This window comes from Budorcas taxicolor, chromosome 23 (genome assembly GCF_023091745.1).
Source record: "Budorcas taxicolor isolate Tak-1 chromosome 23, Takin1.1, whole genome shotgun sequence".
Classification (NCBI taxonomy): domain Eukaryota; kingdom Metazoa; phylum Chordata; class Mammalia; order Artiodactyla; family Bovidae; genus Budorcas; species Budorcas taxicolor.
In genome coordinates, this window is record NC_068932.1 from 33,311,882 (window position 1) to 33,600,239 (window position 288,358).

The 288,358-nt window shown below is 45.3% G+C and overlaps 4 protein-coding genes and 1 non-coding gene across 16 annotated transcripts; 4 read left to right on the forward strand and 1 right to left on the reverse strand.

Annotated features, from left to right (window-relative positions):
- The first annotated feature begins 60,925 nt into the window (after positions 1 to 60,925).
- HABP2 (hyaluronan binding protein 2) lies at positions 60,926 to 95,110 on the forward strand. Its single transcript, XM_052661106.1, has 13 exons — positions 60,926 to 60,994; positions 75,154 to 75,190; positions 81,459 to 81,569; positions 83,025 to 83,132; positions 84,547 to 84,663; positions 85,442 to 85,561; positions 86,051 to 86,222; positions 87,644 to 87,741; positions 89,700 to 89,955; positions 90,353 to 90,495; positions 91,335 to 91,469; positions 92,503 to 92,648; positions 94,946 to 95,110. Exons 1-13 carry the CDS (start codon positions 60,926 to 60,928, stop codon positions 95,108 to 95,110), a joined length of 1,677 nt encoding a protein of 558 aa, XP_052517066.1.
- A 420-nt stretch (positions 95,111 to 95,530) lies between these two features.
- NRAP (nebulin related anchoring protein) lies at positions 95,531 to 171,208 on the reverse strand. 6 transcript variants are annotated; one of them, XM_052660719.1, is made up of 42 exons: positions 170,945 to 171,207; positions 170,550 to 170,644; positions 169,906 to 169,993; positions 165,576 to 165,680; positions 164,141 to 164,245; positions 162,226 to 162,330; positions 161,423 to 161,527; positions 160,340 to 160,447; positions 159,941 to 160,045; positions 155,729 to 155,836; positions 154,627 to 154,743; positions 151,851 to 151,955; positions 150,297 to 150,404; positions 148,616 to 148,720; positions 144,018 to 144,116; positions 142,356 to 142,460; positions 139,844 to 139,951; positions 139,477 to 139,578; positions 137,365 to 137,562; positions 136,665 to 136,769; positions 134,230 to 134,328; positions 132,810 to 132,914; positions 131,159 to 131,266; positions 129,168 to 129,479; positions 127,931 to 128,035; positions 124,771 to 124,869; positions 122,845 to 122,949; positions 121,779 to 121,886; positions 121,115 to 121,228; positions 119,241 to 119,438; positions 117,179 to 117,283; positions 115,832 to 115,930; positions 113,558 to 113,662; positions 113,102 to 113,209; positions 111,929 to 112,240; positions 105,473 to 105,577; positions 104,565 to 104,663; positions 103,208 to 103,312; positions 99,521 to 99,628; positions 97,423 to 97,734; positions 96,322 to 96,453; positions 95,531 to 95,787 (listed from the first exon to the last, which is right to left on the reverse strand). In XM_052660719.1, the coding sequence occupies exons 1-42, from the start codon at positions 171,014 to 171,016 to the stop codon at positions 95,683 to 95,685; spliced, it is 5,196 nt and encodes a 1,731-aa protein (XP_052516679.1). In that variant the 5' UTR covers positions 171,017 to 171,207; the 3' UTR covers positions 95,531 to 95,682. The 6 variants fall into 6 exon arrangements, with proteins under 6 accessions (XP_052516679.1, XP_052516680.1, XP_052516682.1 ...); XM_052660720.1 differs by having other exon boundaries at positions 155,729 to 155,833; positions 170,945 to 171,206; XM_052660722.1 differs by lacking the exon at positions 127,931 to 128,035 and having other exon boundaries at positions 170,945 to 171,208.
- A 301-nt stretch (positions 171,209 to 171,509) lies between these two features.
- Positions 171,510 to 222,522, forward strand: CASP7 (caspase 7). Of its 7 annotated transcripts, none has more exons than XM_052660737.1 (10): positions 180,591 to 180,668; positions 183,532 to 183,756; positions 184,082 to 184,125; positions 187,761 to 187,870; positions 199,310 to 199,393; positions 213,569 to 213,705; positions 214,307 to 214,435; positions 217,221 to 217,396; positions 217,949 to 218,078; positions 220,704 to 222,522. In XM_052660737.1, the coding sequence occupies exons 2-10, from the start codon at positions 183,630 to 183,632 to the stop codon at positions 220,925 to 220,927; spliced, it is 1,161 nt and encodes a 386-aa protein (XP_052516697.1). In that variant the 5' UTR covers positions 180,591 to 180,668; positions 183,532 to 183,629; the 3' UTR covers positions 220,928 to 222,522. The 7 variants fall into 7 exon arrangements, with proteins under 7 accessions (XP_052516703.1, XP_052516697.1, XP_052516699.1 ...); XM_052660740.1 differs by having other exon boundaries at positions 180,631 to 180,668; positions 183,682 to 183,756; XM_052660738.1 differs by lacking the exon at positions 180,591 to 180,668 and adding an exon at positions 181,624 to 181,677.
- Positions 217,428 to 217,500, forward strand: TRNAG-CCC (transfer RNA glycine (anticodon CCC)). Its single transcript has one exon. It is a non-coding gene; the product is annotated as a tRNA-Gly (tRNA).
- Positions 222,523 to 255,855: 33,333 nt separating the features above from the next.
- On the forward strand, positions 255,856 to 278,711 carry PLEKHS1 (pleckstrin homology domain containing S1). Its single transcript, XM_052661142.1, has 12 exons — positions 255,856 to 255,883; positions 261,981 to 262,069; positions 262,181 to 262,287; positions 262,616 to 262,750; positions 264,705 to 264,780; positions 265,863 to 265,973; positions 267,769 to 267,894; positions 269,900 to 270,015; positions 270,510 to 270,716; positions 271,415 to 271,516; positions 273,266 to 273,401; positions 278,532 to 278,711. Exons 1-12 carry the CDS (start codon positions 255,856 to 255,858, stop codon positions 278,709 to 278,711), a joined length of 1,413 nt encoding a protein of 470 aa, XP_052517102.1.
- The last annotated feature ends 9,647 nt before the right edge of the window (positions 278,712 to 288,358 follow it).

Below are 288,358 nucleotides of genomic sequence, written 5' to 3' on the forward strand. Positions count from 1 at the left end.
ATCTGCACCATGGAGAATGGTGAGGATAAAATGGAGATCTGAGCCTCAGGGCACATGGTTGGAGAGAGATGAGCATCGTTAGTGAACTCTAAGTCAGAACAGGGCCACTGTTTATACAGTGACGGTCAGACGTGGGGAGTTGCTGAAACAAACTGGGCTGGGCTGAAGGCTCAACCTTTATATAGCCCTGCCCTGGACGTTGGGTTCCTAAGGGGAAGGAGTTGGGCCAGGGACTGTGGGAGAAAGATATTAAAATGAACAAAGCAGGTTCTCTGCCTTCCAGCAGCTTACACAATTCCTTTCCTGCAAGGCAACTCTAACAATGACTGAAAGTTCAGTGGGAGAGAACAGCTAATTCTAATGGAGAAGTTGGGAACTGTGCTCCTAGCATCAGCGACCACACATGCTTACCTTTCCATTCCCCCATGTGGACCACAGAGTTGGGCTGACAGTGGACATTACGTTAATGCCTCGGTCAGTGATTGAATTTTTCTAGGGGCTCTTGAAAAAACTTGTGGAAAAGGTAGAAATTGCATGTATGTTGTATGTGTTAAAATTAGACTTCTTGCTAGAAACAGATAACTGAATTAATAGTTGTAATACATAACTATGGCTTTCCGGGCAGCTCAGATGGTAAAGAATCTGCCTGCAAAGCGGGAGAACTGGGTTTGATCCCTGAGTTGGGAAGATCCCCTGGAGAAGGGAATGGCATCCCACTCCAGTATTCTTGCCTGGAGAATCCCATGCACAGAGGAGCCTGACAGGCTACAGTCCACAGAGTTGCAAAGAGTCAGACATGACTGAGTGATTAACACTCAATAAATAATTACTTTTATTTTTCTGTCATGCAACATGAAGTCTAGAGCCTGCGTATCCCATGGCAGCTTGATGGTCATCGGGCAGCCAATCTCCTTTAATCTTTCTGCTCTTCCATCTTCAGATGATGAATTCCATTCCCAAGATTGCCTCATAGTAACAAGATAACGGCTGAAACTCCACTTTTTACATCCATATTCCAGGTAGAAAGAGAAAAGGGAAAAGGACAGCCTTCTCAGAAGACTCGTTTGACTTCCACTAACATTTCATTGGCCATTTGTAATTGCAAAGGAGATGAGGAAGCGTGTTCTTTTATCTGGGCACATTGCCAATCTGGGTAAAATCTTGTTTCTGATAGAAAGGAAGAAGGGCTGAATGATAGTGGGTAAACAAGAGCAGACTCTGTCTTGCAAGATTTAGCCTTCTTTATGGGGAAGGAAAGGAATTCACCAAGGTAACTTTTGTCTCACTCTGGCACTGTGAGATGCACAGCTTTGAGACATTCTTTGTTGTGGCCTGATGATGTGGCCAGTACAGCGTGTGGGTGCCTGGGGCACATAATTAGTTCCTTTGCTATTCAAATCCCACTGCCAAGGGCTTGGCTAATTGCATTGACTTCTCCTTCATTATTTTCAGTGGTTTAAAGTGCCTCTAAGAATGCTCAGCTTCTATTTCTTAATGAAGCTTCTGGTGAAAAATGGAATCTGACAGGAATGTGGACAGAAATGCCCTGCAGTGGCTGGCAGAGCCAGACGTGTTCACCAGGCAGGTAGATGGACAGATAGGCAGGTAAAGTCTTCAGCAAACACTGAGTATTACCCAACAGCAAACTGACCGCCTCTCACTGACTTAAAACAGCCTCTTACAGCATGTTTAATGGCAGAACACTTGAGTTTCTCACTTTTTTAAGGCTATGAAAATTATAGCTACTGTATAAGACAAGCGCCAAATTTCCACTTATGTGTTTGTTCAGCTTTCTTTGCTTATCCCCCGAACTCAAACCAAAGAAATGTTCTTGGTTTTCCCAAGATGGCAACCCAATAGCCAGCCCTGTGTTCTCAGATAAGGAGGGCTCCCTTGACACAGAGAGTGTAATGAGGCTGGGATACATTCCAGTTTTCTTTAGCCCAGGGCTGGAGAAGCTGGATAGAGCTTTCTCAAGAGAAGCGACAGGAATGTGAATGGAAACCCTTGAATTCTCCTGCCCATCATTAGCCTTGAAGGATTCCTAGAGGAGTGGGCCACCTCCCAGAGAAAGCTCAACTTCTATAGGCATTAGGCAGGGATTAGTCCTTGAAGGAGAGGCTGAGGTTATCCAAAACCCCGCATCTCACCAATATTCCCATTCCCATGAAGAAAGACTCATAGAAAAAGAAGGAATAAATTCTTCATATCATTCAAGCTGGTAATTGTGTACTAATTATATACCTTCCTTTCTAGTTTTACCTTAAATTTTATGCAGAGAATGTATCTTTCTTGCTCTCTGTTCTAGTTCCCTGCCTGAAAGATGAATAACGCTCAGTGACTATTAGTTCAATGACTGTAGAGATGTGTGCTAAGTCGTTTCAGTCGTGTTCAACTCTTTGTGAGTCTCTGGCCTTAGTCCACCAGGCCCCGCTGTCCATGGGATTCTCCAGGCAGGAATGCTGGAGTGGGTTGCCGTGCCCTCCTCCAGGGGATACTCCCAACTGCATCTCCTGTGACTACTGCATTGAGGGAGATTCATAACCAGGGAATCACCGGGGAAGCCCCGGTTATAGAGATGAAAGTGAAAATGAAAGTGGCTTAGTTGTGTCTGACTCTTTGTGACCCCATGGACTATATAGTCCATGGAATTCTCCAGGCCAGAATACTGGAGTGAGTAGCCTTTCTCTTCTTCAGGGGATCTTCCCAACCCAAGGATCAAACCCAGGTCTCCCACATTGCAGGTGCATTCTTTACAACCTGAGCCACAGGGAAGCCCAATTACAGAGATAATATTACATAATTCTTTCTGAAATAATGTCTGATTTGTCTTCTTTCATCTCTCTCTCTCTCTTTTTTTTTTGCCAGGCTTTTTGACATATTTTCTCCCGGGCATTTTATTTGTGTGTTTTTTAGCGGTTGAGATTATGTTATATATACAGTCAGCCCTCTGCATCTACTGGTTATGCATCTATGCATGATTCAAGCAACTGCAGATCTAAAAATATATATTTTTTTAATCCAGAATGTTCCCAAAAGCAAAACCTGAATTTGATGCATGCTGGCAACATTTACATAGCGTTTATATTGTGGTTTATGACCACTTACATAGTATTTATATTGGGTGTTATAAGTAATCTGGGGATGATTTAAAGTATACAGGAAGATGTGTGTAGGTTGTATGCAAATGCTAGGGCATTTTATAAAAGGGACTTGAGCATCTGCAGATTTTTGTATCCATGGGGCATTCTGGAACTACATACACAATTATGTATAATATAATACACAGAATAGTGTTATTGTTGTTCAGTTGCTAAGTTGTGTTCAACTCTTCACAACTCCAGTGTGATATAATATAATATACAAATGTGTGTGATGCTTTGTCCAGTAGAATTGCAGCATAAGCGTATATGGCTCAGATGGTAAAGAATCCAGCTGCAATGCAGGAGACCCAGGTTCGATCTCTGGATCTGGAAGATCTCTTGGAGGAATAAATGGCAACCCACTCCAGTATTCTTGCCTGGGAAATTCCATGGACAAAGGAACCTGGTGGGCTATGGTCCATGGGGTCGCAAAGAGTCCGAAACAACTAAAGCAACGTAGTGCACACACATCTGTTTGTATAAACTAAACTGCTATAAAAAAAGAGACTTAATATACAGACTTTAATATACATATATTAATATATTTATATATATATTTACACTTTAAAACAAGATTTATTCATCTCCCATTTAACAATCTAAAGATAGGCTATCGTGGGTAATTAGTTCTGTTCTACAAGGTCATCCGTGGAACAAACTGGATGGACAACTCTTTCTTCTTGAACACACAGTCTCCATATCCCAGTCCCAGGCGGCTTCTCCAGTTTTCCTCATTTCCAGGCCAGGGAGAAGAGGAAAGAGAGAATGGAGGGCAAGCAACTTCCTCTCAAAAACGTGACCCAGTAGGTACACCCTTCACATGGGCTTGCATTTCATTGGCCAAAACTTAGAACATAACTATAACTAGCTGCAAAGGAAGCTGGAAATTGTAGTCTCTAGCTGAACGGTTATATATAGAAGCAATGTTTTCCACTACCCAATGGACATGAATCTTCAGGGTTTACAAATGAGAAGCTGGAATGCCTGGAAGCTCCTGAAATTGTATTATTCTTAAAGGTCTTCCAACTTTCTTCATAGTCTTTACTCCTTACTGTAGATATCTAATAATAGTAGCTTGATAAATAAGAATTACTAATTTAGTGAATTTACAAACAACTGTGCCTGCATGCCTGCTCGGTTCCTTCAGTCGTGTCCAACTCTTTGTGACCCTATGGACTGTAGCCTGCCAGGCTCCTCTGTCCATGGGGACTCTCCAGGCAAGAATACTTGGGGGTTGCATGCCCTCCTCCAGAGGATCTTTCCAATCCAGGAACTGAACCCGCATCTTTACATCTTCTGCACTGGCAGGCATGTTCTTTACCATTAGCACCACGTGGGAAGCCCTACAAGCAATTATAGCCTGTCATAAAAAATTAAACATTGGAAAATACCAGTGAACTCTACTGGGTAATATTTAAATAATGTAGCAATTAAATTTCCAGCAGTTAAAGCCCTATATAGAATCATATGTCAATACTGCCCCTTTAGGGGCTTATTTTGCCCCCCCAAACTTGTTATTTCTGAGACTATCACTAACAAAATATGTATATAAAGTGCATATGCACATAAAACAATATTTATTATATAATGCATTTTAATATATGTTATAATTTGCAAGAATGACTTGCCATTAGTAGCAGTCATGACCATGTTAACATTTAAAATTTTCTAAGGTGTTTTATTATTTTTTTAATTTATTTATTTTTGGCTGTGCTGAGTCTTTGGTGCTGTGCAGGGTCTTCTCTAGCTGCAGTGAGAGAGGGCTCCTCACTAGTTGTGATGCACGGGCTTCTCACTGTGGCGGCTTCTCTTGTTGCAAGCACGGGCTTCAAGGCACACAGGCTTCAGCAGTTGTGACACATGGGCTCAGCAGTTGTGACTCCCAGGCTCTAGAGCACAGGCTCAAAAATTGTGGTGCACAGGTTTGGTTGCTCTGTGACATGTTAGACCTTCCCCAATCAGGGATCGAACCCAAGTCCCCTGTATTGGCAGGCGAATTCTTTACCACTGAGCCACCGGGGAAGCCCAGTATATACATTTGAAACAGAACAAGAACTGCCAGTGTGACTGACTGATTACGTCATAGCCAGTTCTCTCCTATGTGCTCCCGTTCTGGTTCCCAGAAATGTCAGTCTTGTCCAAGTTTCTGCTCTTGCTTTTGCCATAACACAGGAGGATGCAGACAAATGTCTCTATGTTGATTATTAAGCTTCAGTTCTTGCAGGAGGATTACTGTATTTTTTCACATTATCCCAATTTCTTTTCTAATTTTTTTTTCCAGAATTTTGAAAAACATAAAAAATTCCCAAGAAATACTGGAAAGTCATTCTCACATGAAACATTAGTCAGGGTGATGTGGTTTGGATTGGGGAAGTTCTATTACTAAGAGACAGGTGAGAATAAATTCTGGGAGATATGTCTAGTTAGGATCACTGCATAACTTCTAGGCTCAGTGCCAAATGAAAACGTGGGCCCTCTTTGTCCAAAATTTATTAAAAATTTCAAGATGGTGGCCATGGGGAATTAAACCAAGTGTGGGGCCCTTGTAAACACAGGTCCCTGTTTAACTGCATACGTGCAACACCAGTGAAGCTGGTTCTGTCTCTGCTGCATAATGTTATTTTAAAATCTTTGTTGATATCATTTTAAATGGTTAGATAATATTCCATTGTATAGATTTGCCATTAATTGATATAACTGTTTCTACATGTTTGGAAATTCTGATGGGTTTTGACTGAGTAATCTTTTCCACTGGTTTTGCTTTTCATTCTATTCTTGGAATTGGTTTCGTTCCAAAATACATGTGGAAACATTGAGTTTTCTCCCTAAGATACAGAACTTCAGCTTTGATATCCCTTAGGAGCTGTAGACCACTATTGAGGCATGGCCTGTTTACCTACAGGGTCAAGTGTGAGCCAAGGTCAGACAGGCAGAAACCAGGACCGGATGGGAACTCTGGACGGGGGGCAGTGTGACTATGAGCAATGCCAGCAGGCAAGTTAAGCCAAGGCTGAGCAGAAAGACACCAGCAGGGGCAGAATGGCAAGACGAGCACACGCCTGTCTCCAGGGATAGGACTAGGGTTCAGCTCCCCTAGTGGTGTCACTCAGACAAGGGCAGCTGTTGTTCTTGGCTTGAGGTTACCTAGTTCTGGGGCCTTGCTTGGTGGCTCCGATGATAAAGAATCTGCCTGCAATGTGGGAGACTTGGGTTAGATCCCTGGGTTGGGAAGATCTGCTGGAGAAGGAAATGACAACCTACTCCAGTGTTCTTGCCTGGAGAGTCCCATGGACAGAGGAGCCTGGTGGGCTACAGTCCATGGGATTGCAAACAGCTGGACATTCCTGAGCAGCTAACACACATATACCTGGTTCCTTCCTAGTTCTCTCTCTCTCTTTTTTTTTTTTTGGCTGTACATGCAGCATGCAGTATCTTAGTTGCAGGATAGAATTCGTACCCCCCACAGTCAATTCAGAGTCTTAAGTACTGGACCACCAGTAAAGTCCTCTTTTCTCTAGTTCTTTAATCAGCAAATCCTTGGGCCAATCCTGAACTTGAAAGAGCTGTCTCTATATTGGATGATGATCCCTCTTATAAATCCTGGGCAGGTTGGACCCTGATGTTAGGGGCTGGGAAAGGAGAGGGTGGGCTGGATGACCACCTCTATGGGACTCCAGCATCTCCTGCAGGCCTCTCTGTGTGATCATTAGCAGAAGACATTTTGTTAGAGCAAATAAACATGTCCCTCTTGCCTGACACATTTAGCAGGAATCCATCAACATGACAGAGTAAGAGGTTCTATGGTGTAGAGTGGGGAGAAGCACAGGAATAGTTTCTCTGGGGCCAGAGACATCTCTGACATTCATTTATAACCTAAATGATTTTAGGCGACGCGTTGAGCCATTTGTGCCTCTGTTTCCTCATCTGTAAAGTGGTGCCAATGGCCCATTTTAGAGGTCAACCCACATTTTCTATAGAGGGCAACACAGCAAATATTTTAGACTTTGTAAGGCATAGGGATTTTGTCATAACTGCTCTCCTCTGTCCTTGTGGAGCAAAAGCGGCCACAGATGATACATTAATGAAAGGTGCTGGCTATAGTCCAATATGGGCTTCTCTGGTGGCTCAGCTGGTAAAGAATCTGCCTGCAATGCAGGAGACTTCGGTTCAATCCCTGGGTCAGACAGATCTCCTGGAGAAGGAAAATCTCCCAGTATTCTTGCCTGGGAAATCCCATGGACAGAGGAGCCTGGCAGGCTACATTCCATGGGGTCACAAAGAGTCAGACACGACTGAGCACATGACCCATAGTATAATATGATTGTATTTACAAAAACAGGTGACCAAAGGACTTCCCTGGTGGTCCTGTGACTGGGACTTGAACTCCCAATGCAGGGGGCCCGAGTTCGATCCCTGGTCGGGGAACTGGATCCCACATGCCACAACTAAGACTCGGTGCAGCCAAATAAATAAATAATTGTAAACATTAAGGAGAAAAAATAGGTGACCGACCATTGTTTGCCAACCCTTGACCCATTTTGTAAGGTTGTCGGGAGAAGTAATGAGACATTTTGTATAAAATGCTTACTACAGGAGCCCCCATGTTGAGTTACTCTCACTCAGAGCAGGCACAGCCAGAGAGGAGAGGGCTGGACAGCCATGCACTGTCCCTCCAGCTACAAGGACCGACTGGCCCTTCATTTGTTAACAAGATACCCAAAGTGTCCACTTTTTCTTCACAGGAGCCGAAGTGCTGAAAGGAGGAATCTTGACATGCTTTTAAACAGACAGAAGGGCACACCTCTCTCCACTCTTTGTAATGATTTTTGAAAGGGAATGCTTTCCAAGATGAACTGACAGACACGTGGCTGCAACCACGAGAAGAGTCTGAGAATTCTCCAGCTCTTCTTTTTCACACTCTGTGTTCTAAAAACACCATGTGTCCTCCCCAGTGCTATGAGCTTGCTCCTCCAAGAGGAGTGCTTGGGGAGAATTCTCTGGAGCCTGAGACCCCTGGGTGAGCTGCAAAAGGTTGGAGATCGCTCAAAAGGTTGGAGATCGCTAAAAACAATGAAGTCTCTGAGACTGAAACGTAAATTGACTGCTGCAGGTTTTTTCATCATGGAATCTCCAGAAGAGGATGTTAAGATGAAGACTGTGAATCTACTCTAGGGTGGGACCTAGGAACCTGTCATTAAATAATAATTTAAATACCACTAATCATTTTAATAAAAGGTCCCCAGGTGATGCTGCTGCTCAGCCAAGCATCTGCTTAGCTCTTGGCCAGCCTCCCGGCTTGCTGAACCCCCCTGAGATTTTCCCAAACCTGCTCTCCAAAACCCCAAGCCCCACAGCTGCCTGACTTGCCTCCTCTTTCCTTTACCCACTCGCTACACTAGCCAGGAAGCAGAGGGCTCAGAAGGCGTGTTAATACCTGCAGCGATGGCCCTGCGCTCCAAGAAGGAAATGATTTCACACTGGCTTGGCCACTTGGGATGCTGGAGCCTGTGTGCTCAGCCCCTGGACTCGGGAGACCCTTCAGGCCGGCAGGATTTCAGGGTTTCCAAGTCAACGCCGAAGGTTCAGACACAGGGAAAGTTATTGATTTTTCTTGTGATAAGAACTCAAGTGTATTTGTTCAGTGTCTTTCAGAACATAACCTTGTCTGATTTTCTTTTTTGTTTTGTTTTAGATTTTGTTCATTTGCTCTGAGAAGAACAAACTAAACTGACTAAAGCAAAGTCTTGATGTGTTAGTGTTCGATCGTTCCTGGAATCAAGTTGATCACATCCCTCTAGCAAATACAGTGGTTATGCAGCAGATATAAATGAGCACATACTGTGTGAGTGGGTGGGCACTGGAAGGCTTTGAGAGAAACACAAGACCTGGCAGGCTGACTGTCTTGCTCCTAGGGTCCATAGTCCTCCTCTGAGGGGCCTTTCAGTCCTAATCTCAGGGCTATACTAAGAAACCAGTCTCAGAAAAAGTATTTTCAGGGAACTTGGACTAAGTGCTCAGTGAATCAGGTTTGTTATCTGGCCTTGATGCTTTACTTCCTGTACCCAATTCTTGCCTTATTCCCAGTGAGCAGATCTTTTATATACATACATACATACATATATATATAATCTTACTTATTGATTTAACTTTTGGCTGCACACAGGCTTTCCCTAGTTGCAGTGAGCAGGGGCTGTTCTCTAGTTGCTCTGCGAGGGCTTCGCATTGTGATGGTTCTCTTATTGCAGAGGACAGGTTCTAGGACACTCGGCCTTCAGTAGTTGAGGCACACGGGCTTAGTAGTTGAGCCTCTTGGAGATTCATAAAGATACGTGATGCACCTTCAAGATCAGGAAGTACAAAGGCCTGGAGTAAAAAATCCTGTTGAACACCACTGAACTGGCCTTTCCTAAACTTATTTTAAAGATGGTAATGATAACCCTGTATGCGAGACAGCAAAAGAGACACAGATGTACAGAACAGTCTTTTGGACTCTGTGGGAGAGGGCGAGGGTGGGATGATTTGGGAGAATGGCATTGAAATATGTGTATTATCATATGTGAAACGAATCACCAGTCCAGGTTCAATGCATGATACAGAATGCTCAGGGCTGGTACACTGGGATGACCCAGAGGGATGGGGTGGGGAGGGAGGTGGGAGGGGGGTTCAGGATGGGGAACACATGTCCACCCATGGCGGATCCATGTCAATGTATGGCAAAAACAATACAATATTGTAAAGTAAAAAAAAAAAATCATCTTTCAGGGCAAAAATAAATAAATACAAAAAAATTTTATTTTATTTTATTTATTTTTAAAAGAAATATCTTTTAATTTGGGTAAACACAGCCCCAAGGGACAGTCCTGTTGGGATAGAGTTCTCTGGATTCGCGCATCACTGCAGCCTGGATTTGAAACCAAATTCAGAATTAATGAGAAGCTTAAGAACTAAAATATTTCCATCTCCCGGAAATAACTTAGAGTTAAAGGGTTTGGGGGAGTCTAGGGAGGGGGATTTCCAAGATATTTAACTCTTTTAAACTGCATGGAAAATATTTCAAGATGAACTTTGCCAATTGCAACTATTCCAATACATGAAATTACATCGCATATTCTCATATTTCTGCTCCTTTAAGCCTAGCTTATTGTACATTTTCAAAGCATTTGATGAGAACACTTTGTATTTAGGTCATATCTTTCAGCTCCAAGTCTCATGAATCTATCAGAGAGATGATTGACAAGAAAATTCCCCACCATGGAGGTCCCCTCCGTCTAGCAAGATGGAGAGTTTCTAACAGCAGCCGGAAATTGGCAATGCTGAAGTCCCCAGCAAACTGTTGAAGATGGCATCAAAGCTAATCAGAGGAGCCAGTGCGGGCAATGTGACTGTGGACTTCACATTTCCATGTGTTAATCGAAGAAAAGTAAAAGGAGTAGATACCCTTGTTCTCTTTGCGATGCCCTTGAACTTCGCATTTTATTGGGAAATGCTTGCTACCGTCAAGCCCCAGTCATGCCTGAGAGGGCACCCCAAATTACAAATTACTTCGCATTAGATTCTGGTTCCAGCTGCAGCAGGAAACCAGAAATGTTAGACACACACCAAAGCTGGGCATAGGGAGAAGGTGAGAAGGGCCAGCTTTGAGTTCTCTTCTGCTTGGCAGGTGACTTCTTTCCCTCTTATTTTTCAATAAAGTTTATTATTTTCTCCCTTGTGAGAAGAAGGCATTCTTATTATAGAAAATTTGGTGAAAAGAGAAATGCAAGAAGCAAAGACATGCACTCATGTTTTTTCTAAATCCTATTTTTAAACAAATGAGACCATACCCTTCTGAAGAGTAAGGACAGAGTCTGTCTTTTTCATCATAGTGACCCTAGGACCTAGTGCAGAGCCTGGCAGACAGTAATATTACTGAACAAGACAACGATGAGGAGTATTTCATGGAGTGGGTATACCAGAACTCATTGAACCCTCCCTCGAACGCTCTAGCGTAGACATTAAAGTCGCCTTCACTTTTTCACCATTATAGATAATGCTGCAATTCTGGTATGCTTATTTTTTCCTATATGAAGATTATTATCCATAACAGATACTGTCAGCACTCCACCCCTAGGGCTTTCCCAGAGGTACCTGAAGACTCTCCTAGGTCCATCTGCTGGCCGCCTATATCACTTACCTGAACTTATTCTCTGACCATGGGAATATGCTTATCCTAGCCTTGATGTCCCTAAGTGACCCTCAGCCAGTGGGGTTGGGCATTTCAGCTTCCTTGCTCATCCAGGTGACCAAAGAAGGGTGTGTTCTACACAGTCTGTCAGATAATTCCCATAGGGTTGAGCCCCAGCTACCCAGAGTGGCCAGCTTATTAACATATCGATCATATTATCTTTCCTCCTATGAAAATGGAGTCAGGAAGCCAGAAGGCAGAGCTCTCATGTGGTACCACTCAATGTCAATTACAGGAATTGTCAATTACAGATCCCAACAGGAAAAGACGTGCTTTGCATCTCTTCCAAGACATTGGCTAACCCAACAACTCAGTCAACGAGAAACCATCATTACGTTGAACTCCTGCTTTTCTCCAACAGAGTTTCTCTCAAAACAACCCCTCCCAACATCCTATTTTTTCTCTATAAAACAGCATTCTTCTCCTTTGTTTGTTGGACTTGCCTATGGCTTTTGGGTTAGCTTCTGTGGGTGTGTGCTTAGTAGCTCAGTCATGTCCGCCAGGCTCCTCTGTCCATGGGATAGCTTTTCTTGTCTCATATTGCAATTCCTCTGCTATTCCTGAACAGACCCTCTTTTACTGGTGAAATAACATTTTAAGGTCAACATTTTCATACCTGTTTCCCACAATCCTCCCTCCTTTCCCATGCTTCCTGGGGTCACCTCCCAAGGAAACCACCCACTTGCACCAAATCCTTGTCTCGGGCCCTGCTGCTAGGAGACACCAAGCTAAGTCATAGCTTTGGATGGAATCTCGGCAGCAGAATTACTGAGTCAAACCAGATAACTTCTTTAAAGATCCAGGATACATATTGATGGGCAAGTCATTTCCACGTAGGGATTTTCAAGCACTTTTAACCATCCTCAATTTTATTTTAAGAATTTTGACCCCAAACTGGATGTTAAAGAAAAAGAGGAAAAGAAGTTAAAGCACAGTCCTGCCAGGCTGGCACTATATGATCATCGAGCAGCTTCATTTGAGCTTGTTCTTCTGTTGTTCACTTTTCTCTGTCGCTTGCCTTGCTTCATTTTCTTCTGTATTCCTGGACCGAGGCCAGTGGTTACAGAATTTTCTCTTTTGTCTCTACAGCTAGAAAAGGAAAGGGAATCGAAGGCAGCAGAGAAAAGAACTCAGGAGAAAGGATGAGTGAGATATTTCTTTGGAATATTTTCACCTTGGTTTTCTGGGACAACCAGAGTTTGGTATTTTCAGGGGAAATGAAAAGAGGCTGTGCGCTAAGAGGTTTTTGCTGTTTTTAAACTCCTGCAATGTATGAGAAGTATGCACAGTTGTGTTCCAAAATAAAACTGCATGTTTAAGGATTGTCATAGTGACCCAGAAAGCATAGCTTCTCCAGGGAATCAGAGGAATGAAACCTCCTACCAGCTTTACTGCTGAGGCCATGACTTTACATGGAAGGAGAACAGAGGCTGTTCTCTGAAAATGAAAGACAAATCATTCTCTTTTGCCTAAGACTGACTGATACTCCAAGAAAGCACAGTCGGCCTTAGCTGGATGGACACTGGAGATAGAAGACTGAGGAGTGTTAGCACTTGCTGGCACTCACCGTTGGTGTCCAGGTGATTGACTCCTTTCTGCCAGGTTTTTGCACATGATGTGCAGTGGAGTTTTTTGTTTTTCACAGAATAAAGAGAAGGATGTCTTGGTCAATGTCAGTTTAAAGGCATTTATTAAATCAGACATGTCTTCCCTTCAACCAGAAAATATCAGATGCCTTCTGATTGTCCTCGTCCATTTTCAAAATTCCCCAAACAAGCTTTGCTGCCCTCTGGAGAATTCTAGCTCACTCATAAATCCATGTGGGGGAAAAGAGAATCACATGGCACCTGCAAACTTGATGCCCGACTGCCTGCAAGAGCATCTCTAGCAGAGCTCCAAGTCTGACTGATGAGGGCCTGGTGTTGAGGTGGAGGACCCTGAGTGGCAGAGACTTTCCCGCGTGTATGCGTGCATGCGTGCGTGCTAACTTGCTTCAGTCATGTCTCTTTCAACCCTATGGACTACAATCTGCCAGGCTCCTCTGTCCATGGGATTCTTCAGGCGTGAATACTGGAGTGGGTTGCCATGCTCTCCTCCAGGGAATCTTCCTGACCCAGAGATCGAACCCACGTGCCTTACGTCTCTTACATTGGCAAATGGGTTCTTCACCACTAGTGCCACCTGGGAAGCCTGGAGACACTCCTATGCTTATTAAACCAGATTTCCTTTTCCTTATGGACACACAGCTAGACAGCATGTCTCAACCTCCCTGACATTTAGGCAGGACCATATGATCGGCAGAGTGACATATATGACACTTTCAGGTCTGACTCGGGCCCTTGTACCCTTCTTCACCCTCCATCTTTCTGCCATTCTTGCAACTGGATGTACAGGGCTCCACAGCCCACACATGGGGGGAATGGATGGGGGAATATCAGAACTGTAGAAGGTTAGGATGGGGGAATATCAGAACTGTAGAAGGTTAGCCCCAGAGTCTTGCTTGGAGGTGACCTGCCCAGAAGAACAGCTGATCAGGGACAACAACAGGGGACATCATGTGAGTGGGAAATCATCTTTCATTATGTTAACCTAATGACCGACTCGATGGACGTGAGTTTGAGTGAACTCCGGGAGTTGGTGATTGACAGGGAGGCCTGGCGTGCTGTGATTCATGGGGTCGCAAAGAGCTGGACACGACTGAGCGACTGAACTGAACTGAACTAAATGGAGTTGTTGGTTATGACAGTTAACCCACCCTGACTAACACATCTTGCACATATTGATGGCCTCTTGGCATGTGTGTAAGATTACTTAGATGGTAGAATCAGTTATGCCTCTTGTTCTGCCAAGCCTCACCCCAGCATATCACAGGAAGCAGTGTTTATCACAAAACGGTTACAAGAAGGGGTGAATAGCATGTGGTCAACACCTACTTTGAATACCATGGGAGCGCAAAAGCTCAGTGGAGGTGGAAGGGATGCCAGGCGAAGAGACATGAAAAGAGCAGAGATATGCAACTGACAAAAAGTGTAACTCACAGCAGCAAACTGAGCGTCAGCTGGCTTCTGCCTAGCATTGCACTTAGGGAGCATTAGTCTGGCACCCAAAAGCAACTCAGAAGTAGTTAAAATCTACATTATAGTTCCTTAATAAACAACATCACATTTGCAAAGGAAAACTTCTTAAAATTCTTTTTCTGTGTCTCTCCATCATTAGTTCACACATGTACAGCAGCTGCTTCCCATCCTCAATGCCAAGCATCCTATATGCCAAGCTCATTCCCCTAAAATCTCTCTCTAAACTGAGCCAGGCTTTTGCCATCACTGGCCTGAACATTTCCTGTTACAGCTCAGAGGCTCAATTGGTGAGTGGATCATCGACCCAGGAAGGCTCATAAACAAAAACAAAATTCTTAGAGGTGGCCTCGGGAAAGTGACTGTGAATATCTTATGTTGTTGTTCAGTGGCTAGGTTGTGTCCAACTCTTTGCAACCCCATGGCTTTCCTGTCCTTCACCATCTCCTGGAGTTTGCTCGAACTCATATCCATTGAGTCGGTGACACCATCCAACCATTTCATCCTGTCATCCCCTTCTCCTACTGCCCTCAATCTTTCCCAGCTTCAGAGTCTTTTCAGTGAGTCGGCTCTTCACATCAGGTGGCCAAAGTATCAGAGGTTCAACTTCAGCATCAGTCCTTCCAGTGAATATTCAGGGTTGATTTCCTTTAGGAATGACTGGTTTGATCTCCTTGCAGTTCAAGGGACTCTCAAGATTCCTCTCAAGTGAATATCTATGTATTACTATTACTACTACAAACAGATGGTCACTCTACTACTTATGAGTTAGGTGACCTTGAGTTAATTCTTCGCGTCTCTGAGCCACAATTTTCTCACCTGTGAAATAGGGCCTGTAGAGCTTCAGAGGATCCTCTAGGGAATGAATGCGATGTGGCGTGTGAAAGCGGCTAGTGGGCAGCTGGCAGCAAGCCACGTGGTTTGTCCTGTCCTCCCTGAAGCTGCTGCTCCTCTATGCTCTGTGAGGAGCATCAGAGGTGTGGGTCCAGCCCAAAGGAGGGTAAACTGAGGCTCCAGCATCGGTAGTACTGGGTGCTGATGCCAGCTGCTCTGGATCTCACTCCGGAGTTTCCTGGTCAACTTTCAAGTGACCTTGAAGGAAAACCTGCTTTTCTCCATGCCTCCAGCTGAGTGTTCCCACCACAAGGGAAATGTGCCCACCTTCTGTCCCCCAGGGCGGGTTGTGAAGGTTAATGAATTGGTATTTGTGAAGTGCTTTGAGATCCGTGGATGAAAGGCCCTATGAAGTCAAAAGCACTTGGATGATTATTAAATTGCCTTGCCTGAGGTCAGACAGCAGAGGACTAGGGGAGCCGGGAAGGAAAGCCTGTTCCCTTTCTTCCATTCCCCTGCTAGAACAACCAAGACCGCAACCCGTTCTTGTAAAGATGGGCCTGCCCCTCTGTGGGTGGATGTCCTCGGGCCTTCACATCCTGTCTCCTTTCTTCCCGGCACCCTGGTTAGGACCAGACGCAGGCTCCTTACCAGCCCCGCTCATCGGAATGCTGTACATCTCCCCAGCTCGTGGGGATAGCTCTGGATTGCAGGGTTTTAAAAGATCAGGGAAGTTGTTGTGAGGCACCAAGGGTCCCACCTGACCCCTTTAGAAAGAAGGGACAGCCTTTCCCTGCCAGCTGGGTACCCAAACTCAGGAGGATCTCTTCCCTGGATGAAGTGGGGGGCTATATTCCACACCTCCAGCAATTTCCTACGCCGCATTTTCTTTTCTTTTTTCCCTTCTTTTCCATCCAACTGCAAGCAGTTGCAGTATTTGTTTTACAAACATCTCCTCCATACCTTTGTCTTTTCCGTCCCCGTGCTGGCAGTTGTATAGACACTTCATTGCAATTCAGACACCTGTCACTTTTGGATGTCATTGTGGCTGTTGCCATGCTGATTAGTTAAGATGAAGAAAAAAAATACAGCGCCATATAAATAAAAAATTAGAGACTGTCACGTTGTGTAAAAAGGGCCCATCTCCCAACAGTAGATCTTGGCGAAGCCTCATTTCTTTTTGTCCTGGGTAACCCAGCTAAAGGGAATGCTTATCATGTCTTGTTTTAGTGATTAAGTGGTTAATGATTTAATGAACTAAGGAAAAAAAAATCTCATTTGTTGCTTCCCTCGGACTTGGAAAAAATTTCAAAGAGCTGATTTTCTGTGTACCTCAGTCCAATATTGCTACCTGCTGGGATACGAACACAGTCTCTAAATAAATTGCTAGTGGCCTTAGGCGGGTGGAAGAGTCTCTCTTTGATCCTGCTCGAGCGGATGAAGTCAAATGTTCAATCAATCAATCACATTCATAACTTGCAGCTACAATCGGGCTGACAACAGCCTATTATTTATTTTTAAAATCATATATTTCATTATTGCAAAACACACAGGCTCTCACGAGGGAGAAGAGACTAAATTATTGATAAGCCGTATAGATGACGGAGTTTGTTGCTTCTGACATGCTTGTCACTAACTATTGTCAGGAAGAATTTACTAAGATGTAGAGTCGAGAAACTTGGCCAGGAATATATGTCGCGCCAAAGCGGAGATGGGGAAAGGAAACTCTAATGGCTTCTCTCTCTCTTATTGAATTCTTGTAGGTAAAAGGCAGCTGAAGGCAGAACAGGTTTCTATTGTAAAGCAAGACTTGAAAAGCCCCCAATTTGATTGCTACAGAGCAGGAGATTTGGTTCTCAAAATAGCCATGCATCTGGGAAATGAATTTTTGCTGGTGTCTGTGCATTCCTGGAAATAACAATCGTAACTCTCCAGAATTCCCACATGGACCCGGGCCAGGCATATTTATTCAGTATTGTGTGTCGGGGACCGGGGATGGGGGTGGTTGTGCAGATGCAGACTGGAAAAGAAGGCATGATGGAGGCTGGCTTTGGGCTCCGATGGTGCAAGAAGAGGGGACGGCCGCCCCACTGCCTCCCTGTCCTGCTCCCTGAGTGGCGGGGCATTAGCGGTGGAGGTGCCCTCTCTACGGACCTGTGGTCGGACTTCTCTAATGGGCTTAAAGAAGGAAGGGCAGTCAGCAAAACGCTGACCACTCCTTTCTGAGCGCGTCCTTCTTTTCTATTGTCACTGGATGCGGAGGCCACAGCAAGCCGGGGTCCCTGATGAGGTTTGGAGTCACCACCAACCCCCTCCTCTGAAGGTGTCCCAGCATTGTCACCTGGCAGTCATCTCCACAATAAGTCGGTCCTGGATTTGCTGGAAGAAGGAGCCCCTGGACTGTGGGAACGGAAGATGTTTATTAAGGAAAGCTCAATGTTCATGTGTATAGATCAAATCCTATTAGAATGAGTACCATTACATTTGAGCAAAAACAGCTGTGAAACTGAAGCCTTCTCATACACACCCACCTTGGTCTGATACCCTCTGGAACACAAGTACAGTGTAAGTGAAATGCAAGTTCCTGTGGAGGTCCAACTGAGATCAGACATGTTGTCTTTCTAATTTATTCACTAATTCCAAAATGATCTTCCCCTGGCAGGATGGGGAGAGACAGTACTACATATGTGTGCCCTAAAACCAACATTTTTCTCAAGGCAGAAGTGCCCTTCCCAACCAACTCATCCAATGCCTCCCTTCCCTCTTACACAGATAAGAAAATGGAAAGAAATTGGAATCAGACAGCCAGTTAGTGGCACATGGGGGACAAGACCCCAGGCCTCCAACCCCTTCCCTAAGTGAATTATTGACAGAAGTTAAGTCAGAAAAGATGTGTCTCTTCTCAGTAAAGTGCTCAGCCCACTACATTATTCGTTTGGTTTTACGATACTGAACTCCATTTAGAACCCAAATAGCTCGAAAACTCACTGAACCACCTGTTTTCACAATGCTAACCCCTGACAATGAGTAGAAAGGTTATATAGGGGAAAGACTTGGAAGTAACTTCTGAATCCATCAGAAGACGCTGCATTAGTCTTCTACGAGTTGGGACCCCCCTCTCCCAGGTTGGACCTGCCCCTTCCTTGTGTCACTTGGCTGACACGGCCCCCTCTGGGGCACAGATTTCTGTCCATGATGTGAGAAGTTGTCTCCACGTGCTTTAAGTCAACTTCTAGCTCCAAAATTCAGCATAAAATTCTACATAAAATCCTCTGCGGTAGCATTTTCCTTTCTTTTTTTGAACATTTTGGAGCCTAAGTTAGCACATGTGGAAACTGAGTTGAGCAAAGCCTTCACCGCACCAGAACTGACCATTCCTTATCATCTTCCTGATATGGGCCAAATAAGTCTTCACTTGAAACAGGAACACCTGGCTTCACTGAACTTAGATGAGTCATGGGATCCCTCTCTACTTCAGTTTTCCTATCTGTGAAAGGGGGATATTGGCTCTTTTCCTACCCACCCAGTGGGGGCAGATTGCAATGAGGATCTAAATCCATCACCTGAGTGAAAGGATGGGAAAAAGAAGCTTAAAGTGCACTCCAGATGTTGGCTGCTGCTGCTGCTGCTAAGTCACTTCAGTTGTGTCCGACTCTGTGCGACTCCAGACGTTGGGCAGTAGTATAATTTGCACGCGTGCTCATTCGCTCAGTGATGGCCAAGTCTTTGAGATCCCATGGACTGTAGGCTGTCAGGCTCCTCTGTCCATGGATTTTCCAGGCAACAATACTGGAGTGGGTTGCCATTTCCTACTCCAAGGGGTCTTCCCGACCCAGGGATCAAACCCACATCTCTTGTGTCTCCTGCATGGGGAGGCAAATTCTTTACCACCACGCCACCTAGTATGATTCGGTAATGGGAATTTACTAGAGATGAGAGAGCTTGCTGCAAATATAAGATTACATTTTTAATTACCTTCAGATGCTGACCTATGTAAATAAGCCTGTTTCACTTCTTTGGGAGGGAGTAGGAGAGGAGGATGGGGTGGGACTCATTAACTTTCCTGGCAATGCTTTTATGCAGCAGTTTCAAGGAAAGTCTTTAGGAGGGGGAGAAACCAGCTTTCTGCAAGGCTGGCATGGGTGAGTGATGCCGAGGAGCCTGCCTCTTCTTTTCTGTTTTCATTCTTTCCTGTTTTCTGAGATGTGAGGTGCATTTGTCCACTAACAGCACCCTGGCAACTGTCCTTTGCTAAGTCCATAAGCATTCTGGTCACTTCCTGTGTGTGACTCTTTTGAAGCCCATTGGCTGCACACTTTGGTGAGAGTTGTCACTGCAAGGAGAGCTGGAGAGTCTGCATGGCGCTGGGTTGTGGGATGCCACACAGATGGCTTTTTTTCCCTGGCAAGATAAGACTATATTAACTATGATTTTATGAATAGTCTCCCTTCCAGCCTTGGACCCCTTGAGGGCACCCATGCTTGGTCAGTTGTTTGATTACAATGGGCACTAATTATACCCGGAAGCTAAGGAATAGCAGGCATAAGTTACAAAGCCCTTGGTGATAAGGGTTTGGGATAAACACAAAGCTGCGACTTTATCCTTCCTAAAGGACAAAGGAATTACTTCTTGAAAAATGAGTGGCTTAGGAAAACCATTAAATCGAGGAACAGAAATAAAACAGTAATGCTTCCAACTTTTCACCGGTTAGGGGAGCACAGGCAAATTTGAATTAACCCTGTGGGGACCATGGTGGAATCAGTAGACGGCAGTCACTAACTCATCCTGGATGGATGCTGGGAGCACTAGGATTTCAGGGTGATTGATTCAAAATGAAGGGAATTTTCAAGTGTGGAAGTTGAATGAGGTCCTATTTCTAGACCCTAAATATCTTCTAGCCCTCAAGAAAGAGCCCCCACCTACGCCCTGATACAGAGGCTTGCTAAAAGCCTGTTTTGTTTTTAAGTGACTCAGCAGCTGTGCCCTAAGACTTCGAATATGTCTTCAGCCTGTGGCTCTTCTCTCTCATACTGCTGTGCCAGGAACATTCAACAGAGTCAGGAAGGCTGTATAATGATGTGTCACACATGGGCACACAGAGACAACATAAGCCCAGAAGGAACCTTCTGGAAGGAGGGAGATGAGAGCAGGAGGAAGACACACCAGGGAGGGAGAGCTGCTTGTTTTCGGTGGACAGCTCGCTCTAGCACCCGCTCTCAAGACTGGCTTACTTCCTCATGATTTCAGAATGACCAGGAAATCAGGCAATGGCACCCCACTCCAGTACTCTTGCCTGGAAAATCCCATGGACGGAGGAGCCTGTAGGCTGCAGTCCATGGGGTCGCTGGGAGTCGGACACGACTGAGCGACTTCACTTTCACTTTTCACTTTCATGCATTGGAGAAGGAAATGGCAACCCACTCCAGTGTTCTTGCCTGGAGAATCCGAGGAATGGTGAAGCCTGGTGGGCTGCCATCTATGGGGTCTCATAGAGTCGAACACAACTGAAGCAACTTAGCAGCAGCAGGGAATCAGGTGAAGCTGGGGCAGCCCAGCTGCTGCCATGCTCTTTCTCTTTGGAGCATCTGGCACATAGACCAGGACCTGCTCGGCCTTAGTCTAGGATAGACCCTCCATGCACCCAAGGGGCAGGTGGCAAATGATTTTGTGGCAGTCAGGTTCATTGAGTCTGGTCCTCTTTCTAGACCCCAACTATCTTCTAGCCCTCAAGAAAGAGCCCCCACCTACACCATGACACAAGTTCAAGTTCAGTGATCTTAGACTTGTCCACAAGACTCTTTGTGGTCTGGTCTTCATTGATCTCATCTTCTAACACTCTAGCTCTTGCTCACTCTGGTGCATACACATGGCTTTCCTGCCATTCCTCAAACAGGACTAGCTCCTACCCCAAGACCTTCCCACTCATTCTTCCCTCTGCCTGAAACAATCTCCCCCCAGATATCTCCGTGGCTCCTGCCCATTTGTGTCAGGTCTCTACTCAGAAGTACCTACTGGGTCCCTGAATACCCTGTTTAAAGTATCGACAAGTTCCACCCCCGCAGCCTCACTCCCTTCCCTTAAGAGATTTGTCTACGAAGCGTACACTGCCATGTGACTCACATATTCTTGTTTCCTTGTTTACTATCTGTCTATCCCTTCACCCCACCTTAACAAAGAAGCTCCATGAGACAGGAGACTTGGATTCATTCACACTGCAGCCTCAAAACTTAGCATAATGATTGGTGCTAAAAAACAATGTTGAATCAAATTTCAGTTCAAACCGTCATATAGACCAGGTGGCCCAAATTCTCCTCTCAAGCCACACTGTAAGGTAGATGCCCTTGGGGGATGTAGAAGAGTACCAGCCCCTTCTTTGCTACTAAAAGGCCACATATACGGCCCATGGATATGACTGAAGGACATGATCAAGTATCAGAAGTAGAAGAGGCAGGTGATATAGTCATTGCCCACTATCAATTGGCTGAGAATAACCTTCAAAGTTTCCATTTATGTGTTATTTTCATTTTTGATCTAGCTTAGCAGAAAGTGGTTTCTAGGTTTTTGGCAGAATATCAATAATTTCCCTGGATTCCACTCTCCCAAGTTGTCAGAGAAGAAGGGATATTGTTTGACAGCAATAGACTTGAATAGGCAGCCTCAGTCACTGTCTTCCCCTTGAAATTTAAACCACAGCAGCACCTAAAGTGAGTCTCTTATAGATGGTACATAGTTGGATCATGTTTTTTAAATCCATTCCACCTATTCCTGCCATTTGAATACAGTTTAATTCATTTTCTTTTAATGTAATTACTTATAAGGAAGGGCTTACTCATTTCATTTTGCTATTCTACACACCATATCTTTTTTCCTTTTTTTTGGCTTCAGTTTCACCATTACTACTTTCTTTTGTGCTAAATAGATATTTTATAGGGTACTACTTTAATTCCCTTATTGCTTTTGCCATATATTTCTATTTTCTTAGTGATTGCTCTGGATATTACTCTTAACATCTTAATTTATAACAATCTAGTCCAGATTAATACCAATTTAGTTTCAACAGTGTTCAAAAACTGCTCCTATAAGACTGTCCCCTCTTCATGTGGTTATTGTCACAAATTACATCTTTATGCTTTGTGTGCCCATCCACATAGATTTATAATTACTGTTTTATGAAGATGTCTTTTAAAGCATATAGGAAAAAGGAAACAAACCAAAAAGAGACTAATGCTGTGTTTTATATTTATCTATGTAGTTACCTTTAACAATGTCCTTTCTTTAGGTGAATTTGAGTAATTTCTGAAAGACATTTAAGCCTGAAAGACTCCCTTCAGCATTTCTTGTAAGGAAGATCAACCAGCTACTAATTCTCTCCATTTTTGTTCATCTGGGAATGTCTTAATTTCTCCTTTATATTTGAAGAATAGTTTTGTAAGATATAGAAGTCTTGGTTGGTGTTTTTATCATTTCAATATTTTGAATATGTCATCCCACTGCTTTCTGGCCTCCATGGTTTCTGAAGAGAAATTAGCTATTAATCTAATTGAGGATCACTGACAGCATATTAAAAAGCAGAGACATTACTTTGTAAACAAAGGTCCGTCTAGTCAAGGCTATTGTTTTTCCAGTAGTCATGTATGGATGTGAGAGTTGGACTATAAAGAAAGCTGAGCGCTGAAGAATTGATGCTTTTGAACTGTGGTGTTGAAGACTCTTGAGTGTCCCTCGGACTGCAAGGAGATCCAACCAGTCCATCCTAAAGGAGATCAACCCTGGATGTTCATTGGAAGGACTGATGTTGAAGCTGAAACTCCAATACTTTGGCCACCTAATGCAAAGAGCTGACTCATTTGAAAAGACCCTGATGCTGGGAAAGATTGAGGGCTGGAGGAGAAGGGGATGACAGAGGATGAGATGGTTGGATGGCATCACCAACTCGATAGACATGGGTTTGGGTGGACTCCGGGAGCTGGTGATGGACAGGGAGGCCTGGTGTGCTGCAGTTCATGGGGTCACAAAGAGTCAGACACGACTGAGCAACTGAATTGAACTGTACAGGGCGAGTCACGTATCTTTTACCACTTCCAAGAAAGCTTTTTTTGTCTTAAATTATACAGAGTTTGATTTCACTTTATCTCTGTGTGAATCTTTTTTGTATTTATCCTTCTCGGAGTTTGTTGAGCTTCTTGTGTGAGTAGATTAAAGTTTTCATCAACATTTTAAATTTTGAGTCATTATTTCTTCAAATATTCCACATACCTCCCTTTCTCTCTCTCTATTCCTGAAACTCCCATTATACATATGTCGATATTTTTGATGGTGTCCTATAGGTCTCTTAGGCTGTTAATTTTCCTTCCTTATTTTTTCTTTCTGCACCTCATATTAGATAGTTAATCCTTTTTCAAATTTGCTGATTCTTTCTTCTGTCTGCTTAACTGTGCTAGTGAGCCCACTTAGTGAATTTTTTTTTTTAGCCCATCAGATAAAGATATACACACACACATCTTCCAGAATCCTTTTTATATAAATATAACACAAAGATAATACGTGGCTCACGTCCCTGGTGGCTCAACAGTAAAGAGTCTGCCTGCCAACGCAGGAAGTGTGGGTTTGATCCCTGGGTCAGGAAGATCCCCTGGAGAAGGAATTGGTAACCCACTCCAGTATTCTTCCCTGGGAGATCCCACAGAGAGAGGAGCCTGCCTGGCTACAGTCCAAGAGGTTGCAAAGAGATAGACATGTCTTAGCGACTAAAACAAGTGAATTATTAATTTCTAATATTGTAATTTTCAACGTGAGAATTTCCATTTGATTCCCTTTTATAATTTCTGTCTCTTAATTGATATTCTCTATTTGGTAAAGCATCATTCTCATGATTTTCTCTAGCTTTCTTAACATATTTAAAATATTTGATATGGAGTCTTGGTCTAGTAAACCAAACATCTAGGTTTTCCCAGGGAATTTCTATTGATTGTTTTTCTTTCTGTGCATGAACCATACATTTTGTTTCTTTGCATGCCTCATAATTTTTTTGTTGAAAACCGGACACTGAACATTTTAACATGGCAATTCTGGAAATTAGATTATCTTCCTTCCCACAGTTTATATTTCTGCTTGTTGTAGTTGTTTAATGACTTTTCTGAACTAATTTTGTAAAGTCTGTATTCTTTGTCCACTGTGATCACTGAAGTCTCTATTTCACTGGCTTAGTAATCAGCCAGAGGGTAGAAAGAGATGTCTTTGGATGTCTAGAACAACAAAAAACTCTCAGTCTTTGTAGATGAGTTCTGATACCCATTGAGGCATGCCTTCAACACTCAGGTAAGAGCTGACAACTCTGCCTTAACCCTTCCTTCCTATTTGTGCAACGATTTAAGGTCAGCCAACCAAAAGACCTTCTCAGTTCTTTCCTGAGCATGGATCCACCACTTGGTATGCCTGCGGCCTGCAATACTCTCAAGAAAACGCCAGAGTTTTTCAAAGCCCTTATTTCTCAAAGTATCTTATCCTCCAGCTTTTTCTCTCAGATTTTTGGTTAGTTTATTGTCTGCCCCAGCTGTTATACACTGTCCAGCCAGTAGGGACTAGTACACATCCTTAAATATCTTTGACAAATGCCCTTTGGAGAACCGTCTCAGTACTGGGAGAGCCCTAAGTTAGGCAAGATGATGGCAGGCCCTTTAAACTACTCCTCTGGGAAGCCACCTGACAGATCAAAACAACCAACCACAATTCTATTTACTGTTTCATGCTTTTGATTAACTTCCAGAATTCAAAAACAAGTTTTGCCAGTTGATTCATCCATTCTAAGGAGGGATGAACTATTGGAGTTCTTAACTTATGTCAATCTGATAAATATTTTTTAAGTACCAACTTTGTGCTCCACATTGTGCCAGGTACTGGGGATGCAGAAATGCTTAATATCAGAGGTCATGAATTGCATCCCCAAGGAAAAGACATTTAATGTGGGATGAAGAAGGAAAATTAGAATGATCTAGGAAAAGAAGTAAGGGAGGTATTCAGGAAGAAGGATCAAGAGGGGTGCAAAGGCCCTGAAACAGGACGAACTCTGGGAGTGGGGGATGGGAAGCAGGCCAGTGCGCTGGGTATGCAGAGGGAGGGGAGGCGATAGTACCAGATGTGATTGGAAAGGGACAAAGCAGGGACGATGTCATCCAGCATCTGTGATAGAGATCTGGACCTTATCTTAAAAGTAACAGAAGCTGTCATAGTGATCAAGCCAGTGGGGGAGGGGCTTCCACACTTATTCTCTAAGACTCAAGAATGCAACCTTTCCCCTCTAAATAATGTCAACTTGATCTAGCACAGAGATCTTTCTCACCACCAAGAAATAAAACCCTCATACTGGACATTCTTAATGTCTGTGATTTAAAACAGTCTGAGATGAACTCTTTGGGATGAATTTTTGCCATTTCAGAATGTAATCTCAATTTTGTTCTGGACTTTCCTTACCCATTCTTCAGCCCTCCTCCAGGAGGCGGCATCATCATTCATTGTTGTCATTTGTTGCTGTTGTTTGTTTGTTGGTTTGTGGTGGGAGAACTTCTGTTCCCTCCTGGCACTGTGGGAGAGTCCGCGTGTGTGTGGCATTGGGCAATGAGGCATTGTGTGTGTCCGTGGGCTTCTCCTCCCTGTGACACCCCAGGCCTTCACCAAGCTCTCCAGAGATGCATCCCATCCCATGGCCCCACGTGGCTGGTACTTGTTGGGGTGAGACTGGGCTGGGCCCTTGCTCTTGCACAACTCACAGTGGCTTTCTGCCAACGTCCTTTTACCCTGAAGCTTCCATTGCCTTCCATCCCCTGCTAGTGTGACCAGCTGTTCATGCACCTATTCAGAAATAAAGGCAGCACAGGCATTCCAACCCAGTGGAAGAGGTAGCTTACTTTAACACACCCATCCTCTCGCCCATGCCCAGGAAACCACTTGGTCCCTGTTTATCCAGAATTTGTTCAGTTCAGTCTCAGACAAGTGAAGTCCGTTGGTCACCCTATGCCCATTCCCCCTGGTGGCCAGTGGCTAGAAGTCAGGGGACCAAGGCGATGAAGACAGAAAAGAACCTATATTGATCCAGATAATAAGTGCAGTGGCCCCACCCCTAAACAGCCACAAAGCTCCAGTGTTCATTCCACTCTGGTAAGACTACAAAACAACCTCCTTGCTTGTATATTTGAAGAGGTTATTCGCCACATAACTGGATTTGATAAAATAAATAAGTAGGACGTGTGCTTTAAAGTGTAAGGATTAAGTAGCTAAGCCTTATGCCGAAGTCAGAAGAGAAACAAGAATCTTAGGCCATGTATCGGAGTTTATGCAAACATCATCTAATTCTTATTTATTTGGTTAACACTTTGGGGCAGGAGAAGACAGTCAAATGTTATAGTTTCAGCATCAAAAACATATGTAAAGCAGTTCTTACTCGCCTGCACAGTTGATGGAAACTGCCCCTTTAGAAGGAGCGTGGAAGAATGTCTTTGTGTTTCTGAGTTTTCACGTTCTTGACTTACCAGATCAAGGACAGATGTGAATGTATTTTTCAACTTCATAACCAACAGGGAGTATTGCAACTTAAAGCAGCTGGGGGAGAAAGCCGTGTATAATACAATGTTCTTTCTGGAAACTGACTTGGGGGGGCGGTGGTTACCTTGATTCACTGGGAAAAATATGATTTGGGGCATCAAGGGGGATCCTGGTGTTAAGGGAAGTCCCTATTGCTCCCTCAGGGAAAAGGTCCCTTTTCAAAAGGATGTCCAACTCTCTTTCTGTCCAAGGTCCAAACATGCTAGGGATACCATCTGGGGCCAGGGGCCAGTGAATTTCGTACTAGATGCCAAAGTCTATGGTAAGTGCTTTACCTGTGTTATCTTATTTGATTTCTAGAATAATCTTTTGCAGAAGATATTGCAGGTCCTCAGGCCCTTAGCCAAAAATTCTCAGTGTCTGTTGTGTTTCAAAACTAAGCCTTTTCCTCTCAGATTTTAGAAAAAGAATAATAGGGTATACAGTCCATGATGCCCCCATAAGGATCAGCATTACCACACTTTGATCAAACACATGCCTATTTTCACCTTTGGTGGGACAAGTAAGTTATACATTACTTCTTATTAATGCAGGTCAGACTTCACCACTCACTGAGTTTTTGTGCAAAAATTTAGGGAAAAAAGGTGAGGCTTTCTGTTTTCAGAGGTTTGGGGATTTCAGAATGACAAGAAGGCAATTTGACCTGTACCCTAAGACCCGTGTGACAGATAAGGAAAAATTCACTCTCTGTATCTCAGTCACTTCTAATTTGAAGCTACCGTTTCTCCATTGACTCCTTCTCAGCCTTCAGAATTTGAGGTCAGCCAGTTCTTGCCTTTCCAGCCCCCTTGGCAGGACCTCCCTTGTGGCTCAGCTGGTAAGGAATCTGCCTGCAATGTGGGAGACCTGGGTTCATTCCCTGGGTTGGGAGGATCCCCTGGAGAAGGGAAAGGCTACCCACTCCTGTGTTCCGACCTGGAGGATTCCATGAACTGTATATAGTCCATGGGGTTGCAAAGAGTCAGACAGAACTGAGTGACTTTCACTTTCACAGCGAGGCCTGCCTCCAGGGCCATAGGCTGGCTGCTCTAGCTGAGTGATGAGCGCCCCCCTGGGTTCCTCAGCTGCTGGGGACTTGGCATCAGCCTTCTTTTATATAAACCCACTTCTTCCTCCTTGTCTCCTAAAGAAGGAACATGAGTGGGCAAACAAAAAGCAAAAATATGGCTCTTTTTTTTTTTCTTATGAGACACCTAGGACTCCCCTCTCTGGGATCCTCATGGCTTGGGAGCTGTTAATGTGGCTCTAGAATATTCCATGTCTCTTGAACAGTGTTTCCAGGGCAGTAGGGAAGAGTCTGATTCATCTACACATGGGGAGCTTAGCTCAACATGTGGTAACCCCTTGCCCACGGTGGTCTCGGGAGAAAGAAACCAAAGGCTCTCAGAGAAGCAGGTGGGCATCTCCCAACTCTGAGGTGTGCATGGTACCCACAGGGGAGATACGTCTGTGGGCAAGGCCCAGGTGAACGCTATTGGCAAAGCTCAGGTGACAAGACTGAGCTGAGTCCACCCACCTGTGTGAGGGGAGTGGGTGTCCCTCCTTTGCAGGAGCATCCCTGCAGATCGCTGCCCTTTCCTCATGCCTGATTTCTGGTCAAGGGGAAGCAAGGGGTCCAGAGCCAATAGACCAAAGCTAGGAGGAGTTGGGTGTGTGATGGGCCAGTGGACGAACCACCAGCTCCTGTGTAAGCCCCGAGGACAGAGAATAGGCTTGGTGGTTCCTCAGTTGCAGCTCTTGTGGGCTGCAAGGAGCTGGAGAATTGCCAAACTTGACTTCTGCCCCTTCAGGCAGACTATGAATGCCTTTCAAGACAGGAATCAGCCCCACTATCCAGAGAGCCAGAGGAGGAGAGCAGGGGAAGGAACCAAGGATGCGGTCTCACCACAGCAGGAAGAAAAGTTTTGCCCAAGTGCAGAAGCTCTGCAGTGCACTGGGCTCCCCTGCTGACCCAGCTAATGTTCTAACTTTCAAAGAACAGGTAGGAGTCTGACAGGCTCACTGAAAACATAGAAAAAGAAAGCTTCCCCGAGAACTTTTAAAATCGTATTTTTTTCCCCTCTCTATTTCTGAAGGGATGTGAGCCCAGGTTCTTGCCTGGGGAGAAGCTGCTCCTGAGAGGGGAGGAAGCGGGGAGGGAGAAGCAGCGAGTGAAGGGGGGAGGTGTCGGGGCGCTCACCGGGGCGGGGCACTGGGAAGATAGCCCTGAGGGTGGAGGGAGTTCTGGCGGGGACTCTATAAACAAGAGGCAAAAGAGCAAATGCAGCCCCATCTGGCTTCCATTCACAGGATGATGGCTCCGAGCCAGGCACTGTGCTGAGAGTTGGATGTGGGGACCATCGCCCTCTGTCATCAATTCTAAAACAAACATCCATTGCATATTTTTGTATCACCACAATTTGGATGTGTCTGAGTGTTCATGCCATCTCAGTATTGACTCAGAGTTTAATTGGCAGCACTTTTAGAAATCTTTCTGCAGTGGTACATAAGATCATGGAGCATCTTATAACTGAGGGCATCTTACATGTGCACAAGTCAGGTATTAGCCCATCTCACAGACAAGACAATTGAGGCCTGGAGAGATTAGGAGACATGCCGGAGGAGGCCACACAGCCATTCTTTGGACCTGAAACAGGCTCTGCCTGGCTTTCAGTCGCTGATTTCCAATGGGGCAGGAGTTGGAAGTCCCAGCCCTGCAGAGAGCAGAATGTCCCCTCCCCAGGCAAGTCTGAAGATGGAGAAGGATCATTGCAAAATCTGGCCCAGTCAGTTGGATGCTAGGATGGGAGCGGGTGAGAGAACTGAAGGGCACAGGACTGGCTGGTCTCAGGTCTGTGGGGCACCTCCCACAGCTCTTTTTTTTTTTTTTGGCACCCAGGATTCTTCTTTTTCCCCTGCTCATCCCTTAAACATCAGCTGATTTTCCCAAGCTGCCTTTGAGTTCCATGCATTTTAACTCAGAGTAACCAAACTGTTGAAGGATATTTGCATGGGGTCTTTGTCCTTTGAATCAAGAGTGACTCATTCTTTCAGAGAAGCACTGGAGAAGTGGAAAGAGGCTGAACTTTGAAGTCAGGTGCACCAGGATTGAAATCCTGCCTTTTGCTGCTTTTTTTTTTTTTTAGTAAGTTGGAAAGTTCCTTAAACTCTCTGAGCCTCAGAGTCTTCATCTGCAAGTATGAGTAATGACAAATACGTGGAAATACTGTTGTGAGGATTTCATGTATGGAAAGTACCTGAAGTGTGGTAGGAGCTCAGTAAATTCAAGTTACTCCTCTACTATTATTAGTAGTAATATTGCTATGGTGATGATGGTGATGATGAAAGACACACAGGACCTTTCTCTCCATTGCCTCACAACTTTTACATTCTCCCCAGGCCCTGACACCCCCTGTTCTCTTGGCTTTCTAGTTTCTGGGTTGAGGTCCCCTTTTCTTGTCATGGGTATGGCCCTGACACTGTGATTGACACAATCCCTGCTCTCACCCGGCCCTGCCCTCTCTTGGGATCCCCTTGAGAAGGAACAACTCTGCGTTGTGGGGGCCATGACTGCCCCCTGGCATCGGCTCCCCCATCACCCTCCCTCCAGCATCCATTTTAGCCCCTCTGCTCCCAGCTTCCCTGGACTAAGGGTCAGCACTGGTGGAGAGAACTGTTCAGCCTCCCCCAACAGTCTCTGGGCGTGCTTTCCTCACTGAGGCCCCCATGCTGGGGAGGGAAGGCACTCACCTTCCCCAGGAGGATCCCTGGGCAGATTAAGCTATGGCCCTTGCCCAGGTGTTCCTGATACCCTGACATGCCCTTCACGATGCTCAGGCATCCTGGGGTCCAGAGCCCAGGCCCTCACTTGGGACTGCAGCTCACATGTACCACTGCAGCTGCTCAGCATAAGCCTGTGAGGAAAGGACTCTGATTCTCATTTTTCAGATAAAGAAATTGAGGCCCAGAAAGACTGAGCCTCAACTCCAAGCTCACATAGCCATGGTGTGGACATTAGCTAGATTTGAGCTCAGGGCTAACTTCAGAGACCTCATGACCTTATACCCAGAGGCTCAGATCAACTGCCAGGGCAGCTGTTCTTTGACACAGAATCTGCCTAAAGCAGGAGAAAAAGGGGGAGGGGTTGAAAGACCACTTTGGAAAAAGAGCTCATGGAGGAAGAACAGATTGGGAAATCCAGCTGCTCGGGGACTGGACGGTGGCCGCTTTTCCATGCTGAGAGTCGGGCCCTTAGCCGTCTCTGAGTGTGGGTGGGAAGTGCACCAAGGGTCCCCACCTTGTCCCTTTCGGTTTGTTCCAGAGGAAGATCTGTGAAGCTTTTGCTGGGAGCTCCCAAAAACGTGCTCAGGAAGAATATAACCATAGGAACTTTCTAGAAAAGATGGTTCCCACTGCTACTCTTTAGCTGGAGCTTGTAGCTCCACTCCTGTCTGTGTTTACAAACCTGAGCAAAAGAGGTGGGAAAAATCTCAGGATTCTTCATATAAGGATAACCATCAAATCCCAACCCCTGGAAAGTAGTAAAAAAGATTCACTTCCAGGCCAGGGACTTGTGCAGTTCCAATTCTCCTGTTCCTTTCACCTGAGATGCCCTCTCCCCAGCCTTCTCTATATGGGGGAATCCTAGACTTCCTTTAAGGCCCAACTCCCATGTGACCTCCTGCGATGCCATTCATCCCAGGCCCTTCCAGGAAGACGCGCGTGCCTCCTCTGAGGTTGCAGGTGCCTTATAGGAGCCTGCAGAATTCTCACTTTACTTCTCTGTCATCCTCAGCAGCAGCACAGTGCTTGGAATACAGTAGGTGCTCAATAAATGCAGGTGGCATGAATACATTCATGAATACAAACCCATTTAGCTTAGTTTCTATTGGAAATTGCAGAGAACCCGTAAGTTAGCTCTTCGCATCAGCCGTGCAGTACATCTCAGCTGAAGATTTATGACGGTGGCTGTAATATCAGTAGAGGTAACGATTGCAACCAAGGTCTCCACTTGCTTGTGAGGCCTGGATGGAATCTGGTGCGATTTGGTTCTGGTAGCCTTGTCTTTACTGCCCTCTTGTGGCCAAAATGTTGCTGTCACATCTGAAAAAGATTGCGCTGCAGCCACAGAGAGGGAGATATTTTTGTTTCCTGGAACACTGTTTTTTGGATCCCTGAGCCTTTTTGATCCAGTCCCACATACCCTGTATGTATCTGTGATCCTCCTTTCAATGGCTTGAAAATATGTTAAGATAATGCTAGATAGATAACTAATAGGGCTTGTGAAAGTGAAAAGTGAAAGTCTCTCAGTCATGTCCAACTCTTTGGGACCCCATGGGGTATACAGTCCATGGCATTCTCCAGGCAAGAATACTGGAATAAATAGCCTTTCCCTTCTCCAGGGGATCTTCCCAACGCAGGGATTGAACCAAGGTCTCCTGCATTGCAGGTGGATTTTTTACCAGCTGAGCCACAAGGGAAGCCCAAGAATCCTGGAGTGGGTAGCCTACAATACCTTCTCCAGCGGATTTTCCTGACCTGGGAATTGAACCAGGGTCTCCTGCATTGCAGGAGGATTCTTTACCAACTGAGCTCTCAGGGAAGCACTTCCAATGGGCTTGATTGGCCTTCAAGTGAGCATCAGAGACTCCAAGTGTCCACCAGCTCTGGTTTAGCACTGTGTAGAGTAGCTGGCTGTTGAAGGAAAGGAAATGACACAGTGTGTGTGGCAGATTTCTGCCCTCAAAGACCCAACAGTCTATTCGTAATACGCTCACCAAAAGTGAGTAGTTCACCACACACTAATAAAATCATAACAATGCCTGTCAACCTGCCAGTCAAGCTTCGAGATCAGACATCCCTGGGTGTATATCCTGGTCCCACCACTTACTGCCTAGGTGGGCTTGAACAAGTTACTTCACCACTTTAGACATTTCCTTGTCTACAAAATGGGCCTAGTAAGAGTTCCTCCTTCACAGAGTCAAGACGATTAATTGAGACGATGCGTGGCAAGACCTCAGCATGGGGCCTGGCACAGAGCAATCCCCGTAAGTGTTAGCCATTATTGTTATAGATAAGATTTTTAATTGTCTCATGCAGATAGAGAACAGGGTGGGATGTAATAAAGAGTGGGATAAATACACTCCTAATCATAGCCTTCTCAACGGCAGATCTCCTTAGTGTTTTTAATTCCCAGAGCCCTTTGTAATAAGGTGTTTATTAATATGATAGTGCATGGATTGCAAGATGACGGATAGGGTTGCCTTGACACAAGGCTGCATGGAATAGGCAGGCTATCATCTCTGGCTCTCGCCAGAGCCTGTGTGTGCCCAGTTGCTTCACTCCTGTCCGATTCTTTGGGACCCCATGGACTACAGCCTACCAGGCTCCTCTGTCCAGGATTCTCCAGGCAAGAATACTGGAGTAATGGTTTGCCATGCCCTCCTCCAGGGGATCTTCCCAACCCAGGGATCAAACCTGCATCTCCTGTGTCTCCTGCATTGTAGGTAGATTCTTTACTGCTGGACCACCGTGAAAGCCTAGACAGAGTCCACTGGTTTCAATTTCTCCTTTCTTTCCTGTGGCAGACATCACTAATTGATCATTTGGGCTTTCACACTCATGGCAGACATTGCTAATCAATCATAGTGCATGCAGGCGCGTGTGCACACACACACGCACACGCACACACACTCCCTCTCTCTCTCTCACACTGACCATCTATATGACCTCAGAGTTCTCGTTACAGAGCTCCAGGCAGTTACAACAATTAAGCTGAGTGGGAAATGGAGTCTAACTTCCTTTTCCAAGACTTGACACAGGGGTGGTTGAAGACCACCAGGGAGGGGAAGGGCATCTTTGCCAGAGGGCGTGAACTGAGCTAAATTATGAGTGGGAAGATAGATCTGATAGGAAAGAGGGGGCACAGAGGGTCTGCTCTCTGGGACTCTGAGAAGACTGCCGCAGTTGGCAAAGGGACTCTCAGAAGGTTGCTGGGCAAGTGTATGTGATCACGTCCCTTGAAGGCAAGGCCTCTCTGGCAGCTCATGCCAGCCAGATTGTGAATGGGCCTGGGTCCTGAGAGGAGGTGAGGATGTCTGGAACTCAGGACAAGGTGCTGATGGAGACAAAGGCCCGGGATGCTGGGAAGGCAGCTTTTGTGGGCTTGGTGACTTCTGCTACATCAGGAATGAAGGAAGTGATGCCAGGAAAGCTGCTTCACTGACCTTGAACTCTGCAGGCTGGGAGCACAATGGCACCTCCAGCAGGAGTAGGGGTGGATGTGCTTTATTTGGGGTGAGGGGTGGAGTCGGAGGGGCCTTCAGGACTGCCAGTGGCAATTTCCTGTGGCCAACTGGAAAAGAGAGATGGGAAACAGAGCGGCAGATATTAGGAAGAGAGAAAAAGGTTAATGCTTTACAGGTCCAGCCTCATTTTCACTCAAAGCAGTTTGGGCAGAAAATGAAAGCTTTCATTCAGAAAGAAGATAAACTGGGTAAAGGTCATGGCTTAATTAAGAGGCATTTGCGGCAATCCGGTTTATTCCAAAAGATAACTGCGTATCTGGGTCAAGTGTCCTTTTCACAACATCACCTAAAATGAGGAGGAAAAAAGTATTCTTTGGTAATACAGTAAGTCTCATACACAGGACCCTGAATGTCCCCGTTGCTAAGAAAGAAAGTATATATTTAACTGAAATACTCCAGTAATCAGAAGAAAGGTCAGAGGGACAATTCCTTTATTAGGAGACTCCATTTCCTAATGTGAAATAAAGTCACTTGGGCTCAAAGGTCAAACAGACCTGGAATTGAACCTCAGCCTCACCACTTCCTAGCTGTGTGACCTTGGACAAGATACTTAACCTCTCTGAACCTTGGTTCCCTCCTCTGTAAGATGGAGATGATAATAGAGGACCGAGTTCATAGTGCTGTTGTGGTAATCAAATGAAATGATGTATATGAAGATTTGGCCCAGTGCTTGACATGTAATAAGCACGGAATGTACGAGAGTTATCTTTTTAGCCTATCACCTAACTTTTTTTAGGAACAGATTTTAAACAAGCAGCTATCGTTTTTGCTTCTGATATGATTCCTGGGAAGTCCTCCAAGGGGACAAAGACACCCCATGCTAATAGGAACCAGGAGTGTATATTTCTTCATCCATTGCATTGTCCAGGAAGTGGGAGAGGCTTCAGGAAGTCTGTAGGAGTTTCATGGCTCACAAGTCATGTTCCCTGGGCTTGTGTGCCAGTGGGGGTCTGAGGGCTCTTCTGTCTGCTCTCATTTCCACACATGTCTGCACAGCACAGGTGTTCCTGAGGGGTCACCTGGACTTGTGCTACGGCCCCTTGACCCATGGGTGGGGATGCCCTACCAATGCCAAAGGAATGTCCTTGACCCAAGTCCAGTAAGCAAAGACAGATTCCTTACTTGACCCCAGGCCTGTCCCTGAGGAGACCTTGGAGAATTCCTACCACTGGTGGCCAGTAGCAGACTAAAACTGTGAGGTTCTGAGAAGTCCTAGCTCACAGGTGGGAGTGTAAGGTAGAAAGGCAATTTGTTGTTGGAGGGTTAAATTCACAGTGAAATAATGCTACCTGACATTTACTGAGCAACTAATGTTGCTGGAAACCATTTGAACCACGTACTAGTAATAACTCACTCCGTGCTCATTATGGTATCTCCATTGTATAGATGGACCACTGAGGCCCAGACATGTTAACAAACTCCTCTGAGGACTTGCAGTTACTAAGTGACAGAAGAATGATTTGAACCCAGGAATCCCGACTTCGGAGCCTGTACTGTTAACCACTGTGTTATATCGATAGCTGTGTCCCAGGCGGGGCTCCACACTGGATGGAGGGGAAGGGCCCAGTCCTCTGAGGAAAAACTCTGCTGGCAAAGAAATTGCCCAGAAGCGCGGCTTGCCCAGGCCTGAGCCCACCTCGGTGGAATGTTCTGCCCGGTGCCAGTCTGCAGGACAAAGAGTCTTTCCATCAGATGTTCCCGATAGTGAGTCACCCTCAGGAAGCTGCTGGACTCCCCTCAGGCTCCTTTCCCTTTGTTTCTTTGTTCCTTTCCCGGGCCTAAATAGGACACATTTTCTCCAATTCCTATATTTACTCGTATGATCGTCTCATCCCCCAACAATTTTTAAAGCGTGCGTGCATGCTCAGTCCCTTCAGTCGTGTCCGACTCCTCACAACTCCCTGGACGGTAGCCGCCAGGCTCCTCTGTCCGTGGGATTCTCCAGGCAAGAACGCTGGAGTGGGTTGCCATGCCCTCCTCCAGGGAAACTTCCCGACTCTCCTGTGTCTCCTGCCTTTCAGGCAGTTTCTTTACCCACTGAGCCACCTGGGAAGCCCAACAATTTTTAATAGGAAAGGTTAAAGTTCCCTGTGACATCCTCCTCCTCCCAGCTCTAGGAAGGCAGCGGGGAGCGTGCTAGCCAAGGGGTGTGGTAAATGACTCCTTGTTGAAAGTGTCACCCAGGGGCTTGACCTGTGTTCCCATCTTTGCATCTGCTCTCAGGAAGCCTGGAGGAGGAGAGGCAAGGTTGGAGTGAGGGGAAGGGAATGATGCTCTCAGACTCTCAACTTCAGGAGTAGGAACAAAAGGGTTCCTTCCTGGCTTGGGGACACCCTAAGAATAGTATTTGTAACAATATTCTCTTGCAGCCACTGGTATAAAGGTATGATGGTGATTCAGGGTCTTGGGGCAAACTGTAGGGAGAAATGCTAGACACAGAAATATGGAAAGGTGTCTCAGGTCACATCCTGTTGTGAACTATGCATACAAAGCCCAAATGGACACAGTTCCCAGGGAACCTCTGGAAGCCAGCAGAGGTCAGGTCCCGGGCTGGAGGCCCATACAGCTCCTGACTGCTGTTTGGAAGCTCACAGAACCACAGGGCCTCTTCCTGCTGCCCACACTGGGATGACATTGGCCAGGTGACCCCCCTGAGGGTTCGGGAGGAGGAAAGTGGCAGCAGGCACCACTCAGGTGCCCCCACCAAGTGAACTGCCTGATGACCCTGAACCCCAAGTTCAACCAGCCCCATTTCTCTGCTCATCCCTGGGAAGTTCTGGACTGGTGTGCTGGGTGGGACTTGCCTAGGCTGAAAGTGCAGCTCCACTCCTTCTTAGCACCCTCATTCCCACCATCACCCAACCTACTCGAACCACACTGAGTCATGGAAACAGGGGGACACTAGGCCCTGCCTGCCTCTGCTTTGAGGGGGCAGGCAGCATCTCACGGAGGCCCAGATTGGAGGCAGATCCATCTCAGGAGGGTGGACCAATCGTTTGTCAGCATCAGCTCATGTTCTCCTCCGAACAACCTGGCCAGGAGCTTCTACCCATATCCCCACTGTCCAACTGATGCCTGGAGGAGTGGACAGTTACCAAAGGTCCCAAAGCCAGGGTGTGGCTTTTTCATGAAATCCCACAGCAGATATTTGAATCCAGGTCAATTTGACCCCAAGCCAAGCTCTTAGCCCCATACAGAGTTGAGCCCAGGCAGACACCTAGTATGTGCATCTTGCTTGCTTATTTCTGATTTCCATTTATCCCCATCTCACCCCTACAAGAGAGGACACCATCCGAGAAGTCATTAATCACACCTCAACAGCCTTCTTTAACATCATGTAGGCTCTGAGTTCATGTTGGTGACCACTATGGGCACAGACTCCGTCCTCTTTCAGTCAACAGGTTTCTGAGCACCTGAGGTGGCCAGGCCCTATTGGAGAAGCCAGGACTTCAGCAGTTGATCTAGCGGACAAGGTCCTGTCCTCAAGGAATATGAGCTCTGATGAGGAAGATGGGCAGCAGGTACAGAATGGGGAGGGATACCATGGGGAGAGTAAGTCAGAATGACCATGGGGTGCTCTTCAAGGTGAAAGGTCAGGGAGAAGATGTCTCCAAGTGAGTGACATTTGAGCAGAGACCCAAATGGGGGAGGAAATGAGCCACATGGATCCCGGGGAGGGGGAGATGCAAAGAGCATTTCAGGCAGGAGAAAGGGAAAACACACAGTCCCTAACCAGGGAACAGCTGGGGCACCCGAGGACCAGCAAGCGAGGGGTGAGCAGGGGAAGAAATGTTGGGTGAGGCGGGATAGGTGGGTGAGGAAGGAGCTGGGGTCCCAGTGGACTCTGAGTGAGACTGAAAGCCAGTCTCTGTTCTGTGACTTGGCAGCCACTCCATCTCTCCTAGTATAGACCAGCGGTTCTCAACTGGGAGCCATTTGTCCCCCATCCTGGGATGTTTTGTCTAGAGACGCTTTTTTGTGCTAATGGAATCTAGTGGGCAGAGGGCAGAGAGAATGCCAAACATCCTAAACTACATGAGACAGCCCCCTCCGTCCCAGCCTAGGATGATCTGACCTAGGACATCAACAGTGCTGAGGCTGAGAAAGCCAGGTAGACCCAGGAATGGGCAACATTCTCTTAGGAAGAGGACAGGGACCCACAAATGCAGCATCTGAGTGCCCCCTTCTGCACAGCCCCCACACACAGTCACTCTCCCCTGCATTGCTGCCGGTATTTCCTTCTCAGCTCCAAGAACCACTTCTGGGCAGGGACACACTCCAGGCTACTTCCTGTTGCTTGATGCCTGCTGTGTGTCTGCCCCCCAGGATGATGAATTTTCTGTGCTCAGGGCCATCCGCCCGAGGACGCAGCCCTGCATCCTGCATTCTGAAGTGCAATTTATTAGACCTAATCCCCGTCTCTGGGTGAACTCCGGGAGTTGGTGATGGACAGGGAGGCCTGGCGTGCTGCAATTCATGGGGTTGCAAAGAGTCGGACATGACTGAGCGACTGAACTGAACTGAGCTGAACTAAACTGAATCCCCTTCTGGGATGACAGTATATCTTCCCGGTAGAAAATGCTGGGGAGAAGGATATGCCCCATTATTATTTCATTAGGACACCACTGGGTCTTCCAGAAGTCCCCGAGTAAATATCATGCTTCTCGGGTGAATTAGACAAGAAAGAAGGGGACCCTGAGAACTCAGGACAATAACCACAGATTTCCATGCATGAATCTCTTCTTATGACTAAATTCCTCCTTTCCACCTCTTGCCAATTTTGTTCTTCCATGGCGAGGGAATAGAAAAAGATTTTAAAGGAAGCATCAAACATGTACTCTTCTCTCAACAATGTGAGTAGAAGATTCAAACACTAGTGTCAGCAGCAAAGGTTTCTACCTCAAAACTGGTGATTGCGGTTTGCCTCTAAAATCAGCATGATGGAGCAGCTAAGGCAGACATTCTCTTTGCTCCTTCAGCTCAGCCGGTCTACTCACTCAGGGTGAGGAGAAAGGCATGGAATTAGCAAGACACTTCAGCCTCTGCTCCCCCCAGGAACAGTCGGCACGCTCTCAATCACTTGACTTTGCCCTTAATTTTCTGCTCCCCCTTCCAAGTGGGTGGGTCAGCTCTAACAGGCTCTAGATGGTAGCTTGTAAGGTCGTGTGGTGTGTGTCCTCGGTCACTCAGTCATTTCTGACTCTTTGCAACTTCATGGACTGTAACTCACCAGGCTACACTGCCCATGGAATTCTCCAAGCAAAAATACTGGAGCAGGTTGCCATTTCGTTCTCAGGGGGATCTTCCTGACCCAGGGATCGAAACTGCGTCTCTTGTGTTTCCCACATTGGCAGGCGGATTCTTACCACTGCAGTACCTAGGAAGCCCAGGTTTTAAGGTCATTTTAAGATCACTGGATTCTAATTCCCCAACTTGATAAGGTAAATTCTGTGTTCATTTCGAGTGTTCGTTTCAGCTCAGAGATACCTTCTTCTGGGATGTTTCTTTCCCATCATATAGCATGAAGTCTCCAACTGATTTGATTTGGGAATGACCCACGGACCTTTTGGAGAAGGCAACGGCAACCCACTCCAGTACTCTTACCTGGAAAATCCCGTGGACGGAGGAGCCTGGTAGGCTGCAGTCCATGGGGTAGTGAAGAGTCGGACACAACTGAGGAACTTCACTTTCGCTTTTCACTTGCATGCATTGGAGAAGGAAATGGCAACCCACTCCAGTGTTCTCGCCTGGAGAATCCCAGGCATGGGGGAGCCTGGTAGGCTGCCGTCTATGGGGTCGCAGAGTCGAACACGACTGACGCGACTTAGCAGCAGCAGCAGCAGCAGCACAAACCTTTCTTCTTCTATTAATAATACCATGAAGGACTCACACCTTGCTCAAATCACCAGGCATCATCCATTTTGCAGCTTCACTCATGGCTATGGGAAGCAGCTGGACCAGGAACGCGCAGCAAAAGGACTGTGGTTTGAGAACTGTGGGTTTGATCCTAACACTACAGCTTAGTAACTGAGATACTCTGGGTAAGTCATTTCCCTTCTCCAAGCCTCAGTCTTCTCATCTGTCAAATGGGTATCATTGTACTTATGCCATTGCATTGTGGTGAGTGACAAAACGATGCATGTGAAAGCAGTTTTCACACAGCAAGGGGCCACTTGGATGTTAGGATCCTACTCTGATATGCCATTTTGCTGTGAACTGTTAAAACAAGAAGCAGTAGGATGATGTGAAGGGAACTAACTCTTCCTCCCACGTGAAGGGCACACGGAGGGGGGCTCTCTGCATGGCTCTCTGCATTGCTGCCTCCATAGCAGGTTCAAGCTTCCGTGTTTGAACATTCCAATGGCCAGTCTTTCCCCAGAAAGAAGATATCCCACAACATAATACAATAGGAGGGAGAACCCATGCCTTCCCTTTTCACTCCACATCCGGCCATATAGTCACGGAGGAAAGTTCACACAATAAGTTTTGAAGTCAGTTCTGTTTAGCTCATCAATAGTTGCTTCCTAGGAATGATTCCAAGCCTGAGAAGCACTTTAAGCCTTTTTAAGCTCCAAAGATTAGGATGAAACGGGGAGGGGGGTGGGAGGGGGACAGATAAACAACAGCGCAGAGAGCATTCTCCATGTAGACAGAAAAGGAGATTCCGTACTTGGGTGAGATTAATCCCCAAATTGAAACCTGCCCTGCAATTCTTTGTGAGAAAGGAGAGTGGAGATAAGAGAGAGGGCCCCTGGCAAAGCCCCGCATTGAGCCGTTTGTGGAAATAAGACCGTCCTTTCCCTGCAGCCAGAGGACGGTGAGATGCGCCCACAGGAGACAAATAGAGGATGGTGCTTCCTTTGGACAGTTGGGGCAGCACAGGAGGAAGAGGAAAAGGAGCAGCCTCCCCAAGTGTGATGCTCGAATGTTCTGTCGCACCAACAAGGTGTCTTTCCTTCCCAGCCTGGAGGCCACGCACCTGCCTGATTGCACACCATTCAAAGCACAGGCACTGGGTTCTGCCAAGAGTCAGGGGCAGGGCGGGCTGGCTTTGAGCAAAAGGACACTCACAGAGGATCTTAACACGTGCACAAGCAAGCCACTTCTTGCAGTGTGCCTGATCCCCAAACCCTGGCCATTTCAATTCCAAAGAAATCCAAGCCCTGCTTGAAGGCTGAAGGTGGCCATCAGAGGCGCTAACAGGATGAAGCGTCTGAAGGGGAGTCCCAACAGGGTGGATGGCATCTGACCAGAAAGGAGGGAGTGGTTCCCTGGGACTTGCAAGAGAAAGCTGAGTGCTTCCAAGGGAACAGCGCACATTTGGAGACATGGCTGACTTAAAAACAGTCACAGGAGTTCACAGTCATTCCCATATAGGCTGGACTGTCACGTCTGCAGGTAGAAGCCTGCCAACCCAAGGTCTCAGGAGCATGAACGGGACATGACCCAGCTCACAGAGGGCCCTGTAGAGCGAGGCTGAGGGGGAGAAGGGTTCCAAGGATGGCGCAGGTGCTGCTGCTGCTGCTAAGTTGCTTTAGTCATGTCCAACTCTGTGCGACCCCAGAGACGGCAGCCCACCAGGCTCCTCCATCCATGGGATTCTCCAGGCAAAAGTACTGGAGTGGGGTGCCATCGCCTTCTCCGTGGCACAGGTGACCTGGCCCCAAATCAAGAAAGAATAGGAGAAGAGTCATGGTCAGAGGGGAGGGAGATGGCTCTTGGCTACAAGAAAAACTGCTGTTCCCCCTTCTGCATGAGGCTTTGAGGACTGCCAGGTGGGATTTAGACCCACCCAGGAGCCCCACGCAGATGCTGGGAGATGGGAACCTGGTCTGCAGGTCTGGGCAGGGCTGTAGGAAGGAGAGAACCAGAGTGTGACCTCAAGGACCATTCGAGGAAGGTACCCTGAGATGCTCCCGTGTCCTTTCTCCTCCAGGAACCGGGCGCACAAGGAAGGACAGCTGCTGACGGGGGTTTGGGAGTCTCAGGGCAGGTCCATTCTGACCCGGTTCAGGGTCCTGGGCTTCTCTGTAATTAATTCCTTCCCAGAGTCTTATGGTGAGGAAGGGCTTGCACCCCTGTCCCCAGTCTGAGATTTTCCCAGGAGTACTAGGTGAGAGTGGGATGGGAGGTGGTGTGGAACATGCAGAAGAGGCAATGATCTGTGCAGCTAGCCTGGGAACCGGGAGAAGTATGCTGATGGAGAGTTATACGGGCTTAACTCGGTTTCCAGCATATTCCATCTGACCTAGTTCCCCTTCCCCTCTGCAATTTTACCTGTCTTTATCTTTTGAAAAAACTAAATATATAAATATTTTAGAAAGTATAAAATATTTTTAAATGTTTATCAAAGCCACTGGAACACACACAAACTTTTTTTAATTTTAAAAAAGTGTATCATGTCATGTATCAGAGTGACTTGGATACAACTAAAAAAAAAAAAAAAGCAGTCAATGGCTTATGAAATACAACCATCCTCTTTCAAACTCAGAGGCAACTTCTTTTTTAATTTTAAAAATTTTCTTCTGCTTTTAGTTCTTCTGATGACCTTCTTCAGATATTCTGCTTCCGCAACCACTTCTTGTTTTATGGATTATGAATCTGTTGATCTCCTACTCAGATAGATGAGGGTTGGGTTTTTTCTCTCAGGACACACTCATCCCTCCCTCTTCCTTTTCTCCAGTCAAACTAAATGAAAATTCTTGTTTCCTCTATTTGTCACATTTTTCTAAGTAATACATTGGTTTAAACTGTCTAAATGTATATTGTTTAAAAATATGTACTATTTACATGGAGCTTCTCTGGTGGATCAGTGGTAAAGAAACTGCCTTCCAAGCAGGAGACCTGGGTTTAGTCTCGGGGTCAGGAAGATCCCCAGGAGAAGGAAATGGCAACCCACTCTAGTGTTTTGCCTGGAGAGTCCCATGGACAGAGGAATCTGCTGGGCTACAATCCATGGGGTCACAAAAGTTTTGGACACGACTTAGGGACCAAATGGAGAAGGCAATGGCACCCCACTCCAGTACTCTTGCCTGGAGAATCCCATGGACGGAGGAGCCTGGTAGGTTGCAGTCCATGAGGTCGCTGAGAGTCAGACATGGCTGAGAGACTTCACTTTCACTTTTCACTTTTCCCTTTCATGCATTGGAGAAGGAAATGGCAACCCACTCCAGTGTTCTTGCCTGGAGAATCCCAGGGGCGGGGGAGCCTGGTGGGCTGCCGTCTCTGGGGTTGCACAGAGTCAGACACGACTGAAGTGACTTAGCAGCAGCAGCAGCAGGGACTAAAAAACAGCAACTATTAATATTTACACACTCCCGTCTATGTCTGTATTTGCTTCAGTGTCTTTATTTTCTGTTTCATTGGTTCTTTCACCGTGTCTTCATCTACATGATCTCAGAATAGTTGGTTGGCTGGGTGGAATTGTCACAGTTTTGGTACTGTCCCACAGGGAAGTAAAAAAGAGAGAGTGACGTGCGTGGGGAGCTGGTGGACCCAGGTCTAGAAACTGGCCCAGATAAAACGAAAGGATCACGGTCCACCCCCGCTTTTGCTGACACACGCACCTGCCAGAGGAAGCCAGGGGACACAGTAGTGCAGACCTCTTCTTGCCCACATGGACCCTCTTCAGGATTTTCTCTCTTCGACAGCCAGCTCCTAATAGCTGGCCTTTCGTCCCCATTCCCTCCGGGAATAGTCACCTACAGGCTAGTCGGGAAGTCCCCCTTCGCTTCAAGAAGCAGCTCGCTGCTTCCTGCCCGCTTCAGTCATGGGTTCATCCAACATTCACTGAGCAGCCACCTCTGCTTAGACACTGAAGACAAAGATGTGTAAAAGACACACAATGCCCCTGAACTTTGGGACAGGGGCTTAAGAGGCCAATAGATAAACAAACTGCATACTGTGAAAGTGCCATAGAGCAGGCATCCCCACCCTCCAGGATAAAATGCCTGATGATCTGAGGCGAAGCTGATGCAGTAATAATAGAAATGAAGTGCAAAATAAATGGGATGGGTTTGAATCATCCTGAAATCATTCCCCTCACCACCACCCCTCCCAGTCTGTGGAAAAATCATCTTCCCCAAAACCAGTCCCTGGCACCAAAAATGCTGGGGACTGCTGCCCTAAAGGATGTTGAGATTGAAAATCATGGACCTTTTCTTCTCTAAAGAGACATGCCACCAGGCATCTAAGCTGAGCCAGAGCTTACAACGGAGCCAGGTTCATAAAGAGCAGCCTGTAGGGGGACCCCAAGAGAGGAAAGTGAATGTGCCAAGGCCCTGTGGCAGTGATGAGGAGCAGAGTGTGTTCAAGGAACTGAGAGGAGGCCCTTCCGCTGGAGCTTTGTGAGCAAAGGGGAGAATGGTCTGAGATGGGGTTTCCAGAAGACTTAGGCTGGCCATGTAGGACCTGGTTAGACAAGTGAGGACTGGATTGTAATCTAAGTGCATGCAGAAGGCGTGAATATTTCAGCAGAGGAGAAATGTGATCCCATTTTCGTACTTTACAATATCCTTTCTGGAGAACGGACTGGAGGTGTCAGTGGGTTCCTCTTCATCAACCACTGGCATGGACATCCCGTCTTTCTTGGGGCAAAGAGTCCATATGGCCTTCAGATGTTTTCATCTGTGGCCAGCAAGTGGTTCAAGGATCTAGGAGGAAGGAAGATGCTTGATGGAAGAGCCATTCAAACCAGGGTGTCTGCTTGGCCACATTTAATATGGCGACTCTCACATCACAGATCAACGAAAGGTGTGCCAGTCTTGAGTGGCATTGCCCTAGGGGAAGTGGAGTCCTCTGGGTGGGAGAGGCAGCAGCCTGACTGCCTTCTTTCCCCAGGATTTCAAACTGGGAATCAGAAGACTTGAATTGCAGCCAAATGCATTTCAGTCCTCTATTAACATTTTTTTTTTATCACCTGAACTTTCCTGGGCTCCCTGGCTCCACAGCAGGGGTCCCCATGTGATTTCTGCCAGGATCCACCCCCACTTTCAGGGAATGGGATTTGAGGCGCTGCCCCTCCACTTTTCAAAGCCTTTCCCCTGGTCATCAGAGAGTGTCTGGTCGGGGCTGGGCTCTGTGAAATCGGGGACTTTCTCCCCCGCCCCCTCTCCCTGCCTCTCTCCCTCCCTCCACCCCTCCACTTTTTCCTCTCCTTTATATTGAGTTATCTGTTCAGAGAAAAGCCATCTCCGGGAGCTGCCTGGATGGGATCTTGTCACCCATCAAAGCTGCAGAGGCTTTCTCGGGCCCAGCTAGAGGTGTCTGTCAAAACTTTAACAGCTGCAGCTTTTAGAGGCAGCTCTCCCCTCCTTGGAGCTGTAGTGCAGGAAGTGTTTCTTGTCAAGGCCCAGTGTGGGCTGGTGTCAGCCTGCTGGCCTGGCAGTTAGGGTCATGGTTTGCTAATGAAGTAAGACTTGAACCAGCCCTCAGTTCTATAAGGCTCATTCCTTGGTGAGCAAAGGCTTTAGAATCAAACTATGTTAGTTTACATCCTGGTGACACCGGTGACTAGTGGTGAGATGGATGGCAGGCAGTTTAACCTGAGACTCAGTATTCTCATCTGTAAAATGGGACTGATGATGGTAGCCTCCTTGTCACAGGGGCCCTGAGAGGATGAAATAAGATTAAAATATATGTAAAGCACTTAACATGGCAAATAGATGGGGGGAAAATGGAAATAGTGGCAGATTTATTTTCCTGGGCTCCAACATCAGTGTGGATGGTAACTGCAGCCATGAAATGCTCCTTGGAAGAAAAGCTATGACAAACCTAGATGTATTAGCATATTAAAAGCAGAGACATGACTTTGCTGACAAAGGTCTGCAAAGTCAAAGCTATGGTTTTTCCAGTAGTCAAGTATGGATGTGAGAGTTGGACCATAAAGAAGGCTGAGCTCCGAAGAATTGATGCTTTTGAACTGTGGTTTAGAGAAAACTCTTCAGAGTCCTTTGGACTGCAAGGAGATCAAACCGGTGAATGCTATAGGAAATCAGTCCTGAATATTCATTGGAAAGACTGATGCTGAAGCTGAAGCTCCAATACCTTGGCCACCTGATGTGAAGAGCTGACTTACTGGAAAAGATCCCGATGCTGGGAAAGATTGAAGGCAGGAGGAGAAGCGGGTGACAGAGGATGAGATGGTTGGATGGCATCACCAACTCAATGGACATGAATTTGAGCAAACTCCAGGAGACAGTGAAGGACAGGGAAGCCTGATGTGCTGCAGTCCACAGGGTCGCAAAGAGTCAGACACGACTTGGAGACTAAACAGTAACAACAACCCGCCTTTACCTCCCTGCCTCCAACCACCACCCTGGGGCCAAACCTGCCCAGAAACCAGAGGGCAAGAGAGTTGATCAATGTAGTTCCCTTCCTGGAAACTGAAGCAGGGGAGGCCCAAGGAGTGGGCGTGAGAACAGGCACATCCGCAGGCGATGTGCATATGGGCGCGTGTCTCCACACTTGGGGTGCGTGCAGTCTGAGCTGCAAGCTTGTAAATATAACATCTCAAGAAGTCACAGCAAGACCCTTTACATAACCTATCCTAGTTCATCTTCCCCAAACCCTGTAAGGTTTGGGGAAGCTGAGGCTCCTAGTGCTTGATGAATTTAACATCATTCAAGTCCTAACAAGTGAATTCAGAATGGCAGGCGGGTCAGTCTCACCCAGAACCAGAGCTCCCAACCACCGTACCACCCAGCCCTGCAAAAGTCAGCTTGAGCTCCTCCTTCCATCAAGACCAGGGCTGCATTGAGAAGTGGTTGAAGGGGCCCATGTCAGGAACAAAGGTCTGTTCCTTCAGGAAATGCCCCAGGGCAGCCTCTCCCTCATCCCTGCTTTCATTATTTCCTCTCTGTGTACTTTACCACTTGAAACTGCTTCCTCAGCATCACTCCATCAGGTAGCACAGGAAAAGTATGAACAATCAATTACCCCCCCAAATAAATAAATAAACGGTGGCTCTGGGGAAGACAAAATATTGAATCCTGTTCAGATAAATGCAGCATAAATTGGTTTCTGACAACAAATCCAAATAATTGCCCTCCTTCTCCCCCGCCCCTCCCTAAGGCTCCAGGCAAGTCGGAGCAGGTCCTGGGCAAAACAGTGAGGGAGTGGGAAGGACCGCAGCCATTCCATCAACCTGAAGAGAAGACCCCCCAGCTGGGCCTGTTCTTTCTCAGCATCAAAGACCAGGGTCTGAGATGGAGTCAGCAAGCTTTTGGCAAGCCAGCCATTGAGACAGCAAAATATGCTCAGTTTTGTTTTCCTTTTTTGCCGAGAGAAAGGGGATGGGAGGGGAAGGATGAGCTCTTGTCATTTTTATAATGAAGCAGTTGGGCCAGTACTAGCAGGAAGTCCAGACTCTGCCCACCTTGAGCCCTCCCACTATGGAACTGTGTAATCTTCCCAGAAGCTTACTCAATCCAAATTGGAAATCAGCATAGGATCCAAAAACCAGGAGGAGAAAAAGCTGGGAGCGGGAGACAGAGGTCAAGAGCTGGCCTGTGGATGCGCTTTAATGGGACACAGACAACGATGACCAACACAGGTTTAAAAAAACCATTGAAATATCAATGTACGGCTAAAACCACTACAACATTGTAATTAGCCTCCAATTAAAATAAATGAATTAATTTTAAAAAATCATTGAAATAGTTGTCAACATTTAGAAATCAGAAGAACTCAGGATTTCTGGCTTCTCTTGAAAAAGCTAACTCTCTGGCCACACCAGGCCCACAGTCCTGCTGCCCTAGGATGCTGACCCTGGGTGGGGTTCCCCCTGTTCCCCCAGTCTCCACCAACCATTTTGTTCCCCACCCTGAAGCTAAGTGCTAGCTAACATCCATCGCCATCCTCAAGCTGTTTTCCTTACACACCCCTCATTCCATTCATTTCAGATTTCCTGCCTGGCCTCTGCAGGCATCTACATCAGTAGCCCAGACTCATCCTGTTACTGCGGTTCCTTGCTTCTGTCCTCGCCACTTGCCAGCAGTTCCTGAAGGGCCACACAGAGCCCTGGACCTGCCAAAGTCTCTTCCCAATCTGATTCCACCGGAAGCCTCCATGCAGACAAGTCATCTACTCTCGTTCCTTGAAAACGCGTTGCCCCTCCTGCCTCCTTTGCTTGGGTCTCCATACTTTCCCTACTTTTCCTTTAGCCACTAAATGTTAGCCTCACTATCAGTTTTCTATTGCTGCCATAACAATCTGTGGCTTAAACAACACAAATTTATTCCTTGGTGCTTCTGTAGGCCAGATACCCAACATGGGTCGCCAAGGGCTACATTTAAGCTATCAGCAGGGCTATGTTCCTTGCTGATCCCTACCTTTTTTTGCTAGCTGTCAGCTGAGGGTCATTTCTCAGCTTCTAGAGCCCACTCATATTCTTGACACATGGCCTTTCTCTCCCCTCTCCCCTCTCCCCTTTTGTGAAAATATTTTTTTGATGTGGAGCATTTTAAAACTTTTTGATTTTGCTGTAGTATTGCTTCTGTCTCATGTTTTGGTTTTCTGGCCACAAGGCATATGAGATCTTAGCTCCCTGACCAGGGATTGAACCCGTACCCCCTGCATTGAAAGGCAAAGTCTTAACCACTGGACCACCAAGGGAGTCTTAACCACCAGACCACCATGGTAGTCCCCTCTTTCTCCATCTTAGACATCTGACCTCTCTCAAAACTTTGGGCTTTTTTTTTTTTTTTTTGGCCCATCCCTGCAGTGTGCAGGATCTTAGTTTCCCAACCAGGGATCAAACCTGGGTCACAGCAGTTAGAGCCCAACTCCTAACCACTAGGCAACCATGAGACTCTTTTCACACTTTGAATCTCTCCTTTTTCTTCTGTTTCATCCCTCTGACCCAGAAAAGAAATGTTCTCTGCTTTTTAGGACTCATGTCTTTTAGAAATTGGGTAAACCCAGATAATCCAAAATAATCTCAGCACCTCAAGGTCCAAACCCTTACACACATCTGCAAAGACTCTTCTGCCATACAAGGTAACATATTCACAAATTTTGTGGGATTAGGGCATGGACATCTTTGGGGGGGCCATTATTTTTTCTATCTTTCCATTCTATTCTATTTATTTATCTTAGAAGCCAAATTTGTCTTACATGTTCTAAAAAGTCCTTCTTAACAATGTCTCTTCTAAACTACTGTGCTGTGTGACTATGAGACAGTCACGTTAGCTTTCTATTTCTCATTTCCATTGGATCCATGATATGCTGGTAAATTTTTACTAGGTGACTCTTGAGTGTGGGGGAGAAGCCCTGATTTATGGCGTTTGCCAGCTTCTGTGATCTAGTTCTGCATGGCTGATTTTAAGCTACCAATGTGATGTTACCGAATGCAGAATTGGCAAGAGATGTGGACAGCCGACTCTTGTGAGCTAGTGTGAGTCAGCTTCCAGGACTCCACTGCTTGAGTATAAAATGAAGAATTGACTAGCTGATCAAAATATCATTGATGAGTCAATAATTTCTTAGAATAGGGAAAACTTTTGATATCTCTCTGCAAGTGTTTCCCTCTGTGGGGCCGGTGCCATCTCCAGTGTAAATGTTTTAAAGTTAGAAGAACATATCAGAGAACTGATTTTATTAGAAAGGGCTGGGGAAAAACCACCTAGAAAGAGACCCAGAGACCTCTGGTATCTTTTAGCCTCAATGTGATCACAAAATTCCAAATCCAACCAAAAAATGAGTTTGTTTTTAGAAAATGTATTATTTTTTTCTATAAACAAATTCATATTTATTATTATTGTTTTGTGATTTCTGTGAGCACATATTTCCAAGTGAAGGATTCAGATGACCAGCCTCAGAAAAGAATCGTTAGGATATTATACAAAGAACCTTAATAATTTTCTCTTGTACTATGTGCATTAATTTATGATTGTTAAATTTATTGATTTAAGGTAGCCTAAGAAATAATAGCTGCATTTATTGAGCACTTACTGTACAAAGAGCTTCTGTATATTATCTAAGCCCTTATTGGTCCCAACTGGTTGAATAACCAAACAATCTCAGATCACTGGGTGAGAAAAAATAAGTTATTGGGATCCAAAACCCAACCCCTAGCTCCACTGTTCAAGCACATGAACGTCAGCCCTCTAGAGGGACTCAGCAGAGATCTCCATGGGAGCCAGCGGGAGGGTTCAGGCTGGAGCCAAAACCAGCAGGAGCATGCATACTGACAGTGGAGACCAGCCTGCTTCTGAAAGAACCAGTTTCCATGGGCCCACTGACACATGCTCCTTGTATTCATTTGCTGTTGCTTCCAATTACTCAGGGATGTAATGGACTCAGACTGGATCTGGGGCCCTGGCATCTCCAAGGGCATCACTGCTTCTTTCTAAGCCTGCCTTCATCTCTCTTTTCCCTTTCTTGTCCCTGTTCCTAAATCCTTGTGAGATCCCATGCCCTTAAAGTGACAAAAACACATTAACTTCATTCAGAAAACAATTATTGAGCGCCTGCTGTGTGCCGTACACTGGAAGTGCAGAAGTGAGAGAATCACAGGCTCAGCTCCAGTGTCCCCAAGAGTAACATATGCTCACGCTCCATCGCATCTGACTCTGCGACCCCATGGACTGCCATCCTCCAGACTCCATCCATGGACTCCTCCAGGCAAGGATACTGGAGTGGGTTGCCATTTCCTCCCCCGGGGGGATCTTCCTGACTCAGGAATCGTACTGCGTCTCCTGCATTGGGATTCTTTAACACTGACCCACCTAGGAAGCCCCAAGAGTAACACACCAGGGTCTTAAGGTCATAAACTTCAAGATGCCACAGGAATCCTCAGGGTAGCAGCGGATTCCAACTTATAGGGGAAGAAAGCTTCCCCTAGGAGGTCTGTCAAGCCAAGATTTAAAAGAGAAAAGGGTACAGTTTTCCAGGCACCAGAGGTATGGAGACTCTTCTGGCCAGGGAATCACAATTGTAAATAAATGAAGGCATGGGTGTTTCTGTGGCTGGAGCTTAGGGTGGATATGAGGGAAGTGGGATGGTAGTTGGGAACAGAGCAGGGAGGTGAGGAGAAAGCAAGTCGCCAGAGGCCGGTTTAGCAGGGCATCCTGTGTCACATGACTCATCCTGACTTTGTCCTGCAGCCAATTAGGCACCACTGATGAATTCTAAGCGGGTTAGTGGCACAACCAGATCAGCATTTTAGAAGGTGGCTCTCTGGCTCCATGAAGTGTGGATTTGAGGGCTGGGCTGAGAAACCTGGTGGATCAGCTGGTAGAGGATCCACCCGCAATGCAGGAGGCCTGGGTTCAATTCCTGGGTTGGGAAGATCCCCTGGAGAAGGGAAAGACTTCCCACTCCAGCATCCTGGCCTGGAGAATTCCGTAGACCATATAGTGGCAAAGAGTCAGACACAACTGAGTGACTTTCACTTTCACACTAAATTAAAAAAGAAAGAAAACGTGCTTTGGAAAGATGTCAATGTCAGGCAGAGTCTAGAAGATATACATTTTGGAGAAGTGTTCAGAGGTCTGCCTTCCCCTAAAGAGAAATGGATTTTGAAATTATAACTGCACCCTCTATTCAGAATACTGGCAAGTCTATACAGAAAAGAACACCCAAGGATCAAGATCCCACTTCTCTTTCAAGCTTTCTGTTATGTTGAAGGGTGGAGAAACCTTCCAACATGTAAAATGTATGCAGAATTTTATTCAAAAATGTCTAATAAATCAAAGATGTACTTAGAGTAAGAAGCATTACACAGCCCAGGTGACAGCTCTTTGTGAGGCTGGAGAGTCAAGGGGCATACTGTGTTTCTGTAGAGCTGATTGATGGAATGGGAGAGATTGGGGGGAAAATACACTCTCTGCCATAGACAGCCACTGAACAGAGGAGATTTAAAATGAAAGAGGAAAGATCGAAGCCTCAGTGAAAGACTAAAGAAAGGAAAGAAGCACAAATAGATCAGCTGTTGTGTGAAGACCTTGAGGTGTTTAATACTTAATGGGTTGCATTGTGTTTGGAGGGTATACAGTTGTACTGCATCTCAGTGGTTTTACATTTTCCAAACCTTATAGATCACAGGAACCAGAACTACCAATAACCAAAGACCAGGGATCCCTCTGGCAAGAGGGAAAGAGCTCTGGATTTGGAGTCCATGGTGACCCCTTGCCAAAAGAGAGGCTTCTGGCATCTGATCTGGCATGGCTGCCCACTGTCTCTTCACCAATCCATTCACCCATTCAGCCAATGAATAAATACTGACACACCATACCAATGGATGTGAGAGTTGGACTGTGAAGAAGGCTGAGCGCCAAAGAATTGATGCTTTTGAACTGTGGTGTTGGAGAAGACTCTTGAGAGTCCCTTGGACTGCAAGGAGATCCAACCAGTCCATTCTGAAGGAGATCAACCCTGGGATTTCTTTGGCAGAAATGATGCTAAAGCTGAAGCTCCAGTACTTCGGACACCTCATGCGAAGAGTTGACTCATTGGAAAAGACTCTGATGCTGGGAGGGATTGGGAGCAGGAGGAGAAGGGGACAACCCAGGATGCAATGGTTGGATGGCATCACGGACTCAATGGACATGAGTCTGAGTGAACTCTGGGAGTTGGTGATGGACAGGGAGGCCTGGCGTGCTGCGATTCATGGGGTCGCAAAAAGTTGGACACAACTGAGCGACTGAACTGAACTGAACTGATACCAGACTCTGGGGCAGAGGATAAGTTAGGCCAATAAACACGACAGTCACGTGGTCTTCTGGAGAATACTGTGTGTCTGAGATGAATGGAGAATACTGTGTGTCTGAGAAGAACCCACAATGAGGCCAGATCAAACAGTATCTCAGTAAGAATTTCGGCTTTCATTCTAAGTGCAAAAAGAAAATACCCAAGAGTTTTAAGCAGGGGCGTGATGTAATTTAGATTAGGCTTTTCTACAACAGTGGTACGTATATGCTCAGTCATGTCCAACATTTGTGACCCCATGGACTGTATCCCACCAGGCTCTTCTGTCCACAGAATTTTCCACACAAGAATGCTTGAGTGGGTTGCCATTTCCTACTCCAGGGGATCTTCCCAACCCAGGAATCAAACCCTAGTCTAGCATATTCTGCAGTGGTGGTGGATTCTTTACCACTGTGCCACCTGGAAATCCGTTTTCTACAAGACATACTATTATATGGTAGAGAATGAATTTAAGAGGAGTGGGCTGCGACTGCAGGGTCGCTGAGAGTCGGATCCGACTGAGCGACTTCACTTTCACTTTTCACTTTCATGCATTGGAGAAGGAAATGGCAACCCACTCCAGTGTTCTTGCTTGGAGAATCCCAGGGACGGGGGATCCTGGTGGGCTGCCGTCTATAGGGTCGCACAGAGTCGGACACGACTGAAGCGACTTATCAGCAGCAGTAGCAGCAGCAGGAGTGAAGACAGAAAAAGCAGTAAAGGGGCTTTTGCAGGAGATTAGGCAGGAGATCAGGCATGCTTAGACCAGGGTGGGCGGTACTGGAAGGATCTGAGATGCATTCTGGAGGTAGAAACATACTGATGTTTTGGGATTGAGGAAGGAGGGGAAGAGACAAACGCTGATTTCCAAATTTCGAACTTGGAAAGTCATGTGTACACTGAAGCCATTTTCTAAAATGGAGAGGATTGGGAAAAGCTGTTGATTCTTCCTGTCCTCCAACTGGCATTTCTTCGACACCTACTATCTGCTAGGGACTCAACACCTGCTTCTGAGAGAAAGAAGTAAATCTATGTCATGGGTTTATCCAGACTCTTGGTTTGGCGTGACAGACAGAGACCCTTCACGGGTGATGCTGACATTCCACGTGAAATTCAAATCATCAGCGAGACCATGAGTTTCACCAGCCCATTTACTTAACTCCCACTTGTGTTCATCAGATCATAAGGTTAAAAAAAAATTGACCTGGAATTGGTCTTGGGAATTCTTTTTAATTTTTCTTATGGAATTGATTTAAGTATCATGAAAATGATGCCAAATGATCAGGGCTTTCAATTTCCTTTGGCCAACAGGGAGCTTAGCTATCAATTTGTAACTTGGCTTGCTTAATAACTATGTAGAATTTATGGTTCCTATAACAGCATTCTGGTTTTCTCCTTGATATTGATTAGCTCAACTAAACATCTGTCATCGTCTATCCCATGGATCCGGATCAGTGTGCCCATGTTTGTGGGTCCAGCCATCTCTGACTAGACCAAGTATTGACTAGCGATGTTCATTCAGAACTTGACTGGGCCATTCAGGTTTCCTGAATTGGATATTTGAACTGAGGGATATGGGGTAAATTCCCAGTTAATGATGGTAGAAGTGGGTGTTCTAGAGGGTACCACCAGATCCCCAGTTCCCAAATGAAGTCCCCTTTCTCTCAGAGGACAGATATTTGCTGCCAGGGGCTCTCAGCTGAGTTCCTCTCTGAGAGTTACTCTTAACCAGAGTTGCCTTGCCCAAGCTCAGCCCTCTTTCCCAGGGTTCACCCCCATCCCATGACAAGATGGTCCCAGTACAAAGTCCCAGTCCCCTTGGCTCATGGCAGGACAATGCTGAAGGCCATCCCAGCTCCGGAGCAGTTCATGAAATGGGTCTCTGTTGTGACTGCCTTACAGCCCAACCTTTCCCTCTGCCTCCCTCCCGCCTCATGGGTGTTGGTCCTAAGAGTACTTCCCAACAAACTCCCTGCCCACAAATCTCAACATCTCTGTTTCCCAGGAAACCCAACCTAAAACAAATGGCTGCTATTGCTGGTGGCAACAGTGCCATCCCTAAGAATAAGTAATTGTAAGGAAGACGCGAACATGGCAACTGAGGCGATGGGCTACCTCTGCTTTTAGACATGTTGTTTTCATCAATAAGTTCCAATGTGGCTCGGGGTTAAGGGCAAAACCAGCACCCCAAGAGTCTCCAGTCCATGCAGTAGAGTAGGAAGAGCTTCAGACCTGGCTCTGCCTCAAGTTCTGTGACCCTAGGCACTGTGCTTAACCTCTCTGAGTCACTTGAGTTTCTTTATTTGCAAAATGGACCAAATCACCTTGCAGGGTAGTTACACAAACTGTATGAGCTCAAGATTGTAAAAGCACCTGTAACACAAAAACTGCTCCATAAATGCTGGTTTCTTTTCACAAACAAGGTGGGTGGCACCCTAGTATCTTTCAGGTCAGAGAATGGGGTATGTGGTATCAACAAGTTTACAATGACCTGAACATACTAGACCATGGTAGGGGGTGTGAGGTAGACTGGGGGAAAGTTACTGCCCCATGACAAGTTAACAAGCCATCCTCCATCCCTCCAAAAGAGAGTGCCCCTGATAGTGAATAGATCAGGCAGATGTCTTCGGGAACAACAGGAAGGAGCAAGGACATGTCCCTGCAGGATGTCATCTATGATTAGGGATGACCTGAAGAATTTAGCCAAAGATCAGCCACGTGACTCTGAGTGGGGATGGTCCTGGGAATGTAACTCCATGAAGTCGGCACCCGGTCTGTCATCTGGCACATAGTAGGTGCTCAATAACTTCTTGTAGAAGGAATGACAAATGATCTTTAGTCCCCCTCACCCCACAAAGAAGTTCTGATGATTCTGGGATTTGGGAGGAATAATTTCTGAGTAAACACTCTGACTTCCCTCGTAGCCCAGTTGGTAAAGAATCTGCCTGCAATGAAGGGGACCCAGGTTCGATTTCTGGATTGGAGAGATTCCCTGGAGAAGGAAATGGCAACCCACTCCAGTATTCTTGCCTGGAGAATCCCATGGACAGAGGAGCCTGGAGGGCTACAGTCAGTGGGGTTGCAAGAGTCAGACAAAACTTAGCAACTAAACCGCAACCACCAAACACTCTGAGGACAGCAATGTCATCAGCCCGGGGCTCCTCCCACGTTTACCCAAGTGTCTCCATTGTTTCCAGGGCCCCTCCAGTTGTGCAATGCTCTGGCCTCATCTTCAGGGCTCTCTCCTGGGGTCGTAGTCCACAACTATGGTGCTCTTTTTTGTAAATACGGCTTTATTGAAACATAGTCTTGCTGTTGGCATTAGTACCATCATCTCTCAGTGTCTGGGGAGGATTGGTTCTAGGACCCTCTGTGGATAACAAAATCCATAGATGCTCAAGTATCCTATAAAAAATGGTGTAGTAGTTACATAAAACCTACACATATCCTCCTGTATACTCTAAATCATCTTTAGATTGTTTATAATATCGAATATAAATGTTGTTGTTCAGTCACCAAGTCATTTCTAACTCTTCGTGACCTGTGGACTGCAGCATACCAGGCTTCCCTGTCCCTCACCATCTCCTGGAGTTTTCCCAAATTCATATTCATTGAATCGGTGATGCCATCCAACCATTTCAGTGGTTAATACAAACAGCATGCTATATAAATAGCTGTCAGTCAGTCAGTTCAGTCGCTAAGTCGTGTCCAGCTATTTGCAACCCCATGGACTGCAGCATGCCAGGCTTACCTGTCCATCACCAACTCTCGGAACTTGCACAAACCAAATAATTGTAGATGCTATGTAAATATTGATCATTGCTAGCAAACAGCAAATTCAAAATTTGCTTTTTGAAATTGTCTAGAATTTTTTTAAAAAATATTTTTGATCTGTGGTTGGTTGAATCTGCGGATACAGAACCATGGGGAGTGCTGGATGAGTTAGCTGCAGCTGCTTCTGTGTAAAAATGGCAGAACTGAAGATTCAAAACATAAACTGAAAGTCTAGTAAAAAACTAAGATTTTTACTATCTAGCACTTTCAGAAGTTTTTTGACCCCTGTGCTAGAGAGAACAGTAAGACAAGAGTCCTCCCGAGGATACAGTCATTCTGTCCCTGGGTTGGGGATTAGATTCACTGAACACAGGTCCATTCATCTCTGAGGATCTGGGGGCTCAGCAAGTAGCATCCTATGAAAATACTTTTCTGATACTAAAGCCAGTGTGTTTTGCAAAGTCTGCTCTATGCCAGACACTGCATTCAATGCCTTACCTTTATTCTCTCATGTATATTTCACGGTGATGCCATGAGGGAGGAGCCACAGCATCCCTATTTCACAGATGAGGAAACTGAGACTCAGAAAGAGTAAATGATTGGCCCACGGTCCAAAGCAGAGATGTGGCTGAGCCAGAGCTCAGGTCAATTTCAAGTCTGGGCTGCTGTTCTTACCCCCATGCCCGCTACCTCCCCATACTGAAGGCCTAGCAGGAAGAGCTGTTACTTGTAAATAGCAAACATGAAGCAGGTCAGTGCAGGCCCAACAGATATCATGTAACCCAGTCCATCAAAGGCTGGGTCTCCAGCAAGGGCATTTTATGAAGGCTACTTCCCTTAGGGTGGAAGAACCAGCCTGCTAGAGAACCAGAGTCCCAAGGCCTCCCGGGGCAGGACAGACATTCTCACCAGCAACATGTAACCCTACACGTGAGAAAACAGCCCCCAGAGTGCTAGAGAATAGATTGACTTGATCACATCTGAAACCTCCGCCGGGATGAGAGGTGAAGTCTCATGTGTTTGGACTTAAAAAACAGAGATCGCAGATAGGTTTGATTCAACTTCCCCGATAAAGCCATATCACATGATAAACTAGTCCTTTTGTCCCACGAAATTAAAAGGATTAAGCATCTTCTAGAGAATTCTGTCTTTCAGGGCTACAAGCAGAAGTTTATTCGGTTTCACACTGTTGTGATAACAAAACTTTAGGGAACTGAGACAATATGTGGGAGGCCTGCAGTTATTACACAAAGAGCACAATTGTCCACTTTTTGCTTGAGATAAAAGGAAGAGTACATGTCAGGGAAATGAATCCAGATTCTATTAATAAAGGTGAACAACAGACTCACCAGGTCACTTCCTGTTGACACAGGAAGAAAAGCTTCTGATTTGTTTTCTGGGAATCTCTCCACAAAGTCAGAAAGTCACTAGTTCACATGAGGCCTTGGAGGTTAAAAGAAAAGCGTATGTCACGTGGGTGATTCAGTGATTCGACTTGTCTGAAATTTCCATTTCCGCCTTTTACAGTCTGAGCTGATACTATGAAGGCTCCAGCTCTGAGTCTGGAGAGCAGCAACCTCTTTGTGCTCACTACCTCTTTGACCCTTGCTCCATGACCAGATAACCAGTAATGCTGTCTACACCCTACAATGACCCACTTAGCCACTGTCACTACCATCGCCACCTCACAGTCTATGGAAGGCTCCCACTCGCAAAGATTTCTGTCCGATCACCTTGTTTCATTCTTTTCCAGACTTCTTCTTTTCTTCCACTTATTAAAATTAACTTGCTTACCCTTTCATGGTCTGCCTAACTCTCCCTTCAGTTCAGTCAGTTCAGTCGCTCAGTCGTGTCCAACTCTTCCAGCAAGAAAGTTCCTAAGAGCAAAGTTCATGTCTGACTCTCCTGTCCCGGTGCGGCCAACGCTTGCTCACAGCAGATCATCAGTGGGTAACTGATGAATATTCATGTAGTGTCCATGAATAAATTGAAGGATGTTTACAAGTGTGCCAATGCTTTGCCTTTTTTTTTCATACCCTGTTTTCCTTTTCACGTTGAGTTGGCTATGCTATCTATGGTGCCTGGGTTAAAAAGTGTCCAGCTGTCACTGTAAGAAAGTGGTTATTCCTTTCCTCATTCATTCATGGTGTATCTATTGAATGCCTATCACGAGCCAGGCAAGTGCCAGGCATCCCTACCAAGAATCCAATGATGAACAAAACAGAGTGCCTACCACACGAGTTTTCAGTCCAGTGGGGGCGGTAGGGAAACAAATATTAATGGAAGAGTAATATAGCTATGCAATTGCAACCTTGATAAGTGTTGTGAAAGAAAAGCTCACGTAGGGCTTTTGAGGAAATAATGTTTGGGACAGCCCTAGTGGCCCAGTAGATCCCTGATTCGGGAGGATTCCACTGCAGAGCAACAGAGCCCGTGTGCCACAGTACTGAGCCCCCACGCTGCAACTACTGAAGCCCAAGTGTCTAGAATCTGTGCTCCGCAACGAGAGGAGCCGCCACAGTGAGAGGCCGGCACACCACTACAAAGAGTAGCCCCTGCTCCCTGCAACTAGAGAAAACTCGCATAAACCAGCGAAGACCCAGGACAGCCAAAAATAAATAAGTAAATAAAATTAGGTAGAAAAAAATAGTAAAAAAATTTTAGAAAGAAGCAATGTTTGGGCTGACATTGGAAAGTTGGATTAACTAGATGGGTACCTAAATGAATTCACTAAAGAGTGATCAGCATTGGAGTTAGGATGAGAGTTAGGAGTGGAATAAGGCTGGGGCTTCCCCAGTGGCTCAGCAGTAAAGAATCTGTCTGCAACGTGGCAGACTCAGGAGACACGGTTCAATCCGTGGGTCAGGAAGATCACCTGGAGTAGGAAATGGCAGCCCACTCCAGTATTCTTGCCTGGAAATTTCATGGGCAAACGAGCCTAGTGGACTTCGGCCCATAGGATCAAAGAGTCGGATACAAATGAGTGAGCAAGCGAGAAAGATTGGGGATGAATAGGGGAAGATTAGAGATCTTTCCCAGGAAACTGTGCTTGTCTTATAGGGATTCGATGAATGTTGACCAGGATTGAATTGCTGTCTGCCTAAAACAGAGTGGAGAAAACACAAGTGAGCAGAAGACAAATTATGGTTTGTCTTTTTTTAAAATTTGCTCTTTTTCGATGGTTTGCTCTTCAAGGACCATTTTCTCATGACTGGGGCACTGACTTTGGTCTTCTCCTGGGCCCTCCATGACCAGCAACCTGGCTTCTGAAGGTAGAAGCAGCCACACAGGAGTCTAAGTGCATGTCCAAGTAGGGATGGCAGATGGGTGAACAGGTGAGCCAGGTGAGCACCTGCCTTGGTCATCAGCAGGATTTTAGACCCTGGATTTAGGACTCAGATGAGAGGATTCCTGGAGCCCTTGCATAGATTACTGTGGGCAGCTAGGTGTTTACAGAAGCTCACAATGATGCCTATTAAAGAGATCAATTGTATCCAAGAGCACCCATGCTTCACAGGCAACTGTTGCTTTATGGTGCTACCTGCAATCAGTGTAGGTGAAAAAAGAGTGTAAGAAACAATTGGCCCCATATATGAGCACCATGGGCACTTTTTCCCCTCTCTTGATCAAAGAAAGACTCTAATGAAACGGAAAAAAAAAAATAATTAAAAAGTTAAAGCCTTATGTAATGAAATTTAAAAGAAAACTTTGAAGCCAACAAGCAATCGTGGGCAATGCTTCAAAGGGCCTAGAATCAATGTTTGTCAATAGCAGTTTTGCATCCTTTAATTTATCTTTCATGAATATAAAGCGTGATGTTATTAGGAGCCTATCCATGCCTTAATTCTGTTTGCGATTTGATGAATCAGATCTCTATTAACATTCTGCTCGAGTCAACAGTGTCAGAGGCCTGTGGCAGGAGCCTCACTCTGGCCAGGCTTTTATCCTGCAACTGAGATGCTAGTGAACTGTGGGGCCTTCTGCACTGAACTCTTGGTAATCCCCCCCCCCCACCCCCAGGAGCCAGGGGCACTTTATCTCTGCTGCTTTCTTTGGAGACTTTCTCTCCAGAAAAGAAACCAACCCCATGACTCAGCCCAGCCCCAAAGTTACCATTTGTTTAATCAAGATAGTTGGTTTGCAAAACATTAAACATTAAACAGTATTTGATGCCTAGTTAATAATTTGCATCCTCTTCATTTGTTCCTGAATCCTGGGAGACTGACATTCCCCCCTCCCCCCCAAAGGCAGAGACAACAAAAGAAATTGTATTTAGAGCAAAACAAGAGTTCTTAAACTACAAAGATGTTTGCCAGAATGTCTGATCTCCATGTTCTCCTGTTAATGGTTCTGGCGGGAAAGACAGCCTTCGGGGTAAGTGTTCTTTTCAAATATCTGGTGTTGAGAGGCTCTGAGGTTATCAGGAAGACCAGACCAGCTGGGCCAGGAGCAATGAGAAACTTGAGTTGTGAAAGACTGCTGTTGCCAGGTCGAATATGTCCTGATTTCAAGCGCTAATGCAGGTCTTTCGTGTCGGTTGCTATTAAGTGGCCAGTTCTATGAAGCCATGCAATTGACTTGTGCCATCTTGGAGCCGTCTCCATGAACACCTTCCGACTAAGGGGATCGGAGCCAAAAAATCCACTAAGGCAGCGCGTTTTGTCTGATATGAACCCAGAGATCCCTTTGGGAAGCCACTGAAAGCTACCAACTCTTTCTCTGTAGATGCTGACACGCATACGCAGTTCTCCAGCTTCTTTGGGGGACATTAGGGTAAGAATCCCCCTACTTTGACCCTAGTGGAGGATCCTGCTGGCAACAGCTTTCTTAGATGGATTGAATTTGGAGAGAAGCTTCGCAAGCAGGACTTTTTCTCGCATCAACCTGTGACTGTGGCTGTAGTTGACAGGGCACAGAGGTGAGCAAGGGCCTAGGAGGTCGTGGTGAGTGGAGAAGGAAAGTGACATCAGGGGGTCTCACATGGGGGACTCAAGACATTGGGGAGCAGATGAGGTGTGGTGTTATCTGCTCCTGTTTTGTGCCCTTGTAGTCCAAGAGTGTTAGCTGGGTCTGTGGGCATATGAGAGGGGTCCTCACCAGACCTCACACCTCTTAAGTTCCATGCTGGAGGCGGTCTGAGGTGGGAGTGTGGGCTTGGAAGCCAGGGTTTGAATCTCAGCTTTGCCACATTCTGGGTGTGGAACCTTATGCAAATAACATCATCTCTGTGAACCTCAGTTTTCTCTGCTGCAAACCAACTGATAATCTCCCCCAGATTTGTGGAGGGTCGTGACTGATTAAGCGGGGCAATGCATGTGGCTTTCAATAAATGTGAGCTCTTTTCCCTTGAAATTTCCAAAGTGAACATGAGTTCTTTATAAAAATCAAAGAAGGCTCACCTTTGTTAGGGTGGAGGGGGGTGGTGAGTAACGTACAAGAAAGGGATGAGAACTGAAATAACAGTCATCATATTAAATACCTTTGCATTTTATTTCCAGTTTCACTCCATAGAGCTTTTCCTGCAGGAAGCAGATTAGATTCTAGGCTTTCTGATTAGCATGCCTTCAAAACAGCAGCTTCTCCTCCCCTTTTCGTAAATTGTACACGGACACCTACCTTGCTACCATATTAAGCTGCCAATGACTCATCTCGGAAAGAATTTTCTTTTCCACTGATAACTTGTGTGTGTGTGTGTGTGTGTGTGTGTGGTGTGGCTGGAGTGATCAGTCGTTATCAAACCCTCTACATCACTGATTGCTATTGAATGTCTGAGGCTAAGACCCTACAGAAATAGCACAGGTCTAGAGAAAAGTGATGGAAATTATCAGAGACTCACAAAGGGTCCAGGGAAAGTTTCACTCAGAAGAAATTAAATCCTAAAATTTGCAGGCAAGGAAGAGAGTGGATGCAGTCTGTTTGAAGTTCAGCAAAAGATAACGGTCTCCCCAAATTCTTATTTTGCAAGCCCTAGTGAATTTTTAGGGTTAGCAATGAAATTGTAAGTCAATAATGGATAAAAGAGAAAATATGAGAACTAGCCTTTAGGCAACAAGCTTAGTCAATTCCAAAGAGAGGATTCAGGGCTTTGGAATGTTTTCTTACTCCAGATGCCTGCCAGACAGGTGACTGGGAGAGTGGCTTGCATTCCATAGGCCAATACAGAGATACTGGGGAAAGTGGCCAACTCACTCAGATGTTTAGAGAGTCTGAGACATCACCAGGAAGAAAGGAACCACAAAGCCAGATGGACGGGGTGGCTTCTCCTGCCCCAATGTAGGTAAAGTAAGAATAAACTGCCATTTAATGAGAAATCCTGTGTGCCGAGCGCTGTGCTTTTGAGGGATTGGTCCTTGAGTTCTCCAGAAAAAAGAACGAAATAATGCCGTTTGCAGCAACATGGATAGACATAGACATTGTCATACTGAGTGAAATAAGTCAAACAGAGAAGGATAAATAGCATATTGCATCTTTTATACATGGAATCTAAAAAGAAATGATACCAATAAACTGTTTTAACAAACAGCAATAGGCTCACAGACTTAGAGGATGAACTTATGGCTACCAGGGGGAAGAATGGGGAGAAGGGATAGTTAGGGAGTTTGGGATGGACATGTACACACTGCTATATTTAAAATGGATAACCAAGTCCCTACTGGATAGCACAGAGAACTCTGCTCAATGGTATGTGGCAGACTGGATGGGAGGGGAATTTGCGGGGGAATGGGTACACCCGTGTACATGTTTGGCTGAGTCTCTTGTCCACCTGGAACTATCACAGCATTGTTAATCAGCTATACTCCAACACAAAATAAAAAGTTTAAAAAGAAAAGAAAGAAGTACTGTTATTGCTCCCACTTTGCAGATCAGGAAACTGAGGAACGTGTTCTCAAACTAGGAGGTGGCAGAGCTGAGTCTTAGACTATGGCTCGTTTCCATCTGTCAGGATAAGGTCTCTTGCCTGGGGCCCTGGCTAAGGATGAGATTTCTTTGGTCCATACAGCCTCCAGTATTCTTGCCTGGAGAATTCCTTGGACAGAGGAGCCTGGTGGGCTATAGTCTATGAGGTCACAAAGAGTCAGACACAACTGAGTAACTAATTTTAGGGGGGCTTCCCTGGTGATTCACATGGTAAAGAATCTGCCTGCAACGCAGGAGACCCGGGTTTGTTCCCTGGGTCAGGAAGATCCCCTGGAGAAAGGAATGGCAATCCACTCCGGTATTCTTGCATGGGAAATCCCATAGACAGAGGAACATGGCGAGGCTACACTCCATGAGGTCGCCAAAGAGTCAGACACGACTTGGTGACTAAACAACAACATACAGCCTTAGGGGTATGATCCTTCCTATAGGGATGGGGGGCTTTTAGACCAGGGGCCCGTTGCTGGGTAAGGCTTCGGGCACAGATTCCATGTGCCTCTGAAAGTTTAAACAAAAGCAGTTACAGGTCTCTCATTGCTGCCCACTGGAGAGATGCCCCGAAACCCGCCTATGCATTCAGAACATACCACAAATATTATGACGACTTCTCTGTGGGCTCATCTGTAACTTAGGTTTATATTCAGGTATCATGGTCCAAAAAAAAGCGTGGTCAAATATTGCCATAGATTCCAGGGCATCCTTCACAGTGCCTTCCTGGTCTGGTCTAGATTTGTTTTCCCTTGCCTGTCAGTGTTGAACACCTGTCCCCAGCACAGGGGCTGCCCTGGTGGCTCTGTGGTACAGAATGCCTGCCAATGCAAGAGAATCAGGTTCAATCCCTGGGTCGGGAAGATGCCCTGGAGTAGGAAATGGCAACCCACTCCAGTATTCTTGCCTGGGAAATTCCCCGGACAGAGAAGCCTGGTGGGCTATAGTCCGCGGGGGTGCAAAAGAGTTGGACACAACTTAGCGACTAAACGACAACAACGAAATCCCCAGGACATCTCGCGTTGTTATTCCCATTTTCTGAAGGAGAAACAAGCCCAGAGAAGGTGACCTAACTTCCCAGCCAGAACTGAGACGCAGCTCTGTCCTGACTCCTCACCCATCACAGGAGGTTTGCTCGGCTATGTGCATTGTCCCTAGGCTTTGACTTCTTCTCCTGCTGCGATTCTCAGGGTGACTTGGGGAGCCCCTGGGCTCAGCTGTAATGCAATTTGACTTCTTCCAGGGTCAGAAGCTAGAGGACAAAGCTTGTCAGGCTTGCCCTGTTTATCTCAGCTCATCCTCAACAGGAGGCTTTGCAATTAAAATGCATGTTTGCTCCCATTTATTAGCTTTTTAAACCCCAGAATTTAAACTCAAGAACTCTAGGGCTCCAGAATCCTCTTAGGTAGAGAGTCACAAAAATATCTGCACAGACAAGAGGTTGCAAATTTGTGGCTTGGGATACATGTTGCTCACAGCCCATGTTTTATTTGGCAGGTAAAAGTTCAACCTGAAGAGTGTTTTCATTTCCTTTCAATTGCTGGTGACATTTGAGAATCAGGACACTTCATATAATAATACAGATCCCAGCTTTTCCTGAAAATCAGACAGTCTAGTAACACAGGCTTCCATTCTTATATGACACCGAGGGGACAAGGAACTACTGCTTCTGGTATTAGAAACTGAAGACCCCAGGTCCCCCAGGTCCCAGCATGCTCTACTTTTGACACTGTCTCTGTACGATGGGTGTACATTTCCTGTCCAGTTCTACCTTGGAAAGAGAGAGACAAACAAGGAAAGAAACACAGAGAGCAGGCTTGTCTGATTATTGTTCAGAAACACTGGATGCTGAAGTATTAGAGTCAGTTTCGGGTGGTCAAGTACCAGGGCTCCTTGTCTGATTAATTCAAGAATCCATAACCACATGGCCCCCAGGACCAAACAAGGGCTTTGACGAGAAGACACAAACCACCCTTTTCAAAGCCTCAATGCTCCAGAATGTCAGTCTCTTCCAGGCATAGGAGACATCCCTCCTTCATGCTGTAACCCATTCAAAGTCGTATGGAAAAGATAAGTACTGATTTGCACTGCATGTACTTATAGATAAAAAAAACAACAACCTGATCTTAAGCACAAGTCCAACTCATTAGCTTTGGTAGTGTATGCTGGTATTTAGGGAAATCAGGTCGCAGGAAATCATGTGTGTGTAGGCACAGATATATTTATATTTTCAATTCATTAGAGTTTCCTAAATGCAAAAGCAATTCTGCTGTCACAGAGAAACAGCATGGCAGAATATTTGGCAGCCGGGATTTTAAATAAAACATGCTTTTTCTTCATAATTAATATAACAAGGTTTCCTGGCTTAGGACTTGGCAAAGATCCCAGGAAAAATGGGGGGAGGGGGCTGGTGTGACGTGCTTGTGACCCAACGAACAAATTCCAGGAAGAGTTTGTGCTGAGCAAGCTCTCCTCAATCACTTCACAATTTGAAAAAAAAAAACATTTAGCATATTGACAACAATGGCTAATAATCACTGTAGCAAGTATTTATTAAGCTTCTTAAGTCTTTGCTCTGTGTCAGGCATTGTGTGGTTTATATTACCTCATGTATAGCTTCCCCACAGCCCCATGGGGTAAGCACTACTGTCATCCTCATTTTACAGATAACAAACTAAGCTTTAAAGAAATAAAATAATCTGCACAGATGGCTGCCCTGTGAGGTTGCAGAGCTGGGATTCAAACCCAGGACGGCTTGATGATTGTCCCAAATTCATTACTTCCGTGTTAGAGGTTGCTGCGACACGCACTACCCTGAAACGACTGAGACTTTCAATGTGGAATGGGACGTGTCCAGAGGGACAGTGGCCTCAGATTGCAGCTTCAGGCAGGAGGAAAAGTCACTCCCACCTGGAAGCTTCTCCAACAGTCCTTGAAGCTTTTCTTTCCAGCACGAGAGGGATCAAGTCTTGCTAGATGGCTAGCCCGTTAGCTCAGGTCTTTCAAAACTTTAGTCATGAATGAATCCATCTTCAGAAATTTTGCCAAAGCCCGGACTAGTTTCTTAATACTTTCTGTCAACCTGAATAGATTTATTTTGAAAGGAAACTGTCACTACTATAAATTGGAAAGTCAAAGAAAAGGAAACAATGATATTGAATTCCAACTGGCTACAGCTGTCATTCTAAAACTCTAGACAGAACTCTGCTTTCTCCTTGGTAGGAGGGAAGATTAGGAAGAGTGGCTCAGATGGTAAAGAATCTGCCCGCAATGAGATAGACCTGGGTTCGATCCCTGGGTTGGGAAGATCCCCTGGAGAAGGGAATGGCACCCCACTCCAGTATTATTGCCTGGAGAATTCCATGGACAGAGGAGCCTGGTGGGCTACAGTCCATGATCTCACAAAGAGGCAGACATGACTGAGCTACTAACACTTCACTTCAGAGGAGAAGGACTTACCAGCACCACCCCAGTCTGTCTTTGTTATGGGATTGGGAGAGTTTATGGTAAAACTGAGAAGGAAATGGCTTTCTCACGCTATGTTTTGACGTGATGTCTCTCCCTGGCCAGGCACCACCCGAATCAACTTGGATACTAGCAGCAGTTCACATGCCACACCAGGGAAAACACAGACGTAAAGACGGCTTCGGGGATAGAATTGGTTCCCATTTGTGGGAAGTTAGTTTCCTGGGAAAGTGAAAAAAGTGAAAGAGATAGTTGCCCAGTTGCAGCTGACTCTTTATGACCCCGTGGACTGTAGCCTGCCTGCCAGGTTCCTCTGTCCATGGAATTCTCCAGGCAAGATTACTGGAATGGGTTGCCATTCCCTTCTCCAGGGGATCTTCCCAACCCAGGGATCAAATTCAGTTCTCCTGCATTGCAGGTGGATTCCTTATCATCTGAGTCACCAGGGAAGTCCACCTCCCTGGGAAGCCCTGGGCTTTTCCTGAGAACTGACTGGCAGAGGAGGGGAATACCAGGGCTCGTGCCCATGTGGTGGGCCTCAGACACAGGGCCAACCCACTCTTTTGTTTGTTCATTTGCCATTTCAGTGGGCTCCCAAGAGCATGATCGCATCCAGAAATGAGTGTTTTTCTCCAACCTCCTTATACTGGATGGTCTCATGCCCGATCCTTCGGCCCCCTCCCTGCAAGCTCCTGCGATAACCCATTTGCACCAGTATCTCTCACCAAGTGCTTATCAGTTGTGTCCGACTCTTTGCGACCCCATGGACTGTAGCCTATCAGGTTGCTCTGTCCATGGGATTTTCCAGGCAAGAGTGCTGAAGTGGATTGCCACTTCCTTCTCCAGGGGATCTTCCAGACCCAGGAATTGAACCCGGGTCTCCCGCATTGCAGGCAGATGCTTTACCATCTGAGCCACCAGGGAATCCCATGTGAAGAGCAACCGACTGCAAATGCTGTGCAGTCCAGTCCTCAGCTAACTGAGCAGAGGTGCTGTAGGTGGCTCCGGGTCGGGCACAGGTGACTGCCTCAGAGTGAAGGGATCTGGCCTTGACTTCCTCCCTGGCCCAATCCACTCGTGTCCTTTAAGGAGTGCATCATCCCACTGGGCCTGAGCTTCCTCCTGTGCATGTAAAGGGTCTGGGCCAGCTCCTCATCACCTCCTGGCTCATCACTGTGGTCCTATAAGCAGCTTTGCCCAGTCTCCCGAGGAGGAGGACACCCAGAGGGGCCACTGGCTGCTGCTTCTCCTCTGGCCCCAAATTTTCCCATTAGGACCTTCCCTCCTTCCCTCCAGCTCCAGATGAAAGCAAAGCCTCAGTGAGGCCACTGCTAGGATAACATTGCGCATGTGCAATGGATAGATTGTTCATGTGCTAAAGCAAGGATGAGATTTCCTTTGACCACAAAGGAAGGAGTGGCACCACTTCACACCTATCAGAATGCCTGGGACCCTTTTAAAATGACAAATAGCAAGTATTGGTGAGGATGTGAAAAAATCAGAGCTCTCATTTATCGCTGGTGGAAATGTTAAATGATGCAGCCACTGTGGAAGAGCATGGTGGCTTCTTAAAAAGTTAAACATAGAATTACAACGTGATCTAGCAATTCCACTTCTAATATCAACCCCAAAGAATGGAAATTAGGGACTCAAACAGGTACGTGTACACCAATGTTCAGAGCAGCCTTATTCATATAGGCAAAGGATATCACAACCCAAGCGTCCATCAGCAGATGAGTGGATAAACAAACTGTGATATGCCATGGAATACTATTTAGCTATAAAAAGGAGCAAAATTTTGATGTGTGCTACAATATGGATGAAGCTTGAAAATATTATGAATAGTGGTGACATAAAGCCAGTCATAGAAGGACACAGATTGTATGGTTCTACTTACATGAGGTACCTAGAATAGGTAAATTCATAGTGATGAAGTACAGTAAAGGTTACTGAGGGCTTGGAGGAGGAAGGAAGAGTTATTTTTTCATTTTTAATTAATTTCTTTCTTTTTGGCTGTGCTGGGTCTTCGTTGCTGTGCACGGGGTTTCTCTAGTCTTGGCAAGTAGGGGCTTCTCGTTGCGGTGGCTTCTCTTGTTGCAGAACACAGACTATAGCTGCAAAGCCTTCAATAGTTATGGCTCCTGGACTCATTTACGCCAAAGCACGTGGAATCTTTCCAGACCAGGGCTGGAACCAGTGTTCCCTGTATTGCAAGGTGGACTCTTCACCACTGGACCACCAGGGAAGCTCGAGAGTTATTATTTAATGGATACAGAGTTTATATGTTGGGAATGATGAAAAAGTTTTGGCTATAGACAGTGGTGATGGTTACATAATACTGTGAAAGTAATTAATGCCACTTAATGGAATACTTAAAAATGGTTAGAATGAAAAATAGTATGGTGTATATATTTTACAATTTTTAAAAAATGGCTGAGGCTTTGCATAATTGTTCATCTCAGGACATAGCTTATGTTTGCGGCAGGGGCTGGAGCAGAAGGATGGTGTGAGGGAGGCGGCAGTTGGAATGGTGACTGGCAACGCCTGTCCTCTGTCACCTCCACCTCGTACCCCAACACTGAGCCCTTGCTCCAGCAGTGGGGACAGGCCCTGCTGAGCTGTGCACTCCTGCCCCTGGCTCGCTTTCCAGCCCTGCAGCCTCACATGGCCACAATGTAGTTCTCTCCAGCTGCCTTTGGGAGCAATGCAAATCCTTCCCTGGTGTGTAGTGACATCTGGTCTACCACCAGGGCTTGGAAGAACATCCAAGGAGAAAGAGATGGCTAGGGTATGAGTTCCAATCTTACCTACCAGGTGAAAGGTTGTTCTGCTATTGGCTCATTCTAAGCCAAGGTTCTAGCCCCAAAGGTCAGGTCTAGCCCCAGCTCTTTGCTCTACTGCTTCCCAGTCCTTTGAGAACATATTGCTGTTGTTCTTGCTCTTCAGTCGCCCAGGTGAGTCTGACTTTGCGACACCATGGAGCAGCACACCAGGCCTCCTGTCCCTCACCATCTCCTGGAGTTTGCCCAAGTTCACGTTCACTGCACCAGTGATGCTGTCCAGCCATCTCATCCTCTGACCCCCTCTTCTCCTTCTGCCCTTGATCTTTCCCCGCATCAGGGTCTTCTCAGTGAGTTGGCTCTTCCCATCAGATGACCAAAATACTGGAGCTTCAGCTTCAGCATCAGTCCTTCCAGTGAATATTCAGGGTTGATCTCCCTTAAGATTGGCTGGTTTGATCTCCTTGCTATCTAAAGGACTCTCAGGAGTCTTCTCCAGCAGCATAGTTCAAAAACATCAATTCTTTGGCATCTGCCTTCTGAGAAAATGTCCTAATAGTTAATTCCTGGAGACTATCAACACAGACTTTTAGTCTCTGCTTTTTTGTTTTGTTTTCTACAAGGTTTAGAATTGTAAAAGATAGAGGAAGAGCCTGTGTTGAAATAATCACTAGATTAAAGATAGCACAGAAGAGATCAGACCACAATGCCCTCCACCCTCAAGAAGATTATGCTGTAAGTCACAGGATCCCTCTCTCTGCGCCCCCCTCCCCCCTACCACTTTCCCCCCAACCATCCTTAACCTAGAAGACACCATATTATGCTCACTGGTGACTGGGTTAGGGGGTGAGATGTTAACATTGCTAGTAATTTGCTTCTAACTCAGTTTAGTTCAGTTCAGTTCAGTTGCTCAGTCGTGTCTCTTTGTGGCCCAGTGGACTGCAGCATGCCAGGCTTCCCTGTCCATCACCAACTCCCGGAGCTTGCTCAAATTCATGTCTATTGAGTCAGTGATGCCATTCAACCATCTCATCCTCTGTCACCCCCTTCTCCTCCTGCCTTCAATCTTTCCCAGCATCAGGATCTTTTCCAATGACTCAGTTCTTCACATTAGGTGGCCAAAATATTGGCGTTTCAGCTTCAGGATCAGTCCTTCCAACTGGGGAAGGCCAAAGTCCTGAGGCATGGATCCATTGTGAAAGTCTGATTAGAGATGGACCAGCAGTTGGATCTCAGTGAATCTACTGCAAAACGTCTACCTTTCCATGTGCCAGAAGTAGCCATTCCTAGCCCTCGCAGAGGAGCTGGGGCAGCTGTGACCACTCAGCCATGGTGAGACTGGGAATACACATGATGGAAGAAGCAGGCAGTAGCTTGTGTGCCTTTCGATCTGGGTGGAGATGTTTGCTGAGATGTGTTTGTCACAGTGAACTGGCTGAGGCTCCAGCTGACTTTTGTCCCTACCCTGGATGTCCCTGGAGCCTAGCCACCTTTTTTGTGTCTGCCGGGTCTGAGCTAGTCTGGGTAGGACCTGCAAAAACTTTCCAAAGACAGGGGCCCAGTCTCTTCACCAGACTGAGTGCCCTGCCTCTCTCAGGATTAGGTGGCTCTTCTACTTTCTTCATTATCAAGCTTGCATGTGGTGGGTCCCTCATCCTCACACAATGGCTCTGGCATAAGACTGGCTCCATTCTACTCTGGCTCCGGCATTTACTGGCTGAGTTACTATCGGTAACTTAACGTCTACAATGGACATAATTATAGTACTCCAATTATCGAAGATTATGCACAATAAAAGAGACAAAAGGCACATAAAACATTTACACAGTCCTTGGCAGCTGTCAGGTCTTAATAAATGTGAACTGAGATCATAGTTCTTCCTTCCTTCTCCCCCATTCTCCTTGTTTTGCACCAGTGATCTTCCTCTTTGGATTTACAAGTCCCAGGAATAAGATTTCTTATCCTTTCCCTGTCCCTCTGTAGAAACAGAATGGATTATTGGGATGAAAGTAGGCAGATGCTGCCTTATTCACAGTCACCATGTCCTGCCATCACCCAGGTGAGTTACAGGATCCAGGTGTATGGCACAAACAACTGGCGATTCTTGTGGCCTTTCTGGTTTGGTCCAGGCTGGTGTTGTGACTGCCAGTAACCACATTTCCACCACAGCCTCTTTTCTGCAGGTGGATCCAGTGATTCACGAAATAAGTGGGCCTGCTTCGGTCTACTTCGGTCCACATCAGTCCAGGGTGCACAGCTGGGAGGCAGCTGCTTCAGACTTAGAGCCTGTGGGATCTGAAGGGCCCCCAGCTTGGGAAGGTCCTGGTTTCTTTTTGTTTAGTTTCCATTTGAGCTCCATCTCCGGTTCCATCTCCTGGGAAGGGCACGTCTGCCACCTGCTGGCCATGAGCAGTGCAGCATTCAGCTGTCCCTCAGGCTCCAGTTTTCAGTTAAAATGTGGGGCTCTGGCCTGGCATAAGTCCTGCAGGTCTGGATGAAGGCCGGTAGAGAGGGACAGGCCCTGGCCTCCAGACAGCTTCATGGAGGGATGAAGAGACAGACAAAGGACTGGATCAAGGCTGAGCTGACTGGCTGTGACGAGGATAAGATTGAAGAAGGGGGTGACATTTGTTCCAGGGTCCCCTTATTCCTCTTCTCTGGCACCTACCTGGCACCCAAGCCTGGAGGTATCAACGTCAGACACTCCCCAGGGCCAGAAACACCCTGAGCCCTGAACCTGTCATTCCTCTGCCGACCTGCCCTCACCTCTCCAAAACAGGCACACTCCAGGCAGCAAATGACCTCTGTCTCTGCATCCTTTCTCCTCCCCAACTTTTTATTTTATAGTTTGTCAGACCTCTAGAAAGTGGAAAGAATAATACAGTAAATATTGTTCACCCAGACAGATGCAACACTGATCACTTGTCATAGTCACTTTCTGCCCTGATTTTATGTACATACATTTGCTTAGGCTGGTTGGTTGGTTAGTTGGTTGGTTTGCTGAATCCTTGACAACTAAATTGCAGCCATCCCACTCCCTGCTTCAGGACCTTCTTAGAACAAAGACATTTTCCTATAAAACCACACTTCCATTATCACACTCAAGAAATTCAACATTGACACAATACTGTCTACCCTAAATCTATATTCAAATTTCCCGATAGTTCCAATGATATCCTTCAGGGCTTTTTAAAAAAGAAATTTAGGATCTAATCAAGGATCCTTCACTGCATTTAGTTGTCAGGTCTCTCTAGTCTCATTTAATAAGGAACAATCTTCCCATCTTTTTCATCTTTTATGACATGGACAGGCTCGCAGAGTTGAGGCTAGCTGTTTTGCAGAAATCCCATGGTTTGTGTCTGTCATGTTCTTCACGAGATTCAGGATAAGCATCTTTGTCTAGACTATTGTGCCCTTCATACACCATGTCAGAATGCATTCTTTCTTCTTATCATTTTACCCCAAAATGACTAAAGGGGCTACAGTGAAACAGAAAACTAAAGCTTCTGCTGGAGGTGGAGGAAGCAAATATACAAAACTGCCTAGACTGGGTACCAGGAAAATGCATCATACTGACAAGCAGCTTCCTGGCCACTGAGAACCAAAGGGAAGCCTGTCAGAAGACGGAACTCCTGTTTTCTAAGTCAGAGGTCAGCAAACCTTGCCTGTAAAGTTCCAGACAGGAAATATTTGGGACTATACTGTCTCTGTCACAACTGTCTTATCATTATAGCATGGAAAGAGTTAAAGTCAGTATATAAGCAGGTGGGAGGGGCCATTTCCAATAAAACTTAATTGGCAGAAACAGTCTGGCTTCAGCTTCAGGGCTTTTTTTTTTTTTTTTTTTAATTTTAGCTGATCTCTGATTTAACTGAAAGAAAACATTCCACCTATTAAATAAATAAAACTTTCTCTTTTTTTCTGGTGTACTGCGTTTTAAAAACAATGGGGACAACTGAGGATAAGATGGTTGGATGGCATCACTGACTCAACAGACATGAGTTTGAGCAAGCTCTGGGAGCTGGTGATGGACAGGGAAGCCTAGCATGTTGCAGTCCATGGGGTTGCAAGGAGACATGACTGAGCAACTGAACTGACTGACTGCATTTTAAAAGCAAAGCAAACACTATTCCTACCATTATCGATTTTTTCAGCAAAACTATGTTGAGGCATGCCATATGCCAAACACTGCTGGGTAATGGCTAAATACATCAGTGGGGAAACTGAAAGAGCCTTGATTTTCTAGAGCATCAGAGTTTGGTGTGAGCAACAGATAACATGCAAATAAACACATATAAAATTATAAGCTTTAATGGGGCCCATGGAGGAAATGAATGGGTGCAGAGACAAAACTATTGGGGTGTGCCGTACTGATGGGGGAGGTGGGAAAGATGCAGAGAAGATGGCATTAAAGCTGACGTGGCGGCAAGGGAGGAATGGTGGGGCAAGCTATCTGGGAGGAAGGAGCAAGCGCAAAAGCCCCAAGGAGGTAAGAGCTCGGCTGGTGCCATTTTGAAGCCAGGTCTGGTTGGAGCATCAGGAGAGAAACAACATTTGGAGAAAAGGGTCTGGGATGAGGTTCATAGGTCACGGCAGGTGTTTCTATTTTGTTCCAAGAACAGTGAGAAGCAACTGGAGAGTTTAAGCGTCTGTCCATCTCCAACCTTAAAGAGCTGATGTGTGAGTCGCTCAGCTGTGTCCAACTCTTTACAACCCCGTGGACTGTAGCGCACCAGGCTCCTCTGTCCTTGGGATTTCCCAGCCAGGAATACTGGAATGGGTTGCCATTCCCTTCACCAGGGGATCTTTCCAACCCAGGGACTAACTCTAGGCCTGCTGCATTGCAGGCAGATTCTCTACCCTCTGAGCCTCCAGAGAAGTCCAAGGCAATCACCTAGACATGGGCGTGAATGTGGATCCTCTCACAGCTGTGTGACCTCTGAAACTCAATTTCCTCATCTGTGAACAGGCTAATAAAAGCCTCTTTGTAGGGTTGTTGTAAGAGTTAAATGCAGCAATGTATGGTCAGGCAGAGGAGACACACAATACCTGGTGATCGGTGTAACTAAGAAGATGGTCAGTACCTAGGCAGCCAGGTTTCCCCATGAGAACAGGTAAGCGAAAGCACTCTGCATCCATCCTGGGGAGAAGAGTGATGTTTCGGATGCTCAACAAGCATAGGAAGAGTGGGGAACACGGTCAAATAGGCCCTACAACTCTCTCCAATCCACACCCCCACACCCCGGCCATCGGAAAGTACCTAGTGCTGCTATGCCCTGGCTATGACCCCCAAACAGCCCCTTTCGGCTCACAGGAGCTCAGGAAAGAGCTCAACCAGCTCAGAGAACTCAACCTTGCTCTCTGTGTCATTTTCTCTTTCAGTTCTCCCTGCTGTCTTTTCTTACAGACCCGGACCCAGGTGAGTGTGCAGACTGCCCTGGGGCTGCCCACCCCACAGGCTGGTTCTGGGATGGAGAAGAGGGGTCTGAGTGTGGGTGTGCCCCCAGGGTTCCAATGTTTTGGAAGTGGCTTGGACCCCTTTGAGGATTTCCCCTAAGAAATATACTCCTGGGTGTAGATAGCCACACAGTGCTTCACACAATTTTCAGTTGACTGATGTTCAGTCCCAGGACTCCAAGAGAAAAACTGCAGAAGTAGTTAAACCCCTTCATTTCACAGAGAAGGAAACAGGCTCAGAGAGGGGAAGCAACCTGCCCCAGGTCACACAGCCTCCTAATGGCTGAGATGAGACACTTTGCCTTGGCAAAGGGAGGATGTCTTGAGCAATGGCTCCAGGCAGGCCAGCCCTGTGTTACCTTACTCTCTCCACTCCATCAGTGGGAGGCCGGCACCTCTCTGTGGAGATGGTGGTGTCATGTAGGCAGGCTCCAGGCTGGCCCATCCTTGCTGATGGCCTCCCGCCAGCAGCCCCACTGGGATGCTCCTCCACCGGCTTTGTTTCCTCAGTGTGCTTTCACACAAGCTCTTCTCTCACAGACACACCTGCCACCTCTCACCTTCTCGCCATCCTGTCTCCTCTGTCTGGTACCCTGGGCTGAGCAGAGCTGCTCCTTCCTGACATCAGGTCTCCTCTGGGTCTCTGTCTCCAGGTCTGAGTCTCTTTTTTGCTGCTCTGAGACCCAAGGGAGTTAACTCCACTCACTACTTCACTGTGGGGGAGAACGCATCCCCCACTGGTAGTGCCCATGTTGGTCACCCGCAGAGGACACGAGCCAGGCACAAGACTACAGTCATGTCTCAGCTTTGGATCAAGGGTCTCTTCAGAGCAAAGATGGCACAGGGTCAAATTCAGCTTGACAGTCAATATTCTCTGGCAGCAAAGCCCCACATGGGCAGACAGACTTGTGTCGGCTCAAGGCAAGCGACCTTATCCCACCCCAGGTGCTTAGGGAATGTTTGTGAAATTGGTAAGAAATATACATGAGTGTGGCATGCGGGGTGGGGTTGGAAAGGATTGGGGTCTTTGTTCAAAACACAAGAGAGTGTTGAATTCAACAACATGTAATTCCTTGGAAGGATCATATTTCAGGGAGGGCTCTCTTGGATGGCCAGATCAGCAGTGTCCACACGTGGAATCCAGGAAAGGTCCAAAGTCCAGAGATGGGACGAGCTGCCCCCACCCTAGCCTTCTGCACAAAACTGCTCAGGCACCACTGAATGGGCTGCTGTAGTCTGGGTGCCCAAGAGACAGAGCTGCAGAACTGTGTGGTCACACAGAGGAAGAAACAGGACATTTAAGACTCAAGGGACCTCACTCTCCATGTATTTGAAAAGCAGCCCCACCCTTAGTCCATGAGGTAGCCTTTGTGGGAATTAAGAGGGGTATTTACCTCAACACACTTTACTGCCACCTGCCAGAAAGTTGCCAAAGACATCTGCAATGACTCTAAGTTCATGATGCTCTGGATTGTGCAGTGAACGGCGTAAGGAACATGGACTATATGCAGTGGTTCTGCCGAACAGACGTCACAGAAAAGGGACTGGATACGTTCTCTTCCTCCACGAAGCTCTCAGTTTTAATTAAACAGATTGGAAACTATAGTGTCAGATTTGATCTGCGAATAGTAGATCATCAGAGTTCTCAAAAAAAAATCTCAATGGGCTTTGGGGCTCTTGGAAAATAGCGCGTTCTCCGTCCCTGGTGGTATTCAAGCACAGGCTGAAAAACCACTTAATGGACATGAATTTGAGCAAACTCCAGGAGACAGGAGAGGACAGGAAAGCCTGGCGTGCTGCAGTCCACGGGGTCTCAAAGAGTCAGCCACGACTTAGCGACGAAACAATAGAAACAGGGAGTGGAAAGAGTGGAATTTAACATGCTGAGTTTCTGGGCTTTATAAGAACTCTCCCAATGGCTTCTGAGAGTTCAGTGAGTAGAAGAAGGGACCTTGGAGCAGGCCACCCACAGGTTCCCGAGTCCCTCTCAAGGTGTTCGGTCAGCCTGTGGCTGTGGAATGGGGTGAGATGTCGTGACTGGGTCTGTCTGCAAAGAACAGGTTAGGTTCTAAAGACTCCTCTGTTTGTGTCTGATTTAATTTCATCTGAGGGTTATACTTTGATGGAATTTTGTCAGATTCCCCGCTGTCTTTAGACAATGGTGGGGCCAGAGATACACTGTGCTCATGTCCACGGGCAAGCTGCTGCTGTGGTTGATCCTGCTGGAGTCAGTGCGTGGTGAGGGCCTGGCTGGCACAGACAGGGCCAGGACACAGTCCCCAACGGGTGGCAGAGGAGGTGGCCATCAAACAACACAGACTCTGCCCATCTCCCCAAAGCAGGTGACACGACAGCCCACAAGCCTATGGAAATGCCTCTTCAAAGGCGGCTAGACTGGGCCCAGCAACACAGGCTGAGCGCATCCATCAGCTGTCCTGCCGCCTGCCAGCAAGGGTCTCTGCTGGGCTTGCCCTGTCAGCCGGATTGGAAGCGTCAAATGCAGGCCGACAGGGCTGGGGTTTGGGGGCGGCCCTCGGAGGAACGGTTTGTGCCACAGTGATGGATGGTGCCAACAGGGACGGCGTTCCAGGGATTTCTACTCCGTTCCACACATCTGGCGAGCTCTTTAACCCAAACAGCTGCAGAGCCCCATCCCAGGAACTCTGGAGTTTTTCTGTAGGGACCACGATAATCCCAGTCCAGGGACCTGGAGCATGTGCCAAAGGAGATTCCCAACGCATGTTACTTCCTAGAAGCTAAAACCCGTTGACTTTCAGGAAACACAAACCCACAAGAGGCTCCCGGGCTCATAAAAAGCAAACTAGACTTGGAGTCAGGTAGACCGGGGTTCTGATATCATCTCCTTCTGCCCTAACTTTTCCTTTTCTGTAAAATAGAAATAAGAAGACCTATGCCATAGGGTTTTGTTTTGTTTTGTTAAGGTTAAACAGATTGTGTGAAATCACATTTATTTAGTATAGTCAGCAATACATAGAAAATAGTGAGTGTATATTAACCTCTTTTTTGGATTATTGGAGTTAAGATACTCTTAACATTCTTCCTGATAAATTCCAAAAGCAGACTCTGATAATTAGACAAATCCACAAGAGTTTCTTTTTATACCTGATGTGAAATGCTTCTGACAGCTGCCCCATTCTTCCTCCAAAGCTTTCTCCTTTTCTGTAGACTAGAGAAAGTTTCTGATAATCTGAATTTGAACCTGGAGTGATTTTTCAAAATCTACCAATGGAACCAAATTTCATGCCGGGCTGCATGCAATCCCTCTCTCCCCAGGTGAGCCCTTGGACAAATTTCTATACTCCTGTCAAGCTCATCGGGCACTGTCTTCACCAAATATCTGTGACCCAAATCACACAGTTTCTCTCCTGAATTCTGTTTACTCTAAACCAGACAGACACCATCTTTGCTGGCAGAGCCGTGTGCCCACTGTGTGTTGGTTGATCAGAAGGAAGGGAGGCTTGGCCACCAAGGGAAAGCTTGATCTATCAAATACACATGTCAGGGGCTAATAGGGCTCTGTGTTGGGCACTGTGTTGTGAAAAAGAGGAACGGACATGGCTCTTACTCTTAAGAAGCCGACTATGTAGTTGGAGGAAACAAATCAGATAGACCACGTTAAATACGAAATACAAGAGCTATGCCCTCTGAGATTGAGCCATGCAACCTAAAATTCTGCAACCCGCTGAGCCATTGAGGAGTTCTAGTATCTAAAAGTTGTATCCTACCAGCAATTGAATATTAATCAAGCTATGTGGGTCTGTTTGTTATTACTACATGATATAGTCGGCCCTTGAACAATCTGAGGGTCAGGGATGCTGACCCCAGTGTAGTAAAAAATCTACTTTGTATGCCCCCCACCCCCAGCTTAACTTCCCTGGTGGCTCAGCAGTAAAGAATCTTCCTGCAATACTGGAGACGTGGGCTTGATCCCTGGGTCATAAAGACGCCCTGGAGAAGGAAATGGCAACCCACTCCAGTATTCTTGCTTGGGAAATCCCATGGACAGAGGAGCCTGGCTGCTGCAGTCCCTGGGGTCGCAAAGAATCGGATACGAGTGAGCACACACACAAACACACGCACACACTGCCTTGCTTAGCAGGGCTATAATTCAACATCTACGTGTTTCATTCCCTCCTTAGCTTCACTGAGGGGTGAGCAGGCCTTGTAAATAGAGCTGGATTCAAGTCAAAACCCTCCAACAGACATTTCATCCATCCCTCGTCATCTGGAAAAATCACACCATTCCATCTATCTATAAAAACCTCCCCTCATTTCCAAATATCCGCAATGGTCTAACCAAGATCAGCCAGTCTGCCCCTCAACTTGTGGGAGTGATGGGAGAAATTACAGGAGCAATTCGAAGGCGCTTATCTATAAACACCTGCTGGAAAAACAAAAATCAATTCTCCGAAGAAAAAAGAAAGAAAGAAAGAAATGGGGCCATCGTCTCATTACCAAACCCATTGTCTCTGCAAAATGTCAGTTTGAAATCTTTCATGTCAAATTCAGAAAAACATTTTTTTCCCTTCACTCTCTCCCTCTCTTTCTCTACTTTATCAAGCTAGCTGGAAAGAAACTTGATTTGCTCCAGGAAGACAATGGCCTTATCTTCAACCTAGATCCCCATGCCTGGGAAGGTGGCCTCCTCTGGGAGCATTTTCATAGTGGGGAAAAGCGGCTCGAGCGAAATAATGAGGAAGCAAAGGGAGTCTGGACTTGACACTGTGATAAATGAGGTGAAACTTTGGCAAGGAACCAGAGTTGGCGTATTCAAAAAGGAAATAAAAAGATAGTCCCGTTTTAATGGGAAATATAAAACAGCCATTGTGCAGAAGTCGATTTTTCAAAGGCCAGAGAGATAAAGACTATCAGGGAATGACTGAGAGACCAGTAAGATAATGTGATTGATAATCAGGCTTGGGTAAAACGGCATCCTCCGAGCCATCAGCTGGCTCTGTGGGAGTGCCTTTTCAAGTCAGCTATCTGCATTTGCCCCTACGTCATTATCATATGCATCTCCGGAGGGCTTTCTTGCAGCTTCAGCTTGCCGACTTGCCGCACTCCTGCCAGCTGGCGAGAGCAAAGTCAACCCTACTTCTCTTAAATCCCAAACTTCTCTCTGTCAGCAGCAGAGCTACCAACATCTTCCAAAGCCCCAGACAACAAAGAGCTTGGGCCCAGCCTTACACACACCTGCTTTCCCCAGTGGACTGGTCTAGTGTGAGATTTACCACCACGGCCAAGCCCATACACTGCGCTTTCTCTCAGTGGGCAAGATCTGTGAACCTTCTCAAGGTTGTTCTTGCGTGATTCCTAATTAATAGGCTGGATGTGCAGTGGGAATGACTGGACTCCTTTGACAGGGTAAGTGTGAATTCTGAGGCAGTGTGAGAGGCCTGCTGAAGACGTTGAGAGTGCACACTTTAGAGGTAATGCGGAGATAAGCTGCCTTAGTTCATAAGCTACCATCTAATAGCGTGTGACCTTGGACAACTTACTGACCTCTTTTAGACTCGGATTTCTAAGTTTAAAGCAGAGATAATAATACACTTCCTAGATTTTCAGGAGGATGAAACGGGATGGTTCATGTAAAATGGTTAGTGCAGAGCCTTGTACATAGTAAAGACTCAGTAAATATTAACGGTTATGATGACTATAGAAATAACTTGGGAGCAGTTTGTTGCTGTGACCGAAAGGGAGGTGGCAAATTTCTTTGACTTGATTGAGCTAAAGTGACTGGTAAAGTCCCACTGAGGAATTTCATTTATAGAACCACCCAACAAGGCACCCCAGTGCCCCTGGATCTGACCCTGGGCAGATCTTGTATAGCAACTTGGAGGATTCCTGGACCCCAATCATCTTCCTGTTACAGGTGAGGAAACTGAGGCACCGAGAACACAGTTAGCTTGTGTCCCAGGTCATGGTTAACAAAGAACCAGAACTTGACATCTGCCCATTTCCAGTCACATGCTCTTGACCTCGCCAAATGCCAGTACTGGATCACTGGGTCATAACAACCCCCTCAAATGAAAATTCACAATGCTTGACCCCTTCTATACACCCTATCAGTGTCAGGAGCTGAAAAGACACAGGAAGCCTCTTTTAGGATCTAGAAATCTTTGGAAAAATGGAGATTTCAGTGAAATAAAATGGTGGCTTCTTTAAGTCTAACAATTAGGGTTTCTTCTGTCCTGTTCCCATGTCTGTAGATTGGATTCCTGACCAGTATGAGTACAGCCAAGAGTATTATAACCAGGAAGAGAATGCCAGCAGTACCCCTGCCTATTCTGACAACCCTGACTGGTACTATGAAGAGGATGGTGGGTACCAAAGCTGTTTGGGGGCCCTCCTGAAAGGAGAGCAGCCCACCTAGCAGAGAGTTTACATATGACCACATGCAAGGGCTCGCCCCCTCCTCTCTGAATGGCATCATAAAATAGGTTTTGAAAAAAGTTATTTAGAGTGGCTTTTTTTTTTTCAGTTAGAATCATATACTGTGAAAACTGGGGAGGTTGTTAGAGACCATCTCTTCCACCCTCAAATGACAGGGGAAGCAAGTGAGGCCAAGAGAGGAGCTGACTTGGCCAAGATTACACAGCAAGTTAGTGCATCGTCATTCAGGTCTCCTGACCCTGTGGGTTACAGTCATGTTCAAAGTCATTCCCAGAGTTTTCATGACATGCGGGCCCTAATTATGCAGAAGAATTTCATTTAGCATCAGGCATCAGACTGTAGCTAATGCGCAGCTGGCACTGGGACTGCCCTTTCAGCTGCGCTGTTTTCCTTTCTCTTTTCACTCTTTGGAAGCTTTGCACAGTTGTTGGGTTGTATGTGTGTGCATGTGTGTATTCACACATGTGCTTCGGCCACCTTTGTTTTTGTTTCTGTAGCTTCTCAACCCACGCAAAGGGAGAGAAAGGAAAATGAGAAGCTGGGCCTGAACACAGGCACGTGACTAAACCAGGAGAAGGAATGGAAAGCACTTAGCAGCCGGAATAAAAGCTGTATAACTGCGAAGTGGCCTGGAAGGCAGGGCCAAGATCCGGGGCATCAGGGGAACATCAGAAGGGACCATCAAAACAAGAGCCAGGCCCAGGGATCCTAGTTCCTGAACCAAAGAACAATGTGTGTGAACAGAAGGATAAAGAATTCCCCAAGGGAAGATCCATTCAGACAACCATGAAAAGCCAAAGGCACAGATGAAATATGACAAAATCTAACTGAACAAGTAGTTGAAGAAAGATGAAGGCCACTGGGTCATTTCCTCCTCGCCGTCAATTCTTCTGTCCCCCTCTTGCCTTTGGTCTTCTTTCCTGATGTTCAGAAGGCTGGTGTTTCATTAGGGGTGGGTTTTCGTTCCCCACTCCTGACCTCCACCCCTGGGCACTGGGAGTAGGGGAGGTCTTCAGGCTTGTGAAATGCCTTCAGCATCAGAGACAGACCCCGTGGCACTCCCAGCGAGACTGGGAGGAGAGAGACAGTGATGACGGGAAAGGGGAGTTACTCCAGGAGAAAGGCCCCATCCAAAGCCAGGCCGAGGGAGCCAGGCATGGTTCCTTCTCGCCTCTCCTCTTCCTAACCCGAAACCCTCCCTCTGCCCTTGTGATGGCAGCGTTCCTGGCTCCTTAAGGGCAAAGCGTGTTTCCCCCTTTCCCTGATCACTGGCTCTGTAGTTCCTCTCTTATTTGGGGGCAGGAGGCAGAAATCCCATGAGCAAAGGGGGGCATCTCGCCTGCTTTTCATTGCAAACCTTGTCTTCTGCCCGTGTGCTTTAGACCCATGCCTGTCCAACCCCTGTACACATGGTGGGGACTGCCTCATCAGTGGGGCCACCTTCACGTGCCGCTGTCGGGACCCTTTCTCTGGAAACAGATGTCAGAATGGTGAGTGTACCTTCAACAGATCCACTCTTTCCTCCAAGTTGAATATCAGGTACTTTTTCCTGCAATTCTAAGGGGGTAATGAAGGCTCTTAGAAATCCCATGGAATGGCTGAAAACCACACATATTACATTATGCATAAAGGATTCCTCAGCCTGGTCGAGGCAACATCTCCCTGAGTCCTCATCGCCACGTGTTAGATCGGACTAACACGTCCATCCCACAGATGAGAACCCTGAGGAGATAAGAACTGGATCCTGACCAGGGCTTATTAGTACTGTTGTTTAGAGTGTTCAGACCAACTTCAACAGCAAAGTGTTCTCAAATAGGGCAGCAGAAAGGTGCTCAGGGCGCACAAGGCCCAATCCTGTTAGAGAAAGGGGGACCAGAGTGCACAGGGGACTTGCACACGGCCACACATCTAGTTGGGAGAAGAGCAGGAATTAGAGATCTGGGGCCTGATTCCAGCTGGAGGCTCTCTCTTCCTGCCATCCTCACTCATGAAGACTCTGATAAAAGCTGTGTCTGCCTTTAGTGACCTCTTGTGGGCATAGCATGAGGTGATAAAGTATTGGGAATGGAATTCTTATGGGCCAGTTATACCCTTAGAGAGAACCTGGATTCTGTCCTATCTAGTGACCATATAACTGAGGGGGGCGGGGAGAGACAGTGAGGGTTTTGAGGTTGACTTCTTTTCTCTGTGCCCTTTTCAATTATTCCTACCATTAAAAAAAAATTCATTTATTTATTTGGTTGTGCTGGGTCTTAGTTGGGGCATGTGAGATCTTTCGTTGCGGCATTCAAACTCTTAGTTGTAGCATGTCGGATCTAGTTCCCCACCCAGGAATTGAACCCAGGGCCCCTGTACTGGAAGCATGGAATCTTAGCCCCTAGGCCACCAGGGAAGTCCATCCTATCATTTTCAACGCTACAAAGTCTAAATAAATGCTTCAGGATGGTTTGGGATATCAGGCACAAGCACAGCATCTGAGTTTATCCCTCCACTTCTTGGAAGAGTGGCCAAATTATAAATGGAACATAAAATCAGCTATAAAGTGGAGAAACTCAAATTGCAGATCCATTTGGAATTTTTGAAGTTTTAACATTATCAAAGTGCTTATAAAGATAGAATAATAAAGGCTATGAGCACTAGGAACTCATAAGGAACTGGGAAGCAATCATCAATGACCCAAGGATAAGGGAAATTTTCTGGGGGGTGTGGGGGGGTGTGAGGGATGAGGCGGGGTAGCATGGTGTTTCAGAACCATGGACAAGGGCACATGCTCTACCAGTCACCATCACTACCACCCCCAGGACCACCTCCTAAATATTGTACTGTGCAGGTACCTCTCAATGTAAAATGTGCCCCAAATAACATCCTGTACTTTGGCGAAACTTCTCTATTGATCTCCCACAGTGCAAAACAAGTGCAAAAACAACCCATGTGGCCGGGGAGACTGTCTCATTACTCAGAGTCCTCCTTACCACCGCTGTGCCTGCAAACACCCTTACAGGGGTTCAGACTGCTCCAGAGGTGAGTACTGGAAGCCTCTTCTATGCTAAGCTCTCTCTCCCCTGACTTATGCCTGGGATGTCAGTATCCTACTGTGTGAAGTCCAGATACCAACCCAAAGTTTTGGTGGCATTCAATATTTTTAACTTTGATTAAATCTTTTAACTAAGATTTAATCTTTTAACTAAGATTTTTTAATATTCATTATCCCTGGAGAGTCCAGTGGGAATTGACCAGTCTGTGTGCTTTCCCATAAAAAAAAATCATCTTGAAACTCACTTCTAGGAAGTAAGCCCCAGTCTATTCCTAGAATGGGTCATGTATATTTTTTCACTGCTGTGAGTCGGGCATTGTCCCAGGAGATTTACATTCTCTCTCACATTCTCCCAAAAACACTACAAGAAAGTTTAACAGATGAAGAAATTGAAGTTCAGAGAGGTTAGCTCACTTGCTCATGGTTACACAGCTATCAAGGGGCAGAGCTAAGTTTCAATCTAGCTCAGACTGGCCCAAAATTCCTGCTCAGTCCATGCATCTTGCTGTTCCTTACTGAACCCATCTACTTATATACTCATTTTTGCTGGCCTCCGTCATACTGTTTCACCCATGTCTGTTTACATTCTTAAGGTGTGTGTGTATGTTTACTAGCAAGTCAGTGGGTCTCTCTTTCCCCTTTGGTGACCCATCTTCTGTGAAAGGCTGGACACCAGAAAAGTGCCTCCAACATCTCCTCATCAGCTCAGATGTAGCTGCAACTCCTCCTAAAGGGCCTTCCTGGACCCACTCCCTGTGTTTACAGTGGTTCCTGTGTGCAGGCCAAATCCCTGCCAAAACGGTGGCACCTGCTCCCGGCAGAGGCGGAGGTCCAAGTTCACCTGCGCCTGTCCTGACCAGTTCAAGGGGAAGCTCTGTGAAATAGGTATGGGTCTCTACCACCACTTCTCCAGAATCTCAGAGCCACACAGGAGGCCTCTGGAATCCTTTATCTGTTGGGGACTTGGCAGAACAGGATTCAAGTCAAGATTCCCAAGCGCTGCTATTGCCTCAGCCTTCCAACCAAAGGGCGTAAGGGTGTGTCCTGCTCCGTGTAAAGGGTGTAATAAACAGGGATATATGTAGGCAAGTCAAATACATCCGGGCATCCTTGGTCCTCAATGCACCTCAGTGTACCAGTTCTTGTTTGAGCCAAAATTAAAGAATTCGGTTGCCAACCCCCACCCTCATGAGATTCTGTGTTTTTAAGCTGGGGTGAAGGTGGAACATTCTCAAGCCACCTTCTTTCTGGGACCAGTGGTGAAATCTCAGGGTGATCAGTATTTAGGCCAGTCCTCTCATGCTTGACAAGTCCTTTCTGGGCGCGGCACGCCAGTTCATCTCAGTTCTCACATTCTTGCCTGCTCTCTCCGAGGTCCTGATGACTGCTACGTTGATGACGGCTACTCTTACCGAGGGAAAGTGAGTAAGACAGTCAACCAGCACTCGTGCCTTTACTGGAACTCCCACCTCCTCTTGCAGGAGAAGTACAACGTGTTTATGGAGGACGCTGAGGCCCATGGGATCGGGGAGCACAATTTCTGCAGGTAAAGCTCACCTTCCTCTCAGCTCAGCCTTGGCTACTTGTCAGGGTGAGGATTTGTTTGTCCCTTCCCCTTGCTCCTTCGCTGGTGGCTCAGATGGTAAAGCGTCTGCCTACAATGCGGGAGACCCGGGTTCAATCCCTGGGTTGGGAAGATCTCCTGCAGAAGGAAATGGCAACCCACTCCAGTATTCTTGCCTGGAAAATCCCATGGACGGAGGAGCCTGGTGGGCTACAGTCCACGGGGTCACTAAGAGTCGGACACGACTGAGCGACTTCACTCACTCACTCACTCCCCTTGCTCCTAGTTTTCCTGAGTCAGCTTAGAGATTTTGAAATGGAACACTGAAACTCATCAGCTTACTATCAATAGGAAGATTTTCCAACTCAGTATAGGTTAGGTTATGCTTCTGTTAACAAACAACCCCAAACCCCAGTGGCTTGAAAACATCAGTGTTTATTTCTCATGCACACTGCACGTGTCATGTCGGTTGGGTAACTCCAACAAAGTTACTCAAATATCCAGGGAGGGCAAGGAGAGCCTGGAACATGGAGGATGAGATTCTTACTACCTCAGCCTAGAAGTGACACATCATTTCAGCACATGTACTTCATTGACCAGAAATAGTCACATGGTCCCACATAAACTTCAAGGGAGAAATGGAACATCAAAGGAGAAAATTTGGTGAGCCTTACAGTCTCTGCCACAAGGATGCGCAGGCTTTCCCAGATAAGAATAGTGTTATTTCCATCCCTGGTGATGACTAGTTACCTTCTTCCCCATCGGCTGCCTCCAGACCATTCTGTTGCTTTCTTCTCTCTCTGCTCATTGTCTGACCAAGGCCAAGGACATTCTATACGGTCTCCATATAGAAACACGGATTTTGTGTATGGCTTTCAACTGGTTCCATTAAGCAGAGGCGTTTCCCTTGCACAACACACAAGCTCCCTTCCACTTTCGTTGACCTTGAGCTGTTCCTTCCATGGGATTGTCTGCAGGGTAGCCTCTCTCAGAGAATTCTCAAGCTCAAAATTTGGAACTTTGGGCAAAGGAGCCCTTCTCTCACCCTGTTTCTGTAGTTACTTCATGTTCCTAACAAAGAAGGATCTTCAATAGGGATCTCATTTATTTTCCTGCAAAACAATTTGTGTCTTGTGGATCTGGCATGAAGTTTGTGAACTACTCTTTGGTTATTGAGATTCCCCTCCAGAAGTTAAGACTTGGTCCCAGAGCTATAACCATGCTTATATGCCAAGCTTTGCTAACCTGTTGGAGGAATGGAATGGAAGTTAGCTCTGGGCATCGGGGAACGGGGGGCAGAGGGTGCAAGAACTTGATATTCTTTTACCCTAATGTCCTTTAATGAAGTCCAGTGGGTTCACCAAGCCTCAATCCCGGCTTACTTTGTTGTTTGTTTTTTTCAGAAACCCAGATGGAGACAAAAAGCCCTGGTGTTTCTTTAAAGTAAACAATGCGAAGGTGAAGTGGGAGTACTGTGATGTCCCTGCCTGCTCTGCCCCAGGTAAGACTGTGGCTATCTGGAGATCTGGTAGTGGGGAGGTGGTAGATACACAGATATTCCCGGAACTCTCTCTTTCTCCCACCCTTACCCTCCCTCCACACCTGCTTCACCATTTGCCATCCTTGTGGCAACCCAGCTCCACGACCCTCTGCTCTCAGGCCGAGCAGACCTGGGCAGCTTTGCAGACTCAGGCCTCCTGGCTCCCTGTCAGTGCATTCAGCAAATACTGGTCACTTGCGTGCTGTATGCCAGGCGCTGTGCCAGGCCTTCAGTGCACAGTGGGGATCAAACATTGGCTGGGCCTCCACAGCCTCTCAGGATGCAACACGGACTGAGTTCCGGCTTCACAGTCTTTCTAAAAGTCTGCCTTGGTCCACTTCTCTGCCCACATCTGAAGCTATGCACCCTCCTGCCCTGATCAGTGGGATTGCTTCCCTGAACAGTTTCATTTTTGTGCCTTGGCTCTATCCCATGTTTGCTCTTGTCCATATCTAACCATTCTTTGAGAATCACCCCCAGTAATCACTCCTCCTGGCTCAAATGGTAAAGAATCCACCTGCATTGCAGGAGATCTGGGTTCAGTCCCTTGGTCAGGAAGATCCCCTGGAGAAGGGAGTGGGTATCCACTCTAAAATTCTTGCCTGGAGAATTCCAGGGACCGAGGATCTTGGTTGGCTATAGTCTGTGGGGTCACAAAGAGTCAGACATGACTGAGCAACTGTCACTTTCAATCACTCCTCCAGAAAGTCCTACCAAGTGGTCTACCAAGTGATCTACCAAATGAAGCGTTACCTTTCACTCCTTACAAACCTCATTAAATAGATCGGGCACCACCCATACATCTCTTGTTGCTCTTTCGTTTGATTGACAATTATCTGTGCAAATGTCTCATCTACCCACCTCTGTCATCTGGGTATCTTCCCCTAGGCACCAAAAAAGCCTTCAAAAACCTATGTGTACATTAACATAGCTAAATACATACCTGGAGGTCAGTGAAGAATCTGCCTGCAATGCATGAGACCTGTGTTTGATCCCTGGGTCTGGAAGATCCCCTGGAGGAGGAAATGGCAACCCACTCCAGTATTCTTACCTGGAAAATCCCATGGACAGAGGAACTTGGTGGGCTACAGTCCATAGAGTTGGACACAGCAACTAGACTACCAGAGATGGATTTCTATATTGATACTCATTTGCACATGTTTTATTGAAATACTCGTGCTATACAGTGTTAATGTAAGTTACAGGTATACACTAGAAGGATTCACAATTTTTAAATGTTGAACTATATTTATAGTTATTATAAAATATGGACTGTATTCTCCCTGTTGTACAACAAAATAAACCCCCTGTAGTTTATTTTATACCTAATAGCTTGTACCTTTTAATCCCTTACCCCTGTCTTTCCTCTCCTCTCTCTGTCTCCCCACCGCCAAGCACTAGTTTATATTCTATATTCGAGTCTGCTTCTTTTTGTTATAGTCTCTAATTCGTTGTATTTTTTAGATTCCATATATAAATCATACACACTGTTATGTATTTGTATGCACATCAAAATAAGAAGGAAAGCGCAATATCTTCATCATTAATTCTATAGGCTTGCTTTGTATTAATCAATGTGCTCAACAATTTTTTAAGGGTATGTATACCCTTAAAGCATGTAGGTTTTTTGTTTTATTTTTTTCTCACTGTACCGAGTGAACTTGTGGGCTCTTCCATCCTCGACCAGGGATTGAATCTGGGCCTTTAGCAGTGAGAGCATGGAGTCTTAACCACTGGACCATCAGGGAATTCTGCCAACAAATGTTAATTGCACATGTGCCCATCCTGTATGCACCAGTACAGTCTCTTAGCCCTGGACACTAGCTCAGCTTCTAAGGCAGAGTCATACCTCTGATAAGGTCCTTCTGAGAACCTAGAGGGAGGGTGGAAGTGTGATTTATTTCTCTTGTGTTTCACAGACGTTGCCAACCCAGAGGGAAGACCCATGGAGCCCTTGACCAAGTTTCCTGAGTTTGGGTCCTGCGGGAAGACTGAGATAGCAGAGAAGAAGGTCAAGAGGATCTTTGGAGGCTTTAAGAGCACGGCGGGCAAGCACCCGTGGCAGGCATCCCTGCAGACCTCACTACGACTGACCGTCTCCATGCCTCAGGGCCATTACTGCGGGGGGGCGCTGATCCACCCATGCTGGGTGCTGACTGCAGCCCACTGCACTGAGTAAGCGCCTGCTGGGAGCAGAGGCCAGGGAGGCCAGAATCCCCAGGGGATGCTGGCCTCTTCCCATCTGATCAGCATCTTGACAGCTCTGGCAGGACTAGGGGGTCTGATCTAGCTCCAAGGGCAACAGCATGTCTCCTTAAAACCAGACAACAGAAGAAAGCTCCTGTGTGTAGAATGCTTACCACGTGCATTACATGTGTTATGACAGTCAAGCCTCAAAACTGCTGAATGACCAGCAGGAGAGCTCTGTGAGCAAGACCATGATTACATGGTCTTGAGGATGCCACCAAGTGAGAAGTCAGGTCATCTGTCAAAGGTCACACAACTCACGGGTGTGGCTCCAGCCTCTCAAATTCCAGGACGAGTTCCTGATCATCACACTTTCCCCTTACAGGATAAAAACCAAATATCTAAAAGTGGTACTTGGAGACCAGGACCTGACGAAGACGGAATTCCATGAGCAGAGCTTTGGGGTGCAGAAGATTTTCAAGTACAGCCACTATGTTGAAATAGACGACATTCCCTACAACGATATTGGCAAGTCTCTTCTCTTCTATCGTGGCTTTCCCGTCTCTCTTGTCCTGGGTGGATTTCTCTTCTGACAGAAAGTTGAGGCTTGGTTCTGGAAGGTGCTCTAAGCAGGTCTTTCATAAGCCCTGTTAAGTAGAGCATTTCTTCCAGGGCGTTTTAGTTCTGAAAAGTCTCTGTTAATGTTGCAGATAAATGTGCACAAACTTTTAAACTGAGGGGAAGGAACATCCGACACGAAGAACGGTGTGCTGTGCAGAGCTGTCTTGAGTCCCTACTCCCCCACTCCCTAACCAGTTTCACCCTTCTAAGTCTCAATTCCCTCTTCTGTGAAACAGGGACACTGATGTCTAGCGTTCACTGCCTGTGTGCTAAGTGACATGATGTACGTGGGTCCCATGTACATCTGGCACCTGGTAGGCAATGATGTACTTAAGCTTCTTGCTCCTTAGTTCTGTATCTTATTTCTTCATTCACACACTTCTCACTCTCCCCCCTCAACACTGTGCACGCGTGCTAAGTTGCTTCATTCATGTCCAACTCTGCGACCCTTTGGACAGCAGGCAACTAGGCTCTTCTGTCCTCAACATCTTTCCCCCCCACTTAAAGCCTGTTTTTCCAAAACGGTATTCAAAATGATTTCAAACTCAGTTATTATTTCTTAGTATTACTCTCAGCCTGAAGTGTTATGACTCCTCCCCAGGTGAAGGTTAAAAGCATGAAATGATAACAGAAGAATTTGGGGTATTGGGAGTGGGGTTTTCCTGCAACCACCTTCCAATCAAGCTGAAGCTGATGCTTCTTTGACAGAGAGGGTTTCGTCACCCATTTCCCCTGTCTCTACCTAGCCTTGCTCAAGCTAAAGCCAGTGGATGGTCATTGTGCCCTGGAATCCAAATATGTGAAAACTGTCTGTTTGCCCGATGGTCCCTTTCCCTCTGGGACTGAGTGCCATATCTCCGGCTGGGGTGTCACAGAAACAGGTGAGTCTGGCCATGCATTCTCCTGACACTCAGGTTACTTGCATCCACCAGACAAGAAAAGGTCACATTCAGCCCTCTTCGACTAGAAATCAGAGTTATATTCAAAATGACTTATCAAAAGAAAGAGACTGCCCCAGCTTTCTGTGTGTGTGGTCAGTCATGTTCGACTCTTTTCAACCACATGGACGGTAGCCTGCCAGGCTTCTCTGTCTGTGGGACTTTCCAGGCAAGAACACAGTAGTGGGTTGCCATTTCCTACTCCGGGGTATCTTCCGGACCATCTCTCTAGCTCTAGTTAAATCTCATCACCTTCACAGTCTCCTCTGATCTCCATATCTGTCCTTGGCCCTAGCCCCTAGCTCCTTGACTTTCACCAAGCATTGATCTTGCATCCATGGAGAATTTCCTCCTTTCCTAGGTAGATATAGTACTGACAAGATTATGTTGTTATTGCTCAGTCCCTAAGTCGTGTCCAACTCTCCTTTCCTAGGTAGATATAGTACTGACAAGATTATGTTGTTATTGCTCAGTCCCTAAGTCGTGTCCAACTCTTTGCAACCACATGGACTGCAGCATGCCAGGCTTCCCTGTCCTTCACTATCTCCCAGAGTTTGTTCAAATTCATGTCCGTTGAGTCGGTGATGCATCCAGCCGTCTCATCCTCTGCTGCCCTCTTCTCCTTTTGCCTTCCTTCTTTCCCAGCATCAGAGTCTTTTCCAGTGAGTTGGCTGTTCCCATCAGGTGGCCAAAGCATTGGAACTTCAGCTTCAGCATCAGCCCTTCCAATGCATGTGCCCTGTAATACGGAAATTGGGAAGTAGTATCTTAAGTGTCTCTCAAATACTCAAAACAGATTTCTCTCCCTTCCAATCTTGTTCTTAATGATGGAAAGCAAGGATCATCTCAAGTAGGCTTCTCTCCCTGTCTCCTAGAAAAACCCCTACTGCCTGAACTTGGGGCAGGTGGCTGACTTCTGGTGGGGCAGGTTCCACCCTGGTCTCTACAGTGGCAATGTCTTTTCTCTGGCCCTCAGGAGAAGGGTCCCGCCAGCTCCTGGATGCTAAGGTCAAGCTGATCAGCAACACGATATGCAACTCCCACCGACTCTATGACCACTCGATCGACGACAACATGATTTGTGCAGGAAACCTCCAGAAGCCTGGACAAGACTCCTGCCAGGTCGGAGACTTCACATGGCATTTGGAGAAAGCAGGGCCTTACACAGGGGCACAAAGGGCCCTTAGAGCCCCGGGCAGGGAGGAGGGGCAGAAACCCACTTGCCATTCGGTCAAGGTGGGCACATCTGTCCTCTGGCAAACCTGAATCCACACCAGACCAGGAGGACTCAGCATCAATACCGTAGCAGCCACTTTGCTCGCTGTTGTTGGATTTGATTCTGACCAGTCTGGTGAAGGATGTCACTGTTACCATTGTACTGATGCTTAGAGAAATTATCTTGGTTCACAGCTCCTGGGTGGAAAGTGCAGAGCAAGAACTTGCTCCTCTCTGTTAAAATGTGAAGAGGGTGTTTCTGCCCTCAGCACTGGGCAGCTTGTCTGCAAATCCCAATAAGCAGGGGACATTTGCAAAGACCAGTGGTTAGAAAGAGGAAGATGAGGGGTCAGAGAATTCACAATATTGAGTCATCATTAGGATTTAAATGTGTGTGTGTGAAGGGGGAAGGAGATTTAGCCCTAATACACTAATTGGCTGAGTGGCTGCTCTGTGGCCAGAGCCCGTTTAGATCCTGCCTGACACCCACCCCCAGATAGGACTTTGGGGGACAAGCATGGGCACACTCAAACCTGAGCCCCTCCCTACAAAGAAACTCAACAGTGATCTGCAGCTTCGAGCCTGCTTTGGGATGGGAAATCATGGTCACTCTCAGGGTCTGTGGCTCTCCTGTGACCCTCTGTCCTTTCCCAAGGAGCCACAGGTATCTACCTACTTAAAGGAAGGGTGTGAGCAGATGGGAGTGATTTTCCCTGAGTCCCTACAAGATGGATAAGGAAACAGATTGCAGGATTTTAAAAAGACAGCCAAAGGTTTGCAACCTGCTTCTGTCCTTTACTTTGTGAACTTTTTCAGTCACTGAATGGCTTAGTCAGCTTGGGCTTCTATATAAGTGACCGTAGACTGGGTGGCTAAACAACAGACATTCATTTCTCACAGTCCTGGAGGCTGGAAGACTGAGATCAGGGTGCCAGCACGGTTCCAGTGGGACCCTCTCTGACTGCCAACTTCTCAACGTGTCCTCGTGTAACAGAAAGAGAGAGAGCTCTCTAGGTCCCTTCTGCTTGTATGCTGAGTCACTCAGTTGTGTCTGACTCTTTGCAACCCCAAGGACTGTAGCCCACCAGGCTCTTCTGTCCATGGGATGTCTCAAGCAAGAATATTGGAGTTGGTTGCCATTTCCTTCTCCAGGGGATCTTCCTGACCCAGGGATCAAATCTGAGTTTCCTGCATTGCAAGTGCACTCTACAAGTGAGCCACAAGGTTTCAACAAGGGCATTAATCCCGTGCATGGTCCCCACCCTCCCAACCTAATTACCTCCCCAAAGCCCTACCTTCTAATAAAAATTAGGCTTTCACACAGGAATTTGAGCAGGGCAGGGAGGACACAAACATTCAATCTGCCGCCCTCAAGTAATTAGCCAACCTCAGGTGTCTAATCTATAAAATGGAACTAGGGTATCCATAAAATTGGGAGATTGTGGCTAAGATTGAAAGAAATAATTCATTAAATATCCTACCAGGTGTGTAAGCAGGAGCAGATATGTGTGTGCGTGTGTGTGGGTGTGTGTGTCAGCTGTCTTTCTCATTCTTGCCCTCCCCACCATCCTCCTCCTCTCCGCTCTAACTGGGGGTTTAATGTGAACCACGCACTGTCCCATAAGCCTTACAAGCCTTAGTCCTCACAAGAACCCTCGGGTGGGTTCTGTTGCCACCTATGGTTTATAGTGTGAGAAATGGAGGCCCCATAGGCCAGCAGATGGACAGCCTGGTTTGGAGCCCGGTAAATCTAACCCCATAGACCCTGCTGAGCATCATGGCCATGCTACCTCTGAACCTCATCCTTCCTGACCAGTGTGTGCCCTGCGGGCCCTGGAAGGTGCTCTATCCAAACAGGGCATCCATCCAGCCCCTGCTAGGTCCTAGGATGGAATGAGAAGTCGAGAGCCCCTTAGTAATACCTGCATCACTGAGTCATGGTGGGTTAGGGAGTCAGGGTGTGACCTGGGCCTGGCCCCATGGCTTCTCTGCCAAGCCCTCTCTGACTTAGGACACAGGTTGTTATCTGCTTCTCTCCCTTCAGAGCACTGCATTGTATGAGGCATAGGAAGAACCTTGTTGCCACTTTCCCCAGGGCTGGCCAACAATCCCACCCTCACCCCCCAGCACCCCCTCATGGAAGGCGGGGGTGTCTCTGAGTGTATGCTGAACCACAGAGTGGTCTCTTGCATCTTTTCCCACAGGGCGACTCTGGAGGCCCTCTGACCTGTGAGAAGGACGGCACCTCCTACGTCTACGGAATCGTGAGCTGGGGCCTGGAGTGTGGGAAGAAGCCAGGGGTCTACACTCAAGTGACCAAATTCCTAACGTGGATCAAAACCACCATGGAGAAGGAGGCTAGCTTCTGAGGTGTCTCGTGAGGCTCACAGCCTGCCCTGTGAGCACCCAGACAAGGCGAGGCCCTATGGGCAGCAATGGACACCCCCTGGAGCCTCTGAGTACACAGGCTCTAAGCAGAGACCACTGCTGCCCAGCCCAGGGCACCCGGGACCAGCATGGCCCCCGCTTCCTCAGGCTCCCTCCTGGGAAACCCAGAAATGAGGGAATCAAGCTGAAGTGCATGACGTTTGCTTCCCTTCCAACAATCGTAGCTTCTAGAAAATCAGTGTTCACAGCCTGCCTTCACCTGGGACATTGGCAAGTGTGAGCTTTCAGACGGCTCAGCATCGGTGGGGGTCACCTTTACGTCTTTATTCCTCAGACACTCAGGGTGCACAACAGGGCCAGCCACCCACCACTGGGTGTTAAACAGAGGACCAAACACAACATTCTCCACCCATTTCCAGGGAGCTGTTATTTTAATAAAGGAGGACTAGGGCAGGGGTGCCATTTTCAGCTGGCTCCGACTGAAGCCACGTCTCTGGCGTGCAGACTTCCTCTCCAGCTTCTCTCCCAAGGACCAAGGGTGGACGCCGCCCACTCAGAACAGCGGGGCCTTCCTCCTTTTGACGTGCAGAATCTCGGTGGCATCTGGGTTTACAAACCCCCTCTGATCATCTCCGGGCTCCACAGCCTCCGGCCCCCCCTGCAGAAACCAAACACACCTCCCTGAGTGAAGCGGAAGCTCCCACAAGACAAGCTGTCTAAAGAGCTCACCCTCTCCTTCCTTTCCTCCTTCTCCATCCTCCCCAAGAAAAAGGAACCTCACAGCGAGAAAGAAAGAAGCAGAGCCCATCTCTCATTTAGACGGGGCACCTTTCTTCTGAACAAAGTAGGGTTCAAAACCCAGACTGTGGTAGACAGCGTGGCTCTGACCCCGTCCGCGCATGTAACGAGCAAGCAGTCGGCACAGCCTGGCCTGCGTGGCCAGGATTGATGTAGCCCCGGCACGCTCGCCTCCGAAGAACTAATGGCTGTGACTTCAGAGAAAACCCCGCAGGAAGTTTAACCCAGGTGTCATCCGCCTGGTCATCTCAGACCCATGAAATTAGGCGCCTTGCCTGAGCTGCATTGCATGCGTCTTTAGAGCCAGCTAACCTTTGGCCAAAAATAAAGTTTGAAAAGAAACAATTGAGTTTGCCTTTCCCCCCGTGGCCTTGCCTGCCAGCCTGCTACTTACGTAAGCCCCTCGGAGACCCAGGCCCCTCGCGTTGGCCAGCTCTGCAGCCCGCCGAGCCATTTCCACTTTGTAGGAGCCAGGAGGTGTCCAGCCAATACCTCTGGTCAGGTTCAAGTCTGATTTGTACTTGACCTTGGGGGAACGAGGGAGGCAAGAGGAATAGGTCAGGAGGGCATAGAGTGAAGAGGCTTAAAAAGGCTGCCCTGGGGACTATGTTGTGAGTAAAACCAGGACGTGGGAGCCAAGCAGTCTTACGCAGGAGCTCCTTGGCACTGAGGATGCACTGTGCTGGGAGTCAGGCCAGCACAGCGCCGTCCCCTGCATCTCTCTACTCAAGGCGGCTGCAGTGAGGGTGGAGGGTCAGAGATCTGGTTCAAGGCCGAGCTCCTTTCTAGACCTGCTCTGTAACCTTAAGGAAGTCATCTCCCATTTAGGGGCTTCGGTTGCCTCTCAGAGATAAAGGGCCCAGGCTGCTGATTACAAAGACCCCTTGGAAAGAGTGTGTACATGCTAAGTCGCTTCAGTTGTGTCTGACTCTTTGCCGGACTGTAGCCCATCAGGCTTCTCTGTCCACAGCATTTCCCAGGCAAGAATACTAGAGTGGGTTGCCACGCCCTTCTCCAGGGAATCCTCCTGACCCGGCGATCGAACCCGTGTCTCTCACATCTCCTGTACAGGCAAGCAGGTTCTTTACCACTAGCGCCATCTGGAAAGCCCCGGAAAGACTAAGGCACAGCAGCCAAGACGTTGGGCTCTCACAGTAAGCCATATGGGGCTCAGATTCCAGACCTGCTACTGATTGCCATGGGATCCTGAGTAAGTGACTTCACCGCTCTAAGCCTCCGGTTCCCCGTCTGTAAACCGGCTGGTTGTGAGAGCCACGAGGCACAGCATGGAAAGCATCTGGCACAGAGCCTGGCCCGCAGGAAGGGCTCAATACACTGGGATGCTTGTCATTTCTTCTGGGGCTATCATGTTAGGCATCCTAGGTTCTATCTCAGCCTGGCTCCTCCCTGAGGGTAACACGGGACGTGGGATTATGGACACGTCCGGTGAAGAGAACCAGAGGCAGGGCCTAGGCCCGAGGGGAGGGCAGCTCACATCACTCTGCAGCCGGTGGGCCTTCTGCGCGTGTTTCAGGCCCAGCTGCTCTGGGTCGCAGGTGGGCTGGGGCAGGGGCTGCCTGTAGTGCACGTCGCTGGCCAGCTGCTGGCTCCTCTTGGCCTGGAGGAAGCCGGGCTGGTCTGGGCGGCTGTGGAACTGGGACCGACTCTTGGCGAAGTCCTTCTTGTACTCGTTGTCACTCTGGAGTCTGCCGACGCTGAGGAAGTGCTTCATCCTCGGGTCGTCATGGATGCTGCGGTACCCAATCTGCAGGCCCCGGTCCCGTAGGAAGGCCTCTTTGTACCGGAACTGCAGGGCAGAGGAGCAGAGAGGTGGTCACGGGTGCCCCCCTTCCCTCCAGGGCCGGCCCTCGGGATTCTCAGCAGGAAGCTCAGCAGTGGGTCAAGGGCACTGCTTTGGACTCAGGTAGGCCTGGGATCCGGGTTTCCCTCTGTTTCCTTTAGCTGTGTGGCCTCGGGTCAGTTACTGAGTCTCTCTGAGCTTTGGTTTCCCCACTTGGTAAAATGGGTGTGTGAACCTCCACCCCACAGGATCTTGAGAGGATTCAGCGAGACGGGGCTGAGCTTCGTGTCCGGCACAGGCTCACGTCCACCCAGTGGCAGGTGACGGTACTGCTGTGGTAACAGTTAATCCAGCAGCTAAGGAGTGCACCCATTCTATGAGCAGCCTCTCATCCTCTGATTCTTTCCAGGTTTCAGGGACCCGACTCAGTGCTCCTCAAACCATGTATTAGTGAAAACTGGGATTGATTCACTTCGTTTTGCTTTTTAAAATTTCCAGTCCATCGAAGTCCAGTATGTGGTCCTTCTGCCTGTGACTGCACGTGTGTGAAATCACTTCGGTCGTGTCTGACTCTGTGTGACCCCGTGGACTGTAGCTGCCAGGCTCCTCTGTCCATGAGATTCCCCAGGCAAAAATACTGGAGAGGGTGGCCGTGCCCTCCTCCAGGGGATCTTCCCCACCCAGGGATCGAACCACATCTCTTATACCTCCTGCACTGGCACTCGGGTTCTTTACCACTGGCACCACCTGGGAAGCTTGTGATTCGTATGTAAAAAGTACCAGGTGCATTTGATAAACCCAAACTGGCTTCTATTCTGCTCAGCCAGAGGAGTCCACCCATCTCAGGCTTGGAGGTCAGAATATCTCATTGGTAAAAGTGTTGCTAAATGCTTGGTTTCTGTACTTGTTTCACTTTGAACCAGTGACAAGTTGTTCATGAATGACCATGTATCTAGTTAGTAACGTCTTCCTATCTAGTTAGTGATGTCTACCTATCTAGTTAGTGATGTCTACCTCTTCGATAATAACAGCTGCCGTGTTTTGTCCCCCTGCTCTGTACATGACACTGTGAACCATTTTGGGTACATTCCTACATCAATCCCAGGCTTCCCTGGTGGCTCAGCTGGTAGAGAATCTGCCTGCAATGCATGAGACCACAGTTCTATCCCCGGGGTTGGGAAGATCCCCTGGAAAAGAGAAAGGCTACCCATTCCAGTATTCTGGCCTGGAGAATTCCATGGACTGTATAGTTCATGGGGTGGCAAAGAGTTGGATACGACTGAGCAACTTTCACTCTCCCTACATCAATCCTGTCACCAATAGAGACAAGTATTAGATCTCTATTTCATAGGAGAAATTTTAGTCCAGAGGATTTAAGCAACTTGCTCAAGACTACAGAGCCAACTCCTAAGCAACTGAGACAGGATCTGAACTCAAGTCAATCTAGGCGGGGAAACCCCATTTCTTTCTATCCCATAGTGCACTTCAGCTTTGAAAAACAAGGTCCCTTTATTGAAGGTCAACAGATCCGTCCTCTGCTAACTGATTTCTACTTTCTGTCCACACACATCAACGTTTAAGAATGCCTCTCTGGAAGGAGAGGAAGTAGAAATAAAACCTTCCTTAATTCCAAATTTCTGGCTGAGATGCTAGAAGATAAGGCCAACTTTTATTCCTTTCACTTGAAACACTTTTTCAGCTGTGGTTCCCAGTGGTCTGCCTTTCAACAGAAAGGGGAAACCAGAGTGACACCTATCAGCGACAGAGGCAGCAAGAGAACGTGAGGTCTTACATCACTGGCGATCTCCCTCGACGCCCGTGCCGTCTGGAATGGGATGGCATCCAGCCTGAAGTCGTAGCCGCCAGCCCGGGTCTGCTCCCAGGAGTGTCTGTAGACTTTCTAGTTGGGGAAACAAAGAAATGAGTGACAGGTGAATGGGCAGCTCCATGCCTCCATGTCCGCTAGTTCTCAGAGGGAGTCATTCCCATACAGGTACCCTTTGTCTTGCTGGTGCCCAGATGGCAGAGCCCATGGCCCCATGGCCACCCTGAGGACCTCCCCAGCTCTGGCCATGACGGGCTTTGGCTCTAAACGCCCAGCCTGAGCATCAGGCCCTGCTCTTGTGGGTCTCAGGGTCTGGCTGATTTGCTACATCCTGTGGGCACCAGACGCCCCTGTCCCCCTTCCTCCTGTCTTTGCTTTCATTCCAGCACCTCAAGTTTGCAGCTTCCAGCTGCCAGAATGCAAAGTTAAAGAACCCTGTTTCTCCCCACACGCTGCCAGTTCTATTCCTTGGGTCCTGGCACCCTTATGTTCAAGGGCTCCACTCACTTCCTGGGGGTCCCTGGGCCACCTTGACGCCACATCACAGCATCCCTGTGAAGCGTGCTGCAGCCCCCATGCCCTCCTGGTGTCTGCACCGAGAGGAGAGCCTTCACCTGAATTAAATTGATCGTCAGGAACCTGACCGAGTTCCTGACCCCTGCATTTCACATCGTCCTCTTTTATTTCTCCGCCTTTCAAGCTGTTCTTGCACACCCTCCGGGAGTCTGTAATCACATCCTCTTAGTCCTCAGGTAGACCCACATCACCTACGGAGGCATCAAAACCGCCCGCGCCTTCATGTAGCTCATATATATTTTTTTCAAGATAAGGGAATGGCTCCATGAAAGGAGTCATCTGGAGATCCCAGCGGAAGGCTGTCCTTTATTCTGTCACAGAGAAGGGAGACAGCAGGCGAGGCGCATCACCAGCAGATGACAAAGTGACAGCCCCAGACCATTTCGGTCGCTCACGCATCTCAGAGCCACGGCAGGTCAGGGGGCCCTTAAGAACCTTACTTTTGTCACTTGGAAATAGAGGTCAAGGCTGAGACTCTGTTCTACAGGGGATTGGGGGGATTAAGCGGAGGAAGAGTGGCAGAGAAAAAGGCAGAGTGCCCTCATGCCACCCCACAACCGAGCCTGGAACTAGAAGGGACCACGGAAAGCTTGAGCCAAGCGTGGTGGAGCTCACTGTTTGTTAAGTCCTGCTGCTCATCATCTCCTTTACCTTCATCACTTCTTCCCGTCCCAACATTACAAACCAGAAGCCAAATGCCTACTCTGTTGATGCACCTAGAAATACAGAACTAATCATCGCTAAGGTCATCACCTCATTGGCAGATCACAAACAGGGCCCAAAGGATTAGATTTCCTGGGTCGTCGTTGAGTTTAGCAGGCAGGACTGAGGGGTATGTAGACGGCGAGGCGGAATTCAGATCATGACAGACAACCAGCCCCTCTAGCATTGCGTTTCCTTGTTTTGATGGTCCTACAAATATTAGACTAGGAAGGAGAGTCAAAACCCTGATCGTTCCCTGGAAAGGGGTCTGTTAGCACCTTCCTAATAAGATTCTCCACCAGATCTGGGCTAGGAAACTACACCAATCTCTTCACAGCATCAAACTCCAAGGTCACCCTGCTTTGGTGTCAAGGCACCCCAGCCTCCAAGTCTCTGTAACTGGGGGTCAACTCAAGTGTAAGTATGGCGCAGGCGCTCAGTCCTGGCCGCCTGTTTGCCATCCAATGGACTGCAGCCCCCCAGGCTCCTCTGTCCATGGGATTCTCCAGGCAAGAATACTGGAGCGGGTTGCCATTTCTTCCTCCAGGGGATCTTCCCAACCCAGGGATTGAACCCACCCACGTCTCTTATGTCTCCTGCATTGGCAGGTGGATTCTTTACCACTGCGCCACATGGGAGTCAACTCAAGGGCAGGCCCAAATTGGGGTTCTGCCCGAGGCGCTGGCTCCCCGTCTTCCCACCCCACCTCTCCCTGTAAACTATTTGCTTGATTGTCATCGCTTCCTCCCTGAGTTTTTTTTTTTTTTTTTTTTTTTAATTCTGTTGAGGTTTTTGCCTTGCCACTGGGAGTCTTTAGATTCCGCAGGCTCTTTGATTTGGAACCCTGGGCGTTCCTCTTCTTTATCACAGTGGGCACAGCTTTGCCCTCATCCTCACACATTAGAGTCATTTGATTTTTAGTTATTTCGGCTGCCTTGCACATCTCAATGGCTTTCTTTGCCCAGGAAGGTCACTTTCCCTCCACATCTTCCTCACAGAGCACTTGATCCAATTGTGCGTATCCTCCACGCCCCCGAAGAAGTGCTCTTTCAAAAGAGGTTCGTGAGTCCTCCATACCCGTGTGCCCTGGCGGCTAATTTCAGCTCCGGGACTCTGCAGACTGGCACCCCTTGTGGAAGGAAGGATGCCTCTGCCGCCAGCCCGGGGTGGCTGTCCTCCTTAAGTCGGGTCCCTGAAGGACTGGTACTTCTATCCCAGTGTCCAGGGCAATGGGCCTCCAGGAGTTCCTCACATGGAGGCCTAGCCTTCCCCCATCCTTGAAGCATTAATGAGATGGATGTTTTGTCCAAGCTCCGCTGAGGGGGAGGTCCCGCTTCCCCAGATGGAGGTCAGCCCACCAGAGCTGCTGTTCTAAAATTATCGCCTGCGCATCCCTCAAAAGCATCAAATGGTCATAATAACTCATATTTACAAAGCACCAGCACATTCACCGCGTGGGATCCCACAGGGCTTTACAAACGCAACAAACTAATACACACGCTAACTAGAAGGCGCCTCTTGCCGACCCCTGCGAGGCGGCTACCTCTGGGGTGAGCAGCAGCAGCTGTTGATCTGCACGGAGCCCCAGGACACAATGGTCGGGCCAGGGCGGGAAGAATGGCCGGACTCTGGGAGGCCCCGCGCGGCCCCAGGCCGACACACTCAGCCTGTGTTATTCTGATCTGACAGCGTCTTTTGATTCTGCCGCCTCGGTACCTGTTATCCCAGGATCACAGCTTTGCCGGCAGAGCGGCCGCCTATTCTATTACGACCAGGGGCCTCCGACCCCTGCCAACAACAAGCCTGGGCTGAGGAAACAGCATCTTGGAGATGCATGCAAAGGGCACACATCCAAGGGAACAGACGTGTCGGGGGCCACAGCCTCAGGCACAAAGGAGCGGATTGTGTTTGGATCCCATGGACTACAATTGCAGCGTCTTTCTAACCTGCAGAAAGCAGAGAAAGCGCCACTCGGTCTCCAGACTTACGAGGCTCTGAATGGCTAAGGAGAGGAGTCAGGGGAACAAGCAGAGCAGGTGTCTACACCCGCGGGGCCAGGGCACCGCTCCTCTGACTGGAGCCCAGCACCCGACTGAGGTCTTTGGAGTCATGCCCAGCACTGGGCTGCTAGAGCTGGCAGGACCACAGGAGTGGGCTAGCCCAGCTCCATCCCCATTTTGCAGCTGGGGAGACTGAGGCCCAGCAAGAAAAGTGGCTCAAAGTTATACATGTCACTTATCCTACTCTCAGTCTAGGGTGCTTTCTGTTCCCAGCTCCCTTCCTAGGAATTCTTTCTAAAAAAAAAAAAAAATCCCATCTGGGCACAGATCATATTACAGAAATGGGCAACACCACATGAATGGCCGGTTCACTTACGTCGCTCAGATGCAGGGCGTTGAGGCGGGCCCTGGTGAAATCGGGGTGGTCGGGCACCAGGGTGTACCTGTGTCGGGATTCAGCATCCCCTGACCTGTACAGGCGCTGCAGGGAAGAAGGCTCACAGTAAATGGGAACCCACACTTGCTGCAGTCAAAGGTGAAGAGGGGGCTGATGCCCTTTCCTGCCCCTCCCACCCCAGGGTGCAGAAGCTATCCTGCCCTTGGAGAGCATCCCTCCAGATGCCACCCAGGAAGGGAGGTGCCCGAGTGGCCAGGGTCAGGTGGTGAGGAGCTGGTTTTAAGTATTTAAAATATTCATCAAGTTTTGCTTCAAAAGGGTCACAAACTATCATCCTGGGTCACTGTACCTGTGTTTCACAAACAGTAAAAGATGGGTGGATATTTCAGAGGATCTTTGCCATCAGGCATTTGCTCAAGCTTTTTACTAGTAACAAGATGTGTCAATGCCTTTGTTACCAAACATTAATAAAAATAATAAAAAGACATAACAGCTAAAAAACCTTAAGTGCCTTAATATCTCTTAAGAAATTTAAAGTTTTCTTAGTCCACCCTGTGTCCCAAGAAGACACAATTTTAGAACTCAAGCTTTCTCTTAATGGCTATTTTTAGGGCAGTGATATAAGGACTGGAAATAATTTTAGGAGGTGGTTGAGTCTCATCCAGTTTTAAAGAGGAAATATAATATTTAACATTCCAACCCTTTCCCAAATTCAGTTTGTGTTTTGCGAACATGAACTGGTCAGTACCACACTTGGACTCTGTGAGCACGGGGCAGCTTTGTCAGTATGCAAAAATCCAATCCCTGGAGGGTTTCAGAGAAGAAAATATGTAATTTCCTAGTCTTCAAAATTAATACAGGAGAGAAGAAATGGGGCTAAATTATACAGTAGAAAGAAGTTCTTTATATAGCTGCTTTTTTTTTTTCTTAATTTGCTTATGTTAAGATTTAATTCCATTGTCATCTATGGACAATTTAGATATATATGATCTAATGTTTGGTAAGGATCCATCAATAATACTTGTATTAATTACTATTGTGATGGTTATGAGTCAAACTAGGGACATTTACTGAGGACTTACTATGTTCTAAATACTTGCTAAAAGCTTCATGAAATTTTATTTACTTCATCCTCATTTAATTCACTCCATCTTATGAAATGGTTGCTATCATTATCTTTCTTTCAAATAAGGGAACCATGGCCAGAAGACATTAGAAAACTGACCCAAGATCGCCCAGGTAAGGGACAGAAGGTTTGCGCTTACATCTTAAGCACTGACCACTGTGCAGCCCTACCCACTATTAAGCCTGGGATGAGTGAGCAGAAGGCACCCACCTCATTGCAATGCATGTAGCTGTTCTTGGCATGAACTAGGTCCGGGGAGTCAACCACTGTGGTAAACTTGATGGTGTCTGGTTTTTTACGGTATTTGGTCTGTAAGAGAAAGACCAAGATTCTCAAGAAACAATCAAAGACCATGCATTTTTCTGGGTGCAGCTTCACCCTACCTACTCAGTACCAGGTGTATCAATGACATGCTTGGGAAAGAAATCTCTCTTCTTTGTGGCCACCTCACCAGCATACAGAAGAGATTCAAGCTGCCTCTGTGATAAGGACCATTTTACAGGTATTTCCATTCTTGAAAAGAGAGGCTGCAAAATGCCAAAGCTCATCACAAGCAAAGGAATTCAGGAGACGGAAGGATTCAGCCTTAAGTTGGCCCTGCCCAGACCCTATTCAAGTAGGTTCTGTTATTAAGCAACTAAAGAAGGCAGTGCTGTGCTCTCAAGGAGTTCCCAGGGCAAGAATCTCTGGGTCATCAACATGGTGGGAGTTCAGTTAATGTAACCATCTCTGGGCAACTTTTAACACCCTCTGAAGTCAGGTAACCCTAGGACATTGAACTGAGTAAACTTAGGAGACGGGTGGCAAACCCTCTCCTTACCTCCATGAAAATAATGGGTCAGGTTAGATCATAATTGTGCATAAAACATTTGTTGGTCATCATCTAATGCATCACCCCTCTTTCATTGCCTGATTGGAACAAGCCTTTAACTCTCCAGCAAGTGAATTCACTGGGAGCCAATCTTGTTCTGTCTTGGGATTTGGTTGCAAATCGCCCCTGAAAGAAATCGGGAGTCCAGTGCCACGGGGCCCTCCCAGGCTCTCCAGTCCCTCTGCAAGCTCCCTCGTCAGGAGATAAACGCCAGGTTGCGTTTGTGGTAGAGTCAGGTTAATGATACCTCACTGATGAGTTCTCCGGCTTTCTTTGCACTTTCTATCTGTGGGGAACTCAGCGCCAGCCATCCTGTCCCCTTCATGCCCATCAGGTCCGACTTGTAGCGCAACTGTGGGAAGAAAAAAACACTGGCTTTTATCAGGAAAGGGTTGCAAACCATTGGGGCATCCATAAAAATGCTTCATCACAACATTCAAAATCTTCATTTGGGTGAGTTCTGCATGTCACCAAGGCAAACTATTTGAGTTCGTGCATTCCACCCAGAATTAAGTAACGGATCATGTATAAAATACAAGCAGGTCCCACATGTAAACTGGCTGGATTCCAAGCAGAAGGTTGTGACCTACGGGAATGATCCCTTAAGAAAGATCTGAGATATACACCCCAGCCCACACGTCAGCCTCGATTATTTGGTTTCATTCTGGCAGTGAGGCGATTGACCGCCTGCCTAAACAGAAACGTTTTACACACTTTCAGTGGATCAAAGGGCTTTGAGCTCTGGATCAAACCTGCTGTGACTCAGGGCAAATCACTGTACCTAAATGTGACTCAGTTTCTCTCTGTGATACCCGAAGGTCATGACAATCCCTCTGTTCTCATGAAAACACCTGAGAGTCCTGAGGGGTAAAAGACACTCTGCATGTTAGATTTGTTTTTTTCTTTGCGGTGGTGGGGGAGGGGGAGTTCTTTGCAGGACTCTCAAAACTGCAACAAACCTGGCTACAACTGGGGAATGGTGTGTAAACCGCCTTAATATTTCCATGCCTCAGTTTACCCCTCCTCCTACGGTTACTCAGGATTTGCCTACATTGCACAATAGGCTTAAACTTTATCCATTTGTCTCCTCTTAACGACTCGGAAGATCAGAACTACAACATCAGTTCCAGGAAGAAAATAGTAAGTGGGGTTTTAAGACAATGGGCCTGATTAGGAATCTCCTGAAATGTTTGATCTTATTACCATTCCTTGATCTGCCCACCATTACCTACATCGAGACAGTCTCTGAAAAAAGCTTTTCTTCCTCTCCATATGGAAATGTTAGGCAATTTTAAAGGAAGAAAAAGGACTCTCTAAGGAAATGTGAAATTTGGAACTAAACGAAGTTGCTGGCATTTCTCTAATTTAGATACAAGCTCTGCGGTAACGCAAAATACCCACTCCTGAAATCAGCCTTTTGGCCTTTTTAGTTTTCTTTCATTTCAGGAATCACAGTGCTCCTCACAGCTGGCCTCAAAGAGGGTCCGTTTCTGATCTACTGTCTGCTGGTTAAGGCCCCTGAGCAAATTCCACTCTGCTTTCCAACTGGTGAAGGGGGACATCACTCGGGTTTGGGAGCACGTTTCAAAACCCCATGTCAGTGAAATTGCTTTTTATACCGCGATCTTTCAGTCTACACCAGCAAAGCGTTTGCCTTCCACTCTGATAAAGAACAGAGAAAATTGGATAAATTTCTAAGTTAGAGAGAATAATCCTACAGGGCCTCTTCACAGCCGGGCCTTGCTCCTTTCATAAGTGAGATGAAGTGGGGGCGCATGCTTTCAACTTGCCTTTTGTTGAGCTGAACAGTGCGAGCGCAGGTGAGTCAGAAGGCAAGACGCAGGTTCCCCAAAGATCTGACTGCGCCTCCGACTCGCTTATAAATGGATTGTCTATTGATATTTCTGCTCCCAGCCCCGCTTTGACTATTCACGCAGACCCTAAAAACAACACGCCTGCCCCAGACCTCACCATAAAAGAGGTGGGGGGAAGCAAGGAGGGTAGTTGAGGAGAATCGACCCAAAGAAGGTTTCCAAGAAGGATTCTAAGGTAATAAGAGATCTTCTCAGGCTGCCCAGCTGTATCTCGCTTCCCCAGGTGGCAGCCTCACTACTTGCCCTTGTATATGTGAAGGCCTGGATCCCACTTTCAGAGTCACACGTGAGATTCCTGGCACGCCCCCCCCCCCCCACCCCATTCTGGAGACACACAAGCTGTAGCTTTCAACCCTTGAGCTCTAACAGGAATTACTTAACCAGGAGGTGCGCCCAGGAGGTGGCCAGGGGAAGGGGTATATTTGTCATATTAATAATAAGAATCACTATAACAACTATCTTGCAAAGGGTGTGGTTTGCTTCAGACTCATTTGGGCTTCCCTGGTGGCTCAGATGGTAAAACGTCTGCCTGCCAGTGAAGGAGACCTGGGTTTGATCCCTGGGTTGGGAAGATCCCCTGGAGAAGGAAATGGCAACCCACTCCAGTACTGTTGCCTGGAAAACTCCATGGACGGAGGAGCCTGGTAGGCTACAGTCCATAGGTCGGACACGACTGAGCAACTTCGCTTTCACTTTCATTACCTCATTCAGTCCTTGTGCCATTCTCAAAGGACGAGCTCTCATTTCCAACTATAGAACAATCTGGGGGGTTAAATGTTTGCTCAGATTCTCAGATGAGTCACCAGCTGCTGTCCTCTGGGATCCTGCGCAGGTGGTCCTTAAGAGAACCCTCAAGAGCCAGAGCGCCTGGGTTCCTAATCTAGCCACCAGGGGGAGCCAGAGAGCGCTAACCCCAGAGTCAGGAGCCCAGAGCTGGGCTTTGCCTCTTAACTAGCCATATGGTCTTGAGCAAGTCATTTCCCTGGCAGCTTATGACCCTGAGCAAGTTCCTGAAGATTTATAGTTGTGTTAGTTACTGCAACTGTAAAAATGGAAGTACTTACAGTACCTACCTAGATACTACATGAGATCGTTCGTGCAAATTCTTTAAACAAGTGCCTAGCCCAGGATAAGCATTCCGTACTTCTTAGGTATTGTCAGTGTCATTGCTGTTGTTTCTGATGGGGAAACGGAAGCCGGGGAAGCTTAAGGAGTCTCCTGAGGCCTTGCAGCCATAAAGGCTGGGGCCAAGACTGTCCCCTTGACTGTCCCTTCATGTGCTTTGCAGGATGCCTGCAGCCCTTATGTGAGGTCACGGAGAGGAGCGTGGAGTGGCAGATTTGGAAAGGACCAAGAGGTGACTGAACTAGCACCCCCTGGTGGTGGAGCACAGCCTGGGCAGAGCACATGTCTCAGATGCATCCCTGAGGTAAGCACAACTTTCCCAAGACTTCAGCAGTCACAGCCTTGAGGACCCTCCTGCCAAGGGTGAGCGCCGAGACCCACAGCTTGCTTTCTGGCCTGGATGGGAGAGGTCAGGAGAACGACTGATGGCTACGGAAGCTACTGTTCCTGCCCAGAACTCTGCTGAACTTCGTGAGCTCACAATGAGCCTTTGTTTCCTTTTCAGTAGAACATAATGGCACCCCACTCCAGTACTCTTGCCTGGAAAGTCCCATGGACGGAGGAGCCTGGTGGGCTGCAGTCCATGGGGTCGCTGAGGGTCGGACACGACTGAGCGACTTCACTTTCACTTTTCACTTTCATGCATTGGAGAAGGAAATGGCAACCCACTCCAGTGTTCTTGCCTGGAGAATCCCAGGGACGGGGAAGCCTGGTGGGCTGCTGTCTATGGGGTCGCATAGAGTCGGACACGACTGAAGCGACTTAGCAGCAGCAACAGAACATAACCACATGGAATTGGATTTTCAGTGATGACTGCAAGAAAACAAGCCTCCAGACCAGACAGAAATTCTGGGGGTCTGCTATTCACAGGATCTTGGGGCCCAAGACCGCCCAGTTTAACAAACCTGAAGTTTCAAAACAATGCATGCAGCCCAACGTGGTCATTCTCAAATCAGGCAATAAATTCTCAGCACAAAACATATCGCATTTGGTAAAGTGTAAGTCTATGACTGCCAACAAGTGTTTCTTGGGAAGGACTCTCTTTTTTTCTTGTTGTTCTTATTTGTGTGTGTTAAAATATCCTTTCTTTTCAGAAGTAACGGTGATATAAATGGTAGCTTGAGGTAAGAGTTGGTTTTTGGTCTTTCTCCTTACTTAGTAAAATAGTCTGATACTATGATGATGTCAGCATTAAAAAAAACATTTATCTATGAATCCTGAAATCTGAGATCACCAATAAATCAAACATCTTTGCTTTTCCAGTAGAAACATGAAGGCCTAGAAAGCCAAGTGGCTGCTGCCAGGCCCCCAATCTCCCCACAGTGGCCTGTCCTGTCCCAGGAGGTTTATTTTCTCCCTGGAAGAGGCCACCAACAGAAGCGTCCTGGGCTGTACTCTGAGTCAAAGTAAGAGCCTCTTCTTAGGGACCTCAGGGTGGCCTGCTAGTAAGTAGAAGGCTTTCTAAGTGGGTCCTGGGCTGTGCTTCAGCAAACGAATGCCCTGCTCCACGCTCCCCTGGCTGGTGCCCACTCAGTACTACAGTCCCTGCAAATCTTGATTCATAATTAAGATGATCGTGGCATTCATTAAATCATTGCATCATTGTTGTCATAATTAATCATCAACTGGGTATTTTCAACACTCTGCCTGTGCCATATAACTAAGCTTGGAGCAGTCACTGCCCTGAAGGCCCCCAGAATCAGAAGGCTTGGTGGAAACCATAATCCTAACAGCTCACACCCTCTGGCATATTCCTATGGACCATGCACTGTCTGTGCTCAGCACAGTGCATCATATAGACAGTCCTCAACTGAGAACAGAGTTCTCAGTCGGGTACAGTTTTGTCCCCCCAGGTGCATTTGGCAATATATGGAGACGTTTCTGATTGTCACTTTGAGGGGGTGCTAATGGCATCTCGAGGGTAGAGGCCAGGGATGTGGCAACGCACAAGACAGGCCCACACAACAAAGCATCCAGCCCCAAGGGTCAAAGGTGCCCAAGTTTGGAAACCCCGATATGGATGACAAGGGTGCATGTGACTACGGTCTCATGAGACCTGCTCCAAAATCTCACAAGAGCACCTTCCTCCCAGGGGAGCTGTGGGGCTGGGGGAGATGGTACACATAGGCAAACATGGTGCAGAACCTGCCATGGGCATGGGGCCTGGAAGTGCTGACTGCGACCACATTTTCATCACTACCCTGGCCCTCGTGAGGGAGCTGAGACTTGGAATGGCCTGGAACTGACTTCAGAGGCACTGAGTCTGGAGACGTCCACTAAGGGTGGGACTTAATGCCCCTGCATGGGCCAGGACGTCCCCTCTCTGGGCCTAAGCATCCGCACCTGCATCACAGGAAGCGTGACTCCCCTGATCCAGGAGGGTGGCATGGTTGGGAGTGTGGGTCCTGGAGCCAGGCCTGCCTCAGCCCCTCCCATGTGACCTCATCTGTGCAACAGGAGGAGCAAGGCCCTCACCCCGAAGTGCTGGAGTGAGGGTGCCATACTGGTGAGCAGTCAGGGAATGGCAGCTCTGGGCACAACTCTCCACCTCGCCTCAGGGACACCCCCAGTGCACACAGTTGGGCCCTAGGTTTCTTTCTCGGACCCCCATCCCATCGCCTGGGACATCCTCACTCACGCACTCAGGCACTCGCTTCAGTCCAGTCCCAGATATGCTGAGGCTGCTGCCGCCCAGGGTCTTTGCTCAAAAGTCACCTCTGCAGCGAGAGTGATCCTGTCTTTGTTGTTGTTCAGGTGCTAAGTCGAGTCCGACTCTTTGCGATCCCACGGACTGCAGCACGCCAGTGCTGTCCTTGTCCCTGTCCCTGTACGTCACTATCCTCCAGAGTTTGCTCAGAATTCATATCATTGAATCGGCGATGCTACTAACCATCTCATCCTCCTTGGACTGCGAGGAGATCAAGTCAGTCAATCCTAAAGGAAAATAGCCCTGAATATTCATTGGAAGGACTGATGCTGAAGGTGAAGCTCCAATACTTAAGCCACCTGATGGGAAGAGCTGACTCATTGGAGAAGACCCTGATGCTGGGAAAGACTGAAGGCAGGAGGAGAAGCAGGTGACAGAGGATGAGAATGACCCTGTCCCTCATTTTTTTACATTGCACACATACACTTACCTGGCCTTCCTTGCTGGCTCAGATGGTAAAAGATCTGCCTGCAACAGGGGAGACCCAGGTTTGATCCCTGGGTCGAGAAGATGCCCTGGAGAAGGGCATGGCAACCCACTCCAGTATTCTTGCCTGGAGACTTCCCATGGACAGAGGAGCCCGGTGGCCACAGTCCATGGGATCACAAAAAGTCAGATGTGACCGAGCTAACACTTTCACTCTTTGACACACACACCCCGCTTCCCTGCTCTGTCTCCACCTGACGCACCACACAGCTCACTCCTGATGCATCTCCTCCCCACAGACTGGAAGCTCCCTGACACCAGGAACTTCGGGCTCTTTTGCTGACTGCTATATTCCCAGGGCCTTGAGGGATGCCTGTGGCATGACAGGTGCTCTGCAAATATCTGTTGACTGAATAATCCCAACCTAGATGATACAGATCAAGCAAGTCATTGATGAGGGGCGGGGGCTGATGAAGGGATCTGAAGGGCTAAGGAAGAGGCAGAGATGTGCACCCAGGCCTGGTGGGAGGAAGAAGGTCAGGGACTGGCGTGTGATCTCCGGACTCCCTACCTCACTCTGCAGGGCATGAGCCTTCTTGGCCCAGGCCATCTTCAGGTCCTCGGGCAGCGCCGTGAACGCGTGGCACCGTGTCCTGTAGTCAAGGTCGCTGGCCAGGGCCTGGGCCTTCCTGGCGTGGACCAGTGGCACCATGTCCATGGGCAGGTGGCACTGCGCTCTGCTGCCCGCCGCCTGCCTCCTGTACTGAAGCTCGCTCTGTAGCTGGCCCATCCGCTGACAGTGCCGGAGCCGGGGGTCGTCACTCACGCTCTGGGCCCCGATCAGCCGTCCTCGCTCCTTCACAAAGTCATGTCTGTAGAGAAACTGGAAGGGGAACCAGGCGGTCAGGGGCCGGCGTTTGGCCCACTGATGTTCTGTCTGTGCCTTTGCCTCGCGGTCACTAAGAGAATCACCTGTTCTTACACGAGACGGGGATGATTATAAGAAACGGCACAGTGAGGCTGTCCGGAGAGCCTGCTTCCCCCCCCCCGGGGGAGGAACAATTAAAACAGTGCTCCCTTCCTCCCATCTAATTAAAACCAGATCCTTAGAACCAAAGCGAGGGCCCGCTCCCCTTACGAGTTCTATGGCCAAAAGGAATTTATCAAAAAGGGTGAAAGAGAAACTTGGGCTTTATCCCCTCACACTTGGCAAAACATCAAACCCAAAAGACAGGATCCATTTATTTGAAGTCTACATTTTCTGCGATTTGTTTGTGGGAAAGAGAAAGTCACCTTCATGTCCCAAAGCTATGGACGCTATGAGTCGAGTGGCTGAAACACAGCTGCAAACCCTACCGCCGATGCGGGAATCCACAGAGCCAAGAGGGGACTGTGCTATGGCCACAGTACAATTTCTACTGCAAATTCTCTTTCTAATTCTGGGTGGAGTTAGAAAACAGTTCACACATTACAGGGGGATGGTTGCCTAGATGCTACAATTAGAAATAAATTATAATCTCCTTTCTGCTGGAGATCTTTGCCTGCATTTAGCTTCTGATTACCAGGGCCTTTCTTTCCCTCTCTCCATCAAAGAATCTCATTCATAACTAATATATTCCGCGGATGACATCCTGTTTCACATGGCGAAAGATCTGCTTTAATTCAGGGAAATCAGCCGTAGACATTGTTTTACATGAAGTTAACAGAAATTAGGCAGAATGGAAGGTCGTATCATTCAACTCACATCACTGGCTATGTCTCCAGAGACTCGAGCCGCCTGGAAGGGCAGAGCATCTATTGTCAGCTTGTAGCCTTGAGCATGGAGATTCCTCCAAGACTCCTTGTATTTTGCCTATGGTAGGAACACATGTAGATTTTCTTAAGAAAACAAAACCAAAAAAATTACATGACTCCATGAACAAAGGCTACCCACTTCATTTGTAGTGTGGTGTTGCAGAACGGATTTCTGACAAGCAAAAGCTTTCGATTTGGCAAAGAAAATCTCATTAGCACCCTCCCGGGAGTGGGCTCTGACACACACATATCAACACATCTGGGAAAAGGTATGTTTAACATGCTTGTCGATCAGATACACGGTTGAAAGTTTCTGCGAATGCCAGCAGGGTCACTGTTACGTCCCATCACAGAGAGAGACTTGGCCTTGGAGATCATCTCAACCTCAGCGGTGGGAAAGGCTTACGTCACTCAGATTGGCCGCGTTTGCTTTTGCTCGGACAAACTCGGGCAGGCCCAGGGTCATTGTGTACTGATGTCTCGCATCTTCTCCTGCTGCTTTATAGAGGCGCTGGGCAGAAGGGGGAAAAAAAACCAAGGAGGTAAACGCTGTGCATTTCTGCAGGACTGGAGGTCCCTCCTTTGCAACTGGGAACTATGTTTGTAAAAGGCCGTTCACTGTGTCATGGACACACCCTCAGCTTGGGGAAGATATTTCCTTCAATAAAGGTAATCTTTCATGGGATTTCCCTGGAGGTCCAGTGTTTAAGACTTCGCCTTCCAATGCAGAGGGTGTGGGTTCAATCCTTGGTTGGGGAGCTAGGATCCCATGTGCCTCACAGCCAAAAAACGAAAAACATAATTTTTTTTTTAAAAAGCAAGCAATATTGTAAGAAATTCAATAAAGATTTAAAATGGTCCACATCAAAATTTTTTAAAAACTTGAAGGAAAGATAGTCTTTCATCAGTCAAATTGAGTGCTATGAAAGGAATGCGTAAAAAAAATTGCAAGTTGCTTGTGACGGGGTTCAGGACATGTTACCCCCAAATAGGGTACCTTAGCGTAGTGCATATTTTAAGCAAAAGGAGTCTGGAAGTAGCAGGAGATGGAAGACCTCTCTCTGACCTTCCCCCCTGAAGCAGGTCACAGGCCTCCTGGGGGAGCTGCCTGCCCTCTGGTGGAGGGAGAAAGGGGCATCTGATATCTGAACCCTGAGGAACCGGAGAGGCATCTGAACAAACAGACCTTGCTCAGTGTCCCCCAGCTTACCACCCTCGGCTCACCCCCTTTTGTTCTGTTGCACCTGCCCACGATCTTACATTTCTCATCAAACCTGGGGTAAAAACGCTCAGGTTTAACGGTTCCTCCTGATCTCCATTTCCTTACGAAGACGCCTAAGTCCCCTAAAGCTCATCCTAAATAAATGTGTATGCTTTTCCCTTGCTCATCTGTCTTTTGTTACAGAGCCCCAGCCGAGAACCCAAGGTGAGGCAAAGAAAAGATATTTTTCCCTGCCCTCTACTTTGCTTAATAATAGCGGGTTGGGGGGTGGGGGGCAGAAACACCATTAGGAATACTGTTATGGTTCTTTCCATTGTATATATATATATTTTTGCTGAGGACACAGTGTAAAGACAATATTAATATCTGGGAAATTTAGGAGCCCTTCTGCTGGTTGGAAAGGAGGTTCCCAAGCCCCGGTCTGCGTCCTTCACTAAAGTCCCAGGATCCTCCCACGGGCAAACACACCAGTGCTCCCGTGCAGGGCCTCAGCCGGCATGAAAACACATGCTCTTGTAATTAGAAATGACCTGCGGTTGCTGAGTTCTCCGAGGCCAGAGGCCACTGAAGGAGGCATTACTATCCCACAGTACCCCGATCATAAAGCAGGCAAGATAGGTTCAGTGGGAATCTTAAATCGATTACGTTGCTACACAGCCCTTTGGGTCTTCTTAACCCAATCTTGGGGTAAGTGTGGAAACTAATATATAAATACCCAAATCTCAACTGACTTTCAAAAGCTAGGGTCAGAAGGGAGAATCTGAAAAACTCATTTCATTCTCTGCCAAGCTCACTTGCTATTTCAAACATGTCAGAGAGCCACTCCGAAGAGGTAGAGCTGGAACGATGATTTGACGGAGTTAAGAGTCTCTCCCTTGGGCCCTCTCTGCTCGAATATTACAGTGAGAATTGGGTAAGTGGTGAGAGAGAAGATGGGAAGGCAGAGAACCAAGAAGCCTGGCAGACTTCACACTGTATCAATCACTGTCCCTGGACAACCACAAATCCTCCCCAACACCATTGTCGGAATGACGATGGAAGAAGGGTTAGCCAATATCTGCCCAGCCAGGACAGAAAAATGACAGACCAGTACTTGCCAAACTTTCATGTGCACAGCAAACCCGTGAGGGTCTTAAATGACCTCGTGGATTCGATGGCTCTCGGGTGGGGCCTGAGGTTCGGTATTTCTAACAAGCTCCCAGGGGATACTGATGCTGTCAATCAGTAAATGCATTTGGGGTTGGGGTGGGGGGGCAAGACCACAGACTTTCTACTGGGCCTTTTTCCCTTCTGGAAACCATTTAGGTTTCGTCCAATGATATTCCTTTCTTTCCATGCAAACATGCATGCTTTCCCCCACTCCCCACCTCCCTCGTCCCACAAATATTCATACTTTTTTTTTACACAATCTAGCAGTTTTTTTTAAAAGCCCATCCCGAAGTCATCCGAAGGTTTTACCTCGTTTGTAATCTGGTTGCTGAGTTTTGCATGAGTGAGGCTGGGTGTGTCTGTCACGGCTGTGTACTTGAGCGACTGGGGATGCTGACGATATTTACTCTGAAGTCACACATAGGAGGGAATAAGAGGACAAGGTGAGGTGCAAAACCAGAGGAAGAATCGGCTCTTTAAGCACTAGTGATAGACCCTCGTTTTGCGAACGTTGCCAGTCTGTGACCCAGAATCCAGTCCAACACCCGCTCTTGTGACCTCAGAACTCAGTGAGATGAACAGACAGAGAGAAGGAGGACCGATGGAATCAGAGGCTTATTAACAAGAAAGGGAGAGCTAGTCCTTTGCCACGAATACGAACATGACTACTGAAATTCATGTTTTGCTCCCCATTTTCCTTTGCTCACTGAAGACCCTGGATTCCTCAGCTTTGGGGTTACATGGGAAACAATCGTTCAGCTTAAAATAACCCACATGCCTGCACACCACCCCAGGAAAAGGGATTCAATAAATCGGCAGTAGCCTCAGGCCTCCGTAATTTTTTTTAAGTTTCCAAAGGGGATTCTGATGCACCATGAAGTTTAGAAACCACTTGCTTTAGAGATTTCACTGGAAAAGCAAAGCACAAAGTTAAATCTCGACTCCCACTGTGAGGCCCATTCTGCTTGCTCAGAGCTTCTAATCAATCAATGCATAAGCCATTCTGAGGCACCCAGGCTGGACGCTGACCGCCTTTCACTTCCAATGCCTTCCATTATGCCAGTCTACTGGGAACGGAAGTCCCAGAGCCCTCCCAGGGGCGGGCAAGATTCCTCAGGAGTTCAAAAAGCTTAGAATTCCAGACTTCTATCTTTTTACCAAGAAATTACCACCAGGCTCACAGCAACGATTTCATATACAGCCAACAAAGAAGCACAGTGCTTAGAAGACTGTTGATCCTCTCAAAAACTAAATGAGACAGGTCTCAGTATTCTCATGTGACTGACTGAAATATTGAGGCTCAGAGAGGGCAGGTGACTGGCTTGAGGTCACACAGCAAATGAATCACCATCTGTGTCTCCAAAGCCTGCTCTCTTTTCACAAGGCACTCTTCAAAGGGATTGTGGGAAAGTACATCTTGCAAACCAGTGAATAATTCCTGTATGGTATTAATACAGGACCTGACCCGGAATCTGCAAAGTTGTCTTACGTGGCACCCTGTCTAAACGGAGAACAGAGTAAGGGGAGAGGCCGGGTGAGTCACCACGGCTAACAGTGTAGCATCTAATTGGCTGTAGTAAGACACAACTGATGGTTGTTTAATCTCTACTGTGGAATATACTTGACACCCCCACCCCACCCTGGGCCCCCAGTTACCTCACTGATGAGTTCAGATGCTCTCTTTCTCCCTTCAATCTCTAACGTGCCTGGAATGACACAGGCAACACCTCGCATAAAGTTCAGGTCGGACCGGTACAAATTCTACAAGGAATCAGAAAAACCAAGCTTGTCGAGCAAGGAAGGACCCACAACAGACAGCATCACAGTTAGAACTCAAGACCAAACCAGCCTCTCCAGACACATAATACTCAGCGAACGCACACAGGCTTCTGAGTAAATGCTCATTAGGGAAACAAAAATGTAGGTCAGAAGAAAATAATTCTGCTGTCACTCGTCTCTGTAGCTGTTAGAGGGGTGCTCAGCGGATTTTTATTTTCATGTGGGCTATCAAAAAATAATCGCTGGAGCGGATTGTGGTTAGAAAGTCAGCTGTCTTGGGGCAAATGTGGAAATGATTTAATAGGTCTTCAAAACAAACCCCAGCAGCAGAGGGTGGCATGAATTAATCATGGGTTAAGAAAGAACTAATAAATGAATCCAAATAATCTGACAAAGCCCCGAGTCTGTTGGGGTGGGGGCAGGGGGCAGGGGCGGGGGTGTGAACCTGAAGGGTCTGGGCTGACAGTTTAAACAGGGCCTCAAATTCACTCCCCTTCAGCCACCAAGGCACCCCCTGGGCATGGCTCCTTCCAATTGCTAAGGCAATGAGAGGCAGGGACAGTCAGGGCTCTGCTCAAGTGACAAACGGGCCCCTTAGCTGAGCGTGGCGGCTCGCTAGCTTCTCCAGCTGCTCCTGGGTTCCTGACAGTTTATGTCACTCAGTAAATGCTGCACACGGGCAGAAAATTCCAACAGACGACAGCAACCCAGATCTGGGCGCCACTCAGCTCTCAGGCTCTGCCAAACCAGAAAGCAGGGGTTTTTTTGTGGGGGTGGGGGGGGTGGGGGAGAGCTTGTTTTATTTCCAACTCAGGCCCATTACTTGCAAATCTCCCAGCAATGGAAATGGAGCAAGCTGGGGGATAAGATGAGCACCAAAAAGGATGCTGCTGTCTGCTGGGAAGATACATCCGGTAAGTGAGGAAATTCTTCAACACTTCTCAATGTTCCCAGGCCTGTCTGCTTAAGAAAGCGGGCAGCATGAGCTAGAAACATACGTGGGGGGAGTGTGAAGGCCGCGGGAGACTCCCTGGGAGGACCCGGGGATGGTCTCTGGAGCCCTGATTTCCCTGCCCTCTGTCTCACTGGCTCAATGGACATGAGTTTGAGAAAACTCTGGGAGATGGTGAAGGACAGGGAAGCCTGGCATGCTGCAGTCCATGGGGTCGCAAAGAGTCGGACATGACTGAGCGACTGAACAACGACCGCCCGACGCTCTCCTCTGCCGGAACTGGGTTAGTTCCCAAGGGGCTCTGAGCACCTCTCCTGGCAGACCTCAGGCCTCTTCAGAAGACGGGTGACCCAGGAACATATGAGGCCCCTAGAGGAACCCCCAGCCCAAACTGGGCCAGAGGCAACACCACTGACAAGTCCTGAACATGCTAAACCGTGAGCCTCGAATCTCAGCACCCCTTTCTCATTTACAGTTCTGTGATCTCGCATGAGCTATTTAACTTCTGCGAGACTCACTATAGTTTCTCTGTAAAATGGGGATAAAAACTATCGGGTTATTCTGAGTATTAAAAGAGACAGTGCTTGTAAACGCAATGCCTAGAATTCAGCAGAAATACTCAATAAATTGGAGAAGGAAATGGCAGCACACTCCAGCAGTCTTGCCTGGAGAATTCCATGGTTAGAGGAGCCTGGCGGACTCCAAAGGGGAAAGTTAAGTCCATGGGGTGGCAAAAGTCGGACACGACTGAGCGACTAAACACACACTTAACACACTCAATAAATTGTTACTATTATTAATAGATTTATGTCACTGTGCTTATGAAGAGCAAGGCAGGAACAACAGGGGAAGTGCTTCAAAATAAACCCGAGGTATAGGATTCTTCATCTCTAGAGCCCCCACCGAGCCAACAGGAGTTTGTGGGTCACTGCCTCACGGTCAAATTTAAAAGGAAAAGAGCTCGAAGAGAGAGGCAGGTCCCCTTACCTCACTCTGCAACTTGTGAGCTCTCTTGGCGCAGCTAAGCCTCAGGTCCTCAGCCAAGGACGTGTACTGGGGGAGCGGGTGTCTGTAGTCCTGGTTGCTGGCCAGGGTCTGAGCCTTCTTGGCATGCTCCAGGGTTACCATGTCCAACGGCAGATGGAACTGCGCCTTTGAGTGTTCAAAGTCTTTCTTGTAATTCACCTAGATGGGCAGACAGATCGACAGTTATTTCAAAGCCGCCGTTTGCATCAGGGCCATGAGGGAGAACAATGTGCAGCGACTGTCCCAGGTGAGCCCCGAGGGGTGTTCTTGGCAGGGCCGGTCCTCCGTTCTTATGGGGACTGGCTTAATACGCAGGACTCCTCTCTAGGTCCCGCCACTCGCCACTCTCAGCTCTTGGCGGTCATTGATTGGGATGACCCAGGCTCAGGGTTCCCCGACTTGGGGAAAAAACAGAAGTTCAAGGGCAGATAAAATGTTAGTGGTTCCCTAGTTCAAGTCGAGACTGTCTTGCTTTCGAAAAGCAAGAGGAGGCATGGCTGAGCTGCCTCCTGCTCCCCAGCAATTCTTATCACCCTCTCAAGTTCAGACTGAGACACTGGGGTTTCTCCTTGTGTGCTAGCTGATGGAGAGCGTTTTCAAACACTAAACAATGACATCCTAGTAAATCTGGGAACCGGGAGCAGTGGGCAGATGCTTGAAAACCCAGTTCTGAGGGATGAATTCCCAAGAGCCCAACATGCATCCTGCAGCAGGGAGGGGGAGGCCTGTTTGTAGACCTCAAGCTCCACCCCAGTCCTCAGAGGAGCTGCTTGAAGACCCTCAAAGCTCATTCTGGGCTTTCTGGGGAGGCAGATGCATAATCGCCATCTCTTCTTCCTCCAGCCTTCTCACTGCCCTCCAAGCTCCGCCCACTCCTCCCTAACCACCCACCCCCACTTCTGCTCATCCTCCCCCAACCCCTAGAATAAAGCCATGGACAATTCATGTCCAATCTCACCCCAGTATGGAAAGTGGAAAGAAATATTAAAAACAGGGAAACTGAGGCAGAGAGCATGTAAAGCTGTGGAGAGAGCATGCGATGGAGAGCTGGCTCCATGTGCAGCTCTGCCCCTTTCCAGCCAACCTTGGGCAAGGGACTGAGACACTCAGGGTCTAGCTGTCCTTATCAGTAACCAGGATGAACAAATGATGTTCCTAGAAATAGGCTGATGGTTAAATGAGACACTGCGTGTTACAGTGTTTAGTCCTCTACTACATGTCAGACACGTATTAGATTTCATCCTGGCCATTAGCCAACTCACATATGTGCAAGGAGATACCATACACATGTGTGCCAGCACCCAGAGGATCAAAGCCAAGGGGTGCAAACTCAGATGTCACCAGGAGCCAGTCAGGTAGCATAACTGAGTGAAGGAGGAAGTGGGTGAGCAGGGCTTGGCTGCATGACCAGGAGGGCACAGATCCCTTCTAAACGGGGCTCTCAGTAATCAACTTCAACGGTAGCCTTGAGGAACCCAGGCCTGGCTTCTGCACAGAACTTTAAAACTTTCATGCCAAGTTTCCCATTTTGAAAAGTCTGCAATTAATCTTCTCTGCAGACCCAACAAAATACCTCTGCAGTCCAAAATCCAACCCACAGGCCTCCATTTGTGGCTGCTGGTCAAAATCATAGAATGAGAGAATCAAAGAATGCTCCATCTCTCACTTGACCGAGGAAGAAGCTGAAGCCCAGAGGGGCCAAGGGTCCTGACCATGCCACCCAGCTAGCTGGGACAGAGCCAAAATCCACAACCAGAAGGACACAGGACATCTGTGGGCTGTGCGTCATCATTAGCTTTGGGGGTCCAGGCTCCACTGAGTTCTCTCCCACTTACTTGGCTCTGCAGAGAGCTCGCGTACACTGAATGTGCAAGGCTGATATCATCTTCCAAGCTCCGGGAGCCGAGCATCTGCCCTTTCATTTTCTCAAATGCCTCTTTGTATTTGTACTAAAGGGAAAGAGAGCGGGAGAGAGTAACAGCTCAGGGACAAGGGACACGGAATGGAAGAGGTGGGTATTGGGCAAAAAAATGTTTTGTTCTTTTGACAGTAACTGGGTGAGTTAAAAGAAAAGGCGCGGGAGTCGTCAAAAGGCCTCTTCTTTCATATGCAAGCCTCCCAATGACTAAAGGGCTGGGATATGAAATGGCAGGACATGAGAGTGCTTGGGCGGCCCAGGCTGGGAGGAAGGTGGGTGCATTGTTAACAGTCTCTTCACATGGACTGGCTTTAGGAAAGCGCTTGGCGGAGGGTACGTTTCATCTGCCTGGGGTCCATATTTACAGTCCAGCATCAGCTTTGTACCCCAGCTAGGGGATTTTTTGTTGTTGTTGTAAGGCATGTTCTTTCTCACCGGTCGTTATCTGATTGCCCTGACACAGTCAGTTGGGGATAGGAGAGGATATTAGCCACAGGCAAAAGAAGGCAGGGGTTAGGGGCAAAAGGAATACAAATGGGTGAGTATTAAACATTGTCACAGGACTGTGGGTGGAAGCTCACATCACTTATGATTTCCCCAGAAGCCTTTGCTGCCTGGAATGGAATGGCATCCAGTCTCAGTTTATAGCCACCGTCTCGAAGTTTGCTCCAGGATTCCTTATAACGTGTCTGTTGAGAAGATGGGCACCAATAAAGACCTTTCCTAAATTCCCATGATCAAAATGAGAATCTGGTTTCTTGTGGAGTGCTGCCCCCAATTAAGAGATCACTGTGGTCCAGCAAAAATCAACCGAGAGCTGGAACCTATCTCATGTCCAGTCTTGGAGGGGAGTGCCGTGGGGCTGGGGGGGTGGTTTAAAAGGCAAGAGCTCTGGAGTCAGAATTTGACTGTTCTGAGCAGCAAGTTGATTGGAAGAAGGAGGCATGAGGCTGTAGGTGCACAGCTCCTGACAGAATCATTAAGATTCAACTGTCTCCGCTGAAGAAGAGGCAACGGGGGTGCTGACAGGGATGAGGGAAGGAAAGAGCTCAGTCTCCCAAGTCTCTCTTTGGCTGGATGTCTTCACCTATATTCTGAGGCTATAGAATATAGCTTCTATATAGAAAACAGGGCTTCACCTATATTCCAGCCCCTCAGTATAAATGCCCTTTGTATGAAGGAAGTTTCCCTAGTCTCATCCTTATCAGTGTGCTTGGCTCTTCTGCACGACCAGCCACATAGTGTGCAGGGTCCAGTGGAAAGGAAAACATGGGGCCCCTTGTTCAGGAAACTTGCATATTTCGGTGACAGCGAGCATTAAACCAAGAGCGGGAGCACAGGATGCTTCCAAGCACAGGTGCGGCGCCACTGTGCAGGTCCGCGACCTCCTGCAATTAAAACCAACGCCCCCCTCATCAGGGCTTTCCTGGTTGCCCACATGGTAAAGAATCTGCCTGTAATGCAGGAGACCCAGGTTCCATCCTTGGGTTGGAAAGATTTCCTGGAGAAGGGAATGGTTACCCACTCTAGTATTCTTGCCTAGAGAATTCCATGCACAGAGAAGCCTTGTGGGCTACGTTCCGTGGGGTCGCAAGGGGTCAGACACAACTGAAAGATTAACTCTCCCTTTCCCTTCATCAGCCTCACCTCGCTGATATTCATGGCATTCAGCTTGGCCAGCAGGACTTCAGGGAGGTCAGCAGTCTGCGTGTAGCGATGCTTTAGGTTTTCTCCTTGTTCTCGGTACAACCTCTGTGGATGCAGAGAGATTTTGTGTTAAACCCAGAAGCCTCCCCTACGCAGCCATCAGCCAGGTTACCCTCCAGGAGACAAAGGCGCTGCCGCTGTTCCCCCGCCCCCCGGTGGAGACAGGAACTTAGGTGTCCTGCCTCCTCCCAGACGGCACAGTGATCCTCCACCCGGTGACATGCACGTCACTCCCTCCCAAGTTCTTCCCAGCCCAGAACATGACAGGTTGAAACCTGCCCTCTCAGTGAACACTCCCCTTGGAGCACACTGCTGAGATTGGTGTCAAGTGAGAGAATGAGGCCTGGTTAATCTCTAGGAATTTCATTATTCACTATGAGCTAGGAGAGGACATGCAGCTGAGGATGAGATGGTTGGATGGCATCACAGACTCAATGGACATGAATTTGAGCAAACTCCAGAAGATAGGGCAAGACAGGGAAGCCTGGTGTGCGGCAGTCCATGGGGTGGCAAAGAGCTGACACGACTGAGTGACTGAACAATAACAACAAGGAGAGGACCTCAAAATACAGCAGGCACAAGAGAGAATGGTTCTTCCAGAGCTGAGATTTTCCCTGGACCTACCACCATCCTCCCCCCATCCCTGCCACTGCAAGGATTCTTATGCTAATTAATAAGCCTCTTCCCGGTGGGTTGGGTGGGTCTGGGGCTCTGTCCATCCAGATCTCTGATCTGGGCTTATGATAATTCTAGCAGTGAGCAGTGACACACGGAGTTGGCATCCACCACTGGAGAAAGTTTCTAAACCGGGCTTTTCCATCCCAAATCTTATTAGATGTGTCCAAGTTTCTACGTATCACAGCAGTGCCCCCTAGAGTTGGTTAGGATAAGGAAAATGCAAATTTTTTTTTCTCTTCTGACACAAGTTCTTGTTTGACCATCTATGTTTCTCAGAATTAAATTTGCTTCTGACAGGCTGATTGTCAAGAAATAATAAATTTCTAAACCCATAAGTCTGTAAACCATCCCATAACATATTCAGATAGGCACTCGAGCCATCTCAGAATGTCTACCGAATATGGCACAATAGGAGTAATTTCTTCAATTGGGAAGCAAGGGAGACATTTGGCAACTCCTCCCCACCAAGGTTTGTCAATTTCCCTCGTGGCAAGTTAAAAGGTTTGAAGATATTTTAAAGGCCTGTCTGTCCTGTGCAATGACCCAGGGGCCCCCTCTCAGAAGAATCAGCCAAACAGGGCTAATCCTGCCTTAACGTGACTTTTTAGAGGACCTCGTCATTCTTCCCAGTCTCCAAGGAACCCTGCGCTGAGAGGGCAAAAGGCCAGATCTTGGTTTCACTTTATAAAGGGAAGATGGGAAATGGCTTAAAAGTTAGTCTAAGGTACATAAATCAGATCCAAATCACTTTCGAAGTCTTTAGGGGAATTCAGAAAGCCAGAATTCCTGCCCTGGGTCCCAAGAAACCCTAAGCATTCCAATTCCTAAGTATTCCAATCATCAAGAATTTCGCCCCAAAGTCCCATTTCTGAAAACAATGTTTCAAAACAAAAGGAAGGGGAAAAGGCCTTGACCACAGACAAACCCTGGAGACATGCAAATGGGAAGGAATGAAAGCCGGGGGCACTGGGGTGGTGGAGCCCCACTTGGCAGCTAAGAGCAGCGGTAACACCCCATTTGCATCCTGATGAAGAAGCACCCCCGCTAAGGTGAGTCTCAGCAAAGGATAAGAAGCTCCTTCATCCTTAGAACAACAGAAGGAGCAAGCCAAGAACCCCTCAGCTTCAATCGCAGGGTTGAAAGAAGAGCCCACTCTTAGAGTCATAATGTATATACATTATCACTTACATCCACTGCTTGGGTATAACTAATTCTGGCCTGGACCATCTCCGGAGTGTCTTTAATACTGGTAAACTTCAAAGCATCTGGATGCTGCCGGTACTTCTTCTGTTGAGCAGAAAAAGATCAAAGCTGTGAATTTTGTGCTGCTCTTTCATGCCATTTGAAAGAGAAAATCATAGGTTGCTTGAGATTAGAGTGAATTTGTGAACATAATTATTATTCGGCTTCCTCCATCTTTATATCCTAGGTGCCTTCAGGTTAATATTTGTTTCAATTTAAGAATAACCTCATGTCAATTAACATTAAAGTATTTCTACCTGGTGCAAAGAAAACATCTCAAAATTAGGTTATACGGGTAAAATACTGTAGGACACACACTTAGGAAAGGATTCTTTATGTAGCCTTCAGATACTGTCTTGCAGTTGTTTACATACCTTAGTTTGGGTTTCCCAAGCAAGAAAGAACATTCATAGTTACATTTATCCTTGAAGCTTTCTAAGTTCCTTCCACAAAAGAACTTGGAAGAGATTACCACAGTCAAAACCGTTACTTTAACAGTCAGTGACCATACAAACCAATCCGGTTAACACATGCAGTAACTCTATAAATGTTATAATAACAAGAAAAAGAGTGCTATTATTGAAAGGAATCATCAGACAATTTGAAAGAGACTGAAACAATAAGGGTTACAAGAAATACAAATGCTAACAAAGTCTGAGATACCCAATTTTGAAATATTCTGACAATCATGCTTAAATTAATTTCTGTGGTTTTTTTTTTTAATCAAAGTACAGTTCCGGGAGAGTAAAACAGTTGCTTTCTTAATGGAATTATGAAGCATATCCTTTATCCAATCAAACAATTATTTTAGAAACACTTCCTTTAGGTTGGATATTTGTATACTGGGTTATCTTAAGAAGACAGTTAAATGTCCAGCTGAATTTGGTCCATCGTTTGTTTTGTAAATAAAGTTTTATTAGAACACACTTGTGCTCATTCATTTACATGTTTATCTATGGCTGTATCTGGCTACAATGGCAGAGGAGAGTAGTTACAACAGGAGCGGGGTGGCCCACAAAGCCAAAAATATCTACCATCAGGTCCTTTACAAAAAAGTTTGCTAACTCCTGGTTTAAACGACACGTGTGTGTGCATTTGTAGCTCTTTCACAGAGCCTGGCATTCAGTCTGAAAACTAAGAAATCAATTCAGTTGGACGCTAAACTGGAAACATGCCGAACTGGAATGAGATGGTTGGAAAAGTTGCTGAAAGACATCCTTCCTGAAGTCTGAAGACCTGTATAAAGCATGGAGAGTCCCCTGGAATAGGAAATGGCAACATGCTCCATTTCCTATGCCATGGACAGAGGAGCCTGGTGGGTTACAGTCCAGGGGGTCGCAAAGAGTCGGACACAACTGAGTGACTGAGAACACACAAAGCACGGAAGACAGGCAAGTTTGTTAAATAAGTTTGCAAAATGGGGTGGAAAATTAAGACCACTATAGGAAGGATGGTTCCAAAAAGGATCCCTTGTCTTCCAGACTTAAATACATGAAGGAATCATTTGAAAGTCTAAATGATGTGTACAACGGCCTTTATTTTTTATGAGTGGGTCCTCTATGGAGAGTTTGGGAGTATGAATCTTCAACTATAAATGTGTTAATTTCTCATGTTCACTCTCCTAAGGGAGCTTCTCCTTAATAAGACTGAATTATTTAATACTTAGGGCAGTACAATCTCTACAGAACTCCCAGGGTCTTCTGAGCCTTAAATGTCCACTAACGTTTCTAAAAATTATGTCAATCAGAGTAAGGTCATTTTTGAAATCAGCTCTGTGACACACTGGGCTTTCCAGATGGTGCTGATAGTAAAGAACTCGGCTGCCAATGCAGGAGACATAAGAGATGCTGGTTTGATCCCTGGGTGGGAAAGATCCCCTGCAGGAGCGCACAGCCACCCACTCTGGTCTTCTTGCCTGGAGAATCCCATGGACAGAGGAATCTGGCAGGCTACGGTCCATAGGGTCGCAAAGAGTTGGACACGACTGAAGCGACTTATCATGCATACACTGTGATGTGTCAGGTGACTGGAATGCTCGCCCATGGGGAAATATCAATGCTTGGCAGGTGTGCGTACACTACAGGTGTCTTTCTGCTTTAACTTTACATTTAGGAGGACCTGGGCCCACACACTGTCCCAGGCTGCTCACTGTCAAGGTTGAAGTCTCCTGGGGCTATAGTCATTATGTCTCCTCCTCCTTCAGGAACATCCAGAAAGACCAGGCTGCTGAGCAAGTGCCTCCCAAAGCAGACATTACAGAGTGGATTTGGCTCATCGAGGGTGTGCAGCCTCTCTGTGAATGTGAGACAAAGATGACTCTGACGTGTCCAGCCCAGGGGCAATCACTCCACCTTGCAACAGTGTCCGGAGGCATATTTGGTTATCACGACCGGGAAAGACTGCCGTGAGCGTCTAATGCTTAGAGGCCAGCAATGCTGCCAAATGCCGTGCAAGGCCCAGGAGAGCCCCTCAACAAAGAATCATCAGAACGTCCACAGGGCCAAGGTCAAGAAACGCTGACCTAGTCTTTAAAAGATCTGCTCAAGGATACTGTCCTAAAAAGGGAGGAAAGGGCTCCTTTCAGAAGCCTGTGAGTCCAGCCAGGGTGGCTACAAGTAGCCAGCAGTGAGATTCAAACAGAAATGAGACCCTCCAACAAAAAAAGAACCGTGTCACATGTTCGACACCACGTGAATATTCAAAAACTGTTTACACAGCCTGCCTCGGAAAGAAAGAGGGAGAAAATGTGCGTGAAGTCACCAAAGGGCTTTCTGGGTGCGATAAACGTGTCTTTTTATCATCTCTCCCGTATTGCTTCATTAAAAAGGTAAGTTGGTGGGTAGCAATTGAGCTCTGTTTGATTGTCATTATTATTCATAATATCATTTGTCACCCACTTTGTTTTTGCCAGGGCTCTCTGGGCCCCTACTGGGGTGTGTTTGGTATGTGGTTTTCCTCTAATTACCGGCCCTAGTCTAGGTTTGGAGGCCTTTCATGTAGCTTTGCCTTTTTCTTTGCCTTTTGAGTGGAAATTATTTTAATTTTATACAGAAATGCCGCACGCCTAATGCAGCCAGGCCCGCCACACGCTGTCAGGGAATCTCACCTCGCTAATGAGTTCTCCTGCCTTCTTCGCCTGCTCCACATTTAATGACCCGGTGGCGACCCAGCCCGTCCCTTTCATCCACTTCACATCTGCCCTGTATTGGTTCTGACAAAGGAGAAAGGGGGAAAAAAAAAGGCAGGCCATTGTTGGTGTGCAGACATTTAAAGGGCTATTAATGGCTCCCCGATGCCACCTTGGTGCCAGCTGAGTCAAATTAGATGCCACTTTTGTCTAATCCATTTCTGCACAGTCACAGGTAGGGCTCCAAAATGTAAATTAATCTCTCCCTTAATTGGAGCCGACCCGCGGATGGCAGCTTTGGCCCCACCCGACACTGCTGGGGTGAAGCTGGATGGAGGGGGGCCCCCATCAGTCGCATCCCTCATTACAGGTCCACGGCAACCTCGGGAAGACGCGCGGCCTCATTGTCTGCCTTCCCCGGTTTCTTGTTTAAAGTGACACGCAGGGGAGAAGAAAATGAGAATCCACAACAGAACCCGGGTGGGAAGCTATCTGAGGGAATTTCACAAGACATGCGAGACTTCCCACGGTGCCAATTCCTTCTTAAGAACCTCAGCGCAGGGCAGCAGGGGAGGGATTTCTCATTTCTTTCTTTGCCATGGAAGGAGTAGTAGTTTTAATGGAAAATCATTTATATGGACATATCTCTGAAACTAGCAGATCACCTCTCCATCCTAAACGAGCTCTACCTGGAAGGGTGTGTCTGCACTCCCCCCACCCCACCTCCAGGGGTGACAGTCTGGCTGTTGCTGACCTGTCTTTTCAGTTCGCCAGTCAACCGGAGATGAAAGAACATAACCGGGAAGGGAGAGAAGGCTTGTGCAGGACTAGCAAGCTGTGCTTTCTAAACATGGGACGACTGACCTTGGCCTGAGTACCATGAATGCTCTCTCCACGGGCAGGTCACAGTTAAGAATGTCACATATACATCCCCCTGCTAACCCAGCAATAAGGAGAAACAAAGATAACCTATGTCCGTCAGAATGCCAAGAAGAAAAAGGAAGCTGTATAATTTTCTTTTCGGTAGTACCGAATCTAAAATGGGCATAGTTCTGAGTAAAATTAAAGCACTAGGAAGCTTAAACGTTTCCACTGAGGGATCCAGAAAGAGGTATCTCAAAGTATAGACTATGTCCTGAAGGGTTTGGGGAACACTAGTGCGCACGCACACACACACACACACACACACACACACACACACACACAAGGAGCTTACATCACTCTGTAAACTGTAAGCCTTCTTGGCCCACTCCACCTTCATGTCTGTGGGCAAAGCTGTAAAGTGATGGGATGCCGTCTTGTAGCCTATGTCTGTGGCTAAGTGCTGAGCCTTGCGGGCGTGCACGAGGTGGATCATGTCCAGGGGGACGTGGCACTGAGCCTTGGTGTCCTCGAAGCCCTTCTTGTATTCCAGTTCACTCTGGAGCTTGGACATTTGCAGCGAGTGGCTCATTTGCGAATCCCCCTGGGCACCCTGAGCTCCAATGAGCTTCCCTCTGGATTTTTCATAATCCTCTTTGTACTTCACCTAAATGGAGAAAGAGAGCAGGGGTCCCTTAGCAGATATCTCCTAAAGGAATTAAGCGTCAAGTCACACAAGAAAGTTAAGGTCATACAACAGGACCTATCAGAATTAGTGTCATAAAAATTGTGCCTCCTTTGAACAACTGATATATTTCCTTTCATCAAATATTGAAAAAAAAAATACAACTCATTATTTCCCTTTACACCTGTACTACCAGAACCTCAGAACTAAACTGAAAGTTCAGCTATCGAACAGTCTTCTCCCCATTTCCTGGTGCAATTCCACCTTGTCTCTATATTATTTGAGATTACTCTTTCTGGGTTTATTTTTAAGTGGCCTCTTGCTTTCATGAAAGCTGTTTTGTAATTTTTTTTGATAACAGCAAGAATAGTATGGAAAGTCATCATGAAATGAAAAAGACACAGAATACCTAAAATACAACTGCTATTTCAGAAAGAAGTTCAAATGAAAGACAACTGAGGTACCTGTAAATATTTAGGAGTTAGGGGGAGCAAAAGGGAACACACTGGCCTGAAAAAGAAACATTAGACCTAGATTTATGAGGATCCGAAGAAAGAATAAATATGGAAGTGCTTTGAAAACTGTAGCAGGATGGTGGTGTGTGGCATCATTTCAACATCGTCATTACTGAGGTCATCAGGAGACGTGGGCTCTACTCTCAAATCTGGCAACAAGAACAACAGGATCACTATCCGCCACGATTTATTGAACACTTGCAATGAGCCAGGGATGGTATAAATCTGTGCCACTCAAAAGTGCATCTATAGACAAGTGCCGGTTTGTGATGAGACAAAGGGCTTGTGTCATAATGTAAATCAACCACATTGCCAAGCCATTGTTTAGTTCAGCTGATATCTATACACATTTATGGGTATATTTTTGTGTATATATATATATATATATTATTACATATACATACACAATAGATACAGAATGTGTATACACACACACACACACACACACACACACACATATATATCTGGGTTTTTTTTTGGAAACAAGACTTTCTTGATGAAGGAAGCAGTGAAAGTGAAAGCTGCTCCCCAGGTCTCCTGCATTGCAAGCAGATTCTTTATCATCTGAGCCACCAATGTCAGACTTATAAGCTGGCCTAAGCTCCTTATCTCACATCGGACTCGTAATAGACAGCACTGGACTACAGAACACTTCACCCACATCAATGCATCTCATTTCCTCATAACCACTTTGCAATTACCAATTTACGCATGAGTTCACTGAGATTTTGAAAGGTGAGACAGCCTACCCCAAGTTACAAGCTATTTGGTGATGGAGCGGGGATTTTACCCCGAGTCATTCCAACACCCGAGCCTGTACTCTAACCTCAGCAGGCCTCCACAACCCTAGAAAGTCAAGGAATGTCTCTGGACATCAGTTTACCTGTAAAATGAGTGGTTTGGATTACTACTCACGCTACTACTAGTGATAATACCAGTTACCACTTACCAAAAACAAGTGTGCGGCAGGCAGCGTGCTAGATACTTACACGATTATCTCACTTCAAGGTATCATACTTATCTCCATTTTACAGATTAGAATCCTGAGGGTCAGAGAGACTAAAAACCTGCCAGGACACCTTCGGACTCGCCCAGACATAGATGTCAGGATTCATGATGCCGAGTACAAACTGGGGACTGACTTACCTCACTGGCCAGGTCCCTCTTGGCTTTGGCTGCCAGGAAGGCCAAGGAGTCAAGACGCAGATCAAACGCTTTCGCCTTCTGGTTTTCCCAGCTGCTCTTATACAGTTTCTAAGGGTAGGAGAAAAGAGATCATCCTGAAGTGAGAGGACTTCCCTTAGACTCTGTAACAACCTCTCCAGGAGGCAAACACCCATTACATCCTTCTATAGAAACCCTGAGATCCAGAGAAACCTATAGCCTGACTATACCAGGCCTTCTTGTTCCTACCTTAAGGCCTCTTGCCTTACAGGGCTTTGGCTGAAAAAAGCAGACACTGAACTCCAGAAGCCCTGGAAAATACTAAGAGTCTTCACGGAAGTCTGGTGACAGGTCATAGGTGGAATGACACCGCACAGTACACAGCAGCGCTTCTGAAGAGTCTGCTCCCCGCCTCTGCACACCCCACCAGCCCAGCAGCTGCTCCTGGTGCGCCCCTTTCTCTTTCTGAGCCCAGCCTCTAGCGCATGTGGGTCTTTCCTTTGCTCCTCCCACTTCCTGTCCTGCCCCCACCTCCAGATTTCAAGTTCTTTCTTCTACAAAGTGAAAGTCGCTCAGTGGTGTCCAACTCTTTGCGACCCCATGGACTGTAGCCCACTAGGCTCCTCTGTCCATGAGGTTCTCCAGGCAAGAATACTGGAGTGGGTAGACATGTCCTTCTCCAAGGCATCTTCCCAAACCAGAGGTTGAACCCAGGTCTCCTGCATTGCAGGCGGATTCTTTACCATCCAAGGCTCCCTCCATTTCTGTGTGTCAATCAATTTAGCTTCTGTTTCTCCATCCAGTTCTACCCCCTCTTCCAAATACTTGCATCAGGACCCCAAAGACCTGGGAGACCAGCAGAAGAGCCAAGAAAGACTCTTCCTTAGACGAAAGAGAAGAAAAGTTGGAACCCCACAAGCTTTCGTGCCTAAGAAATAACTGCTCTGAGCATGCTCCTCCCTGTGCTTGCCGTGTATCAGCTCACTGAGACTTCAGGGCAACCCAATGTAGAGGGAAATAAGAGTGCCCTCATTTGCCAGTGGGACTGCTGAGAGCAAAGAAATTGCCCACGGTTGCATACCTAGTAAGTGCTAAAAACCCGGACAGTTTGGAGCCAATTTCTGAGCTCTTTTTCACTCCCTTCTCTATCACTATTCTTATGTTGTTTCAACTCCAACCCCGGAATAACCACTGCCTCCTACTCCAGCGTATAGCTGATGCTCATTCCTACCAAAGGTTGTCTGCATGCATGCCTGCGTGCGTGTGTGCGTGCTCCATTGCTCAATGGCGTCTGACTCTTTCGTAACCTCAAAGACTGTAACCCACTAGGCTTCTCTGTCCCTGGGATTTTCCAGGCAAGAATACTAGAGTGGGTTGCCATTTCTTCCTCCAGGGAATCTTCCTGACCCAGGGATTGAACCGGCATCTCCTGTTTGGCAGGCAGATTCTTTACCACTGAGCCCCCAGGGAAGCCCTTCCTGCCCACTAATACTCGTGAGGAGTTTACAATGACCAGATGTACACAGGCAGCCTCACTGACACAGACACACTGATACAGCTGGTGGGCTTTACAGATCAGGTGCCTACATACAGGAAAGTAGAGCCCTTGGCCACCCCCCGCCCCTGACTATACCTCGCTGAGATTGGCAGCGTTGGCTCGGGCCTGTAGGAAGAGAGGCTCGTCTTTGCTAATGCTGTACTGATGGACGGACTGCTCGTGCTCTGCCTTGTAGGCCACCTGTTGGGAGAGAACACTGGGTCAGGAGCAGAAGGCAAAGGAGGAGGTGGCTGGCTGCTCGGTTCTTCTGTGTCTTACATGGAAAATCCATTACAGGATCAATCAGGGCAGATGCTGGCTGGCAGCATGCAGGAAATGAGGCTTAAGGCAGAATAGATGACTAGGGAATGGGCAGCAGCAGTGAGCCGCTGGGAGGAAAACGCGGCCAGGGGACCAATCTGAGAACCCCTCTAAGGTTCTCATTTTCCCTTAAAGAAAGTGAAAATGTTAGTCGCTCAGTCGTGTCTGACTCTTTGTGACCCCACGGACTATAGCCTGCCAGACTCCTCCGTCCATGGGATTCTCCAGGCAAGCATACTGGATTGGGTTGCCATTCCCTTCTCCAGGGGATCTTTCTGACCCTCGAACCTGGGTTTCCTGTATTGCAGGCAGATTCTTCACCATCTGAGCCATCAGGGAAGCCCCATTTTCCCAGGAGGCATCAACTTCCCCAAGCTGTTCCCATCCACAGTGTCCATGGCCATACAAATGACCCACTAGAGGGCTAAGATGAACATGGACTCCTCAAGTGGGGAAAATAAGAAGTATCTCCTGCCTCCTGCACCCCATGATCAAACCTAGAACATCCACAGGGAGTGACACCTGGAAAGCGAACAGTGGCCAAAAGGGCAGCATGAGTGAGCATCTTCTCCATGGAAACCGAATCACTCCTGCTCTTTCTCTCTTCCCTTCTCTCCCACTTCCCAGCCTGAGTTTCCATGCAGTGGATTTCTGCTGACTCTGAATTCTGTTTATTGCATCCTTTCTGGCAGGTGTATCTGGACCTTTAGAAAGGAAAGCTAGGAACGTCCTGGCCAGATGGCAGCAACTATACCTGCTCAGCTGTTGATCCCCAACGAGTAAATAACATATGTGGTGTTTCATTGTACTACCTTCCGCATTTCAGTGCAAGTGGGTGTGAAGTGCACCATCTCACAAGCAAATGCTATCCTCCTCTAAGATAACCCTCTACAGGCTCCAGAATTCTGGAGTCCTTGATGAGGGAGAGAGAAGGAGAAAGAAAGAAGAAGGAACTAGGCAAGATTGAAAACTGAAAAGGAACAATGTCAGTTGACATCTGTCTTTAACAACTAGAGGAGAAATATGGCGAGTGAGGTAGCGAGGCCTGGAAGCCCGTGGAAAGCAGGGCCCAGCCTATTTAAAGGGAGGGCTCCTTGGCTCCTGGCTCGTGCCTGGGCAGCACCTGCTGTGGTCCCGGAGGTTCCCAGGCCCATGACACAGCAGCTCGGAGGAGAAAGGGCAGCCCAGGACTCACCCCGCTCTGCAGTTCCTGGCTCTTCTTGGCATGCTCCATCTGGGAGCTGTCGGCCACACTGGTGAACTTCAGCTCATCGACCCTCTGCCTGTAGTTTTTCTGTTTCCAAAGAAAAGAGGCTCGGTAGCATTAGATAGGGCTGTCCCCACCATCACATACATGCAAACACCCACATACTTTCTGTGACCCAAGAATTTTCCCAAGGGGGATGGTCCAGCTATTCCTTTAGCTTAAAGAGGACCACTCAGACCTGAGACTTTCAGCCTGGCGAGCTTGTTTTAGTCGCTTCTGCTGAATGGGGACTTGAATCCTCCCTTCAGTGAACCCTGTGTGTCACTGTGAGCCCTGGGATGCATCCATTTTGTAAACCTAGATCTGACATAGGAGAGCTGAGTGGAGGGAACTTGGACTTGATAGCCAGGAATCCTGAGGTCCAAATCTCCCCCAACCTCTTTCTGGTTTCACGGCCTTGGGCAGATCCTTGGATCCCCTGAGCTGCTCAGGCTTGGACTGTACAATGTGGGAAACAATAGAAGCTGCTTTACTGCGGGTGGTGCAGAGGCTTCAAAGCCTCCCTTCCCACGAGGGGAGTCCTTGGGCAGAGTAAGTGATCACTGCGCTCACAGTCACTGTTTTTCACAGTGCTGTCAGGATGTTCCAGGAAGTATTGTGACAGGAAAGGCCAGGAGCCACATCCAGAAGGCAGGTGGCCAGGTGGGTTCTGCCCTCACAGCTTTCCGTGTTCCAGATTACTGAGGGCTTGTCTTCCTCATGTCCCCATCTCACAGCCGCAAAGCCACTGGCAAAAATTACATGTGCTAATTCTGTTCCCCAGCGGGGACTTCTTGTCCTTCTCAGAGGTTTAGTTCCTCTGGCTTTTCCATTGGAGTTGCCAAAGCTGATGGGAAGGGAAGCTGCTGAGAATGGCTTATTGAACAAAAACTTGTGGGGAGATCACAGGTGAGCAGAGCCCCCAGTGCCGTCAGCAAGAGGATTGCTGATACCAAATGAAGCACAAATAAGGAATGGAATATTGAAAGTTTCAAGCTTCTTCCCACGAGGAAGAAAAGAAATTCTACAAAAAATATTCCAAAGAGACTTGTACTTTCCCTTTCTCATTAGAGCATGCTGAATGGGAAGACTCCTTCACCACATAATCGAAGGAAGTCACATTGCCTTTCCATGGTTGGAAATCCCTGGGTGTCCCAGCCTCTGCATTGGTCAAATCAGAAGTGCCAAGTGAGGAGCGAAGAACCCACCCTGCCCAGGGCAGAGCAGGGCTATGAAAAAGGTAAAGGAAAGGGTATTTTCCTGGCCCTCGAGGAACTTAACAATGAGTCAGCACAGGAGTGAGATGGGATCAGGCATGCCTAAGGCAGAAGGTCCCCTTACCACACCCCTGTCCAAGACAAATGGGGCTCGGCTTGTTCCATTTGGATTTCAACTGGTCTCAAAGAAGTTAAGTGATGGGAACCCTCAAGGGTATTCTCTTCTCTCTACCTTCCTTATTCAAACACCCTAACCTTGAATGTGTCTGTGTCTGAGAGAAGGATGAGTGCAGTGGATAAATAAAAATAAATGAGAAAAGGTGCTTCGGGAATCCAATATTGCTTCATTGTCCAGAGCTGGTGCATTGGAGCAAAACATTACATACAGATCCCAGCTCTGCCACTTCTGGAAATGTAACTCTGTCTTACCTTCCACCTATGTAAAATGGGGATGTGAACAGAATAATACTAGTGTCTACTCACAGAGGAGTAATAAACGTGAGTGACAAATGAACCATGGGTGTATAACACACTCACAGTCATCAATGAACGACAGCACTGGTTGCATAATTATTATCAGCCTATAAACGGCAGCTGTTATCAGCACTATGATTACCATGTGCAAGAAAAATGCCGACTCAGCCTTCCTGCCACCAAAATAAGAACCCCCTTTGAAGATCTCAAACGGGGTTCCTGAAATAGTCACATTTGCAAATGAAATGTCCTTCAAAAGTCCTCCTCTGCCTGCTGCCAACACCAGCTGTACACGGAGTAAAGAGAAGCACAGGCTTGGAGCCACAGGGATTTGGGGAGGATCCTAGCCAACCTTCTCATTTTTATAAGAGAGAAGGAGGATTGGAAAGGTTGAATGACTTGCCTAAAGTCTATGGTGAGTTTACGGCACACAGATGGTGAGAACCGTTATTGTCCAGTCAATTAGTCTGACTCTGCGACCCCATTGGTTGGCTTCTTACAAATACCTCCCAGGAAAAGTAAAGGTGTAGAAAGCTAGTTCAGGGTGAGCTACACGTGCAAAATGAAGAAGTACTCCCCTGTCTCACTCAAAAACTAAGCCTGGGGGTTGAGGAGAATTCAGAGGGAAAGATGGCTCTCCAGGGTCGCTTGGGCTGAGAAGGACGAGAAGTCAGGGGCTTGGGCTCAGGTTACCTCGCTGACCAGCTGTCCGGCCTTCTTGGCCTGTTCCAAGTTGAGACTGCCCTCGGTCAGCCACCCGACCCCTTTCATCCACGCCAGGTCAGCCTTGTACTGCAGCTGCAAGAGGAAGACCAAGCTTAATCAAGACACATGAATGCAGACTGGGAGAAGTTAACGGAGACTTAGGAAAGCGCTCACTCCTGCGTTTTCTCGGCCCTTCGTCTTATAGTCAGGCAGAACTCTGCTCGGGGGTGAAGCCACTACCCACCCTGTAAGCAGACGAGGCTAATTCTACCTTAGTTCTGAAACACCACCACCTTCACCAAAAAGGAGGGCTTTTCAGACTTTTTGCCTAAGGACTTTATCTGCCAAGCTGGTGTACTTCCTAGATGTACTTTACAACATTTATCAGCATTAACCACTTTCAGTACTTGCTTTTCTCTTTGCTCATCCCATTACCAACACACCTTGACTTTCACAATAGCTCTGAGACCCAACCCTCCACCCTCTGGTCTCCACCGTCTTGATTCTAACTCCATCTCTATCTCTACCTCCCCGTCCATCCTCCCTGAGCCTGGCACATCTCCAGCAGTTCTTCCTGGTCCGGAGTCGCCTAACAGACTCATGGACAAGTTCTAACTCACTCTGAAAGGGTCACCATATCCAGCTGCAAGAGCTGCATGGGGAGAAGGGGCTAAGAGTCAGAGCTCACCTCGCTCTGGAGCCCGTAGGCTTTCTTGGCCCAGAGAGTCTTCATATCTTCGGGCAGCACAGTGTATTCATGCAGTTTTTTCCTGTAGTCCAGGTCACTGGCCAGAGCTTGGGCCTTCTTAGCATGCCTGATGTTGACCATGTCCATGGGCAGGTGAAAGTGGGTCTTACTCTTTTCAAAGCCTTTCTTGTATTCAACCTTGAAGGCACCAAAACACACTGTATTACTGGAAGCCTGCCTTGGCGGGAGTGACGTGAAAACAAACGCAGCAGAGAAGCCCAGGCTTCCATGAGGAACTGGCACTCTGGGCAATGCCACCTGTCTGTCCAGAGCGTGAGACCCGAGTCCTGGCTCTGCCAGGTGGTGGCACCTGGGAACTGAGGTTTCACACTACTTTGACTCTGCGAGAAATGCCTCCTAACTCTTTTCACCCAGCTGCTCTAGAAAGAAAACACTCGATCCATGGTTTCTGTGGAAGCTTTGAGAGGAAAATATAGCAAAGTGTGAGCTCCAGGGTCAGCCAAGCTTGAGTTCAAATCTGATCTGAACTTTGCCAGCTAGACGGCCTCTGGGAAGCCACATCACCTCTCTAAAGGCTCATTTTCCTTGAAGGGCTACTGTGAAAAGTAAACAAAACAGGAACCGAAACCCACTTAGTGCAGGGATGGTATACAGCAAACACCTGATAAATGTTGGCAATGAGGATGAATGGTGGTGATGATGATGGTGATAGTGTGATGGTGGTGATGATGGTGTGACGGTGAGGAAGTGTGGTACAGTAGAAAAAGTCTAGGAGTAAGTTAGGAGTAAGTTAAGAGTTCTTAACTTCTAGGGTCTAATTCTCTATTCCTCAGCCACTACCACTAACTACATTATGACTTACGGCAAGGTCACCTTTTTTGGCCCCATTTGCTCCAACTACAAGTATGCAAAATCAGTTTTGTTCTCTGTCTAGACTGAAGCCAAATGTTCAGTGTCTCTGTATACTTCATGACTGAGGACATTAGAGGGCTTGTTCCATAGGGCACATCCAAAATGGTTATAAGATGCCAATTCTCTTTTTCTACTCAAGCCCTGGTTCCTCCATGACTCATCAGGTCATCATAACTGACTGCACCACCAAAGCAGCATAAGCCAGCCTCACCATCATAAAGCAGAATTGACGACCATGCCTCCTTTTTGCCTGTTCGGCATTGACAGGGAAGTCTTAACTGAAAACCAAATCTGACCCTTTTGGCAGACCACTCCTTTCCCAAAGGTTTCTGCTAAGGGATATGTACCCAGGTCAACCACCTGCCACTATAGTTGTTTACAAGCACTGCCATTTTGAGTGGTTGGAACCTGCTGCTGCTGCTGCTGCTAAGTCGCTTCAGTTGTGTCCAACTCTGTGCGACCCCATAGACAGCAGCCCGCCAGGCTCCCCCGTTCCTGGGATTCTCCAGGCAAGGACACTGGAGTGGGTTGCCATTTCCTTCTCCAATGCATGAAAGTGAAAAGTGAAAGTGAAGTCACTCAGTCGTGTCCAACTCTTAGCGACCCCATGGACTGCAGCCTACCAGGCTCCTCCGTCCACGGGAGTTTCCAGGCAAGAGTATTGGAGTGGGGTGCCATTGCCTTCTCCCAGCTGGAACCTAGATGCCCCAATTGTTGGCTAAACAAACATCTTGATTACCATTTGTGTTTGGACGAGAGGATTCATCCAGGATACCACCTCAATAAACAGAATGCTTCTATCTAATACTCCCAACATAATTAAACTCCATTAGAGAGACACCAGGTATGTGTTGTTTCCTCTTACAGCCCTGGTGTCTCGCACAATATGTTGCGCAGCGTAGTTGTTTAGTAAACATTTCAGAGTGAATAGATGTGGCCCAGCATCCTGTACCATGAACAGCAGATGCCGGTCACCCTTAGAGACCACACACTTCTCATCTACTTTAAAAGAATAGTAGTCTTTGCCAAGATAAAGGAGGAAAACATTTCCCACATAAGCCAGGAAAGAAATTACAAGCGGAAGTGGAAAAATAACAGTCTCAGGTGAAGCAGGCTGGGAAAAACTTTCATAGCAACACAGCCCTAAGTGGGGGGGTTGAGGAGTAGAAAAGATTTTACCTCACTGCTCATCTTGGCAACTTGAAGGGAGTGCAGCAGCCTCGAGTCTGTAGTTCCTAGGACTTTGCCTTTTGCTTTTTCATACTCCTCTTTGTATTTAATCTGGAGAGACGGAGGAAAGTCAACTGTGAGAGATAAACTTTGCCATGGGAGGGACTGTGGTTAGTGCAAGGGGGACCATGTCTAAGTGACAAGTACAAGGGGAACTATTCTGAAAAAAACACCTCCCAGTCTTTCTCAAAGCCAGTAGAAGATTAAAGCGTAGCAACGGTTACAATGTTAACAGCCATTATTCTTTTCTGCGAGACCACTGGTGTTTTACTGGAACCATTTTTTATGCATTTCTGAGTTAATGAGAGAAACCTACATTGCTTGCAAGCTCTCCGGAAGCTTTGGCAGCCAGCAGAGACATGGCATCCAGCTTCATCTCAAATCCTTTCCCCTTTGTCTTCTCCCAGCCTTCTCTGTACTTAACCTGACAAACAGAATCACAGGTGAATGGGAATCATTGTCCAGTCTTGCCAAAAGTTGAACAGAAGTATTTTAAATTACAAAGTTGCCACCTTCATCTGTTTACAGAGCAGAATCTTGGCTGCTACTACCGAAGTGATAATAACAATTATTAACACTGTTGATTCCCTCACTGTAGAGCCATGTGGGGCAATGATGGGATAGGACAATGAGAAGACCCATGGGTTCATCCTAACACTGTTGCTGCCTGACCATGTGACCTTGGACAAATTACTTCACTTTTTTGGTCCTCAGTTTACCATTTGCAAAAATAATATCATATATCTGTCTAAGGGGCTTTCCATGTGGTGCTAGTGGTAAAGAATCTGCCTGCCAACGCAGGAGACATAAGAGATGTGGGTTCGATTCCTGGGTGGGAAAGATCCCCTGGAGAAGGGCATGGCAACCTACTCCATTATTCTTGCTTGGAGAATCCCATGGACAGAGGAGCCTGGTGGGCTATAGTCCATAGGGTTGCAAAGAGTCAAACACAGCTGAAGTGACTTAACACAAGGGTGGCAGTAAGAATATACCGTATACACTGTTGATTCCCTCACTGAGAACAGATACCCTAAGCGCATAAAGTGCAAACAGATACAGGGTATTGTTGTTGCCATGGTAGTAACACCTGGCTCTCTGATACCAAAGCCCATGCCACCAACTGCGTCTCTGCAATAAATAACTCCAAGGGGTTATATGAATATAATATATGAATAATTCCATATATAATGCCTATCCCAGTGTCCAGCACAGAATAAGCATACAAAAAAGATTATTTTCTCTGTTTTAAATTTTTTATTAAAATATAATTTATAATACTATGCCAGTTTCAAGTGTAAAGCAAAGTGATTCAGATACATGTATAGATAGATATACATTAACACTATACATATACATCCTTTTCAGTTCTTTTACATTATAGGTTATTACAAGATATTTGGTATAGTTCCCTGTGCTATATAGTTCAGTTCAGTACAGTCACTCAGTCGTGTCCAACTCTTTGCAACCCCATGGACTGCAGCACACCAGGCTTCCCTGCTATATTGTAGGTCCCTATAAATCACTGCAGATGGTGATTGCAGCCATGAAATTAAAGGACGCTTACTCCTTGGAAGAAAAGCTATGACCAACCTAGATAGTATATTCAAAAGCAGAGACATTACTTTGCCAACAAAGGTCTGTCTAGTCAAGGCTATGGTTTTTCCAGTGGTCATGTATGGATGTGAGAGTTGGACTGTGAAGAAGGCTGAGTGCTGAAGAACTGATGGTTTTGAACTGTGGTGTTGGAGAAGACTCTTGAGAGACCCTTGGACGGCAAGGAGATACAACCAGTCCATTCTGAAGGAGATCAACCCTGGGATTTCTTTGGAAGGAATGATGCTAAAGCTGAAACTTCAGTACTTTGACCACCTCATGTGAAGAGTTAACTCATTGGAAAAGACTCTGATGCTGGGAGGGATTGGGGGCAGGAGGAGAAGGGGACGACAGAGGATGAGATGGCTGGATGGCATCACCGACTCGATGGACCTGAGTTTGAGTGAACTCCAGGAGTTGGTGATGGACAGGGAGGCCTGATGTGCTGTGATTCATAGGGTCGCAAAGAGTCGGACATGACTGAGCGACTGAACTGAACTGAACTGAACTGAACTGATTATTCACCTATCCCATAGATGGTAGTGTGCATATGTTAATCCCAAACTCTTAACTGGGCTTCCCTGATAGCTCAGACAGTAAAGAACCTTCCTGTAATGCCGGAGACCTGGGTTCAATGTCTGGGTCAGGAAGATCCCCTGGAGAAGGACATGGCAACCCAGTCCAGTATTCTTGCCTGGAGAATCCCATGGGCAGAGGAGCCTGGTGGGCTACAGTCCACGGGGTCCCAAGAGTGGGACATGACTTAGCAACTAAACCACCACCTCCCAGGTTAGTTCCTCTTTCCTTTCTCCTGCCCTACAATTCCCATTTAGAATAAGAAGCCTAGTCATAGCCTCATTGTGACTCCTGGGAGAATCTGGTGCTTAAGTTTTGTCTTCTTCAAACTTAAACTTTTTACTCACACAGCAAAGCACCAACTAGGAGTCATCAGGATGATGATTGTGATGATGATGAGTGTGTATGAGTGTGTGTATGTGTGTTCCATACACCATACACATGCACGAACACTGAGAATTCAATTGCTGTGATCAATTTATTCTCATGAACTACCACATGAACAGCAACATTCAAAATCATAACCTGATGGGTGCCTCTGACGAACCTCTCCATGAACAGAGGATTGCCTGGGCCCTGTTTGCTGGACTGCTCTCGTCCCTTCATATTCACATCTGTTTATAGCCCCCACCGTGTTCTCACCCATGCTCCTTGCTCACCTCGCTAAACAATTCTGCATTGGTTCTGGCCTTCACCAGCTGAGGGACGTCCTGGGGCAACGTGTAATTCAACTTGTTTTTCTCATAGTCAGCACGGTAATTCACCTGTTGGATGTAAAATAAACCCGCAGGGTAAGCACATGGTTTTGACATGGCAGAAGGAGAACTTTGGAGAGAATGCGCTCTTTTTCACTCTCTTTTTGTAGGCCCATAGCCAAAAAGGAATTTCTGGAAAAGGCATTTCACAAGGAAGCCTGTAATTTTATGAATGTTTTAAATTAACAGATGGAAGATGCCAAATGAGAAGTCAAACAACTCAAAGGCATGCTCACAGTTACAAGTTTGCAAAAGGCTTCCCTGTGGCTACCTCACCCGCTGGTAGCACTTGAGGCTATGAAACTTGTTTTTTTAAACTTCCTGCAATGCCAAACCTCTCGCTATGTGCAGTTAGATACTCAAAGAGTAATTATCAAATGTCTGCCCACATTGGAAACAGACCATCTTAAACCACACACAAAAACAGCCAACCAGACATTTTATGATTCCCAATGGAAGAACACGGCATCATATGAAAAGCAGTCTTGCCCCCAAATTAAACCTGAGCCTGACCAAACCTAGAGATCCAACTATTATTTTGTAGGCACTGGAGGCCAGAAGAACACATGTGCAATCCTCACTGGGATAACAGTCAGCAAAGCTCAGATGTGGGAGACTTTATAGGATAAACAGTTCAGTTTCTTCCACAAACAACTTGCAAGAAAAGAGATAAAGAGGAAAACTTAAAGATGAAAAGAGTCTTGAAGACATATCAACCAATCACAAAGTGTGAACCTTATCTGGAGCTTGATTCAGACAAACTGTAAAAAAAAAAAATAACCCTATGAGACAACTGGAATGCTGAATGTCACCTGGACATTGGTGATGTTAAGAATTTTTGTTTGTTTTTTGGTGTGGTATATCAAAATTGTATAAATATGTTTAAAATTATTTTTATATTTTAGAGATTCATACTAAAATATCTGTAGATTAAATTATACAATACCTAGGATTTCCTTCAAAATAATATGGAAGGGGACAGTGGATGTGCATACGGAAGCAAGACTGGCTACGAGTTAATTCATTGAAGCTGAGTGACGGCTGCCTGGGGGTTCATTATGCTGTCCTTTCTACTTCTGAATGTATTTGAAATTTTATAAAATAAAGTTTAAATCAAAGAGAGTGATTTCTGGACTCTCCTAGGGGTCCAGTGATTAAGAATCTGCCTGTCAAAGCAGCGGACATGGGTTTGATCCCTGGTCTTGGAGGATCCCACATGCTGCGGAGCAACTAAGCTGGCACATCATAACTACTCTAGGGTCCATGCTCCGAAACTAGAAAAGCTACCGCAATGAGAAGCCCAACGCTTCTATCACCACGCTAGAGAGTAGCCCCTGACTGCCGCAGCTATAGGAAGGCTGCACGCACAGCGCAAGGAAGACCCAGCGCAGGCAGACGTAAATAAATATTAAAAATAGTACCTTTTAAAACGAGCCATCTCATGGTTTTAACAGGACATATGACACCATCAATGGAAGTCAAATCTTTGGGGAACCAGATATCCAGAACACTACAAAGCAACTGCAAGTCCCCCACATCTAGCTGGGTGGAGAGGGTATCACTTACATGACTCAGTTGCTGGGCATTGATTTTGGCTTGAACAATCTGAGGAGTGTTGGTCACAGAGCTGTACTTCAGCTTGTCGATGCTTTGCCTGTAGTTGACCTGGATGCAGAGAGGCACAAGGTGTCACCTGTACTTTGCTCTAAGATTTCCTTAGCTCCCTCCCCCTCAGCCCTATAGAGCCGTGATTCTCAAATGACCAAAGAAAAACCCGAAGATTCCAACTGGAGACCAACAGACACTCCAAGCCCACTCCAAGATGGAAAAACAGCCCAGTGAAGAGTGACTGACTGAACAGGTGGCTCACCAAAAGAGTTCAACTGAATGGCCAGGGAATGGAAGTAAGGGTGATCATCCACATCACTAATCAGAGAAAGGAATTTTAAAACCTACCATCTCCAGGCTAGGCCTTTTAGTCAACTAGGTTCTGGATCTGTTAGTAGCAGTCAGATCACTATCAAACATCTCACACATGGTCTTCATGCCTCTGTTTAATTGCCCAAAGCCCAGGGCCCCACCCAATATCCTGCACAGTATGGCAGCTTCTTTAGGCCTCCACACTCCACTTTCCAATATCCCACTAGCTCTTACTTCTCTGTCCACACTCCACCTACTGCCTCTGACCATGATCTCATAGCAGGGGGCTGTGCCCTCACAGGGGGCAGCCTTGCACTTCTCTACTATATCCTGTTTGTCTAAACCAGAGTCTGATGTCTGTCATCCTACCCACTTGCTGTCACCTCCTGTTGCCACCTCCCTGGGTGACAGCTCAACCCTGTGAGTCACAGACCACTAGCTGGATGGCACTCGTCTTGGCTCAATGTTTGGACTCATTGTGGGGGAGTAATGAGGAGTGGTGGGGACTGTGGCAAAGGGCAGAGCTACTGCTCAGCTCTGGGAGATAGTGATCTTGATTAAATGGGACTCAGAGAGGCCAGACAGTCCAGTTATCCCAAAGAAACCAGAAACCCATACTATTATATAAGTTCTTACAATTTTAAACGCTGAGAAACAGTTCAGTATTTTAAAACCCACTGACCCAAGGGAAACAGACCCAGTGCAAAGCTTGAGACGGCATCTCTTCCTTGGACTGACTACATTCTTGCCTGTTCCCACAGGAGCTAAACAATAATTACGACTGAAAAATAGCACTTACTATGTGCCTAGCGCTACTGCAAGTGCTTTACATTTATTTACACATTGAATCTTCCCAACCACCCTGTGGGGAGCACTGTTATCCCCACCTCACAACATGAGGCACAGAGCCCTGAAGTGACTTGCTCAAGGTCCCCAGCTGGTTTCAGAAAGTGAGTGTTAGTCATTCAGTCATGTCCGACTCTTTGAGACACCATGGACTGTAGCCTACCAGGCTCCTCTGTTCATGGAATTCTCCAGGTAAAAATACTAGAGTGGAAGCCATTCCCTTCTCCAGGGTATCTTCCCCAGCCAGGGGTTGAATCCCAGTCTCCAGCATTGCAGGAAGATTCTTTACTGTCTGAGCCACCAGGAAAGTCCCTGGTGTCAGGGCTAGGGTTCAAATCCCAGCAGTTGGCCTCCCAAAGTGGCTCCCAGACTGCAGACTATAACTGTGGTTTTGCCAATGCTGGTGTGCTTGGAAATGTTACCTGTTATCTTACAGATGAGCCAGGGGTACCCTATAACCAGAGCTATCTCTGCTTCGAGAAGGAAATGTATTATGACAAATTAGAAAACAAACAAAACAAAAACAAAAGACTTAAAAATTAGCTTCTAGAACAAGATCTAAGAAGAACAGAGTGTTTCAGATACTAGACCACAGAATCTTTTGTTGGATTCAGAGAAAAGGGACAGCATTGCTTCATTCTATTTAGTTAACAATTCAAGGAGAAAAGTTTTTGCACATTTTGAGTTTTGGACCTGGGGTATGTAGAAAAACTAGGCAATATGGTCATTTCAATGTCAAATATTAATGAGATTACACTACAGTAGCTTCCTAATGCACTAAGTCAGAGGGAAAATTATCATCTCATAATAGAGTCTAATAGAATTCAGAATTATGCGTGATAAAATGTCACAAAACTGTGTTTTTTAAATGGCAAATTCCTTCCTGATAATTCTGCATTAAGTATGTTGCAGAGCACAATTACTTTCCTCTGCAGGACATAATTAACACCCTCCATGATTAATTAAATCTTTGCAACATCACAGATGCTTGGTCAGTGCTTCAGTCTACGTTCTGAAAGGTCCCTTTGCTGAGGGTAGAGTCTCATTTTAATGCTATTAGTGTTTTTAAAATCCATCTGAAAGGAATGTTCTCTAATTAAGGGCCCATGCTTGTTTATTTAATTTCAGGGCTACCTGACCAACTTTAAGACTACCAGACAGAAAGAGAGACCACAAATATAAATGGATTCCCAAACTTCCTGAAAACTAAAGTCCTACATTAAGGGCGGTAAAAATTTTCACACAGGAGCCAGGAAAATAAAAAAAGTAAAGCAGGTTGAAGTGATAGAAGAGGTGGCCACTCAGTCCCCATCCACTGCTGCCATGCAGGAACTAGGGCCACAGTTCCTATGTGAACCCACAATTTCTACATATCGTTTCAAAAACAATTTTTCTTAACACTGTGTGGCCACACCAAATACCTCTGCAACCTGGATCTGGCTCATGGGCTGCCAGTGCAGAATCTACCTCTGCTTCCAATTAATATTTCTAATCCAGTCTAGTTTAATTCATCTCTCAGACTTCTCCAGGTTGAGCTGACTCTATTTCAGGCGGCTGGTTTGATCCACTGTCTTACATAGGCAGATGTAATAGCAAGACATGTTATAACAGGACTGCTATTATAGGACCCTATATAATAGTTGTAGGACCCTCTCTCATTTCATTTGTGTTACTATGCATTGTTTCTAGAATTCTGCTGTGAAGGTGAAAGTGTTAGTTGCGCAGTCATGTCTGACTATGCAACCCCATGGACTGCAGCCCACCAGGCTCCTCTGTCCATGGGATTGTCCAAGCAAGAATACTGGAGTGGGTTGCCACTTCCTTCTCCAGGGGATCTTCCTGACCCAGGGACTGAACCCCAGCCTCCTGCTTTGCAGGCAAATTCTTTATTGACTGAGCTACTATGGAAGCCCACTCAAAGAAAGAACTCACTCAGAAGCCCACTGTGAGAAAATTCACTCAGATTTTATGAGATGCTCTTGATTCCTCAAGTTTCTCAGATAATGTATGCAGCCAAAAGAGAGAAACCTGGCTTTGGTAGCCAAGTTTAAACTTGAATTTCATTAGGGCGAAATGAGTGAGTCAATGCAACCGAACTTTCCGGGAAAGGGAGAAGCAAAATGGGGGCGTTTATATTCTACTTCCCATCCCCTCCTTTATCACACATTTGAAAAGTCCCTTTCATCCATCAAGCTGTCATTTGCCACTGACTGGCCTTTGCTGTCCTGTAACTATGTTAGATGCTGGAGATGCCCAGCGGAACGTGACACTGCTCCTACTCAGAGCAAAAGGGAAACAGCTGCAAAGACCCATCTACCAACAGCACAGACCAGGTCAACTGCTGGAGCTGTGCTGACTCCAGGAGAATGTGAAGGAAAGTAGCCCTGAGCACTCAATGGGCACAAGTTAAATGAGATACTAAATTATTTTTGTAAGGTTTTTTTTTTGAAGTGGACCCTTTTAAAACTCTTTATTGAATTTGTTACAATATACTTCTGTGTTATGTTTTGGTTTTTCGGCCCTGAGGCATGTAGGATCTTAGCATCCTGACCAGGGATCCAACCGTCACCTCCTGCACTGGAAGGTGAAGTCTTAAACACTGACCACCAGGGAAGTTCTTACACTATATGACTGAATGAAGATAACTCTCACTGACAAACATGAACTGACAACTCAGTTCTAAACCACCTTATGTACTGTTTAAAACAGTAGATAACTTCTACTGTTTCCCTTGTATGTTTCTGTATTTTCTAAATGTTCTGTAATCAACATGTAGTAAAATTCTTGTAATTAGAAAACAATGAAATTAGTTAATTATACACATTTCATTGGTGACAAACCAAACTATAAATAAATCAAATCACTGCTGTAATATTAAATAATAAAATTATTTTCTTAATCTTAAATTATTTTATTTAATATTATATAAAATTAAATTTGAAAATTACACTCATATTTCTCCTGGGGAAAATAATTAAGTGCTCCTGGAGAAAATAATTAAGCCAATGCTGTCATTTCCTCTCAACTTATAGCTATGTCAGTTGACTTCCTCTGGTCCTCAAACATAAAACTTTAAAATAAAAATAAACCTCATCACTGCTAGCAAATAATTACTTTAAATGTGCCCAGCAGCAGATATAGTTCCCAAATTCTAAGAGGTGAAATGGAACTTTAAGACATTTCCAAGATGAAACCAGGGTTGTCTCTGCCTTATGTTGGAAATCCAAGAGTTTCCAGACATGTATATATGAACGTCCTGTTAGAAAAGAGTTACTTCTTCTCAGTCCCTTGTATCTCCTAGGAATTGCTGTATCCTGTTTCTTTCTATCTCGCTGACTAACAATCACTCCATTGGAGGGAAGTGATGAGGAATAACGGTCTATTGGGGAAGGACTCACGTCTTTCAAGGGAACCAGTTTCATTGTTGTTTGATAGGAAGGGGTAAGAGTGGCCGGGTAGTTGTAGTCGACAACATCATGTTTATAATCAGCCTTGTAGGCGATCTGAAACACAAAGAAAAGAGCAAGAAAAGAGAAATTAGCCCCCACTTTCTTGTGACCTTGTTTGAATGTCATAAAAATATTCTTTAAATAACCAGAAACAAAATTAATTCAGTTTCATCACCTCCAAGGAAAATTAAATTACATTCACACTTTTGCCTTTAATTAATTTGAATTCTTCTTCTTAATTAACCCAAAATTAGCTAACTTCATCTGTAGCACATTTATTTTATCTTTCTTATTAATCATGGAGTCCCTTGTAGACTTTTTTGTTAAAGAAAAAGCATTTGCATACAAGCATACAATAAAAGAGCTTCTTGGCTAATGCCCAGAAAATAAATGAAAATTCAAGAGTCTTCAGAGTACTTGAAATTTTTTTCTAAAGGTCAAATTGACTTTCTCAATGAAATTTGACATGTGTAGGTTTTAATTACGAGATCAGCTTCTTCTTGGTGTCCTTTACTTCCAAGATGTACAATTTGGCATTTGCGAACGTGTAAACTGAATGAAGGAAAGTCATGACCAACCTAGATAGCATATTAAAAAGCAGAGATATTACTTTGGCAGCAAAGGTCCATTTAGTCAAGGCTATGGTTTTTCTAGTGGTCATATATGGATGTGAGAGTTGGACTGGGAAGAAAGCTGAGCGCCAAAGAATTGATGCTTTTGAACTCTGGTGCTGGAGAAGACTCTTGTGAGTCCCTTGGACTGTAAGGAGATCCAACCAGTCCATTCTGAAGGAGATCAGTCCTGGGTGTTCATTGGAAGGACTGATGCTGAGGTTGAAACTCCAGTACTTTGGCCACCTCATGTGAAGAGTTGACTCACTGGAAAAGACCCTGAAGCTGGGAGGGATTGGGGGCAGGAGGAGAAGGGGACGACAGAGGATGAGACGGCTGGATGGCATCACTGACTCGATGCATGTGAGTTTGGGTAAACCCCAGGAGTTGGTGATGGACAGGGAGGCCTGGTGTGCTGCAGTTCATGGGGTCTCAAAGAGTCAGACACAACTGAGCGACTGAACTGAACTGAACTGAAACTGAAAGGACAAAGCCAGAGATTAATAGATCACATGCTTTAGCAAAAAGAGGGACCTGAGCTACCTTGTTATCCCACTGTCTTGAGCAGTGCCTGGACACAGAAAATCTACAATGAACACTAAGATGGAACGAATGAATAAATCAGTCAACCAACCAACCAACCAGTTTCAAATAAATCACAAACACTTTGGAAATCTGAAGCATTTCAAATGAGAATCACGCTCATCCATTTCTCTTTATCTCTCAGAAACTGAAAGTTTTTGTTACACTGGATCAATTACAATAGATCTAAGTACTCTTCAAAGCAGAGAAAGCTGAGATTAATACATGGAAGCTTTTGAAATTTTTCAAGGATTTTTTACCTAGCGTTGGTTGTATTGATTAACATTTAGAAACTCTTTGAGGTCAGTCTTTACACAACAAAACACTGACTTTTTAAAAGGGGAGGTTGGTAAAGAATTGGCTGAATTCCTCTTACCCTTTCTTCTTCCACCCCAACAGACCCCGAGGACATGCAGGCCCTTCACAACAGGACTCACATTGCTTGCCAGGCTTCCAACTTTCAGAGCATGGAGCATCCGTTTGTCCATCCCGACTCCTTCATAGCGGCCTCTCATGCGGTTCTGGTAGTTTTCTTTATATTTATTCTACATGGGAACACAAAACCTTCAAAAAAGCATTCTCTCCCCAACTCATCGAAGACAAATGACTCATCTTAATGGCTAAATCCAACATATAAATGATTAAATAGAGCCTATTTATGTATTCAGTGGGTCAGCGAATTAAAAATAAGACAAACCTAAAAAAAAAAATTGGAATTCAGGAAGTTGGGGTAAAACAAGCTTACAAGCAAACATAGGATCTGATGCATAGACAGCACAAAACAGACCTGATTTTTTTTTTTTTAACATTTTCAGTTGTAAACATACCAGATTTTTCCAACGTGAAAACCTATCATATGAACGTGGAGCTTTCCAAAGACAAGCACTGATCATATAGGGGCTGCATGCAACCCCATGCCCCAAGCCCCTGTACCGCATGCTATGACCACTCTTTCTAGATATACGAAGAATAAAACCTAAGCTTTGCCAAATTCTGCACCTTTTACATGACACACTGGCTACTGCCGCAACTATATTATGTCCCAAATGCAGCTTACGAAGAACGAAACAAGAAGACAAGAAGTCACAAATAGAAAAATCTAGTACTTTCTAATAAAGCTACATTAAAATCACCTACCTTGGGAGGCCACTGAGTTTCCAGGCACTGAGAGTATTTTAACAGAATACTATTACTCCACATCAGATATAGTTCTACTTATCTCAGTTAATCTTCACAAACACTCTATGAGGAGGAAGGATTTATTATCATCCCCATTTTACAGACAGGCAAAATGGCTCCATGAACTCAAACAACTTGCCCAAAGTCGGCCCCTTAGCCAATTATGGAACCGGGCCCATCAGCTCCAAAGCTGGTGCACTCATCTATGGCATGTATGCAAAAAAAAAAGAAAATTCTTTGCTAAGCCTTACAAAGTCCCACGTGATTTCAGATTTTACTGCTATAATCAGCTAAGTAGAGTATAATCATATAAACCACTCTTTGATGTTCTCAAGGATATATCCCCAGACTTTGAGAATTTCCAAATTTGCAAATGCCACGCCAGCATACATCTGCTCAGCTGTAAGATGGGGAAATAACACCTGGCCCTCCAGGTGACCGTGCAGGATAACTGAGATTGTGTACTAATTTAAGAAGCACAAAGTCAAGTTGAGAGGGAACGCTGCATGCTCAGCTAGGCTTCCTCACCAGCATTTGCCACTAGGATCTGGATACTGTTTTACATGAAGGAGGCAAGAGGGCAGATGCAGCCCTGAGGACTCAGGGTCAAGTGCATGCTGGGGATTTAACACTCCATGGACCAGCCCCAGCAGGCAATCTCTACCAGCACTCATAGTATCTGTGCCTAAGAAGCCATGCTTCTCCAAGACATCCAGATGCATTCATGTTCGCAGTCTCTTAGGAGACCAAGAAATTCAGGTCATTAAAAAAAAAAAAAAGGCCAAACAAAGGCTTAGGCATTAAAAACTCACATCACTGGTGAATTTTGAAATCTTGCACACATTCCTGAATTGAGGCGTTTCACAGTAGTTGATACTATGACCTTTACTACTTTCCAGATCCTTCTTATACGCCACCTTGGAAACCAAAACACCAGATGCACAAGAGAACCAAACCCGAAGTCACTCTTGAAAATGTCACCAGGGCTCAACTTGGGATATTTTTAGAAAACTTTCAACCGAAGATTTTAAAATAGCAGGCATAGGCTACTGTAGGTCAACAATACATGTTTTCCTTTCAAATGGTTAATAAGCAAATAATCAGTTTGGTTCTGGATATTAAAAAATATATAGTCCCTTTCAAGAGTAAATACTTTTTTTTATATAGCTCAAAAAATGGCAAAATAGTTTTAGAAATCAGGACAGTGGTCACTTCTGGGGACCGGTGTCTGGGGGGATGTCAGGACTTCTGGTCATGTTTTTTGATCTGATTGCTTATTACAAAGATGAGTCCACTTGTGGAAATTCTTCCTATTGAACACTTATGATGTATGCACTTCTCTGTATATATACTTCAGTAGAATTTAACCAAAAAAGTTACTTTACAAAAGAGTATAATAAATGAGACCACACATAAACACAGAGTGTCTTCTAATTTTAAATGGCTAGTTGATCTCCTCTGGGTAGTTGTATGTAAGATGTGAGGTCATTATTAAATAGACTCCAAGTCACTCCAGGTAATTGGAGAAGGCAGCTGAAGGCTAGTTACCATTAATAGAGGCAGGGCTGGTTTGTCTTACTAGATAAGCGTGAGGGCAAAAAGAAATGGAAGGTTCCCTTGTGATGCTTACCAAAGGAAACACAATTTATTATCATACCTTATAAAACATTTGGTGGGAATATGCCTCTTTAAGTTTACAAGATGCATCATAATGCTTATAATATGATATAAAATGAAAAAAGGCACATAAAACTGTACGCACAGTTGAATTCTAACTCTATAAAAATGTTTTTATATTCATATATTTGTTTATAGTATATTCACATAGAAAAGGGCTTCCCTGGTGGCTCAGATGGTAAAGAATCTGCCTGTAATGTAAAAGACCTAGGTTCGACCCCTGGGTCGAAAAGATCCCTGGAGAAGGAAATGGCAACCCACTCCCATATTCTTGCCTGGAAAATCCCATGAATGGAGGAGCCTGGTGAGCTACAGCCCATGGGGTCGAAAAGAGTTAGACACAAATGAGCAATTAACACTTTCACTTTCACTAGAAAAAGGCCAAAATGGTAACAGTGTTATTCCTGGGTCTGGTTCTAGTTCTGCCCCTAGAAGTCTATCGGAACCAGAGCAAGACACTTGACTTTTCCAGGTCTATGACAAAGCCAGGGACAAAAGACTGCAAAGACCCCACCTAGATTTAATGTTCCAGGAGTCAAAACGCAAGATTCAGCAAACTTTTTCTATAAATGAGCAGATGGTAAACATTTGAGTCTTGGTAGGACGTGTGTGTCTGTGTGTGTATGTGTGTGCACACTGAGTCACTTCAGTCGTGTCCAACTCTTTGCGACCCTGTGTGCCACCTGGGAAGCCCTGTACGATGTACAATCTCTCTATCAATTCTGTCCGTATCGTTCAAAGACAGATACACGATGTATTTCAATAAGACTTCATTTCTAAAAACAGGCTATGGGCCAGATTTGTTACTCAGGTTATAGTTTGCTGACCTCTGGCCTAGCGCATAAGAATCATATGGATAATTTGTTTAAAATGCAGGTTCTGGACTTGCCTTGTGGTCCCATGGCTAAGCCTCCACGTTCCAGGCAAGGGGCCTGGGTTCGATCCCTGGTCAGGGAACCAGGTCCCATGTGCAGCAATTAAAACCTGACACTGCCAAATATACAATTTTTTTTTTTTAAATGTAGGTTCCAAGAGCTTGGCACCTATCCACTATTTCTAAGTATCTGACGTTTCTGAAGATGGCCAGGAAATGTACATTCTTGTGATTCTGAGTAGCATCACAGGCTAAGGCACTTTTGGGGATAAAGGACTGACTCTCAGGGAAGAGAAGAAAAATCTTTTAGGATTTTTGCATATCCTTTTTTGAGTTGCAGACAACTTGTTAGATGAGTCCTATGCATAGCCTGGCAAGAGGCTGACAACTCAAATGCCTTCAGGGTCCTGATAGGTGATGTGAACAGAGAAGAAGCTGCGATAAGAAACTCAAGAACAATAAAAAAGATATGGGGAACTAGAGGGGATATTCCCTTGCAAACAGCCCTGGTAATTCTAAAATTCCTAACCCCTTGGCGGGCCAAACAAAACACCGTCTCTGGCAGCCAGGTCTGCCTCGAAGGCAAGGGGAATTCATACAGCACATAGAGCTTCTTGGAAACCTGACTACAAAAATAAGAGAATCAGGGAGGTTCCATGTTCAAAACACTCCTCATCTTTGATGTCCACTCTATAAGAATAACATATGGTTATAAAGGTTGGTTCTAGAAATCTACTGGCAACTAGAAATCTACTACCAGGAACTTTGGAATATCCACAGCCCTGTGAGAATTTCAGGAGGAAACTTCTGAACCATCAGAGAAAGATTTAATTAGCATGGTTCTACGCTCTGTTATGAATTGCTTTTGACGGTCTATTCATTCTTTGGCAACACGTGTGTAGTTCATGGGTGTTTGGAAACATGTGTGTAGTTCATGCGGCGTTAACACAGAATTTTTCATTCTGGGGTCACCCCCTCACTGTCTGTCAGAGTCAAAGGTAGTGACAGCGCACAGATGGGACCGTCCCCGTACATACCTCACTCACGAGCTTGTTCACGCTCTGAGCCCGCTTCAGAACCAAGTTGTCCTGGGCTGGGAGGGAATGATAATGAGCAGCGCCCTTCATCTTATTGGAGTCCTGCCTGTATTTTATCTGAAAGAAGCACACAAAGAACAACCAGAGTTGTTGTTTTCATTCTCCAGCAGAGAAGTTACTCCCCATCTACTCCACCTTTCATGTCAACATTTATTCAATACAATTTTCTGGAGGAAAAAAAAAATCACATGGGTTTTTCCTCCATAAGTCCCTAAACCACTCACTCCCTTTTAGATTAAAATATTACTGCCCCCTTTCACATTTTCTTACACTTTACATTCTAGTTCTACATGAAGAAAGGTCTCAAAATGACCATACCTAGAAGTATCATCCAAAAACCCATTCACCTTTGGTTTTAACAACCATTTCTCATCCAGTCTCGAGTGATGAATGTGTCCTTTATTTCCCCTCTCAGGCCAAAGTGCACTTTTCTAGGGAAATGGTTAATAACTGAGTAGGAACGAAGTAAAGGAGAAGGGCAAAGGGGGTATGGGACGAACGCTGGGCCTCTGATGATTGATCAAGTTCAAGCTGGTGAAAGATCTGCAGTGTGTGAGTCACTTTACCAAGTGTAATAACTTGACCAAGTGTAATGAGAGCTTATCTTTCAAGGATGGCCAACTGGCTAACATCCTGCAAATAAAAATTATTTTATCAACTGGGTTACACCCAATTTGATAATCATACTATTTATTTTAATCAGCTATTCCTCTTGAGTGCTCAGTTTCTAAAGTGGGTTATTTTGCAAAGACTCTCCCAACTCCATCTTATCTGGCTAGACTGTATCTGCACTTGCTTCAGCTGACCTCAAGTAAGTTATGTGGTTTGTCCATGTCAATCTTTAAAGCAGACAAATGTGACCTAACAGTATGAACCCAAAGAGCAGATGTCAGAAATCTGGACAGGAATTGAAGGTTAACATTGTGCTTTGACTCAGCTCTGAAAAATTCAGCTGGGTGTAGGTTGCAGGAAGCACAGTCTCCAGAATCTCATTTTTCCTCTGCTTCTGTGGCTCCATGGGTTGTTCCAGTGAGGTACTTACATCACTAACGAGTTCGTTGGCTTTCTTGGCATTCTGATAAGCTGGGGTGATCATGGCTGGGAAGCTGCCCTTTCCTCTGTGCTCGCCATACTCTTCTGAGTAACCCTGCTGGGTCAATCGAAAATTTTAATCAGGGGACTTCCCTGGTGGTCCAGCAGTTAAGAATCTGGGGACATGGGTTCTATTCCTGGCCTGGGACCTAGGATCCCACATGTTGTGGGGGCAACTAAGCCTGTGTGTCACAACTACGGAGGCTGAGCGCAGCAACTACCAAAGCCCGGGTGCCCTAGAGTCTGTGCTCTGCAACAAGAGCAGCCACCACAACGAGAAGCTCATGCACGACAGCTAGAGAGTAGCCCCCGCCGCTCACTGCCAACAGGGAAAGCGCTTGAGCAGCAACAAAGACTCCGTGCAGCCAAATAATTGGTTACTTTAAAAAAACTTTAATCAGTAATGCTCTACCCCTGGAGTGGGGAGGGGATTAGCAATGATCTCTCCTACATCTCTTGTTCTTACATCTCCTGTTCCCATGGAGGCCGGTCCACACTGAACTCTCCTGTGTTCACCCCTAAGAGCAGCACATGTGGTCATTGAGCTGGTGGACTCTGGAGGCAGACCCACCTACTATTGTCCAGCACACTTACTGGGGTCAGCACTAAGTAAACGGAAGTGATTGTCATTGGCATCATCATTTCCATCAGACAAGCTAGGACACTGTAAGAGTCTCCTAGGCCCATGGAATAATCATTTATTAAAAGACACCAGGAAAGTCCCTCTGTCTTCCAGAAGTCTTGAATGCTACTGTTATCGGACCTGTTGGCAGATCTATGCAGAGAGGCACTGATATCCCACAAACTGCCTCCCCCAGTGATGGATTCATTTCATTTACCAACAAAGGAAGGTTATATAACGATTTGAATTTTTGATATTGGGAGGAAAAGCTTTCACATTTCCATAAGATGATCTCAACTGGGACCAAATGTATATTTCAAACTAAGCATTACAATCTGAGTCTTGATTTCTTCCTTCTTCCCCACATCACCCAGCCACTCCCATAAAGGAGTACCTTCCTTCTCATGGAGCTGTCCTCATGTGCTAAGTCGCTTCAGTCACATCCAACCCTTTGCGACCCTACAGACTTAGCCCACCAGGCTCCTCTGTCCATGGGATTCTCCAGGCAAGAGTACTGGAATGGGTTGCCATGCCCGCCTCCATGGGATCTTCCCGACCCAGGGATCGAATCCAAGGCTCTTACGTCTCCTTCACTGGCAGGCAGGATCTTAACACTAGCGCCACCTGGGAAGCCCCACATCACTGGTGTACACCTTCCCTGGCCATCAGGAACCGGATGTACTTCAAAAGTCCATCAGATGCTACCCTCTCTCCGGGGAGCTCCTCCCTCATTCCTGGGCCCACCCCAGGCAGAACCGGCTGCTTCCTCATCTGTGCTCTCACAGATCTGAAACCTTAGTGTGTTCCCTTGGGCTTATGACCCCATCTCACTCTGGCCTTCTCCGCGGTGGGGCTACCCGGCTCCAGCAACACGGTTGAGTCTGGCACACTACTCTCTTATATGAAACAGTTGGGTCAAATTAGCATGCCCAGGGTTCCTTTCTACCCAGTAATGACAACTGCTTAGCCTAAGAGCTCCTTTTTGGTTGGTTGCCAGAAGGTTCTGGGCCACATGAAGTAAGTAAAAAGAGTTAAGCTAAAAAAAATAATAATAACAAAGACTCAAATTCTTTGGTAGCCTCCTTTTGCCCTTGCTGCTTTATGATTTGGAGTTGGTTTGCAGCTTTATTTTAACGTCTCTGTTTATATGAATATATGTTGTGCATGTAAATTTTTTTTTTACTATGTAAATGTTTTTGAGACACTTAATCCTATTGGGAAGATGACTAGTTACAAATAATAGATTACATGGTAAAGTCCATTAACCTAAAAAATATGCATTAAAAAGAGTGAACTGCTTTGTCGTTTAGGCATTACAGATATTTATAGTTCATCTGACTGCCTGTTTCTCTCTCACTGCCCCGTACTCTCAGCCTGACATGTCACGTAAATCAGTGAAATACCACAGGGGATGGAGTCCTCTTGACCGGCAGCTGCTGGTGGTGCTATCAAACCAGACCCACTTTGATTCTTATATCTGTTATTATCCCGATTCCATGTGCTGTGTGCTCGGTCGCTCAGTTATACCCGACACTTTGCAGCCCCATGGACTGTAGCCCACCAGGCTCCCCTGCCCATGGAATTTTCCAGGCAAGTTCACTGGACTGGGGTGCCATTTCCTATTCCAAGGGATCTTCCCAATCCAGGGATTGAACCCACGTCTCTTACATCTCCTGCATTGGCAGATGAATTTTTACCAGCAGAGCCAGATTGGAAACTTCAATCAAAATGCCCTAATAATCAAGGCTCCACTCTGGCACTAGGAAGTTATGTTTCATCACTGTGTATAGAAAGGCCTAGATACACATAAGAAATTATATGTATGTAATAACAGTGGTAGATAGGACGGCCCAAATATAGAACAAAATATTTTCTGCTGAATATGGAAGCCAAGTATTTTTAAAACTGACTTTGAAAAGTTGTCCAGAGCATCTGAGCAACATATTTACAACATAAAATGAATAAAAACATATTTTGGGGTTTCCCTGGGGGCTCAGTCGTAAGGAATCTGCCTGTCAATGCAGGAGACATGAGTTCAGTCCCTGATTCAGGAACATCCCACATGCCGCAAAGCAAGTAAGCCCACGCGTGACAACTATTGAGCCTTTGCTCTAGAGCCCACGTGCCGCTACTACTGAAGCTGCATGCCCTAGAGCCTGTTCTCCACAACAAGGGAGATGGCTGCAGTGAGAAGCACGCACACTGCAACTAGAGAGAGAAAAGCCTGAACAGCAACAAAGACTCAGCACAGCCAAAAAGAAATAAATAAATACAATTATTAAAAAAATATTTTCATTGAGCTTTAAGCACTGGAGACCATTTGACTAACAATTATTATGGAATTTAATAAAATGGCCTTATAAATTCAAAATCAGACATTTGTGTTCAGATAGATATTTGCAAAGGGACCAAAACCTATCTTTATATTCATTCAAAGTTTCACATGAATATACCCCCCAATAGTCAGGAAAGACTGAAGGCAGGAGGAGAAGGGGATGACAGAGGATGACATGGTTAGACGGCATCATCAACTCAATGGACATGAGTTTGCATAAACTCCGGGAGTTGGTGATGGACAGGGAGGCCTGGCGTGCTGCGGTTCATGGGGTTGCAAAGAGTCAGACATGACTGAGCAACTGAACTGAACTGAACTGATAAACAACTCGGTTTTCTGAAGAAGAGAAATCAGTTATTTGTTTCCTTTTGTAAATTATATATGTCAAATAAGTCACATGTGTTGTAAAGTCTACTCAGTGCCAAAAATTTTAAACAACTGTCAAATTAAGAAAAAAAAAATCAACTAAGCCCAATTGAATGTACTCTTCCAGTACACATATTTGGTCTTCCAACATTCTTTACTTACAACCATGAAAAAATAATGTTCCATTTTCCCCTTACAACAGCTGTCTAGTGCCAGAAAATACAAAGGGATGTGCAAATGAAATTAGCTTGTAATTGTCACTCAGTCTTTTTACATCTTGTCAAGATGTAGTTTATTGAAGAAATGAAATTGAGAAAAAGAGGCATAAAGCAATATGCTTTTTTTTTTTTTTTTTAACCTCTGGCATATTGCTTTATCTGGCAACCTAGATAAGAAATTCACTTTCTAAGAAAAAGAATCCTGCTACTCAGCAAAATATTTTTCAAGACATGCATTGATCCCTTTGGTGCTACTACACAGTGACAGGCTAAACACAGCCAGTCTGAGTCCTCAGGATTTTTCTTCAATGAATAGATGAGGATGCTTTATTTCTAGCAAACACCATTCTGATATAGGTCCTTTAGTTTTGTTTTTTTTTTTTAAAGGAAAGATAAAGTACTTAGAATTTATTTTCCTAAGTGAGTCAAGTTGAAACCTGGGTAATTGTTTGCCTGCTACTTTCTGGCTTTGAAATCCACTTTCTATAAACAGGGCAAGTATAAACGACAGCCCAACCCCTGATTAAACTGTCCCAGGTTGTGTCATGGGCTAGAGGGTTGCCAAACTGAGAACTGGCCGTCCAAATGGGTAGTCTTCCAGGAAGTCACTTTATCACATACCTGGCCATACTGGTCCATGTAATCCTTTGGCAATGGGCCCTCAGCTCCAGCAGCAGGGCCAGCCATTCCCTTCATTTCTCTTTGATATTGTTGATGGTATCTCACCTATTTGGAGGGGAGAGAAGGATACACCTGGTAAATTTATCCTCTTATGCACATGGGTTAGAAGAGTCAAAATGAACGTCTACGGAATGTTCTTTTTCTGCCCAAGTCTAGGGAGTGTGTCTTAGACATAAAAGGGCCTGATCATTGCTCTAGTAAAACTGACTGAAAACTCTGAAGGAAAGTTCCTTCTTGGATCCACAGTGCACACAAAAGAAGGCAGGAAGCTGGACTTGCCAGTTGTGGGTAACTTTCTGACTCCTCCCCTCACGTGGCAACATTGCCCGAGACACTTACATCGCTTGCCAGCTCGTTGGCCCTTTTGGCTATCTGATAAGCAGGTGTGATCATAGCAGGAAAACTGCCTTTCCCTCTCTGCTGTTCATAGGCCTCTGTGCATCTCACCTGGAAAAAGAAATATTTTGAATCATATACCACAATCCCACCATCTACCAGGCAGTCTGAGCGAGAAGATCCGCTAAGGGCTCCCATAACACTTGCACATCTCCATCAGATCTCTTAGGCAATGTAGTAGGTTTAGCGCCTGATGGACTCTTATTTACCATTTTATTCCCAACACCCAGCTCAGTGTCTGATACATGGAGATGCTCAAGGCACAATTCAACACATACTTGTGAGCACCTGCTGCAGGCCAACCAAGGCAAGCGGAAGCCACTCGTTAAGCTGAACCTGGATTCGTGCTTAAGCTTCCCAATCAGAACAACACTAAGTTTTCCATCTTACTATGCTGTGGAGCAACTGGAATCGAAAAGGCAAATGGTACAAATTCTTTGGAAGTTCTAGTCTATAATTTGCAGTGACAAGGAAAGAATTCTTTCAGGTTAATCAGAAATATCTGGTTTGTTATTCATACCGCGTAAACTTTTCTAAGGAAGAGTTTTCATGTGGTCTGTGCTAGCTGCTGAATCTGACCTGACCACCCTTCTCCATGTTAGGAAAGAGTGGGGAACCTTAAAGAAGAATCACAGCGTCTGGCCACCATCATTGCTTTCTTTTCTTTTTGGCCACTCCACATGGCATGGGACTCCACAGACTTCCCTGGTGGCTCAGACAGTAAAGAATCTGCCTGCAATGTGGGAGACCTGGGTTCGATCCCTGGGTTGGGAAGATCCTCTGGAGAAGGGAATGGCAACCCACCCCAGTATTCTTGCCTGGGGAAATTCCATGGACAGAGAAGCCTGGAGGGCAGCAATCCGCGTGGTTGCAAAGAGTCAGACATGACTGAGAGACTAACCCACAAATGGTATGGGAGATCCTAGTTCGCAGACCAGGGATTGAACCCAGGCCCCCCTGCAGTGGAAGCATGGAGTCCCAACCACTAGATGGCCAGGGAAGTCCCTGGCTTCTATCATTTCTTACATCACTTTGAAGCTGTCCCCCAGCCTTGGCCCGGAGCAGCTCAGGGGTATCCGCCACTGTGCTGAACCTGGAGATGCGCTCATCATGCCCTCTCTTGTACTCCACCTGGCAAAGAGACAGCACGGGGTCAAGGACACACCCAGCAGCCTTTGTAGGACCTCTCCCTGCAGCTGTCCTGAAGCTACACAATTGGGCAACACTCAAGGCAAACCTATGGCAAGTCTTTCTGGCTTCCTTTATGGGCTCCTCTCCAAAAACACGCACATGTGTTCAGTCCAAGAGAGTGCCAGGAACTGCTAAACTTGAACAAATATCCATTTGTCTCCAGAACAATCACATGAGGCAGGACTATGATTTTCCCCATTTTACAGATGAGCAACTGGGGTAAAGAGAGGTTAAGTAATTCGTGCAGGGTCCCACAGTTACGAAGCAAGAGAGCCAGGATTCAAATCCCAATATAGCTGGCTCCAGAATCTGAGCTCTAAATCAACCAGCTATGCTGTTCTTCAGTAGGATCTGCCATCCTCTTAATAAAAATCAGTGTTCTTGATGCTTAACCTCGAAAAATTATTTGGTTCAGTTTCAGGGTGAGTGACATGGTCTTCTCTTCATTGATAGAGGAAGCACAGGCATAGAGAATGACTGATACAGAAAAGATAAGAACACAGTCTTCTTCGTAATGTCATACTCAGGGTACCTACTGCCCCCAAAGAGCTCTCCTGTTGGATTTTACCTGAATCCCAGGGATTCGCTAATGACAAAAATTAGTGTAATCAACAGTGAGCAAGCACTAAGACACTCACTTGGCTGGCCAGCTGGTTGGCGATCTTGGCCCTTTGATAAGCAGGTGTGATCATGGCTGGAAAACTCCCTTTGCCTCTCTGTTGCTCACAGTCCTCTGGATACTCCTGTTGGTCAGACCAATGTCAGCATGAGAACCAAGAGGATCTCCAATGAGAATGAATAAAACTGCAATAGCAAGCATCATCAGAACTGATGCAACTGGATGTATATGGTACTAGGAAAATATTTTGGTCTCCTGGAATAAATTTGAAAATTATTCACTTGGTGATTTAAATTAACACCTCCAAGGATGAAGAAATCATATTTCCCAGGTCAAAGAGTTTCCCCTTCAATGTTTATATTAAACTCTGTGAAACCTGGCACAACCCAAGGGAGGCCCCTTGACTCAAAGGCTTGTAAGCTAATGCAGCAATTATTACGCAGGACAGCTTTCCACAACTCATCCACTAGACACAGTTCTGGGCTTCCCTGGTGGCTCAATCGGTAAAGAATCTGCCTGCAATGCAGGGCACCCGCGTTAGATCCCTGGGTCAGGAAGATCCCCTGGAGAAGGAAATGGCAACCCACTCCAGTATTCTTGCCTGGAAAGTCCTTATGGACTGAGAAGCCTGGCAGGCTCCTCAGTCCATGGGCCCACAGTCCATGGCGGGCTCTACAGTCCATAGGGTCGCAGAGTTGGACACAACTTAACGACTAAACCACCACCAGACATTTCTACAGCCCTGGGAGTGAAATATCTGTTCTTTTCTCCTCCTTACTTCTGAATATCTCTGCTAGTCTACTCTCCTAACAAAACACAGCACCTTAGCAACTGTGCTTCAGCTGCTTTCTTTCCATGTGCTAAAGAAAAGTTACTCAGGACTAACAATATGTTCCAAAGTGGTTTCTTCAAAGGACAAGGTGCCCTGGGTTTAGGGAGAGGACTGGAGGATACAGCATGCAAATCATTAAGGAATTCCATAACCTGGGGTAAAATTGTCTTTCCTACGATGAAAACCTACTAAGATCTCTCTTACGGTGCCACAGGTCCAAAATCTAAAATAGGGCATCAGGTCTGATTCTGCAGGCTCTGGCAGGAAATCCATTTCTTTGCCTTTTCCAGCTTCAAGGGGCTGTCCACAGTTCTGGGTTTACAGCCCCAAACAGCTTCGACCTCTGCTTCTGTTGTCACATCATCTTTTCTCTGACTCTGACTCTCCTGCCTCCCTCCTTATAAGCACCCCTGTGATCACATTTGGTCCACGTTAATCATCCAGGATAATCTTCCTATCAGGAGATCCTTACCTTAATCAGGAGCTTGAGTTTAGCAAATACAAACCACTACGTGTAAAATAAACAACAAGGTCCCACTGGATAGCACAGGGAACTATATTCATTATCTTGTAATTAATCATAATGAAAAGAACATGAAAGAGAATATATGTGCATATGTATGTATACATATAACGGAATCACTCTGCTGCACGTCAGAAACTCACACAAGACTGTAAATCAACTATATGTACGTTTGTTCCGTTGTTCGGTCGTGTCCAACTCTTTGCAACCCAGTGGACTGCAGCCCACCAGGCTCCTCTGTCCATGGGATTTTCCAGGCCAGAAGACTGCAGTGGGTTGCCATTTCCTCCTCCAGGGGAATTTCCCAACCCAAGGATCAAATCCGTGTCTCCCTGTCTCCAGCCTCTCCTGCATTGACAGGTGGATTCTTTACCACTGAGCTACCTGGGAAGCAAATCAGCTATACTTCAGGTAAAAAAAAAAAATCCCTATCTTCATCATACCTTTGGCCATGCATAGTAGCATATTCATAGGTTCCAGGGACTAGGACATGGGAATGTTTGGGGGAGGGCCAGTATTCTATCACAATCTTAATGAACATTCAAGCTAACTGCTAAAGTAATTTTCTAAGGCCCTTACCTCACCCAGTGACTTTCGTGCCTCCACCATCCTTACGATTTCAGGGTCTGGCAGAGCTCCTGGGCACCAGGCATTCCCTTCCCTGTATCCACTCCAATAGGCTCTCTGGAGAGGAGAAATACAAAAGCATACAGACACACAGCCCACACACTTGCTTGGTAAGATCACCCTACCTACCTCACCCTCCCAGCAACGCTCACCCACATCGTCAACATAAGATAGAAAAAACAGAAATTCTCTAAAAACGATAAACTCCTCCTAATACATGGCAGGTCTCAGCTAACCAGAATGTTCATTTTTTCCAAACTAGAAAATAACCTAATCTCCTAAATAACCAAAAATTTCAGAGACTGACTGATACCATAGCAGAGTTCCAAATGTAACTTAACATTTTTTGCACATTATTGCACTAAGATGGGGCAGTGGGGAGTTGATGTGAACAGGCCATCTATCTGAGCTTAATCAGCATTATTCAGCCAGCCCCCAAAAATCTGCTACCTGTTGTGTGCCAAGCGCTAGATTAAGCAATTAACACTAGGAAAAGAAAATCAAAAAAGAAGAAGACAAAGTTCCTCTTTTAAGATATGTGTGGTTTCTCTAGGGAGATAAAACTAACATATGGAACAGTGATTAGAAAATGTTTGGTGATTATATGTACTGTATTGAAGATAAACACAGTGAGAGTTTTCAAAAACGAATCTCCATGTGAGGCCCCCTGATTTGGACAGGAATTTGAGCTGGACCTCCAGGGATGAGGTCGGTTACCAGATGATACAGAGAGGCAAGAAAAAGCATCTGCTCAAGGAGGTCTGTTCCATGAAGGCAGAGATTTTCATCTGTTTTGTGCACGGATGTATTCCAGCAGCCTGGAATAGTGCTTGGCATATAATACTCCATACACACATGCTGATTTTAAAAAGGCAAAAAAAACCCCAAAAACCCACACACATGTTGAATAAATTCTAAGAGTGGGGACTGCCATGAGTAAAAGCATGAGGGCAATGATAGACTTCATGTGAAAGACCATGAGGAAATGGATTTGACTGGAACTAGGGGGAAGAGATAGGGAGCCAAGTGGGCTGGAGGTACAGCAAGTTGGACAGGTTGGGTAAAACCATCCTTTGGCGATCTGAAAAGTCAGATCACTCATATGTGAAAATACGCTCAACTATACTCGCAATCAGGAAAGTTTAAATAGAAAAAAACAAGATACAGGTTGTCAAAACTTTTGTCTGAAAGTTTGTCTGGAAATACCAAGTATCGTGAGAATGTGGGAAACAGACCATGGAGGTCTTCTGTAGACAGCTGGAATGACAAGATGGATAGAAGAAAGCTTAACTAATTCCCTCGCAAAGTAATGCTGACTACACATGTCATCTGCACAACGTGTCATTCTTTTCTCTGCTTCCAAACCTGTTTCTAACTCTCGCCTCACCTCATCCACCAGTGGTTGCCTGTTAGGTGCGGCGGCCTCATCCTTGGATTTCATGTCCCAGTGAAAAACCGACTTAAACCGTTCACCATCCTCCTGGCCACCGATCTGCACAGTGAAGATGTCGTCAGTAATGTTTCCATTAGAAACGAGCAAGGTAACAAACAATACAGAAGTAAATTGGGGGTGGTGGGGGAGCGGATCCTATGTCTCAACTGCAGAGCTTTGTAACTGTATGACAAGCCACACTGCACTGTCAAGTGTCACCACCGGCTTCATCTGTACTATCAGCCAAGTGGCACGTGGATAGCACCTACTGTGTGCAAAGCTCTATTGTGCAGCGCTAATAAAAAGACAATGTCTCTACAAGCTCATCACACAGTACCAAGTATTCAGCTTAGAAAACACCAGACGTGAAAGCAGTGGTTCCTAACACTCGGGGAGCTTGTTCAATGCTGGCTCCTCAAATTCATGAGGTGTAGGAGAACATGCTTTATGATTCCGCCTTTCACATCTTGATCCGTAACACACCTTGTGTTAATGTTTATGTATAGGTATGAGGTAGGTGTCAAGGTCCATTTCTTCTACGTAAAGTGTCCAGTCACTCAGGTACCATTTATTTAAAGATGATTCTTGCTGCACTGAATTGCAGCGGTGACTTTGTTGTAACTCAGGTGACCACATGTGTGCACCTCTACTTCTTGACCTGGTATTGTTTTCCACTGAGCTGTCAGTTCTACAGTAGTGCCAATACTACACCGAGTTAACAACCACAAGAGGCACCCTGGTGGCTCAGATGGTAAAGAATCCACCTGCCACGTAGGAGACCTGGGTTCGATCCTTGGATGGGGAAGATCCTCTGGAGAAGGGAATGGCAACCCACTTCAGTATTCTTGCCTGGAAAATTTCATGGACAGAGGAGCCTAAAAACCTGGTAACCTAAGTCCTTTGATTTTGTTCTTCAAGATTTCTTGGCCATTCTAGAATCACTGTATGTTCATATCAATTTTAGAATCAGTTTGTCTATTTTTATGAACAACACCAGAGTTTTGGCTGGGACTGCACTGACTGTGTCAATCAATTTGAAGAGAACTGACATCTAACCATATTTTCATGATTTCAGAATAGGCAAAGATTTCTTAAGGAGAACATAAGAACAACTAACCACAAAAGAAAATATCAGGGCTTAGGTTCAAACCCAGATATCATAATGCTTGAGATCCAAGATGGAGCCCAGAAATCTGCAACTTAAACAAGTTGAAATCTAAATCATTAATTTTACAGATGAGGAAAGAAGCTCAGAGAAGAGAAGTGAACTTACTGAGATCATTCAGCAGGTGAGCAAAGCCAGGTTTAGAACCCGGGAATTCTAGTTCCCTGTCAAGGGCACTTTGTCTGGGCTTCCTTAATGCAGCACTAACATGTGTATAAGTACATAAATTGAGGGATCTTTACATGCCTTTTCACTTGGCTATTGAGAAGTTACCTTGAACACTACATAAACTCATGGCAAAGTTTCTTGTAAGCAGCTCCACTGACATTTGGGGCCAGTTTATTTCTTATTGGGGGTGGTCTGTCTAGCTCATGGTAGGATGCTGAGCAAGATGGGTGGTCTCTATCCACCAGATGTCACCAGTATTCTTACCTTCCCAGTTTTGACCAGAAAAAGTCCCTCAGATGTCACCAAATATCCCCTAGGGGGCAAAATCGCCCTCCTTTAGAGCCACTGACTAAAGGAATCAGAATCACGTGACCAAAGTCCACAGGAATCTGTATTTTCTGCCCTTCTCCCACAGTATAGGCAGCAGGGTGGTGGGGGCGGGGGCGGTGCCTGCCTCCCTAGAGACCTTTCACAGGGCTCATGACTATTCGGAGGAAATAGGAAGAGGAAAACAGCCATAAATGTTATTTGTGGAATAAGGAAGCATTAAGGGCTAAAGTTCATTCTCTGAATAGGAGAGAATCTAGATGTTCTATTCTGCTAAAAGTTCCATTCACACCTACCAAACAGGAAATTCTGTCTTAGTAAATATTTATTTATGTATTTATTTTTCAAAGAGTCATATTTAAAAAAACAGAAAAATGTTGACCAGCTTCAAATGCCATTTCACCTTCATCGCTGTAACTGAAGAATCCCTTTCTTTGCTTTTTTAATTTTAGCACGTGCACTATGAATCTGTTTTTTATTCAATTGGCAAAGTCTCCCAGAGAAGAAAAGGGAGTAAGGATGCAATACACCACGTTCCCCAGGGGGGTTGTAAGATCTGGGGCCTAGAAGGGACATGAGTGTCCACTTGATTTTTCCCCTGGTGGGAAAGGAGGAGAAAGGGGTCTCAGCAGCCAGTTGTTCTGTACACAGGCACACGCACACGTGCACACGTACACACATATATGCATACACAGAGAGACGCACATGTGTGTGTACACGTATGCACACATATGCATGCACACACACATTCAAGTATGTACACATGCATGTAAACACGCATCCACCATATACACACAGAGATAACACACATATACACATATACACAGACCACACACACACACAAATGTGCACACAGGCATGTATATACACATTCGTGTATACACGCACATGTATATACACCATGTATACACACATGTATACACATGCACACATAGTCACACCTACATACACACATATATACACTCCCCATATGCAAACACACATATTTACACACATACACACATATTCACACAGATGTGAACTAACACACACACACAGGCTTCCTGGGAAGCTCACGTCACTGCCTGTGGCTGGAAATAGAACCTGCGATAATCTCGCTCCAGGTCCGGCCTGTCACACAAGTTACAAAAAGTGAACTCACCACCACTTCAAAGGAAGGGAAGTACTGCCTGATCTGTTGTAAGATTTTGCCACCTCCTAGGGACGTGGGAGGAGGCTGGCTGAGCAGTTTAGGATAGGGGTCCTAGAGCGATAGATATCCGGATTTGTATCCATTCAACTGGCCGGGTAAAACTGGGCAAGTTACTTAACTTCTGTGAGCCTCAGCCTCCCCAACTGTAATAGAATACTGCAGAGGGTTTTTGTGAAGAATAAGTGAGATTATACAGAAAAAGGGCCTTGCAAAGTGCCTGGCACTCTGTCGAACTGAGAGTTAAATTCAGTACTGTCAATTCTGTGTTAGACATTAAGAGACAAAAACAAACAACAAAACCCACACAAACAAGCAAAAACGGATGAAAGCAAAATCCTAAAAGAATCAGCCTTCTCAGTAATGGATGGCTCGTGAATTCTTCAGGCTTCTCAACTGTTAGAAGTCAATGATAGATATATGAACAACTCTCCAAGCTTCAGTTTCCTCACCAGTAGAATGGGATAATAATAGTATTTACTTTATTGGATTGTAATGTATTAAATTAGTTAAGCAATTACACAGTAAATGTTACCTAAACTTGTTAAAAAAATAATAAACTCACAATTGGAGCAAAGCACTTAGTGAAATAAGCTAGTTGGCAATTATATGTAGAAAGCCATGACAAGGATAAGCTCAAGCTAAACCATCTTCTTGAGGAGGACGTGGCCTGGGCAGGCAGGAGAGTCAGGATAGGGTGAGGTAACATGAGGAAGGCAGATTACTAGAGAGCCTTCCACCTCCTGTGTCATTCTCTAATTTTAGAAAGCTGCTAGTTCCATCACATAAAACAACTTGCTATGGGGCCTGGGGGAGGCAAGTGAAATGATTCATCATTTTAATAAATGCAAGCGTTCAATCAATAGTTATCTGACAAAACTCTACTGTTAGTTTTTCAAAACAGGTTGGTTAATCAATATGGCCTCCTGGCCTACCCAAACATTAGTTCCAGATCAAAATCTCTCTGACCTACCCCTACCCATGGGGAAAGAGATCTTAAATACTACCAAATGCAGAGAGATTTAAGAGTGTGGAACTAGAGGTTTCCATGTTTGTACCCAAATATAATGGGGAAAGAAAGGGCTTTGTAGTATTTTCCAACTACATATAATTTGTTTTATGTATTAAGCACCTGGTGTATGTATGGCCTGCTGTATCAATGTGCACAGAGCTGACAGACACTAGGAGATTAAAATGGATACAAGATCCTCAGATATTCAAGCTGGATTATCCTGGATGGGCTTCTATGTTGTGGTAGGACAAATAGCAATATTTGTTACTTAAACATGCCTAGGTGTAAACCTGCCCATTTTCTGCCTAGATGTAAACCTACCCATTTTCTCCATATTTACAGAGACACTTAAAAACCTAAGAAATGCCTGAGCTAAGAAATTTTCTTTAAACACTATTTTGAAATTTAAAATTAAGTAACTTACCCCACAAATGGCCTCTGGAGGTTTCTGCACATTTAGATTTAATGGAGTGTAATAGACACTTGTAAAAGTGTTGTTCTTGGGGTTATGGCTACAAAAAGTAGATATAAATCAGAATTAGAAATGTACTTTATCCAAGATGACTGAGTGACTATTCTTAAAGGAAGAGTCACTTTTTTACATCAAAAAAACATAAGACGTAATAATTAAATTTAAGAGTCTCCAGGCAATGAGTCGTAAAGAAAGAAAAGCAAATCAAATAAATTCAACCTATTTAACGCAAACACCAAATTTAACTGGAAATTATTTACCTGAAATGATTTAAAAGAAAACATTTTAAAGCTTTCTGCATATCCACAGAAATTATACTGTTCTGCACAATCTTTAATAATTTGACATGGGGTTATAAAGGATAGATTTTGTCTTTCACTTGTAAGAGATTTGAAATTTTCAACTTTCTGTCCATTGCATAAAATCCTGTGTCAGATCTCTTTAATGACTGTATGTAAGTAAAAACTTTTGAGAAGACATTTCTTGGGTTCTTGGATTTAACCCTGGAGTGTGCGATTTGAACCTCTGGTTGGTTACTTATTAAAATTATATATATATAATTCAGGAGGTGGTGGGCAGGGGCGTCAAACACTTACGCGTGACAGTATGGCTTTTTCTGGTGACTCACAAAGTTATTCACTGATAGCATCATCTTGCAAACTTCACAGTGAAAACAAGCTTTGTGCCATATCTAGAAACCAAATAGAAAAGATTGAGCAAAATTACCTTTTCTTTCACTCTCAGGAATCTTACATATTTCAGGGCAAAAAAAAAAAAAAAAGAGCTTTAGGGATAAAATGGTGATAAAACTCATACTCGGCTACAAATTTTTGAGACAATACAAGAGATGTAGCTAGAAATTGGTAGAACTGAAGAAAAGTGGGGAAAACATCATATCTTGGTGGCTCAAAAAAACGCACATGTCCATATGTAACAAGATACATTTCCCAAGTTTGTGACAATTTGCAAAGGCCAGGAAATGTCTACTGACCTGGTCTAGACAGTTGACCTTCTCAGCAGGGTACACTCCGTACCCACACCTAGAGCAAGCCTGCACATTCATTGTGAAGTCTGAAGAGAGAAGACCAAGACCGGTAACAGGCAAGAAATCCAAAGAGAAGCCGCTGTCTGGTCGTCCAAGTCTCCAAAATCCTGACTCCTATTAAATTCCTCTGGGCCCCTTGACCATTCAGTATCCAACTTCCACTCTCCTCTGCTGAACTTCTGGTTTGAAGTCGGCGGCTGGACGGTTTTTAAAGCTGCCACTTACTCAAAGGGCTATTTTGGAGACTTGCTCGGCACGCATGCGTCTGGGTAATAAGGTGGAGGTATTTCTAGCTGACATGTTTCTCTAAATAGAAAAGTGAACTCACAACAGCATCATGTTTATGTGGATGACCAAATCCTTGTGTATGATCAGGCAGCGTGCAGTAGTTTAACACTAGCTGTGATCATAACCCAAGAAAAGAAGCCAAAGGCACACCCCACACCCTCATACAACGACTAGATGAGAAAAGCTTGCTCTATGAAGCCTGTGACTAAAGCAGAAGGTCCAACTCACCCCTCCAAAGAAGATGGAAAAGGATTTACTCACTCCATAGAGGGTAAATACCATATTTGAAATTTAGCCTTATCTCTTAAAAATGTTTACTATCACCCAACCATAAAAAAGAATGAAATAAGGCTATTTATAGGAACATGCATGGACCTAGAGATGACTGAAAGTAAGTCAGACAGAGAAAGACAAATCCCATATGATATCAATTATATGGGGAATCTAAAACATGACACAAATCAATGTACCTGAAACAAAAATGACTCACACACAGAGAACAGACTTGCGGTTGCCAAGGGAGAGCTGGATGGGGGTGGGAAGGCTTGGGAGCTTGGGATTAGCAGAGGCAAACTGTCATAGATAGGATGGATAAACAACAGGATCCTACGGTATGTATGGCACAGGTAACTATATTCAATACCCTGTGACAAACCATAATGGAAAAGAATATGAAAAAGAATATATGTATGTATAACTGAGTCACTTTGCTGTATAGCAGAAATTAACACAATATTGTAAACCAACTATACTTTGATGAAATGTTTTTAAATAGATTAAAATGTTTGTAAGAGTAGGACAGAAAATTTATTAAGATATCAATTCATGTTTAGCTTCTGCAAGGATGCAAAAATAAGGGCAGATGAGAACTCTTTGAGTGTTGACCTCTGTTATCTTAGGCGGTTCCAAAAAGTCCTTGCCATCCAGGTGTTGCTTAGTCCCTTGACTCCCAGGCTTGAAGGGAACAGCATGAAGACAACCTTTCTTTTCTTGGCTTTGTGAAGCCCCTCATTGCCTAAATGTCACAGAATACAGACCTTCCAGAAACAGCTTACAAAAAATGGCAACACACTTGTCCCCACCCCTCAGCTCACTGTCTTTCTTCGACAGCCCTCTTCCTGCTTTATGTTCTTCACAGCAATTACCACCACCTGACACCTTAAATGTAAGTATATCTGTTTTTAAAAATTATCTGTCTCCTCCATCAAGATATTTCATCAAAATAGGGTCCTTGGTCCATATCGTCCTTTCTGTATCCCCAATGCCGAGAACAAGGTCTGATACAGAAAATGTGCTCAACAAATATTTATCAAATTAAAGAAATCAACACTGATGCCAACATGCCTACAGGGAAAGAGGTGAAGCCATAGGTCACAGGCCCCATCTGAACCACCTCTCCACCCCAGCCAACTTGTGATGAGGGAATCAGTAGCCAGCAGGGACAAATATTCTGACTTTTCCAGAAAAGCCAGCTATCTGCATCTACACCCGAAATTCCCTTTTTTGCAAAACCCTGGGAATAAAACAATAAAACAGGGTCATGGGCAGTACTTATTCAGCAGGCTACCAATTGGTGACTGTCCACCTCAAGAGAAGGCTCTGAGGAAACTGCTGGGGGGACCTCGGGTAAGACAGAGAGAACTCAGTAGTGCTTCTGTGTTGTGACGGGAGAACCACGAGGAGGAGGAGGCCACAGAGCAGGTGAAGAACAGCGCCCCCATGACGCTTAGGAGAGGGTGCCATTAGGTTCCCCAGAAAGAGCAGGCACAGAGCTGCCCTCTCAGCACCAGAAGGAGACTCTGAGTAGGGGCTCAGGCAGAAATGTGATAAAACACGGCCTGAACAAAAGGAAACAGTAAAGGCAAAGAACTATATACCTTCAGGTTAGGGACTTCCCTCGTGGTCCAGTGGCTAAGACTCTGCGCTCCCAAAGCAGGGGGTCTGGGTTCGACCCCTGGTCGGGGAACTAGATCCCACATCCCACAACTAAGTGTCCACATGCCGCAACTAAAGATGCTGCAACAAAGATTTCGTGTGCCACAACTAAGACCCGGCCAAATAAAGACCTTTTACAAAAAGACCTCCAGTTTCCCCAAATATTTTGCTCTGGGTGGGATTTCTCCAGCTATACCTGGACACGGGCTGGAAGCCTCAATGATCACTGAGAAAGAACTCTGCCCCAATCCAGAGGGATGCGGAATCGCAGCCAGATTTCCTTTAAAGAAAAATGACCTAACGCTTCTCTAAGGCCGTGATTGCATCACTGCTATAAGTCGTGAAAACAAGGATGACCCAAACGCAAGATGCTAAATCTGACTTGTACCATCACTTCTGCTTTTGAAAGGTGCTTATTATGTATCAGAAATTGTGAGAAGAAACAACCCCGTAGAATTGGAAGTGGGACAGTTTAAAGACCTAAAATGAACATGCATTGCTGGGGCCAGAGACACACAGCCCTCATCTGCTTTACACACCTTGTGGATGGCCTTCCCTGTGTGCATCCTAACCCTCTCACATCAGGCAGAGCCCCTCCCTTTCCTGACAGCGATTACATCAGATCCTCCACATCTTAGCCAATGAATAAGGGTGCTCTTCTGGCCCCTGGGATCGGTTCAGACAACATGTGTTAGTCTGGATTCCCCACAAAATAGAACCTGGGGCAAAGGCTTCCATGTGAAAACTTTATTCAGAAGTGTGATCCAGGGGGCGGAAGTAAGAAGGCAGGAAGTGGAGGGGGAGAGTCAACATCATTTCCCACAGAAGCTTTGGACATTGGATCTCTTGGTCTCTACCTTCCAAGAGGCCACATAAGCCACTGCTACTCAGGAATGTCTGCTAGAGGAAGGAAGCGGGAAGGAAGTACCTGCCGGTCCTGCCCACCACTGACTAATGTCTGGCCCCACTAGGTGCTAACTCCCTTATACATCCATGCTGTGTATGTGCCCAGGGAATCCCACAGCATCCTATGCCTCAATAGCAACAGGGGAAAAGGCAAGGGCAACAGCAGATCAAAGACACTGTTGGCTAAACCAACATAGAGCTAGCTGCCACTGCCAAGGCTGGACTGGCAGAAGTCGTAAGACAGGTGAGCCTAAGTGGATGGAAAGAGGCTCCTGAGAGGTGTGTGATATGTCGGCCAATCAGTAGAAAGTCCAGGACTTGGGCTTGGTGGTGGTGAGCCAGAGTCAGGGCAAGTAGAGGCTTGTTAACCTCTGACCTAGATGCTTGTCAACAGTGTCCCATATTGCTTCTATTTTTTTCAAGTCTTGACTCCCAGGGAGATTGCAATCAATGGAAAAGCCCACATTTCATTTCACATTAGTGACTATCATGTTCAGTACATGAACAATCAATTTTTTTTCAGCTTACCATAGCACTTGTCTCTTTTAAATGGCATCCTATTGATGGCAGCCCCATTGCTTCAGCCAGCCAAGATCTTTTTCAACCCTGGTTCTGTCATTGAGAATATGAGGTAATTCCTCCTAGCTCTGAACCATTTCCAATGCCCTGCAGGGCCATGGATGTAAAATGGTTTTGAGAGTATGAAGAGATGACCAAAGAGAAGTAAAAAGAAAGCTATCAAGCCTCCAGTCTGTCATTGCCACTCTGGTTAGGCTGGGCTTGTTCCTCCTGCGGTGGGGGGTGTGCGTGCCTACCTCACTTTAGCTTCTCCCAAGAGCAGAGCGTGAGGTGAGGATTTGGCTGCAGGTGATATATCTGGGAGATGATCTCACAAGGTAAGAATGAGGGTCTGAGGTGAGTGAGCAGAGAAAGAAGAGTCAATAAAGGGCGCATCCTGAGCTAATTACCATTGTGGGCAACTGAGGCTCAATATTGTTAGGGATCCTCTGAGGCATTGTGTAGAATGTTTCCCCAGACCATCCCACTGAAGGACAGAGGCTGGGATACTTATCCACCCAACTCTCATCTCCCATTGGCTGCATCTCAGGGGCATTAACTCCCTCCACCTCTAGAGTACACCTGTCTGCACAAGCTGAACAGACTTCTACAGCTTCAGAGAAAGCCCAGAGGCATAGAAGCAGGGGGATGATGCTGCAGGAACTTAAGGGGGTCCTGGTGCCACACTTGGGAGTTATTGATGAGCCAAGGAGATATGCATAGGGTACCGCAACATCAGTCACTCAAGGAAACTAACTGTGAGAATGGGGAAAGAAAGCATTTACATGAAATACACCATGAACTCCCACGGTCTTCTTTTCCGGCTGCTGGTGTCAATTCTGTTCCCTCCTTCCTCTTCTCTGCACTATGCAACACGTGACCAACACTTGGGGTGGAGAATTCAAGAAGCAAGGGCTTGCCTCTAGCTGTCAGGCTTTCCCAGGTCAGAACTCCAACCGCACTCTCACCCTCATCCCTTGGTGTTTTCAGGTGCCTGGGGGTGATCACATGGGGTTAAACAGAGGCAGAGTTGATTTCAACCTATGAATTTGGAGGCAAGAAAAACAATTCATTCCATATAGCCCATCAGGCTCCTCTGTCCATGGAATTCTCTAGGCAAGAATACTGGAGTGGGTTGTAATGCCCTTCTCCAGGGGATCTTCCCAACCCAGGGATTGAACCCGGGTCTGAACTGCAGGCAGATTCTTAACCCTCTGAGCCACTAGGGAAGCCCAATAATATAACACAACATAACTTGCCGTTAAGTCCCTTGGACTGCAAAGAGGTCAAATCAGTCAATCCTAAAGGAAATCAATCCTGAATATTCACTGGAAGGACTGAGGTTAAAGCTGAAGCTCCAATACTCTGGCCACCTGATGCGAAGAGCCAATTCATTAGAAAAGACCCGGATGCTGGGAAATATTGAAGGCAGGAGAAGGGGACAACAGAGGACAAGTTGGTTGGATGGGATCACCGACTCAAGGGGTATGAGTTTGAGCAAACACGAGTTTGACTCAAGCTCATGAGTTTCAGATGGTGAAGGACAGGGAAGCCTGGCAGGCTGCAATCACAAAGAGTTGGACACAACTGAGCGACTTTGAATGACAACAACTTGCCATTACCCCTAGAGGGCCTAAGGAAGAGCCCCCTGCACCTTCTTCCCACCCCAGGGCTGTGATCCAAACTTTATTGGACAGAGCATGTTAATGGCTTACTAGATGCAGAGAAGTTATTAGTGGACTGTGCCAGTGGAACTTGCTAGCGATCTGTTCTCTAGAACTTTCTGGAAATCTACCCTCTAGTGCCAGAGAGAGCTGTTCATGGGGAAGTATCTCAATGGAAGGACACCTGAAGGGGGTGCCAGAAGTTGCTAATTGCCAGGTACTGGTGCCCAGCAGGCCCAGCTGGGCGCTGGGGAAGCCAGGTGTGTGATGGGAACCTAGAAAGTGTGCACCCCTTCTGTAGGAGCCCGATTCCTCAAAAGTATGCCAGACACACCAGGACCAAGGAACAAAACCTCTACCTCCTGCAGTCTCTCTCTTTTCGCCTTTTTATACAGTTCATGGGGTTCTCACTGCAAGTATACTGGGGTGGTTTGCATTCCCTCCTCCAACGGATCACGTTTTGTTAGAACTTCCCACTATGACCCGTCTGTCCTGGGTGGCCCTGCACATTACAACTCATAGCTTCACGGAGTTACACAAGCCCCTTCACCACGACAAGGCAGTGATCCAGGAAGGGATGGCATCACTGGTTGCATGGCATCACCAATTCAACAGACATGAACTTGGGCAAATTCTGGGAGAGGTGAGGGACAGGGAAGCCTGGTGTTTTGCAGTCCATGGGCTTGCAAACAGTCGGACATGACTTGACAACTGGATAACAACAACAATCTTTCTCTACTGTCCCAAACTGGCAAAGCTGAACATAGGACCACAGGCAAAGGAAAATTACTTAAAAGACCCAGTTCCATTTTCACAGAACGGAATGCTTAGAGGCAGTGGTTAATAGCATCAATTATTCTTGTCAGGGAATTCAGCCTGAACCCTGACCCACCCCTCTCCCCCTTTGCAGAAGCCTGCTGGTGCCTCAGCCAGAGTCTGGGCTTGGGCCTGTGAGTCCTAAGACGGGCATTTCTGTTACTCAAGGGATTATCCTTCAGTGGTGTCCTGTACGAAGTCATAGCCTGGTCTGAGCTGTCCTGTGAACAGCAAGAGAAGCAATCACTGATTGCACCCCATGGAGGTGTGGTACCCAGTAGGATGAGGGTGGGATTGTTGAGCTCAGCAGGATTCGCAGCTGCATCCCAGTGACTAGAGCAGAGGGCCAGAGGCAAAGTCCAGAGGGATCAACCCAGGAGCACCCATGAGGTCAGCTCTTCTAAAGACTTCTGAATAATGGAGTTTGGGATTTTTCTGGGGTGAAGAGAAAGACTTAGCTCTAATCGTGTGAATTTGGAAAGGAAGCAGGAAACAGTGACATGGTCCAAAGCTGGAGAAACACAGGAAATACAGTTAGAAGAAAATAGCATTTGGATCTAACAGGTCAATACAGTTATCAGAGAGGGAAAATTTTTTTTTAGTTTTTTAAATGTCAATTTTTAATTAATTAATTTTAATTGGAGGCTAATTACTTTACAATATTGTAGTGGTTTTTGCTGTACATTGACATGTCAGCCATGGGTATACATGTGTTCCCCATTCTCAACCCCCCTCCTTCCTCCCTCCCCATCCCATCCCTCAGGGTCATCCCAGTGCACCAGCCCTGAGCACCCTGTCTCATGCATCAAACCTGGACTGGAGATCTATTTCACATATGATAATATACATGTTTCAATGCTATTCTCTCAAATCATCCCACCCTTGCCTTCTCCCACAGAGTCCTAAAGACTGTTCTTTACATCTGTGTCTCTTTTGCTGTCTCACCAGAGAAGGAAAAATTTCTAACTGTTTCTTTCCTTTCACATATCTGTAGTTGTATTTGTTGGTGCTGTGATAATCCAGCCTTGGAGCAACACTTTCAGAGTTGCCACATCAGACCACACTATAGAACTGAAAAAAGGGAAGTGTCGCTTCAAATCATCTTTCTATCTGAGCCAGCAATGAATTCCTGTGTGCAACACGTTTTAATAATTGCATAATATAATTATGACATAATTCTTGTGGATGGAAAATTTATTATTTTTATAAGCATCCTGGTTCTGTCACTAGCAAGCTTGTGATGTGGGCAACCTCCCTGAACCTCAGATTCTTTATCTATAATATGAGCAGAGGGATTAGTTGTGAAGCCTCCTCCACATCTATCACTGTTTTATCGTATTTCAGGAATAACTTGCAAAAACTTAATTGTATAAATCAGATTAATTAAAGAGTAACGTATTTGCCTTACTAAACAATTTTTCATTTCTCAAGTGATTGACAATTGAATTCCTTCAAAAAGTATTTTATCTTTGGGTATCCAATGACTTGGTTGGCCCTGACATTTCAGAAATATGGGGATTCAAGAAAGAATAGGACAGCCTGTCTTAGTCTGTTGCAGTTGCCGTAACAAAATACGACAGGCTGAAAAGCTTACGAACAACAGAAATTTATTCCTCACAGTACTGGAGGCTAGAAGGTCGAGAACAGAGTGCCAGCATGGTTGGGTTCTAGTCAAAGCCTTCTTTGGGTTACAGACTGCAACTTCTCTCTGTGTCCTCACTTGGCAAAGGCCAGGAAGCTCTGTCTGGCCAGCTTTACAAAGGCACCTGCCAGAGGGTTACACTTTCAAGATTTAAGCACCTCCCAACGGCCCCACCTCCTAACCTCATCACTTTGGGGATGAATTGGGGGACATATGAATTGGGGGACGAGTGCACAGACGTTCAGTATAGCACAGCCATAGTGTAAACAGTATAATGGCTTGTTTAAAATAGTCATGGATTCAGGATTCTGGCAGAACTTATTAAATTATCATTATTCACTTACACTTGCCTGGGGCCAGTGTTTCTTAAACCAAGAAAGTGTCCTTACCTGGTGAGATTTTATGGAGGATATTGAGGTCTCAGGCCCAGAGGAGAGCAAAGAGGAGATGCCCGTTCTTGCCTGACGTCACATCCTGAAGATTCACTCCTTTCACTCAAGGTGTTGATAGTTTCATAGCAAATGTCTCTGGTGTGAAGAAAACTGTAATTTCTCCTCCGCTATTTACACGTCAGGGCGCCTGTGTTCATTAGCCAGTCCGGTGAGAAGTCTTGGAGAGCAAGGCCTTGAAGGCCTCCGCTGGAGTCTCCAGGTTGAAGAAAGACAAATGTGGGGGCACGCGTGGGTGAGGGGTGAAGTGGTATTGGGGCAACTACAATGTCTCTCCCGTATTAGACTACCTTAGGGCCACACACCCGGTGGCTGGGCTTCCCAGCTGGCACTAGTGGTTAAGAACATGGCTAACCAACGCAGAAGACAAAAGACACGGGGGTTAGATCCCTGGGTCGGGAAGATCCCCCCCTAGAGGACGAAATGGGAACCCGAACCGGGATCTTTGCCTGCAGAATACCATAGACACAGGAGCCCGGCGGGTTAGTTCATGCGGTGGCAAAGAGTCGGACACAACTGAGCGACTCAGCAGGCACGCACGCACCCAGTGGCTGACACGTGGTGGCGCTCAGTAGACAGTCCAGGAATGATTCTGGAGCTACAGCCAGGCCAGCAGGAGGTGTTGGGCTGTGGGAACGCGCTCTGCAGAAAGGCGCGCCGCGGAGTGTAACCAAGTTTTGGGAGCTGAAGACCACGGCGGCTCCCACCGCCTGCCCTCGGTAAACTCGTGCAGATGCGGGCGCCCAGTCCCCCAAGGGACCGACCCGCACACAGTGGGGTCAGGATCTGGCTGGGCAGCAGCCTTCGGGCTTTGGGAACTGGGTCCCGGGGCTGATGCGGAGGCCGAAGTCGAGCTGTAGACCGAGGGCAGCAGCGAAAGGGCAGGAGCGGGGACTCTGACGAGCGCCCCATGATCCGGCGCCCGGGAAATCGGCCGGGCGCGCTCTCAGTTCAGCGCGGCTGGGGACACTGCGTGCGGCGGATTTGCGGAGCGCGCTCTTCCGGTCACTGGGAGCGCGATCGATTCTGCAAACATTTCTCGGGGGAACGGCGCGCGCGGCGGCGGGACCCCTTTAGAGCTCTGCAAACTTTACCCAGCACGCTCTCCAGCTTTGCCCCGGGCGCCCTCCGGGAACTGCGCGCGCGACGCTCGGCCAGCGCGGCTAGGTGCGCTCTCCCCGATAGGGCGCGCGGAGGCGCGGGTTCCTGCGCGCGGCCGACGGTATGGACCGCGGAGTCCGGAGTCGGAGGCGGCGCCCGCAGCCCCGCCTGGTCCGGGTCCAGCCCCGGGCGACTCCTCCCCCGGTTACGCTGTCGCTCTTAGTTTCGATTTCGTTCAAGCGGCCGCAGACCCTCGCAGCGGAGTGACGGAGGCGTACGCCATCTCCGGCCGTCCGGTCGCCGTGGGAACGGTAACTTCGGCCCCCGTCTCCGTCTGGGTCTCTCTCGTGGGCCGCCGCCCTTCCTTCTCCCGCTTTCCTCCCTTCCCGCCCGGCTGCCCTCTCGGTGTTGTTCCGAGCGCGTTCGTCGGGGGCCGGGTCCCTTCGGGCAAAGCAGTAAAACTTGGGAAAGAAGGCTCTCCCCACCCTCAGTATCACCTACTTCGCTCAGTTTGCCCTCCCTTCCCTTCTAGTCCCCGGGCTCGGGACACTCGGTGCTATTCGGGATTCGGAAAAGAAAGAGGGATGGACCTGGGAGGGCGGGAGAGGGGTATCTGGAAGGGAAGAAGGGGGCTACCTGGGAGGGCGGGAGGGGTTTGTTCTCTCGTCTGGCTAACACAGGGTCCCGTGTCTGACAGCCCAGGGTTCCAGTCCCAGCGTCCGGCCTGTCAGCTGTGGGGCCTTGACCCTTTCTGTGCCTGTCTGTGAAACGGATATGGTGGTGGGCCGGGAGGGTGAATGAGGGGATTGCCGTGCACAGCAGTGCCGCTGTCTGGGCTTAGCACACTACAGGTAAACTTAAGCCGCTGTCATCCTGCGGAGCTCTTGATTCCTTGAGGAAGTGGAGAAAGGCAGGACTCTCCGTCTGCAACCTTTCACCCTTGTATGCAAGTTTGCCTTTTATGGGGCAGTAAAATTATTTGTGAGTGATTCTGAGTAATCCCCGGGCCTTTTCCCTTGAACTCCTGGGCTGGCCAAGGACGTGGCCCTAACCTTTGTTTACTTACAGGCCATTTTATTCCTTTAGGGTCTTATAGCCTGATGGCCATCCAGGTCGCCAGCCACTGCCTGGTTTCATAGTCCACTTCTGCTTCCTGTTAGCTGTGTGGCTTTGGGCAGGTTTTTTAACCTCTCTGAAAAAACCAAAGTTTCTTCTGTAATAGGCTCCAGCTTCCTGGCAGTGCTGTGAGCATCAGGGGACAGTAGAGTGCTTCAGGGCCCAGCAGAAACCACTCCCCTCTCCCCTGCACAGGTGCTGGAGGTGAGCGGTGGAGGCACTCTGGGTGCCTTCTCTTTGAGCCTTTTAGAAAAATTGTCTTCACTGGGGCTAGGGTGAGGCACAAGTTGTATTATGTCACTTTTCAGGGGAAACAGCTGCAATAAAATTCAGATAATAGCTGGGAAATGATTTCTTACCACATATGTATGAGTCACTTAAACGTGTGTAGAAATAATCACTAGGGTAACTTTTTTTCAGTCTTCACAAAAGCTATTTAAAATATTAATGTGATTTTTTTTCATGCTTTGTAGCATTCTTTCTTTTTTAATTAAAAAAAATTTTTTTTGACACGAAAACATTTTGTATTGGGGTATAGCCAATTAACAATGTTGTGATAGTTTCAGGTGAACAGTAAACAGACTCAGCCATGCATATACATGTTTCGATTCTTTTTAAATACCAGTGAGAGTTGACAAGAGAGTGTTGTCATAGTCTTGAGTTCTCCAGACAGTGGTGATAATAGGGAGTATTTATTGAACATTTAGACACCGTGAAATTAGAACATTTAGCATCTTACATGCATTGTTCCATTCATCCTCATAGCCATGTGTGACTTAGGCATCACTGTTTTCCCATTTTACAGATGAGGAACTGAGGCGTGGAGACATTGAGTACTTTGTTCAAGTGCGTGCATCTGTGCTAAGTGGCTTCAGTCGTGTCTGACTCTTTGCAATCCTATGGAGCATAGCCTGCCAGGCTTTTGTGTCCATGGGATTCTCTAGGCAAGAATACTGGAGTGGGTTGCCATGCCCTCCTCCAGAACTTTGTTCAAGGTCCCATGGCTAATATAGGTGGAGGTGCTGATTTACATACCTGGCTTGCAGTTCACTGTGACTAGGCTCTCAGCCACCTTCCTGAGTCCCTTTGATTCCGTTGTCTGTCCCATGTCAACAATTTAGTCAGGGCCCTGAAGGATTTAAAATGTTTAAGTACATTTCAGTTGTGACGTTAATGAAGAAATATTTATTGAGTGCCTGTTGTATACCTGGCACTTTTCTATGACTGAGACAGAAAAAACATGATGATTAAGATAACTTCTCAAGCAACAAATAAGAGTCCTAGTGGATAATAGTAAGAGTAATAATAATAACTGAGTGCCTGGCATTGCTAATGCTGTATGTATATTAAATATTAATTTATTAAAAAGAAGATAGATATGTTTGACCATTGAATAAGCTATATATTCCCCCAAATGACTGACTGGTCTTTGCAGCCTTAGCCTTACAGCGGGAATGAATACAAGAAAATGACTCCAGACATGCTCTCTCCAGTCATAGCCAACTGAGATAGGCCTGGATTATCTTGGGCTTCAAAGAGAAGCATAAACAAAAGGTCAACACCAAGCCTTGGCTTAACTGAAATGATGGAACCAAGAGCAGGCACCCCACTCGGTCACCACTCTCATTCTGGGTGAACTTTACTTCAACCGGAAATTAAGGCCAGCCTCAGAGGAATAAGACAGTCACTGAATGTTTAGCCTTACAGATACAAGAATGAAGCTCCAGCACACTGCCTCGTTTAAGACACGTTCTAAATGTTGTTAGAAGGGTCTCTCAGTGGCCCCCTAGACAGTGTTCGGCCTCAGCCCAGAAAAACGCTATAGGTTTCAAACAGAAGACCTTCCTGGCTTAGTGTTTGCAAAGAAAACTCTGGAGATCTTCCTACCTCTGAGCTGTGGAAATCAGCCTGTCACTTACGTCTAAAGCCCCTTTCAAGTGTCAGGGAGGGATGAGGGGTTTATGTTGCTTCCCTCTGTCGATGGAGCGTGTTGGGTGCTTGATGGGTATGCATTTCAATGCCTCCCTCACTTCCACCCTCTCTGCTTCCGCTTTTCAGACCTCAGGTCAAGAGTGAAAGTGTGAAAGTGTTATTTGCTCAGTCGTGTCCAACTCTTTGCAACCCCAAGGACTATAGTCTGCCAGGCTCTTCGGTCCATGGGATTCTTCAGGCGAGCATACTGCAGTGGGTTGCCATTTCTTTCTCCAGGGGATCGTCCCAACTCAGGGAATGAACCCGGGTCTCCTGCACTCTCTTCACCGTCTGAACCACCGGAAATACCAGGTCAAGAGAACCCTCCCTAATTCCTTTGGGGCTTGGTCAGGTCCTTGCTCTGACCACAGGTGGCCCTGATCATGGTTGTCAACGTTCATGCTATGTGTCAATGCCTGTCTCTCAGCAAGGCAGGGCCAAGGTCAGGTGTCTCCCGGACTCCTAGAACGCACCTGGTGCATTGAACTTCCAGGAACTTGTATCTATATATTTATACATAGATATAATGGTCTATATAATGGTCGCATTGTTTTATCATCATACATCCTAGGTTCATCCTTTAAGATTAGCCTTAGCATTAATACACGATTCTTTCTGACTTCACTCTGTTTGACAGTCTCTAGGACAAAAGACTTAAGGCTTCAACACCACATGTCAAAGGTATCTGTCTTTTTCTGGTGGATTTTGTATAACATTAACTTGTTAATTTTGAGAATATCTCCTTGCTTTACTAATAATGATCCACAAGTAACTAAGTGTGTGAAGGAGATGAAATAAAAATGATTGTGTGTTTTCTACATGTCTATGCTGCTGCTGCTGCTGCTAAGTCGCTTCAGTTGTGTCCGACTCTGTGCGACCACATAGACGGCAGCCCACCAGGCTCCCCTGTCCCTGGGATTCTCCAGGCAAGAATACTGGAGTGGGTTGCCATTTCCTTCTCCAATGCATGAAAGTGAAAAGTGAAAGTGAAGTCACTCAGTCGTGCCCGACTCTTAGTAACCCCACGGACTGCAGCCCACCAGGCTCCTCCATCCATGGGATTTTCCAGACAAGAGTACTGGAGTGGGGTGCCATTGCCTTCTCTGACATGTCTATACTTAACATTAATTTCCTCTGGATATGGGTTATTTCTGTTTTTGAGAAACGGTTTGGGTCCTAATCTGAAAAATCTTAACTGCCTCCCAATCGGAAACAGTTTGGTGTCTATGGTGGGGTGTTCATTATGTGTTGAGGAGCAAGATGGCCATCAGACTTCTCACTGTCTTTGTAGGGATCTGGTCATGAAACTCACTCTCCCTGTCACTTCTCACTGCCCAGCTGACCCCTAAATAAGTTGGAAGGTGATAGGATAATACTACTCAGGGCTACAGGGTCAGTGCTTTGCCATCTTGGACGCCTCCCCACATGTAGATTCCTTCAGCCCCCTCCAAAAGTCATTGCTTGTGCTCTGGGGCACAGTCAGATAGATGCCTTCTTATTTTCCAACTGGGTGAAAACTTCTGGGGGTGAGACTGATAGGAGTACAGACCTGCAGCTGCCACCTGTGACCCCACGATCGCTGAATCAGAGTCTGGGGAGGTTTCGCTTTGTTACAAAAGGCCATGCCCTTTACAGGAAAGGACCCAGGACTTGGTTTAGAAGAAAGAACTCTAGTACAGGCTCTGCTTCTGACCAGCTGTGTCACTTTTAGCTAATTCTCTTCCTTGGGGTGTTTGTTTCTTCCAGCTTCCCATTCAGTTAATATTTGTTTAGCACAAACTTTATGAGTGCCAGTACCTCTGTCATGGTGAACTTACCTTGTCATGTTTGACAATGTCAGGCAATAAGTAGAGTGCTGATAACCAAGACAAATACAAGGACTGTAAAGCGACTGGGGGAAGGGAAGGAGCTGGGGAGGTAGGTGTAATCAGGGAGGACCTCCCAGCAGAGGTACCTTTGAACCGAATTCTGAAGATGGGGAACTAGCCATCTGGCCAAAGATGGCTTGTCCAGCAAAGGTTTGGGTGATGACTTCCAGACTGAAAGAACCAAAGCCCTGATGGAGCATGGTGGGCCCAGGGATGCTCAGAGCCTGGGAGGCTGATTGATATGTTGGTGAGGGCTGGGCTCTGAGTGTTGTTGCTGGCTTCAGTTCTGAGTTTGGTTTACTAGTTACTTAGCCTGGGGCCAGTTACTAACTTTTTCTAACCTCGTGTTCCTCATATGTCAAAGGCAATGATCCTAGAGCTGATCCAATAGTATTTGTATGCGTGTGTGCTAAGTTGCTTCAGTCGTATCTGACACTTTATGACCCTATGGACTGTAGCCCCGCCAGGCTCCTCTGTCCATGGGATTTTCCAGGCAGGAATACCGGGGTGGGTTGCCATGCCCTTCTCCAGGGGATCTTCTCAACCCAGGGATCCAACCCCCATCTCTTATGTCTCCTGCACTGGTAGGCAGATTCTTTACCACTGGTATCACCTGGGAGATCCCAGCATCATTTGGGAGAGTATTAAATAATACTTACAAAGCAATTAGCTCGGCAAATAATAAATGTGAGTTTTTATTTTTATTATCGTTAATTTTGCTTCTTAAAGTAAGGGAAGTAGTAGGTGAGTAGGAGATTCTATTGTTTAGCTGCTTAGTTGTGTCTGACTCTATGCCAATCTATGGACTGTAGCTCACCAGGCTCCTCTGTCCCTGGGATTTCCCAGGCAAGGATACTGGAGTGGGTTTCCATTTCCTCCTCCAGGGAATCTTCCCAACCCAGGGATCAAGCCCCTTGTCTCCTGCTTTGGCACGTGGATTATTTACCTCTTGAGCCACCTAGGAAGTCCCAGGGGATCCTATTGGCTAGTAATTATCCTAGATCAGGGATGAGCGAACCTTTTTTTAAAGGGCCAGGTGGTAAATATTTTAGGCACTTCAGGCCCCATGATGTCTGTCACAATCATTCAACTGTGGTTGTGGTGGGAAAGTAGCCACCGACAATATGTAAATGAACGGGTGTGACTGTGTTCCAATAAAACTTTTACAAAAACAGGTGGTGAGTACGTAGAGTGAGATTTTTAGCACTGAACACCTGTATGCAGGAAAGAAGTAAAGGTCACAAATCAGTAACTTGAGCTTCAACCTTACAAAATTAGAAAAAGGAAGAACAAATAAAACTTAGACTATCCCCAAATGAAAAAAACAGATGGTAGACCACAGTTTGTCATCTATGCTAGTAATAGATGAGCTTCCCAGGTGGCTCAGTGGTAGAGTCTGCCTGCTGGTACAGGAAACACAAGAGGCTCAGGTTTGATCCTTGGGTCAGGAAGATCCCCTGGAGAAGGAAACGGCAAGCCACTCCAGTATTCTTGCCTGGAAAATTCCACGGACAGAGAAGTCTGGCGGGCTACGGGACACGACTGAGCGATGAGTAAACCAGTATTAGACATTGAAGAGCCAAGGAGTTCAGTTTAAGATTTGAACTTTTCGATTGTAGGGATCTTGTGAAGATTCTCGAGCAGAAAAGTAAGTTGATGAAAATTTGTTTGGTAGAACTATGTAAAATCATCTGAAACAGGGAGCTTCATACTCCAGGTTGCTGCTGTATTATTTATTTTGGCTGTACTGGGTCTTCATTGCTGCGCACAGGTTTTCTCTAGCTGCAGCAGCAGGCTTCTGATCGCGGTGGCTTCTTTTGTTGCCGTGCACAGGCTCTAGGGCATGTGAGCTAATGTTTTTTCGGCACCTAGGCTCTGTAGTTGTGGCTCCCAGGCTCTAGAGCACAGGCTCAATAGTTGTGGTGCACAGGCTTAGCTGCTTTGCAGCATGTGGTATCTTCCCGGACCGGGGATCAAACCGGTGTCCCCTGCATTGGCAGGCGGATTCTTAACCAAGGAGCCACCAGGGAAGTCCCTGTTTTTTGAACTGGGCTTAAGGGATGCCAGGCAAAGGATGAACATCTTATAACCTGTCGGGAATTCTGGGGGAGTTCCTTGTTTTTACAGACCTTGATGAACTTTCCACAGTTTCTCCTACACAGTGAACATTTAACAAAATCATGAATGCTGGATTAGAAGCTCCCAGAGGGACAAGGACTTTGCTTTCTTTGCAGCCATGTGTCCAGACTCTGTAGGGAAGCCTGAAGTAGAGCTGGCACTGGAGCATTTGAATGAATTATTGGTATGGCAGCCCTGGAGCCCAGATAGGCAATACTGATCATCTCTAGGCTTAAATAAAAACTGTCACTGAATGAGTGTTATTTAAAACATCATGAGGCCAGTGATGCCACTGGGTACCAATTATCCGGTTGTTTTTTCTCCTTCCAGATGGCAGACGATCAAGGCCATATTGTGGAGCAGGGGGCTGAGGATCCCGCAAACGATGATACAGTTGATGCAAAGCCAGACCGGTCCTCTTTTGTCGCATCGATCTTGAGGTAAGTTTCCTTTCTCACTGAGTTAAAGAGGAGCCCTGGGTCACTTCAGCCTGTCACACCTCTGCCATCTCCACTCATCCATGCAGAAGGGGGCCCTCAGGGGAGGAAGTCTGTACTGTGCATGGGAGATTTGTGCAGAATCCTGCTGCTGTGTATGACAACACTGGGGTCCCCCTGTGCACTCCCCTGTGTCCAGGGTAAGCCCACGTGTGGGGGAGCCAAGCTCCCCATCAGAGGTAAATTGCAGCCAGCCTCCTTTGGGAAAAAGCATGGACTATTACTGCTGCCGTTTGGGACCAGGCTTGGCTGAAAGGCCGAACTGGGGACCATGGGATAGGAAATTGTACAGTAGCACCCTGCTGATTCCTACCATTTCCTTTTCCTTTTTTCACTTCTTAAATCCTGAGCTTTACATTTAATAATAACAGCTTCCTTTATTAAGCCTTTGTATGCCAGCTCAGTATTGCATGTAATCCTCACAACCCCAGGAAATGGTTCTGTTGTTACCATCACTTAACAGGTAGGTAAACCGAGGCATTATGAGATTTAGTAGCCTTCCATTGTGATGGCAGTGAATAAATGATAGAGCTGAGATTAGAATCCAAGCAGTACCAGCACTGCTCACTTAACACCTCTGCTGTGCTTTCTATTTAAAAGTAGGGCTGCAGGGAAGTGGAGGAGCCCCTTACCTCCCCTCCTTAACATTGGTCATGGAGGGGCAGTGAGTGGGGCTCCCTGGCAAGAGGCAGGGATGGTCTGTGGTCAGAAGCATCAGCCTTCTTGCTAGCTCCTAAACCAAGCCCCACGTTGGAGAGACAGAGAGGGGGATAAAGTCTGAGGTTAGGGAGTGCTCCCTAGCAGGGCTCGGGAAGGGAATTGCTGGTGACAAGGGGCATGCTAGCTCCCTGCAACATCCCACAGAGAACCTTGGGTCACATCATCCCAGACAAGGCTCAGAAAAGTGGGAAGACCTCAGCATCCTAGATCTGCATTCCATTGGCACTGGTTGCCATTTAGGGCCAAAGATATCCCATGAGATAACCAGAAAATACAGCTCCAATTGCTGAAAACTTCAAAGTCATGAGGTCAGGTGGTCCAGGCTAAACCATTCTCCAGTGCAGTGGCCTTCAAATGTTTCTGCTCACATACCCCCCAAATAATGTAAAACTAAGACACACACTTCCTCATACACTTTAAGGTGACATAAATTTCTTGTCAAATAGTTGCAAAGGACGTAATAGTATTTCTGTTTTCCCATCTCCCTTGAGTATTCAGGTTAAGTAGATTGCCTCTAAGTAAAAGAGAAACTGGAATCCTGTAATAGTCATTTCAGAAGTCTTAGTAAAGCCTTTTGTTACACTTCCCAGAAATTATGAAAATGAAAAGGGTGTTGTTAAGACTAACATTTAAAAATCATCCCTTTAAGTGTATGGAGTCTAATTCTTTAGTAATTTAACCCATTAGAAAGGTTCGTGAACAAGTTGTCCTGTAACATCTGGAATTTTTATGTTGTTTCTTTTTTTTCCCTCAAACCCTTTATTTCCACAGTATTTTATTCTGATGTAATAGATTTAGTTGCTTGAAAGTCTTCTATTGATCACCTCATCATACATTTCTTTAACATGTATATGGATGCATATGTACATATACATAAGTTTGAAGACATTTTTCCAGGTTTTATGAGTATTAAAAGAAATTTCTCCTGAACTAAGTTCTTGGTTTTTATTGACAGTTGATCAGAACAAATAAATGTTGATAAATTGTTCAGTTCAGTTCAGTCGCTCAGTCGTGTCTGACTCTTTGCGACCCCATGAATGGCAGCCCACCAGGCCTCCCTGTCCATCACCAACTCCCAGAGTTCACTCAGACTCGCCTCCATCGAGTCAGTGATGCCATCCAGTCATCTCATCCTTGGTCATCCCCTTCTCCTCCTGGCCCCAATCCCTCCCAGCATCAGAGTCTTTTCCAATGAGTCAACTCTTTGCATGAGGTGGCTAAAGGACTGGAGTTTCAGCTTTAGCATCAGTCCTTCCAAAGAAATCCCAGGGTTGGTCTCCTTCAGAATGGACTGGTTGGATCTCCTTGCAGTCCAAGGGACTCTCAAGAGTCTTCTCCAACACCACAGTTCAAAAGCATCAATTCTTCAGCGCTCAGCCTTCTTCACAGTCCAACTCTCACATCCATACATGACCACTGGAAAAACCATAGCCTTGACTAGACAGACCTTAGTTGGCAAAGTAACGTCTCTGCTTTTGAATATACTATCTAGGTTGATCATAACTTTTCTTCCAAGGAGTAAGCGTCTTTTAATTTCATGGCTGCAGTCACCATCTGCAGTGATTTTGGAGCCCAAAAAAATAAACCCTGACACTGTTTCCACTGTTTCTCCATCTATTTCCCATGGATAAATTGTTAGTGCTGTTAAATAATTTTTCATAGAAATAATGATCAAATATGGGAGGGGAGGGCATTTAAAAAGCTAGTTTGTGATTAAATGGGCAAATAATACCTTTTGCTAGAATAAGAAAGAGTTTAGTATCATCATTTTCTCCTGTTTTTCATTTTTAGAGATAGACGTGCTGAGAAACTGTGAATAAGTACTTGGGATGGCCACAGTTTTGTTATAATGTCACTTAATTCTTTCAGTTCCTTTTGAGTTCTGTGCCAAAAATGACAGCTCAATTAGCTCTTTCTTCAGTTGTATTGAAAATAAGGAATTGGAAAGTATCTGACTTACAAAATAAATTGTTATTCAACCCTTGAGACCTTTAATTTTTTTCAGTTTCTGGGAAGTACACCAAAAAGACTTGATCAGAACTCCTCAAATAACTATTAATTCAACCTGGTTCTTTTTTTACTTAAAGGCAACTTGTTTACCTCAAAATGCTCCAATACATATAAGATAATTAAAATCACATTAATAAATATTTGTCAGTATCATTTTGGTGAGATGCTTTTACACTGGATGCTATTTATTTATTTTTGAAAACTGGTCCTTTCTCCTCGTGAACTACTCTCCTTCTCTATTCTCCACCTGAGTTGTTGACACTGTTCTTCAACAGTCACCCAAAACCAAATGGAAATCAGGAAGGAAGGAAAGGGCACAAAGCCCAGTGCTGGGCTTTATTTATTCACTTATTTGTGATTAAGTGTTTACTTTGCTCAGAAGTGAGAGAGTCTTTGGGAATAATCAGGGTGTTAAAACCCTTAAATGAGAGTCACCCACTCTCATTTCATCTTATCATGTGCATTTTAAAATATTTTTTGATATATAATTGGATCTAAACGTCCACTGTGGCCCCAAACAGCCCTGTTTCTAATGCCATCCTTCACCCTGATCAGACTCTTGTAGAAGTGTTAATAATGAGCCCCTGCCTCCTACTTCAGCCCACCTCAATGCGAGCCAGGGAGACACAAGACACTGATGTTTGGCCCTTTGTTAGATCATGCGTGTGGCAGTTTCTATGTCATCTAAGATTCAGGGTCGGTGAGAAGTCCACCCTTTTCTTCTGTTGGCGAGATGGGAGTTCGTAAAGGGGAGGTGGCATCATACTCAAGCAGACCAGCTTTAGGAAAAATACAAATGGAAACTGAGGACCTGGCAATTCATTCACTTAAAAATGTCTTGTCTGCATCCCTCGGAAAGTCTTCGAGTGCTCTGGTTGGAGACCGCTGCCTAGAGGACCCATCATCTTGCCCAAAATAGGTGTGGTCTTTGATGCGGGGATTTTTTACCCCCCTAAATTCTTTGGAAAGGTAAATAAGCCTGGATATAACCTATATTCTAGTCTACTATACCTTTTTTATGTATTAATTTCTCAGTCGTGGTCAGACTTTTTGCAACCCCATGGTCTGCAGCCCACCAGACTCCTCTATCCATGGAGTTCTCCAGGCAAGAATACTGGAGTGGGTAACCATTCCCTTACTCCAGGGGATCTTACCTTTTTTATAGTGTGGCTGATATTAACATCAGCCTTCATATTATCAAAATAAACAGTAAGTACCCTTGCAAAATATTTAAATTAAATTCCATCTTCTGAACTGCTTATTTTAGTTGTATGAATTGCATCTGTAATTGTTGACTTACTAAACAGTATTCAAGCTACATTAAATGTCAGTTTAATGTTGTCTTCATCCGGGTTGTGAAATGTTAGTTGCTTATTTTCTCTGCCTTCACTCAGATCTGACCTGTACCCATATGTTAGATAATACACCAGCCACCTACCAAAGAGACAGTTAAAATTCAAGTAAAATGTGTGACAACCCCTTAAATTTTAGATTTTTCCTCCCTTTTTTGGTTTGATTTTTTTCTTGTTATTTAACTTTAATAGGATAGACATTTCTTTCATCTAGTAGAGTATCTTTAAAATTAGCCACCTGAGATACCATTTTGGTCACTAATTGATTATTTCATTTGTTCATTCATTTTTTAAAAACTTATTACTTATGTTTGGCTGTGCTGGGTTTCCATTGGGAGGTAGTTCTGGTTGCAGTGTGTGGGTGTCTCCTTGCAGTGGCTTCTCCTGTTGTGGAGCACAGACTGTACACACATGGTCTTCAGTAGCTGTGGCACATGAGCTCTGTTACTCCACCACGTGTGGAATCATCCTGGACCAGAGATCAAACCAGTGTCCCCTGCATTGGCAGACAGATTCTTACCCACTGAGCCACCAGGGAAGTCCCATTCAGTAAATATTTATGGAGTGACTGAGAGAACGTAAGTCCCTTGCAGCAAGTCCCCTAGTTGACTAGTGGCAGAGCCGGGATTTGAACCTCTACTCACCTGCCTCTCAAACCGATCTCTCAACCACCACTCTAAGTTGCCACCTTTATGTGCCAGGTCCTGTGTCTGGCCCTGGGTTTGCATCCGGCAAGCAGACCAACATGATCAGTGTGGTCTTTGCCTCAGACGCTCACACTCTGGTAGGGAAACCAGTAACTGAAGTGTGATGGTGTCAGGAGTGGGCAGAGCAGAGATGGGGGGGTGGAGATTGGCCGAGCTGGATTTTAGAAGGAGTTGTCTACAGGTCACAGAAAGGATCTGGAATTGGTTCTAAGGATGGGGAGGTCACTAAAGGGTTTAAGCCGTAGAGTGACTTGATCGATGATACCTACAGAAACCCACAAGATCACCCAAGCTGCAGCACGGAGAGGGATGCTCTGAAGAGGGGTTTGTGGGGAGAGGAAGCAGGTTAGGAGTTCCCCAGGCAGAGTGGATGGTGTAGATGGAGCGGGACAGGGTCCTCCAGAGCTTCCGAGAGGTAGAAGTTGTCAAACTTTGACTGAATGGAAGGAAAAGCCAGAGAAGAGGTTGACAAGGGGACAGTGACACCTGGATCCCAGGGAGCGTTGAAGGCGGCTCGTGCCCACTGAGCCCTCTAGCTCGGCAAGGGGGTAAAGCCCTTTCTGTCTCCAATGTCACAGTGATAGCACTGCAGCAGCACTTGCTGCCTTTCAGTGCTTCCCTGACCGTGCCTGCTGCCTGTGGCTTTGCTGACCAAAACCTCGTGAGAAACTTGGATGGTGTCAGAGACCTCGTATATGATGGGGTGGAACTCCAAGTGTGATTAAGACAGGATAATCTAAAGCAAAGGGGAGTGTCCCTTATCACACCTGGCCTATGGACACCCACACTTACCATCTGTGCTTTACGGATTCTGCCTGGGGTTGTAATTCTGTAGCTGGGGTGACCTGAACACAGCCCTGGATGCTGGTTGTTTCCTGAAAGTCTAGCAGGTGTGTGGCAGCCCTTCCGTGGTTCCCTCTGCAGGGTGCGGGGAACTTTGCATCCCTCATGCCAGAGGGGTGGGTGCAGCTGAGGGCAGGCACCTTCCCTCCTGGCCCATCCCCAGCTCCCTTCTCTAGGTGTCAGAATTGCAGGAAGGTAAGGCAGTGGACTCGATGGACATGAGTTTGAGCAAGCTCCGGGAGTTGGTGATGGACAGGGAAGACTGGCGTTCTGCAGTCCATGGAGTCACAAAGAGTCGGACACAACTGAGCAACTGAACCGAGCTGAAGGCGGTGGAGGGGGCAGTAGCACCCCATCTGTCTCTAATTGAGGACCCTCACCCTCCACTGGAAACCCCAAGGACTCCGGGAAACAAAAAGACCTCTCTTTCCCCCCCAAAAGTCTGGATGGGATGGACGCAGTGACCTAGGTGGTCCCAGGCCCTTAGACTTGTCTTGGTTTTTTTGTCTCACTGCCACTAGATGGCATGACAGCATCGTTTTATTTCCATTTCATTGCGTTCATGCTCAGTCATGTCTGATTCTTTGCAACCCCATGGACTATATATAGCCTGCCAGGCTCCTCTGTCCATGGGATTTTCCAGGCAAAAGCACTGGAGTGGGTTGCCATTTCCTCCTCCAGGGGAATCTTTCCGACCCAGGGATCGAACCCAGGCCTCTTGAACCATCGGGGAAGCCCACTTTATTGGGCCCTGAGTAAGTGAAGTCACTCAGTCGTATCCAATTCTTTGCGGCCCCATGGACTATAGCCTACCAGGGTCCTCCTACCAGGTTGCCATTTCTTTCTCCAGAGTAAACCAGACTGTTCCTTAATTCATATTTCTTAAAACACAAAACTTTGTTAAAATGTCTTTTACTTATCTGATTACTGAAGTATACTTGGGAAAGACAGAGAACCTCAAAGTAAAAATATTTAGAATGTAAAATTTAAATTAGTAAAATGCTTAGACTTAGTAACTATATTCCAAGAAATTTTTTAAATAAAAATAGAAAAAGTTCCATAAAAAATTGTTTTAAATGAGTTAGAAGAAGTAAGTGCTGTGTGCCCTCTGTTCTGTACCTGTGAATCTAACCAACTGTGGATTGAAAATATTGGGAGAAAGTTCCAGAAAGTTTCAAAAAGCAAAATGGATTTGAAAAGTGCCAGCAACTATTTACACAGCATTTATATTGTTTTAGCAATGGCACCCCACTCCAGTACTCTTGCCTGGAAAATCCCATGGACGGAGGAGCCTGGTAGACTGCAGTCCATGGGGTCGCTAAGAGTCGGACACGACTGAGCGACTTCACTTTCATGCATTGGAGAAGGAAATGGCAACCCACTCCAGTGTTCTTGCCTGGAGAATCCCAGGGACGGGGGGAGCCTGATGGGCTGCTGTCTGTGGGGTCGCACAGAGTTGGACACGACTGAAGTGACTTAGCAGCAGCAGCAGCAGCAGCAGCAGGTATTATATAAGTAATCTAGGGATAATTTAAAGTATAAGGGAGGATATGCCTATATTATATGCACACAGTGCTAAGCCGCTCCAGTCATGTTGGACTCTTTGCGACCTTCTGAACTGTAGCCCATCAGGTTCCTCCGTCCATAGGAGTCTCGAGGCAAGAATACTGGAGTGGGTTGCCATCCCCTTCTCCAGGGGATCTTCCCAACCAGGGATTGAATCTCCATCTCTTAGGTCTCTTGCTTTGGCAGGCAGGTTCTTTACCACTGTTGCCACCTGGGAAGCCCTATAGGCAAATACTGCTGCTGCTAAGTCGCTTCAGTCGTGTCCGACTCTGTGCGATCCCATAGACGGCAGCCCACCAGGCTCCCCCGTCCCTGGGATTCTCCAGGCAAGAATACTGGAGTGGGTTGCCATTTCCTTCTCCAAGGCATGAAAGGGAAAAGTGAAAGTGAAGTCGCTCAGTTGTGTCCAACCCTTCACGACCCCATAAACTGCAGCCTACCAGGCTCCTCTTCCATGGGATTTTCCAGGCAAGAGTACTGGAGTGGGTTGCCATTGCCTTCTCTGATATGCAAATACTACCCCGTTTTAAACACCGTACTTGAGCATCCAAGGATTTTGGTATCCTCAGGGGTTCTAGAACCAATCGCCCTCAGATACGAAGGGACAACTGTGTGTGTACCATCTATGTTCATTATGAGCCATCATTTTTGAACAAGACTTCATGTCATCTGAGCACTGCAAGAAGGATCTCTCTTGATATTAACAGTAACCCTAGATCCTAGCCCAGGTTACCTGCCATCCGTGTTAACGATGTGGTCCCTGCTCTGGATATAAACTCAAGTTCAAATCTAGGCACAGCTGAAATAGCTAGTAACCGGGAATAGCTGTTCACAGAATTGTAGAGTATTGGGAGCTGCGTGAGGCTGGGAGAGGAAGGATGGGGGCAAGCTGCAGGAGGAGGGACTTGTCAGAGAATAGACGGTGGGTTATCAGGGGACTGGAAGAGCCTGCCTGGCGGGGAGTGGGGGGTGGGGCACAAAGCCGCAGGGAAGTGATGGTCAGGCCAGGCCACACAGCACAGGTCTCAGTGGAGGCCCTTGAACAGGGTGCGTTTTGTCCCAGTGGCACCACAGGAAGCCAAGGCAGATACAAAACCAAGCCCTGCCCAGTAGCCTGGAAGATACCCCCTCCCAGCAACACTGCAGCTGAGAAATCAGAGACTCCTTTCTGAGCTCTGCTCAAGGTCACTATTAAAGGAAATAAAAAACGCAGAAAACAGATTGCACAGGCTCTCAAATTTCCCCGGGGCCTTGGTGGAGCCAGGGGTGTCCCTGCCAAGGGGTGTGTTTATCCTTCCAGTTCCTGAGTGAGGAGGGCAGGAGAAAAGGTTTGTTTTTGAAGCTTGATAAACTCCCTACTTTTGAGGCTCTGGCTCAGATCCCATGGGCTTTCCCCTCTGTGTCATCTCCGTGGTCCAACTTTTGTCCTTCCTGGAGTATGTTTCATAAATAGCACTTGGTTGTAATCCTTCTTTCTCCTGGGCTGCAGCTTGAGTTGCTCCACCAGTAAGTGTTATATGTAAACAGGTCCCTATTTTGTTTTAAAAAAAGTGTTAGTGTGGTTATAAGAAAGATCCAGGTGGCCTGCCTGGTTTGGAGGGGGGATGGGCGGATTGGAGAAAAGAAGGGACAAAGCAGACATTAACTCATTCCAGAGACTGTGTCCCTAATTAAGCAAAAGTCATTCAGTCATGCTCGTTGATTGAAAGAGACCAGGTCCAAGCGCCCTAAGAGAAAAGGAACTTTAAAATATACCCAGGCAGTTTACGTTTTCAGTAAAGGTAGCCTTCAAATTCAGACCCTGGAATACTGGAGGCCTGTCTCCCAATTTTTTATATAGAGAGTAATCATGGTTTAATGATGTAGTTGAAGCAGTGATGATATTGCTTAAAATGACAGCTGTGCTGGTGTAGAGTTGGACAACTCAGGTTCAGATCCTGGCGCTTGGGTCCCACTCTAGTTGAGCGACTAGAGCAAATGTTTTGGCTTTCTTGAGTCTCAGTCTCCTCATCTGTGTGGTAGAAATATCAACACCATCCACTGGGTTGTTTGTGAGAATTAAAGGACCTGATGAGGGAGAAATCTTAGAACCGTAATTTCAAAGCAGAGAACTCCTTGAAAGGTAATTTATCCAGTTCCCCTTCTGTAATGATCAAAGAAAGTGAAGACCAGAGAGGTAAAGTCCTCTGTTCACAGTCACCCAGCAAGACCAAGACCCAGGTCTAACTTGGGGTCATTCCATCAAGTGCCATCCACAAGTGCAGTGGCATCGAGCTATTCAACCATATTAATCCACCAGCGGGGCGGTTTTTTTTCTTCCACCCAAGTGGGTCAGCAAATTTAATTCTTCACTGAAACTGCTCCCTTTCTGCTTCACTTCAGCTGAGGGATGGTATACAGACAGCATTTCAACAGGGCTAGCGATGGGCTTTCTGATAAAGGGGGCCATGTGACCGTTTCAGGAGCAGCGAGCCACACCTCTGAAACATGATCAGGCAGTCTAAAACTTTGAAGCCATAACTGCTACATGTATAGATGATTGCTCTTCTAGAAGAGAAATAACAAAGCTATAAAGTTAACAGAAAGAGTGAGGAAGGAGTTTGGGAGAGAATGGATACATGTATATGTATGGCCAAGCCCCTTCGCTGTTCACCTGAACAGCGTTGTTCATTGGCTATACCCCAATACAAAATAAGAGGTTTAAAAAAAAGTGAGAAAGGCAGGTAAATAGTAAAGAACTTTTCAAACACCGTTAGCACAGAAGTCCAGTAATAGAAAAGTGCTATGAGAATAAGACCCATTGTTTCTCAAGGGAACTTGTAGTCACAGTAAGAAATGTGCATTATGGCCTTGCATGATCAAACCCCAGCTCGCTGGTGCTTAGGGCTTTCTACCTGGCCTACAGCTGTTAAGATGACTCTGTAAACTCCGCGGCTGAAAGTGGAAAAGGTAGGTGAAGTGCTTGTAAGAGAATGAAAATGAAGTGTCTGAGCTGTTCTCAGTTCTGGAGCCTACAGCCACAATACAGATACCATTGTGTCTCCTACTTTGTTCTAGGCTATTTAAAGAGAATTCAGTCCTTTATTTCCCCTGAATGATTTTTTTAAAGTCATTTATCAGTTTTTATTGCCAGGGGAAAGGAGGAAGTTGGAAATATGGAGGCTGATAATTCTTCTCCTTAGCCTGACTTTAAACTGACTTTGTTTCCCAATGTAAGTGTATTTTTGCAAACGTAGTTTCAGAGAAGGAATGGAGCCAGTTTCCTCTCCTTCACAAACCTGAGGATGGCAAGTGATTAGGAGGTTTGCCCAGGAGAGCAGATGTTGTAACTCGACTTCATCAGCTTCACACCTTTCACTGACTGTGACCTTGAACCAGGAAATTGAGAGCAGCACTGCTGAGCTGTTTGCTTAATAATGTGGGGTTTTATGTGTTCTCCTCTTCCTCATTGCATTTGGAGGAGTGAAATGGGAAAAGTGTAGTCATTTCCTGAACCATTTGCTCTTTTCAGGACCCTTGAAAAATGATTATATGCCTTATTTGAAAATTAAGGTGCTTGTGGTCTTTTGTTTTATCACGTATAGTACTATCTTGAGTATCTTGAAGGAAAAAAAATAACCTTAATGAATTTGAACTCTGATTGAACACACATTCACTTCCTACTTTCATTCACTTACATAAAATTTTGCATCTTTTCGCAGTTCCTATGTGTGCTGTTTTGCCACCTTTTTGTGCATTTGGCACTTCGGTGGGTTGCCTGCATCTGCATGCTCATCACTTTAAATAGCTGTGTAGTATTTTATTCTCCCTGTCCTCTGTCCCTTGCTCAGCCATCGCCTCATCGTTTCCAGTTTTTCACTCTTAAAGATGGTGCTGCTGGCTGCATCTTCGTGGAAGTGTGTGGGTTTTCCCTTGGGACCCCAAGTTCCTAGAAAGTCACTTTTTCTCTAGGGAGCCGTCCGGGAATGGGGAGGAGGCAGCCACGTGGAGCCTGGGCATTTTTGCCGGTCAGCAGAGAAGGGGGAGGCCAGTGTGATGTTCCCAGCCCCAGTGTGAATGGTCCTATGGAAAAGTCCAGCGTGCAGTTCACTGCTGATTCAGTCACAGGCCTTCAGGGCCGGGCGGACTGTGCCAGTCTCCTGCCCCTGCTGAGCTCCGAGCATGTTGAGTTTTTATTATTTCAGGGAAGAAGGAAACTCGCTGCCGGTCATCGCAGGGCGAAGCGTGGTTCTGATGCAGAGGGGGGTGCTTTCGGATGGAGACATGAGGTACCACCTTCACTCTTTTCCTTCCTGTCGGTCTTATTCTGTGCCTTGGTGTATCCCAACCTGGGGATGCCCTCTCCTTAAATCTTGAAACATGAATGAATCATCGCAAAAATATTTAGACAAAGCAGCTATGAAAACCAGAGCTCTGGTTCCGATTGAAGCAGCCCTAGGGAATTGTGTGCCTGGTGGTGTGTTTACTTTGGTGCTGATGAATGTCTGCAAACAGAGCTACTGGGAATCCTATTCATGGAGACACTTTAGAAAATAAATAGGAGCGGGTTTGGGTGCTTATATATTCCCTTCCAAATATAGAAAGGTATAATTCACATTTTGAGCAGCCTAGGGGATCTGTAAGAAGATAAAACCTGTATTTATTCACTCCGGTGATGGGGAAAATAATACTTGTGCCGAGTGTATTATGAAAATTTATTGTGTGCCTTCTGAGGTTTTTTACTTCTTTGTAAAGTAGGCACAGTATTTTTATCCTATAATGTTTTCTGGTACGAGTGACTGTGGATTCTTCAAGGAAGTCTTTTTGTATAAATAACCATCAGAGCTTGGTTGTAATTCCTTGCCTCTTGATGTTGCTGAAATGACTGAGTTGGCTGTGTACTGTGAAATTTGAGGTTCTGAAAAATGGCTCTCAATCTGAGAGGTTAGAATTATCTAGTTCCTTCCTGATAATCAATGCTGGCATTAGCTGTGTTCCTAGCAGAGATTTGAGCTTACTGGAACGCATCTGGGAGTTGAAGACAGTGGTCCTTCCCCATATGAGCGAGGAACCACCACAGCAGGCAGCGTGAAGGATGGTGAGGAAGCACCATAGTCAGCCAGCCTGCTTCTGTAAGTTAGCTGCTCATTGTATCTGAGTGCACACTTGAACGCACTTCCTAAGTCAGTCCTTCTGCGAGGCCTTCTTGGCTCTTGTGATCTTGCTTGTCTGGCCCCAATTAAGCATGGTGATTTTGTGGTCAGATTTTTTTTTTTTTTTTAATCTGCAGCCAATTGTGTAACACATGAGCTTTTAAGAGGATTTTGGAACTTTTAATTCAGTGGTTTATCAGAGCCTTGCACTTAACTGCAGGGTTCAAAACCAGAATCCAGTGTTTCTCCTCAGCGCAGTAATCTTGGCCAGTGTGTTCAGAATGTAGAAAGGTCAAGTTAGAGACTAAGTTTATCAGCACAAAATCAGCAAAGGGAGGGGACAGAATGGGGCCTGGGGAGGGTAGAAGGGGAAGGCATAGAATGTGGCTTTAAAAGTACCCTGGCTGGTCTTTATTTGTTAGATCCTTCCATACCTCTCATTTGTACTCTGTAGAACAAATGTGGGTAATGATTATTAACAGACTTCATTAAAGCATTAAACACTATTAAAAAATATTAATGGAACAACAAGGCCCTACTGTAGAGCACAGGGAACTGTATTCTTCCATAATGGAAGAACATATGAAAAAAAGAATATATATATTCAGATATGTGTATCTGGATCACTTTGCTGCACAACGTTGTAAATCAACTATAGTTCAAAAAATAAATTTAAAAAAATACATCAATGATCCTTGTTCCTGGTAACTTGGGGGATCTCTGAAGTGGTTCCTCCACCATTTATGCCATTTGTCAGATTCAGGAGAAGGGCTGGTTTCCATTGATCTGGACTGGAACAAAGTGCGAGTGTCCACCTCTTGGGGACTGTGTGATAGCATCTCCTGCAGAAAAGCTAAATAAACCTGAGAGGACAAGAACAGCCACTTTTAGAAAATCTTATCTTCAGGGAGGATAGTCAGCTGAAGAAGTTTTTAATCTGGATACTTGAAAGCTTCTTATCACCCTATTCGTTCCCTCCCCGGCCCCCCACCTTTTGAGAACCTGCTGAGGTGTGGACCAGACCACCTTCATCTCTGTGCACTTGGCTGATGGATTAGTACCATCTCTTTGGCGCTTTTGAGGGTCTTATGATTCTGTCCCACAGCAGTTGTTTATCTAACAATCTGCTTGGGTCTGGCCGTTGATCTCCAGACAGTAACTTTATGAGCTGCTAACGCTGGGATGGCAGAGCTGCCCTCCCCACACTGTGCTGATATGAGTTATGGGGCCACCAAGGCAGTGCTGGAGCCTCACTCAAACGTTGTGCAAACACGGGCACATCAGGATGACCTTGATGGCACAGAGGCGTTTCCTGGAAGTGTCTCAGTTGTTGCTGTTAATTTCAGTTTAATGTTCAGCTCAGCTGTCACCTCTGTCACCTTGCAGATTTCATGAAGAGCCATAAATCCCACACGTGACCCCAAATATAGCCATGCTGCTGACCCAGGGTGCCTTCCACAAGGCCGTGCTCCCCGAGGCATATCTCCTGTGACCTTCTGGCCCAGAGCTAAGGGGCCCAAAGGCTGCAGCCCTGTGAAGAGTGGCATTTGATAGGGTGGATGAGCTGGTGCTTCCTACCTTGTTTAGGAGGGAGAGGCACTGGTGTACCCCCCAGGACTGGGACCTCTGCTTCCACTGCCTCTGGAAGTAACCAAGAGGCATAAAGCAAGAGCAGAGACAGGAGTGAAAGGTCAAGGTCAAAAGGGCCCAGACTAGTGCTGAGGCCCTCAGGCTTCAGCGGGTGTGAGTGTCTCCAAGAAAACACCCAGGCCTGGGAATCAGAGCCTGGATCTAGGGCGAAGCCTGGGGATCTGTTTTAACAGAGAAACCCTGGAATAGGTGTTAGACCACAGAATAAACATGGGCACTGCCACTGTCTAGCTTTGTGATCTTGGACAAGTTAATGCAATCTGTTCTATGAGTTATGGGGTTAATGCCTCAGAGTTATTGTAAAGATTACATGAGATATAATATGTAAGGCAGCAAGTGTTCAAAAAGCGGTACTTAATAGAACAGTAGAACTGTATTTATTATAGTTGTTACTATTAACACATAGAGGAAGAAGTTTAAAAAGTTAGGGAAAGAGGTGAAATTGCAGTAGAAAACAGAAAAATGGGGTATTCAGGGACGTCTCTCAACAATTGCACAAAAAAAGTATGAATCCAAAAATTTCAAAAAAGTGATGTTCAAAACAGACCCGATCTTGAAATTCATTTGCAGCAAGTGTTTTTAACTAATAAATAATAACTTTTAAAAATCTTTGAATAGGTAACTTATTCATAGATACAAAAAGAGGTATACAGTCAAAATTCTTCCTCCTTCCTACTATCCTACCCTTGGCTTCTAGAACACAGGTAACCACTTCTGATGCTACTTAATACATAACATGGACTTCCCAGGTGGCACTAGTGGTAAAGAGCCCACCTGGCATTGCAGGAGACGGACAGGTAAGACTCAGTTTGGATCCTTGGATCGGGAAGATCCCCTGGAGGAGGGCGTGGCAACCGACTCCGTACTGCTGCTTGGAGAATCCCATGGACAGAGGAGCCTGGCAGGCTATGGTCCATAGGGTCGCAAAGAGTCGGATATGACTAAAGAGACTTGACAGGCATGCATGTGGTAAATAACATGAGTAATAATAATGACATTTATTTACAGCTTGCTGCTGCTGCTAAGTCGCTTCAGTCGTGTCTGACTCTGTGCGACCCCATAGCTGGCAGCCCATCAGGCTCCCCCGTCCCTGGGATTCTCCAGGCAAGAACACTGGAGTGGGTTGCCATTTCCTTCTCCAATGCATGAAAGTGAAAGTGAAGTCGCTCAGTCGTGTCTGACTCTCAGCAACCCCATAGACTACAGCCTACCAGGCTCCTCCGTCCATGGGATTTTCCAGGCAAGAGTACTGGAGTGGGGTGCCATACATGCCAAACACAGTTCTAAGTGCTTTGTGGGTATTAACTTGTTTACTAGCTTTGGGGCAGAGGCTGTTATTGTTGTTTTGACAAATGAGGAAACTGAAGCACAGAGAGGTTAGGTTAAGTAACTTGCCCACGATTGTTCAGCAATGTGCTGGTGCAGGGTTTCCAACCCAAGCAGTCCAGTCCCAGAATTGGTGGATTTATCCTTTGTATCATCCTGCAGGAGTCTCTTTATGCAAATCCAAGCAAAATACTAATTTTTCCTGACAGGTAGCAAAGTGTTCTCACTGTTCTACTGCTTTGTTTTGCTCTTCACTTAATGCTACTTATTGGAAATCATGCCACAGCAAGACAGAGAGAGCCTCCCCATTCTTTTTTAACAATACTGTTTGATTTGGATTCAAGACCCTCTCTTTTAGAGTCCATCCAGGAAGTAGAGACCGAACTGGATCTTGATACTTGCCCTGCTGGTTATTATAAGAGGGAGTGGCTAATTGAATAAACTTAGGTCTGCCAGCCAGGTCTTTTCAAGGAGACTTGCTATTATTAAGTTTCAAAATTGGAAATGGGAACAGTGGAGGGGGAAAAAAATGGAAGAGAACTTGTCCAAAAGTATTTCCAAACAATGTCAGACACAAAAGAAAGACTTAAGCACAATGATTGTCCCGTGTCCTGCGGAATCAGCGGCTGGGGCTTCCTAACATAAGCCCCTCTCAAGAATCAGTCCCCTTCCTACATGTGAGACTGCTCAATTCATGTCTCTGCTGCAGCCTGGCAGCAGTAACTGGCAGAGTGGGAGAGATGGCACAAGAAGGACAATGGGGTGGAAGGGAGGTAGATAATCCCCAGGAAGAGGGACCCTGAAGCTCCACAACTAGTAGGTGGTAGACTCTAGCCTCTTGGACTCTTTCTTGCAGAATATATCCACAGGCAACAGTCTTTAGTCCACTCGGGTTTTGTGTTTTATTTTTTTGGTTTTTGCTTTTTATTGCTTTCGGCTGGGCTGGGTCTTCACTGCTATATGAAGACTTTCTCTGTGTCGAGTGAGGGCTTCTCTCTAGTTGCAGGGCAAGGGCTTCTCGTTGCACGGCTTCTCTTGCAGCAGAGCACAGGCTCTAGGTGTGTAGGCTCAGTAGTCATGGCGCACGGGCTTAGTTTCTCCGAGGAGGCATGTGAAATCTTCCCCGAGGAGGGATTGACCCGGTGTCCTTTGCATTGGCAGGCGGAGTCTTAACCACTGGACCACCAGGAAAGTCCGGTCCAATTGGTTTCTCCCTGGCTTTTTTCCCCTGGTGACTTCTCGACGATCGTTTCTTCCTCTTACTTGTCTCTTGTTACATAGTCTAATCATCAGGGTTTGCTTCCCCAGACTTAAGCTACAGGTGGAGTTTTCTCAAAGCCTGTGCCTCTTAGCGGAACTTCCCTGGTGCCTCTTGGCAAGATGAACTCGATGGGATTGAGTTGATAATCACTGTTTGATGCACATCTTTGGTAGAGAAAGACCTGGGTTTCAAAATAAGTTTTTTAACCTATTTCGGTTAGGAGGAAAAATGAATACGGACTGACTCAAATCCAGAAGGAGGAAGCAGATCTGAGGTTCATTTTAAACATGAGATTTCCGTTTAGGGGAAGAATGTTGTTGTTCTTGTTCAGTAGCTAAGTCGTGTCTGACTCTTTGTGACCCCATGGACTGCAGCACTCCCTGTCTCTCACTGTCTCCTGGAGTTTGCCCAAGTTCATGTCCATTGAGTCAGTGATGCTATCCAATCATTTCATCCTCTGCTACCCTCTTCTCCTTTTGCCTTCAGTCTTTCCCAGCATCAGGGTCTTTTCCAGTGAGTCAGCTGTTTGCATCAGGTGGCCAGATTATTGGAGCTTCAGCCTCAGCATCGGTCCTTCCAATGAGTATTCAGGGTTATTTCCTTTAGGATTGACTGGTTTGATCTCCTTGCTGTCCAAGGGACTCTCCAAGTCCAAGAGTCTTCTCTGGCACCACAATTGGAAAGCAGCAATTCTTTGGCACTCAGCCTTCTTTTTGGGGAAAGAGTAAGAAAGGGAAGTTGGCCTTACCTCCCATAAGAGATTTAATTGGGACAAGAATCATATTTCATATTCATTTTTAAGGTACTTTTTAGAACCATGGGAAGTATTTTCTTTGAAGTGTACATCTTTACATGCATACTTTTGTGTTCCTATTTTTAAAGCAGTTTATTTTCCAAATTCTGTTCTGAGAGAAACTGAGTCCTTTTCTTTATGTAACTTATAGCTGAGCCTGTTTTTCTTTTTTTTCTCTTTGGCTGTGCTGTGGCTTACAAGATCTCAGTTCTCTGACCAGGGATCAAACCCCTCGCCCTCAGCATGGATCGCACAGAGTCCTAACCACGGGATGGCCAGGGAATCCCCAGAACCTGTTTTTCTTATAAAAGATACTTGCTGGTGTAGTTTTACTTATCACCCCTGAGGTTGGGTTAATGGCAGCCTAAAGATATCACAGGTTGTTTATTATTTGGATATCATTGTACAGATTGCTTGAAAATAATCTATATTTTAGAAAACAAAAGTAAAATTTTATCTCTTAAAGGGCTTAAACTTGACCCCCAGCCTGTGAGACTTAATGCTTCTCTTGTTAGGGTCTTTGTTGTTTAGCCGCTAGGTTGTGTCCAGCTCTTTTGCAAACCCATGGACTGTGGCCATAAGTTAGCTAAAGACCTGTCAGGAGTCAGTGAGCAAATGCAGATTCGAGAATTTTATCAAGATAGTAGCCCGTGAGAAATACTGACAGATGCTAATTATTATTATTACATGTAAAATGGGTGTGATTATACCCCATCCTTCTACCTCAGAGGTGTCAGTTGAAGACCAGAGATTCTGTAAATGTGTGAAATATGGTGTAGATATTTTAACTTGCACAGAGAACACCATCCGTGGAGGTCATTGACACTGTGGCAATAAGGAAACCAGTCCTGCTCCTCCCCAAATGGGGTGTCCTTGACCAGTACAGAAACACTTTTGCTGACACTCATCTTTGAGCTTTTATGGAGGCTTTAGAGTAGGAGAAGACGCCACGGGAAGACCTGCTGTCACCGAAACTCCCCACTGTTTTGTGACAGTCACAGAGGCCCCAGGGAATTCAAGAGAGGAAGCTGATGCTCTATGAAAGCAGAGACTCACCGACCCAGGGCACACGGGATAATGCAGACCTCTGTCTGACCCCACGTCCAGGGCTCTTTTGTACTGCCTCTCTGGGGGAAATCGTTTAGTCACTCAGTCGTGTCCGACTCTTTGCAACCCTATGGACTGCAGCCCACCAGGCTCCTCTGTTCATGGGATTCTCCAGGCAAGAATACTGGAGTGGGTTGCCATTTCCTTCTCCAGGGAATCTTCCCGACCCAAGTATTGAAGCCGTGTCTCCTGCATTGAAGACAGGTTCTTTACCACTGAGCCACCAGGGAACCCTGGGGGAAGTAGGAAGAAGGAAAATTGGCATCACCCCTGTAAACAGAGGAAACAAAGGAGAGGGGGAGTCTTTAGAAGGTAGGAGACCAGACCGAGGACATTTCTCTTTTAGAAATAAAATGATACGACAGAAGAAATTTGACCTTATAAAAGCAGAAGATAAAGTCACGTTGAAGCTGAAAACAGAGATAAGGAATCTGAATGTTGAACTTACACAACTCATCTGTGATGTGGGCCAAAGTAGGAGGGGAAAGGCCACCTCCTTTCAGATTCTGATAAACTCAAGTAACATTGAGTGAAGATTCAGAGTAAAGGACCCTTGGACCAGGGAACAAGCTCAGCTTTCACTTTACTTATCCCAACTTTAAAAAAAAAATTTGTTTTAATATGAACCATTTTTAAAGTCTTTATTGAATTTGCTACAGCATTGCTTCTGTTTTATGTTTTGGGTTTTGGCTGCAAGGCATGTGGGAGCTTAGATCTCTGACCAGGAATCGAAACCTCATCCCCTGCATTAAAGTCTTAACCACTTAACCACCAAAGAAGCTCCTTCTTCCAACTTTTGAACAAAGTTTTGGGAGGGTGTTGGACACATCCCTCTAACAAATACTCAAGGGCATAGGGCTCTGGAACTCTGACATGAAGGAGACCTGGGATGGTCCCACTCTGCTGATACCTAGCTGGGTGACCTTGAACAACTCCCTGCCTCTCTGTGGACCTCAGTTTCCATGTCTGCCAAAGGAGCAAACAAAACCTGATTCATTCATTCATATGACACTTTTTAAATCCTGATTGTCTCAACTAAAACCTTTCTTGCAGTATTTAATAGAAGTGGCAGGAGTGGATATATTTGACTTTTTCCTGAGTGGGAAGCATTCAGCCTTTTAGTTAACTATCAAGTCAGAAAAAACAGGAATTTTGAAACTTGAGAATTGTACTCCGGGAAGCAGATTCACAGAAAGCTCTGAGAACTGCTCTACCTGTTAGAAGTCAAAGGCAAAATTATATACATTTTTGAGACATAGGATCATACATCAAAATTGCATACTGGGGATTTTGGTGGTCCAGTGATGAAGAATTCACCTTGCAATTCAGAGGACACGAGTTCAATCCCTAGTCGAGAAACTAAAGTCCCATATGCCATGGAGCACCTAAACCCTTACCCTACAACTACTGAGTCTGCATGCCTCAACAAAGATTCCACATGCCACAACTAAGACCCAAAGCAGCCAAATAAATAACTGAATTTTTTAAAAAAATGACATGCTGGTATTTCACATGAAGTTCACCAAAGACACGTAGTCCAGGTAAGCACATACAAAGCCAGCAGCAAGTCACCATGACCCCCTGCAGAATCAGGAAAGAATGTTATATACATTGCTAGCATCAGAAGAAAAAAGAAGTATTGATCTCTGCAGCTGAGCAGGCAGCCCCATCCTAGAAGCTGCTGCTGCTGCTGCTAAGTCACTTCAGTCATGTTCGATTCTGTACGACCCCATAGATGGCAGCCCACCAGGCTCCCCTGTCCCTGGGATGCTCCAGGCAAGAACACTGGAGTGGGTTGCCATTTCCTTCTCCAATGCATGAAAGTGAAAAGTCAAAGTGAAGTCGGTTAGTTGTGTCCGACTCTTAGCGACCCCATGGACTGCAGCTTACCAGGCTCCTTTGTCCATGGGATTTTCCAAGCAAGAGTACTGGAGTAAGGTGCCATTGCCTTCTCCGCATCCTAGAAGAGCCCTGGTTAATGTATAATGCAGAGGCTTACTGTACATTAGGGAGGGAGGGGAGGCCCAAACAAACACAGAGAGTTTATGTTTAATTTTTTCTTGCCCTGCCTAAAAATATAAATTTTATTTCATCAAATATGATATTAGCAGTGGGTTTTTCATAGATGCGCTTTGCAGGCTGAGTTAGTTCCATTGTAATCCTAGTCTAATTATCATTTTTCTCATAGCAGGGTGTTCGGTTTAGTTCAGTCACTCAGTCATGTCCAATTCTTTGAGACCCCATGGACTGCATCGAGCCAGGCCTCCCTGTCCATCACTGTCTCCCGGAGCGTGCTCAAACTCATATCCATTGAGTCAGTGATGCCATCCAACCATCTCATCCTCTGTCATCCCCTTCTCCTCCCGACTTCAATCTTTCCAGCATCACGGTCTTTTCCAGTGAGTCAGTTCTTCGCATCAGGTGGCCAAAGTATTGGAGTTTGAGCTTCAGTATCAGTCCTTCCAAGGAACATTCAGGACTGATTTCCTTTCGGATTGACTGATTGGAAGTCTGTCACTGTTTCCATTGTTTCTGCATCTATTTGCCATGAAGTGATGGGACCAGATGCCATGATCTTAGTCTTCTGAAGTTGAGTTTTAAGCCAACTTTTCCACTCTCCTCTTTCACTTTCATTGAGAGGCTCTTTAGTTCTTTGTTTTCTGCCATAAGGGTGGTGTCATCTGCGTATCTGAGGTTATTGATATTTCTCCTGGCAATCTGGATTCCAGCTTGTACTTCATCCAGCCTGGCATTTCTCATGATATACTCTGCATATAAGTTAAATAAGCAGGGTGACAACATACAGCCTTGATGTATTCCTTTCCTGATTTGGAACCAGTCTGTTGTTCCATGCCCAGTTCTAACTTGTTTCTTGACCTGCATAGAGATTTCTTAGGAGGCAGGTAGGGTGGTCTGGTAGTCCCATCTCTTTAAGAGTTTTCCAGTTTGTTGTGATCCAGAGTCAAAGACTTGAGTGCAATCAATAAAGCAGAAGTAGATGTTTTTCTGTAACTCTTTCACTTTTTCGATGATCCAGAGGATGTTGGCAATTTGATCTCTGGTTCCTCTGCCTTTTCTAAATCCAGCTTGAACATCTGGAATTTCACAGTTCACATACTGTTGAACCCTGGCTTGGAGAATTTTGAACATTACTTTGCTAGCGTGTGAGATGAGTGCAATTGTGCAGTAGTTTGAGCTTTCTTTGGCATTGCCTTTCTTTGGGATTGGAATGAAAACTGACCTTTTCCAGTCCTGTGGCCACTGCTGAGTTTTCCAACTTTGCTGGCATATTGAGTGCAGCACTTTCACAGCATCATCTTTTAGGATTTGAAATAGCTCAGCTGGAATTCCATCACCTCCAGCTTTGTTCGTAGTGATGCTTCCTAAGGCCCACTTGACTTCACATTCCAGGATGTCTGGCTCTAGGTGAGTGATCACACCATCGTGATTATCTGGTTCATGAAGATGTTTTTTGTACAGTTCTTCCGTGTATTCTTGCCACCTCACCTTAATGTCTTCTGCTTCTGTTAGGTCCATACCATTTCTGTCCTTTATCGAGCCCATCTTTGCATGAAATGTTCCCTTAGTATCTCTAATTTTCTTAAAGAGATCTCTAGTCTTTCCCATTCTATTGTTTTCCTCTATTTCTTTGCATTGCTCACTGAGGAAGGCTTTCTTATCTCTCCTTGCTGTTCTTTGGAATTCTGCATTCAAATGGGTATATCTTTCCTTTTCTCCTTTGCCTTTCACTTCTCTTCTTTTCTCAGCTATTTGTAAGGCCTCCTCAGACAACCATTTTGCCTTTTTGCATTTCTTTTTCTTGGGGATGGTCTTGATCACTGCCTCCTGTACAGTGTCACAAACTTCCATCCATAGTTCTTCTGGCACTCTATCAGATCTAATCCCCTGAATCTATTTCTCACTTCCACTGTATAATCATAAAGGATTTGATTTAGATCATGCCTGAATGGTCTAGTGGTTTTCCCTACTTTCTTCAATTTAAGTCTGAATTTGGCAATAAGGAGTTCATGATCTGAGCCATAGTCAGCTCCCAGTCTTGTTTTTGCTGACTGTATAGAGCTTCTCCATCTTTGGCTGCAAAGAATATAATCAATCTGATTTCTTTATTGACCCTCTGGTGATGTCCATGTGTAGACTCTTCTCTTGTGTTGTTGGAAGAGGGTGTTTGCTATAACCAGTGTGTTCTCTTGGCAAAACGCTATTAGCTTTTGCCCTGCTTCATTTTGTCCTCCAAGGCCAAATTTGCCTGTTAGTCCAGATGTTTCTTGACTTCCTACTTTTGCATTCCAGTCCCCTGTAATGAAAAGGACATCTTCTTTGGGTGTTAGCCCTAGAAGGTCTTGTAGGTCTTCATAGAACCGTTTAACTTCAGCCTCTTCAGCATTAGTGGTTGGGGCATAGGCTTGGATTACCATGATATTGAATGGTTTGCCTTAGAAAGGAACAGAGATCATTCTGTCATTTTTGAGATTGCATCCAAGGACTGCATTTTGTACTCTTTTGTTGATTATAGAGCTAGTCCATTTCTTCTAAGGGATTCTTACCTCCATCATAGTTTGGCCTCAGGTCAAACAATGGGGAGGGAACACAGCCCCACCCATCAACAGAAAATTGGATTGAAGATTTACTGAGCATGGCCCTGCCCATCAGAATAAGACCCAGTTTCCCCCTCAGTCAGTCTCTCCCATTAGGAAGCTTCCATAAGCCTCTTATCCTTCTCCATCAGAGGACAGACAGAATGAAAACCACAATCACAGAAAACTAATCAACTGATCACATGGACCACAGCCTTGTCTAACTCAGTGAAACTATGAGCCATGCCATGTAGGGCCACCCAAGATAGACAGGTCATGGTGGAGAGTTCTGACAAAACATGGGCCACTGGAGAAGGGAATGGCAAACCACTTCAGTATTCTTGCCTTGAGAACTCCATGAACAGTATGAAAAGGCAAAAAGATAAGACACTGAAAGATGAACTCCCCAGGTTGGCAGGTGCCCGATATGCTACTTGAGATCAGTGGAGAAATAACTCCAGAATGAAGAGACAGAGCCAAAGCGAAAACAACACCCAGTTGTGGATGTGACTGGTGAAGGAAGTAAAGAGCAATATTGCATAGGAACCTAGAATGTCCGATGCTGTAAAGAGCAATATTGCATAGGAACCTAGAAGGTTCAGGATACGAATCAAGGTCAATTGGAAGTGGTCAAACAGGAGATGGCAAGAGTGAACACTGACATTTTAAGAATCAGCGAACTAAAATGGACTGGAGTGAGTGAATTTAACTCAGCAGGGTATTGGGTTTTGTCAAATGCTTTTTTGCACCAGCTGAGTTTATCACATAGGTTTTGTCCTTTATTCTGTTAATATGATGGGTTATATAGATTGATTTTTGGATGTTAAGTTGACCTTGTGTTCATGGGATCAATCATACTTGGTCATGGTGTATAATCTTATTTATAGATTGCAGAATTGGCTTCTAAGATTTCATCAAGGATTTTTCCATCTATATTCATGAAGGATATTGATCTGTAGCTTACAGCAAAATATTTATTGAGCAACTTACAAGCCAGGCATTGTTCTAGGTATTGGGGATTCTGCAATTTTTTAGAAGAGATTTTATTTTCAGAATATATATATATATATATATGATAAATATGTGTGTATGTATATATATATGATGAAATATATATTTTCTCTCATGGAATTTACATTCAGGTGGGTGACTAGCAAGGCAGCTTCCCACTCAATCTGATGTTTTTTCCCTCTACTCTCTCAACAATGTCCCAGGTTCCAGCTTCAGTGCCTTTGTGGCTGACTCTTAGAAAACTGGATGGTCAGTGTCTGGAGACTGGAAGGGGCCTACTTTCCGTTTTAAGTTACTATTCCTTTTCCCCCCTTTAATGGAAATGTTAATTGAATGATAACACCCATATCGAGAAGTGCACGCACGTATGCACCCTTTTGTGTCTAGGCTCTTGCACTCAGTATTATCTGTTCGAGATGCATCAACATGGCTCTGTGTTGTCATAGTTCATTCATCTCATCATTGCAGGCATGTCTTTTAATGCACTCTATTCATCACATCACAGATCATGTATTTTTTCTTTTTACAAATTGAAGGCTGGTGACAAACCCTATGTTGTCAGATGACGGTTAGGATTTTTTAGCAGGTTTTTAAATTATGTATTAATTTATTTGGCGGTGCCAAGCGTTAGTTGCAGCGTGTGGGATCTTTAGTCTTCACTGTGGCGTGCAGGATCTTCTGTTGTGGTATGTGGCATCTACTTCCCTGACCAGGGATCAGACCCAGGCCCCCAGCATTTGGGAGAGTCTTAGCCATTAGACCACCAGAGAAGTCAGCACTAAAGTACTTTTTAATAAAGGTACATCTACGTTTTTTTTGTTTTGTTTTGTTTTTTTAAGAAATAATGCTGTTGCACACAGTAGACTACAGTACAGTGTAAACATAACTTTTATATACACTGGGAAACCAAAAAAAAAATCATCTGGCTCACTTTATTGTAATATTTGCTTGATTGCAGTGGTCTGAACCCACATCTCCATGTCTGTAGTGTTGCACTATATGAATATTCCACAGTTAATCCATTCCACTGTAAATGGACATTTGGATTACTCCCTGTTGGGGGCTGTTACTAAATAGTAACACTGTGCACGTGCGTGGCTCTGTCCTTAGATAAACATCTGCTCTCCTTTGGGCTGGATACCCAGGAGGGGAATGGGTCTCTCAAAGGATATGTTTAAGTTCAGTTTTAGTAGATTCTGCCAGTTTCCACAGAGGGATGTACAAAGTGGGCTCCCCCAGCAACGAATAGTAACTCCAGGTGCTGAACGCCCTGTAGTACTCTAACGTATAGTCACCAACACCCTGGAACACTTGTAAGGAGCGTACTGGTATCGCATTATGATTGCAGTTGGCATTTCTGTAGCATCTAATGAAATTAAGCAGGAGATCCTACTCATTTTAAATATGACAGCTAAACAGAACAATCTGTCCACCCCAGGGCTTTTTTTTTTTTTTCCAACAGACATTGCAGCTTTCTTAGGCATCCCTTTTATGCTAGTAGTAAAATCAAGAGGTCATTACTGTCTTGACATCTTCGACAGCCCCTGACTGGCTTTATATTTCCCCAGTAAGAAGAAGAAAAATGACTCAGGGAAATCAGTCAACATCCCCCGGGACCGAGTGCCTATGTATCAGTATAACATGAATTTTGAGAAGGTGGGCAAATGCATCATCATAAACAACAAGAACTTCGACAGAAGAACAGGTGGGTGCTGGGGGCATGGGCTCAGCTCTTCTGTTCCCTTCCAGTTCCTTCAGCTTCGTTCAGACTGGTATCAGACATTCGTCAGAAGACCGCTGTGTCTATCTGCTATGGTAGACAGCTCCTCCGCAGGTGGTGTCACATGTCCAGGAGAGAGGGCTGAGGGGAAACTGGGAACTTTCAGTTTGAGATTCCCATCATGTGGATTAGCAGATGTGGGACTTGGACCAAAGGACTCAGAGGATGAAGGTGGGGGCGGGCTGTTTGGCGTTGGCCGAGCCAGGTGATGGGGCTTGCCAGGTGGTGCTAGTGGTAAAGAATCTGCCTGCCAGTGCAGGAGCCACAGGAGATGCAGGTTTGATCCCTGGGTGGGGAAGATCCCCTGGAGGAGGAAATGGCAATCCACCCCAGTATTCTTGCCTGGAGAGTCCCCATGCACAGAGGAGCCTGGTGGACTGCAGACCATGGGGTAGCAAAGAGTCAGACATGACTGAGCATGGGTGCAAGCCACGTGAAGGGGCTTACCTTTCGGTGGCGGGGTGGGGGGGCTTCCCCTTCTGTGCATGTGGCGCCCATCGGTGAACTCGGCGCTCGATTCCCACAGGAATGGGTGTCCGCAACGGCACAGACAAAGACGCAGAGGCTCTTTTCAAGTGCTTCCGGAGCCTGGGTTTCGATGTGGCTGTCTATAACGACTGCTCTTGTGCCAAGATGCAAGATCTGCTGAAAAAAGGTACACTCCTGCCTCTCCTCCTTCAGTCATCTTCCTGCGCCCCAGTGGAGCCGGGCCCCACCTGGTCTGAGAAGCTGCCTTCACATGACGGGGGGAGGGATCTCAGCATGGGAGGCCTTTCCTTCCTCCAGGTGACTGCATACCTGTCTCCACGACACCTGTCTCTCTTGGTAAACTTAGATTTCCCTCTCAAAGGAGGAAAGCAGCTTGCCTCACAGCAATAGGTTCTGTAGCTACAGAACAGTCTCAATTTCAAAAGGCTAATAAAGTAGCAAATCTTACCTTTCTGTCCAGAACAGAGTTTAAGTATAAATTTTCACTGGTGGCAGATAGAGAATAATCATCCCCATACACTTCAGAACTACCTTACTTCTTACACAACATGTTCACAGATTTGTTTCTTTAGATCTTTAATGGAACCCCTGCCGTGTTGGCCAACAACATCATCACGCCCATTTCATAAATGTAGGGACAGAGCTTTAGAGAGAGAATAAGGGTCATACTGAAGGCAGTTAGGAGGAGCAGAACCAAAACCCAAGCATTAACTAGTTCCAGAACAATTACGTTTTCTATTACCCCACACCCATCTAGTGGAAGCTACCTATGGTATTCTCACATTTAGGGCAAATAATTGAAAGTAACACCCTCCCAACCTGTTAGACAGTGACCCATGGGCAGAGGGTAGACAGTTTCAACCACTGCTGCTTTTCTTAGATGTGCAGCTAAACAAGAAAAAGATCCCTCCCCCCACCTTATAACACTCTCTCTTAAGTACCCGTCTCTTACATTTTTAAAAACCAGGCATCTTTTCCTTACTTCTTCAAACAAGGATCTTAAGAGCCAACCTTCTGTACCCTAGTAGGTCACATGAAAGAGCGGACTGGAAGTCAAGAGTACACGTTTGGGGTCTAGTCCAAGTTTGAGCAGTCCAAGGGTGAGCAAGGCAGGGTGTCTGTGCCCTCCTGGTTTTTTGCTTTCCTGAAATGTGGATCATGATACTACAGCAAGTCCTGCTTCTTGGGGTTGCAGTTAGCATTAGCTGAGGGAAAGCTTGTGAGCATGATTTGAGAAGGGTAATGCCCTATACAGATGTAAGGACTTGTCCCAATGGTAGTTTCTGTTCTTATGAAAAGTGAGTTATACTGGGACTTCCCTGGAGGTCAGGTGGCTAAGACTGCATGTTCCCAATGCAGGGGGCCCAGGTTCGATCCCTGGTCAGGGAATTATTTCCCACATGCCACAACTAAGACTTCTTATGCCACAACTAAAAAGTTCCCACATTCCACAAGGAAGATTGAAGCTCCACATGCTGCTACTAGGATTCCACACAGCCAAATAAGTAAATAAAAATAAATATTTTTTAAAAAGCAGATTATACCACCTAAGCCCAGGTCATGTCAGGATCACAGAATTCTCATTTATTGTCCTATCAAAATAGCAACGTGATGATTTTTCTTGACAGGGCAAAGTTCTAGGACATCTCTGAGATGCCATTTTTTATCAGTGAAATAAAAATAAGTGAGGCCTACTTCAAGGGGCTCTTGTAGCGATTAAGTAAGGTAACTTGGGCAAAGTACCTAGATCACTGCTGCAGTAGGTGTTCAGGAAATTCTTTTACTACTATTATTTTTTTGGCCACATCACAGCTTGTGGAATTTTAGCTCCCCAACCAGGAATCAAATCCAGGCCCTCAGCAGTGAGAGCATGGAGTCCTAACCACCTGACTGCCAGGGAATTAAGAAATTCTAAATCTTACTCTTCTCTCATCACTGATGAAGAGAAGAAGAAAGGTTATAGTACATAGTTCTAGGTAGCTAGTTAGTTAGAACCTTGGAATCTTAGATGAGATCAAGCTAAGCCAACTTCCTGGGGCTTCCCAGGTGGCGCTAGTGGTAAAGAACCCGCCTGCCAATGCAGGAGAGAGGCAAGAGATCCACTTTTGATCCTGGTCGGGAAGATCCCCTGGAGGAGGGCGTGGCAACCCACTCCAGTATTCTTGCCTGAAGAATCCCGTGGACAGAGGAACCTGGTGGGCTACAGTTCATGGGATCTCAAAGAGTGGGACACGGCTGAGCAACTAACACTTTCTTTCTTTCTTTTCTTTTCAGTAAAAGTAATATATTCACCTTGTTTGGCAACCACCACCACCCACCTCCAGAGGAACTCTTTTCATCTTGCACAACTGAAACTCCGTCCCCATTAAACCCTAAGGCCCCATTTCCCATCCCCTCAACCCCTGGTAACCACCATCCTGCTTTCTGCCTTGGTGAACCTGATTACCCTAGGAACCTCATATACATGAAATCATAGAGCATCTTTGCTTTAGTCAGTGTCTTGTTTCGCTTAACGTGTTTTGTTTTCTTTAACAAATACGTGCTTGATACTCATGTGGTCTGCTTTGCAAATATCAACCCATTTAATGGGTAGTTCCATTTTACAGACAAGAAAACCAAGACACAAAATGGTTAAGCAGCTTGCCCAGTGTCACAGACCTAACCAAGGCCCCAGCCTTTAGCAGCCCAATATGCTGTCCCAGGAGCTGCCTGAAGCCTGCTTGCCTATGGGATTCTCTTCCACGTGAGGCAGCCTCGTTCTGGTTTCAGACTCAGTGGGAATTCTAGAATTCTCCCTCTAACCTCTCCTCAGTGTCATACAGGGGAGCTCCTCCACCCTCTGCCTGTCCCTCTTCATCAGTGGCAGCTGCCAGACTGGAAGGGAATAGTACCTCTGAGGTCCCACACCCAGGAGTCATATTTTAACTTTTCAATGTTTCGATGGCTTGCAGCTTCTGAAGAAGACCACAGAAATTCAGCCTGCTTCGCCTGCATCTTATTAAGCCATGGAGAAGAAAATTTAATTTATGGAACAGATGGCAAGACAGCAATAAAGGACTTGACAGCCCATTTTAGGGGGGATCGATGCAAAACCCTGTTAGAGAAGCCCAAACTCTTCTTCATTCAGGTAATCCCTTTTCAGAGTCTATAGAGAGACTTCCCTGGTAGTCCAGTGGCTAAGACTCTGCACTCCCAATGCCAGGGGCCCAGGTTCAATCCCTGGTCAGGGAACTGGATCCCACATGTCATAACTAAGTGCAACTAAGCTGCAACTAAGACCCAGCACAGACAAATAAATTAATTTTCTTTAAGTATGAAAATAATTTTAAAAAATGAAGTCAATAGAAATGAAAAAAGATTTCAGAGTGACTTGGCTTGTATCATTTTTTACAAATCTACATGCTGTTTCCATTGGGGTATGCAAATTTAGGTTGTATTTTTCTACCTCTAATGCTTGGCATCTATATTTGCATTGGATCACAAATTATCTGAGTTTAAGACATTATAGTCTTTTTATTTGCTCTGCTTGCTAATTCAACACATCTTCAGATTATCCTGGACATCGTTGTGTTGTTGGTACATGCCAAGCACAGTTCTGGGACTGCAGTGGGATACAGCTGTGAGTAACACACGTGTTCCTATTCTCAGCTTCATGCAGCCATCTCTGCTTTGATTTTAGGCTTGCCGGGGGACAGATCTCGATGACGGGATCCAGGCTGACTCAGGACCTATCAATGACACTGATGCTAATCCCCGATATAAGATCCCAGTTGAAGCCGACTTTCTCTTTGCCTATTCCACAGTTCCAGGTATCAAGTCCCTTGGCTGCTAACCACACTGTGCATCCCACCTTCGAAATGGAGACTTGGAGCTGTGTTAGTTTCCTATTGCTGCAGTGATAAATTGCAGCAAACATGGTGGCTGAACACACACAAATGTGTTATCTTATAGTCCCGCAGGTCAGAATTCCAGAATGGACAGCAGTTCCTTCTAGAGACTGTAGGGGGCGCAAATCCACAGCCTTACTTTCAGCAGTTTAGAACTGCCTGCATTCCTTGGCCTGTGGCCCCCTTCCTCCAGCTTCAAAGCTGGCAGCCTCATACCTCACCCTCCTTCCATCCTTACGTTGTTCTTTCTGACCCTCTTGTAAGGGCTCCTGTGGTTAGATTAGTCCCGTCTGGATAATCCCAGGATAATTTCTCCATCTTGTTTCCTTGACCTCAGCCCCATCTGTGAAGCGCTCTAGGGCAGCAGTTCCCACCTTTTTGGCACCAGGGACATGATTCATGGAAAATAGGTTTTCCATGGACCAGGGTGGGGGTGGATGGTTTCCAGATGATTCAAGTGCATTTCATGTATTGTGCACTTAATTTCTATTATTATTACATCAGCTCCACCTCAGGTCATCAGGCATTAGATCCTGAGGACCCCTGCTTTATGGCGTGAGCATTTCTGAGGGCCACTGTTCTGCTTACCATGGTGACATAGTCCCTTTTCTCTCCAAAAGAAAGCTGAATTCTCTCATTTATGATTATTATTATTATTGGTAATTATAAGAACAAGCATGTCTATGGTACCTATTTACTGAGTGTTTTTCGTGTCTTTTACCCTGAAATAATTGTGTAGTAGTTAGGAAAGTTGTTACTTCTGTCCTAATTTTACAGATAGAAAAAAAAATTGAACTTGAGTAAGTTTAAGTGACCTGCCCAAGGTCATACAGAGATTTTCATACATTATAGAGTTATATAGCTCAGACCAGGATTCCTTTAAACAAGCCTGTAAACAAGCACCAGAAATGCCAGCAGCAAGCAAGCCTCCCTCTTGTTTGGGTTTGCCTGAGCAAGTTCAGTGAACTCCATTGTTTGGGGTAAAAACCATCACTCAGACTTCTCCCAGCTATGATAGTAGTTTGTCAAATGCTTGATATAGAAGTATTGGTTACAGTAAGTTGGCTGTTGTGTTTGGAAAACCAGCTCTGGCAAGATGTACAGATGGGATTTTGTGAGAATGAAAACTTCCCAGTTTTAAGAATCCTGTAAAAAAGAAATTTGGTTCCTGCCCTTGAGAGGAAGGCAGAGTCATAGGAGCATATAGTTGTGTAATCCAACCTGTCAGTCGAGTTGGAGGGGCCCTAAGCCAGGTCTGGCAGAACTGAAGGAAGAAGGGTGAACTCTAAGGGTGAGTTCTAGGGAGAGAGAGGCTTCCGAAGAAAGAACTTCTATAACCAAGTCTTTAAAAATCAAATAACAGGAGGAAGGTTGAAGTGGCTTATCAGACAGAGTGCCAGGGGCAGGTGGCTCAGTGCATTGGTAAAACTCAAGAGCTGGACCACAGGGTGTGTGAGTCTTTTCAGGCAGCTCTAACGTAAGTCCACAGGCTCGGGAGCAGAAGTTCATTTTTCACAGTTCTGGAGGTTGAGATCAAGGTGCCAGGCATTGTAGCTTCTGAAGAGAGCTGCTACCCTAGCTTGTAGACCACTGCCTCTTCACTGACGTGGCCCAGGGAGGGGAGAGGCCGTAGCCCAGGGTATGACTGGGCATGTTGTTGTTCATTAGCCAAGTTGTGTCCAACTGTTCACGACCCCACGGACTGCAGGACTGGGCGTGAACAAGGTTCAAACCTAGACAGGGAAATGGGGACCCGGTTGTGGTAGGCCCTGCAGGATGTGCTAAGCAGCCTAAATTTCACCCTCATATAGAAGGAACTGTTTTAGGTGAGAGAGGGATGTCAACTTAAAAAATATTCACAACCTAAAACTTGAGAGTTATGTTTTATTACATGGAAATTTTTAGGACTTAAGCCTGGGAGATAGCATCTCAAGTAATCTTGGGAGAACTCCAAGGAGACAAGGGAAGGAGCCAGGTTATATAGAAGTTTTGCAACGAAAGGGTGGGTAGTTTGAACATCAAAAGGCTATTGTTAATGAAAGAAAACCAGATAACCCAAATTAATGTAATGCCTCTCTATGTATGGGAAGTTGCAAGAGTCTGAACTGCCTGAAATCACTGCTTTCATATGCATCAGCTACTGGGGCCAGTATCCTGTGTGTTTCACAACCCGAGCTCCCTTGAGGCTCACCATTGGGAGTGGCCGCAGTCTGATGGCTGCTAGATCACAGGTATTCTTCTCCTTCCTGAGTTCCTTTGGGCTCACCAGCTCACATTGGAGAGCTGCAGTCACTGATGACTGTGACATCCTCGTTTACTGAGCAGGAAATATTCCATTTCTCGGGGACAACATGAGATTTGTGTTTTAGAATGATTCCCTGTAGTACAGAGTTTGGAGGACACATATCCAGTATGGGTAAGTGGGGACTGCTGTCATTTCAGGAGAGCACATGTGAAGGCCCCAGTCACAGACAGCTCCTTCTGGGTAGTGAGCAAAGCAGCAGCCAGGTCAGCTGACTTCATCTCCTTTCTCTTCTCCCATTGAAGGCTATTATTCATGGAGGAACCCAGGGAGTGGCTCCTGGTTTGTGCAGGCCCTCTGCTCCATCCTGAATGAGCATGGGAAGAGCCTGGAAATCTTGCAGATCCTCACCCGGGTGAATGACAGGGTGGCCAGGCACTTTGAATCCCAGTCTGATGACCCACGCTTCCACGAGAAGAAGCAGATTCCATGTGTGGTCTCCATGCTCACCAAGGAACTCTACTTCTGAAGATAATTCATTCCAGGGGTGCATTCCAGCTGAGAAGCTACGGATCATTTGTTGATGAATCAGAAATTTTTTTTGTAATGCTCTTAAAAGATCCAGAAATTCTAAAAGATTTTAATTTCAGGAAAATTGTTGATTCAATGGGAAAGAAACTCTCTGGTGCTGTCTTATGGTCTCTGACTTTTCAGAGACTTTTTTTTTACATTGTTATCCATTTGATGACTTTTTCTCTTAAGATTCATTTTGTTTGTCTTTCTCCTTGTTGTTGCACTTAGTACATACAACAAAAATGACCTCTGCAGATGACTTTTGACTGTGTCCACCATGACTGGTGGTGACTTTGGTAGACTGTCAGAGTCATATTCGTACCTGGCAAAGAGAGTCCTTGACAAAAAACAGCCAAAGGGATATTCATTCACCTGTATTGCAGAAAGTGGAATATCGAATGCGGTTTGAGTGAATTTTTCATTGACTTAGGGAAGATTCTTGTGCAAAAATTCCCAGATATGTTAAGAGAGGGGAAAAAAATGAAATGATTCTAGTATGTAGCAGTCAGGATCCAGTCAAGAAAACGGAAACCATTCTAGGTATTTCAGTAGAGGGAATTTAATGGAGGAAATTGACATACGTAGATGATGAAAGATAAGATAAATGAAAGGAAGCTGTAACCCAGGTGGCACTAGTGATGAAGAACCCGCCTGCCAATGCAGGAGATGTAAGAGACTCGGGTTCAATCCCTGGGTCAAGAAGATCCCCCTAGAGGAGGGCATGGCAACCCACTCCAGTATTCTTGCCTGGAGAATCCCATGGACAGAGGAGCCTGGTGGGCTACAGTCCATAGCGTCACAGAGTCGGACACGACAGAGATGACTTAACGTGCACGTGCGTTGTCACATAGGGTTATGAGGAGGTGTGGCTCCTTAAGTCCAGAAACTGGGTTCCTGCACAGGAGCTGGAACCATGGTGGGGCTGCCTGGGGGGAGCTGGACCACCCGGGAGTTGTAGGAAATGAAGCAATGGCAGGGACAAAGCCACTGCCCGAGATGAAGCAACAGCAGATGAGTCAGACCTGGAAAAATTCCTGATTTTTTCCGCCTCTCCTCCTGCCCTGTAGTCTTCCTTCAACACCTTACCCTTCCAGCTCTACCTGGAAGCCATCTGGCAACCGTCCTTGGGAGTGTGATTTCCTGCAATACAGAGCCTAGCCAGGCATAGTGAGGCAGAGAAGGAACAAGAAATGGTTACAGGCCTGGCTCACAATGTGAACAGAAGGAATTCTTTTCCCTGTGTTCAGCGATTCCTCCATTCAGTCATTTATTCAGTGAGTTGTCAGACAATCTGTGTATTACCTGCTATGTGCAAAATCATCTGTTTTAGCTTAATAATCTACCTGGAACTTTTTAGGTTATCTCAAGCCTTAGTCTGAGTAAACTTTTGTTACCTCTAATTCTCTAAATGGAGAAAAGTTTATGGTGAAAATGTTTGCCCTGTGTTTTCAAGGTGGTATTCTCTTTTGAATTCTTGATAAATTACTGTTTAATTTTGCCTAGTAACTTGTTAATAAGTGTTTATATTTATTGATTAAAATGTGGTTGTTTAATTCCTAATCTGCTCAGTTTGCTTTCCTTTTGAAATGTTTTTTTTTTAATGGCAGTTGGAAAATGAGAAAACAGGATAAGAACTGACCCTATGACTTGACCTCAACACAAAATGTAATTCATGATTTCTTTTGAAGCTAGGACACTAATAAGACAACAAGTAAATAATCACTTAGGAAGCTGAAAATTTTCGCATAAACAGCCAATGAACCTGTAAAGCTATTTGTGATGGACTGGCATTTATTAATCTGGCAACAAAATCAGATCGTGTAAAAGTATCTTCTTTCAATGAAAGAACTAATTTAAGGCCAGTTTCTTAGACCTGTCCCTGGTTTCCTGCCATCTAAAATATACCAAATGTTCAAAACATAAGTGGTGATCATGAATCAAGAAAATCAACAACCATCTACCCCACTGTTCTCAGAATTCACTGCCTGTTCTTTGGGAAATAGGCCATCCTGTTAAAGTTCCCTATCTTAGAATATGCCCAAGTGCATTGTAATTTGAAGTAAAAATCATAGCACTCTAGTTATTTGCCTTGTAATATTCATTAAATAGGCAGATGTGATCAGCATTAATGTCAGCATTAATTTTTTTTTTAGTTCTCTGAGCAATCATAGGTATTAAGTTTATAAATTATGAATATTACCTCATGCTCCTTAGTCCCAAGATATAAATCACTGTTAGAAAATAGCCTTTGTCTTGGAGTACATCATGGGGCAGATGCTCTCATTTACCAAGATCAGAAATCCTATCCCAAGTTGTTTATGTATTCATACCCATCTCCATTCTTAAACTTTTTGATCTCTTTATAATCTGAAATTCTGATGAAAAAGTACTCTAAAGGAGAACTCAATCCTGGTAAATATACATTCCTGGTTATTGTTACTTAGAGTCCAAGCTTCCTCCTTGCAAAAATACCAAGCAGCGCGCTGACGTCTATGAGGAAGATGCTTCCCTTGGCATCATGGGCTCAAGTCTGGGTTTCTATTTGCTTTTTCTCAAAATGCCACTGGCCTATTTTAAGTACCAGCTTTAGGCTCTGCCCTGAGCTTTTTCCTCTGAGCAAACTTCCATAAACCATCATAAGCTGATTATATTTGTAAATTGCCCAAAATAGGTCTCTCTACTAGGATGCAGTGTATTCAGCATGGTTTAAGACCTCAAGGAAACCAAGAAAGAAGATAATGTTCACTGAAAGGACATGGACACTGGTTGACAAATCCTTTCTCTTGTCCAGCCTTGCAGTGCATCACCCGAAATCTTTGGTCTAGATACTCTGGGCACCAAGGATTGCCTCTTGACTTCCTAGGAGCACACCCTTCTGTCTGGCTTTCCATCTGGCAGGTTCTTTTCCATCAGATGTCTGGAGAGGTGAGAAGCTGTGGTGGTCACCAATTTAAAGCAGCAGCAATACATCTGTGTCTTTAGGCAGGGACACAAAGAACAGTAGCCCCAGGTAGCACGCATTTCTGAAGGAAAGTTATCCTTCAGAGTTCTGCAAAGAACTTCAGATTTCTTTGCAAAAATGTGCAAGGTCAGAAGGTTCTTTTACACTGTTTTGCCTTATAAATGTTTTTGCCTTGTAAATACGATGTCTGTGCCCCACAACATCCACATCCCCTGGGGGCTTGTCAGAAATGCAGAATCCCGGGCCCTGCCCCAGACATGTTCAACGAGAACCTGCATTTTAACCAGAGCCCCAGGGGTCCACATGCATGTGACAGTTTGAGAAACTCAGTTTTGACGGCAAGGACCACTTGTTTACACCTTCCCCTGTGCACTGAAGCTGGAGTTTCATAATATTTTTCTGTCTTTTGGTCACTAAGTCGTGTCCAACTCTTTGTGACCCCATGGACTGCAGCACACCAGGCTACTCTGTCCTCCACTGTCTCCCAGAGTTTGCTCATATTCACGTCCATTGAGTCGGTGATGCTATATAACCACCTCATCCTCGGCTGCTTGCTTCTCCTTTTGCCTTCAGTCTTTCGCAGCATCAGGGAATTTTCCAATGAGTTGGCTCTTTGCATCAGGTGGCCAAAGTATTGGAACTTCAGCTTCAGCATCAGTCTTTCCAGTGAACATTAAGGGTTGATTTCAGGGAATGGCTGCTCTCTCCAGTATTCTGGCCTGGAGAACTCCATGGGGTCACAAAGAGTCAGACATGACTGAGCCACGTCCACTTTGATGTTCCCTTTAGCGTTGACTGATTTGATCTCCTTCCTATCCAAGGGACTCTCAAGAGTCTTCTCCAGCAGCACAATTTGAAAGCATCAATTCTGCAGCGCTCTGCCTTCTTCATAGTCCAGCTCTTACATCCATACATGACTTCTGGAAAAAGCATAGCTTTGAGTATACAGACATTTGTCAGGAAAGTGATGTCTTTACTTTTTAATATGCTGTCTAGGTTTGTCATAGCTTTCCTTCCAAGGAGCAAGCATATTTTAATGTCATGGCTCAGGGATGATTTCTTTTAGGATTGACTGGTTTGGTCTCCTTCCAAGGGACTCCCAAGAGTCTTCTCTAGCACCATATACCTAAAAAGAATTTATGAAAGAGCATAACATGTTTTGGAGCTTTCACAGAAGACATGTTTCAAGCATGTCTTAATCTTTGGCAAAATCTTTTTGTAAAATTATACGATGCCGTTAATCTCCATGGTATACTTTCTATGCCCATCTCCATTTTAAGTGAGCCTTCTGCTGAATGATACAATAAGATTGTTTACATGTTCTCAAAGTGCTTGAGAATGTGAATTGCAGGCTTTAAAATGTCTCATAGACTGAATGGGATTAAGGGAGCCATTCTTTGCATGGTTTTGTCACAGGCACAAGTTGTTGTGCACTGAAACCACAGATCCTTTCTCTTCCCACCTGTCCTCCCAGTTGAGAGAATAATTGCCTCTTCCTGCCAGTGTGCCCTCAGGCCATAGATCACCCTTGATAGATTTCAGTGCTTTGCTTTGGATCAGATGGTAAATAATTCTGATTCATAAATCATTAGCACAGACACACCAAGCACACATTTGGAAGGTCGCAGCCAGCACCACAGTATTGGTGTGGATATGGAAACACCATTAGCTTGCAAGTTCATGCTTGACTAACCGTCTAAAAGCACACTATCAACACCTGAAAAGCCTAAAGCCAGATATGATAAGTTGACTTTAGCATGAACTTTGGTTTATATAAATATTAATGACACTACAATTTTCTAATAAGTTTGTTTTAAGCATTTAAAGCCAAACTGTGTCAAAGGATTTATGTTTGGAAGGCACTTGGGCTTATAAAAGCAGGAATACAAGCCAGGCATTTCTTGATTTTTTTGATGGCCAGATCCAGGTAGACGGCATGAGGTTCAGAAAGAATTTGGGAGAAAGGGAGGTAGAAACAGTCTGATAGGTTTGGTCTAAACTGCTAGTTCCAGGGAGTTGCCAGCTTGCCTAGTGGTTTGCAACTCCATGCTTTCACTGCTGTGGCCTTAAGGTCAGTCCCTGGTGGGGGAACTGAGATCCCACAAGCTGTGCAGCACAGCCAAAGAGTAAAAATGAAAATAAGTTGTTAGTTCCAGCTTCAGTTGTTTGAGGCATATCTCAGTCCTCACAACATCAAATTCTTTCTTATGAGCCAGCAGTCGCAGAGGTGCCTATAACCATCAATATTTAGAAATGGCTCTGGATGCTTCCCTGGTAGTCCAGTGGTTGAGAATTTGCCTTGCAATGCAAGGGACACCAGATCCATCCCTGGTCCAGGAGGACCCCACATGCCACAGAGCATGTGCCACAGCTACCAAGCCCACATGCTCCAGCTACTGAAACCCCCCTGCCTAGAGTCCGTGCTCTGAAACAAGAGAAGCCACCACAGTGAGAAGTCTGTGCACCCGCAGCTCGAGTTGCATTCCAGAGAAAACTTGTGTGCAGCAACAAAGACCCACCATAGCACACACACACACACACAAAGTAGGTAAATAACTAACTAAATAAATAATAAATGGATCTTTGAAATAAAGAAAGAAACTTGGCTCTGAGTCCCATTAAAAGATAAACTGAGGCAAACCAAAATTTTAGGAATTTATTTAAGCCAAAGGGGAAGTGGTTAGAAGTGCTCCCTAAAGGGAGCTGGGGAAAATCTTTTACAGGGAAAAAGTGGAAGCAAAGTAAGGAAATTATTGATTGTAGCTTAAACCCAGGTTGGCTGTGATTGGTTGCCCTCAGCTTTCTCTTTCCTGAACTTGAGATGCTTATAGGCTTAGATTTTGATTTACTTATATTGGTGCAGCAACTCGCTCAGTCGCTCAGTCGTGTCTGACTCTCTGTGTGACCCCATGGACTGCAGCACTCCAGGCTTCCCTGTGCTTCACTATCTCCCAGAGTTTGCTCAAACTCATGTCCGTTGAATTGGTGACACCATCCAACCATCTCATCCTCTGTCATCCCCTTCTCCTCCTGCCCTCAATCTTTCCCAGCATCAGGGTCTTTTCCAATGAGTCTGCTCTTCGTATCAGGTGGCCAATGTATTGGAGCTTCAGCTTCAGCATCAGTCTTTCCAATGAATATTCAGGGTTGATTTCCTTTAGGATTGACTGGTTTGATCTCCTTGCTGTCCAAGATAACTCTCAGGAGTCTTCCCCAGCACCACGGTTCAAAAGCATCAATTCTTCGGTGCTCAGCCTTCTTTATGGTCCAACTCTCATATCCATACATGACTACTGGAAAAACCATAGCTTTGGTTTCATGAACTGTTGTTGGCAAAGTGATGTCTCTGATTTTTAATGTGCTCTCTAGGTTTGTCTGAGGTCTCCCAAGTACAGGCATTACACCAAACATTGATTTATGCAGCAAACATTTAAAGAGCACTGCTAAATCCCAGATGTTTTATTAGGGGTGCAGCTAAAAAGATGGCCAAGAAATGATACTTAACCCAGAGGAGGCAAAGAAATCACTCCAGTAAAATAGTGACTTATTTTTGTTTATTAATTGAGCTGTGCATTCATTACTCTGGAGTATAGGCGAAGAGGTATCCCTCTGCCTAGGAATTCAGAGGGGTTCCCAGAGGATATATATAACTCTCTTCCATTTTAGCCTCCCAACAAGGCTGAGAGGAGGCAGCAGACACAGGAAACAAAGGTCAGTAGGTAGAAAATGTTTACTTTCACTTCAGTTCAGTTCAGTTGCTCAGTCGTGTCCGACTCTTTGCAACAACATGGACTGCAGCACTCCAGGCTTCTCTGTCCACCACCAACTCCCGGAGTTCACTCAAACTCATGACCATTGAGTCAGTGATGCCATCCAACCATCTCATCCTCTATCTTCCGCTTCTGCTCCCGCCTTCAATCTTTCCAGCATCAGGGTCTTTTCCAGTGAGTTGGTTCTTCACATCAGGTAGCAAAAGTATTGGAATTTCAGCTTCAGTATCAGTCCTTCCAATGAAGACCCAGGACTGATCTCCTTTAGGATGGACTGGTTGGATCTCCTCGCAGTCCAAGGGACTTTCAAGAGTCTTCTCCAACCCCACAGTTCAAAAGCATCAATTCTTCATGCTCAGCTTTCTTTACTGTAGTGATTCTCAAGTATTAGGTGCCTGAGAACCCTGGAGGGTCTGTGTTTGAAGCAGTTTCTTGCGCCCCACTTCACTTCTATTGCAATTCAGTATTTCTGGGTTGGAGACCAGGAATGTGCACATTTAACAAAAGTGCCTGGAGATTCTGATGGAGGTGGTCCAAGGACAGTGTACTTTATACTGATATTAAAAGATTCCTTTGTAGATCAGCATGAGTGGCAGTAAAACCTCAATTAAACATCTAGGAAAAACCATGAAAGTGTCAGCCATTCATTGGCTATAATCATATCTGGTGACTTAGTCACTTTGGACTGCTGACAAATTTCTATAGAATGAGAGGCTTAAACAACATTTATTTCTCACATATCTGGGGTCTATAAAGTCCAAGATCAAGGCACCAGCAGATTTGATGTCTGGTGTAAACCTGCTTTCTAGTTCAAAGATGGCTACCTTCTCACTGTATCCTCACATGGCAGAATGGGCAAGAGAATTCTCTGGGAGTCTCTCCTATAAAGGCACTAATCCCATTCATGAGGGCTTCACCCTCATGACCTAATCACCTCCCTCAAAGCCCCCTTCCTAGAGAAGGATCAAATCAACAAAATTAGAAATGAAAAATGAGAGGTTACAACAGACAATGCAGAAATATGAAGAATTCAGTTCAGTTCAGTTGCTCAGTCGTGTCTGACTCTTTGTGACCCCATGGACTACAGCACACCAGGCTTCCCTGTCCATCACCAACTCCCAGAGTTTACTCAAACTCATGTTCATTGAGTCAGTGATGCCATCCAGCCATCACATCCTTTGTTGTCCCCTTCCTCTCCTGCCTTCAATATTTCCCAGCATCAAGGTCTTTTCAAATGAGTCAGTTTTTCACATCAGGTGGCCAAAGTATTGGATTTTCAGCTTTAGGATCAGTCCTTCCAATGAATATTCAGGACTGATCTCCTTTAAGATGGACTGGTTGGATCTCCTTTGTGTTCAAGGGACTTTCAAGAGTCTTCTCCAACACCACAGTTCAAAAGCATCAATTCTTCGGCTCTCAGCTTTGTTTATAGTCCAACTCTCACACCCATCCATGACTATTGGAAAAACCATAGCTTTGAGTAGACGGACCTTTTTTCACAAAGTAATGGCTCTGCTTTTTAATATGCTGTCTGCTACTGCTACTGCTACTGCTGCTGCTGCTAAGTCGCTTCAGTCATGTCCGACTCCTAGCGACCCCACGGACTGCAGCCTACCAAGCTCCTCCATCTGTGGGATTTTCCAGGCAAGAGTACTGGAGTGGGTTGCCATTGCCTTCTCCAGTAATATGCTGTCTATGTTGGTCATAACTTTTCTTCCAAGGAGCAAGCATCTTTTAATTTCATGGCTGCAGTCATCATCTGCAGTGATTTTGGAGCCCCAAAACATAAAGTCTGTCACTATTTCCACTGTTTCCCCATCTATTTCCCATGAAGGGATGGGACCAAATGCCATGATCTTACTTTTCTGAATGCTGAGTTTTAAGACAACTTTTCCACTCTCCTCTTTCACTTTTATCAAGAGGCTCTTTAGTTCTTCACTTTCTGCCATAAGGGTGATGTCATCTGTATACCTGAGACTATTGATATTTCTCCCAGCAATCTTGATTCCAGCTTGTGCTTCATCCAGCCCAGCATTTCTCATGATGTACTCTGTATATAAGTTAAATAAGCAGGGTGACAAAATACAGCCTTGACATACTCCTTTCCCAATTTGGAACCAGTCTGTTGTTCCATGTCTAGTTCTAATTGTTGCTTCTTGACCTGCATACAGATTTCTCAGGAGGCAGGTAAGGTGGTCTGGCATTTCCATCTCTTTAAGAATTTTCCATATTTTCTTGTGATGCACAGAGTCAAAGACTTTAGTGTAGTCAATAAAGCAGAAGTAGATGTTTTTCTGGAACTCTTTCGCTTTTTCGATGATCCAGAGGATGTTGGCAATTTGATCTCTGGTTCCTCTGCTTTTTCTAAATACAGCTTGAACATCTGGAAGTTCACAGTTCACATACTGTTGAAGCCTGGCTTGGAGAATTTTGAGCATTACTTTGCTAGCATGTGAGACGAGTGCAATTGTGTGGTAGTTTGAGCATTCTTTGGCATTGCCTTTCTTTGGGATGGGAATGAAAACTGACCTTTTCCAGTCCTGTGGCCACTGCTGAGTTTTCCAATTTTGCTGGCATATTGAGTGCAGCACTTTCACAGCATCATCTTTTAGGATTTGAAAGAGCTCAACTGGAATTCCATCACCTCCACTAGCTTTGATTATAGTGATGCTTCCTAAGGCCCATTTGACTTCTCATTCCAGGATGTCTGGTTCTAGGTGAGTGATCACACCATTGTGGTTATCTGGTTCATGAAGATGTTTTTTGTACAGTTCTTCTGCATATTCTTTCCTCCTCTTCTTAATATCTTCTGCTTCTGTTAGGTCCCTACCATTTCTGTCCTTTATTGTGCTCATCTTTGCATGAAGTGTTCCCTTGGTATCTCTAATTTTCTTGAAGAGATCTCTAGTCTTCTATTTCTCTGCATCAATCACTGAGGAAGACTTTCTTATCTCTCCCTGCTATTTCTTTGAAACTCTGCATTCAAATGGGTATATTTTTCCTTTCCTCCTTTGCCTTTCACTTCTTTTCTTTTCATAGCTATTTTTAAGCCCTCCTCATACAACCATTCTGCCTTCTTGCATTTCTTTTTTTGGAAGTGGTCTTGATCACTGCCTTCTGCACAATGTAATGAACCTCTGTCCATAGCTCTTCAGGCATTCTGTCTATCAGATCTAATCCCTTGAATGTATTTGTCACTTCCACTGTATAATCATAAGGGATTTGATTTAGGTCATATCTGAATGGTCTAATGGTTTTCCTTACTTTCTTCAACTTAAGTCTGAATTTGAATAAGGAGTTCATGATCTGAGTCACAGTCAGTTCCTCGTCTTGTTTTTGCTGAGTGTATAGAGCTTCTCTTATCTTTACCTGCAAAAAATATAATCATTCTCATTTCAGTACTGACCATCTGGTGATGTCCATGTGTAGAGTCTTCTCTTGTGTTGTTGGAAGAAGGTGTTTGCTATGACCAGTGCATTCTCTTGGCAAAACTATTAGTCTTTGCCCTGCTTCATCTGTATTCCAAGGCCAGATTTGCCTGTTATCCCAGGTATTTCTTGACTTCCTACTTTTGCATTCCAGTCGCCTATAATGAAAAGGACATCTTTTTTGGCTGTTAATTCTAGAAGGTCTTGTAGATCTTCAGCATTACTAGTTGGGGCATAGACTTGGATTACTGTGATATTGAATGATTTGCCTTGGAAATGAACAGAGGTCATTCTGCCGTTTTTGAGATTGTATTGCATTTTGTACTCTTTTGTTGACTATGAGGGCTACTCCAATACTTCTAAGGGATTCTTGCCCACAGTAGTAGATATAATGGTTATCTGAGTTAAATTCACCAATTCCAGTCCATTTTAGTTCGCTGATTCCTAGAATGTTGATGTTCACTCTTGCCATCTCCTGTTTGGTCACTTCCAATTTGCCTTGATTCATGGACCTAACATTCCAGGTTCCTATGCAATATTGCTCTTTACAGCATCGGACTTTGCTTCCATCACCAGTCACATCCACAACTGGGTGCTGTTCTTGTTTTGGCTCCATCCCTTCATTCTTTCTGGAGTTATTTCTCCACTGATCTTCAGTAGCTTATTGGGCAACTACTGACCTGGGGAGTTCCTCTTTCAGTATCCTATCTTTTTGCCTTTTCATACTGTTCATGGGGTTCTCAAGGCAAGAGTACTGAATGGTTGTCTTTCCCTTTTCCAGTGGACCATGAAGGATTATGAGACTATTATGAACAGCTATATGGAAACAAAATGGATATCCTGGAAGAAATGGACAGATTCCTAGAAAAGTTCAATCTTCTAAGACTGAACCTGGAAGAAATAGAAATTTTGAACAGCCCAATTACAAGCAATGAAATTGAAGCTGTGATCAAAAAATCTCCCAAAAAACAAAAGCCCAAGACCAGATGGCTTCACAGCAGAATTCTACCAAACATTTAGAGAAAAGCTAATGCCTATCCTTCAAAAAAAGTTTTTTTTTAATTGCAGAAGAAGGAATACTTCCAAAGTCATTCTGCAAGGTTGCCATCACCCTGATACCAAAACCAGAGAAAGACAACAGAAAAAAAAAAAGAAAGAAAACTACAGGCCAACATCACTGATGAATACAGATGCAAAAATTCTCAACAAAATTTTAGCAAACAGAATTCATTAATACATCCAAAAGCTCATACACCATAATCAAGTTGGGTTTATTCCAGGGATGCAAGAATTCTTCAATATACACAAAGTAGTCAATGTGGTACATCATATTAACAAATTGAAAGATAAAAACCATATGATAATCTCAATAGATGCAGAAAAAGCCTTTGACAAAATTCAGCACCCATTTATGATTAAAACTCTTCCCAAAAAATGGGCACAGAAGGAACCTACCTCAACATAGTAAAGGCCATATATGAGAAGCCTACAGCAAACATTATTCTCAATGGTGAAAAACTGAAATCACTCCCCTTAAGATCGGGAACAAGAACAGAGTGTCCACTTTCACCACATTCATTCAACATAGTTCTAGAAGTCCTAGCTACAGCAATCAGAGAAGAAAAAGAAATAAAAGGAATCTAGATCAAAAAAGAAGAGGTAAAGCTCTCACTGCAGATGACATAATACTGTACATAGAAAATCCTAAAAATAGTATCAGAAAATTACTAGAGCCAATCAGTGAATTTAGCAAAGTTGCAGGACACAAAATAAATACACAGAAACCACTTGCATTTCTATATACTAACAATGAAAAATTAGAAAGAGAAATTAAGGACTCAATCCCATTCACCATTGGAACAAAAAGAATTAAATATTTAGGAATAAACTTACCTAAGGAGATAACTGTGCACAGAAATTTATAAGACACTAATGAAAGAAATCAAAGAAGACATAAACAAATGGAGAGATACTCCATGTTCCTAGGTAGGAAGAATCAATATTGTGAAAATGACTATACTACCAAATGCAATCTACAGATTCAATGCGATCCCTATCAAATTACCAATGGCATTTTTCACAGAACTAGAACAAAAAATTTCACACTTCATATGGAAACACAAAAGACCCCGAATAGCCAAAGCAGTCTTGAGAAAGAAGAATGGGGCTGGAGTAATCAACCTTCCTGAATTCAGATTATACTACAAAGCTACAGTCATCAAGACAGTATGGTCCTGGCACAAAAACAGAAATATAGACCAATGGAACAAGATAAAGGCCAGAAATAAACCCATGCACCCATGGGTACCTCTTTTTTTTACAAAGGAGGCAAGAATATACAATGCAGCAAGGACAGCCTCTTCAATAAATGGTGCTGGGAAAACTAGACAGCTACGTGTAAAAGAATGAAATTAGAACACTTCTTAACACCATCAGTTCAGTTCAGTAGCTCAGTCGCGTCCTACTCTTTGCGACCCCATAAATCACAGCACACCAGGCCTCCCTGTCCATCACCAACTCCCAGAGTTTACTCAGACTCGTGTCCATCGAGTTGGTGAGGCCATCCAGCCATCTCAACCTCTGTCATCCCCTTCTCTGCCTGCCCCTAATCCCACCCAGCATCAGGGTCTTTTCAAATGAGTCAGCTCTTTGCATCAGGTGGCCAAAGTATTGGAGTTTCAGCTTTAGCATCAGTCCTTCCAATGAACACTCAGGACTGATCTCCTTTAGGATGGACTGGTTGGACCTCCTTGCAGTCCAAGGGACTCTCAAGAGTCTTCTCCAACACCACAATTCAAAAGCATCAGTTCTTCGGCACTCAGCCTTCTTCACAGTTCAACTCTCATATCTATACATGACCACTGGAAAAACCATAGCCTTGACTAAACGGACCTTTGTTGGCAAAGTAATGTCTCTGCTTTTCAATATGCTGTCTAGGTTGATCATAACTTTCCTTCCAAGGAGTAAGCATCTTTTAATTTCATGGCTGGAATCACCATCTGCAGTGATTTTGAAGCCCAAAATAATAAACTCTGTCATTATTTCCACTGTTTCCCCATCTATTTCCCATGGAGTGATGGGACCGGATGCCATGATCTTCATTTTCTGAATGTTGGGCTTTAAGCCAACTTTTTCACTCTCCTCTTTCACTGTCGTCAACAGGCTTTTTAATTCCTCTTCACTTTCTGCTATATGGGTGGTGTCATCTGCATATCTGAGGTTACTGATATTTCTCCCAGCAATATTGGTTCCAGCTTGTGCTTCTTCCAGTCCAGCGTTTCTCATGATGTACTCTGCATAGAAGTTAAATAAGCAGGGTGACAATATACAGCCTTGATGCACTCCTTTTCCTATTTGGAACGAGTCTGTTGTTCCATGTCCAGTTCTAACTGTTGCTTCCTGACCTGCATATACGTTTCTCAAGAGGCAGGTCAGGTGGTCTGGTATCCCCATCTCTTTCAGAATTTTCCACAGTTTATTGTGATCCACACAGTCAAAGGCTTTGGCATAGTCAATAAAGTAGAAATAGATGTTTTCCTGGAACTCTCTTGCTTTTTCGATGATCCAGAGGATGTTGGCAATTTGATCTCTGGTTCCTCTGCCTTTTCTAAAACCAGCTCGAACATCTGGAAGTTCACAGTTCACATATTGCTGAAGCCTGACTTGGAGAATTTAGAGCATTACTTTACAAGTGTATGAAATGAGTGCAATTGCGTGGTAGTCTGAGCATTCTTTGGCATTGCCTTTCTTTGGGATTGGAATGAAAACTGACCTTTTCCAGTCCTGTGGCCACTGCTGAGTTTTCCAAATTTGCTGGCATATTGAGTGCAGCACTTTCACAGCATCATCTTTCAGATTTGAAATAGCTGAACTGGAATTCCATCACCTCTACTAGCTTTGTTTGTAGTGATGCTTTCTAAGGCCCATTTGACTTCTTATTCCAGGATGTCTGGCTCTAGGTGAGTGATCACACCATCGTGATTATCTGGTTCATGAAGATGTTTTTTGTACAGTTCTTCTGTGTATTCTTGCCACCTCTTCTTAATATCTTCTGCTTCTGTTAGGTCCATACCATTTCTGTCCTTTATCGAGCCCATCTTTGCATGAAATGTTCCTTTGGTATCTCTAATTTCTTGAAGAGATCTCTAGTCTTTCCCATTCTATTGTTTTCCTCTATTTCTTTGCATTGATCACTGAGGAAGGCTTTCTTATCTCTCCTTGCTATTCTTTGAAACTCTGCATTTAGATGCTTATATCTTTCCTTTTCTCCTTTGTTTTTTGCTTCTCTTCTTTTCACAGCTATTTGTAAGGCCTCCCCAGACAGCCATTTTGCTTTTTTGCATTTCTTTTCCATGGGGATGGTCCTGATCCCTGTCTCCTGTACAATGTCACAAACCTCCATCCATAGTTCATCAGGCACTCTATCTATCAGATCTAGGCCCTTAAATCTATTTCTCACTTCCACTGTGTAATCATAAGGGATTTTATTTAGGTCATACCTGAATGGTCTAGTGGTTTTCCCTACTTTCTTCAATTTAAGTCTGAATTTGGCAATAAGGAGTTCGTGATCTGAGCCACAGTCAGCTCCTGGTCTTGTTTTTGTTGTCTGTATAAAGCTTCTCCATGTTTGTCTGCAAAGAATATAATCAACCTGATTTCAGTGTTGACCATCTGGTGATGTCCATGTGTAGAGTCTTCTCTTGTGTTGTTGGGAGAGGGTGTTTGCTATGACCAGTGCAGTCTCTTGGCAAAACTCTGTTAGTCTTTGCCCTGCTTCATTCTGTATTCCATGGCCAAATTTGCCTGTTACTCCAGGTGTTTCTTGACTTCCTACTTTTGCATTCCAGTCCCCTATAATGAAAAAGACATCTTTTTAGGTGTTAGTTCTAAAAGGTCTTGTAGGTCTTCATAGGGCCATTCAACTTCAGCTTCTTCAGCATTACTCGTTGGGGAATAGGCTTGGATTACTCTGATATTGAATGGTTTGTCTTGGAAACAAACAGAGATCATTCTGTCTTTTTTGAGATTGCATCCAAGTACTGCTTTCAGACTCTTTTGTTGACGATAATGGCTACTCCATTTCTTCTAAGGGATTCTTGCTCACAGTAGTAGATATAATGGTCATCTGAGTTAAATTCGCCCATTCCAGTCCATTTCAGTTCACTGATTTCTAGAATGTTGACGTTCACTCTTGTCATCTCCTGTTTGACCACTTCCAATTTGCCTTGATTCATGGACCTAACATTCCAGGTTCCTATGCAATATTGCTCTTTACAGCATCGGACTTTGCTTCCATCACCAGTCACATCCACAACTGGGTGCTGTTCTTGTTTTGGCTCCATCTCTTCATTCTTTCTGGAGTTATTTCTCTACTGATCTCCAGTAGCATATTGGGCAACTACTGACCTGGGGAGTTGCTCTTTCAGTATCCTATCATTTTGCTTTTTCATACTGTTAATGGGGTTCTCAAGGCAAGAATACTGAAGTGGTTTGCCATTCCCTTCTCCAGTGGACCACATTCTGTCAGACCTCTCCACCATGACCCATCTGTCTTGGTTGGCCCCACATGGCATGGCTTAGTTTCATTGAGTTATACAAGGCTGCGGTCCGTGTAATCAGATTGACTAGTTTTCTGTGATTATGTTTTCAGTGTGTCTGCCCTCTGATGCCCTCTCGCAACACTTACCATCTTACTTGGTTTTCTCTTACCTTGGACGTGGGGTAATCTCTTCACGGCTGCTCTAGGAAAGCGCAGCTGCTGCTTCCTACCTTGGACGAGGGGTATCTCCTCACAGCCACCCCTCCTAACCTTGAATGTGGAGATAAATTAAAAATGGATTAAAGACCTAAATGTAAAACCAGAAACTATAAAACTCTTAGAGGAAAACATAGGCAGAACACTCAGTGACATAAATCAAAGCAAGATCCTCTATGACCCACCTTCTAGACTAATGGAAATAAAAACAAAAGTAAGCAAGTGGGACCTGATTAAGCTTAAAAGATTTTGCACAGCACAGGCAACTGTAAGCAAGGTGAAAAGGCAACCCTCAGAATGGGAGAAAATAATAGCAAATGAAACAGCTGACAAAGGATTAATTTCCAAAATATACAAGCAGCTTATACAACTCAATACCAGAAAAACAAACAACCCAATCAAAAAGTGGGAATAAGACCTAAACAGGCATTTCTCCAAAGAAGGCATACAGATGGCTAACAAACACATGAAAAGATGCTCAACATTGCTCATTATGAGAGAAATGCAAATCAAAAGTACAATGAGATATCACTTCACACCAGTCAGAATGGCCATCATCAAAAAGTCTACAAACAATAAATGCTGGAGAGGTGTGGAGAAAAGGAAATGCTTTTGCACTGTTGGTGGGAATGTAAATTGATACAGCCACTATGGAAGACGGTATGGAGATTCCTTTAAAAACTAGGAATAAAAGCACCATTTGACCCAGCAATCCCACTCCTAGGCATATACCCTGAGGAAACCAAAATTGAAAAAGGTACATGTATCCCATTGTTCACTGCAGCACTATTTGCAATAACTAGGACATGGAAGCAACCTAGATGTCCATTGACAGATGAACGGATAAAGAAGTTGTGGTACATATACACAATGGGATATTACTCAGCCATAAAAAGGAATGCATTTGAATCAGTTCTAATGAGGTGAATGAACCTAGAACCTATTATACAGAGTGAAGTAAGTCAGAAAGAGAAAGATAAATATCGTATCCTAACGCATATATATGGAATCTAGAAACATGGTACTGAAGAATTTATTTACAGGGCAGCGGTGGAGAAACAGACATAGAGAACAGACTTATGGACATGGGGAGAGGGGAGGAGAGGGTGAGATGTATGGAAAGAGGAACTTGGAAACTTACATCACCATATGAAAAATAGATAGCCAGCAGGAATTTGCTGTATGGCTCGGGAAACTCAAACAGGGGCTCTGAATCAACCTAGAGGGGTAGGAGGGGAAGAGAGATGGGAGGGAGTTTCACAAGGGAGGGGATATATGTACACCTATGGCTGATTCATGTTGAGGTTTGACAGAAAACAACATTCTGAAAAGCCATTATGCTTCAATAAAAAATGAATAAATTTTTACAAAGAACCCCCCTTCCTAACATTATCACATTTCAGGGGGTTAACATTTCAATATATGAATTTAGGGGAGGGGCACAAACGTTCAGTCCATAACACCCTGCTAGCCATCCTATCCCAATACCAAATGTGCTCAGAACTAGAGAATACTTGACCAGGTACTTCCTGAGGCTGAACAGGAACTTCAAGCCCAGGGTAACTTTTGGAGGAAGCCCGGGGAGTGTGAGGGAGTTTGCAGTGAGTGGGTCCAGATGCCCAGGCTTCTCCAGCTGGTATCTGCAGGCACACCTCTTTCCTCTTCCTCTCAAATCACTTAGGCAGTCATTTCTAGGCAAGATGGGCCACTCGTGTTTTCCCTATCCTCTCACTTCTCGTAGGTACACAGTGAAAAATACTCCCTTTAACAACATTACTAACAGTTTAAAAGGAACTTATCTCTCCCACATCTTTCATAATTAATGTTAACCAGGTTAATGTTAAGTAAGAAGTGGAAAAATTAATTCTCAAGTGAATGTTTTTTTATACCAGAGTGTAGGACCAACTCTTAAAAAACTTACGAAAATCAGCTTTTGCAAATTATCTTTTCTGAAGCTTCCAGCTGTAATAAGTGCTGACAGTTTTTAAGCACTGAGATGAAAGAGACAAATTCTTTTGCTTTTGTGTTGCTAATTATGATTTCGCTTGGTGTTATGAAGCCTGCATTTCTCCTGAGACGTTTGCCAGCATACATTAACTACACAAATATTTACAGACTAAAGCATAGGGGCAGCTTATACCAAAAAAGATATGGAACACTTGAAAAAAAAAAGTCTCTCTGACACAGTATATTTGCAGCCCGTTACCCAGAATCAGCACAAACTATTTGCCCCTTAGCCTCAGCAAATGTGTTTAAAGAGCAGAGTCCCGAGTTGACTGTTTACTTTGCTGGCAATGGATGCTGAAGCCTTTCTTCAAGAGCCTTGTGGGTGACACATTTTTTTTCTAGAGTTAAAAATAAAGTTTCCAAAAATATGTATGCATCTTATGGATTGCTACATTGTCAACACTTATCATCTCCTAGGCCACCCACGTGGTGTGGAAGAGGTTTATCCAGTGGTTGTTCTCAATCCCGGGAGCTTCAGAAAGCTAAATTGAACAAGCTGGAGAATTGGAACAGCAAAGCCACAAAGCTCTCTGTACCTTCTCCGTTTCCTAGTGTGCTAGTTGAGAACAAAGACTCTGGAGGAAGAGCCCTGTTCCCAGTCTAGCTTTTGCACCTCCAAGTTGCATAACCTTGATGAATATTTCAAGCTCTCTAAACCCCAGTTTCTCCATCTTAAAATGGAAATAGCCATGTGTAGGTACCTAGGCTATGTGGAAGAAGGGCATGGCAACCCACTCCAGTATTCTTGCCTGGAGAACCCCATGGACAGAGGAGCCTGGCAGGCTACAGTCCATAGGATCTCAAAGAGTTGGACACAACTGAAGTGACTTAGCATGCATGCACACGCACAGGTTCCTAGGAAATGATATCTGCCTTGAAGAGTCTTGTGAGAAATAAATGGAATAATGAGTATAAAGCCCTTAACACAATGCCTGACACACAGAAAGTACTCAGTGAATGTTTAACTACGTTTTTAAACCGTGGGAGTTCCCTGGCATTCCAGTGGTTAAGACTCTGAGCTTGCAGTGCAGGAACTAAGATGCCACATGCTGTGCAGTGTGGCCAAAAAATAAAACAAACAAGCAAACAACCCAACCTGACCTTATTAATAATTTAGGACACAGAAGGGAGATTAGGAATGGGGAGAAAAGGAAGTGCAAGTGGACTCTAATCTACAGAAGAGGCTTTCTGAGAATTATGGCTACCCATGCAGAGGAGAGGTAGACAAAGGCAGGAGCTGGCTGTCAAGGTCCTGGGACAATATAGGAAGGCAAAAGAACGGCGGAGCCAATAGCCTGAGCTTCAGAGGAGGAATGGGCACTGAGTGTAGAGATGCCCAGGAGAAAACAAGGTGTCAGTTACATTGGAATTTCAGATAGAACAATTTTTTTTTTTTAGTGTAAGTATGTCCCAAATATTCCATGAAATAAACTTATCCTGAAAAATCATATGTGGCTGATCTAGACTTCCAGTTTAACTGGGTATCCTGTTTTTATGGGGTTATTTTTTATTGTATTTGTTTATATGTTTTGCTCTGTCTGGCTGCCCCAGCCCTAACTCTGAAGACCCTCGTTATAGCTGCCGTCACCTCCTCTTGGTCCTGAATACCCAGCTCACATGGATGTTGGGAGGAGTTAGAGTAAAAATGTGTGGACAGGGTTTTGCAAGCTCCAAAGAACTATAAAATCAAGTAAGGAGACATTTCCTTTGGTGGGTGTTGTCATGAGTCATCAAGCAAAAGCCAGGTCTTTGGGAATTTAAAGAGATAAATGGAAAATTCCAGGGAATTTAAGTAGAAGCAGGTGGGTTGGGGGGGAGTTCTAAAGACTCTAATGAGAGGGACTAGATGTGATGGTCCTCAGTGGTGGCTACACCCTAGAATCACCTGGAGATCTTTTCCAGTCCCAGAGCCTGGGCAGCATCCCAGACCAGCTCAGTCAGGATCTCTGAGGGTGGGACCAGGAATCAGTGCTGTTAAACACTGATTCCAGTTTGCAGCCAAACCTTAAACCAGTGGTAGAATACACCCTAGGAAGAGGTGACAGTTGAAGATGGACAGTTTAGAAATTTCGGAGCCCAGAGAGGGTTCTAAGGCATAGCTACACTCTTCAGTGAGACTGAGTGTAAGAAGGAGAGGAGGGAAAAAAACAGAAAAAGAAGACAGGAAGGAACTGTAAAGATGGATATATTCTATCTGCTAAACTGTTAAAAAATAATAAGTACCAAGAGCAAATGTGTATAGCTAATTTTAAAATCAGAAGATTTGGATATGTGCTGGAAGCAGGGATTAGGTAAGAATACCAAGCAAGAATTTTCAGTAATTAATCAACCAGTGCCTAAAAGCCACATAGCTGATGTGAACAGCAGTCCCTCTCAGTTGAGAGGGCAAGACGGTCCATTTGTGACTGAAGAGGGCAGTTGGAGGATTTGTATTTTCAGCGAAGTCACAGCTAGTTCACAATTTTTCTTCCAACTTAGGACTTGTGGGAACTAAAGACCAATTTCTCTTTCAGGCATAGAGATCTGGAAGGTGTGGGTGGATATGTAAAAATGCACGACTTTGTGTTCTGGATAAACTGCAGCTACATAGGAAGCCACCACTTGTCTTTGACTAATCATGATAGATACCCAAAAGGAAATAGCCTTTTGTATACTTTTTTTTTTCTCAATCAACTGATATTTACTGATCTGTGCTAAGCACTGTTCTTAAAATTGGGGAAAGAACAGTCAACAAAACAGTCTTTGGCCTCATAGAATTTATATTTTAGTGCAGAAGACAGATGGTTAATATGATTTCATGCAGTGAAAAGTATGAAGAAATTAAGCAGGATAAGGAGCTCAGGAGGGACTTCCATGCTGGTCCAGTGGTTAAGAATCTGCTTGCCAATACAGGGGATGCGGGTTCTATCCTTGCTCTGAGCAGGCTCCACATGCCGTGGGGCAACTAAGCCCAGGCACCACAACTACTGAGCCTGTGCAATCTAAAGCCTGTGCTCCACAACAAGAGAAGCCGCTGCAATGAGAAGCCTGTGCACCGCAACTAGAGAAAGCCCACATGCAGCAACAAAGAGCCTGTGCAGCCAAAAATAAATTAATAAATTAAAACCATTTTTTTAAAGCAGCTCAGGAATGGTGAGGTAGGTGAGAAGAAGGTCAATTTAGGTAGAATGACTGGGAAAGACCTCTCCCAGGCCTATATCCGAGTAGAGTGATGGGGTAGGCCTTGTGGACTTGCAAAGAAGGAATTTTTTTAGGCAGAGCAGGCAGCGAGTGCAAAGGCCCTGAGGCAGCTACCACCTGGGCCTGTTTGAGAAACAAGAAAGCCAGTGCTGCAGAGCGGGATGCTGGGAAATAAGGATGAAAAACGGGCAGGGCCTGACCGTGTAGGGCCCCCAACCATGGTGAGCACATGGATTTCATTCTAATATAACAAATGGGAAGCTGTTCAAAGGATTTGACCGGGGAAGTGATGGGATCTGATGAACTATTTATTGTCAAAGATACTCTAGAGATTAGACTGAAGAGTAGAAGCAGGGAGCCCAGGTTTTCAGAAGCGGCCGAGGTGAGAGATGATGGCACGCTGGCATGGCCAGGGATGTCATGTCAGACGTGGCTTTACCTTGAAGGCAGAGGCAGAAGGATTGGCTGGCGGGTTTGGAGCAGAGATGTGCAAAAAGACGAAACCGGGTTGATTCAGGTTTATAGGCTAAGCAGGTAAATGAAATGGTGCTGTTTCCTGGGTCTGGAAAGAGGAGGTGGGAGCGGGGGGAGAATGAAAATCAAGGTTTCAGTTTCGCACAAGTTATTTGAGCTACCTACTGAACTTCCATGCTAGACCCTGGGGTTAACCCATCCAGTGTCCATTCTCTCTGCATTAGTTTCTAATTACTGCTGGAACAAATTACTGTGAATGTCATGGCTTAAAACAATACTAATTTATTCTCTTGGAGTTATGAAATTCAGAAATATAAAACTGAGGCATCAGCAGGGCTGTGTTCCACCTGGAGGTTTCAGGGGGAATCTATTCCATTGCTGTTTCCAGCTTCTAGAGGCTTTATATTCCTTGGCCCTGGGTGCCTACTCCCACCTCCCCAGAAACACTTACTGCCACCTCCAGACACCACACCCTCTTGGATTTTCACTTGCTCCTTTTCACTCTCCTCTTTCACTTTCATTAAGAAGCTCTTAAGTTCTTCACTTTCTGCCATAAGGGTGGTGTCATCTGCATATCTGAGGTTATTGATCTTTCTCCCAGCAATCTTGATTCCAGTTTGTGCTTCATCCAGCCCAGCATTTCACATGATGTATACTCTGCATATAAGTTAAATAAGAGGGGTGACAATATTCAGCCTTGACGTACTCCTTTCCCGATTTGGAACCAGTGTAACTTATCTGATATCAAACATTTTTTATCAGCTGCCTTCCCTTCTTGGGAATAATACCTGCCCTGCTTCCCTCGCAAGATTTTTATGCAAGCAGAAGGAGACTCTGCATAAGTGTTTTGTAACTGGTAAACTGAAGAATCAGCTTAACTGGTACATACCCCACTCTTCCAGAGGGAAAAGGGGGACAAACCCAAGGTCTTCCAGTAAATTGAAGCAGACCAGAAGCATAAACTTGGTATCCTGATTCTAGGTCTGGCAGGTTTCAACTCTGTCATGATGTTTATTACCAGATGACTCTTTGGTGATTACTGAGCCTCCTATGGCCTCTATTTACTGATGTGAAACATGGAAAGAATGACATCACACCCCCAGTGCCACTGTAAAGTGCTTTGGAGAGTCTTTAAACCCAGAGGGGAGGCTTCAGTTCAGCTCAGTTCAGTTGTTCAGTCGTGTCCAACTCTTTGCAACCACATGGACTGCAGCATACCAGGCCTCCCTGTCCATCACCAACTCCTGGAGTTTTCTCAAGCTCATGTCCATTGAGTCAGTGATGCCATCCAACCATCTCATCCTCTGTTATCCCCTTCTCCTCCTGCCTTCAATCTTTCCCAGTATCAGGGTCTTTTCAAATGAGTCAGTTCTTTGCATCAGGTGGCCAAAGGATTGGAGTTTCAGCTTCAGCATCTGTCCTTCCAATGAATATTCAGGACTGATTACCTTTAGGATGGACTGGTTGGATCTCCTTGCAGTCCAAGGGACTCTCAAGAGTCTTTTCCAACACCACAGTTCAAAAGCATCAATTCTTCTGTGCTCAGATTTCTTTATAGCCCAACTCTCACATCCTTACGTGATGTGAGAGTTTTCCTTACTGGAAAAACCATAGCCTTGACTAGATGGACCTTTGTCAGCAAATTAATGTCTCTGCTTTTTAATATGCTTTCTAGGTTGGTCATAGCTTTTCTTCCAAGGAGCAAGTGTCTCCTAATTTCATGGCTACAGTCACCATCTGCAGTGATTTTGGAGCCCTAAAACATAAACTCTGTCACTGTTTCCACTGTTTCCCCATCTATTTGCCATGAAGTGATGGGACCAAATGCCATGATCTTAGTTTTCTGAATGTTGAGCTGCAAGCCAACTTTTTCACTCTCTTCTTTCACTGTCATCAAGAGACTCTTTAGTTCTTTGCTTTCTGTCGTAAGTGTGGTATCATCTGCATATCTGAGATGATTGCTATTTCCAGCCTCTCCCATTAGAGGTGTGACTCCTATGCAAACTCATTTATAAGTTAAATTCCACGCACGATGCCCCTGACTTATTTGACAAACACATAAAGTGCTTACTGTGGGCCAGGCACTTTGCAGATAAATATCTGCTCATTTCATTCTTGTAACAACTCTATCAAGTTGGTACTATTATCGTTCTCATTTAAAGACAAGGAAACTAAGGCACAGAAAAGCTAAGTGACTTCTCCAAGAGTACAGAGCGTTAATAATGAACTCCAGGAACTCTGGAACTCTGACTCTATGCTTGAAAATACTATGCTAGGACTTTCCTGGTGGTCCAGTGGTTGGGAGGTTGCCCGCCAGTGCTGGAGACACAGGTTTGATCTCTGTTCCGAGAAGATCTCATATGCCTCGAGGCAACTAAACCCAGAAGCCGAAGCTGCTGAGACCACACACCTAGAACCTGTGCTCTGCAACAAGAGAAGCCACCATGATGAGAAGCCCAAGCACCTCACTGAGGACTCAGTGCAGCCAAAAATCAAATCGTTTTAAAAAATAAATATTAACTTAAAAAAAGAAAGAAAGAAAATACAGTGCTGTGCTCAGTCATCTTATTTTTTACCTTGCCTTTCTGATCCTTTTTCTCCTATAAACTCTCTCTCCTTATCTCTATCCCTAGGGCAGTTCCACACGTTCAAATCATAACACCCCTCAATCAAAATGACTTCCATTTGCACAAAACAAACAATTTAATGCAACCTGATTTCAACAGTCAAGGGAATTTCCATTTCTTCTAACAGGAAAGTCCAGAGGAAGGATGAAATTCAAACACAGTTTAATCCAAAGTTTACCAAGCCATCAAGACAGCGGCTCTATCTCTGTGATCCTTTCAGTTCCCTGTGTCATCTGCATTATCAGGCTGGCTTCCCCTCGAGGAAGCAAAATGCTTTCCTGTCGACACACTGTGCTGCCCAGAGAAAGAGAAGGAGCCTTTGGCCCAGAATCCCACTCACAAGCCTTGAGATTCCCTTGGCCTCTGAACCAGCAGCTGAGGCCATGCTGGAGCCCAGTGAGTCCATTATCCAAGAGTCACATGGGTCCCAGAGACCACTGGGAAGTGGGAGAGGGGGCAGCTTTTAAGACCCAGCTGAAGTATCACCTCCTCCGTGAAGCCTCCCTTGGTTTCCTCTTCTTCCCTCTCTGGAAGAACAGCTGCTTCCTCTGAATTCCTGTGACTCTTGATCTGCAGCCATCACTCTGCATAATCCTCACTGGACTCCTCCTGGCCCATCTTCACTTGCCCCTCCAGGGCCCCTCTCCACTATTCTGTTCTTTTCAGCCCTGCTCTGGGCCCAACCAAATGAACCCTTTCTCCCTGTCTCACAATAGTGAAGAGGGAGGGACAAGCAGAGTAGAAAGGAGACTCTCAAACTGGGGACCTCCTGCAGGAGTCACTTTCCCAAAGCCTGTCACATGCATAGTGCGTGTGTGCTAAGTCACTTCAGTTGTGTCCAACTCTTCGTGACCCCATGTACTGTAGCCCGCCAGGTTCCTCTGTCCATGGGATTCTCCAGGCAAGGATACTGGAGTGGGTTGCCATGCTCTTCTCCAAATGTATAGGATGGGGTGTAATTACTGATGCCTTAAGTTTGGAGAAGGAAATGGCAATCCACTCCAGCACTCTTGCCTGGAAAATCCCATGGATGGAGGAGCCTGATAGGCTACAGTCCATGAGGTCGCAAAGAGTGAGACATGACTGAGCGACTTCACTTAGGTTTCTCTATTGGTCTGCAGTGGGGCTTCCCTGCCACTCTGGAAGTCAGAGCTGCCCACTTTTTTTGTACTGGATCTTCTATTGTAACAGAGGTAACCATCTTTTATTTATGGAGCTGGAGAAGAAAGAGCATGTTCCACATGGATTTTGTATGAATAGTGAATTTGAGGAATCAGGTGAAGCCCAGAAAATCAGCATTGAACGGCATTTCATTCTTCTGTCTTTTGTCCTGGAGGATGCATAAACATTTAAAATGCTTTTATCCCTTTCCCTTCCTATTGAAGTTGAAGGCAGTTAATAAGAAGGAATATTTTATTTCAGCATTTATTAGTACCAGTTGCATATGGGTTCCTATTAGGAATTAAAAAAACAAAACACAACCGAAAACTAAGATGCAATCAGACTTACCACTCGACACCACTCTCCCAGGATAGCTCTTGGCAAGGCCATGATGACCTCCGTGTTGCCCAATCTGGCGGTCAATTCTCAGTCTTCATCCTCCTCCTCCTCCTCCTGGCGGTGTTGGGTGTGGCTGATGCCTCCTCCCCCCAGAAACACTTACTGCCGCTTCCAGACAACACACGTTCCCGGCCTCTCACTTGGTCCTCTGACTGCTCCCTTTTGATCTCCTTCACCGGCTTCTCTCCATCCATCCCTATCCATCCCTGTTCTCTGCATGCAGAACCTTGGTTTTGACTGTGGCTATGCTCCGTCCCCGTCCTACAGCCGCTGCTCCTGTACCATGGTGTCTCTCCTGTGGCTACAGCCTGGAGGAAAATCTGCTAACACTGCTCCCTCCTCATATCCCAGCAGGGCTAGAAGTGGTAGAAGTTACTGCTAGACCCTGTGTGCTTCGCCAGCTCTTGGGCTCTCTTAATCCAGCTGCATGCATGCTAAGCCACTTCAGTCCTGTCTGACTCTTTGTGACCCCATGGACTATAGTCTACCAGGCTCCTCTGTCCATGGGATTCTCCCGGCAAGAATGCTGGAGTGGATTGCCATGCCCTCCTCCAGGGACTCTCCCTGACCCAGGGATCAAACCTCCATCTCGCGTCTCCTGGATTGGCAGGTGGGTTCTTCACCACTGGCGCCAACCTGGGAAGGCCCTTAAGCCAGATACACCTCTGTAAATAGTCCCTTTGGTAACTCTCTCCCATAAATCCCTTGAGTGTCCTGTTCCCTGCTGGGACCCTGATGGACACACTGCTTGCTTTTGTATGTTGCTCATCTCCCATATTAGCTTGTATTGTTATACAATTGATACCAATAAATGTCAAAACAAAATATTCGTTCATATTAACTGCCTTCAACTTAAATAGGAAGTGAAAGAGATAAATGCATTTTAAATGTTTATACAACTCCCAAGACAAAAGGCAGAAGGATGAAAGAATGCTAGTTGCTGATTTTATGAGCTTTGCCTCATTCTTCAAATTCACAGGTCATACAAAATTCATGTGGAACATGCTCTTTCTCCTCCAAATCCATAAAAGAAAGATGGTTACTTCTATTGCAATAGAACTGAAGTACAAATAAACTGGGCAGATGATGAAATCCAGAGGGGCAAGGAAGCCAGCAGAGGACCAGCAGAGGGATCTCACCTAGGGTGCCGGTAATTACACTACACCCTATACATGTGATGGGCTTTGAGAAACTGGCTATGCATGGGGGCCCCACTTTGGGGGGGTCTCCTTTCTACTCTGCTTGTCCTTCCCTCTTCACTGGAGTAAACTGCACTGCCACTCCTTCCCTACCAACTCTGATCCCACTGCCCCAGTGCCAACCAAGTGGGCAATATAAGGATTCAGTGCAACTAGGGGAAAGTAACTGAAGAAAACAGAAGCAGCTCTCCTCATCTTCCCATTGGCCCCAGAGGTGGTCTTTTTGGCTCTCCCCAGCCTACAACCTTAAGGTAATCTTCTATCACCTATACACATTCCCCAATCCCTAGAAACTGGACCCAAATGTTCTTGTGAAACTAAGAAGCTTCTGACTTCTATCATCTATGGATCCAAGGGTCCTCCTTGTAACAAATGTTACAACATTTGTGTCTACTTTTGCTTTGACAAAGGAATTCAACTATTAAAATGGACACTGATGTATGTATGTGTTAGGGGAAGTGGGCAGAGATGATTAACTTCATTCTGTTGTTAATTTCAAAAAAATTTAGAGAATTTCAAAAGGATTTTGTTCCATAAACTAGACATCCATGTGGATGATCAACCATCTTAGCCGCTAAGTTCCTTGACCTCCTCATTGCCAATGACCTTCTTATACTCTGTAACTCAGCCATCCCCTCCCTGCAACTGTTCTCCTTTTAAGATCATCAGTCAATCATACTCTCTCCAAGGATCAACTCCTACCCTTCCAGCCAGCTTATTCTACCTGTCTGCAATCTCACCTTTACTTCCTCTCCAGGAGCCCCTCCTATCTTCTCTTGCCTCCGTATGCCTCTCTGATTGTGTGGTTCATCATTTTGGGCACCCTTTTGCAAATAACCTAAGCGGCCCTGCTCTTTTGTCCTTTCATGGCATCTCCCCAGCAAAAATGCTAACCCAGAATGAACCTCACCACCTGGCTTTCCCACATCTGCTAGTAAACAGCTGGGTGCTGCTGTAAAAAATCACACCTTGGGCAGATAGGAATCTTGCTGGATTTATGGTCACCAACCTCAATGAACCCTCAACAGTTCTAGCATCAAAAAGTGCTTGAAGAGTGGGTAAATTTCTAGGGAAGGAATTGCACAGGGAGAAAAGTGAACAAAAAAGACGAAGATGGATCCGCAGAGATGAGAGCTAGAAGAAAAAGTAGCTTGGAAGTAAGGGAAAGAGATGTACAACAAGGCTTCACTAACTGCCATTTTCTTTTTTGAGCAGATCTCTTTGTGTCACCAGCCACTAGCCAACCCAACAGAGGGGTGGCTCTAGGGTCACCTGCTCACCTGATCCAAAGCCCAGGTTGGCTCATCTCCTTTGACAGGGAGTTGAGGAATGTCAGTTTCAGCTAGAAAAGGTCACTGATCACAACAGACGTGTGAAGGTATGAGGAAAGGTCAAGGATCTTGAGGGTTCGGAGAGGCTGGATAACAGGTTTGATTGAAGTAAGAAATGGTAGAAGGATGGGAATTTACAATCAGAAGACGGGATACCAGGATTTTAATATGATCAAAGGCCAGACAGGTATGGGTAATTACAAAGTGTGGCCGTGGGACTGGGGTATGGAAGTGGAGCAGATGTATCACTGGAGTATTAGAGCTCATTGTCTCTGGCCTCCATGGCCACATTAAGAGCTCTTGAAAGACATTCATCTTTTAACCCATAAAATAACACCTTGCATATGGTAGGCCCACAGTAAATGAAGACTGGGAGAAGCTTCTAATCTAGCTACTGGGGATGCAGTGGTCAGTAGAAGCCAAGGTGATACTAATAATTCTCATGGATTTTGCAGCCCTGTGGAGGGAGAGACAGACATTAACCAAGTAATCAGACAAATGAGGATAGACTCACAAATGGGAAAGTGTGCTCTGAAGTTAACACAGCACCATGATAATGTACCAAGAGAATCTGGCCTTATCTAGGGGAAAGAGGGAATCCCTGGGAAGTGGAGAAGTTATCCAGGTGAAGAGATGAAAGAAGAATGAATCAGAGAGAGGGAACAGTGAGTACACAGGTAAAGATGCCTAGAGGGCGGGGAGCACAAGTGGGAGTTCTCAGAGGTGACCTTGGAGAGGGAGTCAGGGACCAGGTGATGATGTCATCAACAGACATTCTGCATCCTCTATCTTCCTGATAACTGTTCCCCAATTTTGTTCAGATGCTAAGGAAAAGGATCACGATTGGTCCAAGCCAACCCAGGAAATCGTATTTCCTCTTAGTCAACAATAGACCTTGAGGTGACACAAGACCTATTTTGTACGATTTGATGTAAGGAGAAGTCTTCTGCAGGTTTTGTATGAAATTTTTTTCCTCCTTAAAGTGGAAGGTACATAAAAAGAATCTTCCTTTTCCCTCAACCCTTCTTTGCTGCTTGAGAGGCTGTCTTGTGAAACTATGATGCTTCTGACAGCAAATGTATGGCCATATAGAAAAAAATCAAGAAAATCAGAGACATGAATTCAACCTTCTAACATCACTGAATCATCAAACCAACTCTGAGTCGGGTTCACTTCAGACATCTTACATGATGTATGATAAGCAAATTATAAGCCACTATTCTTGACTACTTTTTTTCACTTGCAGCCAAAAGCAATCCTAACTGTGTGGCGATTCTCAGTCATAGAAGAGAATGATTTATATTATCGATCCTGTACTCTTTGCAAATTTAAGATGATTTAGATTGCCACGAAATAGGCTGTTAAAAGTAGATTTTCATCTATTATCATTTTAACACAATCTAAAAGGCACCCGAGTTGTTATTCTCTTTTCCTGTGTAGAACTTTCCCCTTGCTTCCCTTGGAGTCCTTGTTCTAAAGAAGAGGTACAGCAAGAAAATCCTGAAGTGATGTGATTGATGTCACTCCTTCACTGGTGACGTCAGCAAAGGCATGTATACTATCCACTTGGAGAACAAGCATGCAACGTGCAATGAGACAGCCTGCTTGTTGATGAGTCATTGGCACTGCCTTAAAGGCATCATCATAATCAGAACTGAATGGGTACTTGGAGCTCCTTAACAAAGGGACAGCAATGGGGTTAGGAGGCCCAGAAAGTATCAGCCTATGTAGGGTCACACAGTTGGTGGCGGAACAGGCCAAGAGCCCGGGCTGACTGATCCCAGCCTAGGATTCAACACAGTAGAGGGTACAAAGGGCACATAGAAGCTTAATAGTCAAGACAGTCTGATTTCTTGTGGTCTACATGTTAGTTGTATGACTTTGAGCGAGTTGTTTTTTTCTCTCTAAATTTCAATTTCCTCTTTTCAAAAATAAGGCATCACAACACTTATCTTACAAAATTGTTGGGATTACATAATATATTATATGTAAAAGAAAAATTCCCAAGCGTTAGGTCATATAAGAGAAACTGTTCAGTTGTGTTTTGCTTAAAAGGCAGCAGAGCTAAGCACCTCTTTCACGATAGAAAAACACAACTGGCAAAATCAGGAAATAATTTACCTGATATTTCAAATGAACAAGTGAGTGGCCTTTTGCAATAGGTATTTCACTGATCTCTTGTTTACAGGTCACTGAAGATAATGAAGGAAACTATACTTGCTTTTCATAGGTATGGTCAGTTTTTACAGGCTTAGTATTTGGTGTCTACTTGCCATTTTTTAAAATTTTCTAGATGGCATCTACAGTACAAATAGCTCTCACAGGCACCTGTATGATACATTAAGCCTGTTCTTCAAAGAGCTTTATAATACTGTTAGGAAAATATGACAAAAAAACTTAAAACAAGGTGAACTGGGTGGGTAGATATTTGAATGGATACACAGATGGATGAATCGATGGATGGGGAGTTCCTTTGTCTGTTAAACTGGTTTTCTAGCCTTTCCAAAGGAATGCAGTCTTAAAGTAATTTTCTCTCCTCTGCTTTTTGTTAAGTCCCTGGATTATGAGGTACTGTCTGTAGCTTTATATTTCTGAGTAAGTAGAGAGCAGCACAAGATTTTCAAGAGCTGCTTAGAGCAAAAACTAATGATATCTGGTCAAAAATCAAATGTAAAGATACTAAAAACTATTTTTAGAGTAGTCAAAACCTGGCCTAAGGAAACATCTAGAGAAATACATTCCAAGAAATTATTTCTTCTCACTCAAGCAAAACCTGTCCCATGCAGGAAGTAACCTATAAAATACTCACTTCTGCATTTCTGAACTTCATCTCTTTGCTAAATGAAGTATTACCTGCACCCTCCATAAGGTACCAAAAGGGAAAGCAGAGAAATAACCATTGTTGAATGCTTACCATGGATCAAGCCCTGGGCTATAGGGTTTTTATGGTGAAATCTTCATTTTTAAAAGATCCTGTGAGGTTAGCATTATCCGCCTCACTTTTCAAATGAGGAAGCAGACTCAGAGAACTTGAGTAACTGGCCAAAACCATTCAGTGAATACCTGGTAGAGCTGGTTCAAATGCAGCTACACTAGTGAAGACAAAGATTAAAATTATGTACTTTTACTTCTGAAGGTGTTATAAGAAGTTAAAGTCATTTGCCCCTTCCTCTTTCCCCTAAAAACAATTTAATAGAAATGAAAATATATCTAGGGCCCTTTGGTGACCAGATATAACTGAGAATGACCAGTCATGGTGGCCTGCATTTTTTTCTTTTTTTAGTAACTAATAATCACTGAGGATTATAATTGTAAAATATGGAGAAGTGTAGAACAAAATACAATTATTGGGGAACAGTTGCTCTACAATATTCTGTTGGCCTCTGCCACACATCAACACGGATCAGTCACAGGTATATATAGGTCTCCTCACTCCTGAACCACTCTCCCATTTCCCTACGCCTCTAGATTGTCACAGAACACTAGGTTGAGCTCCCTGTTTCACACAGCAGATTCTTTTGCTGTCTGTTTTACATATGGTAACGTACATGTTTCCATGCTACTCTCTCAAGTCGTCCCACTCTCTGCTTCCCCCATGGTGGCCACAAGTCTGGTCTCTATTTCTGCACCTCCATTCTTTTTAAGAGTTGTTGGTGGCTGTGCAGGATGTTCAAGACAGCTTGCCCAGTGCTATGCTGTTGATGACCCCTCCATTATGGATATATAAGCAAATCTTCAGGAAGACCCTTGGCATGTGCAAATGTGTTGGAGGAGCCAGGCTTTTGTTTCTTCATCTGGCATAAAAGAACCCTTCCTAACTTCCCTAGGAGGTTTGGGGAGGGTTTGGATGGATGGGTAGCAAAGGAATTGTTTCACTGGTGGTCACCTCTGGAGGTCAAGACTGAGCTGGCACTGTTTTCAATAACAGCCATTGTGATCATGGTCCAAAGTCTGGCAGGAACTTTTATATGTTTGCTTTCGTTTTGTTGTTAGACACCTGGAATGCCAAGGGCAGTTCTCTGCCAAACCACAAGAAGAATGAAAGCCCAGGACTTTCCTCGGGTCACCAGCTTCCTTCAGCTTGGGGCAAGAGTAAAATCTGCCCGAAGGTAGAAGTTTGGGAATTTCCCGTTGGCTCACATTTCAAACAAAGCTTGTACTTAATCCTCAGAGCTCAGAGTGAGCAGGGGTGAGTTCAAGAGACACAGGAACAGTGCACTCTGCTGAGAAACACGCTAGCGACCACCTGGCTTCTAGTAAGTACTGCTTGACATGATGAGTTTGGGTTCTCAAGGCTATGCCAATCTGGGCTGTTGCGACTCCTTCTTCATAACCTTCTTGGGCTGTACCATCAGAGGGAAATAGGACCTCTTGGGATCACACTCATCAGATTTCATTATAATGAACAGGTTAGGCAACAAGACTGGGTCGAGTCTCCTGAACAAGATCAAAGAGCTAAATCTGAAAAGCTTTTTTGTTTGGGGGCAATGACAAGAAATAAAAGCCAAACTATGAACAGATTTAATTCTTTTTTTCTCAGATAAAAGGAAGAGAAAAGTAGTTCAGACACCAGCTCTCAAGTTATGATTCTGACTCTGCTTTTTCTTAGTTATGTGATCAAAAGCAAATTACTTAATCTCTCTGGTAACAGTTTCCTAGTCTGTAAAATGGATATTGTATTACTGTAAGAATAATGAAAACTTTATAGTATTGTTGTATCTCATTATTACGTTATGTTGAATCTCATTAGATTTCATACATGTGATAGATAATATTAAAGTTTTGCTTATATAAGCAGAGTTTATATAATAGATTTTATGTTTTCATGTGCATGTAATAGTAGATTTCATATATATGTATACATATACTGGATTTCATAAAAATAATTTGAATTTGATATAATAGAAATTAAGTTGCATATATATAGTATGCAATATATGTTATATGAAATCCAGATATGTATACATATATATGAAATCCATTGACATACATAAACATATAAAATCTATTTTACAGGTTTTGCTTAAAAATGCTTGGAATGTATTAGACACTTAGTACATGCCAGTCATTACGAAGCAATCATAGACTCTCTGAACTGGACATGACCTAACAAGCAGCACTTGTTAAGCACCTATAAATTACTGAATGCTCCTTGCCAGGTTATCTCAAGTAATGCTGACAAATCCTATGAGGGTGGTGATAGTATCACTTCCATTTTATAGATGAAGAAACAGAGGTGTAGAGAGGTTAACATGTGCATATGTACACACATATAATATACATACATACATATAGTATACTATGTTTGTTTGTATATATGGAGAGTATAGTATATAGTACATAGTATATAGGATTCCCCGGTTGTTCAGCTGGTAAAGAATCAGCCTGCCAATGGAGGATCCACAAGAGACGTGGGTCTGATCCCTGGGTCAGGAAGATCCTCCGGAGGAGGAAATGGCACCCCCTCCAATACTCTTGCCTGGAAAATTCCATGGACAGAGGAGCCTGATTGGTTACAGTCCATGGGGTCACAAAAGAGTCAGACGTGACTGAGAACACACGCACGCAGCAAGCAGCACACAGGGATGGTAAGGGACAAAGTGCCTTTCAAACACTTTCATCCTTCACCCGTGAGTTATTTAATGAATAATTGTGTGTGTGATATGAATATATATCTTTCCAGAACTTCTATGAGTTATTTATATCATTTATACCTTGGGAGGAATGAGAGTTTATGCTGGAGCAAGGGAGCCCTCAGGAGAGGAGGAATGATCTCATGCCAGACAGATAGTAAAGGACCCTTTGCCTCCTCCCATTTACTGGGATGACCCTGGCACTGCCCTGTTCAGTGCTGCCTCCTGTTCGAGAGTCCTATGAATTCAAGGTGAAAGTTTGATTCCTGGTTTAAAGATCACACCTGCCCCTTGGGCTTTCATCCTGTGGGACCCCTCTACTCACAGGGCCTCATGTCATTCACAAGATTGCCAGCAGATGTGTGCAGGAAAGGACTTGACCTCTAGATTCAGTTTGATCATATCAGCCTGAGCTCCTAGGGCTGGGCAGCCGTGGGAACGGGCCTCTCGGGTGGCAGAGGCAGTTTAAGGACAGGGGTGTGCCCTGGTTCTTGCTCTCAGGTTTCCCTCTAGAGAAAATGAGTTCCTGGCACAGAGAAGAGCTTATCTTGGGCTTCCTTTCAGCCAGGAATGCTTTATCCGCTGCATTTGGTCCGTAGCATCCTGCCCTCTGCCCTATTCTTGTCTCCCTGGTTTGGTGTTTCTGTCTCCAGGGGCTCTCTTGTCAGAGCCACTTAAGAGGCAGAAACGGAGAAAGTCCAGGGAAGATGCTCCTTCAGTCATCCAGCAACACTTCCACAGAACTGCCACTTGGTGAGCACAGGCCGCTGGGATGGTCCTCGTTACCATGACTGCTATCAGCCTCAAGGGCAGCATGGGAAGCGGGGCTGATGACCCGTCTCACCAACATTCGAGAGCGCCATTCTGGCACTTGGTGACTGAGTGGCTATCAGGGGAGCATACTGTTGTTTGGGGACTAACAGTCCTTCTTTTTTGCAGGTGAGAACAGACAGCCATAATGGAGCGCAAACCTCAGAAGAGTTCAGGTACCCAAGGGGCATACTCTCAGAAGGAAAGACCTTTTTATTGGAAATCATTATCAATTCCCATAAAAGTAGACAGGATACAGAAGATGGTTTTAGTAAGGATAATGGGTGGCATCTAGGGTAATGATTGTTGATGTGGAGAATGTAGCAGAGACTGTTATTTCAATTAATTATTTTGTAAGAGCTCACTTATCTAGAACTTCGGCATTTTCCAACTTTTATGGATCAAATGTTTTATGGAGATGGTATTGATAGTAACAGCACACTATAGCCCTGAGAAGACTGGAAAATATTTCCTTAATTTTACAGGAAACTCTCACTTGGACAGAAACTGCCTAAATTGTTACCAAAGTTTATTATGTGGATAGATTAAGGGGCATCATTCAGATGTTCTTGCTTCATGCTCATATGCCTCACCATGTAAATGACTGGACAGAAGAGTCAGATTTAGGATGAAGTAACTTAGGAATCAAACTATCCAGCTCAATTCAAAAATAAATATTAATGAATAATTTTTCAAAGCACCTATTATTAGTAAGTTACAGTACTTCCCATTGCAGAAGGATGTACAGCCTAGTTAGTAAGAGTCTTTGCTGTCAATGAACTTGTAATTTCATTCGGAAGTTAAGATAAACACATATGAGTAGCTATACTAAGAAGTTAAGATAAGCACATGCAATCAGGATCAGATTATGAAAGGTAAGAGCAAAATGCTGTAAAGTTTGAAGAAAAAGGGGGAAAAAAAGCCACACACATAGTTGTGGCAATCCAGAGGTTTTATGGAAAAGGCATTTGAACTGGATCCGAAACGATCCAATCGAGTTTCAAAAGAGATTGGGAAAGAGAGCATATCTCAGCAGAAAGGGATGGTTTGACCAAAAGCAATGAAGTAGGATAGAGGCAGGTTGTGTTCAAGGAGAATATGGCTATAAGGTAGGATGGGAGAGAATAGATTAGTGCCAGGAATTGACCTCGTAGAAGCCTGGCGACCCTTGAAGAATTTCAAGCCCGGAAAAGGTATCATCAAATATGTTTCGGGGATTGCTCATATTTCGAGAAAAATAGCTTCATTGTGGTATAACTGACATACAATCAACTGCACATATTTTAAACGGTTTGTGTGTATATGCCTTGGAAATGATCACCGCAGGAAGAGATTATCACCCGCATCACTCCCAGTAATCTTCTTGTGCTTCTTTATAATTCTTTCCTCCAGGAACCAATTCTATTCTCCGCAGTTCCGCTTTCTGTCATTCTAAGCTCATTTGTACTTACTAGAGCTTCACACGAATGGAATCTTACTGAATGAATTCTTTGGTTTCTTTCACTCAACTTAATTCTTTTGAGATTCACCTATATTGTTGTTACATATAACAAGTTTTTTTGTCTAGACAGTCAATTGAATTTTTATCTTTTGAATAGTAAGGAAAATATTCCACATATTTATCCTTGCCATTACCACTTCAGCATTCATCATTCACTTGTATAAATTCAGATTCCATCTGGTGTCATTTTTTCACCTGAAGGATTTCCTTTAACATATCTTATAAAGCAGTCCTCCTAATTCTTTCAACTTTTGTATGCCTGAATATGTCTTGAAACTGCCTTCATTTCTGAAAGATATATTTGCTGCATATAAAACTCTAAAATGACCTATTTTTCTTTCAATAGTTTAAGCATCTTGTTCCACTGGTTTTTATTATTGTTGTTGTTTGCTTGCATTGTTTCTGATGAGAAATCTAATGTCATCTGTATTTTTTCTTCTCTATGCATTAATGTCTTTTCTCTTCCTCTGATAGTTTTTAAGATTTTTTTTTTTTATCACTGATTTTGAGCAATTTGATATGATGTTCCTTATCAGTTTTCTTCATATATTTTGTGTTCGGAGTTCCTGAGCTGCTTAGATTTCCGAGACAGTTTTCTTTAAATTTGTGAAATTTTCAGCATTATTTCTTCAAATATTTTTTCTGTCTTTCTCCTCTACTTCAAGGACTCCAGTTACTTTAAATTGTTGTTGTTATTCAGTTGCTAAATTGAGTCTGATTCTTTTCAGCCTCATGGACTACAGCACACCAGGCTTCTCTGTCCTCCATACTCTCCCAAAGTTTGCTCAAACTATGTCCATTGAGTCAGGTCACTTGAAATTGTCCCACAATGCACTGGTGCTTTTTTAATGTTTGGGTTTTTTTTTTTTTTGCTTTTCACTCTGAGTTTGTTTTGGTAGTCCTGTTAATCCCATCTGGTATTACTGTTTTTCTGAGACATTGTAGTTTTCATCTCTAGTTCACTTTGGATCTTTTCTAATATCTTCTGTATATCTAATTTCTTGAATGTGCAAAATGAAATTAATAATGCTGGTTTTAACGAACTCCTCTATTAATTCTCATATCTGTGTCAGTTCTACACCTGGTTTGATGTATTAATGATTATCCACATAATGGATAATGTTTTCCTGCCTCTTTGCATAGCTGGTAACTTTTGATTAGTTGCCAGATCTTGCGAATTTTACCTTGTTGGGTACTGGATGAGTGAGTGAGTGAGTGAGTGAAGTCGCTCAGTTGTGTCCGACTCTTTGCGACCCCGTGGACCTATGTAGCCTACCAGGCTTCTCTGTCCATGGGATTCTCTAGGCAAGAATACTGGAGTGGGTTACCATTTCCTTCTCCAGGGGATCTTCCCAACCCAGGGATCGAACCCGGGTCTCCCGCATCAGAGGCGGATGCTTCAACCTCAGATAAATGTGATGATGTGGTCACTTAGCTAGAGCCAAACATCCTGGAATGAGAAATCAAGTAGGCCTTAGGAGCATCTCTGCAAACAAAGCTAGTGGCGGTGAAGGAATTCCAGCTGAGCTATTTCAAATCCTAAAATATGATGCTATTAAAGTGCTGCACTCAATGTGCCAGCAAATTTGGAAAACTCAGCAATGGCCACAAGACTGGAAAAGGTCAGTTTTCATTCCAATCCCAAAGAAAGGCAATGCCAAAGAATGCTCAAACTACCACACAATTGCACTTGTTTCACATGCTAGCAAAGTAATGTTCAAAATTCTCCAAGCCAGGCTTCAACAGTACATGAACTGTGAACTTTTAGATGTTCAAGCTGGATTTAGAAAAGGCAGAGGAACCAAAGATCAAATTGCCAACATCCGCTGGATCATCAAAAGAGCAAGAGAGTTCCAGAAAAACATCTACTTCTGCTTTATTGACTATGCCAAAGCCTTTGACTGTGTGGATCACAATAAACTGTGGAAAATTCTGAGAGAGATGGGAATACCAGACCACCTGACCTGCCTCTTGAGAAACCTGTATGCAGGTCAGGAAGCAACAGTTAGTACTGGACATGGAACAACAGACTGGTTCCAAATAGGAAAAGGAGTACGTCAAGGCTGTATATTGTCACCCTGCTTATTTAACTTATATGCAGAGTACATCATGAGAAATGCTGGGCTGGAAGAAGCACAAGCTGAAATTAAGATTGCCGGGAGAAATATCAATCACCTCAGATTTGCAGATGACACCACCCTTATGGCAGAAAGTGAAGAAGAACTAAAAAGCCTCTTGATGAAAGTGAAAGAGGAGAATGAAAAAGTTGGCTAAAAAGTCAACATTCAAAAAACCAAGATCATGGCTTCTGGGCCCATCACTTCATGGCAAGTAGATGGAAACAATGGAAACAGTGAGAGATTATTTTCTTGGACTTCAAAATCACTGCAGATGATGACTTCAGCCATGAAATTAAAAGACGCTTGCTCCTTGGAAGAAAAGCTATGGCAAACCTAGACAGCATATTAAAAAGCAGAGACATGATTTTGCCAACAAAGGTCCATATACTCAAAGCTGTGGTTTTTCTGGTAGACCTGTATAGATGTGAGCGTTAGAGCATAAAAAAAGCTGAGTGCTAAAGACTTGATGCTTTTGAACTGTGGTGTCAGAGAAGACTCTTGAGAGTCCCTCAGACTGCAAGGAAATCAAACCAATCAATCCTAAAGATAATCAGTCCTAAATATTCATTGCAAGGACTGATGCTGAAGCTGAAGCACCAATACTTTGACCAACTGATATGAAGAGCCAACTCATTATAAAAGACTCTGCTGCTGAAAAGATTGAAGGCAGGAGGAGAAGGGGACAACAGAGGATGAGATGATTGAATGGCATCACCGACTCAAGGGACATGAGTTTGAGCAAGCTCCAGGAGATGGTGAAGGACAGAGAAGCTTGGCATGCTGCAGTCCATGGGGTCACAAAATATTAGACACAACTGAGCAACTGAACAAACAAACAATAAACCTTGAGCATTCTTTCTGGGATGCAGTTAAGTTTCTTGCAAGCAATTCAATCCTTTTAAGACTTGCTTTTCTGATTTGCTAGATCTGGAGCAGTCCTCACTACTGAGGAATGACTTTCCTGAGTACTCTTCCCAAAACTCCATAAATGATCAGTTTTGCTAGTTTAGCTGGAGGGAACAAGCACTTTCTCTGGCCCACCAGAACACTGGGCATGATTTCCTCTAATTTTTTCTTATGGTTCTTTATCTGGCCTTGGATAATTTTCCCACACACATATACTGATAAATATTCTTGAATACTTGAAAGTGAAGTCACTCAGTCGTGTCCGACTCTTTGTGACCCCATGGACAGTAGCCTGCACCAGGCTCCTCTGTCCATGGGATTTTCTAGTACTGGAGTGGGTTGCCATTTCCTTCTCCAGGGAATCGTCCCGACTGAGGGATCGAACCCAGGTCTTCCAAATTGTAGACAGATGCTTTACCATCTGAGCCACCAGGGAAGTCCTATGAATACTTGAAAGTGAAGTCACTCAGTCATGTCCGACTCTTTGCAACCCCATGGACTGTAGCCTACCAGGCTCCTCCGTCCCTGGGATTTTCCAGGCAAGAGTACTGGAGTGGGCTGCCGTTTCCTTCTCCAATGAGGAGGACCTTATTAATATCTCTGGGATTCTCTCTCATGTAGCTCTTTCTTCTGTCTTATGAGCTCTAGCTGCCTTGATCTCCCTGAACCCTCATCTTTCTTCCCCTAGTTCAGGGGTCCACCTGGTCCCACCTCAGTTCCCCTTTTCTGTGCTGTGGGCTGGAAACTCCATCAAGGGAATTGTGGCGCTCACCTAGTTTGTTTCCTGTCTGTTAAAGGTCCATTGACTTTTATTTCCTATGGCCAGTGTCTTGAAAACCACTATTTTATATATTTTGTTTATTTTAAACAGGAGAGTAAATCCTGTCACTACATCTTTGTCCAAAGTGTAAATTTGGTCAGATGTGGCATGGGTTTGATCCCTGGGTTGGAAAGACCCCCTAAAGTAGAAAATGGCAACCCACTCCAGTATTCTTGCCTGGAAAATCCCATGGACAGAGGAGCCTGGTGGGCTACAGTCCATGGGGTCACAGAAAATTGAACATGGCTGAGCACAAGCACAGACAGATTCTTTAGTAAAGGCTATCTTTTACCAAACCCATGGATGAAATAAATTTTAGCCTGGATGTAAAAGCAAAGTCGAAGTCTTCTTTTCAAAATAAATTCTATTTTAGCAACATTAATTTTTTTCTAAATAATGAAAGTAGTTCATATTTCTTGCAGACATTCTCAAAAAATATAGGGAAAATTGAAACTGCCTCTACATTTCAATCCTTACAGAGAAGTAGCTAACAATTTGGAAACCTCTTATTTAATGACTTTGCCACCTTATTTGCAATAACAGGTAAATTTGCTTTTGTTTGGTAAGCCAAAGGGTAAGGCAGAATTATCTGGCTGTGGCTGGTGCTTCAACAGAAATGGAGACAAATCTTTGTTCACATCTAGAGAGCCAATAGCCTCCTGCAGAGACGGGGAGCCAGACAGGTGTGAGCTGAATTAAAGAAAGAGCTTCTAAATGTCATCTGAATGAAGGTCCTAACAGTGGATGAATAAGAATCGCACACTTGGTCCTGAGGTTTTTGTTCTCTTGGCCTATGATAGATGTTCTTTTCCATAACTGAATAATTTGAAGACCTTTCCAGAGGTAAACAGTGTTTTTCAATTGAATCATTTCTTCTCAGAAATTTATAGAGAACAGATTGAGTCCTGTTCACTTTCTTTTACTAGGCAAACAATTTACATTCTATTATGAAAATGAAGTCTGCAAACAAGATTACTTTATTAAATCACCACCTCCTCAGCTTTTCTTCTCTGCGGTAAGTATTCACAAAAATTTAACAGGCCTCCCACCAGCCTCATGAGCATTTTTTAAATCCTTTCTCTTCCTCTGAGATTTAACTGAGATGCAAAGTGTTTTCATTTTTCAGACCTCTTGGAAAAAGCGGCTTTTCATTCTGTCAAAGAGTGGGGAAAAGGACTTTAGTCTTTCGTATTACAAAGACCATCATCACCGAGGTTCTATTGAAATTGACCGGTGTGTATCCAATCAAGAAAATGTTTACAACAACAAACACTAACATGTTGCATGCAAATTAGAAAAAGAATTAGCAAACTTTAATTTGTGGAACCAAGACTCTAACTGAAATATGAATTTTTCAGTTAAGTTTTAGGCCGAACAAAGTATTTTTAATCAGTGATAAACCAGATCTAAACTTATTTTCTAAAACTACTGGACAATTTTCAAAGCATTGATCAAACAGATCTAAAGTTTTATTCAGTTGGGATCTTAACAATTGAAAAATATTAGCCAGTTTTCTTCCTAATTTTGTATTTACATCTGTTTAATACTTCATATCTACTAGAAATTCCAGTGTAGAAGTTGGCATCAGGAGCCATGAAAAAATGCAGTCTGTACAGAAGATGTTTAAATGTCACCCTGATGAAGTGATGTCCATCAAGACCACTAACAGGGAATACTTCCTCATTGGCTGTGACAGGTAAGTAGTAAGATGACATGGAGTGTCTCCTGTATGTAGAATAAAAAACAAACAAAAATATCTTAAAACAATAAATATGCCTTGAATAGAAACCAACAGCCATAACCTTATAGTCAGCTATGCATGCATGCATTTTAAGTCGCTTCAGTCATGTCTGACACTGTGCGACCCTGTGGACTGTAGCCTGCCACACTCCTGTGTCCATGGGATCCTCCAGGTAAGAATACTGGAGTGGGTTGCCATGCCCTCCTTCACGGGATCTTCCCAACCCAGGGATCGAACCCGCATCTCTTACATCTCCTGCATTGGCAGGCATGTTCTTTACCTCTAGTATCACCTGGGAATACAAAGTAAAATACAAAATAAAAAGTCAAAAAACAAAAAAAAAGAAACCCATGACCACAACCTTAAAAATCATCTTGCAGTCTATTTCTTGATTGTGGTTTGCTTAGGCTATGCTGGGTCTTCGCTGCTGCACGGAGTTTTCTCTAGGTTCGGTCTGCAGGCTTCTCGTTGCCGTGGCTTCTCTTGTGGAGCACGGGCTCTAGGGTGCGTGGGCTTTAGCAGCCGCAGTTCCTGGCCTCTAGAGCACAAACTCATAGTTCTGGCTCATGGGCTTAGTTGCTTCGTGGCATACGGGATATTCCCAGACCAGGGATCAAACCTGTCTCCTGTACTGGGAGGCGGACTCTTCACTAGTAAAGTCCTTTAGCATTCTTTATTATGATTTTAGTCTTTATTATGCCCCTTGACACATCACAGTATTCATTTCCTAGGGCTGCCATAGCAATGTACCGTAAACTGGGTGGCTTAAGGCAACAGAAATTTGCTATCTCACTGTTCTAGAGGCTAGGAGTCTGAATTTGAGGTGTCATGGGCCACAACAGTTCTAGAGATTCTAGAGAAGGTCTGTTCCAGGCCTCATTCCTAACTTCTGGTAGTTTCTTGGCCTGCAGCAGCAAACCTCCAACTTTTACATAATGTTCTTCCTATGTGCACATCTCTGGGTCCAAATTTCTCCTTTTTATAAGAACGCTAGTCATCTTGGATTAGGACGCCCTACTCCAGTCTGACCTCATCTTCACTAATTACATCTACAACAACCCGACCTGATTTCCAAGTAAGGTCACATTCCGAGGTACTGAGGATTGGGATTTCAGCACATGAATTTAGGGGGGAACAATTCAGTCCATAACAATCACCATCACCTCAGAGGCACTTTATTGCAAGAACCCAGTATACAAACATCTGTGCAAGCTACATACATTAGGGAGGGGCTGTGCTCATCCCTGAAGGAGTCTTCAGTTTTTAAGAGGGGCTTCTGGTGCTGGCAAAGATGCCTAATGGATCCTTTGTAGATAATTATCTGCTTGACAGAGAGGCTAAAGTCAGGGGAGAAAGAAGTATGGAGGAGGCAGGGAACGCTCAAGCCAGAGTATGAAGAAACTGGATCTGCTGTAGATCAACCCCAAGGCGAAAAGCTTTCTTTTCAACCATCCCAAGAGTCAACAGAAAAGGAGGTGTGAATGATATACATTCATTCAAACACATCCTTCATAAACACACGCACTCCCTAACGGGAGACACACCTGGAGAGCTACAAAATGGCACTGACAGATGAAGGGGCCGCTTGAGAACACAAAAGAAATACATGTCAAACCCAAAAGCTCCAAACCCTGTGATTACACTGTTACCTCCCACTTTTCTCCCCATTTCTCTGAGCTTTCCTCACAGAGGTGGCATGAGGGTTAATTCTAGTGTGTGAGTGTGGAGGTGGTGAGGAGCCGGGGATGGGCATTTAAACTACTTGGGGTGGGCGGTGGGGGAGTCCTTATCTGCCTGGTACCTACCCCCACTGCCTGTTCCAGTGTTCATAAAAGACATTCTCTTGTTCAGAAGGAGTGCAGGCACCACCGTTGCCACATGCCAGCTGAAAGTTTATTTCTTTCAACAGGGAGAAGATTAAAGACTGGGTCTCCTTCTTGTCATCACTCTGCTGGGATATAAAAGCAGCGCACCAGAATACAGAGGTGACTCCATATCACTAATAAAATTGCAGAGCCCCTGAACACAGCCCTCTTTCCCAAGGAAACAATGCAAGCTTTTCTCCCCCGCTTGGCAACTGGCATTCAACAAGGAATAAATAAGTGAGAGAATGTACATCCTTGTAATTTTTATGATTAACAATAGAAAAAAATTCTTTTGTGTTTTACAAGAAAGCTAAAATACAGACACTTCAGATTTTCATTACTGGAGTAGGAGGGGTAAATTTTAACTGTGGCATTTTTTTTTAATAGTAGCTGAAACTACAGTATTTTCCACCATTGTTATTCAAAGTACATAACAGCTACCTTTGGAATGACTAAGTCCAGGGTGGTTTCTATAGAAATGAGTCTCACCTGTTTTGCATTTTCAATAGAATGTTTCTGTGATGTAAATGCTAGCAATTTTAAGTTGTTCACTTGCTTCATAAGAACCTTTGCTAAATTTGCCTAAGTCCTTTCTTAAGATAGGCTTTCCTTGTGGCTCAGCTGGTAAAGAATCCACCTGCAATGTGGGAGACCTGGGTTCAGGCCCTGGGTGGGGAAGATCCCCTAGAGAAGGGAAAGGCTACCCACCCCAGTATTCTGGCCTGGACTATACAGTCCATAGGGTCTCAAAGAGTCAGACATGACTGAGCAACTTTCACTTCTCACTTCACTTTTCTTAAGACAGACCTTTATTAATGAAACTGGCCTCTAGGTACCATTTTGACATGGTTTCTTGGTTGTCCTATGCTTACAACAAAAGCAGAGGCCAAGGAGAAAGGAAAAGCAAGGGTGTGTCTGTAAGTACTCAGATAATTAGAGAGAAGGGGCTGGGTACAGAAGGATACAGGATTGAAAAGACAGGGAAACCCAGAGCATCTCTGAAAGCCAGGCTGGAAGTCCTCAAGGGTTTGGGAACAGGAGAGGGACAAGATCAGCTTTAATCTTAATGGGAGCAGGCTGACCAGCAGTATAAATGCTAGTGGTCAAAGATTGGGAGCAAAGACCCCAAGACCAGGCTGTTGTTTCATTCTAGACCAGGGATCAATTGTGCCCTGATTCCAATATTCCTTTTCCATAAGCAGGAGAAACTCTCATCAGGTGATAAAAGGCCCTCTTCAGACCCTCTCCTTGGACCTTTCCGCCCGCCAGAGGCTGTCAGCGCCACCATAACAAGAAACAGTCTTCCAGACATGGTAATCAGATTTACCTCTCTTTGTTAGGACACCATGCCTGGAGCTAGCTGATTCAGAAGTCAATTGTATTTGACATCTTCCTCAAAGCCTAACCCGTCATGAATGATTCTTGGTCCTAGGATCTATCCTATATTTAGTCTGTTTCACCTACCATGATAAGCCTCACTGCTTGCCCTGCCTACCTCTAAATCTATTCTTTCATTTTGGATGCTCCTTGATACACATCCAGGTACGTATCCACATTGGGTGGAGATCCTTCAGCTAAACAAAAGCCTGGCTGGCAACCTCCTCTTTCCTTTCACCCACAGGGCAAAGATTACTTCTAAAAAAGAAAAAAAAAAAATTCCCCAAACACCACTTGACCATTTGTACTCCTGAGACAAAATCAGATTCTTATTAATTTCATGTATTCACCCAAATCAGTCTTACTTCTGTGTGTGTGTGACTTCAACTTCATTTCTAATGAAATCCACTTGAGAAAAAAATTATACTACATCTGCCCCTTGAAAGTGATTTGTAATTATGCCTCAGCTTTTTTAGATTTGCAGGCTGCCTAGTTTTGGATATTATTAACAAACAGGCTGAGTGTTTCTTTCTTCTGCCAGAGATGCTATTTTGCGCCTTAGAGATGTAACCATTGGCATTCTCTTTTTTTCCCCCTTTTTACCCCTGGGTACCAGGCACATCTCAACAGGGCCTAGCTTCCTGTTTTATCTAGTTGGAGGCTCTCCAACTATTTTAAAAGCTTTTTGTAGCATATCAAATGCACCAGGCCAAATACTTCACTTGGGCTTTGTAGTAAGGGTGATAGGAATCAAGACTGAGAAGGATAACTCTTTTCAAAATATGCCTCTTGCCCTCCTGCTTTTCAACTTCCATACCCTTCTCTCTAAAGATAATGTTATTGGTCATTTTGTCTGTTCATGTGGTGTATTCCAACCAGTTCCCGTTAAGGATGCCACCTACATTGTTGGGAGCTGCTGTGGTTGTTGTTTCCAAAATAGAATGGGAAAACTTCCTCATCCTCAGTTCAGCATGGCCTGGCTCCATGAGCTTGGAGCTAGAAAAATGGACACAACTTAAATACATCTTTAAAAAAAAAGTCACTTTCTTTCAAGCCCTTCCTAGAGAACATTCAGGGTTTTCTTTTCAAACCCACCTCCCCCACTCTTGCTCTAAGGCATTGTTCTTGAAAGAACTGAATTATACTTATAACAATTTTTCTGCCAGGCAAAGCAGCTACTTTGCAGAATGCCCTGTATCTATGAGGAAGGGAAGCAATAATCGGTGGAACCTAGATCACCTTGAAACCTTATAATTTATACTATCACAAGATCAAAGCTAAAAAATTGCATTGGAAACAATAGAGGTATAGAAGCAGAACACAGAAAAGGAACATTGAGCAGAAAGGGAAAAGATACAGTGTCTTTACTCTAGGCTGCTTACCTTCTCAGATGGCACTGGGTGAAAGGCAGGAAAAGATGAGAGTGAGGGTTCTGTGGCAGAGCTTAGTGACTTAGAACACCATGCACCAGAGAGAATCACTTGTTCTGAGTTCCAGGACCCAATAGTAGAGAAAAGCCTGAAAGATGCGCTTATAATTTTCTATCAGTGGTGACTCAGACTCAAGAAGCAGATTTAAGTCATATAGGCTTCTGGATATAACCCTGGAAGATCCTCGGATGTTCTCAACCCAATTACTCTATTATGCCTTTTCCAGAAAACATGTGGTTTAATTCCGTCTCTTGCAAAGAAAAAGAAAAAGCATTAATTCTGTCTTGATCTCTTGATTCAGCGTTTAGTGAAAGAACATTCTCCAGGACTCAGAGAAGCTCGCCTATCGCATGACTTCTCATCAGAAATCTCTCAAGATTCAGAAGAAGACAGCCATTATATTAGTCCTCGGAGCATTCTTTTAGAGGTAACCTCTCCCACCCATTAGTCATTTATTCCTTCTACAAATATTTACTGAGCCCCTACCAGGCACTCAGACTAGGTTCGGAATCAGACACAGATGACGTGCTCATAGTGTTGACACGTTGATAGGCACTAACCAGGACACACAACAGAAAAGTCTCCATGCTGAAGAGAGATACTTATAAAATGCTCAGAGGGCCTGAGGGGTGGCAGGCAGGGGGAGCTGACTTTCAGACAGAGGCCAGGGAATGTTCCATGAAGATGATATTTGGCCTTATATGCCAGGTGAAATTTAGACTTGAGGGATTGACCTGAGGAGTCTTTCTGGATAGAAACAATAAATACGAACAGACACAGTATTCTTGGGTGAGAAACTGTGTGGTATGTGCCAATCAGTATATTGATCATTCAGAAGCCCCCACTGAGAGCCTTCTGTGTGCTAATTCAGTCCTGTGCTAGGCATGGTGGCTGCCAGGAAGGACCTGACATCATGCCTGCCCCCCTTCCCCCGCCGAACTCACAGTCTTACCAGTCTTACAGAAAGATGCTCCAGCAGAGGTGTGGATTATAAACAGCCAAGCAGAATATAACGCATAGCATGTGACCACAGGACCCTGCTTTACCCCAGATTTTTTCACAGCCGTGTTCTCTGGGACACAGTGATGGCAACTAGTCTTTTCATGACAGTTGAACCAACCAGTCAGGTGATATATGAACACTAAGCTACAATGTCCGGCATTTTCTAGGTACTTTATGAGATGCAAGGTCTAGTAAGGCAAATAAAACTAAGCTGGTGACTTCCCTAGCAGTCCAGTGGTTAAGACTTCACCTTCCAGTGAACGGAGTGTGGGTTCTAGCCCTGATCGGGAGCTAGGATCCCAAGTGCCTTGTAGCCAAAAAAAACAAAACATAAAACAGAAACAATATTGTAACAAATTCGCCAAAGACTTTAAAAATAGTCCCCCTCAAAAAGAAAAAATCTTAAAAAACAAACTGGAAGACCTTTGTAAAAATTAAGTGCAACACCGTGCCATAGAAGTTTAGAGAAGGGAAAAGTTGGCAGTGGCTAATGTGGTCAGAAAGACCTCAGGCCAGGCCTGAATACAGCATCAGTAGACAGAAGGGAGGGCTTCCCAGGTGGAGCTAGTGGTAAAGAATCTGCCTGCTAATACAGGAGATATAAGAGACTCGGGTTTGATTCCTGGGTTGGGAGGATCCCCTGGAAGAGGGCATGGCAACCCATTCCAGTATTCTTGCCTGTAGAATGCCATGGACAGAGGAGCCTGGCAGGCTGTGGTCCATAGGGTCTCAAAGAGTCAGACATGATGGAAGCGACTTAGCACGCACACAGACAGAGGGGAAAGAGGGGCACTCCAGTCAAAGAAAACAGCATGAAATGGGCACTAGAAAAACACTGTAAGGGGCATAGTGGGAAGACTGGCTTGTCTGGAATGAAGTGTTCCAATAATGGTTGATGATTTTTTTAGGTAGGCCATCGGAAGCCCTTAGGGAATTTTGAGAAACCATTGCCTCAAATGACTCAGTTCTGACCACCTTGGTGGGAAGGCCCCAGAGGGCAGTATTTTCTAGGACCTTCACAGCCCCTTGAAGCAATTTGCCTGCCTGTGAGCATAGTAGCCTGCTCTCTACAGAGAGAGGCCAGCCCTGCATTGTGTCAGAGCCTTTGACCCAGGTAATATTATTCTATAATAGCACTGGTTGGGAGAAAAAGAGTTCATGTGATTAAATGCCTAGTGATGAAACGAAAAAATAAATAGCCATTTAGTCCAGTAGTGTACTTGTATCAGGAGCATGGGGAACCCAAGAGAAGAAAACAAACTCTGAGTCTGCAGAAACCGTGCTGGTTCGTTCTCCCAGAGCAAGCACCGCTGTTCATTGAATAGTAGACGTACTTACGGTTTCAGGGACCAGAGCCATCAAGGAGGGGCAAGAAGGGACCTGGCTTATTGGTAGACTTGCGTCCTTACATCTCTGCCTCTTTTCTATAGTTGGATAATATTACTGCTCCCAATGATTCTGGTGAACTCACGCACCCCACTGGACCTCGTAGTCCAGACAAGGTCTCCAAGACAGCTGAGTGTCATTACTTGTCAATGAAATCCTGGTAAGTAAAACTACCATACTCTAAAATTTGCTCTTAGCTAATGTACTGTTCAAGAACAACTGCTGTCAGTTCATTTCAAGGGTTGATATAATAACACAGATGCACTACCGTGGACCAAGCTCAGCATATTATTCATCTCAAAACAAGAAAAAGTGGGAATGGTGTCCCTACCTATAGAAAATGGTTAGTGACATCCTTGGGACATTTTCTGTCTTGTGGGGCAGTTCTTTCCTATCTTGCATTTACATCTATCATGCTCTGACTTCTGTCTCCAAACCGTCCCAATGTAAAGAGCTATTTTGATTCCATATCCATTTTTAGAAGGAAATTCTATTGGATTTAATTCTGACTGTGGTTGGGATTCTGCTGGTTGGATATACTTCAAACACTTAATTTTTACACGGCTGTGAGCTACTTAAATCTGATTCACACACCGTGGAAATTTATAGACAGACATGCTGAGAAAGCTTTTGTGTTAACTTCTTATGCTCTAGTCTTCTCAAAGAGCCGTCCCTTGAGTCTGTTGATGGCAAAGAGGAATTTCAGCCCCTGGAAGAGATCCAGAATGGGGAGCTTCATCAGCAAGAACAAGCCTCAGGAACTCACTTTTATCTTCCACCTGCCAATTCCGAAGCACAGACCACGAATGACACAAAGCAGTCGGCCTCACTAACTGTTGTGCAATTGTCTATGTTAATCAAGTAAAGTCTTCATTTCTAAAACTTTATGGGCCCATAGAGCAAGGCAAACTTTCTTTTGTACTCAGAACTCACATTTTCAAGCAGTTCCTAAAAATCTCCAACTCAGCCAAGAATCTGACCTTAGCCTTGTCACTGAAGTGGTGGCTAAGGACAGTAAGTTACCAGAGCTAGGAATACAGTGGCTCTTGGGCTGTGGGTGGTGCTTTCAAATACTTAAAAAATTTTTTTTGTTAGCTGGTTTTTCAGATTCTGGCATTTTGGATCATTCTGATCAGGTTAGCACATCACCCAGATTTTACTATTAAAATTATGGGCATGCAAGCCATGTCAGGTTTGGTTATAGACTACGAGGGGGGATCAGTTAGGTTTTAAATGATGCCAAGAACAATTTGATGAGATTGCTCTCAATTTTAACTTTTTGGTGTCTCCTTCAGTGGAAAAAGGTGCGATCTGATGTGATATATAATGAATTTAGTCCAATTTTAACTTCTTTTTCATTGTCTACCATCATGAACCCATTCCAGGAGGGATGAGGGAAGGCATTAATGAGGAACTTAAATCTATGTTCTTCTCCAAATGTTTTAGATAATCTTTAACTGGACAATACCATCTCAGGTGTCAGAGGCCAAGTCCTCTCAGAAAGTACGGATCAGAGCCTGTGATAGCTGCCTGATTTTTGCAAACATCTTATCTTACAGTAATATCCCAGATGAAAGCCAAGTGCAGAAACTGAACGTGTTCCTTTCTTTTCCTGACATCAAAAATTATCTTGTTCTCAAAGAAGCTGCAGGACGGATATGGTAGGTAGATTTGAGGGTTATTGATTGTAAATGGGGTTGGATGACATGAAAACAAGAGTTATACCTTGAAGTACTGTACGTGGCAAAGCTGACTGGAGAACTGGGACTTGTGTCACTGTTGTGCATGCATGCTGAGTCCCTTCAGTCATGCCCGACTCTGCAAACCTGTGGACTATTGCCTGCCAGGCTCCTCTGTCCATGGGATTCTCCAGGCAACAACACTGGAGTGGGTTGCCATGCCTTCCTTCATGCTATTGTCATAAAGGGTCTTTGATTGAGAATATTACTGTATAGAAGAGTCAGCTGAGGGTGGGTGGGTATAGAAGGACCCAACATTCCAGGAAACAGTAAATTTCTGCTGTTTTGAATAGGCAGGGATATGTATGGTCCAAGGAAATCATTGCCAATCAATGACCAGTGATCGTTTCATGGATGAATGAAGTTACTGAGGTCAATAAGAATCTAAGATCTAAAAGAAAATGGCATGCCAGGGTAGAAGATGTCCAGACATCAGCTAAACACCTGCTGGTCAGGAAACTCAGACACAGAAGACTGTGTGGCAGAGAATTTCCTTAGAATGGCCACTGTTTATTTGACTCTATATTCTTTTTAAGACTTTGTAACTCATTTTGATGGAAGATGAGTTTTATAAGAGAAAAAAGCTTGCTAACGTAAACATCACATGGCAACTGTCTTACAATTTTATTAGAGGGCAGGAACCATAGCTTGCCATTTTTCCAGACTTCTCACAATCCAAGGCTCAACACAGTATTTGACAGGAACTATAGACTTCTCTTGGAGAAGGCAATGGCACCCCACTCCAGTACTCTTGCCTGGAAAATCCCATGGATGGAGGAGCCTGGTAGGCTGCAGTCCATGGGGTCACCAAGAGGCGGACACGACTGAGAGACTTCTTTCACTTTTCACTTTCATGCATTGGAGAAGGAAATGGCAGCCCACTCCAGTACTCTTGCCTGGAAAATCCCATGGATGGAGGAGCCTGGTAGGCTGCAGTCCATGGGGTCACCAAGAGTCGGACACGACTGAGAGACTTCTTTCACTTTTCACTTTCATGCATTGGAGAAGGAAATGGCAGCCCACTCCAGTGTTCTTGCCTGGAGAATCCCAGGGATGGGGGAGCCTGGTGGGCTGCCGTCTATGGGGTCGCACAGAGTCGAGCAGTATAGACGTCTCTGTGTCTGAGCTTGCTCGTCTGTTAATTCATTTACGTGTTCATTGGCCATTCACTGTGTAATCATTATGTGCCCACTTTCAATAAATACTTAGCATCCTCTGTTTATAGGATTATAAAAATATTTTAACGGTGGTACCACACGCCTAGGGTCTCAAAGCCTGGTGGAAAAGACAGCTACATAAACAAGTAAATATAAAATCGCATTTTATTTAAATATACAATAAGTGAGGGGCTCACACAATACAATAGAAGCCCAGAGGCAGGAGAGATTAATTAAGCTAAAGGAAGTGTGACGAGGGCTTTGTAGAAGTAGCATATTTTGGAGTAGGACTTTGGAAGAAGGTTCAGGCTGGTAGAGTAATGATAGAGGAAAAAATATTCCAAATAGAAAAAGGAGTTTGATTGTTTCAGATATGGTGAAACACAGCTAAAGAAATTAGTAACAGTGGTAGAATAGACTAGAGTGAAGAGCCCAATCTGTGTCCCCATCTGTGCCTGGCATTCCCAGCGGGCACCATCTCACACTTGTGTTGGATGCTGTACCCTCATTGCAGTGTGGCTCAGTGGGATGCCCCTCCACGTCTGGGATGCTTATTTTTCCATGGAGATCACCTTTTGGCTGTGAATGACCTGAAGCCCCAGAGCATGGAGGAGGTCTCCTTGTTTCTCAGCCGGTCCATCCGGAGGGAGGTGAGTGTTGCTGATTGGCTCCGGGCAGGGCAAGAAAGAACAAGATCAAGGCCTTGGTTGACATCTGAACAATACTCTGAAGACAAATGAGATGTCTCAGTCCTCAGCCGCCGAATGTAAATAAGAGAATCAGAAGTGTAAATAACACTTCATACTACACATCTAAATAACAAGAATGTTATTTTAGGACCCTTTTAAAATTCTTTCATATAAAGTAGTATTTGGAGGGAGCCCTGGGCTAGGAGACTGAAACAGCTGGGTTCAAGACCTCAGACTCAGCATGACCTGGCAAAAAAGAGCTTGCAGGGAAATCAGACAGGCTTTACATCCTGCCTCCTTCAACCAAATGGTGCTTCAGTTTTCTCTTCTGTGAAATTAGGGATAATGATAATACTAACTGAGCTTCCCAGGTGGCACTAGTGGTAAAGAACCCACCAGCCGATGCAGGAGATGCAGGAAACACAGGTTCAATCCCTGGATCAGGATGATCCCCTGGAGTAGGAAATGACAACCCTCTCCAGTGTTCTTGTCTGGAAAAGGCCATGGGACAGAAGAGCCTGGCAGACTACAATCCATAGGGTCACATGTGCATATGTTCTTAAAAGGCTCATCATGTTTCTGCCTGTTTGTAATTCCCAGTATTGTTATCCCTTTCCTGGTCTTATTTTATTTCTGATGAGCCACATGACCTTGAGAAAGTCACTTCCTTCTCTGACAAGTGAATTTGATTTTCTTCTCTCTAAAGTGAGAGAGGGTTGATTTTCAAACTGTACTTCTTGAACCCCTGAAAAAAAGACAGGAGGAGAGGAGAGGAAAGGGACAGTGCTCAGGGCCTCAACTAGAGAGAGTAGGGTATATTTGCCGGAGTCCAGCTCCAGCAGCCAGGAAATCAGCCTGAAGGGGTGAGCGGTGTCAGTGGGGGATGATGTAGCCTCTGACTAAAGTACGGGACTACATGTTTATTTCAAGTTTCAGGTTTTCTTTTATATTTTGACAAAAGCATTAGATCAGAGGTTTCAGTTTCCCCCACCCAGATTTATTGTCTCCAGAAATCATTGTTGCCCTACAAACAGAGTTCCTGCTTCAGCGATTGGCTTTATTATCTATTATCTACTTCCTCTTATGTGTCCTATACTTAACTTGTGATTACATTGTAACTCATGCTACATTCAGTTCAGTTCAGTTCAGTCGCTCGGTCGTGTCCGACTCTTTGTGACCCCATGAGTCGCAGCACGCCAGGCCTCCCTGTCCATCACCAACTCCCGGAGTTCACTCAGACTCATGTCCATCAAGTCTGTGATGCCATCCAACCATCTCATCCTCTGTCGTCCCCTTCTCCTCCTGCTCCCAATCCTTCCCAGCATCAGAGTCAATGAATCAACTCTTCTCGTGAGGTGCCCAAAGTATTGGAGTTTCCGCTTTAGCATCATTCCTTCCAAAGAAATCCCAGGGCTGATCTCCTTCAGAATGGACTGGTTGGATCTCCTCGCAGTCCAAGGGACTCTCAAGAGTCTTCTCCAACACCACAGTTCAAAAGCATCAATTCTTCAGCTCTCAGCCTTCTTCACAGTCCAACTCTCACATCCATACATGACCACTGGAAAAACCATAGCCTTGAGTAGATGGACCTTAGTCGGCAAAGTAATGTCTCTGCTTTTGAATATGCTATCTAGGTTGCTCATAACTTTTCTTCCAAGGAGTAAGCATCTTTTAATTTCATGGCTGCAGTCACCATCTGCAGTGATTTTGGAGCCCCAAAAAGTAAAGTCTGACACTGTTTCCACTGTTTCCCCATCTATTTCCCATGAAGTGGTGGGACCAGATGCCATGATCTTCGTTTTCTGAATGTTGAGCTTTAAGCCAACTTTTTTGCTTTCCTCTTTCACTTTCATCAAGAGGCTTTTGAGTTCCTCTTCACTTTCTGCCATAAGGGTGGTGTCATCTGCAAATCTGAGGTTATTGATATTTCTCCTGGCAATCTTGATTCCAGCTTGTGTTTCTTCCAGTCCAGCGTTTTACATGATGTACTCTGCATAGAAGTTAAATAAGCAGGGTGACAATATACAGCCTTGACGTACTCCTTTCCTATTTGAAACCAGTCTGTTGTTCCATGTCTGGTTCTAACTGTTGCTTCCTGACCTGCATACAGGTTTCTCAAGAGGCAGGTCAGGTGGTCTGGTATTCCCATCTCTTTCAGAATTTTCCACAGTTTATTGTGATCCACACAGTCAAAGGCTTTGGCATAGTCAATAAAGCAGAAGTAGATATTTTTCTGGAACTCTCTTGCTTTTTCCATGATCCAGCGGATATTGGCAATTTGATCTCTGGTTCCTCTGCCTTTTCTAAAACCAGCTTGAACATCAGGGAGTTCACGGTTCAAGTATTGCTGAAGCCTGGTTGGAGAATTTTGAGCATTACTTTACTAGCATGTGAGATGAGTACAATTGTGCGGTAGTTTGAGCATTCTTTGGCATTGCCTTTCTTTGGGATTGGAATGAAAACTGACCTTTTCCAGTCCTGTGTCCACTGCTGAGTTTTCCAAATGCTACATTCCTCAGTTTATTTCTTATCTTTCTAAATCCTGTTTGCCCCTAGCATCTTAAGATCACTATCTCCTAAAAAGGCTTCTAGCTATTTTTAATTATTCCTAAACCCTAAGCTCAGCAAACTTCTTTTGCCATAAACATTCCCCTCACAAACAGGTCTCAGATAACAATCCTTCGCATGGCCTCAAGCTGCGGCCTGCCTGCTCATCCTGGAACATTCTTTGTAAAAATCTTTGAACAAATGTCAATGGTTACTTTATAGATTATTTTCTGGGCACAACTGCAAAAGGCTTTGTGCCTTCTCATACTCCCCTCAAGAACAATAAGCACCTTAACATTCTTTCCAGCCAGCTCAACCAAAGAAAGGAAAGAACAAGTCAGAATCATAAGGCCTAACTCCTTCATCCCAGGTCCGTGCCTGTGGGACAAGGAGAGGGGGTTGGAGGCCGCGCCTCCATTTTACCAGTAATGCCTAACGTGGCTCCTGACACATATTTATTATTATTTTTTCATGTTTGAATTTCCTGTTACCTTACCTTGAGGAAATAGTGACTTGGCTTAAAATTTCTAAAACCTGCTCTATTGGAAGATCTCTCAAATTTCTTCCAGCTCTGAGAGTTTATGACTGAATATGTCTTATCTCATCTGCATCACACAATAACATCGTTGGTTAGACAAATTGTACTGCCCCTACTGTCTAAATAGGGAAACTTAGTAAGAATGAGTAAGTTGTTTATGATACATAAATAGTTAGAGCAAGGACTCATTCATGCCTTCATTCATTTGCTCACTCACCATTTATTGAACATCTATTGTATGCTGGATTCTCTGCTAGGTCCTAGAGCTACAAAAATGATGTTTGAGTTTAAAGAGCTTGCAGATTAGTGGATAAAACAAGTATGTGCTAGTTACAGGTACAGCGTGTGCCTTGAGATATGAGCAGAGGGCCATGGGATCACAGAGGAAAAATGAAGTTAATCTATTTGAGGGAGGCCAGAAAGGTGTCTCAGAGAAAGGGATGCTTGGCTTGGGTTTATGAAGTTAATCTGTTTGAGGGAGGCCAGAAAGGTGTCTCAGAGAAAGGGATGCGTTGGCTTGGGTTTTGAAGCCTAGGATAGGAGTTTGTGTGATGGAAAAAGAGGGAGCTTTCAGGAGTCCAGGCCAACAATCTAGTAACTGTGATATATTTCCTCTGCCAAAAACCCACACTGAGGCCACGTGTTTAATATAATCTTCTGAAAGTTACCAAACAACACTCTGATCCAGAGACCCAGGCATCAGCTCCAAAGCCAAGAAAAGGGTTTTTGCCTGGGAACATATCCAGGAACTCCACCTGGGCATCGCTGACTGCAGTTTATCAAGACTGCCTTCTACACTATGCACTCACTTGCAGAAGAGTGGCGGACAATGTTTGTTTTGGGCCCATTCTGCCTCCTCACTTTCTCCTGTGTGCTATTGAGAAATACAGGGTGTTCATTGACATGATTATCGGAAGGTCAAAAAATTCCCTAACTTACTCACCCCACCATTCCTTTATGTTAAAAATGAATGCCCGGTCCTTTTTAAAATTCAAATAGCTGGTCTCTGGAAGGAAAATAATGTTGGAAGAGGGGAAATGTGGAACCAAAAGTGTGTGTGTGTGTGTGTGTGTGTGTCTCTCAGTAGTGTCTAACTCTTTGGAACCCCATGGACTGTAGCCCACCAGGCTCCTCTGTCCATGGAATTCTCCAGGCAAAAATACTGGAGTGGCTAGCCATTCCCTTCTCCAGGGGATCTTTCCCAACAAGGATCTAATCTGGCTCTCCTCCACTGGCAGGCAGATTCTTTACCCTCTGGGCCATAAGGGAAGCCTAGAGAGGGTGGTCAAAGACTGATAATGTCTTAGAATAGTTGAACCAAGCAGATGCGTATTCCATCCTTGAGACATGAAGTTGATGGAAATAGGAATTTGGGGTGAGCAGGGGCTGGGGTCAGGGAGGGGAGAGAATATGTGAGTGTAAAAGGGGAGGAGATGCTAGATTGCAGGAAAAACACAGAGAGATTCAGTTTCCTCTCAATTTTGTCAGAGTCTGGTCCTGTCCAGTGCTCTGGTTTCAAGAGGCTTTTAAATTCTTGGTACAAATGGGCCTTTCTGGGCAGGATTAATGTATTCTGATTCTGTGTGTATGTTCAGTTGCTCAGTCATGTCTGACCCTTTGCGACCCCATGGACTGTAGCCCCCAGGCTCCTCTTGTGGATGGAATTTTTCAGGCACTAATACTATAATGGGTTGCCATTTTCCTCCTCCAGGGCATCTTCCCAACCCAGGGATCAAACCTGCATCTCTTGCATCTCCCGCATTGGCAGGCAGATTCTTTGCCACTAGCACCACCCAGGAAACCCCAATGTACTCTGGAATCTGCCCTGAAGTCTCAGGCCAGTGGAGGCCAGAGAATAAAAACCCACCTTCCCCCTGGCTTTTTCCTGCCCAGATTTTCTTCAAAACCAGCTTCACAGGGTGTGAATGAGGACAGACTGAAATTGAGAATCAACAGTCCTAAGGATAATCTTTAACCATTTAATGTTCCTCTCTCTTGTGTTTTAGAAAGTAAAACTCACCATTGGTCGTATCCCAAATTCAGAGAAATTTCACACAATAGCCTGTACGTGCTCCTTACAAGACCAAGGTGTTAAACCTCCTCAACTGGTTACATCTGTACTGGAGGGGACACTGAAAAGGACTCCAGCCATTAAAAAGGGTCAGCAGAAAAGATCTGGAAAGTAGCATGCTGGGGCCCACCTCCACCAAGCCAGGACGGGCTTTGGACTCTGTGCTGGACTCTGGCCCTCACCACTGTGTGACACCAGGCAGCCAGCACACCTCTCTGAATTTCTCCATCTGCATCTTAACAATGGAAATGACCCTCCCCTCTCTGGCTTTAGCATCAGGGATGCTGAGAGGGCCAAATGGAATAATGTCTATGGAACCCAGTGAACATGTAAGACCTTATTATCTCAGACTTTGTCCCAAACACCACAGACAGAGATTGGGTAAGTTTCTCATCTAAAATGCGCTGTGTGTTCTGTGAGGTCATGATCCACACAATCTCTTCTTTGTTAGGGAATGGACAGTTGGAAATACTCATTCCGGGAAGCCAAGATTCCCCAGGGAGATGTGATACCATATCGGCCTTCCCAAACACCTCCTGTTACTCATCATGTCCAGAATGTTGAGACATCAGTGGCCTCTTGGATTCCATGATTGTCTTGTTTTCTTAAAGACTCAGGAAGAATTTTAGAAGTCAAAGCAGTTTGAAGGTTCTATCCAGCAAAGTTTGCTTGTTCTACAAGTACTAAGAGAACTGCTTAGCACTTGAAAGTTTGAAGGGTCTAAACTAATTGATGGGCTTCCTAGGTGATGCTAGTGGTCAAGAACCCACCTGCCAATGCAGGAGACAGAGGAGACTCGAGTTCAGTCTCTGGGTCAGGAAGATTCCCTAGAGGAGGACCTGGCAACCCATTCCAGTATTCCTGCATGGAGAATCCCATGGACAGAGGAGCCTAGTGGGGTACAGTGTATAGGGTCTCAAAGAGTCAGATGTGACTGAAGTGACTTAGCATGCATGCAAGTAATTGATGCATTAAACCCACTGATCCTGAAAGGTGGGAAGTATTTTTTCTCATAAATAAGAAAACAAATTCAGAGGACTAAAAAGGATGAATCAAATCAAGGAATGGTAGAGCAAAAGAGGGCTTTGGAAAATAGATCTTACTGGGTTGCCGTTTTACACAGGAAGAAATAAGGCCTCTGACCGTTTACTGATGTATTTTTTTGTGGCTCCTGGTTTCATAGCTATTTAGTGGCAGAACCAAGAATCCAAAAGCAGATATGGCAAATGTCCTGATCCTCTCTTTGGATTGGGATTTAGATTTGAAAAGACCTTCTTTCTACACATAGATAGACAGCACTGGTGGCTCAGACAGTAAAGAATCTGGCTGCAATTTGGGAGACCCAGGTTTGATTCCTGGGTTGGGAGGATCCCCTGGAGAAGGGAATGGCAACCCATTCCAGTATTCTTGCCTGGAGAATCCCATGGAAGAGGAGCCTGGTGGGCTGCTGTCCATGAGGTCACAAAGAGTCGGACACAACTGAGCAACTAACACTTCCAGCACATAGATGAGACACTCAGATACAGTTTATTTTCTGTCATCTAGATTGTACAGAAAAGTATTAAAATGTTTATTCATATGCCCTGTTGGATCTGTTTCTTTCTGAATTTTTGTAAAGATCTATTGGAATTAAGGGTCTGCATTTTACCCAGTTTTACTGAGATGTAGCGGACGTATAACATTGCCTTAGTTTACGGTGTACTCTATAATGATTTGATATGTGTATATCGACCTACTGTTGCCGCTTCTAGAAATTTATCCTACAGAAATATTCACACAAATACACAAAGATATCTGTTAAAAAGTTGTTCACAGTGGCATTGTTTGTTACAACACCACAGAAATCCTTTGGGAATTGCTTAATTATAATGACTTCATGTAAGTGAACGTTCTGTGGATGTTTCAAGTTTCACATTTACGATTAGGTAAGATGTGCACAATGCCTTAAGAATGACAGGAGCAGGTTGCCATACAGTAAGTGGAGCATCATCACACTTTTACAAAAATGACCGGGGTTGGTATGTATGAAATTTCCGCAACCCTAATTAGGGAAAGAAATTCTCACCCCGTGGGGGTTGTTGTAAGGTTGAAATGGATGGTCTGCATACCGCACCTGACGCATTGCCTGACAGGGACCGAGCACTTCGCAAAGATTAGCTCTGCCACTGCTGCTCAGACAATCTTTTCTTGTTTTTGGTCTTCTTAGAACATACATCTAATTGTCAATAAGAATCATCTCTGAGAAGTATGATCACAGTTGGCCTTTGGGGGGAGGCATTTCTGTAATGTTTGACTTGCTCTCTCTTTTGTTTACTATGAGCATATGTCATGTTTATAATGAAAAATAAATACAGGTGTAGTAAATAAATAATATATGTATTTTAATATATTTATGTATTAAACCTTTGTAAGTAGAAATCAAGCCATCTTATTGAAGGAATTAAAAAACCATCAAGATAAAACTGTCTGGGAATCAACAGTAGGGGTCAATACACTGTGTTGAAGCCCAGAAGTCCTCCTGTTTTGCCCAGACATTTAAACTAAGATGAGATGGATGGACAAGCCTTAGCTCACAGGTCCTTCAGCCTCCCCACACTGGGGGGAAGAAGCACCTGAAGACTTAGACACTGAAGTGTCTATATGGCTCCCAAAAGTGCTGGGAGGACACAGGACTCCTGGCTCCCAGTCCACGCTCTTCCCTGTACCATGAGGGAGGTGAGCCTGCTCCCAGCCCTCTCTTCCTCCCAAAACATTCCACCTGAAGCTGAACCAGCTGGGGTACTTGTCATGAAGATTCTGCTCTAGGGGCTTTCTCCCACATGAATGGCTTTGTTCCCCCAAAGGAAGTCTCAGGGCAGATTTCAAGGTGTACCCCAACCCAAAGATTCTGATGCACTAGTTCTGGCGTGGGGTCATGGAATCTGCCATTCTCGGCTGACCGGATGGCTGTTGGACCAGGGGGAGCACTTTGAGGGAGCATCACTGCCCTGGATCACGGGGAGAGGCCCGTGTATCTTCTGAGAGGCTGCAGAACACGGAACCTGCACAAGGATGGCATTAAAGGGAAAATGACCTTCATTTTCGATAGCTCTGGAAGAGGCTGATGATAATCCCCCATCCTTTTTTTCCCCTCCAGAAAAGAACCTGTTCCTGAGCAGAGAAGCCTGGTTTCCACTCTTGGCTCTCTGCCACTGGGGAGTGTCAACCAAGGCCTGGAAGAAGCAGCCTGTCCTGACTCTGAGTCCCTGTATGCCACTGGGAGGCGGGGGAGGTGTGGAAGCTTTAGGATGGAGAGGAATGTGGTATGGGGCTGCAGGCTGCTCCTCATCCAGTCTCATTCCTTTCCAGTGCGGGAAGCCAGCTACTCTTTCCCAGGACTTAATCTAGGTCCAAACATGGCTCTTCTTCCTCCTAACAGTGGTAGTGATTCCAAGGAAAGCTGGTGACTGAACTGGCCCAAAAGCCTCCTGATTGAGGCTTTTGTCCCAGCGCCCACCTTTTGGAGTCTTCTGTGACTCAACAAAGAGCACTGTATGACAGCCTGCGGATGGGTGGGGGCAGGTCTGAGGCCAAGGTTGAAAGGACAAGTGCCTCCGAGAAATATAATTCATGAGAGCAGACAGGGGAGGACAGACCCTCCTGCCGCTGCGTGTCCCCAGCCACGTCCACAGCCATCCTGGGTACACAGAGCCCTCTGTGACCTTCCCCTTCCCGACCTGCCCTTGATGTTCATGCCACCTGATTCCAGGGGGATGACCAGAGTTAAGGTGGAGTGGAGGGCTGCAGAGTGATGAGACAACTGTCCCTGCAAGGGAGAGCCCTGTTCTGGGTGTGTTTCTGAAGGAGAGGTGATAACAAGAATGGATTATAAGCTAGTCTTGGAGACTTTCCTGGTGGTCCAGTGACTAAGACTCTGCACTGCCAATGCAGGGGGCCCAGGTTTGATCCCTGGTTGGGGAACTAGATCCCAGATGCCAAAACTAAGACCTGGTGCAACTATATATGTTTGTGTGTGTGTTTGTGTGTGTGTGTCTGTGTATAAAGTTAGTCCTGGCCATCATACAATCTAGGCCCAAATCTGGTGCAGTCTTGCTGGGGAAGAAACCAGACCTGGCCATGCAAAGAGACTTACCTGAGCGCCCCAGCTCCATGCAGTGCCTCCAGCTCCCAGGGCAACATCTTTTCTGCTCTTGTTCAACTTTCCAGCAGGACATTTGGAGCTGCCACCTCTTGGCCACTCCATTTTGCTAATGGTTACCTCATGTCTCTAGAACAAGCCCCAGAGGGTGCCCGTCTCTTTCCACTTTGTTCTTTCTGCTGAGGACACAAACTATTCAGAGTGAAATCTAAACAGCAGCTGGTAAGATATGCAATGAATGTGCAGGGTCAAATGCAGGGTCAAATGCATCCATTCCGACACAAAGCGGCTGACACGTGAGCATGGATTCCAGGAAGGTGTTCATCATTACGTAGAGGGTGAACTGCTATGCTCTTCAATAGATGTGCGTGTGTGTTGTACGTGTGTGTATGTGTGTGTGTGTGTGCACGCAAGTAGATGGCAGGGATGGAGTCGACAAGAAGGGAGCAATAATAATTCTTTAATCAGCTGAGGATAGCTCCACCCCTCCCCTTTCTCTTCAAAACTTGTGTCAAATACTTTCATTGGGATGATAAAGAGAATTTAAACTATCATAAACAGGCCCAAGGGAGAGGGCTTTCAGATTCAGAAGCTGGATTAACTCAGGGTTCTTTGGTGAAGCTGGATTTACAGATAGGCAAAACATGTGCTTGTTGATGAAGTATTTGTCTAATGAGCAAGGATCTGGAAAGACCTTGGGAGCCATTCTCAATATCAACTCTGGCTAGATGGTTCTGGAAATCTAAGGGTATAAGTGAACTTTGCACTCACAGTACTGAACTTGGAGCTAGGCTGCCCAATTCAGTAGCTGCTAGCCATGTGTGACTTTAAAATTTTAAACTAACTAAAGCAAAATAAAATAAAAAATTTGGTTTTTCAGTTGTACTCGCTATACTGGAATTATTCAGTAGCCCTGCATGGCAAGTGGCTACAAACAGATGCAGAGTATTTCCATCACTGCAGAAAGTTCTAGTGGACAGCCCTGATCTAGAATGTATGTTAAACCCCTCAGAGGGGAACGACGCATATTTGCCTTGCTCGGGACCATATTCTAGCACATAAATACAGTGCACTGTGCACAGCTAATGCTAATGCATTTATATAAAGGGACTTCCCTGGTGGTCCAGTGGTTAAGACTATGCTTCCAGTGCAGAAGATGTAGGTTCAATCCCTAGTCAGGGAACTAAGATCCCACATTCTGGGGCAACTAAGTCACAGGCTGCAGCTACTGAGCCCTTACACCCTGGTGCCTGCATGCCGCAACTGAGACCTGACCCAGCCAAACAAAAATTTAACATAAATAAATTATGTTATAAAAATATGTTGGCAGAAGGAATCACTAAATATGGGGTTATATACCTTTTCTACAGCAAGAAAGAAGCAAGGTCTATACCTTTTCTTTATTCTGATAATATTTTCAAATAAAATATTCTTAATGATTTTTATAAACTTTTTTTTTTTGGTGTGGGGTCAGATCCAATTAACTTAAAGGCCCACCTGCAGACATTTTTAATATAAGCTATTTTCTCAACAGGTTTCTATGGACTACTCAGTGTTATCTTGGGAGCTTTCATGAGGACACAAATAACATCCAAGATCTAAAATTCTTTAAAAAAGAGTTTATGACATGGTATAAAAGAGGAAGATGACCAAACTGTGATCTCCTGTTTACCTGATGTCATTTGCAAAGTCACTCATCTATAGTTTATATTTTAACTTATGTTCATCACAATCTTTCTGAAATTTGAAAACGTTCTCTCACCATCTTAAACTCCTCTTACTCAGAGTCATGGTAATGGGCTTTATTTTTACCACACTCTTAAGTATTTTCTAATAAGTACTGGGACATGGAAGGCTTTTTTTTACTTATACCAAATGATCTTGGACTGCTTTTGTTTATGCTGTAGGCTGGGGAGGCAGATGGTGCCTCATGTTCTCACTATATATACAGTAAGAGTTAATAGGCTATGATTGTGGGTATAAGAGGTTTCGGAGAAAGCAATGGCACCCCACTCCAATACTCTTGCCTGGAAAATCCCATGGACGGAGGAGCCTGGTGGGCTGCAGTCCATGGGGTCGCTGAGGGTTGGACATGACTGAGCGACTTCACTTTCACTTTTCACTTTCACGCATTGGAAAAGGAAATGGCAACCCACTCCAGTGTTCTTGCCTGGAGAATCCCAGGGATGGGGGAGCCTGGTGGGCTGCCGTCTATGGGGTCGCACAGGGTCAGACACAACTGAAGCGACTTAGCAGCAGCAGCAGCAGCAGCATAAGAGGTTTCATGAGTAGAGCCCATTCATTTTTATTTTATATTATTTTCAAATTTCAAACTTTTGATTCTGTATTGGGGTATAGCCAATTAACAATGTTGTAGCAGTTTCAGGTGAGCAGCAAAGGAGCCCGTTCATTTTTAGTATAGGTATTCTGTGACATTAATTTGGGGTGTGCAGTTATCTTGATGGTGGTAGAGGAGCTATTGTTATTTGCCTGCCTCTTGGCTCTCAAGTGTGTTCTGGGAAAATGACTGAGGGACTAAGTAAAATTGTAAGAAAAGTTAGAGGACAATTATCACATACCAAACTGCATGTGACAGAGGAAGAGGTGGTGGTGGAAGGGAGTGCCAATCATGACTAACGTTCAGTGAGTTCACGCACACTAGTGAACCAACAACAGCTTTGTGAAACCAGGACTGCCACTACCCCCATGTTTTGGATGGGAAACCAAAGCACATCAGCACTAAATAATTTGCTCAAGGCTATGGCTGCTGCATTCCATGGGGTTGCAAAGAGTCGGACACGATTGAGCAACTGAACTGAACTGATGGTTGATACGTGACAGAAAGCAATGGTGATACTTGCTCAGTTGTGTCCAACACTTTGCAGCCCCATAGACTGTAGCCATAGGATTTTCCAGGCAAACATACTGGAGTGGGTAACCATTCCCTTCTCCAGGGGATTTTCCTGACCCAGGGATTGAACCCAGGTCTCCTGCATTGCAGGCAGATTCTTTACCATCTGAGCCACCAGGTGAGCCCCTATCCATGACAGAGCCAGAATTTGTATCAGACCGGTTGCCTTTGGAGGCCACAGGTCTAACTCTACATCACACTGAAAGCTTCTTGGAGAAAGAGAGGACTTGAGCTCGGCAAGTAATCCACAGGCGACAGGGGCACAGACAGGAGTGAGCACAGTGCGTGCTTTCCAAGTGCAGACAAGAGCCGCGTGGAATGACTCAGATTTTGCATGCATCTCTGATTGCAATAATATCCACTCATTGACTGGGCCTCTCTCCCAGGAGAACCATAAAAGTCACACCTTCTGTTCCAGGAACCAGGGGGATTCTACAGAGGCTCCTGTTATGATTGGTTAGCATGTTTTACACCCCTCCTTTTAGATGGCCATCTGGCTCCACAGGACATTCAAGTTAACAAGCAATGCACATCTCCAGTGGCACAAAGGTATGAGGCTGGAACCGTGGACAGGAGAAGAGCAATGAAGCATCTTTGACTCTGTAAACCTTTTCATCAAGTGGAGGAAATAGAAACGCATGGATAGATAACAGCAAGACAAATCCAATAGCCCTGAATCCTTTGTTAAAGTACAAATTCAGTGTTAAATGAGTAAAAGACTTAAGGATTAATCCTATTTGGTTGGTTTGGGAAGGGTGATTTTTATTTATTCATTTTTATATTATTTATCTATTTTGAGAGGTGAAATTTTACCTATGAAACAATGCATAACATTTACTTTATTTTCTAGGACAGGCCAAACCACCAGTGCACTGACATCAGAACGTGACTGGCAGGACCAAAGAAATTCTCTAGGCCCTTACACCGCCCAGTTCAGTTCAGTCGCTCAGTCGTGTCCGACTCTTTGCGACCCCATGAATTGCAGCACGCCAGGCCTCCCTGTCCATCACCAACTCCTGGAGTTCACTCAAATTCACGTCCATCAGGTTGGTGATGCCATCCAGCCATCTCATCCTCTGTTGTCCCCTTCTTCTCCTGACCCCAATCCCTCCCAGCATCAGACTCTTTTCCAATGAGTCAACTCTTTGCATGAGGTGGCCAAAGTACTGGAGTTTCAGCTTTAGCATCATTCCTTCCAAAGAAATCCCAGGGCTGATCTCCTTCAGAATGGACTGGTTGGATCTCCTTGCAGTCCAAGGGACTCTCAAGAGTCTTCTCCAATACCACAGTTCAAAAGCATCAATTCTTCGGCACTCAGCCTTCTTCACAGTCCAACTCTCACATCCATACATGACCACTGGAAAAACCACAGCCTTGAGTAGACGGACCTTTGTTGGCAAAGTAATGTCTCTGCTTTTGAATATGCTATCTAGGTTGGTCATAACTATCCTTCCAAGGAGTAAGCATCTTTTGATTTCATGGCTGCAATCACCATCTGCAGTGATTTTGGAGACCTAAAAAATAAAGTCTGACACTGTTTCCACTGTTTCCCCATCTATTTGCCCTGAAGTGATGGGACCAGATGCCACACCACCCAAGCCCTTTGAGTTGTCACCTTAGGCATATTTTAAGCACATCTTAGGTTCAGAAAATGATACCAAACACTGGTGACATCAACAGAAATAAAATACATTCTCTTAGGGATGTGATAGCCTAATTAAGGATATGGGTATAAAAATTGCTTAGGGATAAAACTTTTACAGATAGAATTAAATATATGTTCACATAAAAACTTGTACACAAATGTTCATAGCTGCATTATTCGTAATAGTCAAAAAGTGAAAATGTCCATCAGTTGACGTATGAATAAATAAAATGTGATATACCCATATAATATAGAAAGTGAAAGTCGTGTCTGACTCTTTGCGACCCTGTGAACTGTAGCCCACCAGGCTCCTCTGTCCAGGCAAGAATACTGGAGTGGGTAGCCATTCCCTTCTCCAGAATGGAATATTATCTAGCCATAAAAAGAAATGAAGTACTGACATTTTCAACAACATAGATGATCCTTGAAATGATGCTAAGTGAAGAACAAAAAGTCACATATTATATGATTCTGTTTAAATGAATTGTCTACAATGTACAAATCCATAGACAGAAAGTAGATTAATGGGTGACAACAGATGGGAGGAGGGGAGAATGGGGAGTGACTGCTAATGGGTTTGAGGTGAGAATGTTGTAGATAGTGGTGACTGTTGTACAGCTCTGTGGATATCCTAAAAACCACTGAACTGTACACTTTAAAAAGGTGAATTTATGGTGTGTAAATTACATGTCAATTTTTAAAATATAAAAGAAAAATTTCCCTCATAGACTCTAACCTGGGGTAGGGAAACTGGATATCAAGGTTATCTCCCCAACCTTGAACCTTGGGTTCACTTACAGTTGATGAAGCAAAAAGGCAGGAGCAGCCTTTCCCGTGGCTGTCGAAACAGTCTTTCCTAAACCACTTCGTGTGAAGATGATAAGAATATCCCATTGTAAGAAACAGTTGATCACCTGATTAACAATAATCTTTAACTCTTTTATAGGGGTAATTCTTATTACCATCAAATCTTAAGATATAAGTACAAGTACCTCAAGGACATGGGATCCCATTTAAAGTCTCATTTAGACTAAGGTATAAATGACTACAAATCTTAGAGCAGAAGGA

Excerpts from the sequence above, each read along its gene's own strand:
- NRAP (XM_052660719.1), bottom strand. The coding sequence starts at position 171,016 with ATGAATGTGCAGGCTTGCTCTAGGTGTGGGTACGGAGTGTACCCTGCT. Across the intron at positions 150,405-151,850 it reads TTTCAAAATTCACCAGTGAT|AATAAATATAAAGAAAACTA; the intron begins GTGAGTTTTTAA and ends GTTCCCATGTAG. Across the intron at positions 129,480-131,158 it reads AGAGGGACCTGGCCAGTGAG|GTGAAGTACAAAGAGGATTA; the intron begins GTAAGTCAGTCC and ends TTCTCCATTTAG.
- CASP7 (XM_052660737.1), top strand. The coding sequence starts at position 183,630 with ATGGGATTCTTCAGGCGAGCATACTGCAGTGGGTTGCCATTTCTTTCT. Across the intron at positions 184,126-187,760 it reads TTCAACACCACATGTCAAAG|ATGGCAGACGATCAAGGCCA; the intron begins GTATCTGTCTTT and ends TTCTCCTTCCAG. Across the intron at positions 199,394-213,568 it reads CTTTCGGATGGAGACATGAG|TAAGAAGAAGAAAAATGACT; the intron begins GTACCACCTTCA and ends ATATTTCCCCAG.
- HABP2 (XM_052661106.1), top strand. The coding sequence starts at position 60,926 with ATGTTTGCCAGAATGTCTGATCTCCATGTTCTCCTGTTAATGGTTCTG. Across the intron at positions 84,664-85,441 it reads GGGTTCAGACTGCTCCAGAG|TGGTTCCTGTGTGCAGGCCA; the intron begins GTGAGTACTGGA and ends CTGTGTTTACAG. Across the intron at positions 90,496-91,334 it reads CATTCCCTACAACGATATTG|CCTTGCTCAAGCTAAAGCCA; the intron begins GCAAGTCTCTTC and ends GTCTCTACCTAG.
- PLEKHS1 (XM_052661142.1), top strand. The coding sequence starts at position 255,856 with ATGGAGCGCAAACCTCAGAAGAGTTCAG. Across the intron at positions 255,884-261,980 it reads CAAACCTCAGAAGAGTTCAG|GCAAACAATTTACATTCTAT; the intron begins GTACCCAAGGGG and ends TTCTTTTACTAG. Across the intron at positions 270,016-270,509 it reads TACTTGTCAATGAAATCCTG|TCTTCTCAAAGAGCCGTCCC; the intron begins GTAAGTAAAACT and ends CTTATGCTCTAG.